At 49.4% G+C, this 255,728-nt stretch overlaps 1 protein-coding gene across 1 annotated transcript; it reads left to right on the top strand.

Annotated features, from left to right (window-relative positions):
- The first annotated feature begins 21,961 nt into the window (after window positions 1-21,961).
- On the top strand, window positions 21,962-208,757 carry DYSF (dysferlin). Its single transcript, XM_084855234.1, has 55 exons — window positions 21,962-22,055; window positions 38,102-38,157; window positions 39,925-40,016; window positions 52,072-52,177; window positions 62,297-62,411; window positions 63,150-63,337; window positions 63,986-64,114; window positions 65,194-65,256; window positions 66,475-66,525; window positions 66,870-66,900; window positions 67,842-67,957; window positions 69,083-69,209; window positions 70,241-70,344; window positions 72,482-72,550; window positions 72,658-72,701; window positions 73,478-73,560; window positions 77,928-78,043; window positions 80,676-80,789; window positions 83,053-83,230; window positions 84,522-84,646; window positions 86,045-86,151; window positions 91,094-91,286; window positions 94,970-95,125; window positions 105,931-106,062; window positions 107,184-107,350; window positions 108,895-109,009; window positions 109,156-109,261; window positions 110,483-110,625; window positions 113,953-114,126; window positions 124,565-124,658; window positions 124,989-125,066; window positions 130,072-130,253; window positions 133,422-133,562; window positions 136,906-136,935; window positions 137,685-137,708; window positions 144,459-144,560; window positions 145,126-145,287; window positions 145,461-145,626; window positions 146,147-146,220; window positions 157,639-157,701; window positions 162,577-162,675; window positions 164,019-164,147; window positions 165,679-165,834; window positions 167,689-167,780; window positions 168,494-168,664; window positions 169,817-169,959; window positions 175,179-175,318; window positions 176,465-176,553; window positions 177,888-177,983; window positions 179,381-179,522; window positions 184,661-184,760; window positions 186,219-186,388; window positions 189,590-189,699; window positions 190,504-190,651; window positions 205,443-208,757. Exons 1-55 carry the CDS (start codon window positions 21,962-21,964, stop codon window positions 205,479-205,481), a joined length of 6,234 nt encoding a protein of 2,077 aa, XP_084711360.1. The 3' UTR covers window positions 205,482-208,757.
- Window positions 208,758-255,728: the final 46,971 nt, after the last annotated feature.

Raw genomic sequence — 255,728 nt, 5'->3', positions numbered from 1 at the left:
GAAACAATGTCGGGCAAAAGAGGGAGTTCCTGGGACTGAAACGTCACAGAGCAGTTCCTTAACACCTCAGCCACAGCAGCAGGCAGGTATCAGATACGTCGTGGTGCGCTTGCCTTCACCCCTGCTCCCAGCATCAACACCCAGTCAGATGCAAGGAGCACAAGGAACGCAGGAAGAGCCACATTCGTGTTTTTTTTTAATCTCAAGCTCTTCCCCACTTATGAAGAAATCTGTAAATTTGGTAAGCTCTTATAAAAACAACAACAAGAAAAAACACCAAGTGAAATTCTCACCCATCCCTAGCTGGAGGTCCCTGGTTCAAATCCAGAGTATAGCTCACATTAGGAAAGTGGGGAAGGGACCCCATACCTGCTCGGGCACACCTAAGCCAATCAGAAAGAACACTACATGGGCTCCTGCTTGGGCCGGCCAGCTGCCTCCCCCGCTGACCCACGTGACTGCCCCCGCTGCCGCTCTTGCCCAAGAGCGTCCCAGCAAGCCTGAGTCGGTCTTCGCTCTCCCACCCCGATTGCTGCAGTCATCCTGCCAGCAGCAGCCACTGCACTGAGAGACCAGCCCCTCATGGTCCAGGAAACCTGAATGAGCAGACTGGCCGTGAATGCATCAAGCCCCCCGCCTGCCCCCCTCAGTCTCGTCCTGAGGACGGACATCTGAAGACAGATCCTACTAGGATGGAGAGAAGAGATCTCTGTCTACCCACTTCCTAGCAACAAAGGAGCAACGCATGTGGTGAAGGTAAAGCCTTTGCTGAACAGCTGTGGGATAGAGTGGATCCTGAAAGGGAAAGATGCCTGTGGTGTTGCCAACCATTCAGCCCAGCAGGGTTCCTGCGGCTTCCGGCAGTTCCTGGATAGCACAGTGTACCAGGTGCGGTGTCCCTTGTGGCTCCAGCTCCATGCAGGGAACACCTTTGTCTGTTGCATAACTGTTCGTCATGGAGCAGGCAAGGAAGGAGCCTGCCTAGAACAGGGAGGTTGTCAGTCTGACAGAGGAACAGCCAGAAGTGTGCTGGTCACTGCTGCTGCTCACGGGGCCAGCCTCCCTCCTGGTCCCCACTGAATGGGGACATGTCAGGGAGCAGCCTGTGGAGAGCATAGGGTGGTGCACAGAGTCGGGAGCAGCGGAGCAGAGTCCCTGGGTGGGTGTTTGTGTGGGAAGGGAGGGCATTATGCTCCCGAGTGTTTATGTCTCCACCTCACCACATCCACCGCACCCAAGGGGGCAGAGGGGGAGACTGCCGTGGCTGAGCATACTTCCCCTTCTGTCTTGGGGGTTGTTAGCAAAATGCTCTGTGCAGCTGCTACTTGTTTTGCTCCACGCAGCTGGGCCATGATCCTGCAAGGCAAAAGTGTCTGGCTGTTTGGCCTGCAGTGGAAATGGCTGGAGTGGAGCACCTGGGCTTTGCTGACGGAGAGCTTAGCCGCATGTGCACAGGACAGACTCCACCCCACTGTCGGGGGAGAAGAATGATCCAGCAATACAGCCCAGGCAAGATCCAGCATTCATCTACAGCAAAGGGGAGGGGGCAGACATGGGCGACAGTTGCCGCATTGCAGCTATGTATTATAGCAACTAGCTGAGGATGCTGGGAGTTGTAGTCGAGCACATCTGGAGGCCACCTGGTTAGGGAAGGCTGCGATCTAGCATGTGTTCCCCCTTCCCTGTGTGGCTGCTGTGTCCTGATGCACGCACGCACACACACCCCAGTTGCTGGGAGTGCAGTTGGGGGTGGGATGTTTATGTCTGATGTCCCAAAGTGAAGTACTTGTTAGGATTTTAGGCAGGAAAGTGTTAGTGATGTACTTGGGCTCCTCTGTGGGTTTTGAGGCCAGGCTGCTTTGCGCAAAGTGCTCCTTTCACCAGGTTTCCTGTCATCAACGTTTTTCCCCCTTGTGAACTCTACGTGTGCCTGACTCTGTGCCATGCAGGTAGAGCCACATGTCCTGTCATCTGTGTCACGGTCTTCCAATTACCCTTTATATTAGGGGTGGGCCACATGCGGCCTCCTGGCCTGTTTTACGGCCCCCACCATTGCGCCAGAATGACCCTGGGAGTGGCGATTCCTTTTTAAAACAAGGCATGTAGAAGAGCATGCCTTGTATTAAAGCAAACTTGGGCTCCCAGGAGTTCAATTTTGCTCTAAAGCAGGGTGTGGGCTCCCTGCACACCTTGTCTTCAAGACAAGTGGCTGCTTTATCGCGGCTGCGCCACTAAATAGCAGCAAGCATGGCGGCAGAGCAGTGGCAATTGCGGCAGCAGCAGGGAGGGGTGTGGCCCCCATTGAGTTTTTTGTGGGGGGGAATTGCCCCCTGGAGCATCAGAAATCTCCCACCCCTGCATTGCATGCTGGTGGTGTGCTGTGATTGGGTGCCGAGTTCCATCATACCCTGGTTTATGCTCTGTCATGGCCACAGGCCTGGGGCTATCGACACGCTGGGGGGGGGGGTTCTTTTAATTTTCCACTCCTCCCATTGAAGTCAGTAGCTGGGAAATGTTTTGTATCACATCTGGAGCTGGTGTAAAGTTGTGCTGTCCACAGGAGCATGACCACGGTCTGGAGGAGCAGGGGGCGTGGCGCAGGTGCAATCTGCTCTGGTGGTGCCCATGGCTCCACCCTGTTTCGGCTGCGCCCATCTAAACGTTTAGCCACCATATGGCTGCATTCTGCTGGCATATCTGCCATGCTGGAGGTGTATCTGGTGCTCCACTGGCATAGCAGGGCTTCTGTGAAGCCCCTATAGCCCCTCAGCCAGCATAACTCCTGTATACAATTGCCTAAAAACCCTAAATGAGCTCATTTCCTCTAAATTTAAATATTGAATGAGAGAGACCCATAGTTTATTGTACAGATGCAAACACGTTCATCCCAAAGATCTGATTTTCTTGCAAGACTGCCACATCTGTAATTCTCATGGACATTATTGCATATTTAGGATATGCCTCAACAGTTTTGGGAGTTTGATATACAGTCTTTTGGTTATTTCCTCTGTGTATAAGCTTGAGATGGCACTTTTCAATAGCCATAGGAAGTCTGAATTCATAATGCTAAGATCTTTGCCAGCATGTCGTGACTTGGGACATAGCAGCTTCTGAATCCAATGAATAATACATTTAAGTCCTTCTTGGTATTGCTCAAACATATTCATGACTTGGTCGACCCATTTTTAAATTCTTTTAATGATGTTGCACTCCTTCCCTAACCACACAATGTGGGTAACGGTCTCAAAGATAAAATTCCATGGAGGCATTGTCAGCTCCTTGCATCCCCTCCCAGCGCCACTCTCTTCAAAGCTGCACAGCCTTATGCCCACCAGGGCTGTGTGGCTGCACCCCCTTGCATCACTCCCATTTCTCCAGCTCTCCTCTGGATGAGCCTCTCCTCCCACCCCCTTCCAGCCTATGTTCCTTCCATGTTCATTGGATACCAAAACATTGGACCTGAACATACTGAAATACTCACCAAACTTTACACACAGATCTTTGTGTGTTCAGTATTTTGAACCCACATTGGATCTAAATCTTGCAGTTTAGTCTTGATGAGCCTATTGTAGCATTCTCTTTTCTGTATTATTCCAGTCTTGCAAGCCCAGAGAGACAACGTCGTTAGGAGGAGGCCTCCCCCATAAAACGTTCCATGAGACTTCTGTGGAAAGTTACAGCTGGCCATACATTTCTTTCAGAGACTGCTGCAAGGGCAGAGAAGACCAGGCTTCCACAGCAGTTGTGTTCCCCAACAATTTTCTTCAGATCTTGTCCCATACCTCCATCTTGAGGGAGTGCAAGTTCATATCTCTGTGCCTGATGTACCTCTGTGTCTGTGACCACACTTCTATGCCACTGGGGAGCGGACAGGGTGTAGCTGCAGTTCCGGGTACCTCAAGCCTCGGATCTTGCTGAAACACTTGGCAGTGCCAGACAGGGTTGAACTCCATGTGATCAGCAGAACCCTATGGATGCAGCTTATGCTGGACTGCACAATTCCGAGTGCCGATGCAGGATAGCTTGTTTGAATGCCCCCTGCCCCCCTGCAGAACGTCCAAGCGCGCACAAAGGCTGACAAAACGCTGGGCCAGACCAATCAAGGCTTCTAGTCCAGCGTCCTCCAGTGCGGCAGCTAGGGCTGCACCTTGGGGCCAAAGGCTAGGGCTCTGCAGCTCCCCCATGCCCCCCCCCCCCGAGAGCAGTAGCTAACAGGCCCAGTGTCAGTACCTGGGCTGGCATGGGCATGTCAGAACCCACTGGAGCTGACACTGTTTGGTGCAGCAGCATCCTCATTTTTAAGAATGTGTTATAGTCGAGGTGCAGGGCAGACAGCTGGTCATATGCATAGTTATAGATGCTCATTTTATTATTGGGACTTAAAAAACATATGAGCCTTTTCATACAGCAAAATGCTGCTTAATCTCAAGTAAATATGTTTTGCATCAGGGCAACATAAACAAGCTCCATTTTATTCCACATTTTATTAATCACAGCAATCAGTGCTGTAACTTGAGTGAGTTTATAAGGCAAAACTGCACATGCTCAGAGTATTCGTTTGTTTGCCAACCCTGATGAAAAGTTAACTTGTTTGTTTTTATTTTGCCCCAACAAATCAGGAATTTAGAAGTGGTTGTAAAGCATGAAAGGGGGTGGGGGGAGAGGGAATGAGAGAGAGAGAGGAGAGAAGTATTAGTTTTTGCTTTACAACTGAAATAATACAATATGGTCATCTAAAGCCCCCCCCCCCCCCCCAAGACAGGGTCTAATATTACCTAGCTGCATCACTAGAGATGTAAAATTTCCAGAAATTTTGAAGCCGGGGGGAATTTACACACACACACACACACTGGGTTTTTGTGTGTGTGAAAAAAATGGGAATTTGGGGGGAAATGGAAGAATAAGCAATACTTCTTTTTAAGCACTCTTTACAGATTTAATTCCACTCTGTTGCTTTAGGACAGCCTTCCCCAATCTGGTGCCCTCCAGATATTTTGGACTTCTGCTCCCATCAGCCTCGGGCAGGATGGCCAATGGTCAAGAATGCTGGTCATTGCAGTCCAAAACATCTGTAGGGCACCAGGTTGAGGAGGGCTGCTTTAGGAATGTAAAGCAGCCTTTATATTCCTAATGTTATATTATGTATGGCACGGTTTGCTCATAAAATTATCATTATATTTGAAAACTTTGAGAAGTGGACTCAGTTAGTAAATGTATAATTATTGTCTGAATAACCTATACTTTTAAAATTTAATATACGTGATTAATTTTAAGAGCAAACCAAATTATGCATAACATATTTTATATGACCAGAGGGAACTTCAGCAAGTAGTCCCTGAAACAACTGAATCATCCTAGAAGCCAGAAAAAGCAGGAAGAACTGGAAGCAGAGGAAGACAAGTCCAGAAACACAGGACTCCATGGAACAAAACACAAACTGTCAAGAATGTACATTTTCTTCCATATTATGATATGTTGACCCTATTTGCATGTTGGGAAACTGAGCATGACTTGGAGCATCCCAGAATGTCTATCAGTAAAAGATACATTGGATCAATAATTTTAAAAAGAAATGGAAGAAAGAACTATGCTTAGAATCTTACAAAGAGGATTCAAAAATTTCTCACATGGCTTCATTATTTCCAGACATTTTATGTGTCTAGTTTTTCCTACAGAAGTCTTATTTCATAGTTTTTAGAAATCATTTGAGGGGAGTAAAGGCTTGGTAACTATATATAAACACCTTGTTGTAAATTCTAAAAGAAAACATTTCACTCTCCAAAGCTGTTCAATTTTTCCAGTTTTTTGGGAAAAAACCAATGGTCCTTGGGGGAAAAAGGGCAGGGGTCCCCAGTTTTTCTGATTTTTTTTTCAAGGCCTTCACATCTCCATGCTCCACTGATGCTGTTTCTACCAGTGGCTAGCCAGATTCCTCTAAGAAGCAGGACATGATGGCAACAGTCCTGCAACAAAACAGCAGTGAGGTTCAATGTACTCTAAACTGGCAGTGGAAATCTCTGACCGTGCTACAGCAGCAAACAAGGCAAATACCATGCTAGGTATTATTAGGGACTAAAAATAAAATGGCATCTCTAATAATGCTCTTCTATCTATCTCTGGTGTGGCCCCATCTGGAACAGTGTGCAGTTGTTCTGGTCGACCCATTTCAGAAAGGTGCAGAAAAGAGGGGAAGATGCAGAGAAGGGCAAACAAAAAAACAGAGGACTGGAGCCGCTCCCCAGGACCCCCACAGGGAAAGGTGAAAGCATGTCTGGTGGTTTACTTGAAAAAATATGACTAAGCAGGGCCATGATCACAGTTTAAAATAGGAGGATGCCTGTGCACTGTGGAGAAAGGGGATAGGGAGACAATTTTGGCCCTCAGATGGCACAACGTGGAAGTCCCTCGCGGTTTCCTCTCCCCCTGGAGTGATCTGGTGCTGCCTTCCAGCATATTGCCAGGAAGGCTCTGATGAGCAATAGCGCACGCACCCCCCCCCCCGGATTAAAAGGGCTGTGCCCAGAGCGAAGCCGCACTTGTGCTGTGAGATCGGATGTGCCGCACCTGTTGGCTGTCTTCAGGCGGCATCGCTGTGCCCAAATGGCGCTGGGGGAACGCAGCTGCTCGTTCCTTCACGGCATGCAGCTTCTGCTGCCCAGCTGTCAGGGCAAAGCAGGGCCGGGGCGCCTGAGTGGGCAGCTGGGAAAGGTCAGGGAGGGCTAGGGCGGTGCGCAGACGGCCTCTCGGAACTCTCCGCCTGATTTGTGGGCAGAGACGCGTGGGAGGCCATTTCGCTGCATTTCTCCAGGGGGAGGAACAATTCTCCCCCATTTCTCCCAGGCCAGGCTCCCCACTGGCAGGGCTTGTAGCACGGCTTCGTCCCTTTTTCAGAAGGCGGCTTGGTTGGTTTTCCGCACTGCAGCAGCAGCCGTGTTGGCGGACTGGCCCCCATTTTGCATTCATCACGGTGCGGGGGCATGTGTGTTGTATCTCGCTGAAGGGAAGAGGTAGAGTTAATGCTGAGCCAAAGTCTGCCCTCCTGTTTCCTGAAAGTTTTCTTCCCCCACGAAAGAGGCGTCCATTGTTCTGCCTCATTCTTGGGGTGTTCCATAATTCTTTTCCGTGGTGTTTTCGAGCTCTGCTAATCCCTGCTCGCCTCCCAGGCTGCCTGCATCTCCTGATCTGAAAAGGCCCTGGGGGAGGAATTACCTCTGGTGCCTTCCACTAGGGTTCAGTTGTAGTGTAGGAAGCTGAGGAGGCTGCCGGCTGCCAAAGAGATGATTGTACAATGAAAAATGGGGCATTTGCACTCACTCCTGGGCCACCTCCTAAGCAAGGTCCGCCCAAGAAACCCAAACACAACCATGAGAATTTCTCCGAAATTTCCTCACTGTTGAATTTCCTTTCGAAAGCAATTTCTTTACTATCAAATTAAATGAGAACGGTAAAAAAAAAACAATGTGGGAGACATTTTTGGCACAGCACTGGGTAGGATTAGTTCTCAGACGGGGCTAGAACTCCAAAGAGCATTATGGGTGAAACATGTTCATATATTGGATTTTCCTTCTGCTCCATGCAATATTATTGTATTTAACCACGGATGAACATCTGCAACACCAACAGGTACCTCCCTACTGGAGGGAGCTGATAGCACAAACAACGAAGGAGAGAAGGGCAAAGGTAAGGAGGGATGAATGGGGACACATCCAGCCACTCGACAATCCAAGAATGCTAAGCCAGAGGGAATGTGCAAAGCCTCCCCCAACCTGGTGCCGTCCAGATGTGTTTGACTACAACTCCCATTATCCCCAGTCAGCATGGCCAGTTACTGGTGCATTTGGAACCCTGGGAGAACACATTGGCCCATAATGTAAACAGCTGTGGTGGGGGAACTCCCCCACTCCCCACAACAGGCAGGGTAACCCTGAGTTACCAGGTCTTCGTTCTTGCCCACTGGCAAAAATCCAGCAATGTGATGTGGCTGCAAAAAAGGCCAATGCTATTTTGGGCTGCATTAATAGAAGCATCACTTCCAAATCCCGGGAAGTACTAGTCCCCCTCTACTCAGCACTGGTTAGGCTTCATCTGGAGTACTGTGTCCAGTTCTGGGCACCACACTTTAAGAAGGATGCAGACAAGCTGGAGAGGGTTCAGAGGAGGGCAACAAAGATGATCAGGGGACTGGAAACAGAGCCCTATGAGGAGAGAATGAAAGAACTGGGCATGTTTAGCCTTGAGAAGAGAAGACTGAGGGGAGATAGGATAGCACTCATCAAGTACTTGAAAGGTTGTCACAGAGAAGAAGGCCAGGATCTCTTCTCGATCATCCCAGAGTGCAGGACACGGAATAATGGGCTCAAGTTACAGGAAGCCAGATTCCGGCTGAACATCAGGAAAAACTTCCTGACTGTAAGAGCAATACAACAATGGAACCAATTACCTGGGGAGGTGGTGGGCTCTCCCACACTGGAGGCCTTCAAGACGAGGCTGGACTGCCATTTGTCAGGGATGCTCTGACTTGGATTCCTGCATTGAGCAGGGGGTTGGACTCGATGGCCTCGATGACCCCTTCCAACCCTACTATTCTATGATTCTATCCAAGTTCCAAAGGACTCCTTGCAACCTCATACATGTGTGTCCATCACTTAGGACAGGGGTGTTGAACCTCTTTCAGCCTGAGGGCATGGAAGGAAAGTCTCCCCTCCCCCCCCCTCCCCCCCCCCCGCAGACACTTGCACCCCCATGAAAAGCCTCTCCAGAGGGTCAGGAGGTGGGGGGGTTGACTCCTGAGCAACATGGAATGAGGAACAGGGTGGGAAACAATTGTCACATTGCTGTTAACAAGGTGCTTGGACTGGTCCGTGCAACCACTTCCATATTGGATCCTTGCCCTTCTTGGCTTATAAAAACTGGCAGGGAAGGAACAGCTGGCTCAGCCAGGGAGGTGATAAATGGCTCCTTGCAAGACAGGGTGGTCCCAGGCCGCCTCAAAGAGGCGGTGGGGAGACCACTCCTAGAGAAACTTTCCCTATACCTGGAAAATCTTAGTAATTTGAGGGCAGTGGCAAATGTTCCTTTCCTGTGCAAGGTTCTTCAGCGGGTCGTTGCCAACCAGCTCCAGATGCTCTTGGATGAGACCGATTATCTAGATCCATTTCAGTCGGGCTCAGGCCAGGTTTTGGCGCAGAAACAGCCTTGGTTGCCCTGTATGATGCTATGTTGGGAGAGAGACAGGGGGAGTGTGACCTCATTGATTCTCCTAGATCTCTGGTCAGCTTTCGATGCCATCGACCATGGTATCCTTCTGGGGCGATTGTCTGAGCTGGGAGGGGGAGGTGCTGCATTGCAGTGGTTTCGCTCCTACTTGGAGGGTCGGCTCCAGAAGGTGGTGCTTGGGGATCACTGCTCGGCCCCGTGGACTCTCCAGGATGGGGTTCCACAGGGGTCAGTTTTGTCCCCAATGCTATTTAACATCTACATGAAATCGCTGAGTGGGGTCATCTGGAGTTCTGGAGTATGTTGCCATCAGTATGCTGATGACAGGCAGCTCTATTTCTCCTTTTCATCTTCTTCAGGTGAGGCTGTGGATGTGCTGAATCAGTGCCTGGCTGCAATCATGGAGTGGATGAGGGCTAATAAATTGAAGCTCAATCCAGACGGGACTGAGATGCTGTTGGTGGGTGGTTCTGCTGATCGGATGGAGGGTGCTCAACCTGTTCTGGATGGGGTTGCACTCCCCCTGAAAGAGCAGGTGCGTAGCTTGGGGGTCCTGGAACCATCTTAGTCACTTGAGGCTCAGGCGGCCTCAGTGGCATGGAGTGCCTCCTGCCAGCTTCGGTTGGTGGCCCAGCCACGCCCCTATCTGGTCAGGGGTAACCTGGCTTCAGTTGTCTATGCTCTGGTAACCTCCAAGTTAGATTAGTGCAATGCGCTCTACGTGGGGCTGCCTTTGAAGGCAGTTCAGAAGCTGCAGCTTGTGCAAAATGCGGCAGCCAGACTGATAACAGGGACCAGAAGGTCTGAACATATAAGACCGACTCTGGCCCATTTGCACTGGCTGCCTATATGCTTCCGAGCCCAATGCAAAGTGCTGGTTTTGACCTATAGAGCCCTACGGGGCTCAAGACCACAATACCTGATGGAGCGCCTCTCCTGGCATTAACTGACCTGCACACTACACTCTGCATCTAAGGCCCTCCTCTGGAAGCCTCCTCCGAGGGAGGCCTGGAGGGCGGCAACAAGGGAGAGGGCCTTCTTGGTGGTGGCTCCCCATTTATGGAACAATCTCCCTGATTTGGGGGAGGCGTACAGGTGGCTGCAGGGCAGGGGGAGGGAATGGGAAACCTTTCTTCTGTGAACTTCCTTAAGTTAATGTATCTCAGGATCAAAGCTGATTATATATGTATATATGTAAAAACCTCGGGTGCCCCCAGACACAGGGCTCCTAGCCCCCAGAGGCATTGTGCACAGTGCAGCTCTTCCATCTTTTTCTCCTTCACAGATCTTCTGTGGTGAGCAAAAAGACGGAAGCAGTGGTGGAGTATGAGGGAAGACGATGTGGTCTAGAGCAGCCATCAAAAACCTGCGCCCTCCAGATGTGTTGGACTACAACTCCCAGCATCCTCCAGCCAGAATTGCCCCATAAAATCCTGTGGATGAGGCAGGATGATAGCATGGTAAAAGCCTCGTCTGGAAGCACCCCTAGCTTAGTCTACTCTAAAGACACAGGGTGACCGGACGGCAAAGAACGTTCCCGTTCCTGCAGCATTGAATGGATGTGAACGTGATACCTCCAGGAGCACCGGATCCGTCCACCCGTGCTCCTTGTTCAGGGACATTTGTGAATGGATTCCCATTGTGCAGTTCATGCTGCCCTCTGAACATGACCTGGTTAAGTACAGCAGCCCCAAAGGTCAGGGGTGGAGTCTCAAATGCGTCCCAATGTCTCCAGAGGAGTTGCTCTGTCCCAGGCGGTCAGTTTCCCTTTAAGAGCTGTTCTTCTGTCACTGGAGCACAGCGCCAAGAGTTGCTCAGCTGGCTCGGGAGCAGGGGGTGGGGGAGAGAGAGAGGGAGAGACCAGCCTGAGCTGCAGAGAAATCAAGCATCTCCGTGGCCAGGGCAGAGGCGAGGAGGGGGGCGAGCCCTCCGGGCCCCCAGAATGTTGCGGGTTTTCATCCTCCATGCACAGAACGTCCAGACTCCAGATGCGGATATCAGTGATGCTTATTGCTCAGTGGTGTTTCAAGGTAAGAGGAGGCAGAATGAGTTGGCAGCTGGGGGACCAGGGCAAGCAAGACAAAAGCGGAAGGCTGGAAGAGCTCCAGAAGGGTCCGGGAAACGGGGTCCAGGCCGCGTTCGGCCTCTTCCGTCTGCAGGTCACAAAATGCTAGACAAGCAACGCACGCATGTCCCGGAGGTCCAGGCTGTGTCTCATAGAATCGTAGAATCGTAGGGTTGGAAGGGGCCATCGCTCTCCTCCTCCTCCTCAGTTAAACGCTTTGCCCAGAGGCCTCATCCTGATGGACCAGGGGTCCGGCAGCAAGAGCGAGGCGAAATGTCTTGTGTTTCGTGGATAATTTGGGACCTCGTAGGACGTTGCTTTAATATGTGGATCCAGCCCGGTTGGAGGGAGTCCTGCTGCAGGGCTTATTGGCTCTGTTACTGAGAAGGCCAGGACTTGCCCCCCGACAGAAGCCTTTCGGGCTGTGCTGGCTGGATACGGAAAGGCTCTCGCCTCCAGCCCACTCCTGCAGGTCTGCTCCACACCCTTGTCCTTGGCTGGGTGGCTGGGAAAGCAGCACCAGGCCCCTGGCTTTGGAAAGAGACCAGGAGCCGGCCAGCTGTGAGCACAGCCATCCCGCCCAAGCTTTCAGTTCTGAGTTAGGCATGTGCTTCACCTTCCCTTCGAGACCAGCGGGCCTTGAAAGTGCTCCATCTTCGCTGGGTCTTGCCCAGGCCGATTGCAGACAGCAACCCGCTTCCGCTCAAATGCATTGTCAAAAGCAACTGGGCTTTCAGGCATCAGGGTCGTCCTCACTGCGGTGTGAACCTGTCAGGACCGTACCACTTCAGACTGCCCGTAGGGGCTCATATGACTGAATGCTTCTCCATAAAACAACGACCACAACCACAGTCTGCGTATTTGATTTTGGATGGTGTGGCATTACATCATTTGACTCCTCATGAGCAGTCTGAAGTGGGAGAGTCCCGACACAGCTCGGCCACACCGGAGGGAACGTGGCCTTCCTGCCTCCTGCCTCTTGGCCACAGGTCTGTTGCTGCTGCTGGTGATGGAAAGGAACTAGCTCAAAAGGAAAGTGAGATGGGATCCGAGTCACTGCATGGGAATGGCGTCATCAAAAATATGTCTCTCTGACTGTAGTCTAAGCAAATAAGCTATCTGGCTAATTTATTAGGTATAATGTAAAACCAATCTATGATAGATCAATATTGCACGTTTATTTGTACCTCCCGTCTGCCCTTTTGTAATTTAATGTTGTAAGAGTGTAATGAACTAACAGAAGAGCCAGGAAGAACAGGCAACCGAGGGAGGGGCGGTGTCTTGGCACGGCTGGGCAGGGCGGGTGGGGGGATCTAAAGTCTAAATCTGCAGCCCTTTGCCTAGGCGGGGCTTCATAAAGCGGAGTTGGTCCTAGCTCCACAGGGAGCAAGCAGCAGGGGAAGCCACTGGAGAGGCGCCGGAGTGCTCGGGAACCCCGCTTGGGGGCCAGGGGGTCATTCAGGGGTGCATGTGGCTGTGTGAATTCAGTGAGCTGTTGGAAGGCCGTCTCTGGACCAGTGCCTGAACCGGCCCTGTGGCGTCTAGGCTGGAGTCAGCGCTGACCTCTGTCCCAGGGATTTTAAAGGGACAAACCCACCAGTCAGTTCTCCTTTTTTAACCCCTGATTGCCCAATCTAGAAGCAAGGGACCTGAGGGAAAAGCAGGCCCCTTGATACTTGGTTCTTAGTGGAGAGGTGCTGGGGATCCGTTCTGATGCATGGGGCCGGCTGTGTTTAACTGGGGGGCGGGGAGGGGGAGGAGTGCCTTCTGCACATGCTCGAGTCCACTCCTCCCTTTATCGTTAATGCACAGATCTGAAGGCTGAACCCAGTTCATGACTGGACTCTGTCTTGTCCACTTCCCGCTCCTCAACAGCAGTGACAATAGCAGCAATAATAACAACAAGAACAGCCAGCAACAGCACGATTATAACAGCAGCAGCAACATATTATATTCATTCATTCCATTTCTGTATCACCCAGTGGCCCAAGCTCTCTGGACAGTTCACAGCGGTATAAAACATAATATAAAACCTTTATATAGCCTCCCCCGCCCCTCCCTATTTATAGCCCTCTCCTTGGCGCCAGGCTGCATCTTGGCTGTGGGCTGCCGCACCTGCTGCTGCTGGGGGTGGTGCTGGGGACTGGGATGGCTTGTGCCAGCCTTCCCCAACCTGGTGCTCTCCAGATGTGTTGGGCTACAACTCCCAGCATTCCCACCCAGCGTAACCATGACTGCTGGAATGCTGGGGGTTGTAGTCCAACACATCTGGAGGGTGCCAGGCTGGTTTATGCCATTTGCAGAAAGGGTGCTCTGTGCCAGAAAAGTGCCACCCAACGTCCCGGCCATTGTGGCTGCCTTCCCCCTTGCCCTGGCTCAGGGAAAGCTCGTCCCGCCCAGCCACTGCGCAGATGAGGAGCTGAGGCCTGGGAAGGGACTGGTCTTCCGAGGAGCCCATGGAAGAGTCGGGAGTGTATACTCCGATCCTCCCTCTTTACTGGCGGGTGGGGGAGGGGGGCTTAAGGCAATGTGTTCCGGCTCGGCTTTGATGTGTGTGTTGTGGTTAATGTTAGCTTCAAAAGAAATGGCTCTCTAGCCCCCCCCCAAAAAAAAAACTCTGTCATCCTTCAAACTGTACACTTCTCCAAATTTAGCAATGGAATTCTCCAATAATAATAACATAGGTACCGTAGAGAGAAGTGCACACAAAAGTGCAAATATTCATTAAAATAATGTAAAAATTCATTATATTAGGAACATTGCTAGCAAAAAAGGTGCATGTTAGGCAAAATTGTGTACAAAAATGCATGTATCCAGAGAAATGCACAGAAAAATGCAAAGAAATTTTCATGCAAACTTAAAAAACAACAACTTAAAGTTTGGAATGAACCAAACTGAAGACTGGAAAAAAGAGAAGCTGAGAGAAACTGATCTTGCCAAATTCATTCATCCCCAGAACTGGCTGACCAGCTGAATGCATTTCTGGGGCCTTTTACTCCGTGGAGGGTGCAATCCCATGGCTGCTAGTCAGCGGTTGGATGGCCATAGGATAGGCTGGCTCCTGGAGAACCGCCCCCACCCCACACTGCCTTGCAGGCAGCGTGGAACAGCCCCACACTCGGAAGAGGAGCAGCGAAAACAGGGCGTTCCGGGGTAGGGAAGGCAGAAAGGCTGGTGCGATGCATCCGACGTGTCGTCCAGCTGTTGCTTCCAAGGTCCCACAGCTAGACAGCCAAAATTGGCTGTCTAGCCGCAAATGCAGGGTGGCTGAAGCGCGGAAGGGAATGATCCCCTCTGCGCTTCTCCTGCCCTACATTGGATAGGCGGTCACCTCCAAGCTCGGAGGCGGCTGCCTATCCCCATAGGATTGTGCCCTTAATCGACTAAAATTACTCCCATTGTCCCTTAAAATCTGGATCTCCAAAGGAGCGCAGGCAGAGAAACCATATGTAGGGCCAAATTACTCCCATGTACTTTATCTCCGCTGGGAGAATGTAGGCAGGTTTGTGCTGCGCAGGAGTGGGAGAGGATGGGTTAAATGTGAGGCCAGCTGCAGGGGAGATGGCTGTCTGCACAAGCTCATTTTACTGATGCAGGCTCTTCTCTGGCCACAACATGCACATTAAAGCAGAGAGAACTCTTGCTCAGCCTTTGCTGGGAGCCAGGGGAGGCCTTTGTCTTCGGGAAGCAGATGGTCCCAAAGTCGCAGGTGTTTCCATAAGAACATCCAAGAGCCCTGCTGGAACAGGCCAGGGGTCCATTTAGTCCAGCATTCTGTTCACACAGCAGCCAGCCAGCTGTTGACCAGGAATCCACAAGCAGGACACAACTGCAACAGCACCCTCCCGCCCATGTTCCCCAGCAACTGGGGAACATTGGCATCCTGCCTCTGATACTGGAGGTAGCACATAGCCATCAGTACTAGTAGCCATCGATAGCCTTCTCCCCCAGGAATGTCTCTAGCCCCCTCTTAAAGCCATCCCAATGGGTGGCCATCACTACTTCCTGTGGCAGCAAATTCCAGAGTTTGACTCTGCGCCGTGTGAAGACGTCCTGCCTTTTACCTGTCCTGAATCCCCCGCCACTCAGCTTCATGGGAGGACCCTGCTGGGTTCTGACAGAGAGAAGCCGGAGTGGAAGGATGGGCAAGGGCGGCAGCTGGATCCGTCCCTCATGTTCATGTCACAGTCAAGGCCAGGTCTCAGGAGTAGTTGCCTCACAAACAAGGAAAAGCATTTTGCCTCCCCATCCCCCCCACCCCACCCTTACAGCAGAAAAGGGAGAAAAAATGAAGGCCCACGAGAGCCCAGAGTGACAGGCCAGAGGGGAAGGCTCTGTGTGGGCTGAGCTGAAGACAAAGTGCTCAGAGTTCTGCAGCGCCTCAAGCACAAGTTTGCAGCCTGCATTGGTCGTGGATTTGTGCAAATTTGCATATTTTTGTGTACTTTATTTGGCTCCTGCCAAGCATGAGGAGTGGCCAGCTGCTGAAGCCCCCTGGCTCAGTTCCCACTCAGCTGCCCCTGGTCTTTGGGGATGTCCCCACGCCCTGGCCAGGTGCTTCCAAGCGCACCTCCCCTGTCGTCTGTGCTGGAAAGGTGTCCCCGAAGAAAGGGAGGCAAGAGGAAACGGAATTCAGTGCCCGGTTCTGAATTCTGCACTTGCACAGATGCCCGGAGTGCAGACACCTGCGCCCGCTTGGGCCTGGCTGTCTGCGGAAAGACCAGGGCCATCTTGGGGGTGAGACCGAGGGGCGCCGGGGGTGGGGGGCTGAAGCCAGGAGGAGTGTAGCTGGCTCAGCAGGGCCTTTAACCCTGGCCAAAGGGGGGTCTCCTGAGGAGGGGTCTGAAGGGAAGTGGAAGAACACAGGACAGATTTGGAGGGTGGGGGCACTCAGCCAAGGCGGGAAGTGCTGGGAAATGGTCTCAGGGAAAACGGGCATGGCAGCAGCGGAGGGTTGGGCACTCAGTGGATGAGCCCGGACATGGACGGAGCCTTGCAGGTGGGGTAAGGCGATCGTTGCCCGTGACAAGCGCGGTCATGTTTGCTCTGTGGCTTTGCGGAGTGTCAAAGAGAAGTTTGCTGTGCTCAGCCTGGCTTCATGAGGGTGGCATTCTAATTGGTGGTTGCTGCTGCTCTTTCATTTATTTATTTCTTGTTTCATTTATAGCCTACCTTTTTTCCTCTTGCAAGAAACTCAAGGCCTCGGCTCCCATGGTCCTCCTCCTCACAAGAAGCCTGTGAGGCAGGTTCGACTGAGAGCCAGTGAGTGGCCCAAAGCCACCCAGTGAGCTTCATGGCCGAGCGGGGACTAGAACCCGGATCTCCCCAGTCCCCAGTTGCCATCGTTAGCCTGTCCTGGTGAGGACCAGGCAGGCTGATCTGCTCCGTCTGCAGGGCCTGGGAGACAGGACAGGTGTGCTGAGTGTATGAGGAGTGAGAGCCTCCCTCACAGTCATTTTGCCCAACTGGCGAGGAGAGAGCAGTCAGGATTTGATGAAAGGTCATTAGTCTCGCTTGGGCTGCAATCTGAGGCCCACTTTCCTGCAAGTAAGCCTATTGAAATCAGTGGGACTTGCGCCTGAGTAGCCATGCCTAGGATTGTGCTGTTAATGACGAGAAGAATGCGTACATTTCAAAAATGTGCACAATTGATGCATACATTTGGGACAATATGCACAGATTTTTACGCAAGAAGGAAAAAACACCAAAGCTCACAATCAGATATGGATTTGAGTCAGAACGAGCTTGGAGATGGAATTCGGAGCACTGTGACGAGGTCGGGTTTAGCTGATTCCTACATCCCTAAACTTGAGTTAGCAAAGTCGGGGGTTGGGTTGCAGCATCTTCCCTCTGCCAATCCAGTGCATGGGTGAGAGGGCTTGCTGCCTCTTGTAGGAGTGCTGATGTCCCCCACCCCCGTACACACACTGATGCTCTGCGCGAATATTTGTAAATAAAAGCAAACATTACAAAGGCGTTATTTAAGTCTTTCATCCTTAAGGAATCTAAACTGCCCATGGAACACCTCATAACTTGGGGACACGTTGGGTACCATCACCAAATTTCTGGCATGCTGGAAAGTTTGATGTTCCCATGTCTCTGTGTCAGTGTATGTGCATGCATGGAGGGAGCTCAAAATCCCACACATTTTTCCAGTTTCCTAATCTCACTCAAACAGTGGGCTTAGCCACTGATGGAAACTCAAACAACAAGATAATTCCAGTTTGTCATACCAGCTTTGGACACTTGTGTGTGAATAGAGCATGACCGGACAGTTTGGGTGATTAGAGTAAAGGTATTCATACCTCCTGAGTGCGAGAAGGTATGGAGAAACACTCCATTTTTTAAAAAAATTCTGCTAGACTGAGACAGATCATCCAGTAGCAGTGAGAGTGAGCTAACTCAGTACATCTCAAGGGGGAGAGGGCAAGGCGTGCTCTCAGAAGCGTATGCATGTTGTTTAAAATAATGTTGATTAATAATTAATATAGCACAGCCAGAGGTTTCAAAAAATCATGAGAGGGTTGGACACAGTGAATATAGCAACCTTATTCACTCTCCCAGAAAACAGCCAAATCAAATGGCTACTAGCTGTGAAAGGGAGGACTAGAGCATCCCATGGCCAGAGGTAGTATTGAAATAAACTTTAGATTAAGACACAATTTTATTTCCTGTCTACTAGAATTTGACATGAGCTAGGAAATATGACCATCTTGACACAATGAAGAGCTGAGTTTGTATTCAAATATATTATTAACACATACAACCAATTAGAATGAAATAAAGTACTTTTTATTATAAAGATTCATTCACACACACCTTTCATGCTCAATATAGAAATAGAAATGAACTAATTAGACTTACAGCCATTCTGCTGGTAGAGGCTCTCTCCCACCAAAAAGAATTTTTTTTTTTTAGAATCAAGATAGAAGGCAGGAGCCATCAGGTAAAACTTTCATTTATACCCGTAAATCCTATGCCAACCCTTTATCTAATGCCGTACTTGGTATCCATTATGCTATAAGCTTACTGATCAGTTATATTATAAGGTGGTCTAGCTTGATTTAAGCCACTTACTCTAAATCTAAGTGCTTTCCTTCTGAAAACATCATTACTGATGTTTTGACCAATTCTAGAGAAACTCAGAAAGTCCCTAATTTCTCCCTAAGCATTCTGTCTCTGTATCTTGTGGCTGACAACATATCTAAAAAAGGTATATCAATTGCAACCTGTTCTCTTGAACGCCTCACTTTTCCAGAGTATAAATGACTTTGCTAGCCCATACTCCAGGAAATAAAGCTGGACTGCTCACTTGAGAGAATGATATTAAAGGCAAAACTGAAGTACTTTGGCCACATAATGAGAAGACAGGATACCCTGGAGAAGATGCTGATGCTAGGGAAAGTGGAAGGCAAAAGGAAGAGGGGCCGACAAAGGGCAAGGTGGATGGATGATATTCTGGAGGTGACGGACTCGACCTTGGGGGAGCTGGGGGTGGCGACGGCCAACAGGAAGCTCTGGCGTGGGCTGGTCCATGAAGTCACAAAGAGTCGGAAGCGACTGACCGAATAAACAACAAACAGCTCATACAAATACTTCCCAAAATTTTACTCTGGCACAAAGTACTCTTTTACCAGGCTAGTAATCTTTGGTTCTCTTCGCTATCCCATGCTAGACTTATTCTTATACTGTCTATGCTGCTCTTACATGTTAGCACAAACCTCATGGCAGGTTTGTATAGCCATTTGCCTTAGACAGCCATTTGCTGAGTCTCAGTGCCTTATAAGCTTGTAACAATATCCATCTGGTTACTAGGGGCTGGGTGGGTCGGTGGGTGGGCAACAGGGGATGGCTGTCTCCTTCATGTCCTGCTTGAGAGCTTTTGTGGCCACCACTGGAGGCACAATGCTGGGGCAGATGGATGTTTGTCGACAACTGGCAATTGGCATAACAATTTTTATGGGCACAGTTCAAAATGTTGGGGCTTTCCAATCAAGACCTTCATGGCTCATGACCTGAAGGATCCCCTCCTGCAGCATGAGCCTGGCTCTATGCTGAGATCATCTTTGGATGCCCTCCTCCTCCAGGGGCCATCTGAACTGTGGTGAATGGTGACAGGACCTGCTTGCTAGTGGCACCCTCCTTCTGGTCTGCTCTGGCCAGGGGGACCCACCTGGTGGAACTGTGTCAACTGTGGCTTCTATTTTGCTCTATCTTTGTTGGTGCATTTATTTATTTATTGTATCTGTTAGTATTATTATTGTGGTTTGTTTGTTTGTTTGTAGCATGATTTTGGTAAGATTTGATTTTGGTTCATCCTGGAGATGAAGGGCAGGGTGCAAATTATGTATGTGTGTCTATATACACAGAGATATATAATCATTGTGCCCATGAAGAAACAGAAGCATAAGACCTGCAATGTTCTATTAAAAGTGGTTGTTTGATATAATGATTTAAAACAGAAAAACAAAAGATATCTCCTCAACGCTGGTAAAGTAGGCTTGTAACAATAACAATATCCATGAAGTGGACAAGGTGCTTTCATCTGTAAGGCCAACCACCTGCTTACTTGATCCTTGCCCATCTTGGCTCATTATGAGCTGCAGAGAGAGACTGGGTGAGGGGATCAAGGCGGTGGTGAACGCCTCCCTTGAGGAGGGAGTGATGCCATCAGCCCTCAAGGAGGCAGTGATAAGACCGCTCTGAAAGAAGCCCTCCTTGGATCCTCAAGTTCTGAACAACTTTCGCCCAGTCTCAAATCTGCCATTTTTGGGCAAGGTGATTGAGCGGGTGGTGGCGGTTGCAGTTGAAGGCACACTTGGAAGAAACTGATTATCTAAACCCATTTCAGTTGGGCTTCAGGCTTGGGCACGGGACAGAAACGGCCTTGGTCGCCTTGGTCGATGATATGAGGAGGGCTCTGGATATGGGGGAATGCTCCTTCCTTGTTCTCCTCGACCTCTCAGCGGCTTTTGATACCGTTGACCACGGTATCCTCCTGGACCGCCTGGAGGGGTTGGGCATTGGAAACACTGTATTGCGGTGGTTCCAGTCCTTCCTCTCTGGCAGGTACCAGAGGGTAGCACTGGGAGAGGAGGTTTCGGACCCGTGGCCACTTACTTGTGGGGTGTCACAGGGTTCCATCCTCTCCCCGATGCTATTTAACATCTATGTGAAGCCACTGGGGGCTATCATCAGGAGGTTTGGGGTGCAGTGTCATCAATATGCGGATGACACTCAGCTCTACCTCTCATTCAAATCTTCACCAAGGTTGGCCATAGAATCCCTGTCCAAATGTCTGGAGACGGTGAGTGGCTGGATGGGGAGGAATAAGCTGAAGCTGAACCCTGACAAGACCAAGGTACTTTTGGTGGGAGACAAGAGGAGGCTGGGGGATGTTGACCTGGTGTTGAATGGGGTACAGTTACCCTTGAAAGACCAGGTCCGCAGCCTGGGGGTCATTTTGGACTCCCAGCTGTCCATGGAGGCTCAGGTGTCAGCTGTGAGCCGGACAGCGCTGTATCAACTCCATCTGATACGGCGGCTGCGCCCCTACCTTCCCGACCATCTGCTCCCATCGGTAGTACATGCCCTGGTCTCCTCTCGTTTAGACTACTGTAATGCGCTCTACGTGGGGTTACCCTTGAAGACGGTTCGGAAACTGCAGCTGGTACAGAACGCGGCGGCTCGCCTGATTAAAGGCAGCCGTCGGCGAGATCACATCACTCCAGTGCTGAAGGAGTTGCACTGGTTACCAGTTGTTTTCCGGGCCAAATTCAAGGTGTTGGTTTTGACCTTTAAAACCCTATATGGTTCCGGCCCAGCCTATCTTAAGGAGCGCCTCCAGCAACACCAGACAGGCCGCTTAACAAGATCAGCCTCGGATGGCCTTCTCTCTGTCCCATCAGCCAGGACAGCTAGACTGGTGGGGATGAGGGAGAGGGCCTTCTCTGTGGTGGCCCCCACTCTGTGGAACTCCCTCCCTAGGGAACTCCGTCATGCCCCCTCTTTAATGAGCTTCCGTCGTGCATTAAAAACGTGGTTGTTCAGGCAGGCATTTGGGGTGGGTTAGGGTATTTTTTTTAAAAAAAAATTATGGTAAAATTTTATTGTTTTAAATTGTTTATGGTGGGTTGTACATCGCCCAGAGTGGCTGGGTGACCAGTCAGATGGGCGATTAATAAATTTAATAAATAAATAAAAATAAAATAGGCTTCCCCAACCTGGAGCCCTCCAGATGTGTAGGACACAACTCTCCTAATAGCTAGCTGGAGGATTATGGGAGTTGTAGTCCAACACACTGGAGGGCATGAGGTCGGGGGAGGCTCCTGCACAGGGTAGTGGGTGGAGGGGAATATGGACCAAGCAGTAGGCTGGTGCCTAGCCGGGAATGATGCCTCGCTGAGGGAGGGGCCTTCGGACTGCCCTCCGCCCAAGCCTGGCCTCCCCCCACCGCGCACCGCCCAGACCCTCGGCTGGCTTTCCTGTGCCCCCCGCTCCGCCCGGCTAAGCATCCCAGGGCGGCGAGCGGCGAGCGCCCCCTGGCGGGATGCCGCCGCCGCCGCCGCCGCCGGTCCTGATGCTGCGTCCGGAGCGGGAGGCGGCGCCGGGCGGGCGGCTCTGCGGGCTGCGCAGCCGGCGCGCCACTCCCGCGGACGGACGGCCGGCCCGGCACGAGCCATGCTCCGCTGCGTGCTCCAGCGCGCCTGCAGCCTGCCCGGCGCGGAGAAGGGCGACAAGCGCAGCGACCCGGTGGCCAGCCTGGCCTTCCGAGGTGAGCCGGGCGCTTGGCGGGGTCCTGCCGGGCCCGCGGGGGGCGGGAGCCGGCGGGGGTCGCGCGGCGCCTTCTGCCCTGAGCTGGTTCGCGAGGATCAGTGACACTGCTGGTCGTTTCGACGGTCGTGTTCTTATTTTATCGGCATGCCCACCACTCTTTTGCGCGCGGGAAGTGGGCGGGATGGAAAAGCGGCTTAAATGGGGAAAGGAAGAGCCCATGCCGGCTGGGGATGATGGGAGTGGAAGTCCAGCACACCTGGAGGGTCCCAGGTTGGGGCAGGCTGATCTAGGGACTGTAGATTTCGCACTGCCCCATGACGCCATAGCGGAAAACTTACGGGGGGGGGGGCTCTTTCAGCCCAGCACAGGATCCTACTTTACTTATTTATTTATTTATGAATTATTACATTCTTATCCTACCTTTTCCCCTCTTGCAAGGAACCCAAGGCAGCTTACGTGGTCCTCCTCCCTATGTTATCCTCACAACAACCCTGTGTGGTAGGCTAGGCTGAGAGTCAGTGACTGGCCCAAAGTCCCCTGTGAGTTTCATGGCCAGGTGGGGACTAGAACTCGGATCTCCGGAGCCCCAGTCCAACACTCTAGCCACTACACCACCCTGGCTCTCCGAGTGATCTACAGAGGGCTGGATTGGAATACCCTGTCTCTGATCCATTCTCACTGCTCAGTCATGTGTGATTCCAGTTTTTCAGTAGCTATATTAGGGTGGGTGGTGCGTCTTATTTCTTGGCAAGGGACAGAAAAGGGGGAACTGGTCCTTGGCTGTGTCTGTAGCTCCCTCAAGTATTGAAGGAGCTGCCACCTCCATCACTCAAGTCACTTTCCCCTCCTCCTTTATGTCATAGAACCCTAGAGCTGGAGGGGTCTTGGAGGCCATCTAGTCCACCCTCTCCCTGTTTGATGCAGGAAATCCAGAGCTGGAGCATCCCCAATAGATGCCTGTCCAGCTTTTGCCTGAAGACTTCCAGCGAGGGAGACCCCCCCCCCCACAATGCACATAAAGTAATTGGCTCCATTGTCCAGCTATTCTTACCAGTAAAAAGTTTCTCTTAATGTCCAGCCCAAATCTGCCTCCTGTAACTTAAGCCTGTTAGATCTAGTGCTGCCTTTGGGGCATGAGAGGACAAGTCTTTGCCCTCTTCGGTGTGAGATCCCTTCAGGGATTTGAAGAATGTGCCCAGGCTATCGGTCTTCCTTCTTCAGACTAAACATACCCATTTCTTCAACCTTTCCTCACAGGATTTGCTTCCCATACCTCTGACCACCTTTCTTGCCCTACTTTGAACCCATTCCTACTTCGGGATCCATTTTAGCAGAGCCAACTCTGCATCACCCTAATTTCCTTCACGGCTGGAGGTTTGAACCCAGCTCTCCCCAAATTATTTCCCCTCTATCCTATCCTATCCTATCCTATCCTATCCTATCCTATAGAATATAACCTACTCTGCTACTGACACCAGACTTTGCCTATCCTTTCTCCGTGACTTTGTTTGTCAGCCTCCAGATCCCCAGGAAGCATGAGCTTTGGGGAACAAATGGATCATAGATTGTGCTCCTCTTTTGCGTTTAATTGCTACACTTGGTGTTGTGAAGGAATCCCCCCGCCCCACACAAGTTGACTAGCTGCTTTAAGCTTTGTGATGTCTTTGGCTTTCCCATGTGGTTGGATCCACTTGCTTGGATCAAGTGGAATGTTCTGACTGACCAGCCCCTTCAGCAGTGCACCCCGTCTGCTCCCACTTTTTGCTTCTTTGGGATCCGGTGGTGGTGATGGCCTGGGTCAGTCTCTGTCTGTGCATCATTTCTGGAGGATCCCACCTTGGAGACATTTTTCTAGTGTCACTCTTTGGCCTGTGAAAGCTGGAAACTCAGCATGAAGACAAAGGCTTCACCTGTCGGTTTCTGACTATCACAGTAACATGAATAAAAAATGATCGAAAACTGTAATCAGGTTTTTTAAAATTTCAGTTATATGAAACATCTCTTAAAATAACCTGGTTCAAAATGAAATCTGAATACTAAAGCCTACATATTCAGATGCTCCTAAAACTGAAGCTATTACTCCCTGCTGCTTTTCTGCACAAAAGAACAAACCAAGGGCAAAAATAGTTGATTTCTGAAGTCACGTATGTTGTATTTGTCAACCAAAGAATGTGGGTGCTTACTTCCTGTATCACTGTTCTGCCCAGTAAGCCCCAGTTCTAGCTTCTGGGAAGCTCTGGGCACACAGCCTTCAAATAAGCGTTCTTGCTTAGTGACTTTGTATGCTTACAGAAAGACCCAGACAGGACCCTTAATTTCACAGTTGTTCTCTTCTGTCTTTCTGTTCTGTAGAGCAAAATACAATCGGGCTGTGTGAGCAGAGGTTTTGGACTATGCTTCTGGGTTGTTTAAAGGCTCTGTTTACATTAGCTGCAAAGTGATCTGTTTTAATTGTTACTGCAGCCATTGGTATGCATGCTTCTTCAGGCAAATACATAAAGTAGAATCCTGGACACTTGGTTTAAATCAGAGATATAAATCTGCCACTTTTCTTCATGATTTAAATAATGATTTAACTGAGTTCATGCTGAGGCACATTGGAGATCAGCTAGAAAAAAAATCCCGGTCCTGGTTTGGGGAACGGGGACTCAGTAACCTTTTGCCACTTTCCAGGCATGTTATTCTGGGATTTGTCTGAAAACAGTCCCAGGGCTAGTGTTTGGTGGTTAAGAGTGGGAGCTGTGAGCCAAACGTCACCCTAGCACTGATCTCCCTTGGTAGCTTTTTAATCAGCTGCAGCTCCCAGAATCTGCAACAGGACTGTTGTAAGGACGGCTGAGCTGCTGTGAGTTAAGACACTATATAAAGTTACTAATTAAATACTTAAATACATTATTATTGTTTCCTTTGCTCATATGATCACCCTCCACTAGTAGCATTGTTCCAAACATCACCTTCTTGGACACGTTTTGCCCGCTTTGCATTAGTGCTTGGGGATGTCTCGATGCTGAATGGGTGTGTGTGTGTGTGTGCAGAATTGCCTCAATGGGCAGATTTCGCAAGGTTTCTGCTTGGGTCAAGTGATATTTCTGGGGCATCCGTGACGCAGGGCATGGTCTGAAAGGTAGGCTTCAGGTTCCTTTGCAATGTATCAATTATTTATTTATTATTAACGTTTCATATACTGCCTAAAAAGCCATCAAGGCAATGTACAACAATTAAAAATAATACAAACTTGCAACAATCAAAACAGTAAGAAAAACCAATTAAGGGTGCAATCCTATGCAGGTTCTGACATGAAAAAAGCCCTACAACTCCCAGCATTCCCCAGCCAGTGTATCTGGCTGGGGAATGCTGGGAGTTGTAGGACTTTTTTTTTCTGTCTAAACCCGCATAGGATTGTGCCCTAAATTGTTTAAACCCCCCCCCCCACATTTTAAATGGCAAAATGGAAAAGAATGCCCTGGTAACCCTTTCTAAAGGGCAAGAGAGTGGGGGCCAATCGTAGTTCTGGGGGGAGTGCATTCCATAGTTTGGGGGCAACACAGGAGAAAGCCCATTTGCATGTGCCTGAGGAGCAGGCCTCTGCAGGTAACATTGTCCTCAGAATGTCCTCTCCTGCAAAGTCTGGGCAGGGTCGTAGCACGACGGGTGGTCCCTTAGATAGTCTGGTCCTAGGCCTTTCAGGCTTTAAAAGTTAAGACCAACACCAACATCTGCCCTGAAGCAGATGGCAAACAGTGCAAGTCTTTCAGGACAGATATAATATGGTCCCGATATGGTGCGCCGGTGAGCAGCCGAGCTGCTGTATTTTGCACCACTTGAACCTCACCCACCAGGTAAAACTCCCCGTTATACGCATAAGTCCTACGCCAACCCTTTATCTAATACCGTCCTTGGTATCCATTATGCTTTACGCTTAGTGATTGGCTGTTATAAGGCGGTCTAGCTTCATTTAAGTCCCCTCTCTAAATCGAAGTGCGTCCCTGCTGGAAACGTAGTTACTGATGTTTTAACTAATTCCAGAGAAATCCCCTAGCTGTCCCATTCTACACCCATCTTGCACTCTATGCTGCCCTGATAGGTAAGCAAAAACCCGATGGCAGGTTCACGCAGCCATTTGCCTTGGAATGAGTTCAGTTACAATGCTGTGTAAGCTCCCAGCGCAAGGACGGTCCACCTGTTCAGCACCCAGTTTCCCAGATGGCTCAATGGGAAGCTCACAAACCAGGGCGCAAGGCAGAATTCTTGTTCTCCCCACTGGCAGCTTGTACTCAGTGGTGCCTCTCAGCCTGCAGCCTGCTGTTATGGCTACTTGGTGAGGCGCTTCACCGTTCGGCTTTGGGATTTAGGTCAAACTACACTTTAAAGATGCAGCTAGCAGATTTTTTTTACTCCAAAGTAAGCGCAGGGGATGCAATCCTGGTTGGGACCCTTGCACACGGGCCAGGGGAGCTTCAGCCCTTTGCCCCCACCGAAGTCCCTGCAATTTAAATGGCCAAACAGCAATCCACTGTAACAAATGGATCACTTTTGGGCAATGTGAATTACAGCTGCGGGCCCCTTGGTGTGGATCGGGAACACGGTGTTTGTGCGTAGGCAAATGGATTAAAGCCCCCTACCCCACTGCTAAGGTCCCAGTCTGGATCAGGTCCCTTGGACTTACTTTTGAGTAAAAAAGGGAAGAAAAGACAGAGCTGCTAGATACGTCTTTACAGTAATGTGTAGTTTGACTCTGATTTTTGGGGGTAATTTTGAATGATTTTGTTTGTGTTGTAAATCACTTTGGAAGCCACTATGGCTGAAAGGAGGTCTCTGTTTATAGCAAATATAAATGTGGAGTGTAATCCTATGCATGTTTACTCAGAAGTAAGTCCCACTATGTTGAATGGAGCTGACTTCCAGGTAAGTGCGTATAGGATTGCAACACTAAGAATGAAACTCAGCAGGCATTTGCCATGGAGTTAGCAAAGGAGCCTGGAATGTATTTTGAAAGTCACATAACAGCGTGTTATATGCATACGTGAATTTTATGTTTAAATATAGGTATGACTATTGTGGAGTTTTAATTGAAGGATACCAGGATTTACAATGCTATGATTTTATTTATTTTTTATTTGGCATGATTTTGTTGCATTATAGCATTTGTTGTTCAGTTGTTCAGTCGTGTCCGACTCTTCGTGACCCCATGGGCCATAGCACGCCAGGCCTTCCTGTCCTCCTCTCTCTCCCGGAGCGTGCTCAAGTCCATATTCATTGCATCGGTTATGCTATCTAGCCATCCCATCCTCTGCCGTCCGCTTCTCCTTTTGCCCTCAGTCTTTCCCTGCATCAGGGTCTTTTCCAGTGACTTTTCTGATTTTATTTATTTATTTAGGCTGACATGTAATTAAGGGGAGCACAACACTTGTGCAAACACACATGCACGCCCCCCCCCCAGCAATCTGAACGAGGATATTGGGGGGGGGGAGTGGAGAGTACAGGCGGTGGGGGAATTCGCCAGTGGTGGTTGGATTGGGGCGCCCTTGGGTGGCTATGGTACTGGCCTTGAGGGGTACAGACAGAAAAGGAAATTACTCTCCATTTTGTGATCTAGATCTGCCCATCTGTCAATGACATATTATGTGCATAGTTTTATTGCCGAGAATTATCTGGGAGGTTAAACGCACGTGTCAGTCTTGGCAAGGTTAGGAGCTGAGAAGCCGTGAGGCCACTTGAGGTTCAGTTCAGGTGGGGTGGATGAGGGCAGTGTTGTGAGGCCTGGGGAAGTGCTTTGCCCCAGGTGAAATCCCAGAGGAGAATTCCTGTTAGTCTGGAGACCCTCCCTCACGTCACAGGTGGGAGTAGAGATCCTCAGCTAACTTGGAACGGCTCTCTTTTCACACCAGGGGTCACTCCTGCTGCCACACTGTGACACGTTGCAGAAGGGCCTAGGCCACCCTCCACCAACCTGGTGCGCTCCACATGTGTTGGACTGCAACTCCCATCACCCCAGCTGGCTCAACACATCTGGAGTGTCAAGGTTGGATCTGAGCCCATAGAGTCCCAAAGCAGCTCTGATTCTGAGGAAGAGATACAAACCGTGGGAGAGGAACCCGCTTGCTTTTCAGAGGCGCAGCTGGAGGGAGACCCCCCCCTGCTCACATTCCTGGGAGCAACAGTGACCCTGGCATGGAGAGGGAGGGACAACTTGAGCTTCTGGACATGAGGCGCAGGTACAGAGACAAGCGAGAGGTTGCGGGTGCCGAGAGGAGGTGCTCAGCCCAACTGGCGCGACAACAGCTGCTCCCCAAGGCCCCACGGGATAGGGGGCAGGACTCTCCCCTCCTACTCCTTAAGTTCAGAGACTTGCCACGCTTTTCTCCAAACAGAGACCAACTGACGTCCTACTCTTAGATTCCCCTGATAGGCTGCTCCTTTGTATTTCCACTTAGTCTCAGGCAATTAGCATCTGTAAGCATCATTAGGTTGAATGGAAATAAAGCCTTGGAAAAGAGCCCTTTTGTCTGCGTGTTGATTCTGGCTACTGGAGGATTTCAGAAGGCAGCAGGGGCATTCCTGACATGGAGCACACGAGGTTGGGGGAGGCTATTGTACTCTGTCCATTGTATATTGCAGCCTGCCCTCCAATGTTTTTGCCCTCAATATCCATCAGCCCAGGCTAGCATGGCCAACTGCAGGAATGCTGGGAGTCATCATCCAAAATATCTGGAGGGGACCAGGTTGGGGAAGGATCCTCTGCTGTATTAATTGATCCTACAGTAGCCTGAGTCCTGCACAGATTTAAAAGCTGAGCACTTGGGTGTTTGTTCTTTTGACTCAAGCTATGCTAGAAAAACATACGGGTTCAGAATATACCTCAGCAGCTGCAGCATGTGAAATGGCCGCCTGTCCACTGAATGGCACCTTTAGGGTTCATGCACATCCTGCATTCACCCACCTGTGTGCATGGATCAACCACCCACCCACTCAGTCTCTCTGGGAAAGGAGCTGAATCCTGAAGAATGACTTTTAGCAAATCACACTGACAAACTATCACAAAAAGGCAAAAATAGGGATACTGGCTGGAGGAGAGGTGTGAAGGCCCCCCCCCCCAAACCTCAAAGGAATTCAGAATACGGGGGGGGGCTGTTCCCCCATATGTTTTTTTCTGAAAAATTGGAAAAATTGAACAATTTTGGATTATGAAATATTTTCTCTTAGAATGATGAATACAATGTTTAAGACAAGGTGTTCATATTTTGCCTTTACTCCCCAGAATGATTTTTAAAAGAGATATAATAGGAAGACTTATATGTAAGACTAGAGATGTACAATTTCTGGAAATCATCATTACATTTCTATACTGCCCCATAGCTGAAGGTCTCTGGGTGGTTTACAGAAGTTAAGCTGCCTCAAAGGTGTTTTTTAAAAATGAAACATAGATAGTATAACTCACCTGTTATTCTGTCACATGTGGAGGCAGTGGTGGAATAACCTACAGTGTTTCTCTCACAGGTGGATTTTAGAACTACTTTCATAGACTTATACAGGATCTAACCAGAAAAAGTCCAGAAACACAGGACTCTAGAGAAGAAAACCCAAACTGTCAAGAACGCACATTGTCTTTGCATATCAGTCCAATCTGCCTCACAGGGTTGTTGTTGTGAGGATAAAATGGAGAGGAGGCGAATGTAAGCCACCTTGGGTGCCTTGCAAGAAGGAAAAAGGCGGGATATAAATGCAATAAATAAATAAATAAATAAATATTATGATATGGTGACTCTTGACATATGCTGGGAAACTGAGCATGACTTGAGGCATCCCTAAATGACTGTTAGTACAAGATACATTACATCAATAATATTTTCAAATAATTAGAGTTCTGACTGGTTCTGACTGAAAGTTGGAGAGGATTCACTGCCCTGCTGACATCTGAGCCACCAGCCTCCACTGCATTTTGAAGATAAACCCCATGTGGAGTCTCCTCTTCCCCCTTCTAATCCTAAAGTGCTCTTTAGCAGGCTGTGTCTGTCACATTCCAGCAAATTCATTTCTAAAATATTGCTCCGTGAGCCTCCTGGGAGAGGGCTGCTGAGTGACCATATATAGTAGCTTTTGGCTCGGCCTGGGCTCTCTGCAAGCCAGAGGCAGGCAAGCCAGACAGTCTTGCCAGGCAATGGCCCTTCCTGCAGGCTTTGGCATTGGAGTCCGCCCTATTGTTCTGGTTCTGGTTCCATTTCCTTTCCCCATTTTGTGGTGAACTGAGTAGCACCCGGAGAGTCTTTTCTGCTGCTAAGATGGTTTGCTCGACCTTTCAAGCACTCCATGTCCTTTGCATTAGTTTCTGTTCTTGTTTATCTTCGGTCTAGAGAGCCAGGAGAAATAAAACACTGGGGAGCCTCCAAAGGTGGAACAGGAAAGTACCCAGCAGATGAGGCAGAATGGTTTTCGCCGCCCCTGACAGTGACGTTGCTGTGGAATCGCCGGTGGCTTCTGGGCCAGCATGGGGAGTGGTAAGAACTGCCTCCCCACCTTGGCGCCATCCAGATGTGTTGGACTGCAACTCCCATAATTCCCAGCCAGCCTGCCCAATGGCCAGGCTGGCTGGGAATTATGGGAGTTGCAGTCCAACAAATCTGGAAGGTGCCAATGTTGGAGAAGTCTGGATTAGAGCACCTGACAGGGACCCCGGAGACCTGGGCTCCAATGCGCGCAGCTCGCTGGGGCTGAGCTTGGGGCGGTCACTGTGTCTCGGCCTAACCTACCTCATAGGGTTGTTGTACAGACGCTAACGCTGTGTTTGCCGCAATGAGATGCTTTGGACATGCTAGGATATACATGCGATTCAAAATGCTTGCAAAGGAGTGCACCCTGGATTACATTTCCTTCAGTGTGCACAAGTTTGTGGCAAGCCGCCTGCTCTTCCACACAGTGGCATTTGATCGTGCACTCTGTGCTCCCGGGTGGAGTCAGGCACGGGGGCCTTTCCAGCTCAGCAGGCACATCTGTGCTCAGTGGTGGTCCTGACCGCCCGGAGGGCTCCCTGGTTTAAAACGGGTGGGCAGGTTGTGGCCCTCCCAAAGTCTGGGCCTGCAACTCCCATCAGCTGCAGCCAGCATAGCCAATGGCGAGGGATGATGGGAGATTCGCAGAACAACATTTAAAAAAAGAATTTCCTGGCATCTGAAAAACACAGCCACGAGCAGGGAAGGGGCCGTAGCTCAGTGGCAGAGCCCCTGCATTGCATGCAGAACATCCCAGGTTCAACCCCTGGTTCCTCCGGGCAGGGCTAGGAAAGAATCCTGCCTGAAGCCCTGGAGAGCCGCTGCTGCCGGTCAGAGTCGACAATACTGGGCTGGATGGACCGGCGGCTGACTCAGTACAAGGCAGCTTCCTCTGCTCCTATGATTTGTAGGCCAAAACATCTGGAGGGCCACAAGTTGCCCACTCTGGTTTAAAGCTATGTTTGGCAGGTCACAAATGCCATAAATACCATCATGTGGACCTAATGTTGCCATTAGCAGGGGAAAGTGTAACAGTCTCCTCCCCATCAGGGGTGTTGTTATTGACAGGCCCACCTGGGCACGGGCCCTGGATCTTTTTTTTGAGCTGTGCCCCAGATCTTGTGAGCGACCTAATTGCCTTTTTTGTTTGTTTTTTACATTTTCCCATTGACTTGCATTGGAAAACAGAAACAGCCATAACGTTTTTAGTTTGCATGATAAATACACGAAATTTGGAGACCTGGTAGCCCCCATAGAGCTGATTGAACTTGCCCAATTTCAGACAGTTAGGTCCAGTGGCTTTTGTGCTTCCACATAAGTGCATGGAACCTGACAGCCCCTATGGAGCTGACTGAGCCTGCCAGAGTTCAGACAGTTCAGTCCAGTGGCTTCTGTGCTAGCCACAGGTAAAATTTGCTTTTTTCAAGAAAATCTGTCAAAGCAAAGAGCTATAATTTTTTAATGCTTCCACATAAGTGCATGGAATTTGGGGACTTGGTAGCCCCTATGAAGCTGACTGAACCTGCCAAATTTCAGACAGTTAGGTTCAGTGGCTTTTGCACTAGCCATGCATAAAGTTTCCTTTTCTCAAAGACTAAAACAAAAAGTAAAAACTGTCAAGCCACACAGGAGATTAGAGATCCTAATCAGAAGGTGTTTAAGGTGACCATTAGGGGGTCACTATCCCTAATCTCTGGTGTAGGGTTTTTTTTGAGATGCAAAAAACCTCTCTTCCCCTACCTTTCTGCTCTTACATGCCCACTCTTGGGAGCTTGCTTGCAATGAAATTTTGAAGAGGGAGAAGGAAGGGAAGAAAGAGCTCCATGTGAAATACTGGTATTTCACACATCATCTGATTTTACTGCCCCAAACTGGAACCTTTGGCTTCTGCAGAAGTTTAGTAGCTTCAGTACAGCAAAGGAGCCAATTAGCCTCCACGAACCTCTTTCTCCCCCTCCACTTTAATTTCTCCTAAATAGCTGTAGGACTCAAATTATTCCAAAGGGAGGGCTAGGATTGTGTGGCTTCATGATTGAGAAACTGCTGGGGCTTTTAAATGGGTTCTACAGCTTTTAAAAAGCTAGAAAAAGCCCTCAGCCACCTTGCCTCATAAAGTTAATTGAAGTATGTGCAATCCTTACAAACCTTCCACAGCCTCCTAAATTCCTCTGAAGTACTACCTCTCTGAAAGGAGCCACTTGGCTTAGGGAATTCTCTCAATCCCCCACCCCTGCATACATTTCCAATCACCATTCTTCTTCTCTTCTTCCTTCCCCTATCGTGCTCTTTCTTTCTTAGAAATTCTTTCTTTCTTTCTCTTCTTTATTCTACCCAGAGAATATCTTGGGGAATTCTTAAAGAGAATTCTCTTCAGTGGGCAAGAAAAGTTCTGAACTGTATTTGACTTTATGCAAACTGACAAGAGGGTTGGTTTTTCTCCTTCTCCTCACTCAAGTCTTTGGGAAGAGGGGGTTCACATGGTTGCAGAGAAACAAATCTGGGGCTGTTTTATTTGTCAGTGGCCATTATCCAGCAATAGGAAGGGCTGTGGCTCAGTGGTAAAGCGCATCCTTGGCATGCAGGAGGTCCCAGGTTCAATCCCCAGCATCTCCAGGTAGGGCTAGGAAAGAATCCTGCATGAAACCCTGGAGAGCTGCTGCTGCCAGTCAGTGTCAACAGTTCTGGGCTAGACGGACCCAGGGTCTGACTCAGTATAAGGCAGCTTCCGATGTTCCTATGAACAGAAAGCTTTGTTTAAAAAAAATAGGAGTTTTTGGTTTGCTTTTTAAATGGAGGGGAGATAAATATTGCTAATTTATGCAATCCTATGTATGCCTACTGAGAAGTCCCATTATGTTTAATGAGACTTACCCTCAGGAAAGTGTGCATAGGATTCCAGCACAAGTTACTTTTGCAGGGAGGTTTGCGCCTTGATGTTCTGCATGTTTTCTCAGAAATAAGTCCTGAGTCGTGAGCGTGGTACTGCAAGCTTAATACAGTGCCTACCCAATTCCATCTAATGGATTGACTAGCCTTGCAGCTCAGTCCTATGCATGTTTTGTCATTTGTGGGTTTGGTGTTGTTGTTGTTTTGCATGAACTCTAGCTTCAGTGGTGAGGGAAAGGCACTTAGTACATGCTCAGAGTTTCTCCACAACTTAGCTGTAGTTTTGAAAACAGACTCATTGGCTGAATCCTGGTGAAGTCTTGGCACAAATGAAGTTATGGAGAGGAAGATACAATGAGAGCTTGTGCATAACAAAGAGGAGGTAGAGAGGAGTTGCACAAAACAAGACATCTCTTTTGATGAAGAGTTGCTGGAGGATGGTAGGATGAGGAAGGATGGTTGCATGGAGGGGAACAGAACAGGTAGGGGGAGAATGTACGTGCTCAGTGGTGAAAGAAAAACATTCTGCACACGCTCAGAGGCACTCTGTATTTAAGAACGTAAGAAGAACCGTGCTGCATCAGACCAAGGTCCATCTAGTCCAGCATTCTGCTCACACAGTGGCCAACCAGATGCCCATAGGAAACCCATAAGCAGGACATGAGTGCAATAGCACCTTCCCACCCATGTTCCCCTGCTGCTAACATTGGTGAAATGTAAATAAATTCTAGTAATTCTAAATTTTCATGGATGTATGTCCTTCAGAAACTTTGCAGATTTCTTGCCTGGGGGACACCTCTAACGACCTGTGCATTTTCATACAAATTTACCCAAAAACTATTGGGGAAGGCGTGAATGGAAGGGAAAGCAAATCACTCCCTCCCCCAAATTGGAGAACTCCCCTTCCACATGAACTGCTGCATGTATCCTTCTGAAACTTTGCTGGTTTTTTACTTAGGGACACCTCTAGGCTGTTTGTAATTTTCAGAACAATGGTGCACAAGGAACATAGGGAGATAAGTATGTCCTCTTTTGGAGACCTCAAAATGTCAAGGCCACCCTTGCACAAAAACCCTTGTGGCTAGCAATCTGAAATTTGGCAGACATGTTCTCCTCTGATGGGGCAATGAATCCTGAAATTTTTATCAAATTCTTCCAATGAATAAAAATGTTATTGGCAGTTCCCTTTAAAAGAAAATCAAAATGTAAACCCCGCACCTATTTTTCTGACACTGGGCAGTTGTAATCACCTTCTAGGGGGCTACTATGCCTGTAATTATCATCCAGTTCTGACCAAGAGAAAAAGGTTACAGGTTTTTTTTTTCTAATTTCCCATGGTAGTCCACAGGAAGCATAAAGACTCATTTTTCCAAACCTTGATTCAGGTTTGGTGCTGAGCTGAAGTGGACTCACTACAAATTGGTCCAAGCAGAAGCGGGATGTTTTCCAAAATGCTGAATCAGGGTCTGAGTTGGAGTGGGGTGGGGGGTCAGTGCACACTTCTTATGTATGTATGTAATCTATACACACTTGCAAACACATTGCATGCACATACCCCCCCATATATATATATTAGAGGTGCACTTAGACACACACACACACATATATATATATATATATATATATACACACACACACACACACACTTGTGTTATGGGCTTGTGCCCCGGATCTTTTAAGAACCTAGCAATGTCCCTGCTTCCCACGTACCTGCCTGGACCCCTAGGCCACCATCGGAGGCCCTCCTCTGGATGCCCCTGCTAAATGGAGGTGGGTGGGGGAATACAAGAGAGAGGGCCTTCTCTGTGGTGGCACCCCACCTATGGAACATTCTCCCCAAGGAGGCTTGCCTGGTGCCCACACTGTGATCTTTTAGATGCCAGGTGAAGCATTCCTTTTCTCCTAGGCAGTTTAGATTCTACCTTTTATAGTTTAGATTTGTCAATTTTTTAATTCCCATAGAGTGTGTGAATGGCTGCTTTTACAGATTTTATACTGTTATTGTTGCTTATTTATTGTGTGTTGTGTTTTCATAGAATCATAGAATTTTTACTCTTAGTATCATTAATCCGCTAGAGAATTTTCATTTTTGGGTGGGCTAAAAGTATAATACGTTCATACATACATACAAGTTTAATGTGGGGGGACTGAAGCTGCAGTCCTGTGCACACCTTCGTGGAAGGAAGCTCTACTGAACATAGTGGGACTTACTTCTGAGTAAAAAAGTGTGAGATTACACTATGAATCACTTATATCTCCCTTTTTCAGTCATTTGATGAATTTGGTTTTAGCTTGCCTTTTACAAGTCAGGAGGGCTTCATGGTTGTCGTCTAGAGAGGCCTGGTGTTTGGGGGGAAATGGGCAGGCTATGATTTTAAAAGCAAAACAAAAATAAACAAAACAGGATCTAGCTCTGCACCTCCAGTCTGGATTTCTGCAGAGTCTCACACCAGCCTTTGTGTAAGGGGGGAGGGGTCCTCATTCCCTGGAAGAGTACCAGGGATTCCACCGCTATCAAGATCTTAGGCTAGTCTTCCTCAGCCCCTCACCCTCCATATTTTGGACTACATTTGACATGCTGGCTAGGGCTGGTGGGAGCTGTAGCCCCATATGACGGGAAGGCAGCAGGCTGAGGAAGTCTGTCTTAGAATTTCAGAGGCCTGTCTACATGGGAGGTTTTCTCCGATGCTGCTATGGCTTAAAGTCATTAGGTATAAATGACATTGTGGCCACTCTGCAGCCACTCTGGAGTTTACCTGTGGGGATGCTACATTTTTGTAGAGTACTTTTATTCCATTGTTTTTCTTTAATTCAGCTCCCCTGCGGTTCAGCAGCCGTTTGCCCATCCCTCCACTTTAAATTTGGTATGATCATGGTGTTCCTAGGGTTGTGTCTTTTGCCTGGCCCTGTCATCAGTAATCTAGGTAACTAGAGTAACTCGTCTGCCTTTCCAACCCATCAAAGCCCTAGAGCACTCTTTCGAGCGTTCAGAATCTCCCAGCACCTCCTTTTTGCCAGTGGGAGTAATTAGCGTTGGTGATTATGTATTTATCTGATGTTTGTGTTACTTCACTTCCTCAATGTTGTGTTTAATTGCTTCCCCGATGTTGTGTAAAGCTGCTTCAGATTCACAAGAGTTTTATCGCAGTAGCGATCTGGCGAGGTCTTGGGATCAAGGGAGCCTGTCATTGCGAGCAGGGAGAAAGTGCCCAGAAAAGGAGAAAAGGGTGGGGGGGTTGGAAGCAATAACTCTGCAACAGTTTACTGGAATGGGGTGAAATTGGGATGGGGTGGGTGGGATGCTCTCGGGGGGGCTTTCAGATGCTGTATCGGAGAATTGGGGATTTTGACTTCTTCAGGCAAAAGTGCGCACATTGGGGAAAAGAGGGTGTGAATTATAACTCCCTGACAGTTTGCTGGAATGGGGCAAAATTGGGGTGAGTGGGCTGCTTTCAGGGGGAGCCTTCAGATGCTGTACTGGATAATTGGGTTATTTCTAGAGAATTGCAAATTAGTTTCTCTTTTGAATAATAATGTAGTAGCAGGGGGTAGCCTGGACAAGGGTGGGAAACAAGCCTCTCTCATTAGTTGAACAGCCCCTGCCCAGCTGATGACATTCGGTTCAACCCCCGCCACCAAACCCCGACGTATGTTCCTTTCAAGTGCTGTGTGACCCCTGAAAACCAGATTTTAATGGTACAGTGCATTTGGCTTTTCTTGCTCTGTGTGTCCCTGATGGACCAAAGCTGATTCCATGAAAATCCAGATAACACTCCAATGCGCTTCTCATTCCATTGTCGTGAAGATCCCCCGCCGGAAATGTCATTTTCTGCCATGATTGGTTGGTTCAGGCCTGCCCTGGGAGGATATGGCTAGATCTGAGAGACTGAGGTTTGGGGGCATTTCCAAGCAATCTGGGGTGCTTTCAAGCAAGGCTGTTATAGCACCATTGCGCTGCCTCATTCATGGGATTTTCTGGGTGGCCTAGATTTTGTCATTGTCTGCTCATAGTTCCCACCGCTTCTTTCATCTTATTCTCTTCTCTGACCACAAATAATACATTCAGAAAGAAAAGGGGATCGCTGCCCGAGGCTTCTCGACTGGTAGCACTCGGTCTGGAAGTGCCCCTGGTCTCTCACCAAGTTCCTGCCCTTCCCTGCAGCCCAAGACCTAGTTGCCACTTCTCTTGTGCTTGTCGCTGGCATTTCCTTCCCTTGCGCTGCTCCCTGACCACAGTGCTGTTGCCTGGTCCCAGGCCACAGCCTCCTCGCCATCTCACCAGCTTCCCCGCTCCAGCCCCATTCCCTCCTGTGACAGCTGGGTGGGAGGTGGCTGACTCCCTTTGGGCAGGAATGGGTTGCCTTTGCTACTGACATGAAGCTGCTTTATATGCTAGTCAGACCTGTGGTCCACTTAGCCCCATATTGTGTCCTCCAACTGGCAGCCGCCCCCCAAGGATTCAGAGGGAGCTCTTTCCGCTGGAGAGCCTTTTAACTTGAGAAACGGAACCTGGGGCCTTCTACGTGGATTCTACAAGCTAAAATCCCCTCCCCGCTGTAGATGGCTGAAAATAATCTCTGGGATCAGCCAAACTGGTTCATAAGCAGTCCTCCAGACAGATGGGCAGTGTTGCTGTTGGGGAGGTTTCTCACCCTACTGTGGTCTTTTCTAGGAGTGAAAAAGAGAACCAAGGTGATCAAGAACAACACCAGCCCTGTGTGGAACGAGGTGAGCCAGCCGTCCCGCTCTTTGTGTCTCCGAGGGGCACATCTCTGGGTTTAATATCAGCCTAGCGCTTCAGCCTCAGTAGCTGTCCCCATGAATAAGGCCTGGAAATGGTGGGGGATCGTGTGCCCCTGATCCACGCTGATAAGTCAGTGCAGCCAGTCCCCACACAGCTTGGGGTACAGGGTCCTGGACACCCAGCTCAGAAGGGATGACTTCCAAGCAGACTGGGGATCGTCACTGTGTTTATGTTTTTGGTGCTTTTAATATTTTAACTGTTTTATGTATTTAATTGCTGTGAGCCGCCTTGGGAGGGTTTCTGCCCTGAAAGGCGGCCAAGAAGTGTTTTAAATAAATAAAATAAATAAAACGGGACAGCCAGCCCTGGCTGGAAATAAGCCTCTGGCCTGAAGAGGGGTGGAGATATTAGGGCAGATGGGCAAAGTTTTGCGGGAAGCTGGGACTGGTGGACGGCGAACGACTCAGGAAGACATGGCTTCTGGAGATACAAGATGGCAGAGCTGCTAGATGTAAACCTCAAAAGACTGCACAGGATGGAGCATTTTACCAGACGTGGCTGTTTTCATCCATTTCCTTTCCTGGACAGCACTTACAGAAAAGGCTTCTCAGGGTGACAGAAATGGGAGGCCAGGGCTCCTCTGGAATTCTCCAAGTTTTGTCACTTTTAAAAAATGGACAGAGGTGGCTTCTACTTGAGTGCTTTCCTCTGGAATTGTCATCCTTTGCTCACTTGCTTTTTATGGAGCAACTAGGCGACACTATTATCAAATAATTTAAGTCCAGTATTTTCTGTGTTGTCATCTTACGTGTTTTCAGACCTTGCTTATGGTGATTGATTTGCAATAAAATATAATGGCAGCACCAGCCTGTCCAGTGTGAAGAAGTCAAGCACTGTTAAGGCTTTTCAGGGCTCCTGTGTCTTTAATTAAAATTTTATTTTTATACAGGTCCTGCCCCTTTATTCCTGTTTATGGCTGAAGGATTACTGATTAATAGCTTCTTAATTGTTCCTTGCTTAATTGCCCCAGGATCAGCTTCTGTTCCTACAAGGTGGGGTGGGTCTTTAATTAGCAGCTTCCTCCTATTAGGATTTTTTCCTTCTGATTTTTTAATATGAAATAGAAAAATTAACCAAAAAACAAAAAGCAAGAGGAAATCCGTAATTAAATCCTCCCAGGCACAGGAACAGAAGCAGTCATTGGTACAATTAAGCTATTCATCACTAATTGCCCAACACTGCTCAACAGGAAGCAATAAAACAGGCTGAACCTATAAGCAGGAAACTTTTAGTTAATGTTGCTGGGAATCTTTGGTACTAGTGAGTAGACATTGTAGGAGGATCTTGGCCATGGGAAAAAACACTGCTGGACAGTATAGCACTACATTAAGTGCTTTTGTGGAGCCTCTGCCCCAATTCTCTTTCCAGCTAGCTGCAGAAAAGGAATGCCTCGGCAGTACCGAAAAGCTCCAGGCTCTCTTTACGTTTAACAGGTGCATGACAGGCAGCAGAGATTCAACAGCTGAGGCTCTGCCCAGGCTAGGAAAAACTTTCCCCGGCTGACTTTCTGTCCTCTGTCTCTTCTGTCAATGCTCTGCCCCAGAATGTATTTTCAGTCCTAGGGATCAGCTCTGGAAACAATAAGAGCAATGAGCCTCTGAGCACGTCCTGAGTGTGTCCTGCAACATCGAGTAACCAGCGCCATCTCCCAAGATCCATCAACCACCACCCTCCTTTCCCTCTTCTCTTAGGGCTTTGAATGGGACCTGAAAGGGATTCCATTAGACCAGAATGCTGAGCTTCACGTCGTTGTCAAAGACCATGAAACCATGGGCAGAAACAGGTAGGGAATCCGCACAGCTTCTAGGGGTGAGCAGCTGGCGTTTGAACCTGGTCTGGCATCTGCTGCCATGTTGCAGGTGAATTTGCTCCTGTTTCACAAGAGGCTGAAGTTGCTTCCCAGCTCTTCGTTCCCTGGTGGATTCAGAGGAAGTTGGCTTGCCCCACACAGATGGCTGGGGAGCCCAGTCATCACAAGCAGTCACTTGCGGTAGCAGAAGGATGTCATGAGAATCCTCCTGGATCAGAACACATGATCACATGTGTGATCACAGAACACATGATCACAGAACACATGGGCCCAGCGGCTCTTGGCCAGGCAGTTGCCTCTCGGAAGCCCCAAAGTAGGGCGTGACGGCAACAGACATCTCCTTTTGCCCCCCACCCCTGCCCGGCAAGTGGTGGCACTTAGGGGCACACTGCTGCGGAACCTGGATGGCCTATTACAATCACAGCTAGTAGCCACCGGTAGCTTTCTTGTCTTCCATGCATTGGCCGAATCCCCCTTTAAAGCCGTCCAAGTGGGTGGCCACTGTTACATCTTGTGGTGGCGAATTCCATAGATTATCTGTGCGCTGTGTGGAGACGGCCTTCCTTCAATCTGCCCTGACTTTCCCACCAGTCAGCTTCATGGGAGGACCCCGCTGGGCTCTTGTGTCATGGGAGAGGGAGAAAAATGTGTGTGAAGTGCTAGGCAGCGTACTACGTAATGTCCATGTGTTCTGTCTGTGGGCATGGGAGGCTAGAGGCCCCCCAGGCAGACTTCATTCTGTCAGTGTGGGGATTAAAACCTCAAGAGTGGCAAAATGAGCAAGCCAGAGAAATTAAACATTAAGGAGGCAGCCATAAAAAGAAGAAAATGGAGACAGCAATTCAACTGCAGCAAGTACTAGAAATTATGGACTATCCTTGGTAAATAGGCTGGTTGGAATGTGTGTAGCTGGTGCTAATTCTGGCCGAAACAGGAACGGAATTTGGACTGGAGGTGAGATGAGGGAAATTTCACTGCTACGAAAAGCATAACAAAACAAAAAAGCAACTCAAACACACTAAAAACCTGGTATATTATACAGTGTTTCCTCAGTCAAACCAATATTTACCACGTGTATAGCTCTTTCATTGAGATAAATAGGGCACTTTCCAACAGATTGTAACAATTCAGGCAGGCATTTGATTAATAATAGCTTTTTGCTGCTTTTAAAAAAACATATTTTGCTGTTTTGCTGCTGCTTTTTCTTGTATTATTTTTCTTACCATAGGTTTTAGTATTTACAATAATTCTCTTATTGTGTTCTGCTTTGAGTGCATTTTTACATAGAAAAGTGGGGTTAAAATAAAATTGAATACCTAAAAAATGACTTAAACGGGCTTAACTAAGGGTGTGATCCAGCCAGCCCCAAACATAAAAGACAGGACGTACAAGTGTATATCACGGCCGTGAGTACATAGGTAGCCGTCTTACACTACACAAAACCATTGGCCCATCCATATCAGTGTACACTGATTAGTAGTTCAGGGTTTCCTCGCCCTGCCTGGAGATGCCGCTGGGACCGAGCCTGGAAGCCTCTGCATGCAAAGCAGGAGCTTGGCCACCGAGCCGTGGCCCCTCCAAGTAGCCCCTTCTCATGTCACGAGAAGGGTGGTGGTGAATCATGACATGATTCATGTCATGTGATGAATCAGGACCACCTCTACGCAGCCTGGTAGGGATTTATTTGGGTAAATGGATAAGGATCCTTAAGGCATTTGTGGGAAGCCAGGGTAGTAAAAATGTGCAGACCATATTCATGTATAGAAATAAGGCAGCTGTTTCTGTTTTGTGCAGCACCTGGTACAGTGCTGGCATGAAATCAAATGGAACAGTTGTGGTCGTACTTCTGGAGAAAAGAGAACTGCAGCAAATAAGCTGGACGGCAGGGAAGGCACGCTAGAGAGGAGACTGCAGGCTTTGATAGGTCCTGCAGCATAAATCCTGACCTTTCCAGTGGCACTTGGCGCACGCAAACAACACGCCACCTCCTCTCTCTGCCTGTGTGTTTGGGTCACCCGGGCGTGGGTTGGGGAGAGGTCCAGACATTCTTAATGAGTGCAGCAGGGAAATGCCTGTTGTTTCTGGTGCTCTGCAAGTTCATAGCACTGGCAGGGGAGGAGGTGGCTGAAAAGGAGCTTTATGTTGCCGAGTGACAGGGAGACAATTCCAGGAAAAGGAGAAGAAGTCCTGCAGGAGCTAGAATGCCCCAGGCTGCCCAGGACAGGCTGCTCTAAGCGGCTGCTGCAGTCCGAGATCAGCACTCTGGGATTCCTTGCAGGAAACTGGTGAGGAATCATGGGTTTCAGGCTGCCTCGTCGGCATCAACAGCATATTTTATTGGAGTCTCAATGGGTGCCTGGATATGCACGAAGGCAGCTGATTAATTTAAAACAGCTGAAATTGGTGCCAGCCTCCAACAACGACTTGGGTTGTTTGAGCCCTTGGCTAGCCCTGACCAGAAAGAGCCCCAAAGCAATGTCGTCCAGCCATCTGCCCCACAGCAAGATCTCCCAGTGTCACAGATTAACCCTCATCCTCCAAACCACATGTAGAGAGCAGGAGCAGCAGAGATCTAGGTGACTCAAGCAAGTGAGCCAAGTGACATATGCTGCTCAGGACATTTTCTAGAGTTGCACCCTAGCATTCTCTGCAATTACACAAGAGATGCCCTCCAGTTATATATTTCAGTATTTGTCATCATTGGGATTGCTAGGCTGTTCCATATTGCCATGCTTTAATGTTGAACACCAACCGTAAGTCATTCTTATTCTATTTTATTCATGCATTCTGTGTTAAGAATGTAAGATCTAAATTTTGCAAGATCTAAATTTTGCAGCAGCTGAGGTTTAGCAAAGTGTATTTTAACTTACTTGTGGAGGAGCCAAGGTATTGTCATGAGTTAGCAGTTCAGATTCTGCAAGGCCATTTTCTAATCTTGTTTTGGCATTTGCTTGATACAGTGAAACTCGAAGTCCATGTGGTGTAGTGCTTAAAATATGGGATATTGCTCAGGGAGGTCTGGTTCAAATCCCTGCTTGTTCACGATGCTTACTGCTCACTTCAAAATCAGCCAGCTTCACCTACCCTCTGGGCTAGATGGAAGAAGGATTGTGTCCTGTACAGGGGTGCCTAATGCTGTGTTGGTGCTGGACTCCAGGGCTTGTCGAAGGGGCCTCAGGTGCTGAGGCTGCGACCTAGACAAGTGCATTGCCTGGGTTTGTGGGTGCGAGGCCACGTTCCCTCGGCCCACACAGTTTCCGAACCCATGCACCCTGTCATGCTCATGTGAGGGAGGGGGCTTTGCAGGGAGAATTGGTGGGCAGGAGCCCCCCCTTGCACCTGATTCTTCCCTGCAGTCCCCTTACCCAGATGTGTTATCCCCCAGCCAGGCTTAATTTCTGGTCTTGGAACTGACTGGGGGGGGGGGGAATGGCCTGGAGAAGGGGCTTGCAGGGGAGAATGGGTGGGTGAGTGGGGAAGGGTGTCAACCACCCAGCCCCAACCAGCAGTTCTCCCCGCAAATGCAGCCATGCTCACATGTGCATTACGAGTGTTTCTACATGAGGCTTTTATTGCATGCTCGAGCTCACTCATGGTAGTTTGCAGGTCCTTATACGAGGTCGTCATCCTCCAGGACCTCTTCCAAGCTTTGCAACCATTATCATGGATTTTTCCTAACCAGGAAAGTATGGCATTTTTTCTGAATGGCATTATAAAGCCCCATGTAGTTGTGCAAATCCACTATGCCACAGCGCCACCTGGTGGTTGTGTAATGGAATGGCAGAGAAAGAAACCCCCAGGAAAAAAACACGTGTAAAGGAGTGGATCTTAATCCCACAAAAGTCTCATGGAGAAATGCCCTATGAGGCAGCATGAGGTTGGGAACCCTTTGGGGCTTTTGCCTCCAACCCCACATGTGAGCAGGGCTCAGAGCCCTCTTCAGGCACAGAAGGGAACTGTGGCCTGCAATGTTTGTTTGTTTGTTCATTGCTTACATTTATATCCAGCCTTCCCTCCAAGGAGCCCAAGGCAGCGTACATGGTCCTCCCCCACTCCATTTGATCCTCACAGCCACCCTGTGAGGTAGGTTGGGCTGAGAGCCTGTGACTGGCCCAAAGTCACCCAGTGAGCTTCCTGGCCAAGTGGGACTAGAACCTGGATCTCCCGAGTCCCAGTCTAACCACTACACGACACTGGCACTATACCAATGTTGGCTGTTACCATTGGCAAGCGGCATGAGCCCCTGGACTGGCTGGGCTTGGTCTAACTCTAAGGAGCCTGGCCTTCCAGGTCTAGACTTGGATATCCCCCCACCGCCCCCCAGACAGATAGATAGACAGACACACACACACACACACAGCCTGGCCCTGAGAGCAGCTCCAGAGCCATTCTTTGTATCGTTCCTCCGTGCATGGCATACTTACAGCTCATGCGCAGCCAGTGTTCCCAGAGCTGATATTCTGCCATTGTGCTCAATGACAAGGGTCAGGCAGAGTTTACTAACTTGTGTGACTTTCCTGTTCCTCTCATGCTGAGCAGCGGAATTGGAGGGTGTTGGCTACAGCATGTGCACCCCGGGCAGCTTCCTGCTCTGCACAAGGAAAGCGGGGAAGACGGAGTGGCTGCAAGAGGCCTTTGCCAGGCCTCCTGTGGGACCGTGGGTGCACAGGATTATCTCACGGCCAAAAGCCACCATCTGTGCACAGAGCCACGGGAATCCACGTTCTCCGCACAGGCCGTGCAAACGCTGTGCTATGAAAAGCCAGGGAATGTGGCCTGCATATGTGGCGCAAGTTCCAGATCATCATGGATCAGTTGCACTGAATGCTATAAGCTTCTCTGCCACCACGCAGCTCCCTGCTGTGCTGCTATTGACTGCACCACCTTTCTAAGGGGAGGGAAAGCCCATAGCCCACCTATGGTCTGGGATAGGTGATGGAATCGCAGCTCCTCATTGAGTTCCCATGTGCCAGGAGCCACACGTCTGGCTAGGGGCCATTGTAAGTGCAGCCAGGGCAGTTCAGCGTGCATGGCCACTGCTCCCTCTTCAGTGCCTGTCCTGAGCAAAAGACCCCTGCTGTTGCGCGATGTCTCGCCAGCATCCAAGTTGTGGGTGGGCTCAGTGCTGAGCTTGGAAGCAAGGGAAGCCAGCCGACATCTGTTCTCGACCTGAGGTGTCCAAGGCAGTTGCACACGTGGGAACTGCAGTGCATTTATGGAGGCCCAAGCCAGGAAAGGCTCGACAAGTCCCTTCAGGGCCTGTGAAAGGCTCAGCGAGTGCAGTCACAAGTGCAGTGCTTTCCCCAGCGTTGGAATGAATGTGGCAGAAGTTTGGGATTTTCTCATAATGGCAGTGTTCAATCCAAATTCTGCCCCCCCCCCCCACGACTCCCTTGGGAAACGAAAACCTCGAGCAGGGGAGTTGAAACTCTCTCAGCCCAAGGGCTGAAATTCATTTCAGAGACACTCCTGGGGCCCACGTTTAAGGAGTGGGAGGTCCCAAAGGCAAAAGGAAGTGGAGCCAGCATACCGGCCTATTTTGGCTTCAAGCACTTACTGCCAGTAACTCTACTGCCTCCGGAGAGGCATTTCAGGCTTTTAGAATGGGGGAAAACCCGCAACGCCACCCAATGGTTGGCAGTTGGGGGGAAGGCAGTGGGGCCAGGGGAACCCTAGAGGGCTGGATTGGGACCCCAGATGGCCTGGATTTGGCCCATGGGCCAGAGGTTCAACACCTCTGACCTAGAGGGAGAATTCAGCTGTCCTTCTAATGAAGGGATCTTTCTGAACTGTGAGGCATTCCCTTGCAGCAGCGGAGAGAATCTGTGTTTGCCCCAGGAAATGAAATGGTCTTATTTAAAGGGGTGGGGTGGGGTGGGGTGGGGGACTGAGACCCTTCACCCTTGCCAAGCATGGGCTTTGGCTGTATGGCACCATGGCAAAACAATGTAAAACATTTCACAACCATGTCCTTTTCATTAGCCTGAACCCAGGTTTTTGTACATCTACATCCTTCTTGTTTTCTTTTTTATAATTTTGACAGCTCTGTTAATGAGATCATCAACTGCCGTGTGTGTGCATTTTCAGCCGCTTCTCTTCATCTCGTAGTTCTGGCTTCTGCTGGTTGTACCAGTGGGCTTGTTCATGTCATCAGGCAGACGGTAACATCTTTCAGAACATAACATCCTATTCAGCGATGGGAAAGAAAACTGAACTGCAGTTGTGTTTGGAAGTAGCCATTGGTTAAATTTGACTTTGTTCTCTGCAGGAAATGGAGTCCTATGACTGAGTATGTGTATGTACGTATATTTCGGTTAGAAAATGTCAACACTGCATCTGATAGATTGGCATGGAAGGGGGTTGCAAGAGATTTGCGTGTGTGCACGTGCATGCGCGCGTCCCTGTGCGTGTTTGGAATTCCCTGGAGAGAATGATAGTTTGGGGATTAGCAAATGGAATAGTCAACTTATCATTACCATGCTTTAGTACAGTCTTCAGGATGAGTTTTGCTATAATTTTTAGAATATTTCTTTAAACTTTTAAGCACTGTATTTCTGAAGGCTCTAGACTTCATTTGCATTTATTTTTATTTATTTAAAAAAAAATTATCCCACCTTTTGACACTCAAGGTGGTCTCCAGAAACAACTGTGAGGAGAGAGGGGGGGTCATCAGGACATGGCCCTGAACCCCATGAAGTTGTTCAGCGGTAAAGGGTGCATCTCTCAGGCATGTTGGAATGCAGGGACGCTCACCGCATTTAAATGTTGCCTCAGACACCCGAAGGCAGTGTGAGGTGCGGTCCCAGGCCTACTTTGTGTCAGTTTACACAGTGTGGTGTGTGACTGGGTATGATCCAGCTCCTTCCCTCAACACACACACACACACACACACACTGGTGTTTATATAATGGCTGGAAAGGACTTGAGTTGTGAATCGGCCTAAGAGCCAGGTCCTGGTTTTGCCCACTTGGAAAAGGGGTAGCAGTGGCTGTTTGTTCTACTCCCATCCAAAGGTGGCATTTACAAAGGCAAATGCTTTCTTTGTCTTTTTTTTGCTGATGGTTTTATTGTATCTTATTATATGTTTGTGCTTTAGAATTATGACTGTAATGGTATTTGTGTGTGGTATTGTGTCTATGCAGGTGGTTGCCATGCTGAGCTCTTTGCGAGGAAGGCTGGGGTATATATACAATTAATAACAGGGCTGCCCCTACAATTAGGCACAGCGAGGCCGTTGCCTCAGGTGGCGAATTCGGGGCGGGGGGTCAGCCTCCCCAACTGCAGAAGGACAGAGGCATGCATGCCGGAGGCCGAAGCCTCGCTCCCACAGAAAACGCCTCTGTTCTCCTTCCGAAGGAGCGTTTCGTCGGTGCCTCAATGAAAGGGAGCACTTGTTCGGCTGTCGACGGAATCTGAGCAGTCTGTGAAAGTCCGGTGTGTCAGCGCTGAGGCTGTTTGTGACAGCAGCGCAGCGGGTGCAGGCGGGATGGGATGGGTGGAAGAGAGGAGGGGGCTGTTTAAGAATAGCCATCTCTAAATAGGATATCCAGGAATAGTAAGGATGATTCAGCAGAATTCTGAGACTGTCTTCTGCTCCAGCTGCCGGGAGCTGAGTGGTAGGAAAAAATGGTAGGAGGCTGCAGGCTTCAGAACTGTTGAAGTACTTGCAAAATAGGTGTTTTACCTGCACACGAGCAGCTGTATCTAATGTTAGTCCTACTTAGAGTAGACCCCTTGAAATGACTGGGACAAGCTAGACTAATATTGCATACAAGCCGAGGTGTTTTGCCTGTGTTTTTGGCCTTTTGCTTCTGGTCCAATATCAGGTATTTTGTCAGATAAGCCAAGAATATTGAGCCTGAAGAGTGAATTTTGTTCTATTATTAATCCCCATATTAACCTCCACTCTTTCATAATATCCTGCTGCCCCCCACTTTCCACTTGGCTCACAGGCCCCCGAAGTTAGAAGACCATCTCTCCTTCCATAGGAGCACTCCCCTGCAAGGATCTTCCTCTGCGCCCCCCCCCCCCCAATCTGAACGGAGGGTGAATTATTGTTGTCCTTTCCTTATAGGGGCACAGGAAAGGACACCACCCGACACCACAAGATAAGTCTGGAACAGCCCTCTGACGCCTTGGCTCCATCCCATGTGTTCCTTGCCAGCTTTCTCTGTCCTGTTTTTATAGGCTATTTATGCACACTGACGCCCACAATGAATTTGAGTGTCCCATGCATTGCTTCACAAACTGGATTCGAAGTGGAATAAAGAAATCGGTGGGAGTGTTCACGCGTTTGTCCATGTGCAGATGAGCATGGACTTGAAATGCACTCTGTTTAGTGAATGTGTGGCCAGGGGCAGAGCCATTGGGCATGATCCTGATCCCTTCCCCATGTGCTGATCTGAACATGGACAAATGCATGAATGCTCCTAGTGAAATATTCTCAGATGAGAACATTTAGCACAGGTGGGAAATATCAGGTGATTTTTGAGAATACTTATTTCTGCCTATGGTTCTGCTGGGCACACTGGGGAAGGGACAGGTCTGGTAAGATGAGATCATCTCAGTCCCGGATGTGATGGAATGGTCATCCATTACTTAGGGCCATTTCACACATCCTGCTTATCCTACAGGGAAAACCTTATAGGAAAAAGCATGAAACCATGAATGCAGATTGTTATGCACAGCATTTGGAGTTGTATGTATATTTGTACTGTGTATCCATGTAGGGAAATAGCAGCTGGCTCCAGTTTCCCAAGCACATGCATTTATTAATTTATTTTGAAAGATTTATATCCCAGCCTACTACTGTAAAACTCCATGCAGGGTGGCTTATATCATTAAAAACACACACAAAACAAACTGAAACAATATTCCTTAAAGCCCTAAACAACAATAAAAGCAAAGACAACTACATCAGATAAAAGAAACTAAAAAGCAATGGAGCAGGGTGTGTGTGTGTGTGTGTGTTAGCCATTAACATCTTAATCAGGTAAATTGAAAGCCTGGCTAAATAAATAGAAAAAAAATCTAGACAGAATGGATTGCAAACGTGTCTCCCGAGGAACGGATTTCTTCCATTTAGGTGTGGCCATCTCCTGCATCTCAGCCAATCTTTTCTCAGCCATAGATGGGATGTAGAGAAGAGCCTTCCCCCGAGATCTCAGGGAGGAGGCAGTTCTTTAGGTAAACTGGTCCCCAGGTTTTAAAGGTAATCACATATGTTCATTGAAACAGATGTGAGTGTGTGTACGCGCGTGCGCATGCACACACACACAGCTGGGGTTTATGATGCACAAATAGATTAGGTGGCTGCTTCCAAATCCCTTTCTTCATTTTATCTTTTCTCATTTTGGCTCAACATACTCAGTGCAGTGTAGAATACACATACGTGACACTGTCCTGTGGAGAAAGCACTTCCATGTTGGAAAAAGCATGCATCCTGAAGGTAGAGCATCACACACAAAAGGTGCAGGTAGGGCATGTCCAGGTGACTGATTTGTGGAACTGGATGCACTGTCCAGCTCCTTGTTCCTTGCAGAGCAGACAATCAGGCTCTCCAGCCTGGCTGGCTAGGGCCACAGTGGACCACACACCTGCCCAGATGGCTTCTGTACACTCTGCCCTAGTGAACATGGCTGTGGCCAGGGGCAAATGCCTGCCTTTTGCCTGCAAAGGCCACCTCCCAGCCATTATGTTGAGCTGAAGTCATGGAATCTTCATAATCATTCTAACTGCTCAGGGGGAAAGTGCCAGCATCAGAATGCTGACAGGCTCCATCATCTATGAAGGAAGTGAAAGGCCAGCAAAGTAGAGCGAAACGTCACAAAGGACCTACAGGCAGGACAAGTTGCATGTTACAGAGATGAGCAAGGAGACCCTAGATCTCACTTACTGATTTTAGCCTGGCAAATTTTTTGACGGAAGGGATTCTACTCTTTTCTCAGAAATGCAGCATGCATTCGCCCTGGTTATCCTTTGCTAACCTTCCTTAGGAGGTGGTTTAAGGCAGGTTGCGTCATCATTTATATTGTGTCAGGAACTAAAGGAGCAGGAAGGGAACTTCTGGGGAAAAAATGACTGTCTCTCCTGTACAGACAATGCTGGGAAGTGGAGAGGGGAAGTTATCCAAGAAGCTCTGAAGAAGACCGTGCAAGCACTCTCTCAAAGGCGGGATCTTATTGCAACTGTGTGTGTGTGTGCATGCGTGTGCACACGCATGCATATGTGAAGTCAAGAAGGTGTTCTGGACAGCTCTTTTTCCCCTTCCTTTTAAACTTTGGATTAAGCGCCATCCGCCACTTGTCTGTCTCCAATTGGAACTACTCAGCTTCCTTGGCAAGGTTGGCTCCTCTTCAGGGAGCTTCGAGGCAGGATTATTTATTTATGCATTCATTTGATAAATTGGGATCAGGAACTGAGTTTCCTTTCCAGTATCGACATTTTGCATCATATCTTAAAGTGGGGTAAACAGACTTTCAGGCTGAAAGCATGGATAGATCCAGAGGATGAATTTCTTCTCAGTAGATTATGACTGCAGTTTTAAACACACTTACTAGAGGGACTTCGTTCAGAATAAGCACAATGTTATGGGGTTGGGGTTGGTCTTACTGACCTTTCAGGGGACCCTTGCAGCCCACTGCTTCTGAATGCAAAGAGATTCAGGATTTGATCTGTTCTGACCTTGTACTGCTTAACTAAGATTTCTGTAAGTATTGCTATCAGTGTGGGTGTCTTAAGGCAATATTTCTTAAGATCTGACAAAAGACAGTTGATAGCTGGTAACATTCTGGTGATGAGTTTCAATGGGAGTGGCACAGGTCAGCCTGCTGCCCTCCAGATGTTTTGGAGTACAACTCCCAGCATTCCTGACCATTGGCCATGCTGGCAGGGGCTGATGGAAGTTGAAGTCCAAAAAATCTAGAGGACACTGGTTTGGAGATGGGGTGATGGGCAGAGGTGGCTCATCTTTCTTCCCACACTAGATGGGGGTGGGGGGGGAAATGAGGTCTGTGGGTGCATCAGGAAGTCAGTCTGCACTGGAACCGGGTCTGGGAAAGAGGCAGAGAGCTGACTTTGCTCTCTGCAGGAGATCCTGTGACGCTCTGCATTCCCCAAGGCACCTGATGGGGGGCAGGAATCTGTCGGAGTGCTAGTGCTGCAAACCCCTGTCTTGGCCAGCCTTTGTATGTGTGTAAATAAACCTTATATGACAGAAATGCTCCAGAGACCTCCTTCTAAGGAAACTGAGTTGTGGGTAAGCACAGTCTCCCTGCTTGGAAGTGGGGTGCAACCATGCAACAGTACTTAGGATTGTGCTGTCAATTAGATGAGGACAGAGGATTGGACATGACAGAGGTTTATAAAATTACGCACAGTATAAAGCAAGTAGGCAGAGAGATGTTTCGCTCTTTCTCAAAAAACAAGACTCCAGTGGGGTCATCCAATGAAACTGATGGTCAGGGGATTCAGAATAGATCAATTTCCCCCCCACAAAAAATGCATTGTTAATCCCTGGAATTCACTATCACATGATGTGGTGATGGCCACCGCTTTAGTGGGCATGAGACAAATTCGTGGAGGTTAATGCTCTCAGTGGCCACTGGCTCCCCTGGGAACGCCGCGGTGTTGGATCTCTTCATTGCACATTTGATCAAGCACCATGGCAAACATCCCCCCCCCCTGTTGGGAAGGAGTTATTACTGTGAGGTCTCGTAACCCAGCCCTCTCTCCTAAATTACAGGATATTGCAAAAGAACATTTAACACAATTGCCTTACCTGCTAATGTTAAGGACGAACAGTATCACTAAAACCTGAGATTAAACTGTGTGTGCGCATAAGCATCCCACAGAATAAAATAAAAAATTAAATCAAAATTTGAAAATGCTCAACATTTAAACTGTTAGTTTTAAATTTCAAAAGTTGACCTGCATCTTAAATGTGTCCAAAATCTTGCTTGGTTCTGCTGTGAGCTCACTGAGAATGTCATGTCTACCTGGTAACTGCTTTCTCCTCTTCTTCTTCAAGGTTTCTGGGCGAAGCCCGTGTGCCCCTGCGAGACGTCTTGGCATCCCCCAACCTAGCTGCCAGCTTTAACGCCCCTTTGCTGGATGCTAAGAGGCAGAGCACTGGGGTAAGTCCATCCCGTGGCAGGGGTTGGGCCCTGGGGTGTCTTGCTGATCCGCGGTTGCACAGAAGAAAAGTCCTTCTAGCTGACGGAACTGCTGCTTCGCCCTCTGCCCATGCAACGCCCAAGCCAGGAGGACTCTGTGCAGTAGGCCAGGGTCCTCAGTGTGGTGCCTCTGGGCACCAGTGTCCCCCACGGACACCTCTGTTGGGCCCACCAAGCTCTCTGCCCCTCATCATTTTTTTTATTTTATTAGTTTTTTAAAAAAATTAAAGTTTTTTTTTCTAACAGGGAGTCCAGCCTCAAAGGCTGTCCTTATTCCCAGGCATGCCTCTGGGCCCCGCGTCCAGAGAAAATAGAAATAGGGGGCAGTTTGGTGTGTGGTTTGCCTGTGGTGTGTGTTTTGTCTAGGTTTGTGGGGAGGGTTGTTGTAGGGGGTGTTTTGCTTGGTCTTTTTTTGGCGGCGGCAGTGGAAGGATTCTCTGACATCACTAGTTTGCGCTCTGTGAAAATGGTATTTTGTTGTGCTATGTGGGGGCAGATATGTGATTTGGCATTTGGGGCTCACACCCCACCTCTGCTTTGTACTCAGCTTTTTTCCCCCTCTGAGCCTCCTCAGCTTGCCTTCTGAGAAATGGGTGCTGGAACAGAAAACAGTGGGTTCAAATGAGTGGCTTTGTGTTTTGGAAGCTGGACCTCACTCCTGCCTTCTACTTAGGTTCTTGGTCAAGTTACATTTCTTTTAGGCCCACTAGTTTGCCTTCTTGGAAATGGGTGTTTTCTGACTGGCCATGGCCACCATGGCAGCTGTTTTGTGAATAGGCAAACCACCTCATGGCAGCCGTTTTGTGAGAGCACACATGACACTCTCTGAAAATTCCGAAAGTGCCAGCTGGCCCTCAAAGGTTGGGGACCCATGGAGCAGGCAGGTGTGGCTATCTAAATTGGCCACATTGCTTCAGCCAGAGAGACACACATGTCTTCAGAACAGGGCTTCTTGGCACAAGCAGAGAGGCACAAGAGTTTAGCTGCACCTCTGTTGAACTCCCTTGCAGCAGGAATTAGGCCTTGGGCCTTGTGGATTTGTAGTGCAGGTGTGTTGAACTTCTTTAAACTCGAGGGCCCAATCTAGGTTTGGAGAACCTTTCAGGGGCCAGATTGTAGTGGTGGGCGGTGTCAGGGTTGGATCTGAGCCCACAGAGTCCCAAAACAGCTCTGATTCTGAGGAAGACATACAAACTGTGGGAGAGGAACCCTCTCATTTTTCAAAGGCGCAGCTGGAGGGAGAGCTCCCCCCCGCTCACATTCCTGGGTGCGACAGTGACCCTGGTATGGAGAGGGAGGGACAACCTGAGCTTCTAGATGCAAGGCGCAGGCACAGAGACAAGCGAGAGGTGGCAGGCGCGAGAGGAGGCGCTCAGCTCGATTGGCGTGACGACAACAGCTGCGCCCCGAGGCCCCACGGGAAAGGGGGAGAAGCTCCCCTCCTACTCCTTAAGTTCAGAGACTTGCCATGCTTTTCTCCAAACAGAGACCAACTGACTTCCTAACACTTAGAATCCCCTGGTAGGCTGCTCCTTTGAGTTTTCCACTTAGTCCCAGGCAATTAGCATCTGTAAGCGTCATTAGGTTGAATGGAAATAAAGCCTTGGAAAAGAGCCCTTTTAACTGCGTGCTGATTCTGGCTACTGGAGGATTTCAGAAGGCAGCAGGGGCGCTCCTGACAGGCAGGGCCGAAGGCAGAATGGGGCAGGGCCAAAACACCAGCATGTTTTAGCTTCACGCTCTGAGTGCCAGTAACTGAGCTTTCGGAGAAGCCAGGCAAGTGCCAGGCAAGTGGTACTCTGTGGAAAGTTGTACTTGGAAAGGGGTGGGGCCCTGTAAGGGGGCGGGGCCATCTGGGGAATACCAGAGGGCTGGATTGGGACCCGAGATTCTGCAGGCCTGTTGCAGAGGATGCTCTCAGCCATCAGCTCTGGCAAAGACGTATGTAGCCCTGGCTGCTGCTGGCAGTGCATGTGTCACACAGTCACCCCTAAGAGCATAAGAAGAGCCCTGCTGGGTCAGACCACGGGTCCATCTCGTTCAGCATCCTGTTCACACAGTGGCCAACCAGCTGTTGACCAGGAACCCACAAGCAGGGCATGAGCACAACAGCACCCTCCCACCCATGTTCCCCAGCAACTGGTGTACATAGGCTCACTGCCTCTGGTACTGGAGGTAGCACAGAGCCATCAGGACTAGTAGCCATTGAGAGACTTCTCCTCCAGGAATATGTCTAACCCCCTTTTGAAGTCATCCAAACTGGTGGCCATCACTACTTCCTGTGGTAGTGAATTCCATAGTTTAACTCTGCGCTGTGTGAAGAAGTCTGTCTTGAATCTCCCACCAATCAGCTTCATAGGATGACCCCTTTGGGTTCTAGTATTATGAGAGAGGGAGAAAAATGTCTCCCTCTCCACATTCTCCACACCAGGCATAATTTTGTACACCTTTATCATGTCTCCCTTTTTCCAAGCTAAACAGTCCAAAGCTGTTGTAACCTTCTCTCATAGGGGAGATGCTTGATCATTTTAGTTGCTCTTTTCTGCACATTTTCCAGCTCTACAATATCTTTTTTTAGGTGTGTTGACCAGAACTGGACACAGTATTCCAAGTGTGGCTGCACCATAGATTTATATGGGGACAGTATGATATTGTCAGTTTTATTCTCAATTTCTTTCTAATTGTGCCAAACATGGAGATTGCCTTCTTTACAGTGCTGCACACTGGGTTGACATCTTCATGGAGGTGTCCACCACAACCCCAAGATCTCTTTCCTGGTTGGTCACCGCTAGCTCAGATCCCATCAGGCTATACTTGATGATCCAGGCTCTGGATAGGGGTGAATGCTCCTTCCTTGTTCTCCTCGACCTCTCAGCGGCTTTTGATACCTTTGACCACGGTATCCTCCTGGACCGCCTGGAGTGGTTGGGCATTGGAGACACTGTATTGCAGTGGTTCCGGTCCTTCCTCTCCAGCAGGTACCAGAGGGTAGCACTGGGAGAGGAGGTTTCGGACCCGTGGCCACTTACTTGTGGGGTGCCACAGGGTTCCATCCTCTCCCCGATGCTATTTAACATCTATGTGAAGCCACTGGGGGCTATCATCAGGAGGTTTGGGGTGCAGTGTCATCAATATGCGGATGACACGCAGCTCTACCTCTCGTTCAAATCTTCACCAAGGTTGGCCGTAGAATCCCTGTCCAAATGTCTGGAGACGGTGAGTGGCTGGATGGGGAGGAATAAGCTGAAGCTGAACCCTGACAAGACCGAGGTACTTTTGGTGGGAGACAAGAGGAGGCTGGGGGATGTTGACCTGGTGTTGAATGGGGTACGGCTACCCTTGAAAGACCAGGTCCGCAGCCTGGGGGTCATTTTGGACTCCCAGCTGTCCATGGAGGCTCAGGTGTCAGCTGTGAGCCGGACAGCGCTGTATCAACTCCATCTGATACGGCGGCTGCGCCCCTTCCTTCCCGACCATCTGCTCCCATCGGTAGTACATGCCCTGGTCTCCTCTCGTTTGGACTACTGTAATGCGCTCTACGTGGGGTTACCCTTGAAGACGGTTCGGAAACTGCAGCTGGTACAGAATGCGGCGGCTCGCCTGATTAAAGGCAGCCGCCGGCGAGATCACATCACTCCAGTGCTGAAGGAGTTGCACTGGTTACCAGTTGTTTTCCGGGCCAAATTCAAGGTGTTGGTTTTGACCTTTAAAACCCTATATGGTTCCGGCCCAGCCTATCTTAAGGAGCGCCTCCAGCAACACCAGACAGGCCGCTTAACAAGATCAGCCTCGGATGGCCTTCTCTCTGTCCCATCAGCCAGGACAGCTAGACTGGTGGGGACGAGGGAGAGGGCCTTCTCTGTGGTGGCCCCCACTCTGTGGAACTCCCTCCCTAGGGAACTCCGTCATGCCCCCTCTTTAATGAGCTTCCGTCGTGCATTAAAAACGTGGTTGTTCAGGCAGGCATTTGGGGTGGGCTAGGGTATTTAAAAAAAAAAAATTATGGTAAAATTTTATTGTTTTAAATTGTTTTATGGTGGGTTGTACATCGCCCAGAGTGGCTGGGTGACCAGTCAGATGGGCGATTAATAAATTTAATAAATAAATAAATAAATAAATAAATAAATAAAATACTTGAAGTTGGGATTTTTTGCCTCAGTGTGCGTCACTTTACACTTGCTTATGTTGAACCATATTTGCCAGTTGGATGCCCATTCTCCCAGGTTGGAGAGATCCTTTTGGAGCTCCTCACAATCCCTTTTTGTTTTAGCCACCCAGTTCTTTGTGTCAGTGAAGGGGGCACAGGGCAATCGTAATTGGATCTTGATTTTGAGCAGCTGGGTCTGGGGTTCTTTTGAAAAAATATATGTAGCCCCAATCCTGGAAAGGATAATAAGAATGGCAGTACCTCTAGCCATGTACAGAATGTTTTCCTTTTCCACAGAAGTAGCCAACATCCATGCTTCCATATGTGGGATTAGGAAGGTGAAGCACACACCAGCGTGACTGAGAAGGTGATTCTGAAGGTGTGGAGGGTGGGAATGGAGAGGCTGGAGGCTCAGGCCCTGTCCCACTCTCCACGGGTTTCTTGGCACCCCATGCTCTGGCCCCACGCAGAAGAGTGAACGGGCGCATTGAAGGCCAACGTGGAACCTGGCAACATTATTGTCAGGTTTCCCAGTTTGGTTGTGTGAAAAGAGCTGTGGAGCCAGGGCAAGGGCGATTCGCAGCTTTCATCCCCACAGCTGGATGTCCTCGTCTGAGTGCTTGGGGCTGTTCCCAGTCCCAGCACGACCCTGCAGCCCCCACAGGGTCCTCCGGAAGTGGCGACATAAGCCTTCTGAGGGCGGTGCGGGGACAGAAAGCAGGCTAGGACTCTTTTGCATTGACAGGTGGGAAGCCTTCAAGTCCTTGGGCCCAGCACAGGCAGCTCCAAGCTTCCACTTCCGGTTTGGGTCAAGAGGAGAGGAGCATATTTTCTTTGCCTTCTCCATCAGTGACCCCAGTTCTTCTTTTTCTTTTTAAAAATAGTTTCCTCTGTGGGGTGTCCTTTGGATATCTTTTAGCCAAGCTTATGATATTGGGACAGCAAGCGGGGCAGGGGCGGGGGGAGTCATTATGGGTTACTCAGCGGGGAGGATGTTTGTGTGAGAGGAACTTTACTGCTTCCTTCTCCGGCTCCCTGGGGGAACTTTTGTTTGATGGACAGTTCCTCTTTGGCTGGCTTCATTCCGTTGCCCTCTCTGCTGTTGGGGGAGCTCAATTTGACTAACAGGATCTGAGAAGAGCTCTGGAAACAGGGCCGTGTGTTAGATCTCAGAATTTCAGCCTCTTCCTTTCCCGGGTCTTCAGGGAAGGAGTGACATCTCAGGGTCATTGGCCAAGTTGGCTGAAGATGATGAGAGTTGTAGTCCAAGTCACCAGGCAGGGGAAGGGTGCTGTCAAAGATGTTGCATCCTGCTGTAGTCATCAGATTTCTTTTATTTTTCATTTCATTTATTTCATTTCCAGTGGAGGCGGGTGGCTGCGATGTCAGTGGGGCAGTGAATCTGCTCTGGGTTTCAGTCAGAACCAGTCAGAACTCTAAAGAAGCTACCCAGGATGCTGAACCCAACCACCAAAATAGGTTCAGTGCCTTGAACAGCTCCTTTAGAGTTCTGACTGGTTCTGACTGAAACCCGAAGCAGATTCACCACCCCACTGACATCGGAGCCACCCGCCTCCACTGTTATTTCTGTACTGCCTCATAGCTAAAGTGCTCTGTTTGGTTCATAAAAATTCCAAAACAAAAACATAATACAAAAAACTTCAACATACAAAATCTAATTAAAGAAACAGTTTAAAACTGGCTGTAGTAAGATATCGCAACTGATAACACAACTTGACATTAAAATCCTATCCTATGCTTTCAAATGCCTGGGAGTCGAGGACACTCTTAACCTGGTGCTGAAAGGCTGTCATAAGAAGAGCCGTGCTGGATCAGACCCAGGGTCCATCTCATCCAGCATTCTGCTCACACAGTGGCCAACCAGCTGCCCATGAGAAACCCACAAGCAGGACCTGAGTGCAACAGCACCCTCCCGCCCATGTCCCCCAGCAACTGGTGTACATGGGCAGACTGTCTCTGATACTGGAGGTGATGTATAGCCATCAGGACTAGTAGCCGTTGATAGCCTGATCCTCCATGAATTTGTCCAATCTCCTTCCAGAGCCATCCAAAGTGGTGGCCATCACTACATCTTGTGGTAGCAAGTTCCATAGCTTAACTCTGCGCTGTGTGAAGAAGGACTTCCTTTTACCTGTCCTGAATCTCCCACCAATCAGCTCCATGGGATGACTCCTGGGTTCTAGTATTACGAGAAAGGGAGAGAAAAAAATCTCCCTGCCCACATTCTCCACACCATGCATAATTTTGTAGACCTCTATCATGTCTCCTCTCACTTACCAAGACAGGATACCCTGGAGAAGATGCTGATGCTAGGAAAAGTGGAAGGCAAAAGGAAGACAGGCCAACGAAGGGCAAGATGGATGGATGAGATTCTGGAGGTGACGGACTCGACCTTGGGGGAGCTGGGGGTGGCGACGGCCGACAGGAAGCTCTGGCGTGGGCTGGTCCATGAAGTCACGAAGAGTCGGAAGCGACTGAAGGAATAAACAACAAACAGTCCCAGAAGTAACCTCTCCTCATAGGGGAGTTGCTCCAGCCCCTTCATCATTGTAGCTCAGATCTCCTGGTTCCTTCCTTCAGTCTTGTCACTGCATTTGCACAAGCTGCAGCTTTTGAACCATCTTCAGAGGCAGCCCCACGTACATCGCATTGCAGTAATCCAATTTGGAGGTTACCAGAGCATAGATAATGTGTTAATCTGGGGTCCTGATCTCGTCAGGATCCTCATCAAAACAGATTCGGTACAAGTCAAAGTGAGACAAAGTCACAAAGAGATCCGTTTAACAGTTTATTGATCACACATGTGAGAGTTAATGGATGCAGAAATAAAGCAGGGCAAAGAACCTCACACATCCCTTGTGCTGGCCGGAGCTGCCGACTCCCCCGCAGCCACGCGTGTGTCTGGGTCCCAGTCAAGATATACTGGTCGCCTCTCCACAGCCTGACAATCAGTTCTTCTCCAAGCTGGTATGTGCACAGATTCCCCTTGGAGCGAGACCAACGTGGCATGCTTTAAACGATGCTTATATACCTTTCCTTCCATGCCCTAGTGCATAAAGCTTCACGGTCAAGGCAGTAGGCCCCAGCGTTCCAGTCTGGGCTCAGAAGCTTCCCAGCTCTTCGTGGAGACATAACACTATACTGTTATCTGAGGGACCAGAGGGACCTGGTAAGACTCAAACAGCTTCAAGTTTGTGGACATACGGAACTGGCCTTGTCTGGCACCAGCACTCCTGTGTGAGATAGCCTACTTAATTACCTAGAAGCCGCCTTCTGTAATATGTTAACACAGGCCTCTATGCACTTAACAAACTGTGTAGAACGTGACTGTGGAAACTCACTATGCTCCTCACCGTGTAACCCACTACAGACGACTGAAGCCAGGTTATCCCTGTCCAGCTAAGGGCATAGCTGGGCCACCAACTGAAGTTGGTAGAAGGCACTCTGTGCCACCTCAGTGACAAAGATGGCTCCAGGAGGACCCCCAAGCTATGAACCTGCTCCTTCAGGGGGAGTGCAACGCCACCCAGAACAGGTTAAGCACCCTCCATCCGTTCAGAAGAACCACCCACCAACAGCATCTCAGTCTTGTCTGGATTGAGCTTCAGTTTATTAGCCCTCATCCAGTCCATTGTTGCAGCCAGACACTGATGAAGATGAAAAGAAGCAGAGCTGTGTGTCATCAGCATACTGATGGCAACGCACTCAAAACTCCAGATGACCCCACTCAAGGGTTTCAGGGAGGTGTTGAATAGCGTGGGGGACAGAACCGACCCCTGCGGAACCTCATACTGGAGAGTCCACAGGGCTGAGCAATGTCCCCCAAGCACCTCCTTCTGGAGCCGGCCATCTCTCCCCCCCCCCCCCAGGGTCTTTTCAGGAAGGGAACATTTGGCCTCTGCTGAACGGAAGCTTCCTGCCTGGCCTTGACCTGAGTGGATGTGGGCTGACACCTCGTGGTGGATTGTTGAATCACATCAGCACCTTTTTAGAGGGTAAAAAGATGAACTCCGTCAAGGTACCTTCAGCAAGATCTGTGTGGAGGTGCCGTCATTTTGTGTCTTGAGGGGCTTCCAGACAGCAGACAGTGACAGAACCAAGCCTCCCTCTCTCTGGATATTGCTTCTTGTATATATTGCCCAGCAGCTTTTGTGCAACCTGAAGCAACAAATGTGCACATTTTTGGCTATGCAAATAGAAGCCAAGAGGAACCCTGAGCAGCCTCTGCATGGGGTGGTGGTGGTGGTGGGGTGGTGGTGCAGTTGCAGCCTCTGCGCAATTGATGTCAGTTTGGCCCTAATTAATTCCACCCAGTTCCTCCTGCAGCCCATCTTGAGGCGGTTACAGATGGTGGACGTTGGGGCTTTAACATCATACCCCCCTCCCTATTTTGTTTCAGACTGAGCCTGAAGAAGAGCTCTGGAGAACTGGAGAGCTTGCTCACAGCTTTGTGTGATTTTTTTTAGCTGGTCCTAATAAAAGTGTTACTGTACTGTGACCTTTGGATTTCCCCCCCTTCAAATGGAGCAACACAGCTACTTACAATTATTGTGTTGCAAAGGTGGTCTTATAGGCCCCTTCCAACCCTACCATTCTATGAAAGTTTGATTATTAAATTTATATAGTGCCCAACTGGCAGATGCACTTGGGGAGGTTTACAATCTCCCCCCCCGCCCCAACAGCAAGAAAATAACCAAAAACAATAAACGCAACGATGGATGTTAAAACTATTAAACAGCCAGCAGTAAAGCTAATAATCAGAGCAACAGATTAGGAGTTCAATGCCTGGTGGAAGAGGATGGTCTTAACCTGGCATATTTTAATGCCAGGTTAACAGGTGTACAGTGAAGACGCCGGGTGCATCTTCCTGGGAAGGGCACTCTACAGATGGGGACCACCACAGAGAAGGCTCTTTCCCGGATAGCCACCCATTGCACCAGTGTGAGTGGTGGCGCCCAGGGAAGAGCATCCAAAGACAATCTGAGCGATCAGGCAGGAACACAAGGGAGAAGCTGCTCCTTCAGTTGGCCTGGTCTTGAGCCATGTGGGGATTTAAAGGTCAGCACCAATGCTTTGCTTGCAGAAATAGGTGCTTCCTGGCATAAGGGTTTGGCCCCAGTGGCTTTGCTGCTGTAGTCCTCATTTGGATATACAGCAGTTTGCCATGGAGGAGACACCATGGAGGAGACGTCTCCTTTGATTCATGGGAGACACTTGAAACACGTCCACCAGGAAGCAACCCTTACTCTGATAGTGCAAGGGGCCACGGGGATCCAGCGCATTTAGCCCAGGAGAGTAGATATTTGTGCAAGAGAAGCCTCAATTTTCCAATTTGTGGGGAATGGGTGAGTGAAGGGGGGAATATGCATTGTGGAAATCTGCAAAACAGTTCTGATACATCTGCTTTTCAACTGAACAGTTGCCCATTAAAAATGTGGCCATTCCAACATGGACACATTTGTGTGCATCTCTTCTGTGTGCATTTTTTTGTTTTGTTTTTCTCTTCCGGAGCAGGATCTTTCCTGGGACGTAGTGGTGGCAGTCAGTGCAGTGTGAATCAAATCCATTCCTTTCAATGGGGTTTCATGGAACCCTAGAGATGAATTCGGGGGCCTTGTAGGTCATTAGTCCAACCTACTGCCTGATGTAAGAATGCAGAGCTGGAGCATCCCTGAGAGATGGCTGCCCAGCCTCTGCCTGGAGACCTCCCGTGAGGTCTACCACTGCCCCAGGAAACTGGTTCCATGATCAAACTTCTGCTACCACCAAGGTGTTTCTCCTAAGACTTTAGGATTTCTGGCTGGATTGAGCCCCTGATTTCAAGATGATCAAAGCTGAGTTGGCGTCTCCAGGTGTGCTTGGTCCAAACCCGCCACGTCCTTGTTCCAGCTGGTTTCTTCTTTCTTTCTCAGGCATGTCTGATCCTGCAAGTCTCCTATATTCCACCTCCCGGGGCTGCTCCTTTGTTCCCCCCTCCTGCCCCTCCTGAGCCAAACCCAACTCCCATGGAGCTGGACACGATGACAGGTAAGTAGGGTATTTCCCTCACATTCTGCACTGGCTTCTAGATTAGCCCACAGAGCCAGGCCATGGTCTTGGTGGCTCCGTTCCCTGGCTTCTGCCCCTAAGCATTGGCCTTATCCTGGATCAGGCTGGAAGTCTGTCTGGTCCAGATTTCTGTCTCCAGCAATGGCCAGCCAAATATTGCCATTACTTTTGATGCTTGCATTTGCGTAGCCTATCGCGTGAAACAGCACGGACGCAAATGGCATCCACTATACCATTTGCGGCCATAGAGGTCTTAGTTTAAGCTAAATGCAGCCATTTACGGCTGCATTTACCTTAAACTAAGACCTTTACAGCTGCAAATGGCGTAGTGGACGCCATTTGCTTTAGCGGTCAATCCGCCCAGTCAGTGATACGGCAATGGTGGCCGCATCACTGGTGCTCCAGAGCTGGCCGGCAGGGAGGATCTGGCTGGCGAGGATTCCTCCTGCAGGCAGAGGTAAGTCTTCCGGTCCTCCATGGACTCTGGGGGGCTGGATTCTTTTGAATCCGGCCTCACTGGGGTCTGTGGAGGATTTCTCTCCCATCCCTAGGTGGTATATGTGGGAAGACAGGATCCTTCAGGTAACCTGGCTTTTATCTGTTTGTGTTTTTTTAATGATAGTTTGTGAACTGCCTTGAACATGTCTCTTCAAAGGCCAATATACAAATCTTTCAAACACACAACCAAACAAACATACATTCTTCTCTTTACTCCAGATACAGCTGGAGAGGAAGAGGCTGAGGACCAGGTTGGGACCGGAGATGAAGCTGAGCCTTCCACAGGACCTTCTGCCCCAGATCAACCCTCCCTTCCCAGGAAACCTCCATCACATGTAATTCATGGGATCAAGAGGAGGAAGAGCTCTTCTAAAAAGCTGCTGTCCAACAAACCCCAGGACTTCCAGGTGATCCGCTATCATCATGTCCACCTTTTGGGTAGTATTTGCCTCTCCCTGGGACAAGTCCTGCCCTTTGCGCCTGAACTCATTAGTGACACACTTTCTGGTCTGGCTTCCTGCCCCTTGGCAAAAGGACTTTGCAATGGCCATGCTGGCTGGGCATAATGGGAGTTGTAGTGCAACCCATCTGGAGGGCACCAAATTGGGGGAGGTTGCATTAGGCACTGCTTAGGCATGTTCAGGTTCTCCATCGCCATAACTTCCTTTTAAAAACATGAAAGCTGAGAATCTCCAAACGGTGGAATTAAAAATGTGCCACAAGGTCTATGAAAGAAAATAGCCAGAGGACAGCTGGTGGTCACAGTGCGCTTATGATGTCCGTGTAGTGCAACAACTGAACTTTTGTGGGCGGGAGACTCTCGCTGAGTGGATTGCTTGGTGGCTTGTGCGTGCTGTCTCTGCATTTCTCCCTAACATCTGAAATGGGTCTTTCACATCGCCGGTAGCAGCAGCTTACTTGTTGCAGGGGAAGATGGACAAGTTCTACTTCGGACATTACGGGAAGCGCCGAACCAGCAAGCATTCCACGCTGCCCTCTCTGGGGGATTCTGATGGCAGATGGTTTCCTCCTTCTCTCCCCTTTTGGAATTCTAGATCAGGGTGCAAGTCATCGAAGGGAGGCAGCTTCCTGGGGTCAACATCAAACCGGTGGTGAAGGTCACAGCTGCCGGGCAGACAAAGAGAACCAGGATCCGGAAAGGGAACGGCCCACTTTTTGATGAGGTGAGGAGGAGATGAGAAGAGGAGGAAGATTGCTGTAGGTGTAATTTGACTTTCAGGTTGGAGAAATCTTAAATCCTCCCCTAAATTACCAAAAATTACCTATTGAAATAAAATCAACTCTTCAACTCACTTCTGTCATCAAGTCCCTAACAGTTGGGAACGAACTCATCCCCCAAACATCCCTTCCTTCTTTATGCACCATTACAGCCTTCCCCTTCCTGGTGCCCTCCTGATGTGTCCGACTATAAATCCCAGCATCCCCTAGCCAGCATGGGGGATGCTGGGTGTTGTAGTCCAACACATCAGGTGGGCACCAGGTTGAAGGAGCCTGCTCTGTTGTAATCTTTTAGGGCAACAAACCAAAATTGCTGCCAGGTGGAGGATGGTTTGAAAGGTTCCCCGTTGGAGATTTTTTTCCTTGCTTTTGCAAATCTATTTTTGGAGGGTTGCAGACCTGTGCAGAGACATTCTCCTGATCCACATTCCAAGTGGCCTTTCTTTAGCAGCTATTTAGAGCAGTTTTTGCTTAGCAGCTATTCCATGTGCAGTCTGAGAGTGACCAAGAGAGTCAGTGTTGTCTGTTCAGCAAGGGTATTTTCAGACAAGGCTTTCAGCACTGCCTCATTCACATAGTTTTATGGGGGGTGAGCGGGAGGGCGTCCAGATGAAGTTGTCTTCAATGTGTAGTCCTACCATGTTCTCCCACCAGTTCTTCCATATTTTGTCTTACCACAAAATAATCCGTTAAGGAAGAAAAGATGGATTGCTGCACAAGGCCTTTTGATAGCTAGCGACAGGAGCCCTGTGTCTGGAAGTACCCAAATTAAAGCAGCAGGGACAGGTAGGGTGGCTGTCCTTGGTCGCTGCTCCACAGAATGGTATTCCACCCCTTCTTGAGCCTGATCTTGAGCATCTTTCAGAAGCATTAAATGACCTTTTAATTTGGGTGTTTTGGGGGTGATCAGGGCCAAGTGGGAGAATCTCTTGCATGATCGTTAGGTGCTTCTTTCACTATAATGCAATGCTGTGTGATTGCACGTGTATTTGTGTCTTGGGTGACCCCCCCCTCTTTCCCACAGACCTTTTTCTTCAATGTCTTTGAATCCCCGATGGAGCTTTTTGATCAGCCCATATTCATCACAGTAAGTTCTGGGTTAAGCACAGTCATCACGCAGTTCATGTGGGGGGATTTGAGATACGAGTGCCCCATATGCCACTTGGACAAAAGCTATCTGGATGGGCCTACCTTGGTAAGATATTGCCTAGCTCTGTGTTGTTGGCACATTGCAAGGCAACCGTTAGCCATTTTTTCTTTATTGCAACAGGCTGTTTAATTTCATAATTCATAATATTGTCAGATTTTGAAATTTTATTTATTAGCTTATACACCTTGCTTTTCTTCATGAAGTGAACTCAAAGTGACTCACATAATAAAACAAAATACAATACAGAAATACAAATCCAATATACAATTACAAAAATCAAAGACCAATAACAGAGCAAAAGGTTTTAATAACAAAATCTATTTTCAAATTTCAGCATTTGAGTTTCAAAATTTGAAACTCAATAGTTTTGATTGGCTCGATAAATGAACACAATTAACACAACATTTACTAAATTCTAACGCAAGGCAGTCTGTCAGATACCATTAACTGTTGACTGCAGCTACAGAATCTTCAGGTTTCAAACGGTGCTGCTGAACATAAAACATTCAATAAACTTTTGCTTGCCCAGGGAATAGTCAAAGAATATTCGCCACCAAAATCTACAGAGGATAATTTTAAGGAGGAAGTTTGCAGGGCAATGTTATTTCAATTCTGACCAATGTGGGTGCTGTGGAGGAGCACTGCATGCTGGGTTCTGTAGTCTTGTATCATTCTTCACTCACTGGTCAATTTGGCCACTGCCATACTGTATTGCCTGGAGTTCAGATTTCCTGGTTCAGGCTTTGCATCAAGGAGAGGGAGTCCTGGGATTAAGAATGAGAATTGCATGTTAGGATTTTTTTTAGTCATTTTGTGTCCTGGGAAGTACTGGATTCCCCATGCTAAGCTCAGCATCAGAGCCCAAGGAGAGAAACCACCAGGATGAGTGAAAGCAGAGCCCTGCATCTACCACTTCACTTGGGACTTGATTGTAGTCAATGTACATACAAACTCCCTCCAGGGAAAAGGTGTGAGAGAGGCGTATCTAAGGTGTAGTGCCTATTAGGGCATGATGCTCATTTTAGGGCTGGAAGAAGCTTGCAGATTCCTGTCTCCTGCAAGACCCAAACCAATGGAAGACTGCTGTTGTGAAGTGAACTCTTGGGAGATGTTGTTACACTGGAGTCTCGTTTTTCATTTCTTCTGCCTCTCCAGGTGGTTGACTCTCGTTCTCTCCGGACGGACTCTGTCATTGGAGAATTCCGGGTAACGGTGTCCTTTGTTTCATTTCTGATTGGCTGATGAGTCCCATCTTTCATTTCGCCACACAGTGTATAACTGAGGGCCCACAGATTTTGGTCTGGTTTTCTAGCCAGCCATTCTTTGCAGCTGTCACTGCCCCCAGGGCTATTTCTCCCCTGGATGCTGGGCTTTGGCAGGAGATACCAGACGTGCCTCGCTACCATCGCCACCGCCTGCAAAAGATGATCAAGAAGGGGATCTTTGTGCTAAGCATGTGGGAGGAGGATGCTGGTGAGGAGCAGAGGGGACTTGTGGAACCCTGACTAAGGATGCCTAAACCACTTGTTCTTTGTGCTTGTGTTTTACAGATGGATGTTGGGACAGTTTATGCTGAACCCAGTGAGTGGCACGTTTGTTGGTGCAGCCTGGGTTTTACTTCTTTCTCAGAACTGAGTGATTTGTTTAGCCTGGAGTAATCTGAGGATGAGATGTGTGTTTTGCTGCTTCTGCAGAAAACTGAAATGTCTAAACATTTTTATTCTTAGAACTTGCCCATTTTTTTCTTTTAAAAAGCGGGGACATAAACTTTCAGAGCGGGGAGGAGAGAAGAAGAACATTTGGAAAGACCGTCACGCTGCAGAGTTGCATTTGTGAAGGCCGGCCCAAGCGCTTGTGCCTTTTCGCTAGTTGTGCAGAAGAGCAACTGAGCAGGTGAAACTTGCTGTGCGGTGGGCTGCGGAAAGTAGCACCGGCTTGGATTTTGCACAGCCCTTCACCTTCTGAGGAACGCTGGATGGGGATGCAGGAAGGAGCCTTCTCTGCCATCGCACCCAGCACATGGGAGACCCCCTGCCCCAGGAGCTTGGGCGCCTCCTGCTTTGCCAGTGTTCCACCGCCACCTGCCAGCCGTGATTTGCCAGTGGGCTTTCGTACTATCTGCTGTATAGTTTTGTTTTATTCAGTCTTGGCTTGGGTGCAGTATAACAGTTTTCATGTTTCTTGCTGTTCTTGTATTTTTAGCAATTGTTTTAATCTTGATCTTGCATATCTTTTTAAAAATTATATATTGCTTTGTTAGCTGCTTTGGGCACCTCCATTTTGGCAGGAAAAAATAGGATATAAATGCCTAGAGCAGTGAATTCCTTCTTCTACACAGCTTTTAAAGGAACAGGCGCCTGTTGTCCTCTTTTGTGCCAATGGATGCGTGATATGTAATATGGATGTGTGACAGCAAGTTTAATTGTGTGATCCGAGTACTTCTACTTGATATGATAAATGTTGCTCTGACTAGGCAGCTGAGTTATTGAGTGTAAGTTCTTCCCCGTTGCCTTCTTCCGTAGAGCACTCCTTCCTCCGGAAGTGGCTGCTGCTTTCTGATCCGGAGGATTTTTCAGCTGGGGCTCGAGGCTACTTGAAGGTCAGCTTGTATGTCCTTGGCCCTGGTGATGAAGTACCTGTGAGTATGCTTCCATGGTTGATGATTTATAAAAGAGCCCCCAGTTGAACAGAGGGAAACAACCCCCGCCTGAGATTGTTCTTGGGGTGAAGCCATGTGCAAGATCTTAAAAGAGCCACGTGTAAGATCTTAAGGCCTCTTTCTTGAGCTCCCATCCTGAGCTCTGGAAAAAAAATCAGTTCTGTAAGTTTTCAGCATGGTGGGAAGACCAACACGGGCCTTGGAGAGTATCTATTGACCGGCATCTGTGATGCCACCAGCACACCTTACACAATTTCTGAAGCAATTCTGCAACTCCCTCCCCCTCAGTGTTTGTGAATATTTTTGATGAAGCAAGAAAGATGGAATGTATATAACTATAAATATGTTGTTTCAAAATATAAAGAAAAGGTTACTTGCCCACTTGTGGGATAGGCTGGACTGATGGCTGAAATAGCATCCCACTTCAGAAAGCAGAACATGTCACCAGGGAAGGATGTGCTGGGACCACTGCTAAAATGTTACATCTGAAACATTCAGCCTGGAATTTGTGTATGAGCAAATTCATGCTGTGCATGAGTCTCCGATTCATGGATGGCCTGGTAGTTGTGTGGCAAGTGGAGGTTATTTTAATCCTCTTTCATATCACTCAGGGCAAATTCAATAATGATAATGATAATAATACAACCACCTTCAATAAAATTCTCAAGACAGCACACAAAATTTCAGAACATGGTAAAACTCTAAAAGCTGCAAAATGTATAAGAACAGCATGAAAACACAGAACATCCTAGCCAAGATAAAACAGATCAAATGAAATTAAAAGACCGAAGAAAATAAAAAAAAGTTCCTTGGTCTGATGCCAAAAAGGCAATAAGAGAGGAGGTGCTTGGTGAGCCTCCTCAGGGAGAGCATTTCACAGTTGAAGCGCCACCACTGAGGAGGCGCTTTCTGTGGTAACTTCCAACTGTAGCTCAGTTGGTGGGAGAACCTGGACAAAGGCCTGCATCGATGGTCTTGGTGTATGGAAAGACGCAGGTGGAGATGGGATCCTTCAGGCCCCCTGGTCCCAAGGCATAAATGTCTTGAAAAATTGACAGCCCTTTCTTTTCTCTCTTTTCGTCTTTCTCCCCCCAATTTTCACAGATGGAGAAGAAGGATGCTGCTGAAGATAAGGAAGACATCGAGGGCAACATTCTCAGGCCAACCGGGGTATCTCTAAGAGGGGCCCACTTCTCTCTCAAGATCTACCGAGCGGAAGACCTGCCTCAGAGTGAGCCTGGGGTCTGTGGTGTTCCACTGGGGAGGGTGGAGGTGGATTGAGGGAAAGAGCAGGAAGGGAAAAAGTGCAGTGCGGGCACAGCCATGTGGGAGGCGCTTCTTGTTTTCAGGGGAAGGACTTTACACAGTTGCCTCTGTTGTAACACACACAGATGAATTCATAGGAGCAAGCATCCAACCCAAGGATTGCATGGAGGTAATGACGCGTGGAGATATTTCCTTGGAAAAAATGTCTGTGTAAACCCCTGATGGGCAACTGTTCCTGGAGACTCTTTAAATGAAACACTTTTAGGCTGCAGTTCTATGCACCCTTACTGGGAGTGAGTCTGACTGAATTCAGCAGGACTCAGTTCTGAGGAGACATGCATAGGATTGCACAGTTCACCCAGCAGGCATTGAAGCTGCAGTCATCGGCACCACTATCTCACAGTAAGTCCCATATGTTAAGAAGGGGAAGATTTCGTAACTGTTGGATTGAGTACCAGTGCTCATGAATGAGAAAAGAAAGAAGAACTGAGAGTCACTTGATAATCAAATGTGTTTCTTTGCTTTTCATCACAGATCAGAAGGAGTTGTACAAAAGCACCCCCACTCCATTTCTGAGGTTCTAGGGCATGTCGCAGTCTGACTCGCAGGCAGATTGAAAAACCCATAAACACTCATAAGAATTTGAGTGATTCTGGGGGCAGAACCTTGGGAGCAAAGAGACTGTGTGATTCCCGAGTTTCTGCGGGGAAGACAGGTGTAGAAGGCAGTGCCCGCACTTTCTGTGTTCTAGCATGGGTGAATCAGGCCCCTTTTGCGCCTTTGTAGTTCCATCTCTTGAAATGGAATGCCTCTGTTATCACACAGCACAGAAGAGGGGAGGGCTGGCCCTGCAGGAACTCCAAGGTAGAGCCAGGATCGAAAGATGGCAGAGCACATTTGGCGGAGGAAGCTTCACTGTTGCTCCTGGGAGTCCCCAGGGCTAACTGGGGGAAGTTCTGGCCTCGACCTTCACAGGGGGTTTCTGTTCCATTCCAGTGGACGATGCCATCATGGACAGCGTCAAGCAGATCTTTGGGTTTGAGAGCAGCAAGAAGAACCTGGTGGATCCTTTTGTGGAAGTGACCTTTGCTGGAAAAATGGTAAGCTGGCCCTGCTTCCTAAGTGGGGCGGGAAAGAGTCCTCATTGACAGGAGTTGGGCTATTATTGATGGGAAATGGGTCAATAATACATGCCATCGGTCAGCTGTTTGGCATTTGTGATGTGGCAAAAGGCAATGCTCCAGGGGCTTCCCTCTGGCCAAAGAGACATAGCTGAGCACATGCTTTGCACGCTGGGCTCTTGGGTGGAAGCCCCGGGACCGCCATGTCTGAGTTGGGAAACCTCTTGCCAGAGATCTTGCAGAGCTGCAGCGAGTCAGAGTAGATAACAGACCAGATGGGCCTGTGGTCTGATTCAGCGCAAGGCCGCTTCATATTCCCATAGTAGCTGCACTGATTGCCAGCATGCCATGACTGACTGTCCCCACTGAGAATGTGGGTGAGCCGGCTGTAACATCACGAAGCATCCGGCTGCCAGCGGGAGTGTTTGGATTGTAAGCCGCCATGAGTACACGTCGGTGTAGAAAGGCGGGCTTTAAATCATTGAGACGCATAATATCTCGTAGGCTGACTGAGAGAAACAGCGAGTGTTTAGCCTATGAAACGAGTTGCGGATTGAATCCAGGAGCTCTTTGGGTATCTGATGGCCCACGCCGTTAGATCAAATGTATTCTACACACACAAGCACAAAATGTGTAACATTGTTGTTTCCAAGCACTTGTTTTTATGTGTCTGATAGGGACTTATGCCACAGGAAACTCCCTGTTTTTCATGTCTCCCTGTAGAGCAGGGACGGGCAAAGGCCACATGCAGCCTCCTTGGCCTTAAGTGTGGTGGCCCCCTCCCCCACCAAATTTGCTGTTGTGGCAGCATCAGCAGCAGTAAAACAGCCTGTGGTTTACTGCTGAATTACAGTGGCAAACCATGACGACGGCCTAAAAAGGCCAAATGCAGCTTCAAAGCCCTGTTTTAAAGCTAAATTTGGCCTTCTTAGGTCAGCATTAGTGGTTTGCTGGTGATATTTGGTGGCCAACCATGAAGTATTTCCATGCTGTTGCTGCCAAAATTGGCAGTGCATAGAGGAGGTGCTGCCCCTGGGGGGGAGGTGTATTCAGGATGATTGAAATCAGCCCCTGGGGCCCTCAAAGTTGCCCACCCCTGCTGTAGTGTGTTCTTAGGTGGGAAATAACTTTCCCACGATGCTGTATGAAGGGAGCCTGAGGCCAAGATGTCTCACTGCTGTGCTAGTTGGGGTCCCTTGGCTGGGCATGACAAAAGGACTGTTCAGGTCAGCCTTCCCCCACCTGGTGCCCTCCAGGTGCCCTGGCTGTGGAATGCTGGGAGCTGTAGGTCTGGAGGACACGAGGTTGTGAAATGTTGATTTTAGAACATATGTCAGGGAGGAGGAAGAGGAGGAGTGGGGTTGTGCCTGTGCACAGATGCTGCACCTGCCCTCACCCTGTCTGCACATTCAGTCTGTCTGCTGAATGTGTGTCTGGGGCAAGACCAGGCTTTGCCTGTGGTGCCCTTGACATATCTGGCCTGTGGGGATGACCACATGTGGCAGGGCCTTGTCGGTGGTGACACCTCGACTGTGGTGCTCCCTTCCAGTAGAGATTGGCTGTCCCCCACATTGTTGTCCTTCAGGTGCCAGTTAAAGATGCATTTACTTGTACAAGCTTTCGGGTCTAGGCAAGTGTTGTATCTGCTTTCTGGGGCTGTACTGTTGGTTTTATTGGATTTTAGTGTGTTTTCCTAATCTTAGTGTTATGATTTTCACTTTGTTCATGTGTTGTGTTGTTTGTATATGGGCTGTTAGCTGCCCTGGGCTCATTGCGAGGAAACGCAGGACATAAAAACAAACAAGTAAATAAATAAATGGCGTTAAGTCCAGGGACTGCGAGTGGGTGCGGTCTCCCTCCCCCTCCCCCCATTCATGTGCTCAGGTGACTGTCTGAAGGGGCATCTGCCCAGCACCACTGCCCAGGGCCCCAGACATGCAAAGTACCACTGAACTATGACCCCTCTCCTAGCTTCGCTTCGCCCCCCACGCTTGATCTCCATCTCCGTCTCTTGCCTTGAGGTGAAGAGCAAGAACAGCTGAGGGGTGTTTTCGGATCCCACTGATTAATTCTCTCCCCTACCCCCACAACTCCATACTTTGTCTCCCTTGGTCAGCTCTGCAGCAAGATTGTGGAGAAAAATGCCAACCCCCAGTGGAACCAGAGCATTACTCTGCCGGCCATGGTGAGCAAAGGGGCCTTTTTGCCCACGGGGAGGGGGTCCTCTGTCTGTCTAAAGGCCTGCACTGCTCCTGCTGACCTCCCCCCACCCTCTTGTACCGTTCTCCTTAGTTTCCATCCATGTGTGAGAAGATGAAGATCCGGGTCATTGACTGGTGAGTGAGGAGTGAAGCCGGAATAAAACATTGCTGCACATCTCTGTGTTAGGAGGTGGAAAGAAAGCCAGCTTTCCTTTCCTAAGATGCACATCTAAAGAAGATCCTTTCCTACACCTGGAGGGGCTGCCTTGTTTTTTGGCCCTGGTCTTCTGCCTTCTGGCAGCAGAAATTAAGCAGATCTTGCTTTTCTTGTCCTGGAGATAAAGTGGTAAGGAAAGATTTGCCTGTCAAATTTCTGTCTGCCTGTCTGCTCTTCTGGGGCCAGAGCGACCTGCGTGGCCTCATCAAGCCCAGAACTCCTGTGTGAGCAGATGCACCTTCATAGTTGTATGGAAGGAGAATTGGGGGCGGGGGAGCACAGCTTTTCTTTTCCCTACAGCGTCATGACAGGACAAGCTGCCCTTGGTCAGTTTTCTTCTTCCATGCATCTTATAAAGCAGCCTTCCCGCACCTGGTACCCCCAGATGTGTTGGGCTACATGTCCCAGTGTCGCCCAGCCATCCTGGGAGTTGCAGTCCAACACATCTGGAGGGCACCAAGTTGGGGGTGGCTGCTCTAAAGCTGTGGGAGCTTTACCTCCTTTTGCATCTGTCCACCTAGGAACATCCCCATTTTTGCAACTTCAGGAGAGCTCCCAAGGCATGAGGTTTGCAAAGTTCTGAGACATCTTCCTGCAGAAGGTGCCATGACTGCATTTTAGTGGGAAGAAATGGTGACTGTCAAGAAAGCACAAGTTTAATAGACTGAAGTAAAAAGAACCATTCTTGTTTCAGGGACCGCGTCACTCACAATGACATCATCGGCACGAGCCACCTGTCCATGTCAAAGATCTCTGCCCCGGGAGGGGAACTGGAAGGTATTCTCATCCTGGCCCATATTGTTGCCACACCAGCTTCGAAGAGGGCAAGGCAAGGCTGGGGAGCCAGCCAGCGCAGGTCTCCCACTGGGGACGCCTGACCTGGGAGCTTCCTGAGGACTCAGGGTGGGGAGGGTCATGCTTCACCGGGCCAAGCCCAGGCAGGAATACTTCAGTGCACAACCTGTTCGTCCGTTGGCTGCACGTCCAACCACGCTTCTGCTCACTGCATCCTTTGGCCGCCCGGCTGCATGATGCTGGTGGTGCTGAGTTTTCCTGTGCCCCATCCTTCTCATGGGGACAGTTTCCCATGCTCAGGCAAATAGCACTTAGGGTGAATTTGGGAAGATCTTGTCCATGCCTCAGGTAATTTCTGATGGCTTCCACAGCTGGGCCTCCTCCTTCTTTTCTGTTCGATTTGGCTGAAAGGGAACAAGTGCATATCCTCTTTCTGGGCATTTCCAGTCAGTGTCTGTGGACCAATTTTGGATATGTGTATCTGAGAATTTGCCCTGTTCTGCATTCCCACACTCTCTCATCTGTACACTTGACATGCCCCATGGCAGCTGTACTTGTGCCCCTCTTCCCTCCCCCCGGCCATCTGTGGTGGTAAATATCATTGACATCTGGAAATCCAATGGCAACAAATGGCAAGTAAGAAGGTAAACATTTTAGCCATCATTTCAGAAAAGCAAAAGCAACACTGAAACATTTCTGGAGCAACTGCAACGGGGCTTCTTGGACCTGTGTACCTTGCCTTGCGCCCAGCCACTCCGCCTTTCCGGCGTCTCGGGGTTTGTCCAGTCTTGTGTTTCCTGCTCTGTGTGTGAACTTAACAATTTTCCTGATGTGAATTTCGATGGTTTTCTAGCAACCCATTCGGGGGCGGGGAACCTGCCATACGGGGGAGGGGTGCTTTCACCCACTATTGTCTCCTGTGCTCTAAAGAGACTGAAAATCTGTCTTTCACTGGAAGAACCATGTCATGAGAGCTTTGAGTGACTAGCAGTCATGTGATGAATTCACGTGTGAAATGCATATCTTAATATGGCCTTCTGAGTCCAGCTGTGGAGATTTGAGTTTTTAGAGTCTCTAGAAGCCAGATTTTCCTTTTTTTAACACCTCACCCCCAATCTCCCATGTCCTTCTTTGTTGTCCTGGTCCTACATTCTCCTTTTTCTAGCCTGAAGCTGGGGTGGAAATTCTGCCCAGGTCCTGGAGATCCTGACATCCCACTTTCTCTCCCATTTCTTTGTGCCTCAGATGAGTTTCCTGCTCCTGCGAAGCTCTTCAAAGACACAGACTGTATGTTCTTTAGCATGTAGCTTTCCCTCTCTCACACACATGCACCATGGTTAGCTCTTCCAGTCCTCATTTTGCTGTGCATTAGAAATCTGGACTGGCGTGTGGCTGAAACTTGGCTCGTCTAAATGAAATGATTGTGGAGACAAGTTTTCACTCACCAACCTTGTTTGTGCCTCATGCATGCATGTTCTGTGCCGTAGAGATCAGTGGGTGACTTGCGCATGCGATTCAGTGATGGGCCTTCTGCTGGGGTCAGGGTCTTGCAAGGTGTTTTGAATCTTTGTTTGCGTGCAACCTGGCATGTTTAATTCTGCAGAGAGGGGAAGTTGCATTTTATAATCTCTGTGGGTTTCTGGTTTTTTTGTTTTGTGTTTTCGCTGTCCTAGCTGCAGTGTAATGGCTGCTTTATGTGATTGTAATCATTATAGCATATCAAGGAGATGGCCTGAACCTACCATGCTGACTTGAAGTGCATCTGGATGTTTGCTGGAAGTGTCTTCAAGCCACAGTAGCAATTGCCAAATGTTCACACTGCAGAGATTGTCTCTGATAAACCATCGGGAGATGCCTTCCTTTGGTGGATAGAAAACAAAATGGAATGGATGAGGTTAAGAAACTAGTCAGTTTCAAGGTCATTGAGACCAATAGAACCAATCTGGTATTCACATCATGCAGGGTCTTGAAACTGATGGTCAGTTTGAAGCCCACTTCTGAAACAGGGCTCTCTTTGCAGTGGGATAAACCGTAAATCCCCACACAAATAGTGAGTGTTGCTTTAAAACATGGGGGCTGAACCTCTTTCAGCCCAAGGGTTGAAAGTGAGTCCAAAAACTCAGTTTTGGAGAAGCCCTTGGGGACAGTGTTCCAGTGGTGGGCAAAGAGGCCAAAGGCCTGGCCCTTTTGCCTTTGGTCCTGCCCACCTCCGGAGTGTAGCCCTCAAAAGCTTCCCAGAAATGGAATTCGCCCCTCAGGGTCCCGCACCCCTACTCTAGCTAGTTCTGCAGGGTGGCCTTTCTCAAGGGAGCTATAGATCAGAGCTGCGTCCACAACCGTTTTGGACCCATGGGCACATCTGGGAATTTGATAAACAACTGTGGGCACTACCACAAAATGGCTGCCGTGGAGGATGGCGCTGGTCAGATAATGGCCTGTGTGGGAGCCTGGCTAATCAAAAGTCAAGGAATTCTCTCAAGAAACTGAGTACAAGCCAGGGAAGAGTCTGAACTCCAAAGCCAATCCCCACAGATGCACAACAAAATACCCATTTAAGTTTGCAGTCCTATGTATGCTTACATGAAACTCAGTGGAAATTACTTCTGAGTAGGCCCAGATAGGGTTCCTCTGCTCATCCTATCCACGTACACGCACACCTTTCCCCAGCTCCAAAGGAAAGGAAAGTGCCCCCAGCCCTATAAGAAAATAAAACATTTCCTCTACCTCGACCCCAGGCTCAGCCACTTCATGCCCCACCATAGTGAAATAAAAGGGAGGCAGGGGGAAACAGCAAGAGAGAAAGCAAGGCTGGAGACTAGGAGGGAAAACAGTGAGGTAAAGTGGTGTGCAGGGAGAGAAATAGTGAGGCTAGAAGCAGAGAGAGATTGAGAGAGGGGAAAGGTCGGTGTGGGTGGAAGACAGTTGGGTCGGGCCAGGAAGCAGCTCTTTCCTTCTCCTCCCGCCCCCATAACAGCTTATCTGGCAGGTTCCGGAACTGGAAGGAGAACCTGGTGCCTTAACGTTTTTCAAGTTCTTTATTAAAAATAATGTTTTGAAGGGGGCAGGGAGAGCTTCATGGCCACTACTGGAGGTCCCAAGAGGCACTAGGGTTCTGTGGACCCCAAATTGGGGACCCCTGGATTAGTGGTTTGTTTTTTTTTTTACCCATTTCCAAAATTGGTTGTAGTCTAGGTTTCTGGTTGAGGTTTTAGTGCAGCTGTTCAAACCTTGCATTATAGTTATAAGAACTATAAGTTTCTGTAGGACCAACCCCTGAGATATAGCTTCTGGCACACAATGCCCTTTGCTGTGCCTTTGTTTCACCTTCAGCTGGTAAATTAAATGAATGGGTATTATTTACCTTCTCCTCACACAGCTGCTTAACTTGTCAGTTTGTTTAATTGTTTTCCTCGACACTTTGTAATGGGGCCAAATGGGGCTCCTGTTCTGCTTCTGATGGTTGCTGGCAAGCATATGATAGTATTGCAAGATAGCATTGCATATCAGACAGTACTTTTTAGTTGATATTTAATAGTATTTTTCTCTTGCTTTTGATTGGTAACATGCAATAGTATTGGTACCTGATAGCATTTGATGGATAACATGCAATGGTAATATGTATTTGACAGCTGGCAGCACACAGGATATTATATCTGAAACCTGCAATATCAAAACTATTGAGAGATGCCAACAAGTTGAAAGCATTTTAATTCTGAATTAAAACTTTCATATTCAAAATGTGAATTCGAACTTTGCTTTGGAAATTTTCATTAAAAAATTAATGGGAAATGTTCGTAATATGTGCAAATACTTGTTTCAGATCCACCACATCACAGTAGATCTCCAGATGTTTGGGACTTCAGCTCCCGGCATTCCTGACCATTGGCCATGCTGGCAGGGGCTTCTGGGGGTTGAAGTCCAAAACATCTGGAGATCTACTTTGTGCCTACCCCTGGCTTAGGTTACTAGTTCAAGACTTGAGTTGTGACACATCTGTGGATAGGCCTTTGGGCTCAGGGTGAAACACCTGGGCACTTCCTTCAGTGGGCATTTGAGGTCTTCCTACATCAGTTGTCCCATGCCAACCCACCTTAGAAATGAAATATGTGTTTGCTAGTTTCCTCATCCAAATTTGGTGCTGATAGTGAGGTGAATGCTGCAATGATGTGCATTTTCCCCACAGTTTCATTTTAGTTTCAGAAAAAAAAGTCTCCCGTGAGTAAAATGTCCAGAAGCATCTTGCTGGGGTCACAGAAAGGACCTGCATGGATGGGGCTGCCTGTGGTGACAAGAGCTGCCTCCATCCATAAGCCCACTCTAACAGTTGCCCCACTCTTGTCTTCCCCCAGTGGATGATGGGCTGGGTTTCTTGCCCACCTTTGGCCCATGTTATATAAACCTCTATGGCAGCCCGAGGGAGTTCACCGGATTTCCAGACCCCTACGAGGAGCTCAACACGGGCAAGGTGAAGGAACCATTTTTCATGGCTGGTTTTGAACTGTTGGTGATGAAATGGGGGAGGGAGTTGCTTTTATCTTGCCTGGGATTTGCTCAGATGACAATAAACCTGGTGCTGGTGGTTTGGGGCCTTGTGGTGAAAAGTTGTTGGATACCTCATGGTGTAACAACCCGTGTGGGCTGGCATCTTTTGTTTCCAGGGGGCTGGGACAGAAGAAAGCCTGGGAAGGGACTACCTCACGTACAGCATCCCCAGGCGTTTTCTGGCCCAGCCCCCAGAAGAGGAAGGATCCCTGCCCCCCATGGAAAGCTGCGTTGCCTGCTCAGAGACAGCGCTTATTTTAAAGAGGGGAGTGGGGGGAAAGAAGCTGGGCCACCTCATATTACACTAAGGTAAGCCAACCGCCCCCGACAACAAATAACATTTATTTATTTATTTATTTATTGTATTTCTATTCCACTCAGCCAAAAACACTCTCAAAATGGCTTATAAATAATCAATAAAAGAAGACAGTCCCTGCCCACAGTGAGCTTATGACTTGAAACGTCATGGCGCACAAGGAAAAAGGGATTGGTGAGGAAGAGGGAAAAAGTGAAGTCTTTCAACCTGGCTGGCGGAGTGGTGTCGCTTCCCCCTCTCATCTCCCTCCATACAGCTTGCTGGAATGGCTGCTGGTGGGGACAGTAGAGGGAGGAGGATCCTTCCTGGGGGTTGTCTTCAGGGCTAGAAATGTCAGCCCCATTCCAACACCCCCTACCCTGAATTGCCAGATTTGCCGAACAGTTTGGCAGAGCTCTGTTCCAGTGTCTCAGGCCGAGAGAGTCCGTTCCCATCCCTGGCTCCTTCTGACTGGAGCGGCTGTCAAGGATTGAACCTGGGCTTTCTACATGCCCAGCATGGACTCTGTTAGGGATGTATGAGAATTTTGTCCTTGCTTGCAAAACACGTGAGCATGCCGAGTTCAGAGCTCTGAATGTGAGCGTGAGGGTGAGCAATGAGCCGAAAATAATTGTACATCGTTGAACGCATGCTTGCATTATCTTGTCCCCAATTCCCAGTTTGATTTGTGCAAATATCCTCTGTGGATTGAATCAGCTCTGTTTTAGACTATGGAGGAAAGTTGCGCAAATTAGGAAATTTGTGCAAATTTTGGGAAACTTATGCACGTCTCCTGTTCAATCGCTGCTTAGAATCATAGAATAGTGCTTGATGTGCTCAAGTTTCCCATTTGCGCAGAGTGAGCAGAGACCGCGAACGGGAATCAAGCACAATGCGAATAGTGCGACAGAGAATCCTGGTGTTCTCAAATATCGCTCGTTCACCCTTCCCTGGCCTCTGTCACTGAGCTATGGCCCCTCCCCAGGCTGCCTCTGACTACTGAAGCCAGGGACGACTGAGATGGCTATAATCTTCACCCCCAACCTATGGGCTTCCTCAGGCACTGGGTTGGCCATTCATGGCCTCAGAATACTGGACTCAATGGAACCACCATAGCTCGAGCCAGCAAGGCAGTTCCTGGGTTCTTAGGGCCTCGGAATGGACTCCAGGATTTTCTCTTCACTTCATAGAGGAACGGTAGGAAAAGAACAGTGCTTTGCCCTGTTGTGCAGGCAGGTTGCATAAGCTCTTCTTCCTGCCTTTGCAAATCCACACTTTCAGTTTCAGTTTGGCTTCCGTTCCCTCCTTCCATTCTTCCAGCCCTCCTTGACAAAATATTCTACATTCTTTGGAAGCTTGGAATTTTGGAAGCAGAATAAATTACATGCAATAAGCACATGCAGGCCCATTTTAAAATTTGCATGCATTGTTTTACATGCCTCATTGTCAGGGTGGACACTGAGCCCATATAACCTCAGAGCAGTTCTGATTCTGAGGAGGAACAGCTGTCCATGGGAGAGGAGTGCGCTCTTCCCTCCCAGGCCCTGCAGCTGGCAGAGATTCCTCCTACCAGCATTCCAGCCATAGATAGCAGTCCTGGGAGTGAAAGAGCGCGGGAGGAGGACTGGCTGGATGCTCGACGCAGACGCAGAGAGCGACGAGCTATGGAGGGCGCGGAAAGGAGGCGTAGCACCCGTTTGGCGCGCAAGCAACGGTTGCGTCCAGAGGACCCAAAGGAAAAGGGGAGGGACTCTCCCTAGCCCATAAGTTCAGGGTCTGCAAGTGATTCTCGTTCAAACGGGGACCAACTGTTTCCAACCCGGGGCATAGATTACTCTGCTGTTCATAGCTTAGTCGCTGGTGATAGAGTTATTAAGTTGTAAAAGGAATAAAGCCTTGAAAAGAATCCTTTGTCTGTGTCTGGAGTTGGCTACCGGAGTAGACTGAAAGAGGCCGGCTAGGGCCTCCTGACACTCACATGGATTGACTGACTTATTCCTGTCATGTTAAACCTGATCGATCTCTCTCTTCTCTGGGCCAGTGGTAGCGGCCCAAATAAAATGGGTGTGTTGGTCCTGAGCTGTAAAAGGGTGTGACATGGTGAGAGAGCATGATCATTCATGGGAGATTTCGCTTCCTCCAAAGTGGGCATGCTGGAAGGATGTGTGGAAGACCAGAACTCTGAGGTTCCAGAGGCTGCTCAGCCTGAAAGACACAGAAAGCCCCCTAACAGCACCATGTGCTCCTTTTCCCCCCAAAGGGAGAGGGTGTTGCTTACCGTGGCAGATTGCTGGTAGAACTGGAGACCAAACTGGTGGACCACGTTGAACAGAAGTTGGGGGATATCCCTGCTGATGACATCCTGCGGGTGGAGGTAAACCTATTGCACACTAAATCAGACAAAGACAGCTGTGCTGGTCCATGAGAGAAAAATCCAGAATCCACTGTTGGGATTTATTAGGATCAACCAAATGGAGATGTGCCATTGGAAAGAATTAACCAGGGTCAGAACTGCAGGTATCATATTACATGGAGCAACGCATTTTAGAATGGAGAAGCAATGGCTGATCTCCCTTTCTGAAAACACAAAGGACAGCTGTAGCTCTGATCTGCCCTTGCCTTGGGCAAAACACACCTTTCCTTTGGCACACATTGTCATGAGCCTTCAACCCTGATTTTCAAAAGGGGTGTATGGCAGTATCCTTTCCGTGATGTGAAGGTGGTGTCTGGTGTCGTAGAGCTGTAATTGCCTGCAGTCCAGGTTTCCTGACTCACTGCTCTCTCAAGGCGGTTTAATGGTTCAAGTTGTACCTGCAGAAGCCAAAATAACCCCCTGAAAGCTTCACCCCACTGTGTACACTTTGACATGGCCGTTGCCTATCGGATAGCACCTGTGACGGTGGGTAACACACTCCTCCCTTGTCCCTTTTACTCGAGGAATGCACAAGCATCTATGCGCATCCCCACCTAGGCACATATGTAGCCCTTTAAAAAGGGAATGGAAGTACTCCTGCCCCCTCCCCACAGAGCAAGGCCACACCATTTTAAGGACATTTTCTTTTTTCATTGTAGTCTGTTTTTCTTTGGACATTGTGTACTCCTGCGCTTCAGCAATGATTTTTTAAAAATCTTTTCTGACTGGCTACATCTCCATTCACTGGAAAAGCCACATACTCCTTCCAGCGCCCCGAGTGATGGAAGAGTCACTGGTAGCTCCACTTTGAGGGTGGTTTGCCAAGTCTTTGGGCAGACTCATAAGACATGGGGAAGGCACAAATATTGCTGCTTCTCTACAAAAAATGCATTTCTTTTCTGTATCATGACTTCCAGAGGGGTAGCCATGTTAGACTCTTGCAGCAAAAACAAGAAAGAGTCTTGCGACCCCTTAAAAACTAACAGATATTATGGCATATGCTGGTGTGGACCAGAGGGAACTTATGTCACAATACATGTAATAGTCTTTAAGGTATCACGAGACTGTTATTTTCTGTCAGAGCAAACCAGTTTTATGTAGGTTCAGTCAGATTGGCCGGTACATGAGAGGGGGCTTTTCAGTAGTGGCCCCGTATCTCTGGAACTCCCTCTCTCTAGAAGTACATTTGGCTCCCTCCCTCTTTCCTTCTAGGCAGGCCCTAAAGAGTTTTAAAAACTTCAGTCCTCCTTTGGTTAAAAAGATGGACTGGTTTTAATTTAATACTGCTCTTGTTTAAAATTGTTTTTATTTAAATGTGATACGGTTGATTCTGTGTCGGCACCTTACCCTGATGCTGCTCTTTTACTTGTTTTTTTTTAATATATATATATTTTAGATACTGATGTTGTTATATTATTTTTGTGTAAACTTTGTTTAGTGTGAGCCACCATGGCAAAACGCTTTGTCTTGAAAGTCAGCATAAAAGTTTCTCCAACACAAGTATTTCTTATCCCCAGGGTTAAACATTGGCCTAGCGTTTCCACTTCTCTAATTCTCCCTCTCCATTTGCTTTTGTTTTAGCATTAAATGTTACATCCCTGGCAATGCCCCCATTCCGACACCACCGGTCCTCACACCCTGCCCGCAGAGGCTAGTATCTCATTGCGCCCACACGCTCATGGCAGCATCCGCTGGCGGAACGGGCTTTCGTGCTCCTAAAAATAACCCCAAACAAGTGGAAATGTTTGTTTCTGGAATGGGGCAGGTTAGTGGAGCTTGCAGAACGGAGCTCCACTGACCTGTCCTGATTCAAGAATGAGTGTCTCCACTCATTTCTGGGGTTGTTTTTAGAAGCGCAAAAGCGCTGTTGTGCAGGCGGATGCTCCTGCAAGCACAACAGACCCAGCGCAGTCGGAGTGGCCCTGCTGGGTAGTCCAGAGCTCAAACATAAATGAAGTGCAATGTTTTATGCTTGGGTCCATCGTGATGTGTGCTGAAAGACTGTCGCATCCACACAGACCTGGGTCAGGATTCGTACCGAAGCCTCTGAAGCTGAACTTTGAGGACAGGCTCTGGGTTGGCGTGTGCCGCTCCACTCTAACCGGGGGTTGGGGAAGGGGGACACTTTGTTCAGCTGCCTCACCCCCAGACTTCTAGGTCTTTCCCTTAGTCTGGGGAGGCGACCCACACCACTTCCTCTGCCCCCTCCTCCTCTTCTCGGCAGAAGTACCTGCGCCGACGGAAGTACTGCCTCTGTGCTGCCTTCTATTCAGCCACCATGCTGCAGGATGTGGATGATGCCATCCAGTTTGAGGTCAGCATCGGCAACTATGGCAACAAGTTTGACAACACCTGCCTGCCCCTGGCCTCCACCACACAGTACAGCAGAGCTGTCTTTGATGGTAAGCGGGGCGCTCAGGTCAGCAAGGCTGGACGGGCAACACAAGAGGGGCTGGTTGTGTGGCTCCACCCCCCTGCCCTAAGATGGGACTTCTGGCTCATGAGGCATCCCTGGCAGATGCCTGCTCAGTCCATCTGGAAGAACTTGACTTGTAAAAACAAGGCAGTCAGTGAGGGGCCCTTATTGGCCCGATATGTTTTCAGAGAATCACAGAGCTGCCTAGGACTCTATGCGTCCTCCCATCTAGCTTTAATCCTCCCTTGAACATAAGGATGGACGACTCTGCCAGTTTTGGTTTCTCTCAGTTTCTCATTTTCCAATTTTAAATTTGGTTTGTCTCAAACTCTGAGAATTTCTCTGATCTGAAATTTGATTCATCCCAAACTTTGAGGTTTTATTTTTTAAGTTTGCATGAAAATTAATAAGCTTTTTTGCACACTTTTCTCCTAATGCGTACATTTTTCTATGTGTTTTTGCCTAATATGCACATTTTTGCAAGCAATTTTCCCAACACAATCCGTTTTAAATGTTATTTCCCCCTTACAATACAAGCATTTTTGTGTGCATTTTTTGATTGGAAAACTCCATTGCAAAATTTGGAGGAGGCTGCATTTTGGAGGGTAACTGAGTTTCAATTCATGAAATTAGGTATGTTTGCATCAAAATGCAAAGTGAATGAATTTCCCTCCCCATCCCATCCCAACTTGAAAGAGGATATTCCTTCCCCAGCTCTGTCAGTCACCTATCCAGCCTTTGCTTAAAAATAGCGATGCGTGAAACTCTTCCTTTATTCCCATGTCCTGCGTATTTCTAAAAATGCCATTGTATGTTTGGGATGTTTATCCACAAAAGCATATCTGCAGTTTTCACAAGGCTAGGGTTTTCAGAATGTTTCATTTGCTTCCAAGTGGCATGGGGGTGCATTGTTTTCCATTCCAAGAGCCAACTGGCAAGCTATTTCAAATGCTGCTGGATGTGCACTAGACAGGACTATTTCACTTCCTTTCCCCATTCTGTGCTGTTTGCTTTATTGCACAACATCTGGTGTAATAGAACTCCCATTGAGTATGTGCAGTAGATCGAGGATGGGGGTGGGGGGAAGATGAGTGAACCCCCTAAGGAACAGGGATTTGCCTTTTCTGATACTGCTGCTTTTGACTGTATGTTAAGGCGCCAAGCAACGGCATGCCCTTCTATAGGGCAACAGAGCACCCCTCTTGGCTGATGTCCAGGCAGTGCTGGGCAGGTTGCTTCATTGGCTGGAGAAGTTTCTGTTTTTTTCTGCCTGGCAGGCTGTCAGTACTACTACCTGCCTTGGGGCAACGTGAAGCCGGTGGTTGTGCTTTCCTCCTATTGGGAAGACATCAGCCACAGGACCGATGTGCAGAATCTTCTCTCCTGTGCAGTGGACCGGCTGGTGAGTGAGGCTTCTGGGGAGGGCGCCATTCAGGGCCTCCTTGCACAGCCACTGAGGCCCAAGATAGTTTAAAGGAAAGGCTCCCAGCTGTTTCAGCTCTTCACAGTCAGTATTGGAAGAGGACCCTGGCTGTGATGGTGGTGCATGTGGCTGCACTAGAAAGCTATATGGGGGGAGATTTTCCTAGGGCCTCTTGGAGCCAGCTTATATAGCAGGGATGCAGAACCTCTTTCAACATGAGGGCCACATCCCATTCCGGAGAAGCTCTCGGGGGCTGCATTCCAGTGGTAGGCAGGGATATAAGTGTTGTAAATAAATAAATAAATAAAATAAATAAACGTCAACCTTTCAGAATGGGGAAAAAATGCACGGAAACTGGGAAACCACCAAAGTATTGGTGGTTGGGGAAAGGCTGTTGGGCCAGGGGGAGGGGGCATAGCCATCTGGGGAACCCCAGAGGGCCAGATTGGGACCCCCAACCTGAGGTTCTGCACCCGTTATATGGGGCTGCTCAGTCCTCCTAAGGCTCAGATTGTGAAGCGCCAGGGGTGGAGCCTGGGAGCTAGGGGCGGCACCCAGCAGATCTGGGGGTGGAGCCTACTGGAGCCTGGTGGGTGAGACTTCATGGGTTGAGGCTTCAAGCTGGAGCTCGATGCCCACGGCTGGGAAGTTGGGGACAGAGCAAACAGCAGAAGTCCCGAGCTCAGCAGAGAAACAGCCTTCCTCCCTTGACCCTGGGATTCTGCCCCTTCATCCCTTGAGAAGGAGGCAGCAACTGAAGCTGTAGGCCAGATCCTAAGAGCAGATGGCCACATCCAGCAGATGCAAGCAGTGAAGGCTTTGGTTGGCTTCACCCGGCACAGGGGCTCCCCTGTTTGAATCTTTCCCTGTATTGCAAATGCAAAGCTGAGGCTACGGGAAGGTAAAGGGCTCCCCTGAGCTTTCTCCTTGAGATACTATTTTTCCCATGTGGGGGGCAATTTTCCTTCCTCTTATGGGAGCATTCAAATATGCACCTTCCCCCATCGTGGAAAAGCATTCTGCTCCAAACTTGCAACCAGCACACAGAGGCAGACAGGCACGCACGCGCGTGCACACGGGCTGGGATTCTCCAGTTGTCACCACATCCCTGCTTGACATGGCACAGCTCTACCACAGAAGGGGCTTGTGACAGTGCTGGGTGTCGGCTGGGGTGGGGCTGGGAAGAGCCCCTGATGCTACATCCTGTCGGCTGCATAAACGCCACGCAGGGCGCTCAGTGGCTGCCATGCTGAGCGCGGCGTGGGACTGGCCTTGGGACGACGCCTTGCCTCTGCACAAGCTGGTGGCAGGGCAAAGCGGTGGGGCGGCGGCACAGCTTCAGCAGTGTGGGGATGTTGTGCTCTCTGCCCGGTGCAGGAAGCGAATCTGGATCTCTTCCACCTCGCCCTGAAGGCCAAGTGCTCCGCCAGCGACCTGGACACCCTCGTGGCTCAGTTGATGGATGAGATCATCGCGGACTGCAGGTAGGCTTGCGCGAGGCGGCTGCTGGGCCAGCCGGCGTTCTGCGGGTTTATTACAAGCGCATTTGTTTGGCTTGGATGGGGGCCCCGGTGCTGAAGAATGCCGTCCTTTGGCGAGCGCTTGCCGTGGAGGTTGCTGAGCCAAGGCACGGAGTTGAAAAGGTGATATTTCAGGCAGGTCATAAATTTCCACTCCACAGGCCCCGGCCTACCTGAATGGGCCTCATTGTATTTTGGGGTGAGCCGTTCTGACAGACCCTCTCTCAGATGGGATCTCCTGGCTCAGTGGGCGGAGCAGCCCCCAGCTCACAATCTCAGGTCTTATTGTTAGCCATAATTCATCCGTCGCCTCTTGTTCAAAGGGCCTGGAAAATTCTGGTCTTGATCCTTCCTCATAACAACACTGTGAGGACTGTCACGATTATTCCCTCTTTATAAACAGAGAAACTTGAAGTTGAGAGGCAGCGTGTCTTGCCATGGCCTTCCCAAAGACCCGTTGGCCCTTGAGTGCCCATATGCACTAGAGGGGATGAGGGGAGTATCACATTTTCCAACATTTCGTGGCCAAAACAAACGTTACTTCAAATGCACATCGAGCACAGCTGCATCCTTTTTCATTTTTACTCCACAGTAGGTCCAGGGTCCCTGATCTGCATCAGGGCCCTCGTGTGAGGAGTAGAGGGGCTTTGAAGATCTAGGTTGGGGCTTGTGCACCTACTCCAGATTAAAGATGAAAAGAAGACATCACTGCTAGACTCACATGTAAAGTGATGGCTGAGTTGGCCCTCAAAGACGCCCTGCACAGTGCTGGGAACATGCAGGGCCCCATCGCAGAAGGCTTACCTTCAGGGAAGAGGCCGAGACGGTGCGCAACCCATGGGCAACAATGCGCAGGATGCTGATTGTGAGGAGGGGATCGCACGTCCCAATCCCATGAGCATTTACTTGGCAGCAAGTCCCAGTCATTTCACCGGGGCTTACTTCCAAGTTCATGTGCTGCAGCCTTCTCCTTTTTAAAAATTTCCCTTCCTCCTTCCCATTGCAGTTCAGCCCACCTGGTCGCTCACCTGGCTTCTGTCTTTCTACCTGCTTGTGCATAGCTACCCCTCCTTTGGCATCCTCCAGAGGGTCACCAGGGTGCCTGTAAGGCAGGCAGGGGTTGAGGCTGCTGCCGTGAGGCTGCTCCCCCTCCTCCCACATTCTGTTCACTGTAGTCAAACCCTGCCAGGGGCTTGCCTATGTGGGGAGCAGACACTTGCTCAGGGCTAATCAGCCTGGCTCAGTCTGTCTGTCCTGTTGCAGGCTTCTCCTTCCTGCCGCTCCATCAGCAGACTTGCCCTGAAAGGCTGGAGAACTGGCCTCTCTTGTACCTGTCTCTGGTCCTTCTGGTGCTGAGTGCAAAGGACAGACAAGGGGAATGAAAGGATGAGCAATAAAGGCTGCATGTGTTTGGGAGCTTGCTAAGGGGTGGGAATTGTGGGTTGATGGGAGTTGTAATCCAACACATCTGGAGGGCACCAGATGGTTTTCTGGTTGGGAAAAGCCAGGCTAAGGCAGACCGAAAGCCCCCCATTCTTTCGGAACCACGCTGCCTGCCATGCTGGAAATGCCCCATCAACGAACATGGCTGGCTGGGCGAATGGCCTTCTTCTTCTCCTTCTCCTCGTCCTCCTCCTCTCCAGCCTGTTTATTTCTTTTTGATCCCCCAGAAGGAGCTGTTCCAGTTTCTCTTGCGTTTCCTCTCCCTCCCTCCCTCTCCCCTACGGATGTGCTTGTTTAGAAAATGTCAAAGATATTCCCGAGGCCATAAATATGGCATGGCTTCTGTGTGTGCCATACGTGACCTGGGGCATATCCCAGGACTTTGGTTTCCCAGAGGGAAGGCTCCCTCCAACAAAAATCCATTTAAATAGTGGGGAAATGTCACTGCAGAAGCTGCCAAACTGGTGGTTCATGCAGGCTGGGACTGGCCCAGGCCCGCTGTCTCTCCTCCTCCTCCTCCTCTCCACCATCTCCTGTGGTAAATTGCTTCCATGCTGAATGAATCCATGAGCAGCACGAGCTGCAGCTGTTAGAAATGGGAGAAGAAGAGTTGTTATGACTGAGATTACGATAAGCGTGGCAGTGACCTGATTAAGGGTACAATCCTATGCGCGTGTCCTTGGGAGTCCTAATGAACGCTGTTGGTCTTGTTTCAGAGCAGACATGCATAGGATTGGGCTGCTAAGAAATCTTAGTTGATTAATTAAAGGTGTTTTAACTGATTAACTAATCAATTAAGTATGTGAATGACTAAAATAATAATTTTGAAGAAAAGGGTGTACTTTTTGGGGGGATGATGCAATTTGAATGCTACAGTATGCACCATCTTAGAAGAGGCCCTCCCTTCCCCTCTTCTGTACCCTCCAGATGTGTTGGATTACAACTTCCATTACACACACACACACACACACACACACACACAGAGTCATGGATGTCCATGGTGCTTTACAGAGTAATATGAACAGAGCTCCCTGCCCCAAGGAGCATGCAATTTCAGTGCAGACAAAAGGGCAGACAATTCTGCCCTTTTGTCTGCCCTTTTAATTTCTTTAAAATATTTCTAGACAATGGAGGAAGGGGAGAGGGAAGAGTAAGAAGGGGATGTGTGTGAGCAAATGCAGTTGTGTCTATGGACTTCGGCAGTAGGCTAACAACCCACCTGACTGGCCCAGCGATACCTTTTGCCTAATCTTCACTTCCCAGAAGGAGCTCTGGCCACTTGCCTTCCTCCTTAGCAAATCGTTGCACAGCTTCCCAGCTAGGATCCACCATGGCTTGATCCTGGAAGGGTTCAGTAGCGGAACATGTGAAGAAATAATAAAGGATGGAGTATCTCTGGACATGTGCAAAGTCCATTCAGAATAGAGGGAAGAAGGGAAGGCAAGAAATACAGGAATGTGAAAGGGGAGGAAACCTCGGAGGTGCTCAGAAGACAGTTTATTGACCACTGTGCTGCAAGTTAAAATTCTTCCTCAAGGGTGACTCCGATTCAGTTCACTCAAGGAAAGATAAATACTCTCTTGTCTTCCACAGCATCTCAAAATACCCTCTGAGTAAGTGGTTAAGTTGTGCTCATATGGAACATAGTGCTTGTTTTTCCTTGAATGAACTGAATCAGAGACGCTCCTGAGGAAGAGCCATGAATGGTTTTCTGTGCAACTGGAGGGCAGTGACCATACCTCGCCCTCCCATGGAGCTGAAATAGGGGAACTCGATCATAAACCTGAGGGCCTGTGTTTTAGTTCATGAAAAGTGACCCTCAGATTCCATCAGAAGATGAAATTTGCACATTCCAAGATTCAGAGTTTTGGATTTGAAGTTTGCAAAGCGTTTCAGCAAAATCCCACTAATCCGTGTGAGTCCAGAAATGTAAAAAGTAGAACAGTGTGGTTTGAAAACGTTTACCCTCACTTGACTAATTGCTGAGGAACTTACTTGAAGCCATTGACTGGCACTCAGCATTGTCCACAGCGGGGTAGTGATAGACTTTGCAGTGCAGACACTCATCACAACACTCCCCGTAGCCATGCCACTAAAGGTGAGTCCAAAAATTCAGGCAGCTGTGTTGATCCACATCAACAAATTTGTTCTTTCAGCAGGTCTTTTGTAAAGCTAATGGGTCTTAATTGCCCATTCAGGACCAAGCCACCCCAAAATACTTTGCCTTACAACAGGGAACATCATCATCATCTACATTTCTGTGCCACCCAATAGCCAAAGCTCTCTGGGTGGTTTACAAAAGGTTAGAATCTTAAAAATACAATATAAAATGTAATATAAAAACCATTTACATACAACAACAATTTGAAACAATCAACAATAACAATCCCAGGACCAGTTAAAACCTTATCATACGCTTTCAAATGCTTGGGAGTAGATGACTGTCCTAACCTGGCCCCAAAGGATGATAATGTGGGGCATCAGGTGGACCTCACTGGGGAGTGTGTTCGAAAACCAGGGGGCCACCACCAAGAAGGCCCTCTCCCTTGCTGCCAGTGCATGGGTAGACTCATACCAGGTGAGGTGCTCCATCACGTATTGCGGTCCCAAGTTGTGTAAGGCTTTATAGGTCAAAATCAGCACCTTGAATTGGGCTTGGAAACATATAGGCAGCCAGTGCAAGCAGGCCAGAATTAGTGCTATGTGTTGAGGACTTCTGGTCCCTGTTACCGATCTGGCCACTGCATTTTGCACAAGCTGCAGCTTCTGAACCATCTTCAAGGACAGCCCCACATACAGCATATTTCAGCAATCTAACTTGGAGTTTCCCAGAGCATAGACTACTGAGGCCAGGTTATCCTTGTCCAGATAGGGATGTAGCTGGGCTACCAAGCAAAGCTGGTAGAAGGCACTCCGTGCCACACAGGCCACTTGAGCCTCCAGATGACTCCAGGAGGACCCCCAAGCTATGAGCCTGCTCCTTCAGGGGGAGCGCAGCCCCTCCCAGAACAGGCTGAACATCCCCCAACAATACCTTGCTGCTAGGAAAATTCCCCCCAGCTACTATGTGGGCTGCAGTAAGCTCAGAGGGAACAGGGAATTCTGGGGCGGGGAGGCAGGCGGCGTCAGCACCCCGGTAACAAGAGTGCCAGGGCCGTGTCCCTGTGAGCCATGGCTCCCCTGTGCCATGGATTGTCCATCCACGCACCGGGGGAAGCACTGGAACTGCCTCTGTTACATTGACTGGTGAAGGGGAGTGGAGGCTCGTGTCTGAGGGTCGCCTTGGCCCAGGCCAGCGCAAAATCCAGACAGAGGTGCGGAGGGGGGGGTTAAAGAGGTGGGTAGAGGAGGAGGAGAAGGGGGCAGGAAGGAGCAAAGCAGCATCAGCGGGCCCTCCCGTCAGACTTGACGAGCCCCGGGGTGGGTGGATTCTCTGACTTCTTTGTGCCTTCCCCCTCCACAGCCAGCCGCTGGTTGATGTCACCCAGAAACCAGCCAGCACCCATTTGGACCAGTATCTGTATCGCTTCCGCACCACCAATCTCAACCAGATTGTCCAGGCAGCCCTGAGGTTGAAGCATGAGGACTCCGACCTGCAGACAGTCCTGGACCAAGCGGAAGACTGGCTCTCTAGGCTGAAATCCATGGTGGAGGAGGTAGGCAGGCTTCCTTGCTTGCGAAGTGGAGAGCCCTTGCCTGCCGTTTCCACCCCTTCCAAATCTTCAGTGTTGAACAGTCTTTGGCTGTCTGTGTGTGTGTGTGTGCGCGTGCACGTGCAGGGTGTGTGTGTGAGGGAATGTCCGAAAACACTGGCCTGGAAACCACCCTGGGAGATGCCCTTGGATAACATGGGAGATGCTCTGTGTATAATTTTTAAAGCAAAGCAGTGAAAAGCACAGCCTGAGGCATGAATCCAAGGACTGGGCTTTTGCGGGCTGCATCTTGCTTACACTCCATACCGCTGGCCTTTGGGCAAACCAGCAAAACCACAGCCCAGGCTTTTTCCATTCCCAGCCACGTTGAACAGATGGAATCAGCTGTGCTTGTGTTATGCAACCGACAGGAGCTTGCTTAGCAAAGGAAGTAAGTTAGACCTCGAGTAGACATGACCTGGGAGATCTGTAATCAAGGTCTGCTGGGTTGGATTTGGGGGGTGGGGGGACATCAGAGAAGCTTATTTGATCAGGTACTGATTTGATCAGGGAAGTGTCGGGGGAAGGGTGTTGGACCCACACCATTTCCCTGATGTAAGTTGCCTCCCTGCCCCCGCCCCTGTCCAGTTCTGCTGGGTGGGAAAAGGCAGGTTACAAAAGACAGGGATGTACTTGTGCAGTCGGCTTCCCCAATCCGATTCCCTCCAGATGTATTGGACTACAACTCCCATAATCCCCAGCCACCACAACCATTTGCCTACTATTGACATTGCAGTCCAGCACATCTGGAGGGCACCAGGTTGGGGAAGGCACAGAAAGAGAGGCACACAGGTGCAGTCCGCTGCCTCAGCAGCCCCGATGATCGCAAATCTCTCGCTTTGCCTGTCATATAAGCAGGCTGCGTGGCCCAGGGGGTCAGTCAGAGAGCAGGCCAGAAAGACTGCCAGTGTCTGAAGGTTCCTGCACACGTAGCAAGAATTCATCTCGTATTGCATTCTCTTTCCTAAGCATAACCTGTCCCACAAAACGGCTTTCCCAGATATGAGAGCTTTCTTTCTTGGTGATGTTTCTGTCCCACCACAAATTGTATCCCCACACCAACCTTGTGAGGTAGGGTAGGCTGGGTGCTTCACGGCTGGGTGGGGATTTGAGCCCGGATCTCCCTCCCTGCACCTACCACTACCCCTTCCATTGCCCTGGCTCTTAGATGGTGAGAGAAGCTGCCAGAGCCAGCACAAGGTGCTCTGATGCCTTTACCGCGGGCAGGGCAGAGATCCCTGTCCCCTAAGTATCCGGGCACAATCCCACCTGGAAGGTCTCCTGCCCAAACCCCATTGAAATGAAGGGGGACTGAGTGAACTCACATCAATGATGGGCTCAGGAGGGAGGGCTGTGCCCCCCGCCCCACCCTGCGCTCTGCGGCTTCCTGCCTTGCGAAGCCTGGGCAGGGCAGGGGATGCCGCAAGGCAGAGGAGCGGGTCCCCTGCGCCACCGCAGGCGGAGGAGAGCCCCCTTTCTTCGCTGGCCTTCTGATGTGCCCTGCTGGACCCAGCTTCCAGCCGGAGATGCCGCTGGATGCTGCCCACGGGGGAGTCAGCCTGTCGTCTGCGAAGGGCCGATTCCGGCGCTTGGAGCGGCGGCGGGGTCTGGCTCGCGGCTGCCCAAGAACAGGGGGTCGCTGGCAGGGAAGGGTGTGGTCCGTGGGGCCGCTGCTGGAGGCACTGGGCGGCTCTCCCTGCCTCTGCGATCGCGGGGCAACCCGACAGGGCACCAGGGCTGCCAAAGGCAGGGGCCGCGTGGGCTGTGAGGGGCTGAGCGTGGCCTTCCCCAGCCGGGGCCCCCAGTTGCACTGGACTGCAGCCCCCATGGCCCCCACGGTCAGGAGCGCCAGGAGCGGCAGCCCAAAATATCTGGAGGGCCCCAGGCTGGGAGAAGCTGCCCTAGGAGTCTGGCCTGGCCTCCCCAGAGAGGCAGGCTTGGAAGGGGCGTGTGTGTGTGTGGGGGGCGCCCAGAGCAGGGCGTCGCGAGGGCTCCCTCAGCCCCCCCAGTAGCCAGTATGAGCTGTGTTGGTCTCAGACCCCCGCCCCATAGAGGGCAGATGCAGCATGTTGCTGGCAGTCAGTCTGGGGAGGGGAGACCGCTCTTGCTCTGGGCTTTGGCGGAGATCACTCCACGAGGGCGCTGCTTTGATGGCTGGAGGAGGTTTGAATGAAGGGACATCGATGGTGGCTGCTGCTATCTGTGGCGATTAGCCGTGGCCTGCTCAGGTGGAGGCTGGAGAGAGACAGTTGGCAGTTTGTGCGTGGCTGAGCGAAGGGCATGAAGTGCGCGCGCGCGCATCTTTTGGCTGTCTGCGCGGAGGAGCCGAGGGCAAGGACCCAAGGGGGATGCTTCTGAGGGAGCAGCTTCCGCTTTAACGCCTCGTGCAGCATCTTTGTAAATAAACAGATACTGCAAAAGGCACCAAAAGTCCATAACGCTCTGTCCCCATGGGGGAAACGACCCGGAAGGAAAATGCTGCCCACCCCCCATATGTCCTTCCACTTGGGGAAGCAGGGGGAGCATGAAACCTGGCTTTGTCTTCTTTGTTTTTTGACACTGCTAGGATTGAAAGTGTGAGAAGCAAGCTTTCAGGGCACACAGATCTCGTCTTGAGCAGAGATGTTCAAAGCAAACAAAGGGGGAAACCATCATGAATGCCTCAGCAGATGTTTTGCAAGCCATGTCTCCTGTCATTTGGGACCCTGAGGCTGGGCAAACCGAAGCCATTTTGGTGCCACTAGCAGCTGCGAGGAGGACTTAGTTTGCTTTGGGTGGCTGGGCTGGTCCTCCTGCAGGGGTGCAGAAACCCCCCCAGGAACATTCTACACCTGAGCTGAGCCTTGCCCAACCCGGTCCTCTCCAGATGACCAAATCTCCGAGCATCCCCCAGCCAGGCTGCACTAGCCCCTGGGTACCAAACACCTGAAGAGGCGGGGGAATGTGTGGGCAGCTCCACCCGACAATGATGCGTATGCATACCCTCCACGTGTGGAAGTGGCCCCACCCCTTTCCAACTGATGGCGGGCATGGCCAACACATGCACATTCCCATCAGCCACACTTTTGGTACCCAGAGCTGGCCCATTCCCCCCTGCACCATTTTCCTGAAGAAGATTTTCCTGATGAAGATTTTCCAATCCCCCCTCCCCCATGCTGCTTTGGGCATAAACAGCAACTTCCCTTCTGGGTCAATTGGCTGCGCTGGTGGCAGAGAGGTTTTCATCAGGAAGATGGCATGGGGGCAGGAGGGCTCATAGGATCACAGAATCATAGAATAGTAGTTAAATCTCTTCCCTTGTGCCATGGTCCTGATCCAGATACAGATTGGGGCCCTTGCAATTGCTTTCTCTTCCTCCTCCTCCTCCTTCTCCTCTCTTCCTTCTCTTCCTCCTCCTCCTCCTCCAACAAGCAAATGCAATCACATTTAACGTATTGTCATGTTTAGCCCTCACTCTTATGTCTTGAGTTGGGGTGCTCTTACAACCTTGATGTACACCTAAAACCCACCGCATGAGGCATGGCCCCTTCATTAGACAGCCATCCCTTCCTGTGCTTGCCTTCCACCTTCCTTCTTGATCTGCTTCTTCCTCCTTGTTCAATTTTGCTGCCTGATGTCTGTCCTCACTTGGCCCACCTGTTTTCCAGCCGCAGAACAGCCTGCCGGACATTGTGATCTGGATGCTGCAAGGAGACCGGCGTATTGCTTACAGCCGGGTGCCCGCTCGTGAGGTCCTTTTCTCCCGGAACGGAGCCAACTGCTGTGGAAAGAACTGTGGGAAACTCCAGACAATATTCTTGAAGGTAGGTTTTTTCAGCACCAGTTTTTTCCATTGTGTGTTGTTGGTTTTTTTGTGAAAACACAGGGATGGGATTTTGATACCTAAAAGAAAAACTGGAGGGATCGCTGGAAGAATTCTGCAAGGGTTTTCACCTTGTGCCCCATTTCCCCCCCGCTTCTGTCATTACTGGCAGGGCTTTCAGGATGTAATTATATGTCAAGTTTGAAAAATAGCTCAGTTCACTCACCCATTTTTGTGGGGCTGGAGTGGGGGTTAGGAATGATGTCAAACAATCATCCCAAACTGTTCTACTTGCAGAAAAGAAGTGGAGAGAGCAAAGCAATACAGGCTTGGAGAGAGATGGAATGACTATATCTGAAATAAGGTCTCTTGAGCCATATGATTGGCTAATTAATTAATTTTCATAGAATCATAGAACAGTAGGGTTCGAAGGGGCCTACAAGACCATCGAGTCCAACCCCCTGCACAGTGCAGGGATCCAAGTCAGAGCATCCCTGACAGATGGCTGTCCAGTCTCATCTTGAAGGCCTCCAGTGTGGGAGAGCCCACTACCTCCCTAGGGAATGGTTTCCATTGTCCTGTTGCTCTAACAGTCTGGACATTTTTCCTGATGTTCAGCCGGAATCTGGCTTCCTGTAACTTGAGCCCATTCTTCCGTGTCCTGCATTCTGGGATGAAGGAGAAGAGACCCTGGCCTTCCTCTCTATGACAACCTTTCAAGTACTTGAAGAGCGCTATCCTATCTCCCCTCAGTCTTCTCTTCTCAAGGCTAAGCATGCCCAGTTCTTTCAGTCTCTCCTCATAGGGCTTTGTTTCCAGTCCCCTGATCATCTTTGTTGCCCTCCTCTGAAGCCTTTCCAGCTTGTCTGCATCCTTCTTAAAGTGTGGTGCCCAGAACTGGACACAGTACTCCAGATGAGGCCTAACCAGTGCTGAGTAGAGGGGAACTAGTACTTCCTGGGATTTGGAAGCTATGCTTCTATTAATGCAGTCCAAAAGAGCATTTGCCTTTTTTGCAGCCACATCACATGGTTGGCTCATATTCAGCTTGTGATCGACAACAATTCCAAGATCCTTCTCGCTTGTAGTGCTGTTGAGCCACGTCTCCCCCATCTTGTAACTGTGCATTTGGTTTGTTTTTCCTAGGTGCAGAACTTGGCATTTATCCCTATTAAATTTCATTCCGTTGTTTTCTCCAGTCTATCAAGATCACTTTGAATGTTGTTTCTGTCTTTCAAAGTTTTAGCTATCCCGCCCAATGTTGTGTCATCTGCAAATTTGATCAGCATTCCCTGCACCTCCTCCTCTAAGTCATTAATACAAATGTTGAAGAGCACTGGGCCCAGGACTGAGCCCTGTGGTACTCCACTCGTTACCTCTCCCCAGTTTGAGAAGCTCCCATTGATAAGTGCTCTTGAATCTGATCCTGTAGCCAACTGTGGATCCACCAGATTGTTGTTTCATCTAGCCCACTTTGAGCTAGTTTGCTCATCAGGAGATCATGGGGCACTTTGTCAAAGGCTTTGCTGAATCTGAGGTATATTATGTCCACAGCATTCCCACAGTCCACAAGGGAGGTGACCTGATAAAAAAATGAGATCAGATTCATCTAGCAGGATTTGTTCTTGATAAATCCATGTTGGCTTTGAGTAATCACTGCATTGTTTTCAAGGTGCTTACAGATGGATTGCTTTATCATCTGCTCCAGACTTTTCCCAGGGATTGATGTCAGACTGACTGGTCTGTAGTTCCCAGGTTCCTCCTTTTTACCCTTTTTGAAGATAGGGACAACATTAGCCCTCCTCCAGTCATCTGGCACTTCCCCTGTCCTCCATGATTTCTCAAAGATAATAGCCAGTGGTTCTGAGAGTTCTTCTGCAAGTTCCTTTATTACTTCAGGATGCAGTTCATCTGGCCCTGGAGATTTGAACTCATTCAAAGTAATGAGGTGTTCCTTGACCATATGCCTATTGATCTCAAGCTGCAATCCTGCCCCTTCAGCCTGTACTTCGCCTTTGCCAGGGGGGTCATAGACCCTCTTTTGGGAGAAGACTGAGCCAAAGTAGGAATTGAGCACTTCTGCCTTTTCTTTGTTATCTGTTATCATTTTGCCATCCTTATTTAATAGTTGAATGAGCATTTCTTTCTTTTGTCTTTTACTATGCACGTAGCTGAAGAAAGCTTTTTTGTTGCTTTTAGCATCCCTCACTAACCTCAGCTCGTTCTCAGCTTTAGCCTTCCTGACGCCATCCCTGCAATTCTGTTCCACCTGCCTGCACTCTTCCTTTGTTGCTCGTCCTTCCTTCCACCTATGTGTCCTTTTTTGTTTTCAGGTCATCCCTAAGCTTTTTGTGAAGCCACATTGGCTTCTTCTGTTGTCTTCCACCTTTTCTTCTTGTTGGAATTGTTTGTGATTGTGCCTTGAGAATTTCCTTTTTTAAAAGCTCCCACCCATCTTGGACTCCTTTTCTCGCTAGCATCGCTTGCCATGGGACCCTGCTGATCATTGTTCTGAGTTTATGAAAATCAGCTTTCCTAAAATCCAAGGTATGGGTTTGACTACACTCGGCTTTTGCTTCCTTTAGAACCAGGAACTCAAGTATAACATGGTTGCTTTCCCCCAGAGTTCCTGTAACTGCTACTTCACCCACTAAGTCATCTCTGTTAGTTAGGATCAAGTCAAGGATAGCCAATCCTCTAGTTCCTTCCTCTGCTTTCTGTAGGAGGAAGTTATCTGCCACACAAGTCAGGAATTTCCTGGAGGGGCCATGTTTTGCAGAATTTGTCTCCCAACAAATATCGGGGAAATTGAAGTCCCCCATTACTACTACATCATGCTTCCTTGAAACATTGGCAATGTGCTTTTCAAAACTTTCGTCCTCGTCTTCTCCTTGATTGGGTGGCCGGTAGTAGACTCTGACCACCAGGTTCCTTTTATTCTTTGCTGCATTTATTTTAACCCAGATGCTCTCGATGGGGCTACCAAGCCCCTCATCCTGTATTTCTGTGCAGAGATATGTATTTTTCACATACAGTGCAACCCCACCTCCCTTTCTGTTCCTCCTGTTCTTTGTGAACAAGTTATATCCTTCATTTGCTGTATTCCAGTCATGAGAGTCATCCCACCAAGTCTCAGTTATACCTATCAAGTCATAATTTTCCTCCTGTATTAAGAGTTCAAGTTCATTCTGTTTGTTCCCCATACTCTGGGCATTAGTGTATAGACATTGAAGGCTATGTGCTTCATAGTCTGGTTTTCTTCCTACATGTTTGTGAAGACTATTATTGGGTGTTATTAGAGCTGTTCTCTCCGTTGCGGTGCATGAGCCTTCGTCCATTGTTACCCCCAACTTTACATCTCCCTTCCCTGTAGGATTCAGTTTAAAGCCCTCCTGATAAAGTTCTTCATGCTGTGGCGAAACACATTCTTCCCAGCTTTTGTGAGGTGCAACCCGTCTCTTGCCAGTAGTCTGTCTTCCAGGAAGTATAGCCCGTGGGCCCAGAATCCAAATGTCTCTCGTAAGCACCACCTTCATAGCCAGTCATTCACCCAGAGTATTTTTCTTTCCCTTTTTCTCCCTCTTCTGACTACTGGAAGGATGGATGAGAAAACTATCTGGGCCCCAAAATTCTTGAGTTTCCTTTCCAAAGCTTCAGAGTCTGATGTGATTTCTTCATAGCTCCGCTTAGCGGTATCATTTGTTCCCACATGGATGAGAAGAAGGGATACCTGTCAGTGGGCTTTATGAGTGCAGGCAACCCTTCAGTCATGTCTCTTATTCGTCCTCCCGGGAGACAGCATACCTGGCGAGTCCACAGGTCTTTGCGACATACTTGGGTTTCGATCCCATGCAGCAAGGAGTCTCCCACTACTACTACTCTTCTCTTCTTGTTGTAGGCCTTGGTTTCATCACCTCCGTTTGACTGACCTTCAGCCTCTTCCTCGCTGTTATGCGGGGTCCCCTGTAATTCTTCCTCTGCAGGCTGTCCTCCAGTCTCATCCTCAAGTACCTGGAAACAGTTCCACAGTTCCATTGCTTCTACTGGTGCCGAGTGTCTTCTAGTTCTTCTGCTCCTAACTGTCATCCTTTTCCAAGGAGTATCCTCTACTTAATTTTTCCTCACCTCAGCAGTTTCCTCTTCTGCCTCAGCTTCCTGTTGCTCTTCTAGCTTCTGTTTTTCGCTTTGCTGCTGTAGTTTCACTGTTCTGTCCAAGAACTGTTCGTGTTCTCTTATTCCCTGGAGGGTTGACAGTCGCCGCTCCAGTCCACTTACTTTTTCTTCCAGCAGCGCGATCAACTTGCAGTTGTTGCAGGTGTAGGCCATGTTGTTCTCAGGCAAGAAAACAAACATGGCACACAACTTGCAGGTCACCACCACTGGAGAGTCTTGTCCTTCCATAGTCCCTTTTCCCTTTTTGTGTCTAGCTTCCTGGTTGTTCTAGAGTAGCCTATGCCTGGTCCTCTACTCACTCTTTGCCTTTGTCTCCTTTGTCTCTTCTGCCACTGCAGCTCCCCTGGCCAGCTCTTCTTTGCTCTCCCTGTTTGCTCGCTCTGATTGCTTGCTCTCTGGGAGCTTGCTTGCTTCTGTAGTCCCTAGACCAGCTGGAGCAGCTTCCTCTGCCCTGCTCTGCTCTGTTCTGCTCAGCTGGGAGGCAGGAAACAGACTGAAGCTTCCTGCCCACTCAGCTTCTGGGAGTACTCAGCCCCCGCCATTAACTGAAGCTTTCAGGGGCACCTGGTGAGCTCACAGCCACTCAGCAGGAAAGGGACAGCCCTCTGGGCTTCCTCTAGCTTCCTCCAGCCCACTTACCTCTTTGCCTTTGTCTCCTTTGTCTCTTCTGCCACTGCAGCTCCCCTGGCCAACTCCTGTTTGCTCCCCGTGTTTGCTCGTTCTGATTGCTTGCTCTCTGGGAGCTTGCTTGCTTCTGTAGTCCCTAGACCAGCTGGAGCAGCTTCTTCTGCTCTGCTGATCTGGGAGGTGGGAAACAGACTGGGAGGCGGGAAAAGGACAGATTATTATTAAAAGCATTTCTAAACTGCACAGTGGTGTACCGTGAGTATAACCATAAATGGTCATACCACTACAAAAGACAATAAAAAGAGAACATAGTAATCATAAAACAATTTAAAAGGCAGCAAATACAGCAATGCAGACTTCTTAAAACACATGGGAAAACCAAAATAACTTAAAGGCATAACTTGAGAGTTTCAGGAAAGATCTGGCTGGTTTTGACAAAGAAAAGCACAAAATGCATCCTCTTGCACTAAAAACACAGCCACAGAACATGTCCCCAGGTTTTACGCAAGATTTTTCTGACTCTGCCTTCCTAATTCCTCATCTACTTGTCTCCCTGACCTTTGTCCTGCCCCCACAGATCCTCTAACCCATAGGCCCAATTGAAGTTTTTTCTGCCAGGCAAATTGATCTTTCACCTCCCTCACAGCAGGTGTGCTGATTGTCAACGTTCCATGGCGTCCACTCAACATATTAATGTTGTGAACATTTTGTAACACCATAGCTGCTCATCCAGTGGCTAACTGGGACCTTGGAGGCTGATGAAAGCCAGTGTACCAGGGTCAGTGAAGAGTAAACCTGCCCTGGACTCCTGTATAGGCCACAGAGAGATCTTTGGCTGTAAAAGTGTTCTGGTGATCCTTTACCTGACCTGGATTTTTACCTAAGCAAAATTCTGTTGGAATGGGGAGGGCTCATTGCTCCTTAGTAGCGTGCCCACTTCAGATGTGCAGTGTTCCAGCATCAGTCCATGACAGCTGTCGTTTAAAAGATCTCAGGATTGCTGGACTGGAGAAGAACTCCTCATGATACCTTGGAGAGCTGACGCCAATCAGAACAGGAAGAAGAGGGCAAGATGGACCATTGGATGGATCAGGCAACTTCATAAGTTAATTAATAGAAAAGCAAAGGAAGCAAAAAATAAAATGAAATGTTTTGACGAAACTTGAGCTAAGAATGGAAAGCCCATCTCTTTAAGAAACCAAATTGTACATCATGGAGCTCCTGCTCCTGCTTGTCACTATTTAGTGCCAGCAATCTGCTAGGGGAGGTACAGGATATGGCCATGACATGGTCTCAGCACAGAGAGAAGTCAGGATCCATGAAATGGGCAGTGAGGGTGGGGCATGGGAGTCCAGGGAGCAATGGAGGGGCTGCTAAGTAGGTTGTGGTAAGGCTGGTTTCAGAACAGCTTTGTTGGAGAAGTGCTTTTCCTTTGGTGGGACTTGAAGGAAGAGCATAAAAACATAAGAACACACTCGGGGCTTCTTCACACGGAGGTTTTATCCTGCTATTGAGACTTCTCATTCACAGAAGTTTACAAGTCCTTTTCATGATGTCGTCAACCACCAGGGCACACCCAGAGATATTTCCTGGTTATTCCATGTTAAATAGATCCAGAAATAATGAAGTATTGAAATATGTCAGATTGTTTCACTATTAAAACAGCCACTAGATGGCGTGGATTCACCGAGTTCTGTGGAACTTTGAAAAATAAAAACGTCCCCTCTCAGCAATCACGTGGTCGCTGCCTGGGTGCCCACGATAAATGTGGAAAGGCTCCACAATGGGAGGACTGTGGGTTTTTCTTTAATGTAAAGGCAGCCTTCGTGTCAAGAAGTGCTTCCAGGAGCATTGCTAGGCTTGGGCCCATGAGGCCCTGGCCTCAGATCTGTTTCCCAGGGCCCCAGGTCCATTCCACAGAGCCCTGGGTCTCCACTACTGTCAGTGGAAGGTTTTTTTTCTCAGCTTTAATTGCCAGCCAGGGGCTCATTTTCAAGTGCGATTGTAGCTGGGGAAGGAAAAACCTTCCCTTAAAATCTTCCCCTGCATGGCAATTATGCTTACAAAAAATGTTTTATTGGTTTGGGGTGATCTGGGTCAGGGTGCAAATTAACTAAAGAATTTATTTTATTTGAGATTATTTGGATGAGAAATTAATTGTCTGGTTTTGCCTCCTGTGAAATGTAAATAAATCCCAGTAATTATTTCTAAATTTGCATTGTTGTTGTTCAGTCGTTCAGTCGTGTCCGACTCTTCGTGACCCCATGGACCATAGCACGCCAGGCCTTCCTGTCCTGCGCTCTCTCCCGGAGCGTGCTCAAGTTCATATTCATTGCATCAGTGATGCTATCTAGCCATCTCATCCTCTGCCGTCCCCTTCTCCTTTTGCCTTCAGTCTTTCCCAGCATCAGGGTCTTTTCCAGGGAGTTTTCTCTTCGCATTAGGTGGCCAAAATATTGGAGCTTCAGCTTCAGTATCTGTCCTTCCAATGAGCAGTCAGGGTTGATTTCCTTTAGTATGGACTGATTGGACCTCCTTGCAGTCCAGGGGACTCGTAAGAGTCTTCTCCAGCACCACAGTTCGAAAGCATCAATTCTTCGGCGCTCAGCCTTCCTTATAGTCCAGCTCTCACAGCCATACATTACTACTGGGAAAACCATAGCTTTGATTAGACGGACCTTTGTCGGCAAGGTGATGTCTCTGCTTCTTACTATGCTGTCTAGGTGTGCCATAGCTTTCCTCCCAAGGAGCAAGCGTCTTTTAATTTCATGGCTACAGTCACCGTCTGCGGTGAACTTGGAGCCCAAGAAAGTAAAATCTGTCACTGCTTCTATTTCTTCCCCTTCTATATGCCAGGAAGTGATGGGGCCAGATGCCATGATCTTAGTTTTTTTAATGTTGAGTTTCAAACCAGCTTTTGCACTCTCCTCTTTCACCCTCAACAAGAGGCTCTTGAGATCCTCTTCGCTTTCTGCCATTAGGGTGGTATCGTCTGCATATCGGAGGTTGTTGATAATTCTCCCAGCAATCTTAATTCCGACCTCTGATTCATCCAACCCGGCATTTCTCATGATGTACTCTGCATATAAGTTAAATAAGCAGGGTGACAATATGCAGCCTTGTCGTACTCCTTTCCCAATTTTGAACCAATCGGTTGTTCCATGTCTGGTTCTGACTGTTGCTTCTTGACCCTTGTACAGGTTTCTCAGGAGACAGGTAAGGTGGTCTGGTACTCCCATCACTTTAAGAATTTGCCACAGTTTGTTGTGATCCACACAATCAAAGGCTTTAGCGTAGTCAATGAAGCAGAAATAGATGTTTTTCTGGAATTCTCTTGCTTTCTCCATGATCAAGCGAATGTTGGCGATTTGATCTCTAGTTCCTCTGCCTCTTCGAAACCCAGCTTGTACTTCCGGTAGTTCTCGGTTCGCATACTGCTGAAGCCTAGCTTGTAGGATTTTGAGCATCACCTTGCTGGCATGTGAAATGAGCGCAATTGTGCGGTAGTTTGAACACTCTTTGGCGTTGCCCTTCTTTGGAATTGGAATGTAAACTGACCTTTTCCAGTCTTGTGGCCACTGTTGAGTGTTCCAGATTTGTTGGCATATTGAATGCAGCACTTTAACAGCATCATCTTTTAGGATTTTAAATAGCTCAGCTGGAATACTGTCATCTCCGCTAGCTTTGTTGTTACTAATGCTTCCTAAGGCCCACTTGACTTCACTCTCTAGGATGTCCGGCTCAAGTTTAGTGACCGCACTATCATGGCTATCAGGGACATTCAGATCTTTCCTGTATAGTTCTTCTGTGTATTCTTGCCACCTCTTCTTAATCTCATCTGCTTCTGTGAGGTCCCTGCCTTCTTTGTCCTTGATCATGCCCGTCTTTGCAAAAAACGTTCCCTTGAGATCTCCAATTTTCTTGAAGAGATCTCTAGTCTTTCCCATTCTGTTGTTTTCCTCAATTTCTTTGCATTGTTCATTTAAGAAGGCCTTCTTGTCTCTCCTTGCTATTTTCTGGAACTCTGCATTCAGTTGGGTATATCTTCCCCTTTCTCCCTTGCTTTTCGCTTCCCTTCTTTCGTGAGCTACTTGTAAAGCCTCCTCAGACAGCCACTTTGCTTTCTTGCATTTCTTTTTCTTTGGGATGGATTTCGTTGCTGCCTCCTGAACAGTGTTACGGACCTCCGTCCATAGTTCCTCAGGCACTCTGTCTATCAGGTCTAATCCCTGAAATCTATTCCTCACCTCCACTGTATATTCATAAGGGATATGATTTAGGTCATACCTGAACGGTTTAGTGGTTTTCCCGACGTTCTTCAATTTAAGCCGAAATTTTGCAAGAAGCAGCTCATGATCTGAGCCACAGTCAGCTCCAGGTCTTGTTTTTACTGACTGTATGGAGCTTCTCCATCTTTGGCTGCAAAGGACATAATCAATCTGATTTCGATATTGACCATCTGGTGATGTCCATGTGTAGAGTCGCCTCTTGTGCTGTTGGAAAAGAGTGTTTGCTATGATCAGCATGTTCTCTTGGCAAAACTCTATTAGCTTTTGTCCTGCTTCATTTTGTACACCAAGACCATGCCTGCCTGTTATCCTGGTGATTTCTGGACTTCCTACTTTAGCATTCCAATCCCCTATGATGAAGAGGACATCTTTTTTTGGTGTTACTTCTAGAAGGTGTTGTAGGTCTTCATAGAACCGATCAACCTCAGCTTCTTTGGCCTCAGTGGTTGGGGCATAGACTTGAATTACTGTGATGTTGAATGGTTTGCCTTGGATTCGTACTGAGATCATTCTATCGTTTTTGAGATTGTACCCCAGTACTGCTTTTCCCACCCTTTTGTTGACTATGAGTGCTACTCCATTTCTTCTAAGGGATTCTTGCCCACAATAGTAGATATGATGGTCACCTGAATTAAATTCGCCCATTCCTGTCCATTTTAGTTCGCTGATTCCCAAGATGTCAATGTTCAATCTTGCCATCTCATGTTTGACCACCTCCAGCTTACCTTGATTCATTGATCTGACATTCCAGGTTCCTAAACAATATTGTTCTTTACAGCATCGGATTTTCTTTTCACCACCAGACACATCCACAGCTGAGTGTCCTTTCGGCTTTGGCCCAGCCACTTCACTCTTTCTGGCGCTACTTGGAAATACCCTCTGCTCTTCCCCAGTAGCATATTGGACACCTTCCGACCTGAGGGGCTCATCTTCCGGCATCATATCTTTTAGCCTTGTGATACGTTCCATGGGGTTTTCTTGGCAAGAATACTGGAGTGGGTTGCCATTTCCTTCTCCAGTGGACCACATTTTGTCAGAACTCTCTGCCATGACCTGTCCGTCTTGGGTGGCCCTGCACGGCATAGCTTATGGCTTCACTGAGTTACGCAAGCCCCTTCGCCACAACAAGGCAGTGATCCATGAAGGGGATCATTGCATATATAGAAATTTGCATATATAGATATAAATTAACATATGTAGTTTTTACGCAGATTTGTCTTCTGTGGGCCTGGGCCCCGAAGTGCCTAGTAATAGCCCTGCTTTGCAGGCAAAGGCGGCTTAGCGCTGCCTCCTAGAATACCTGTCTGATGACGCCTCTTCAGGTCCTTCCTCAAAAAACCCACCTTTTCCATGACGCCTTTGGCACAACCCTTTAGACTTCCGTCCTACAGTTTTTGCCTGTGACCATGAAATAAAGGCACATTCTTCTTCCCCCGCCTACCCTCAGGCCTCCATTTCCCTTCCCTTCCCTTCCCTTCCCTTCCCCTGTTGTCTCTCTGGTGCCTAATTTAGCTTTTCCGTTCCTTGCTGCAGTGACCTGGTCCTCTGGACCCCATCTTTCAACCTAATCTACCTCATAGGGCTATTGTGATAACATGAGATAAGTATGGCAAGGGGCTTTGAGCCAGGTGCTGCCCACCTCTCCATGGTTAATGTGCTTGAAAGGCTGCTGCACTTGGGTTTAACAGTCATCAGGTTTCCTCCAATTTCATTGTAGTGTCCTCAGGAAGAGGTAATGGGGTCCAGGATCCCATCCCAGATCCGGGTTCGACTGTGGCTCGGGCTAGGTGTGGATGAGAAGGAGTTCAACAAGTCAGCCGAGGGAAGGCTCTCTGTCTTTGCTGAAACGGTGAGCGCAACCCTCTTTTGGTTTAGTTGGGTTGGGACTTCAGTTCCAGTGTATTCAAGATTCCCGATCTGGGGCAGGGTGGGGCAAAGGGGGACAGTTTAAAGTTTGAATGACCTCAAATCAGTCTGAATGATAGTGCAAGGAAATTCAACACAGGAGAGCAAGCAAATAAATACAAACATAAGAGCAAATCTTACAACTGAAACTCAGTTTAATTTGTATTTAATAAAAATATTCTGTTTTCACATTTACATTTTTTTTTCAAGGAGGTCTTTAAATAATTACTTTTAGCCTTTTAACTTTTAATTGAAAAACATGGTTCTAGAAGTTAAGGTTATAAGGGGGTGCTGGTTTACTTTGTGGCCCACTGCCAGGAGAAGAGCGACGAGCCACCTTGACTTCCACCCGCAAACTAGCGGATGCGGCCTCCACTCGGCCACTCCAGAGCTCTCTGAACAATGAAACTCGCACAGCAAGTGCAGTTTGTAGCTCTGTGACGTGGGCAAATCCCTTTCCACTGGTGCCCTCACCACCCCATGAGAATGAGTTTCTGGCAACTGTGGCAGTCCCCAAAAGGGGAGGAGGGGAAGCATTCATATCCTTCCTGTTCTAGTGTCAGGGAGGAAAGGCCACCTCACTGCCCACTCCTGTTAGTATACAACACCTGAGTGCAACTCAGCAGTGCACACGTAAGCGTTACATTACCTTGTACCTTTTATTGTTTATTTATTTATTTATTTATTTATTGCATTTATACCCCGCCTTTTTTCCTCTTGCAAGGAACCCAAGGCGGCTTACATTATCCTCCTCCTCTCCATTTTATCCTCACAACAACAACCCTGTGAGGTAGGTTGGGCTGAGAGTGTGTGACTGGCCCAAAGTCACCCAGTGAGCTTCCATGGCCACGTGGGGACTAGAACCCGGATCTCCCAGCTCCTAGCCCAACACTCTTGCCACTACACCACACTGGCTCTCATAAAACAATTTAAACAATTGTTTAAACAATTTCAGAGCTTTAGGGGACCCTGTGGGTCAGGTGCCCTCCGCTTTGGGGGTTGCATCGCCGTCTCACTCCTTTCCTGCCTGAAACCTCCCCCCCCTCTTTCTCTCCTGCGGCTCAGTACGAAAATCAGACCAAGCTGGCCTTGGTTGGGAACTGGGGCACAACTGGCCTGACCTACCCCAAGTACTCGGATGTCACCGGCAAGATTAAACTGCCCAAGGACAGTTTCAGGCCCTCCACCGGCTGGGCCTGGGCTGGAGAATGGTTTGTCAGCCCTGAGAAGACGTGAGTAAATGACCCTGCCATCTTGTGAGACTCTTGTTACCCTTCCCTCAGCATGTTGCTGCCTTTCAGAACTAGAGCAGGCCCGGCGGTTCCATTGTTCAGGCCAAGGTTAAGTCAGCTGCATGCCTTGGCCTGCTGCCCTGGGGCTGTCCCCTCTCCCAGGCACTTGCGGCTCCAGCAGATGGTTCGCTCTCTGTTCCCAGCCACCATGCCTGTGTGGGATTTATAGGCGCCGCCTCATCAGGAGTCCTGGGAAACGTATGATGCCCCTGGGATGCAGGAAAAGTGATGACAGAACGGAAGAGGCGGAGGCCAGGAGCACCTGACAGGACTTCCAGAACACCAGAATTTAGGGCCCACGGGAAAGTGGGGGAAATGACAGTAGGGTGAAAAAGAGAAAGAAACAAGGCAGCCTTCCTCAACCCGGCGCCCTCCAAATGCGGTGGACTATAACTCCCATCACCACAGCTAGTATGACCATGCTGGGCAGGGATGATGGGAGCTGTAGTTCAACATATCTGGAGGGCACCAAGTTGGGGAAGGTTGAAACAAGGTATCTCTTGGTGTGGATTGGTGAACAGGCAATGGGCTGAAGCAGATTAAAACTTTTTGAATAACCAACAAGACATAGGAATCCGCCTTACACTATGTCAGACCCTTGGGGGGCTTCTGGATGAGGCTTGTATGGTGCAGTCACCCTGCCTCATTCATGGAATTTTACAGGGTCCTTTTGATTGGTCGTGCTAGCAGCTACCTGTCTGGAAGCACCCTTGGTCCATCTAGCTCACTGTTGTCCCACCGACTGCGAGGGGTCTCCAAGGCTTCACACAGGGGCCTTTCGTAGCTCTTCCTGAAGATGTCCAAATTGAACCAGGAACTGTCTGCATACAAGGGCCTCTGCCCCTGAACTTCTGGCGTTTCCCCTTAAGAATAAAACCTGATAGTGGAAGAAGTTGGGCAGTAGTTGGGATGAAGGGCATGGAGAAATGTTTGTCCAAACACATGTAACAGACTATGTGATAAGAGTTAGTGCCTGTTTTGCGATGTACGATCTGTCAGGAAAAGCACTGGGAAAAGCAGCGTCAGGCTTGGGCGTGGAATTACGTGTGGACGTTTCTGAGCTAACCGTTTAGACAGAGATGCAAAATCCTTTTGAGAACTTTCTCATATCTTATGGGTTTATTTATTTATTTATTTACTACTGCATGAACAGTTGCAACCTGTCCTGGCTATACACTCATGTTCAGCAATGTCACAGATACAAGGAACAGCAATTCTCATGCTGGTGACCACCAGGTTTCTGCATGAAACTGTGGCTTGTGGATTATGTATTCATGCAAGCCAAGCCCAGGAATGTTGCCCATATTTGTCTTGATAAAAAGGGTTCTGTGTGAATCATCCTCTCTGCCACAAGGGGTGGGATGTCAAGGCCCTGGTTCTAGACTGGAAACAGCTGTATTAAAAGATGGCTTTTTCTCGAAAGGGAGCAATAGAATTCTCTCCAAATCCTTTCCCCTTTCCCCTACACAACCCACTGCACACAGGCTACTGTATGATGTGGATGCTGGTCACATGAGCTTCGTGGAGGAAGTTTTTGAGAATCAAGTACGACTTCCTGGTGGTCAGTGGATCCACATGCCTGAGGCCTACACAGATGTGGTGAGGAATTGCCTCTTTGATTGTTTTCACCGCAATGGTGGGATTTGGTATTAGTGAATTGTGAACTCCATCTCTTACATCATTCCTTGGAGGGGACATGGTGGAGAAGGAGGGAAGACCTCACTGGATTCTCTCCTTCCTTTCAGAATGGGGAGAAGATTCTGCCCAAGGATGAGATTGAGTGTCCCCTAGGATGGAAATGGGAAGATGTGGAGTGGGACACAGATCTCAACAGAGCTGTTGACGAGAGAGGTATTTGGGGGTGGAGGGGCTTTCTTCACATTTCCCTTCAGTCCCTTTTTACTCTGCCCTCTTCACCCTATGGAAAGCAGCAGTTGATCCTCTCCAGCCCTACAACATTCAGGTTCCACCGTGGCCTGAAGTGTTCAGTCCACTTGTGTGGGATTTTGGTGGGATGGTAGGGCAGGGTTCATGGACTAATCTTCCATCTTTTGGGCTTTGGCTGGTGTGGATGTAAGCATCATTCCTGAGGCATAACTGGTTTTACCCAACTGCCAGTCCAAAACCTTTGTCAGCGGATCTCTTGTTCTCATAACTTAAGTCAGGGCTGTTATCTTAAGGGGACAAATCTGAGAAAACAGGCCCCATTTATCTGGGTAAGGGACACCATGTGCCTCACCTCTTGGGTCAGTCAGGGGTCACTGTGTTCCCTAAAAACCTGTGAATTCTACTCACCAAAGATTAAAAAGACTCTGCAGTTTCTTTGTTCTTTAAATGCATCGTCAAGTATCTGGAAGCAAACGAGGCGTTAGTCAAGAGCAGCTTGCCCCAACCTGGGCTCTTCCAGATATTTTGGATTACAATTCCCAGGATTCCTGACCCCTGGCCATGCTGGCTGGGGCTGATGGAAGTTGAAGTCCAAAACAGCTGGAGGGCACCAGGCTGGGGAAGGCTTCTCAAGAGCCTCTGACCCTCTTGGGAGATGTTGTTTTTTTTTCAGCATGTGTGTCAGCCACTGCTTCACTTCTTGAACGAGTAAGATCAGGTATTGAAGTCAGCTCAGAAGCTGGCTACTTTGCAGTTCAAGTTTACATTCTTCTAATTGTGTTGTGATATTCCTAACATTATGTGCGATGTTCCAGTAATGGGTGCAGTTGGCTCTAGTAATTATATATATATTTATATATATATATATATATATATATATATAGAGAGAGAGAGAGAGAGAGAGAGAGGGATGGATGGATATGGATTAAAGCTTTGGTGTTAGCACATTAATGCTTAACATTTATTGTGCTATAAATTACCAGCATGGCTTTATGTTCTTTAAGTGTTCTTTGAAATCCAAACATTTTGAAACTGTAAACTTCGGGGGTCAGTTTTCAGAATGCTACTTCAGCCAACCAAGACGAAAGAGCATCAGATGCTCCCTGCTTCCACTGAGCAGCTAAATGCAAAAATGGGGTCACACCTTTTATTATACCCCAGCGCTTTTCTGCCTTTCTCCCTGAGGCTGGGAATATGGCATCACCATCCCACCTGACCACAAGCCCAAGTGTTGGGTGCCAGCGGAGAAGATGTACCACACGAATCGCCGCAGGCGTTGGGTGAGGCTCCGCAGGAGAGATCTTGCACAGATGGAGGCCCTGAAAAAGGTATGTGGCGTGTGCACAAGTGCGAGAGAAGTGCATGTTGATGTACAACATTCTGCCTTGCCTCAAGTTTCGCGCAGACCCTCAAAGAAGGCCCCGAATGGGAACCCCCGAGTTTCACCTTTCCTGCATCTGCATGGCCAGTGAGGTGCCTCTTCAATCCCATCCCTACAGCTTAATCTCCTAACTGGGCCTCTCCCCAGCCCCTGCCTTGTCTGCCTGACAAAGACTGTGTATAGGCAACAAGCATTCGAAGGTAATACAATGATTATCTGAACAAACACTTGCTTTATCTCCTCCACTACTGTCTGGACTCAAACAGATTTTGCAAATTTTTGTAGCATTGAACATCCTAGGAATCCAGCTGTGTGTATTCTGCCAAAGAGCTTTTTTTAGAGTCTGCACACAGGCAATCCAAATGTTGTGTTCAAGGTCACTCTGGCTGCTTTTCTCCATTAGGGTTTGCGGGGGGCATTTTAAGGAGACTGTTGGCAATTGGCCTCTTGTACCCCTCCTGCCTGCTTGTCTTCTGTCCAGCCTAAAGCCTCCTGCAGCTGCTTTGAATGAAAAAAGGCCCCGCGGGGGGGGGGGGGGATGATGAGGCACTGCAGGTAGCATGTAGTTTGTCCCAAAGGCGAGTGGGGCGAACAGGAGGCAAAGACGGCCTTGTTGGCGGAGCCTGATGGCCACGTTCTGTCGGCAGTGCTCTGGGTCTGCTCTAGGTGTCTCCCTTGGTCAACAAATGCCTCCAGCACTCGAGAAACTCCTGGAAGTTTAGTTCTGCTGCCCTAAACTTTTAAGAGAGACCTGTGGAGATGGTGCTGATGGGGAGCAAGGAGGTGCAGTGAGGGTCACCCTGGTGGAGACTCACCACTGGGATGCAAATTCCCTTCTGGTTTATGTGTTTTCTGACAGCTGCGGTGGCAGCTCCACTGTGGACCCCTTCATGGCCACAAGAGAAATGTGGGCAGCTGGTTGGCCACTGTGTGAACAGAATGCTGGACTAGACAGACCCTGGGTCTGATCCAGCAGGGTGCTTCTTAGGTTCTTATGGTTGCTGCTGTTTGACCCTGAGAGAGGCCTGTCCCAAGAAAAGCTGTATTCGGGCACCAACCGTGTAAGCAAATTAAGTACGTGTAACTGAAATATACGTACACATCTTTGTCCCTGTTCACTTCCATCTCTTTCGTCTGTTGTCTCCCCTTGTTGAATTTTAGACTGTAAGCCCCTTGGGGCAGGGACCTGTTCTCTTGCCCTCTGTAAAGCAGGAAGTGGACAGACTTCAGGCATGTGGGATCTCTTTTGTTTGGGTCATTTTTACTCGGACAAGGGGTCCACCAAATAGAGCCAGGGGCACAATAGTGGCTTGGAGCTGGGCGGGGTGATGGTGGTGGTGGTTGCACTGGCACTTTGAATTAAGGAACAGGGTGCTTCTGAGCACAGGGGTCAGCCCAGGAATTTGTGTTCCATATCAGAACTGAGCTTGCCATCTTTTCACATGAAAGTACACTCCCGGATCCCCCAGATTTCTTTGTTTCAGCAGCTTAATTTAGAATGGAAAAATAGGATTTCAGTGGCTGTTCTTGTTAAACCATTGGGAGTCGGAAACCCTGGGGGATCTACTGCAAACTGTGCAAAGATCTACCAGTAGATGTAGATCTACCTTTGGCCCACTCCTGCTGCAGAACGTTGTGCAGGCTGATGGTGCTTTGCTGTTATTGTTGTTTCTTCTTCAGCATTCAAAGGGAGGAGCTGTGTGTCCTAGTGCAGAAATCTGAAACACCATCTTTTGAGGATTGGAAATCATGTTTAATGTTCCCATGAGCCCATGTTCCCATGAGCCCTCCAACTTTTGAGATTCCACCCACAGAGTTCCAAAGGGCTAGGCACCTGCCTTTGTTTAAAAGAAACAGATAATCAGGATGTTGCTCAGGGCAACTAAAAATAATGCAGTATTAAAGCACTGTTAGACCTTGACTGGAGAGTCCTGGGTTTAAATCCCCAGTCAGCTATGGAGCTCTTGTCATTCATCTCTCAGCCTAACCTGCCTCACAGGTTTGTTGTGAGGATAAATGGGAATGAGTGAGGAAACCATTGAGGATGTCACTCTGAGGAAGGGTGGGATGAAAATGAAATTTGAAAATGTAAAAATACTGCAGCAAAAACAAAGTTCTTGGTGTTCAAACTAATCAGCTTTGTGCTGGTGGGCAAAGTTCACCATTTTGGAATTGCCAGTGGTAGAAATTGAACTGGGTATGACCCCTCCCCCCGGCATTCCTTTTGACAGACTTGAGAGAAGCATCATGCCCACGGTTTGTGTTACATTCAGTCAATATTCCTCAGTGCAATGACTTCAGCTCTTCCTGAAGTAATCAGGCCTCGGCCTGTCCAGAGACTGCCAAAGAAAATACTAGGTGTTGTGGGCAACTCTGTAGGAGGTGTGTTGAGTCACTGCTGGGCTAACAACCCAAGAAGAGCTTGGCTACCTCTGTACCTCAAATGAACTGCGAGAGCAAGGTCTTCCGTGTGGGTGGGCCATCCATGTTTCCTCAGGCCTGGCTGTGAGAAAGTGGAGATGCCAAAAGAGATCTGGAGGAGGGAGGTTTGTCCTCACTAGAAGCCACCCTGGGTGAGCAAATTTTGCTCAAAGAGCAAGTGGTAAAGGATCCACTGAGACATTAACCCATTTGAGCCCCTGTTTATTTCCATGTGGCTCATGTGGGAGACATTCCCACAGGATTGTGCCTCAGGTTGGGTCATATTAGCAGTTGCTGTGTATATAAAAGAATGCCAGAAAGAGGAGAAGGAACTTTTAACATATACACTGAAAATAGGACCCAAAGCAAAAACATATTTGGTACAAAAATCCTCAAGCAAATTATTCTGATTCAGAGTCCTGCCAAAATGTGGATTTCATAATGAGAATCTTTAGAATATAGCTACAAATTTTAAGAGGTGTGAAATATTGGATATGGCAAGTTCATTGCACGAAAAATAACACACACACACACACACATGTATACACCTAAGTGTTCCTTTAAAACTATTCACATATCAGCATAAAGGAGCAGTACAAAGAGTTTAAGTGTCAGGAGATCACCTTAAGCTTAAACATAAAGTAATGCGCTTCCTAACCATAAGGACAATTGGGGCACCCACTTAGGGGGCAGGTTATAGAATCTCCTGCACTGGTGGGTTTCTTGGATGTATTATTGGTTCCTTATTGCCTTTGGTGTTGTTTTTTCTGATCCCTCTTCCAAAATAGCGTTTTCTTGTCTTTACAGGACACTGCAACTTACAAATGTTCCCTTTCCCTCTTCTTCCCTGCAGTTCAAACAGGAGGAGTTTGAAGGGGAGGGCTGGGAATATGCCTCCCTCTTTGGCTGGAAGTTCCACATGAAATACCGCAAGACCGATTCCTTCCGCCGCCGGCGCTGGAGACGTCGGATGGAGCCCCTTGAGCAGACGGGTGCAGCAGCTGTGTTTGCATTGGAAGGTGCCCTGGTAGGTCCTCCACATTGTTTCTCCCACCACTATCAGTTGCTGCCCCCACGTATTTTCAGATGGAGGGGCTGTGACAAGGGCAGGCAAAGGACAAACAGGAAGGGGTTCAGGGCCAGCTAAAGTGGCACCACCGCCACCCCTGTGTCCTTCCTTGCCTCTCCCCTGCAGTGTGCAATTCCAGCCACGTCTGAAGCAGAACTCCCTGGGGGAAACATGGTTGTCTATATCCTTGCAAGAACTCAGAAAGAGCAAAATTCTCCTTGGCAGAAGTTTAATGGGGCCATAGACAGATTATGCTGGGGCCATAGACAGCCATACCCAAATCCAGGCCTGGGATTGACCGTTTTCCAGCCTGCCTGTTGTTGATTTTGATTGGGCGCTTGAGGTGGGCCGGAACACTTCAGCTGGTTCTGGAGCATCACAGGAACGAGATCCGGTGAAGAGCCAGGCAAGAGCAGCTGGTCTGGCAAGTAGCTAGTATTATATGCCAGGCCTGGCCAATCCAAAGGCTTCCCCTCCTATGCTGCTGGGTGTGGAGGGCTTAACTGGTGGTGAAGTTTGAGCTGCCATTTTAACTTCCCACAATGCTCTGGAGTGATGCAACCTCGGGAGCACTGTGGGAAGTTAAAATGGTGGCTCAGACCCAGCCATCTGGTGCTGGTGCCCCGGGGCGTGCATCAATGCAGCGGGGGCCCTGCCAAGGGGATTGGCACCAGCAGTGTCGCGCAGGCAGGCCTTGTAGGGAGGCAGCACCAGGACTTCGTGCTGACGTTATGTGCCACCCCTCCTCCCCTCCCCACTTCAGAGTTCCCTGCTCCCTCTGAGCTTAGCTGCAATCCCCACACTAGCTGGGGAGAAATGAATTTTCCCAGCAGTGATGTATTGTTCCCTATTGCAATGCAAAGTATTTTGGGGCTTGGGCAGCAATGGGCAATTAGGACCCATTTGATTGACAAAAGCCCTGCTCCTGGTGGAGATGGAAAGGGCTGGAACTGGGTTGCTGAGATCGGCTGCCTGCTACTTGGACTCTCCTTGGGGGTGTGGCTGTGGGGACCGTCGCGAGGAGGGCCTGCACGCCAGGATCGACCACTGCGCCACTGTCCAGCGCTGCACACCCCTTTTGCCTTCTGCGCCTGAAAAGAGCTCCAAGGCCTGAGCATGCCACAGCCCGTGGCAGCACCCTAAGCCAAGCCTCAGCCAGCACGGTTCCTGGTTCAAGACCCAGGATCCCTGACATTCTGCAGTCATCCCCAGTTCAGATGACCTCATTCCAGGGGAAGTCAGGGCCACCTGCCCCACATGTTTTTCTAGCAGTTATAAATGCTGCTGGAATCGAGGCTGCCATTAGAAAGCCTGGCTCAAAGGCTCGCTCTCAGCCCCCCCCCCCATGCGCCACCCCTGCCCTACCCCATTCCCACATTTATTTTCTTAACTAATATGCTGGCTTTCTTAAGACATTGGATTTCATAATCTCCTGGCTTTTCAAGGAGCTGATGGGAACCAAAGAGTTCCAGCACAAAGGCTCTATTATACTTTCCCTCCCTCCGCCTCTGGATTTTCCTTCTTTATGCTACATTTTGTCCTTCCCTTCTTTTTTGACATTTGGATCAAGTTTTAAACGAGTTAATATATAAAAGTTAGTCATGTGGTTGTGTGTGTGTGTTTAAAAATAAAATAAAATACTTTTTGTATATTCTTATGCACGTTGAGAACTGGCCAAGTTTCCCTGCCGTATAATCTTGACTACAAGCTCTGAGAATAGCTCTGTGGCGTGTGCCTCAGAACTAGGTTTTGAAGCCGTTTATGGCCTGGGGATGGCCACCTTGGGTGGCAAATTTAGCTAAGGGCTGTAATTGTTTACTTTACAGGGAAATGCCACCATGAGGCGATTCTTTTGTCATTGATTCATTCTTCTGACTGTGTTCCTCCTGTTACCAAATACCGGAGGTTTGGCTAGGGGATTGCAAAGAGCTCTCAAAGGATCTCTCCAAACTGGGAGAATGGGTATCCAAATGGCAAATGCGGTCCAAAGTAAGCAAGCGTAAAGGGATGCACGTTGAGGCAAAAAATTGTAACTTCGCATATAGGCTGATGGGATCTGAGCTAGCGGCGACCAACCAAGAAAGAGATCTTGGGGTTGTTGTGGACAGCTCGATGAAGATGTCAACCCAGTGTGGGCTTCCTGTAAAAAATGGCAAACTCCATGTTAGGCATAATTAGAAAAGGGATTGAGAATAAAACTGCCAACATCATACTGCCCCTATACAAATCTATGGTGTGGCCACACTTGGAATACTGTGTACAGGTCTGGTCATCGCACCTAAGAAGGATATTGTAGAGCTGGAAAAGATGCAGAAAAGGGCAGCCAAAATTATCAAGGGACTGGAGCATCTCCCCTATGAGGGAAGGTTACAACAGCTGGGATTGTTTAGCTTGGAAAAAAAAGGCACATAGGGGGAGATATGATAGCAGTGTACAACATGATGCATGGTGTAGGAAAAGTGGATAGGGAGACTTTATTCTGCCCCTCTCATAACACTAGAACCCAGTGGGGTCATCCCATGAAGCTGAATGGTGGGAGATTCAGGACAGGTAAAAGGAAGGACTGGTCCACACAATGAATGCACCTAATTCACAGCACATGATTAAACTGTGGAATTCACTGCCACAAGATGTAGTGGTGGCCACCAATGTGGATGGCTGTAAAGGGGATTAGACAAATTCATGGAGGAGGAGAAGGCTACCAATGGCTACTCATCACGGTGGCTGCATTCTGCCTCCAGGAAGCCTCTGAGTCCCAGTTGCTGGGGAGCATGAGTGGGAATGGTCTCATGTGATGTCCTGCTTGGAGGCTCCCTGGGGGCATCTGGCTGGCCACTGTGTGCACAGAGTGCTAGCCTAGAGTGGCCTTGGCCTGATCCAGCAGGGCTCTGCTTAAGCTAATATGTTCTTGCTGAAGATGGCTTTTTAGCAAATAAGGTGGCACATGCATGTTAATAAATAGATAACTGGCAGGCACCCCTGCGACTTGAATGCTGGTGTGGGCTTGACACTGCAACGACCTCAGGTCATGCGGAGCTCCGAGTGCTCAGGCCACAGCATGGGCCGCTTGACTGGCTTGTGCTAGGGCCTTTGTTGCAGTACCTAATGCAGGGGAAGTGCGGGGGGGGGGGGCTCACTCCTGTCCCAGCAGGAGGTGAACTATGGAAAGGTTAGGAAATGACAGCAGCGTTTAGTGCCGTCTCGTTCGGCTGGCTTTCAACTGCCAGCTTGAGCCGGGACGTTTTACAGAGGACTTTTAAGAGCTCCAGTCCAGCTCTGGTTTCATGTTCATTAGGTAGTAAACAGGATGGGGCGGCAGCCAGGCCTGCTACTGTGATGGCAGCTGGGGAATGAAAAGAGACTTCAGCCTTACTCTGGCGGTGTGGGGCCTTGGGAAGGCTGCTCCCCCTTTCCCCACTCCCAGTTTTGGGATTCTGGAGTAGACGTCTCCGCTTATAATCCTGCACATGGGGGGCCTTTTTGCAATTCTTTAGGTGTGATGGTGATGGAAGCACTCTGTTTGTGCACAGAGGTGCTCTTATTTTCAAAAGAGGTCTGAGCTGATATGTGTTAAGGGGAATATAAGCACAGGTTCACTATCAAGGCATCACACTCTGGAAAATCACCACTGTCCCAAGGATTGCTGGCATAACAAAAGCAGGCTGGGAGATGAACCTGAGAGGGAGTAAGGAAGAAGCCAGGGCGTTGCATCCTTGCAGCAGCCTGAGAGGGACTTGGGGGATGTCCAGCTCCTGCAGTCCAGATGTCCAGAGGTAGCAAGAAAATACGCAAGTGGCGTATTCAGGTTGCTGGAGCACCTTCCATATAAGGGAAGTGTTCAAAGCTTTTTAGTTTAGAGGAAAAAAAAGGATGACTAAGCGGGGAACATGATGGAGCTTTAGGAAATGGTGCATGGTGTGGAGAAAGGGGAGGCGGGGAGAGAGAGAGAGAGACAGAGACAGACAGAGACAGACAGAGAGAGACAGAGAGGTTTTTCCTAGATACTGGGACTTGGGGGTCATGGAATGAAACTGACGGGCATGAGATCTAGGAGAGGCCAAAGACAGTCCTTCACACAACCCACAGTGAATGTATGGAACTGGTGGCCCCCAGGTGTGTTGCAAGTCACTGTGCTGGCTTTAAAAAGGAAGTGGACACATTTTTGGAGGAGGGGAGGCCCACCACACTGATTGGTCGGGATGGCCGTGTGTTGCTGGCTGCGGGGGAGTGACACTGACAGAGGCTTGAAGCGGGGTGGCTGTTTTCTGAGCAGGGTTGCTGAAGCCCTTTCAGCCTGAGGGCCAAATTCAGCTTTGGAGAAGCTCTTGGGGGCCGCATTCCAGGGGTGGGCAAAGGGGCGGAAGGCAAAGGGGGCGGGGTCAACGTGCGGAAGAATTACTTTTCATGCCAGGAACTCGGGCCTCCGGAGAGGCATTTCAACCTTTCAGAATGGGGGAAAAAAGGCACAAAAGCTGGGAAACCACTAAGCAATTGGTGTGTGTGTGGGGGTGGCCCTCTGGGGAATTGGGCCCCCTTGAAGGCCAGATTTGGGCCCCAGGCCTGAGGCCTCACTCCTTTTGCAAAAAGCCAAAGGTGGCGGTGTGAGCGGTGTCCTTTTGCGTTGCGTCTGCACACTCATTTCTTTTGGCTCATTGTTTTTAGCCAAACCAGGTTTTGGAAATATTTCAGAAACCCCAAACCCATGAACAGAGATGATACTGGTGTGAGTGTGCACCACGCACAACAATGCCTGTCTCACACCACCTCCAGTGCTCTGCTTTGGGCAAAGACTCTTTCCTCCCACCTGCTACCTGATCCTTGAAACAGCAAGCCCTGGTGACTGAACTCAGGACCTTCTGCAAGCAAAAGATGCATTTGGCCACTGAGCTATGATTCCTCCCTAAAGAACTATTTGTCTTTTGCCAAAGCCTCTGGTTACACAGAGGCATGTTAGGACAAAAATCAATGGACAAAACTTCCTTTGCAAATATAAAAATGTAGTTAGCCGTGCCGAACTGTTCTTCATTGGCTGAGTGTGTCTCCTTCGTTGTCTGAGCATCATGCTGCTGGATTGCACATTATCCCGTGTGTAGTACACATACCTTAGCAGGTGACTTCTGCCCCCAGCCAGGCTCCCTGACCAGACCTAATGGCGCAAAACGGACTTTTTGAAGAGTTGGGCCCTGTGCTGAATTCCCAAGCACAGTAGGTCATCCTGGGTCATTGCCAGACTCTTCGTAACTTGGGATTAGTGGGTTCCATCCCTGTGGTTCCACAGCTTTTTGCTGAATACTTTTGTAAATGGCTTGGCCAGATTTTCTGGTTTTGGGAGACTCCTGCCTTTTCCAGTGCTCCTGGGCTTCCTCTTGAAAGTCCATCTTGACCTCGGGGACTGAGCCAAGGACTTCGCTTTTGGCTCTGTGTCTCATTCCCCATCCTGAAAAAGCTGCCAGTGTTCCGGCTCTTTAAAATAACTCTGTGCTCCTGCTCTGTGTTAGGCTCCCAGAGGAGGTGGTGGTACTGGGCAAGTTCCTAACCAGGGCGCTTGCCTTCCATTTTATCTGGAGGTGTGTCCCTGCATGCAAATATTTTGGTCTGGCACGTCTCTCATTTCTAGCACACATTTAGCAAAATAACAACCCAGACTTAGTTAAATCAACTCTATTGGGTTGTGTATCTTTTGCTTGTGGCAAGCAATGGGGAAAAGAGGGTGTGAATTTCAAGGCCAGGAAACTCAAAGCCCCACTTTGGCACATATGAGACTCTCAGGGTAGTATCCAATGTCAGTTCTACTTAGAGTAGACCCACTTAAATGAATGGGACTTAAGTTACTCATGACTAACTTAGGTCCCATTCATTTCAATGGGTGTACTCTAAGTAGGACTGACATTGGATACTACCCTCAGTGATAGCATCCAATGACTTGTCCAAGTCAAATTCTGTGCCAGATATCAGATTTTGCGTACAATTCTGTAAGCACCCAGTCACAGAAGACAAGCAGATGATCCCTTTGGGAATTCAAAGGGAGGAGGCAGGAAAAATGAACCATTCAGATGTGAGCCCAAGTTTGGCAGGCAGGTTGGTTTGAAAGGAACCATCAAGGCATCAGCTGTCAAGGGAAGGCAATTGCTGAGAGCTTGTGGCCAAGAAGGGGCCGTGTTTAAAGAAGCCATGTATAGTCTTAAGTTTCACCAACTGCAGCCTGCTTTGACATCTTCCCCTGGTGTTGCCTACCTTCTTACTCGTTCCACCACTGCTGAAATTTCCTGACTAATGTTATTGCTGATTAAGCCTGTCTGAGAGCTGAGCTTGCTAGATCAAAGCAACACACGCTGCCACATAGGTCAGATGAGCTTTTGCTACAAAGAGTTTTGCTTTCATTGAGCAAGCCCTCCTCCTGAACCTTAATGTACACACTATACTGAACCCAGTGTGCTCAATCAAAGCAGAGCCTTTTGTACCCACTACTGATTAATCACAATTAAGATAAAAATTACTACACCTCAGCTGCTTGTTAGCTGAGGTCTAAGTCTTTCAAACAGATCTCCCAGATGATGTATAGGTTTAAATTTGCAAACTGAGCTGAAGCTTTTAATCTGCTGCTCAACTCCACAGTGTGAAAGTTTAAGAATAAGACCTGAGTGAATGAAAACACTGTAATATTCAGGCTGTTTTTTCTTGTTTCACCCTGGAAAACCAACCAGAGCCTGAGAAATGCATCCAGGAACACTGAAAAGCAGGGAGTTTTCTCCTCCTACCTTGGCCTGGGAGTACACCTGAAGGATGATTCAGACATGCATTCAGACATGCATCTATCTGTTGAAAAGCATTGTGCTTGAGGTGATACAAATGTTCCACCTGTAATGGCTAATTCTGTCAGGGCTGGAGCGAGCAAGCATGTTTGGAACCCTCCCTTGAGTGATGTCAGGTGGAGATGATCCTATTGTCAGGTTTCCTGATCCCCCCAGCAGACACGCTCAGGCAATCTGACACTGGACACCCAAAGTGAGATTTCTTTATTGCAGGGAATCCCATGGCAAAAGCTTAATGGTCACACTCTTCAGAAATCATACAGCTGATGGTCAGTAGCTATAGGCTCTAGGTAATTCCAGAACAGTCCAAAGCTAAACACTACTACCGTGACTGAGATCTTCAACATGGTTTTTCTATTGCCATCTCTACGGTTCTGAACACAAGGGAAGGGACTCTGGATTCCTGGATACATAACCCTGGCAATCCTTTCACGGGGCTCCAACCCCAGACATGGAAAGGGAATGATTCCTGGAATGAACCCATCAGGCAATCAGGGGATAACTTCTTGAAAGGCCTAACAACCCACACCCATAGAGAGTCCAACTTTGAATCTTTTATTGATAACTCCAGGCTACATGGTCAATGCCCATCAAGATCAAGGGAAGGGCTTACCCACACACGCAAGGAGTTCCAGGCCACCACTTTTGCATGGGCAACTCCACGCTGCATGAGTTCTGGCAGAGGGAAGTCCAAAAGTCGTAGATCAAACCCAGCCTGCTGTACACTGAGCTGACTGCAAACACAGACACACAATCCACAGTGACGAGAGTTCAAGTCTATTAAAAGCCTCACAGTACTTTTCATGGCATGTCCTTAACAATCCAGAGTTCCAGTCTATGTGCAGAGTGCTTCCAGAAGCCCAGACGATGATGGACCCAAACACAGAAGGCTTCGGGCAATGAAGACGAGATGTTCCGAGCAAAGGCTCTTCGCCTTTGCATCGGCTTAAAAGGGGAGGCATGACTGTAGGACACCCCCTCCGGACCCCTTGACAGACAGGGGCCTTTCGCCCTTCAGCCAGGTCGCTGTCTGAACAGGGCGGCACTGCTCAGCGCTCCGGCAGTGACGCTTCAACCTGGGCGACCCTTCGGCAAACCCCACCCTGCCTCTGCTGGTCCTCACGGACCGCTTCCAGCCTCCCTGCCTGCCAAGGCCAGGCCAGCAGGCGGACAGGGAGTTGGGCGGCTCCGCCGGCTCTGCTCTGAGAACGCTGACAGAGACAAGCTCACACCGACTGACATCCCAGAGGCTGAATAGGCCCAGGCCCTTCCAGGCGACTGCTAATCAAATCCTGGCTATAACCCACAAGGCCCACTGCAGTACTGAAGCTGGGCCCTGACACCTATGTTCTACCACCAACTTCTGGCTAAAGGAAAGAACTGCATGGTAAACACCCAGGTAAGCCAAGAAGCATCTGGAGCAGCAATAGGCCAGCATGGGTCATTTGGTAAGGCCTGACCCCCTATGGAAGCTTCCAGTCAAATTTATTGTCTGGTCTACCATGAGCAAGAGGGGAACGCTACGCCTGTCCTTTGACACAGACTAGTCCTCGCTTTTGGTGCATCAAGAATTTCCTTGCTCCCAGGCCGTATCGCTTCCCCTCTGAGAGCTTCACACGCGTGAGTCTTCATCACTCGTCTTGTGACTGATGAGGAATGAGTGCACATGCATGTATTTATCCTTGGATCCAGAGGGTGATCATTCCTTGACTCAGGTTCTAGGTGTTGACACAACTGCAAAGTAGAACAATAGAGAGCAGAAGTAGAAAGCACAAAGGAGATTGAAGACCAAATAGGAGAGGGTGCAGGTCTGTTTGGCTGCCTCTCTGCACCATTCATGCTTTCGTGAAGCAGAGCCAACTGGGAAGGTGGCTAAGCATGGGGCCAGCGCCAGATGATGCAGAATATGCTGTGGAAAGCACAGTGGAGCTGTTCACGTGGCTCCTGTGAAGTTCACGAGGGACAATGGAACTTGGGTCTTCAAGAAAATGCAGCCAGAGGAAATATTTGGGGGCAAAAAACCAGGATGCAAGGGGAGGGAGGGGTGGGGGTTAAAGGAAATTTTGACGACAGCTTTTAAATAATTTCCACAATACCTAATTATCCGAAATTGATGGAACCGCCAAGCCCAGCATTTCCTCTACAGCAATAGGATGGTAATGGCTATTCCTGATGTGGAGTTTCTGGAGAAATAGCCGGACCACCTGAGTTCGTGACACGTTCTCTGGGCCCAGGCAGGCCTGGGGTGTCTGGAAATTCCATCCTGGATGTGCTTCCCAGGCCGTCGCCAAACATCTGAGGGTTGCAAATATTGGAAGGTTGGGTTTGTGTTAATCCAGGAAGTGTGATCATCTCATTGAGCCCCTGTTTCCTGCAGCCAAATGTTTCACCCCAATTGCCACAATTAGGAGGTGATAAAAGGCTTTTGCATGAAGCCCTTGCATCTGGGGACAGGAGGGAGGCTAAAAGCGCTACTGCGAGTTCCCTTTCAAGTCAGGTTTTGTGGCATTGGGCACCCCATTAACAGAGGTTATACTCCATTAATTTTATTGGCCAAGGGTTTTAGGGGAAAAGGTTTAACAGCGAGTGCTCTGAGCTCCCTTTATAACAGGGCTCACTAAAGGCCTATTGGTTTTGATGAGCGGAGTTGTGGGGTGGTGGTGGTGGAGAGTACTAGGCCTTCCCACCCACCAAAACCAGTGTTCCCAGTATGTATTATTATTATTATTACTACATTTATGTCCTGCTTTTTTCCTCTTGCAAGAAACTCAAGCGGCTTACGTTGTCCTCCTCTTCTTTGTATCCTCACAACAACCCAGTGACTGGCCCAAAGTCACCCAGTGAGTTACATAGCTAAGTGGAGACTAGAACCTGGATCTCTCAAGTCCCAGGCCAAAACTCAGCTTGGTCGAAGATTGTGCTCTGCCCCACTGATCTCCACTGTGGGGCAACCACATGTTATTTGCAAATCATAGAATCCTAGAGCTGGAGAGGGTGTTGGAGGCCATCTAGTCCACCCTCTTCCTTCTCGATTCAGATAATCCAGAGCTGGAGCATCTGTCAATAGATGCTTGTCCAGTATCTACTTGAAGATCTCCAGCGAGAGAGGCCCCACCACCTCCTCAGTCGACATTTGAAAGTGACATGTACTTTGCCCCTGAGAATCCATCCTGTTCCTGTTTGTGGGTAGAGGGTGATGGAATGGTAGACATTTTGGCAGTGGAGGCTGGTGGCTCTGATGTCAGTGGGGTGGTGAATCTGCTCTGGGTTTCAGTCAGAACCAGTCAGAACACTAAAGGAGCTGTCCGTGGTGCTGGGTAGCTCCTTTAGAGTTCTGACTGGTTCTGACTGAAACCCGGGGCGGATTCACTGCTCCACTGACATTGGAGCCACAAGCCTCCACTGCATTATGGTATACACATGCAGTGAATGAAGACACAAAAGTGCTAGATCCGGGCAGAATAGCAGAGGGTTTCTACTGCTGCAGAAAAACTAGCAGAGGTTTGGAAGGAGGGCGCTCCACTTCCCTCCCCAAAATCCATCAAAATCATTGCAGGCCAAAATGTAACTGATTTCTCCTTTAGGGTGGAGTGACAGACGACAAGGGTGACGATGGCAAATCGGTGTCAACACTCAACTTTGGTGTGAATCGACCAACCATTTCTTGCATATTTGACTGTAAGTGACCTCGTGCTGTTGAGAAAAAAAAAGGGATCTAATTTTGCTTCTTAGCACAAGAACAGGGCCGAAACTGGAAAGGTGTCATGTTTGCACCTGACATGAGTGATGAAATGGCTCCAGTGGTCATGGCGGCTGAGGATGATGGGAATTGTAGTCCCATACATAGGTTAGGAAAGCTGTGACTGGTCTTGTCATTCTAAGAAACCGTGCCTTGCAGGTTGCCCTTAGTGCAAGCTTGGTTTTGAGACCCAGGCATTAACTCAGGTGCTCCGTGTTTGTTTGTTATTCTGTTGTTTTGCTTCTCATCTCTCCCTTTTTGCATTGAAGATGGAAACAGATACCACCTGCGTTGCTACATCTATCAAGCGAGAGATCTGATCGCCATGGACAAAGACAGTTTTTCAGGTAAGCTGGAGTGGGCAGCCTCTTCAGCTGAGTGGCTTCCTTGGAGCTTGACATGCAGGTGAGGGTACTGTGAAGCACAGATAGCTCAGCATCACATCTGGGATAAGAGGAGGTCTTGCCACTGCTTCCCAAAAGCACGCCAGCCCTGAGGAGACTTAGCTAAGGAAGGCAGATGAGCAGACCAGTTCCCATCTGCACATGAACAGAAGTGGCAAGCGGAGTTGTGTGTGCTTTTGCTCTGCGCATGCAAGATGATGGCAGGGGCAGGAGCAGGAGCTCCCAGCACAAAACGGCCTTTGGGGAAATGCAGAGGGAGAGGCTGGTGATTTCCATCTGGGTAGCTTGGGTTTTCTGACCTTGAGAAACCTCAAGGACAGACTGGCTTGGAAAATGTGTCTTCCGCTCCCCCACAGTACCACCACCAGAGGTCTAGAACCTGCACAGAACATTTCTAATGCATGGCACATTGGAGGAATGCTGTGTTGGACTTGCTCAAAGCACCTAGACAGAGGGACGGACATGCTGAATGAGCTACTCTTGCACTAGGGGTCTGACTGGAGCTCAGTCAGCTTCTCTGGGCCTGTGTGTGTGTGTGTGTGTGTGTTGCACTTGGAAAGCAATAGGAGGCCTCAGGATTGGCCAGGCCTGATAGTAATTCTGGGGGCTTACCCCCTCCCGCCTTTGCCAGGCCTAACAATGCAGGGCAGTGCGTTCTGCCTTCAGGGCCCAGCTTGCGGCTCGGCCCCCTGACCAAGGGGACTCTGAGCTCCTGGAGAGTGAACCCTCTCTGCACGGATGTGGACAAGGCCACCCATGGGCCCTGCTGGCTGTGATGACAGTACTGGAGCACACAGAGTGCTTGCAAGAACCAATGAGGAGATAATCTGACAGAGAAATAACTCTGCATGGCCTTCTGACCTTGCTCTGACCATTTTAACTTGCTCTGTGCCTCCATGATGGCCTTTTAGCAAATAAGCCAGTCTAAATGATAGGTGCTGCTGCTGCTCCTGCTACTATTGTCTGTCTGTCTGTCTGTCTCATCTGTCATTATCTATTGCCACTTTCTCTGGGCAATTAGCCATGCTGAGTGCCATTTTTGGGGAGGAAAGGGAGGGTGTAAATCAAATAAATAAATGAAAACTTGCATGGTTGGCTGGGTGGTTAAAGGTGGTGGCTGCGGGACATTTGGTGGGTGTGGGAAGCACATGCTTTCTCTAAAGGTGCTGGGACTGATACTATGCATTTATGGGAGGACAAAGAGTTGATGTCCCAGTATTCTTAGAACAGGAAAATAAAGTTTTCTTCTCCCTCAACTGTTCTTTAAAAAAAAAAAAATTTTTAGATTTCTAAGCAGGAGGGGAAATTGTAAGTGCCTGTATTTTATAGGTTCCTGCATGGAATGCTGTACACAGGAACAATCACTTGTCTGTACAAAGTAGTACATGGCTGGCAATACTCCTGGAGGTGGAGTTTGCTGCATATGGGGAGATGCTGCAGTCGCTCAGTGTAGAAAATATTTTGTAGATTCTCAGCTGAACTGGACAGGAGCAGTTTGCAAACACTGGCATTTGCATGCATGAGGCAGAGTGCAGTGCTGGGTTCTGAAGTCAGCTAAACACCTACAGGATGAAAGGAGGATCAGCTGCAGCTTCACGGACTGTGCCTGCTGCATGTTTGCCAATGTGCGCCTCACATTTATCCTTCCGGCAGCCATCTGCAGCTACAGCAAGCACGATCACCATATAAAGGGCAGAAGCAGATGTAAGAACACATCTCCCTGGTTTACAAAGTGAGGCCTGCAGAGCATGGCAGGGCAAACTTCCCCTCTCAAGTGGCCTGATAGGAAATCTAGCCCCCCTTGCCCTACCCCTCCGGTACTTCCAGAAGCAATTCGGGGGATGTAAGGGGGAAGTGAGAGGAGGAAGAGGAGGAGGAGGAGGAAGAAGAGGAGGACTAGCTTCCTCCTTCTTGTGCTTGCGTGCCTTTGGCATTTCTATTCTAATGCAAGGTAAGATAGAGAGATAGAGAGATAGATAGGAAAGAAAGAAAGAAAGAAAGAAAGAAAGAAAGAAAGTCCTGCTTCTGTGTAGGCTCAGCCAAATCCAGAGTGATACTCAAAATCGAACTTCCAAGAAACTCTTGGAGCCCCCTTGTAGTTGACAGTTGAGCAGTAAACTCAGAGGCTTGGGAGGCGGTGTGTAGACTGCAGCAACTCGTCTGTCTCCACATGATTCCCGGTACTGGAAGCTGCCTTGTGTCCCAGTACTGGGGAAAAGGCGGGGCATGAATATGATGATGATGATGGTTCTGGAATTGCCAGGTCGATGGGAGCGCGCTTGTGCCTCCAGGAGATAGTGATTGGACTGGCCACGCCTCAGCTGTAGCCTTACAGGGGCTGTCCTTCGCAGGCAGGTCCCAAAGGCCTCTGTTGCCCAGAGGTGGAATGAATAGACCACCTCCTGAAGAGGAGGCCTTTCTTTCTTTCTTTCTTTCTTTCTTTCTTTCTTTCTTTCTTTCTTTCTTTCTTTCTGGCCCCTGTCAGAGGTAGTGGCCCAGTTGCAGTTACATCAATCCTTTTTTTAGGGTGTTCGGCAGATCGGAAGATGCTGCACAGGAAAGAGAGTTGTTCAAACTCTCCAGTGTGCTGAGTTCCAACTCTGGCTTCTGCATCAAGGCCCACTCTGGTGACGAGGTTGTTGGCTAATGACTCCTTTGCCTCCCCTGATGGTTGTGTTGTGAGCCTAAGAACAGCTGGGAGCTGTCCCTCCAGCAGCCAGTCACAGTAGTTGGGGCATGGCCTTTCCCAGCACTGGGGGTTTCTGAAGATTGTACCCCCAAAACCAGGTCCACTCTGGACACTGAACTCTTCCTTCTGGGAAGTGGCTAGGAAGAGGATGCCCCCCTCACAGCTCTGCTTTGGGAATTCCTAACGAACTCTCACACACACCCTGGGACTAAACTTTCTAGGCCAGTTATCATAAATGAGGGGGGAAATATTGCCAAAATCTCTCACTGGCAACTTGACATTTGGCCTAACTGTTACTTTCCATTGGAAAATGGAACTCCATAGGACTAGTCATGGGTATGGTTTGTTTTCTCAAGCCGATTAAGTCTAAAATGTGCCCTTCCTCAGATGCACTCACAGCACGTTCCTTCTGTTCTGGGGGTGGCTCTCTGACTCATTTGACTGGGAAACCATTGACCAGAAAGCTATTTTGCCCTTAATTTTGAAACCGGACCAAGCGAACGATTACCCACCTTCTCTGTGTCCAGGGGGATCCATTCTCTCTTTCACAATGAGCCTGTTCTTCTTTCTTCTCAGTGTGTGTGTGTGTGTGTGTGTGTGTTGCCTTGAATTCAGACCATCTCCAAGATGAGTGATCTCATCCCTCCTGATTGGCTGGGTTGAGTGGGAGTTGCTTTCTTTGGGTGGACACCAGCCAATGACAACACATGGAACAGCCGTACACAATGTGGAATTGTGATTTGCCATCAATTGAACAAAGCATAAAGAAGGCTTGAAGGAGGCTTTTTGTGGTTATAAAAATAAAACCTTGTGTGGATACAAAGCTTGGACAAAGAGTCTTTTTAAAGGGCTTTAAGATTCTGTTTATTGCAGTGCATTCAATGTTCCTCTTACTGGAAAAAACAACAATCACCTACAGCTAAGAAAGACATGTTCTTCCTAGCAGGAGTTCTGCCTGTTGTCGCTGATCGTATCGCAAGCAGTCTGGTTCATTAAAGATTGACATTGGTTGGGGATGCCAATAAAGGCGCTTGGGGGATAGTGGAAACACAAACCTCCATGCTCTGTGGCACAGGAAGGGCAGTAAGCTGGCCTGTTCCTCTCAGGCTTCATGTGGAAGATGAGTGTTTTGGATGCTCACTGGGGCTGGACTCAAAGGGGCATAGAATCATAGAACAGTAGAATAGTAGGGTTGGAAGGGGCCTACAAGACTATCGAGTCCAACCCCCCCATCAAGTCCAACCCCCTGCTGCAAAGGCTGCACCACAAACTCATTGAGGCCAGCTCCATTTTCGAGGAGCGTCACTTTTATTGCTCTAACCAGGGTTGGCAAGGCCCCTTTGGGAGCACTGGGTTCCGTTCCAGATGTCACCGTTTGATGGATTCATTGGAGAGAGTCATAGAATCAGGGTGTTGGAAAGGTCCCTCTTTAGTCCTTTCCAGATCATTCCAGATGTGACTTTTTTTGGCCTTATCTCAGTGAGTCCAGAAAAATAGCTCATGACCCACACACCATTTCTGAAGAAAGGTCTCCTGTTGATGTCCATAGAGAAGCCACTCCGTAGTAATGGCAAGAGGACTGAGGAGATACCTGGCAATGGTGAGAACCGGCTGGCAAGGCCATGGTGATGAGCACATGATGCAAGTCAGGAGTTGAGGGTGGCAAGCAAGGCATCAGGACCCCCTGGGCAGAAGACAGTGGAGCTGGAGGCGAGGTGAAGTGGTCGGGAACCTTCCTCTGGGCTGAAATGCTGCTGCAGGGAGGTGTGTGGTCTGAGCGCACCTCCCTGGAGAATGACAACTCCAAGTTAAAGGGGAACCACCTAGTTTCTGAGCTGTGTCCTTTGGCCACACTTGCACTCACCTCTTGGCTGGGCCTGTGGGTGAAGGCAGGACACTAGGAACAGAGCGGGTTTCTGTGAAGGCCTCCCTTGGCAGTGGCGACAAGAAGGAGCACAGTCCCGGGGGGCCTCCCTCTTTCATCATATGGAAGAAAAGGTCCATGGAAGAAAAGGTTCCTTAGTGGCTGCTTCCTGAGCCTAGGGCTGGCTGCAAATCATGGGAGTTGCAATCCAACACATCTGGAGGCCACCAGCTTGGGGAAGGTTGGTCTAGGGAGAGGGTCTCCACCAGTGTCATCAGTGTTGCAGGGCTCCTCCTCTAATTTCCAACTCTGGATCCTGGGTCATGACAGAAGGTGAGCAGTCATTTGGCCCTGCCGTTTGCCCTAATACGTCCCCTCCCACCCTTTCGTTGCAGATCCCTACGCCATTGTTTCCTTCCTACACCAGAGCCAAAAGACGGTGGTAGCCAAGAATACGTTGAACCCAACCTGGGACCAGACATTGATCTTCTATGAAATTGAGATCTTTGGGGGCCCGCAGAATACAGCCAACTCTCCGCCCAACATCGTGGTTGAAATCTACGACCATGACACCTACGTAAGTGCAGGAAGCATGCAAACATTGTGGATAAAATGGACAGGTGTTCTCAATAAGGGCTTCTTCATGATGATGATAGATGATAATAATTTATATACACGCACGCACACACGCACACCATTCTTTTCAGTGGAGCTTGTACAGGAGAATGATCTGCTGAATTGTGATGACGAGGGTGGTGGTGATATAATATTAATTATTCCATGGTACCTGGCTTGCCCTTTAGTCTTCAGCCCCAACTGCAGAAATGTTCTGTGTGTAAGTGCTTATGTTCGCATCCATCCCTTTCTCCATTCCCATGCCTCTGTCCTCTTCCTGCTGCCACACTTTTGACAGTAAGCTACTTGGGGCAGGGACCTCTCCTCACCCCCCCTACCCTGCACTGTAAAGTGCCCATACTTTGACCTCAGTAAGCCTTATGGCAACCATTTGAAACCAATGCGTATTCTAGGGATTCCTAGCTGGAGGCTGAGTTTTCCTTAAGATCATCCCTTGAGTTAAGGGTGGACCCTTCCAAAATGTCTGAGAAATATTTTGTGGCTCCATGCTGAAAATCTGCACCACTCTGCCCGCTGTAGACGGCTCTGACTGGCAGTGGCTCTTCAGGGTGGTAGGCAGGGGTGTTTACCATCCTTTTTCACTGGAGATGCCACTGGGGAGCGAGCCCAGGACCTCCCCCCTTTTCCCTTCATCTAGAGAGCTCAGCTCCATTGTGGACATGTCATTCACTGTTCTGTGTCTTGAACCACATCTACATGACTGACTTGAGCTGGTTTAAAATCTGTACCCTGCCCAGAGAGCTTAGGTTATTGGACATTTACAAAATTCAATAAATAAAATAAAATAAATGGTCTTTCCTCCCTGTTGGGAATCCTGAGAAGTGTAGTTCTCTCTTAGAAAATCCTGGGGCTTTTCTCTCCTTCACAGAGTTCTCCCACTTCCTCACAGACATCTGTGGGAAAAGCCGTGACACCCAGACTGGTACAAAAGTAGTATGGATTTGTAGAGTAGATGTGCCTTTAGGGTCAGTTCACACAAGCTGTCTTCATTCCCCCCCCCCCCTTCTGCTTGGACTGTATCAGGCTTTTCAGAAAGGATCATCTGAATTGTTCGTTGTTTTTTCAAAGTGCAACTTTGTGGGCACCATTCTGCTCCCCATTGAGGTGGTGCATAAAATGGTGGGCTGTGCCTTTGATGTGTGGTTCAGACAACTCGTTCATAATGACAGTCCTGGAAACGTAACAGTTATGCCCGGACTTCATAGAAGGGTTGCTTGAATGGGCCTTTCGAGCCCTGCTGTTTGCTTGTGTTGCATGCCGGTCTTTGGCCCCTTTCCTAGGCAAATTAGGCTACCAGGAAGCCAGCCTTGGTAACGTCTAGGTTGGAGGACTGCAACATGCGCTACGTGGAGCTGCTTTTGGAGAGCAGCAAGAGACCCATGTTGCTTCAGGGTGCAGACTCTTGATAGGGACCAAGCAAAGGGCCCACATAACACTTGCCCTTTCAGACCTGCACCAAGGACCTGTCTGCTCCTGGGCTCAATTCCAAGCGCCAGCCTTGAACTTGAAAGCTGCCAGCAGAGGCTGGTGGCTCCGATGTCAGGGGGGCAGTGAATCCGCTCCGGGCTTCAGTCAGGTGCAAAGCACCTTGGAGAGAGCTCCTTTAGAGTTCTTACTGGTTCTAACTGAAACCCGGAGCTGATTCACTGTCCCACTGACATCGGAGCCACCGGCCTCTGCTGAAAGCTGCTCCTGAATAGGTACCTTTAACCTGGTGAAAGGGTACGTGAAAAAATGCCTCCTCACATATATATTCCCCCACGTGCCTTGAGATTGTTCGGGGACTGTTGAGGAAGCACATTTACATTGGACAAGAACTCTGGCCTTCACTGTTCTCCAGTGAGGATCCTGTCTCTGTTGACTGTCATCCAGCCCATCGCTGTGCCCAGGCTATGGGCACCACTTCTGAATCAGATGTCACAGAGAAATGGAGCTGGGTGTTGTACTGATGACAGCTTGCCCAAATCCTCTAATGGCTGCTCGCAGTGGCTTCACCTAGAAATGGAATAGCATTTCCCCGCAGCACCCCACAGCATAATTGCTAGGTGCCAAGGCACAGTCATCAAATAAGTAGGAGCAGAGCCATGTCTACAATTCACAGAGATGATCTAGAAGAATACTGTAGTATCAAAAGCTACTGAGAGATCAAGCAGGATCGGCAGCCACACTCCCTCTGTCTCTCTCCTGCAAGAGGTTATCTGTCAGAGTGACCAAAGCCAATTCTGTCCAAAAACCTGGCCTGAACCTGGGCTGAAATGGATTGAGAAAATCAGTGTCCTCAAAGAACACCTGCAGCTGCAGAGCCATCTCCCTCTCGAGCAACTTGCCCTCCGAGGGGCACTAGTGGCTGGGCTTTTTCTGGAGTGGATGTCCCACCGCCTCCTTCAAGGCAATGGCACCACTCCACCATGGAAAGATGCACTCACCGTGCCTTCGATCCACCTGGCCAGCCCCTCCCAGCTGACTTGAACAAGCCTGGATGGGCAATGGTCTAGAGAGCATGTTGGGCCTCAAACACTGAAATGGATCCCATATGGCTGGACCAGATGATGGAGTGGACCTCTCACCGATGCTGTACTACAAGCAACGTGCCCTCAATGCGGATGGCATTTGACAAATACAAAGCCCCAAAGAGCTTACAGTCTAAATTCAACTCCAGGGGAGGCGATGGAGAGAAGGAGGAGATGAAGATGAAGGGGTAAAGTGTGCATTCAGTTAAGTTGCATATACTTTGGTTCTGCTTCAGGAAAGCAGTGAGAGCTAAGGGGTGATTCCAGAGGCTTTGCAGGAAATGTGGGTTTTCTAGAGGAAGAAAATTTCTTGGCAGGAGTTCCAGGCATGCAGGGCAGTTCTCTCCTCACTTTGGGAAGATGGTAAAGGCTGTTCTATTGAACAAACTTGTTGGAGAGAACTGAAGGCTATATTTTGTCATCTCTCATGCTATTTTTTTAGCGTTTGGCGAGCTGAAATGTTTAACGTACTTTATTTTGTCTTATGTCATTTTATGGCCATATTGTTAGCTACTGGGATGCAGACTGCATCAATAAATCTTGAATGAAACTCTGCACAGATGACTGGCCTTCTCCATCCACTCTCTTCCTCTGACCAGGGCGCCGATGAATTCCTGGGCCGCTGCATCTGCAAGCCCAGTATGGAGCGCATGCCCAGACTGTCCTGGCATCCCATCGTGAGGGGCAACCGGAGTGCAGGGGAGCTGCTGGCTGCGTTTGAACTCATCCAGAGAGAGAAGGTGAATGGGAGAAGGGGCGGGTCTGGAGTAGTGAGGGACAAATCTGTCACTTTCACTTCCTCTCAGTTTCTCATTTTTCTAATCTTAAATTTGGTTCATCCTGAACTTTAAGAATCTTTTTTTTAAGTTCGCATGAAAATTCATAAGACTTTTTCTGCACATTTCTCCTCATACATACCCTTTGTATGTATTTTTGCCTAACATACATGTTTTTGCAAGCAATTTTCCTAATACAATTTGAACATTATTTCCCCTAATATGTGCATTTTTTAATTGGTGAACTCCATTGCAAGATCCAGAGAAGTGCAAATTTCAAAGGATGAATGAGTTTCAGTGGTTCAAAAGTGTGAATTATATATTTATTTATTACATTTTCATTTCACCTGATAGCTGAGGCTCTATTTTAGGCAAGTTTGCATTAAAATGTGAACTGAATGAATTTCTTCCCCGTCTCTGGGGTTGGGGAAGTCTTGAGGACTCAGGAGGGACTTTAGCAGAAGTGCTGTCCCAGGCATAGGAAGCAAAAGAGCAGAAGCTATGGAGGAAGGAATGAGGATGCGGGACAGTGGGGGCCAAGGGAAGACAAGCTGGGACTTCTCAGGAGTGTCCATTCCTCATCTGGACATGGTGATCCTGTCTCTAAGAATGCAGCATTCACTGGGAGGGGAGAAGGTCAGCAGATCCAACCTTTTCTATTGCCTCTGCCCAGCTCAGACCTATCGCAATCTCCTTTGGAGTCAGAGAATGCATTGCCTGAATCTAAGCCAGTCACGCCTAATTGAATGTTCTTGTTGATGTAGCAACATCTGGCATCTTGGAGGTGATTTTTATGTATTTGTTTATTATTTCGATTTTTTTACCCTGCTTTTTGGCTCCACGGCCCTCAAAGCAGTTTAGAATAAGAAAGTAAAATACAAAAACATTAGCATAAAATAACCCGGACGATTGCATAAAACATATTCAACACCTCCATTACAGTAAAACAGTTTAGAAATGTATATGATCAAAGCTGGTGGGGGAGGTGGCAACACACTAAAATCATGGGGATATTGTGTGTGTGTGTGTTTTAAGTTAGCCTCCTTGAGAAAGAGTGAAAATGCTTACGGCATTTAGATTTTTTTTTCTCAAGAATTAATAACTAGTTTATGCACCTCCTATGAATGTCTTTGTACAAAATCTACTTCTGACCCTCTCCCCTTCCCAGACTTGTTGGAAGGTCTGAATCACACTACATGTAGACGGGTCCTTTCTTTTGGGATGCCCATGTGTCTCTCTTCTGATTCCTTGTCTCTCCTTCTCCCAGATTGCAATTCAGATACTTCCTGACACACGGCCTCTTCCATGGTTAGGGGAGGGGGAATTAAGAACAAGGCAAGGAGCTGTTACCTGCCGAAATGCGAACCTTTGGGGACCATTTATTTTCCATCCTTCCCTGGGCTGTACTCGAGGCTTCAGGGACGGTGGGTTCGTGCTACATCGGCTCCTGCCATTCCCAGGTCTCTTTCCATTATGATAATGTCTTCATCATTACGGGGCTGAGCCAATAAACCAAGTGCGGAGCGTTTCTGCGTATATCCGAATGTCAGGCTGGCAAGCAGTGTGTTGTGTGGTGCTGTGGGAGACACGTTCAGAGCCCTCCCAGTGGAAAGGCGAGGCTGCCCTGTCTGGGGTAGCCCCTGCCAGCTGGCACACTTGGTCTGTTGATGTTGGCAAGGGTCACAAATGGTGCCTGGCTGAAAAGGCAAGGCTGGGTTTTGCAGCCAAAGGGAAATGGTTGGCAGCTGGGTTCATGTTGATGTCTCGAGGGTGCAGGGAGGGAGGGAGGGAGGGATGAGGTCTCTGCAAACGACTGCATTACCTGGCAGACAATAGTAGCATACTATACTCTTCCCAGGACAGTGAGCATTCAGTGCATCTTCAGAGTTTCTGAGCCATTGCCAAGTATGGCAACGCCTGCAGTGTGTGGCATTGTAAACATCCTGGCTCAGAGTATTATAACAAGTCTCTAGCCCAGGAGGGAGAACCTCAGGCCCAGAGGTCAAGTCCGGCCCTCCTGGAGTCCCAGTCTGGCCCTCTGGGATTCCCCAGGGGGCCACACCCCTCCCTCTCTCCCCTGGCCACCCATCGTTTGGTTGTTCCCTGGCTTTTGCGCAGTTGTTTTCCCATTCTAAAAGGTTGACGTGCCTCTCCTAAGCCTTGGTTACTGGCAGTGAGAGCTTTGAGCATAAATACACTGGTAGTTTTGGTATGGCTGGCCTCACCCCTTTTGACTTCAGAATGAGGCCCCTGGGAGTGTCTACAGAATTGATTTTGGCCCTGAGATGGAAAGAGGGTACCTACCCCTCTTTTAGCTTTTTTGCAAAGAAAGGGAAAAATCTAGTGAAACCACAGACAAGAGCAAGCGTAGTCCAGGGAGACCTAGAATCAAGTCCTGTCACTGTCATGGATTTGGGGAAGTCAGCAATATGCAGATTTTAAATCGTGCTGCATCATTTACTGGCAGGAAGAGACTGTGGGGAGAAAGGGGCTGGACAGGCCCTCAGATGATCTTGGTGCAGCTTGTTATCTCTCCCCCCCATCAGCTGCTATTCTCTTGGCCCCACAATTCCTTAAATGCCAGAAATGTCCCTGCTTTAGCCTTTGCCCCAAACTTGTGACCCTGACCCTTGTAAACAGGTCACATTGGATGAATCAGCAAAAACTAGGGTTCCCCCCAACCCTTTAACATGCATAATTTGCTCTGATTGCAGAATATGGGTGTAGAATTCCACATTTATTTATTTTTTCATTCAGGTGGTTGGTTTTGATTGTTCCTCCTTGGATCAGGCAAGTTTTGAGCATCTGCGCAAAGCTGTCTCTGGCACGTTTAGAAGTATCCAGGGGTTTGCAGAGTCAGGCCTAAGAAGAGCGGGTTGAACACTGAGCCTTCTTTACAGGGACACTGTAAGTCCCATTTGTAGATGGAGAGCTGCGAGAGTATGGCATGGCCACCTGATGAGTTCCTGGCTGGACAGAGATTTGAACCCAGCTCTCTTCTCTCCCCCTGCCCCCCCCCCCGAACATTGCTGGCCCTTGTCCTGCTACTGAGGAGTGTTTGGGCAGATTCCCAAGTGCAAATGGGAACACGGTGGCCACTTGAAGTACCAACCATGTGGAAGTGAAATGGCATCCAAAGCAGTGGTCCTGCAAACCTCTGAAAAGTGGAATTGTCTTGGTGTGGTGAGAATGGTTGTGTTTTCATGGGGCAATCACACTTCTCTTGGCATGTGAGAATTGGGCCTTCAGAGTTTGCTCATTTCAAAGCAAAGTACTCAACTGAATATTTGTGTTTTTCTTTTCCCAGCCTGCCATCCACCACATCCCTGGCTTTGAGGTAAGAAGACACATTTCTTGCTTGTGATTCCCAAGAACTGCTGTGGGGCTGTGGAACATCTCTGTGAGCTGCATTTTCTGCCTCTTGTCTTCTCAGAGCAGTGCTGATGGTGGAGCGAGCCAGTGCATGTCCTGGCCTTCCCTGTCCAGTGGCTCAAAGAAAGTGGGAGGGGAGAGAAGGCACAATTCACAATCCAGGAGGGGAGGGCAGCACAACCTTTTTGGACTACGTTGGGTGGGTCTCCAATTGAGGGATACTTGGCAGCGTCTTAGGACATAAACAGCTCTTCTGAACCAACTCCTACAGTCAAAATCTCATTCCGTACCGCTAGTCACTTCCGCTGCTAATTTCCGCCATCCCTTGATGAATGTCAGTTATCCAGTTTTATATAGTGGGTTCTGCCCATTGATGCTCACAGTGTATCTTACTTACTTAGTTATTTACTGAAACATTTATATACCACCCTTTGTCATAAGCATAAAATTAGTACAGCAAAACCGTAGAATTTTAGAACTGCTTGGCTGTCGTTTTTCAAACCTGTTAATTCATTACAAGCAGTGTGCGAATGGCATCAAGCCAAATGTAGAAAAAGCATGCGAACTATGTTGCTAAACTGCTGGGATTTTAACATTGTTTTTTTTAAAAAACAGCAGCCTTTCTAATCTTTCTCTCTCTCTCTCCCTTTATCTTTCTCCCCACTGCCCTGCATTCCTCACTCAACTCCTTCTATGAATGGGAAAACTCCCCAGACGGAGCTGTCTATTTTGGATGAGGTGAGGCTCTACTGGGAAAAGGGTTTCTCTTTCAGAGGCGCTTAGTCCAGGGGAACTTGTCATGCACAGCCCTTCTTAAAACGAATGGGTGGAGTGCACACCTGAGAAGCATGTGTACAGACCTCCTGTTTACTTAATGAAGGTCTCAATGTAGCAACCCCTAATCGAAGCAGAATGTTGCTGGTTGGTGTGGCTGAATCTTCCATGATGGTCAGTTCAAGAATGTGCAGCATGTTCATGCTCCTGCTTGTCCACAGGTGAGAAATGAGCCAGTGTAGCCAAAGGCTCCTGTGCAAGGTGGCCCTGAAGCAAGCCACAACAGGAAACTGTCTTGTGCTGGGTCGTAGACCTTTGGGCCGCGTAGCTCAGCTTCGTGGCTGGCCACGGCTCTCCAGGGTTTCAGACCAGGATTCTTTCCCAGACCAACCTGGAGGTGCGAGGATCGAACCAGGGACCTCTTGTATGCAGCACATGCGCCGTATCACTGAGCAACGGCCTTTCCCCTCTCGACAGCTGCTCTCCGTCCACAACGTGGAAATAGTCATGCTCACAGGGTGCTTTTCAGGAGCACTGCAAAGCAGCGCATGCAGAGTCTTTGCACATGGAAGCTGTGCTCCAGATGCCAGAGCATTCGTATCATCAAGTGGAGAGACAGGAGGGCTTTTCACAGGCCCAGTTGCATGGGTATCCCCAGCAACCACTGGAGTTGGCAGCGAGGGCACGGCCAGCCTGAGAGTTCCACCCCCGGCACTCTCTCGCTGCAAAAGCAGGTCTCAAACTGCTTGCCTTCTTGGGAAGAGTTTCTGCATGGACATGTCTGTCATTGGGCCCCCTTGTGTTGCAGAGGACAGTGGGGCAGGTTCCTGGGGCACTCTCTGTTTCTGGAGGGCCCTCCACCCACACAAACAGAGGATGCAGCCAAGAACTCAGCTCGCCCTCCCTCTGGGGCTGCTCCTTTCCGGGGGAGAGGAGCAGTGGTGGGCAAGCTGCCTGTCAGGGGGTTGTTTTTGGTCCACTTTTACTGATTTTTGTGTTGAGGAACTCTAATAAGCTTCTGGGGAGCTCCAGCCTCTCCCAGAACACAGCTGGACCACTCTGCAACACTGCAAAGGAGTCTGGGAGCTGCCTTTTAGATCATAGGCAGAGCACCTTGAAATACCTTGAACCAGCCAGCCTAGCTTCTGCAAGGCAAAGGAAGCAATGCTACTGATTTGCTCCACAGGGAGCCATCAGACCCAGATGATGGCCTTTCTTCTTTTAAGAGCTTCAGCGAAGGCAGAAATCTGGTCCACCCCCCTCCCAAACTGAAAGTGTGCATTGGTGACAGAGGGCTGGTCCTTCTCACGCTGCGTGTGCTGATATGTGACGTGTCTATAATGATCTCTCTTGCTTTCTCTCCCCCTCCTCTTTGTTTCGCCTCTGCCTGGACTGGCGCACCACAGCTGTGCGTGCCTGCCATGTATTGTGAAGGGATTCTCCAACGGGTATCTTTTCAGTTTGGTCACCCGCTCGTTCCCTCTCCGCTTGGCAACCATGTGGGGAATGAGCAAACATGCCAAAGAGCTTCTGAGCCCTCTTCCTGGAGGCGAGAAGGCTACCTCAGTTGCTCTCGGCCTCGATGGCTGAGAATTGATCCTCCATGTACAGAGGCACCATACCTCTGACAATCAGATACTGGGGACCAACAGCAGGGAAGACCATCACTTCCCTTTTGAGCCCCCAGAGGAATGTGGCTGGCTGCTGTTGGAAGCAGAGTGCTGGACTAGGTGACCCCTTTGGTCTGATCCAGCAGGGCAGCAATTCTTACAGATCTTCCCCATGAAATTGTCGGGGACTTCTGCCACATGTTGTTGGAGCCCCGCCCCCACAGCTGAGGCTCTTCTTGGCAGTTGCTCATGCCCCACCAGTGATTCCTCCCACCTCGCCTCAACCCCTGCCTCCTAATTTCCTGCTTGCCCTCAGGGGCTGTGTGCCTGTTGGCCAACCCTCTGCACTTCGCAGGCGGGGAAGGCTTTCCTCGCTGGAGCCTCACTGCAGATGAGTTGCAAGAGCCCCTCTCCTTGGGCCAGAACCACATGGGGGAGAGGAGTTGGGGGAGCAACGTTTAGCAAGTGAACGCTGCCAAGTTGCCACCACCTGGCCAGCAGAGGGGAGCCTGGACTGAGCGCCTTACAAAAGGGCTCTTCTTTGTTGTTTTAAACAGTTTGCCTTTTCGGCCCTAACGTTCTGCCCTGAGATTTTGGGTTCCATATATGGAAGCTCACCATTAAATTATGTCATGCGCCCCGCCCCGCCCCCACTTTTATTTCCTGTAAACTGCCCAACAAGAGAACCAGGCCCTGCACCTGGCACCCTCGGGCAACTGCTGATGGCTGACCGGGTCCCCCTGCAAACAATCCCGCCCCCCTGGCTGGGTCTCGGGGCCCCACTTACATTTCCCACAGTGTCCCAGAGGGAGTGTTGTTTCTTAAGGTGGTGGAAAATGTAAAGTGGTGGTTCCCGGACCCAGCTTCCTGGCTCTGGTCGGAGAGCTGCTGGCTGTTGCTGACACTATGAGGCGAGCCTGCCAAGGGGTGCCACAGACATAGGAGGGCCCCAGCAGGGGCGCTTTGCGGGAAAGCCCGGCACTGTCCTCGCCAGGTGTCAAGGGCTCCTTGGAGGCCTCTCTCAGACTAATCCAGTAGCCAAGTCCAGACACAGACAAAGGGATTCCTTTCAAAGCTTTATTCTTCTTTTACAACTTAACAACTCTACAGGTAGCAACTAGATCTGAGCAGGAGAGTACCTATGCCCTAAGTTGGAACAGTTGGTCCCCGTTTGAAAGGGAATGACTGGCAGACCCCTGAACTTAAGGACTAGGGAGAGTCCCTCCCCTTTTCCCTTGGATCCTCGGGGCGCAGCCGTTGTTTGCGTGCCAACCGGGCACTGCGCCTCCTTTCCGCGCCCTCCATCTGGCGCCACTCTCTGCGTCTGCGTCGCGCATCCACCAAGTCTGCTATCTCTGCTCAGTCACTCCCTGGACTGCTTTCTAATCTAGGAATGCTGGTGGGAGGAATCTCCGTCAGCTGTGGGCCCTGGGAAAGAGGAGCGCGCTCCTCTCCCAGGAGCGACTGCTCTTCCTCAGAATCAGAACTACTCTGGGATTCTATGGGCTCAGTGTCCACCCTGACATCAGGGTGCCTGAGCCACTGTGGCCAGTCGGCGGAGGAGGGGGCTGCCGCCGCCTCTCACCTGCACTGCAGCAGCACCACCACTGCGGCCGGCCGGGGGGAGGTATTGCAGCCCCCAGCTCAGCAGGAAGCTGGTGACCTGGGCCTGTTGGTTCCACCCGCTCCTGTAAAGATCCCGTCTCTGCTCTGGGTCCTTCATCTGAGGAACTCATTCCTCCCCCTGTGTAGATCATAGAATCACAGAATAGTAGGGTTGGAGGGGGCCTACAAGGCCATCGATTCCAACCCCCTGCTCAATGCAGGAATCCAACTCAGAGCATCCCTGACAGATGGCTGTCCAGCCTCGTCTTGAACACCTCCAGTGTGGGAGAGCCCACCACCTCCCTGGGTCATGGGTTCCATTGTCGTATTGCTCTGACATCCCTAGTTTTTCCTGATCTTCAGCTGGAACCTGGCTTCCTGTCACTTGAGCCCATTATGGAGCAGACGGAGCTGCTCCTGGAGTGTCCTTCCCTGCTGTATCCCCTGTTCGCTTCCAGCCCTGCCATTCCCCCTGCTTCACTTCCTGTTCCAAAAGTGTTCCTGATCCCCCTCCCCGCCATTGCTCTCTCTATTAACGTTTATTATTGATAATGAAGATCAACTAGTTCAGCGTCTTCCAGCCAATTAACAGTCAAGTGATACTGGGCAGTCCGCCAGCACCGACGTAGGTTGGGCCTTGCATACCGAAGGGACAGATCATGCCCCGTTGCAGCCTCTCCAATCCAGAAAGGGGCATCCCCACAAAACAACCATCTCTGAGCCAAAGGGGGCAACGAGGACAGTCCCCCGCTCGTTGCTGTGAGGGCGTGTGGTGCGATGTCGTGCCTGCTCCTGCACTGGTGCCTTGGCAAACAACTGGATGTGTGGGAAGCAGTAAAAGGGGACACGTTCTACGGGGTGGCCATGTTAGTTTGTTGCAGCAAAAATGACAGAGTCCTGTGGAACCACAGACACAACTTTTTCATGAGCCACAGCCCACTTTGTCACGCAAACGAAGTGCACAGCTATGTGGGTGTACACACGCGCGCGTGCACACACCAAGTACAGAAAGACGAAGCAAAAATGCGGCAAGGGGAGAACGTGCTGTGTTAAGGGGATTTATGGACCTTTCCCCCATGTAGGCCCCTGGAGCAAATCCCAGAATCCCTCCCCCCCCCGAGAGTGAGATAAGTGTGGGTGCTGTCTGTGTTTGTGGGGGACTGTGCCAAAGCAGCACACCCAAGATCCAGAAACATAACCGTATGCATTTGAGAACTCGCCCTGTCCCACTCTACACCTACTTTTTCTGAAGCATATGAAGCGAAACCAAGTCAGAGAGTGGAGTATGATGAGTTTTGTACTACAGTGGGCGGTGATATTTCTGGGTTTGGGTCATACTTCTCCGCAGCACATGTTGTGTTTGCCCACTCATGGCCATCGGCTGCCATAAGCGGGGGCCTGGAAACACACAGTGTTCCACTTTTTCGTGGTAAGCGCTACTATGCATCATGGCGGATTGGCAGAGGGGGCGGGGACTTGACATGGTGCCGCATCTTCTCAGTTGTGTGCAGTTCTGCCTCATAATGCTCGTAATTCTCTTCTGTGGCTTTTGCCAGTTCCCTCCTTGAAGTGGCTGGGTGCTTCCAGACAGACGGCTCCTAACACTACCAGTCAGAAGACATTGTGCAGCTATTCCATCTTTTCCTCCTTAATATACTTTTTGTGGAAAGAAGAAAGACAGAGGAAGTACTGGGAAAATATGGGAGGGCTACACATGGGAGACGACACTGTCTGCCCCCCCTAAAAGTCTGTGAACGAGCAGGGGTGACCCAAGGCATTTTCCTGCCTGACTCAAGGCCCCTAGTACCCAGAGCTAGCCACGTTATTTTGGTACGCTCAGCAGGAAATCACACGAACACCTCTCCCAGCCTGGGCAATAAAACTACAATAATAACAAAGTTACCATTTGCTGCCCTTTCATGACATCCAGAGTCTGCTGCCTGAGGCAGCTGCCTCACTCTGCCTAATGGTAGGGCCGGCCTATGAATGCATCAGGGCAATGGCATGCTAGAAGCCTCACCTGGAAGCACCCCAGGACTGTGAAAGAATGCCTTGCAACCGCTGAGCAGAGCAGCAGCCTGGCTTTCTAAAAATAGGTGCCCTTCAAGGCCTTCTTTGCGATAGTGTCACAGTCAGTCTCTCATCCAATACATCCCCTAAATCCTCCCAAATGATGCTGAGGGTTGGCGGTGCCTCCCCTTCTAGAGATACATCTGTGGTTCTAATTACCCCGGAGTGGAACTGGCAACCGCACCATTCACAACAAGCTGTTTTGATTTGGCAGCTCCTGGCAACCGCTGAGGAAAATTACAACTCCCCGTCGAATGCCTCTGGCGTGCCACCACCAGGCAACCCTCTCTGTAGTCTTATTAAATATACATATAGAGGGAGCTATAAATAAATACGACCTGATCTGATGTTTGAAATATATATGCCTCCTTAATTTAATGCAATAATACTTTAGCCTGGAAAGAGTGGCTGCCTCCTAAATTACTTCCAACTGCCCTTGGTTAAGGGGTCCCTTCTTTTCCCCCCCGAAGGGCTTTCCTTTCCTTTGGAGAAAACTCTAAACTCAAAAGATCACAGTCAGGGTGAACCTTGGGAACTTTTCTGACTGGGAAAAGGAGGGCAAAGACAGAGCTGTGTGTGTCTGTATGTGCGCACACCCGTCCGTGTGTGCGTGCTGGTTTGGAAGTGGCTTTATGACACTGAATTCAAACATTCGCTTTCCTCTCCCAAGGTGAGCTCTGGAAAAACCTGTTTTTTCCAGTGATGAATGTGAGAAGCCACGTCTGGGCAGAAGGCTGTTTTGCTAGTGCCTGTGATGTCACCCCCAGGCCCTATGGCAGTTGTGCAAGGTTTTTTTGTTTTGTTTAGTCCATCCACATTGCTCTTTCAAATTAAGCTGGGGGGGGGGGCAGTTTGCCACATCTGCCAACTTTTGCTCCCAATTTTCTCATGTCCAAAGGTCCAGACTGCAAATCCCCACCTCCAGGCCTGTTCCCCTCCCCTGGAACCCATTTCTGTCTTGCCCCTTTCTCCCCACAGAGTCCAGAAAATACCGCCCCCCTTTTTTGTTTAATAGAAGGAAAACAAAATTTTATTTTATTTTTTTTTTTAGAAAATGAAATTAAAGAGAAAAATGAGACATGGAAACAGAGCCAGTTCAATATTTTGGGCTAGCACCATGGCTTTGTAACATGCAAGGAGTCAGGGCTTTGGGAAGATTCTTAACTATGGGGCCCAACAATGCAGGCATCTACTGTGAAATGAGACATTTGCCACCTCATCTCAGGGCCTGGTTCATACAAACAGCCACTTCTGTTTAACAAACCCTTTGTATCTTTTTACTCCTATTTGGTTTCCGTTGTGAGAGGAGTTGAAGTAAGGAGGGAGAAGCAGTACAGGCTCTTCTTTTAATAGCAGCATGCCTTGTGCTTGTCTCCTCACCTGAAGGAAGTTTAATGGCACTTTTGGCTTCTTTGCCCCTCTGTTTCAGTCTGAAGATTCAGACCTGCCATACCCTCCACCACAGAGAGAGCCCAACATCTACATGGTCCCTCAAGGAATCAAACCTGTTCTTCAACGTACAGCTATTGAGGTGGGTACAGAAGAAGACCCTCTAAAGACCTTCTTGACTGGAGGATCTCCAGAAATGTTCTAGTAAAGAGAAGAGTTATTTCTATAAGGGCTCTGTTGACATGGGAAGACACAATTTATAAACCAACAATAAGGTGTAGGCCTTTGAGGTTCTGATGAAAGACTGCATAGCCAACATTATAGGAAAATACAAAAGAGAGAGAGAGCTACCCTCTTTCCCCTCATCTTTTTAACTTGGGTTTTAAAATTGTTGTTATGTTAGGGTTCTTAGTGTTGTTCTTAATGTTACTATGTGTTTATTTGACTATGGTTTTTATGCGCTGAACTTTCTCCAAACCGCCTTGGTTGGTCCCAGAAAGGTGGTACAGAAATGCAATCAATCAATCAATCAACCAATCAAGCAGCCACCAAGCCCCACAACAATCCACATGTCACACAAATGTTGAGAAGGAGCTTGGGCTGAGTTAACCACATCAAGACTTTGAAGTGTTTCTCCTTTACTTGATGCTCCTTTGCTTAATAACTGATGCTGTTTTGGGTATCCTGTTTGTTCTTTCCAACTGCAGATATTGGCCTGGGGGCTCCGTAACTTGAAGAGCTACCAGCTGGCCAGTGTCACTTCACCCAGTCTCCTGGTGGAGTGTGGTGGGCAGATGGTCCAATCATGTGTTATCAAGAACCTCAAGAAGAACCCAAACTTTGACATCTCCGTTCTCTTCATGGAAGTGGTGAGGGACCCCCACCAACCTTGCCTGCTCTTGCCTCTCTATGCAGGCCCCCCTCTCTTGCCACATTTGGCTGGAGAATCACATTTACCTTTCATCTTTATTCAAATGGAATGGAATTCCACTCTCCTACTTGCTCCACACTGCAATGCTAACCCTGCTTGGTCCTGTTTCAGCGCCTGCCCAGAGAAGATCTGTACAGCCCTCCCATCATTGTCAAAATAATCGACAACAGACCATTTGGCCGCAAGCCTGTGGTGGGGCAGTGCACCATCCGGTCACTGGAAGGGTTCTTCTGTGATCCCTACAGGGAGGAGACTGTGTTTCCTGAAACACAAGCAGGTAAGAAAGGGGCATTCTTTGGGTATACAAGTGGGCAGCTTTGCTTCGGCACATGCTGGGATCTGTGTGTTTGTTTGCTCAGCCTGTGGGATACTAGTAGATTAAGTCCTCTTTCTTCTCTGGTTTCAGTTGTCATGAAACAGCCTGACACGCACCCTTCTGGAACTCAGGGGCATGTTGGTTTTGTGATGGGTTTGTCCAAGTTGCCTTTCTCGGTGGGTTTGCCTGTCTTGAACCTGTCTTGTGAATGGCTCAATATGTGTCCAAATCATGACACCACAAGTCCTAGTTCAGCTGAAGGAGACCTTTCTGGTTAGATTCAGTAGCAGCTCTGTGGGGTCACGTTCAGCCGTTCACAAGGCTGGCTTGACGAACACAAATCTACTGAGAATTCAGCTGGAACAAAACTATCTCAAGCGCTGTGAATCAGGACGAGATGTGGTGCTGGATGAGGCTTGCACACAGTTCCACTCCTGCCCCTCCCTCAGCCTTGCCGTGTTTCTCTGCTCTTTTTTCGCAGATGATGCGAGCCTCGCTCCTGGAGATGACGTTCTCATTGATATTGATGACAAAGAACCTCTCATTCCAGTCCAGGTAGTCCTACTTTGAAACAGGGAAAAAGTGATGCTAACCCATCTGTTTTCTGGTTAAGAATATAGTTGCTAAGGATTTTTAACACATGGATCCAGAGCTCCCAAATTATATTTTTTTCAGCACGTGGAAAACCAATGAGCAAGGAAACAGCATCTTTGAAATGTTTGAGTAGTAAAAGGTTTGCTGGGGGCTCCTGCCCCCCTCGCTCCTCCTCTGAAGAGACCTCAGATTAAGGGTCTGGTCATGGTTGGATCCTGACATATTTCTTCATGTTGTGGGTTTGTGGAACGTCCACTGGGGAGCCGATGGATCCTGGGGTCATTAAGGAAAGGTGGCAGACGCACACAGCTGTGCAGTATTGTCCGTCAAAAGAGAGGAAGCTTCAGGAAAAGATATGTTACTCTGCCCTGTGGGCCTACATGTAATGCAATGCTGCAAATGGCACATCTTGTGAAGCTGAGCAGAGCATTGGATATCTATCCTTTCCCTTGTGGGCGTGGGTAGACTGACAGCAGGGATGCTGCCTCCTCCTGGGAGCAGACCGGGTCTAAACCAGCCAACCCCAACCTGATGCCTTCCAGATGTTTTGGACCAACTCCCATCAGCCCCAGTTAGCATGGCCAATGGTCAGGAATGCTGGGGATGTAGTCCAAAACATTTGGAGGGCACCAGGTTGGGGAAGACTGGCTCAAACTGACCTTGCCCAGACCAGCCGTGTCTCATGGAGAGAAGGCAGGGTCCTGGGAGCTCCCATTAAAGCAGAGGTGAGCAACTTGCCGAACTCCCACTGGAGAGTGGGGGAGTTGTGGCCCTCACTGGGTTGCTGCTGCACCACTGGATTCCCAGCAACTCTGCTGGGAAATAAGACGTGGTTGTTTCCCAGCTGTTTGGCCGGGTCTGGGAAGGAGGGCAGCTTGACCATCTGTTGGACTGGAGATGTGGATGCTGAAAGGGGGATGCAAGAGTCCTCTTGCTTTTATTTCTTTAAACTATTCTTGTGTGAAAGCTTTTTCAGGTACAATTTTATCATATTTCTTGGAATGGTGTTCTCCACGGAGGGATCTACTTACAGCTCTGCTCTAGCACAATCTGGGCAAGTAGGAGTCTCTGCCTCTCGGATGAGACCATAAGTGTAGATGACAGGGTAGAGCTGGAGGGGCCATAGCTCAGTGGTATTCAGAAGGTCCCCAGTTCAATCTGCAGCATCTCCAGGCAGGGCTAGGAAAGAATCCTGCTGGAAATCCTGGAAAGTCACAGCTGCCACTGTGTAGAGGCAATACTGTGCTACATGGGCCAAGGGTCTGGCTCAGTATAAGGCAGCTTCCTATGTTCCTCTTTAAATCAACACTTTATTCAGAACCATGAGGACTACAGTCTTTATTTTTAGGTAGGGAGGGGGAACAAGCGATGTTCGAGATTGCTAGGATTCTTCGAATGTTGTCTTGCTGCTCATCTCGTGCCTGATTCTTGTTCGCATTTGCAATCCCTGCTCACTCTGTGCAGATGGGAATTTGTGTAAATTGAGCAGCAGTCGAATGTGAAATTTGCACACATTTCCCCAAGTTTCCCAATTTGCGCAACTTTCCTGCATAGACCAAAGCATGGCTGATTAAGTCTAGAGGGGGAAATTTGCACAAAGTAGGAAATTTGTGCAAGAGCAAACTGGGAAAGTTGCACAAATTGAACACGCACACACGTCTGGCAATTTGCGAAGATTTCCAGTGGACATGTGCTCGCATTCGCGGTTTCAAACATAGCATGTTCGCATGTTTGGCAAGCAAAAACGAAATTCTCATACATCCTTGTTTTGGGGGAAAGGGCCTATTCAGGGGTAGAGCCCCTGCTCTGCATGCAGAAGGTCCCAGGTTCGATCCCTGGCATCTCCAGGCAGGGCTAGGAAAGAATCCTGCCTGAAACCCTGGAGAGCTGCTGCTACTGCAGTGTCAACAGTACTGGCCTAGATGGACCAAGGGTGGTCTGACAGTAGAAGGCAGCTTCCTCTGTTGCCATGTTCCTATGACCCAGGAAGACAGACTGCCCTGCTCCCACTCAGGAAAATAGGAATTGACTGGAGAGGAACAAAATCCCCCTTTCTTGATCATTTGCAAATTCCAGCAAAGGCACCTCCAGCTCACCTTGCTGGCAATGGAGCTAAGGGGAGGGCTAGTTAGGAACCAAGAAGCAGAGTGGCTTGGTAGCATCTGGATATTACAGGTATCTAGCAAGTCAGATTTGGGGAATATTGCCTTTATTCATCTTGAGGATGACCTGCAAAACAACACTTGCCAGAATTTGTGAGGGATAGGCACTGCATTGCAGAATGTCTTGCTTTGATCCAGCAAGCTCGTCTCTTGGGCAATTGATCTTGACCTTAATGTGACTCAGGAAATGGTTGTAGAATGGAAACTGATAAGATCAAAGGTAGAGCTGGGAAGACAGTTTTCAAAGAAGGAGGGACAAGGATGAGCCTTAAGATTGGGCACCCCCTCCCCCCGCCCCAGTGTCATACAAAATGCGAGACAACAATTAATTAATTAATTAATTAATTAACATATGCTCAACCTTTATGCAAATCACCTTGATACCCCTCAAGGTGATTTACACCTATTAAAGGTAAAGGTAAAGGTGTCCCCAACCAGTCGTGTCCGACTCTAGGGTGCGGTGCTCATCCCCGTTTCAAAGCCGAAGAGCCAGCGCTGTCCGAAGACGCTTCCGTGGTCATGTGGCTGGCATGACTGAACACCGAGGTGCACGGAACGCTGTTACCTTTCCTGCCGAAGTGGCACCTATTTATCTACTTGCAATTTCTTGCTTTCCAACTGCTAGGTTGGCAGAAGCTGGGACTGAAGACGGGAGCTCACTCGGTCACGCAGCACTCGGAAACAATAAAATGGTTAAAACCGCATAACCGCCATAGCATCCCAGCATTAATTTGTGTCCACTGGGATCGGTTGTGTGACCACTCCTCCCTCCAAGGCCTCTTGCCATTGTCAGTGTCCTTATGGAAAACAGGGAGTGTGTGTCACGTTCCTTCTTCCTTCGCAAGCAACACACTCCAGGAAACAAAGCTCCAGGCTAACTCTACTTTATTGGTTAACAACGAGCTTCATTACAAATGCAAATTCTAGGAAACTCTCAGATTGCAGTGAACCAGCTAATCCACACTTCTACAAATATCCATCGAGGATACAAAGTGGAAGTTAGGAAAGTTGCCAGCAGTCTGGGCAAGAACTTCACAGCCAGACTAGCTTCACAGGGATGCCCCTCCCTGAGGGCGGCTCCCTCCTACGTTGGCTATCACCAGTGGCCAACCTGGCAGATGGATTCCAACTGGCAGTTGGGATGAAAGCTCTCCAACGCAAGCTCTGCTTAAGTCGCTTTCAACACGCGATGGCATGCCATGACATACAGAGCCTGCCAGCCGTTGTTGCACGGGCTGTTCTTGGGCCGCTGTTGCACTGCAATTGCCCATGACTTCATCCTTGTCCATTGCTGAGGAAACAAAGAGTTCCCCATTTATTTATTTATTTATTTATTTAATTTCTTAATTGCCCATCTGGCTGGTCACCCGGCCACTCTGGGCGATGTACAATAGTACAACAGTTTAAAACAATAAAATTCCACATTTAAAACATTGTATTTCTAAAAATACCCTAACCCACCCCGAATGCCTGCCTGAACAACCACGTTTTTAATGCGTGGCAGAAGCTCATTAAAGAGGGGGCATGGCGGAGTTCCCTAGGGAGGGAGTTCCACAGAGTGGGGGCCACCACAGAGAAGGCCCTCTCCATCGTCCTCACCAGCCTACCTGTCCTGGCTGATGGGACACAGAGAAAGCCATCCGAAGCTGATCTTGTTGAGTGGCCTGTCTGGTGTTGCTGGAGGCACTCCTTGAGATAGGCTGGGCTAGAACTGTATAGGGTTTTAAAGGTCAAAACCAACACCTTGAATTTGGCCCGGAAAACAACTGGTAGCCAGTGCAAGTCCTTCAGCACTGGAGTGAGGTGATCATGCCGGCAGCGGCCTTTAATCAGGCAGCTGCCCTTCCTCTCCTTAACTGATGGGCAGCCTTTTCATCTGCCAGCCAGGAGGGGAGTGCAGCTCTGAGCTTGCTGAGAAGGGAGTGAATACCCAACCTGGTGGCTTTCGGATGTTTTGGACAGCAACTCCTGTCATGTTGGTCATGCTGGCTGGGAATGATGGGAGTTGCAGTCCAAAATATCTGGAGGGCACTGGGTTGGGGAAGGCTGGAATGCCCTACAGTGTGTCTCTGGGGTTCTGCCCATTTCTCAAGCAGAGCAGGCAGCCAGGGAGTGGTGTCTGGCAAGCTTCTTGGGGCTCCTTCTGTGGCTTTGTTTGAAGTGGGCTCTTTCTTCCATCTCATAACTTCTGTTCAGAGGTCCGTAACCTATGAAGCTAAAGCGGAGTCTGATCAGAGCCTTCTGTGCGGAGTTTCCACCCGGCTCTGTTTCCAGCAGGCCACGTTCTAGAAGAGCTTTTGCCTGTGTTACCTTTCCGTTTCTCTCCTTTCAGATGCTGCCAGTCCCTGGTTCTATGTTAGGAACATAAGAACTGCCTTTATACCAAGTCACACCATCGGTATACCTAGCTCCGTACCGTCTACACCAGCCTTTCCCTACCCAGTGCCCTTCAGATGTTTTAGCCTATAACTCCCATCGTCGCTGGTCATTGACCGTGCTGGCTGGGACTTGTAGTCCAAAACATCTGGAGGAGGGAAGGCTGGTCTACACTGACCAGCAGCAATGGGTTTCAGACTAGGATATGGCGGTGTGCCTCTCAAACACCCATGCCAGGGCACCTGGTGTGATCTGATTCATCCTACTTCTGGGGATCCAGCTATTGGATCAGTCCTGCTTTTGCTAATGGAGCGATGGACCTGACGAGCACCTGTTTTGGGATGCTTCATTAGGCCTCCAACCAGCCAACACGTTGGAAAAGCTGCCTTTGGTGATGACCACACCATCTCTGAAAAATCCCCAGGAATGCAGGTAGCACAGCTGGAATAGTACAGGTTATTTATGATGAGGAAAACAAGGATAATGATCATTTATCCATCTGCGCATTTAATTCAACTTCTTTTAGATGTTATAACCCACCATTAAGCTTAGTAAATGCTGTATGTACTCCTTCAGCTCGATTAGTGCAGCAGCCTCGGAGGACAGGCTGATCCCCAATTGGACAGGCGGGGAACTGAGGCTGAGAAGCCGTGACTTGCCCCAGGCGACTCAAGACAGTGATCCCGCTGCAGAGGTTGCCTTTGAATGCAGGGCAAATGCCGCACACTTTGCAGCAGGCGACACTGGCCCCTCCCTCAGGGATGCTCATTGGATATTTCCTTGCTAGCCACGACCCTCTAAAATTCCAATTGAAATTGGTGCCAGTTTGCAGAAATGGGTAGGCATTCTGGGGCGCAGAGAACATGACTCAAAGGGCCTGGCTTTTCTTTGGAGAATGGCCCAGTAGTGGTTGGGATGAACCCTGAATCAGGCCTTGTGCTGTTATCAGCACCTAGATCTGGACTGAACCTCTCGAATGCATGCAAAAGGGAAAGGCGTCTTTAGTCCCGGGGGGACTAAAGGTACTGAATGAGAGCAGGGAGACCACAAACCCTTTTGGCCATCCAAGCGTACGTTTCCCCATAATTAGGGCAAGTGCGGGAATTCTCCCTTTGTGTGCGCCTGTGGGGAAGAAAAAATTCCCCCTTTTAAATGTCCCTTTTTAGACACTGTGTGCTGAACACCTCCTGGACATGGAGATGGGGCACAGCTGCAAAGTGGATGTCCAAAAGGAGGCCCCCTGTCATCAAAGGGCGTGCCCAAGCCAGCAACCCAGCCTCCAAGCTTCTGGCACGTCAGGGACCCGGGTTCTGGGTGTCGTCTCCCTCCTTTCCGCTTATAGGCTGGAGCCTATCAAAAGGGCCAGGACAATGCCTGCCACATGACCCTGGCAAGGGTCTGCTGCAAAAGACAATGAGGGAGCTCAGTCCAGAGTTTTCACCATCTCCTCCTCCTCCTAGTTAATTGTTCCTTAGTGGCAGCTGTGGGCTAGTGTCAGAATGGAGCGCAAGACATGGCGTTGCCTTGGCCTGGGAGGCTGACTCAGCCTACCTCAGAGAAGCATCACGATAGGTGAGCGACTGACGAATGCGTGGTGGGGATGGGGCAACAAAGGAGAGTCAGGTGGTGGAGCAGAGGCCTGGGTTTGTTTGTTTGTCTGTTTGTTTGTTTATGAAATTTATATGCTGCCCAAGTGACAAATGCCCTTGGGACGGGATATAAGAGCCAGTAATAAAGTTAATAATCAGAGCAACAGATTAAAGATTAAATGCCTGCTGAAGAGGCAGGTCTTAGCCTGGCCTCTAAATGTATACAGTGAAGACACCAAGTGGGTCTCCCTGGGGAGGGCATATCCCTGACAGGGGCCACTGCAGAGAAGGCCCTATGCCTGGCAGCCACCTGTTGTACCTCCAAAGGTGATTTTAACAGTCAGGCAGGAGCAACCCTCTCCTGGGTTGTTCAGGGGAGTTTTAATGAACGAGTAGATCTTAGGGAGCGAGGTGAATCTTAGGAGGTTTCATGATTTATAAGACAAGGTCCCCTCCACCCCGCTGCCTCTGCTACAGCATGCGTTTTGGCTCGCTTGTGTGAGTGATATGCCTGGCAGGCATCTTTTTGCAGTGCACCGCCTCACTTCCGCAGTGCTCCATGGTCCATTTCCCCAAGGTGAGAGGTCATTTTTCCTCAAAGGAGGGGGGAATGTAAGGGCCAGGCTGGGGACCAGTGATGTCCCGAGCCAAGTCCGAACTGGGAATGAATGCTTCCCAGTCCCAACCAGGGTCCCTGGAGCTGGACCTGAAGGCAAGGGCCTAGCATGTGGCAGGCACAGGGCCAGCTCTGCCATTAGGCAGAGTGAGGCACTTAGGCAACTGTTTGGGGTGGCAGGAATGGGCAGCAGATGGTTGGTTATTTAATTTTTCTTTTTTGTCCTGCTGTCCCATGACTGCTCAAGAACCCTTGGTGAGGGACTTTGTCAAATTCTGTTGGAAAGCCCAGGTAGCTGGTGCCTTATTGGATCATCTCATCCACACACTTTTTGGCATTCTCACAGAAAAGGTTAGTGAGACAGAACTTAATTTTGAAGAAGCCAGGGTGAGCTTTCTTAAGCAAGACTTGTTCTTCTAAATCAGGGGTGGGGAACCTCTGTCAGCCCAAAGTTGAATTCAATTTTGGGGAAACTCCCGGGGGCTGCCTTCCAGAGGCCAAAGGCAAAAGGGGTGGGGCCCATGCACAGAAATACCAAAAGTACCGGCCTATTGTAGCTTAAAGCTCTTCCTGCTAGTAAGTAAGCCCTAAGGGAGGCATTGCAGCCATTTAAAGTGTGGGGGGGAACGTTTTGCAAAAGCCAGGAAACCACCAAACAACCAGAGGTCAAAGGAAAGGGGTGTGGCCATCTGGCGAACTGCAGAGGGCTGGATTGGGACCGGAAGAGGGCCTGATCTGGCCTGTGGGCCTAAGGTTCCCCACCCCTGTTCTAAATGTATGATAATTTTATCTTCAGTAATGTTTTCCACCAGTTTACCCAGAACAGACGTTAAGCTAACCGGCCTGTAATTTCTTAGATTCCCCCTGGATTCCATTTTAAAAATTGTTTTTTCATTGGCTGTTTTCCTGCCCTCTGGTTCAGAGGCTGATATTAGGGAAATGTTACGTATCTTTGTTAGAAGTTCTGCAGTGTCACATTTGAGTTCTTTAAGAATGCAGGGGTGTATATGATCCAGATCTGGTGATTTGTGAGTTTTGAATTTGTCAGTAGGACCTAGAACTTCATATCTTGTCATCGCTATTTGCTTCTCCTTGCATAGGTGCTTAACTCACCTGTTTGCTTAGCTGTTTTACCTTGATGCTTTTTCACTGGGGCTGAGACGCCTCGCCAGTTGGGGCTCGCCTTGTGCTTTTAGATGTGGGTTCCCTTGCAAGCTTGCCTTCCTTCAATAATCCTGCCTAGCTTCTCCTAACTTCTGCTTCACTTTGCACAGGTGCTTAACTCACCTGATTCCCTTGGCACTTTGTCAATGGGGCTGAGATGCTTTGTCAGATGGGGCTATCCTTCTGCTTTTATTTTCAGTCCTTCTTGTTTGGCATTCCTGTGGCGAAGTGTTCTAGCACAGTTGCTAGAACTGTGGGTGTAGTGTGCCACCACAGACAACTGTGCTCTTCTTTGGATCTAGGATCAGTGGCTTTTTGCAAATATTGCCTGAGAGGAGTTACAGTGCTGGCTCCAGTGCTTGGCACAAAATCAAGATTTTGCATGAGATGTGTAGCTCTTACGTAGATTTAGCTCTCCTGTATCTACTTGTCATCAGGGTAGTATTCATTTGGCTGTTCCAGCACATGCCTACAAAGGCCCTGGCATGCCTTGCTGCTGCCACTCTGAGTTAAATGTCAGGCTGCCCGTCCTTGAGCCTGCTCCTAATTAAGTTAATTTGGAGCAAAGCAGTGCGGCTCCATCTGTGTGCTACAGAAGGCCCTGGCATCGTGCTGCTGTTTAAATTGCAAAAGATTAATCCTGCTTAGATGTGGTGCAGTGTCAGGGGCAAACAGTGACTCCATTTGCCGCACCCTGTCACCACTGGCGCCACAAGATCCGTGCGCACCCCCTCTCCACACCAAGCAATTGCTGCCAGGAGACGGAGAGAGAAGATGGGAATGTTCTTAACGGCCAGGGAGCTCGGAGTGTAGGTTTGAGCGGCATCAACATGTTTCTTTGAAACAAAAATTGGAAACGTATGTATGAGATTTGGGGGTTAAGATTTAACCAGGAGCACAAAAATCGAGGTGTGCAGCAGCCACGGGTGACTGAAGAATAAATTGGCCCAGTGACTGGCACTTAGGTTGCTTGCCGCAGGGATCAGGAGGCAAGTTTCCCCTACTGTTTGTCTCCCAGAAAATCTCATGGGCTCCCGAGTTTAAAAAAAGCAGTGCGTCCCTCGCGTTGCATATTTTTGCACGATAGCCTTGTCGTCATTTGGGGTTTTTAATGCTCTGACTTGGCACAGCCAAATGGCAAGAACTCAGCACACCACCTTCTGGGGGTGAACTCCACATTTCTTAATAGAATTATTGTTATTTTTTTCACTGTTGTTTTACTCCAGTGCCATCAATCTACATAGGTCTTTGTAGGCTGATGGGAGCACAAAGTCAGTTTCCCTGCCCTCCGCCCCAGGCAGTGTTTCAACGGGAGAGGGACACAGCAGGGAGAGGCAAAGGACATAGATCTCCCTGGCTTCTATGATCATCATCAGAAGCCCTCCTGGTTCTGCCACATCCCAATATTGTTCCCGTGCCAATGATATAATACTCTCTCCCATAATACTAGAATGCGTAGTCTTGTTCCTGTGAACTGAGTGGTGGGCGATTCAGGATGGATAAAAGGAAGGACTTCTTCACACAGTGCATAACTAAATGGTGGCATTCGCTACCACAAGATGCTGTGAGGGCCACCAACAGATTAGACAGATTCATGGAGGAGAAGGCTATCAATGGGTACTAGTCAGGATGGCAATGTGCTACCTCCAGTACCAGAGGCAGTGAGCCTATGTACACCAGTTGCTGGGGAACATGGGTGAGAGGGTGCTCTTGCACTCACGTCCTGTGTGTGCATGTCCTTTCAACAGCTGGTTGGCCACTGGGGGAACAGAATGCTGCACAGGATGGACCCTTGGTCTGATGCAGCACAGCTCTATTTTTGTTCTTATCACATGTTCCTTGGCACAATCCACTGCAATCTTGTGCAAAAGCAGCAGCTCCCCCTCATTTAAATGGGCTTGCTCAGGAGAACTTCTGGTTCTACCCATCTCACACACACAATTCACAAACTTAGAGGTCACAAATATACACATTTGACAGACTGGAGAATTGAGGCTAAAAGCTGGAGACATGTCTCCAAAAGCCACCCAGTGGCTGATCTGCGATTTGAACCCAGGTCTTCTTTTGCCCAAATAACTCTGGAAGCATGTTGTGCCCTTTGGCTGTATTGGTGCAGAGGACCTCTGTTATCCAGTTCCCTGTTCCCTGAGACATCTGCTTATCCACACTTTTCATGGCTTTGCAGACCCACATAAAGGTATCTCTTGGGTCAACCTAGATGTGACTGTGAGAGCCATGGTCCTTTGCTCTTTTGCCTGCCCCACTCACATGCAAAGCAGTGGTTGGGCAAAGGCCTAATTCAGCCTCCCCTGGCCTGGGGCCTTCCAGACATGTTGTATTCCAACTGCCATAATTCCCAGCCAGCATGGGTGGATTGTCGTAGAGGTTGGGAGTGCTAGGGACAGCTGGTCTACTCCAAACATCAATAGGGGTGCACCAGGGAGGGGAACTGAACGCACCCCTCTGCTATAGTCCTTCACCCAAACACTCCTCTCCTCTCCTCCCCTCAGCTTGGCCCTGCCCCAGCACAAACCCAGGGGAGGGGAAGGGCAGCTGGGCTGAGAGAATAGTGCTTGGGATTTAGTACCCTGCACTTTCGACTCACAGATAGTGATGTATGAGAAATCTGTTTCAGTTCATTTTTTATCAGGATTTGCCCAGTTCGCACTTTCTGGGCTGAACAAGGACTTGGAAGCAATCTGTGGTTGAAATCCATATGTTTCTGAGTTTGCAATGTGATTCGTGGACCAAAAAAATGTGTTCGACAGCATGCATACATTTGAAAAATGTGCATGAAAATATGCGTACATTTGATAAATGCGCACAAATATGCTTTAATCAATGGGAGAAGAATGTGTACATTTCAAAGATGTGCACAACTGATGTGTACATCTGGAAAAATATGCAGGGATTTTCATGCAACCCCCCCCCCCCGCCCCAAAGCTCGGAACCTGATACAGACTCGAGTGAGAACGAGCTTTGGGATGGAATTTGGAGCAATTCATTGAGCTTGACTTTTGCTGATTTGCACATCCCTACTCACAGGAGCCCCCAAGCTGGTTTATAACACATAAAAGGACAAAGTAAACCAATAAAATATTGTGCAATAAAACAATGAGCTGCAGCCACAAAAAACAAACATCAGATGCATTAAAAACACACACACAAGCAGCAGACCAGAGAGAGAGAGAGAGACGTCACAGCTCTCCTCGCTGGCTCACCCCTTCTAATGTTAAAATTGTGCCCATTTTATACATGAATGAAATGCCTGCTGCGGCCACATCCTGCTTGGTGCCCTGTAGCTGGTACTCTCAGTTCTATGAGCTTCTGCTTGTCCATAGGTTTGAGGTGTTTCCTTTGAGCTGTTTGGATAAATGAGGTTATAGCTCTGTTTGTGTTTTTTGCTTTTGCCATTATATGTTGGCCTTGTGTTTGTCTAACTCCATCACTAATCAAACGTTTTAATTTGTAGCCTGCAGACGGCATGACCAGCTCAGCTTTAATTAACATACAAAGTTCTCGGGCCGATCTCCATGTATGTATTGCTTCATTTCTCACCTAATTATGTGGATTTATTTGCTTAATTTATATTTTTGAAAGTGAGTTTTGAAGCCCTGCAGTTGGAAGCCGGTACTGTTAGCCTAATGTTCTCTCAAGCCGCATGGAAACTAGGAGACACCCCAATATTATATTTATGTCTGTGGAAGTTCTCCTGGTATTAAAGGATAATTAGAAGACTGGAATTGGAGGATTGGGTTATTCAGTTCAGGTGTGACCCAGGATCCCTTGCGCTATTGCAAAGGATGCTGAGTGAAATGCTTGGCTCGTGAAATTGGAACAGCTCCATGCCTTGGTGGTGTTCCAAAATCTGTGTCCCCTGCTACCCCTGGGCCAAGGACAGTGTAATGTTGCAAGCCAGAGGAACATGGAAATGGTTTCTCCCCCAATCCCAGCACGCACCCTGTATCTGCAAAGCCTTTACTGCTAGGAGACACCAGCTGCTGGATAAAAAAGCCTGGCCGTCCAAGGAGAGGGAGGGTAGCGCTGGTCTCTGGACTAGCGTGCAGAGAATAGGGCAGGTTCTGAAAACACGGAGGATAGACATCCCTGATCTATGCTGAGAAGACCAAGGTGTGTGGAAATGAGGTCATGACAGTCCCAGTGAGTGTTCTTGACAGTCTATGGGGGGCTTCGGCAACATTCAGAAGTTGAAAACAGAACTTTGCAAGCCTTGCTGAATGGCCTCCTGCCTGTGTTTCAGTGAAGGAGAATGTGTTTTGATTTTAGCCACATTAAAATGTTGCAAACCCCAACAGCAAACTTGCAAGTCATTAATTTAAAATGAAGGCAGCAAAATGATCGGCAGCAAGCAATTACCCCATTCATGTGCACCGCGTGGGACTCTAACATGAATGTCGTTAAACGTAATAAACCTCACTTTTGAAAGAGCTGTTGACATCTTATGGGGAAAAGCTTTGGAACCAATGTCTTGTTTGGAACCAAGAATGTATTGCAAAGAATATTTGTGCAAAGAAAATAGGGTTGCTGGCTGCAATTGGGGGTGGGGGAATGGGAGTCATGGCTGCAGCTGGGAGAACTTAGGTTAAATATTTGAGAAAATGTTAATGGCTCAGAATTGGATCCCAGTGTGAGCATCTTGCACCATGGAATGTAAGAACAGCCTTGTGTGCCAGTCCATGATATGAGGCTTCCCTGCTAGATTTTTTAATTTATTTATAGCACTTTTATAGCACTTTTATCTTGCTACTCAGGCAAGAAAGCTCTCAGAGCGGCTTATATGCAGTCAATAAAAAAAGGACAGTCCTTGCCCACAGGCTTACAATCTAAAAAAGGCATGACGCAAAAGGAAAAAGGGATGGCCCTGCTTCCCATCTCATTGCCCTCCACTTCAGCCTGCAAAAATGACTGGTGGTGGTGACAGCTGAGCAACCTCATCTCACGCAGTCTGTTCTGCAAAGTCACAAATCAGAAGCTGCTTGGGTGCACGTTCTGTCCACCCCCATTCACCAGGGCCATGGGGTGGGCAGGACTGCTGGATGAGGCTAGGGGAGTGTCAGTGGATGTCCTAATGACTGGGTGTGCCACGATATGCCAGCAGCACCGATGCCTGACCAAGGTCTGGCAGGGGAGAAGGGATTGGAGGAGGGGTTTAGCAGATATACTGAGCCCAGTGGGGGAGTGGGGGGGTCCCTTTTCACATGTGCAGCTTTGTTCACAAGACAGGGGATAGATAGATCGCGCTACTGGAATTCTCTTGGTTTAAAATGTATGGCACTTAGAAAATGTCCACCTCTTGTACAGCTTAAAAAAATTCACAAAGAAATTGCTATGCTCCACTTAATGCAATAGAAATAAATGGGGGAACATGTCCATTTAATTTAATAGCAAGCATTGCTGTATGAATAAGTTGAGGTCCTCCCTCCTATCAACTGAAGATCCATTTCTTTCCAAGGCGTTCATGTCTCCCATCTAGCCAGGGCTTCTGCTGTATCTTAATAAAAATAAGCCATTAAGCGACAAGTTAGCACATGAAACATGAGCCAGAAAACATGCAAGCTAAAATCTGTAAACTATTTGGAGTAATTGGTTATTTGCTGCGCTTGCTAGTCTCAAATCGTAGCGCATATTTTATGGCCTATCCGGTTTCCCTTCTCTGGAAGAGCCACCGGGATCAGATATCTCCAGCTGAAGCCTGACAGTTGATACCCAGCCCTGAGACTGGGCAGGGACGGGGATGCCAGCCTGTCATTCCTGTGGTTGCCTCCCGTGAACGCAGCCACATCGGGGCCTCCCCAGGCCCCGGTTGGGATCAGGTTGCCAAGCCCAGGCTGTGGGAGGGCTCCTGACCCGTGGAAAGAAACAGTCTGCCCAGCTTTGCCTCTGCAGTCGCTTTGGCAATCTGACCACCTGGAACCTCGCAACAGCATTCTCTTTCCTGTGCCATTTTTAATAGGGGCCTTTAACGGGAAGTTCCCCTGCTCTCACTCCATTGAGTCGAATGGGAGAAGATGGCTAGGGGGACCCTTTTCTCCCTCTCTCATAATACTAGAACCCAAAGGGGTCCTCCCATGAGGCTGGTTGATGGGAGATGCGGGACAGGTAAAAGGAAGGCTTTCTTGACACAGCGCAGAGTTAAACTATGGGATTCGCTGCCACGAGGCGTAGTGGTGGCCACTAGTTTGGAAGACTCTGAAGGGGGTTGGACACATTCCTGGAGGAGGAGACTATCGATGGCTACTAGTCTGGATGGCTCTGTGCTACCTCCAGTCTCAGAGGCAGGATGCCTGTGTACACCAGTTGCTGGGGAGCATGGGCGGGAGGGTGCTTTTGCACACATGTCCTGCTTGTGGGCTTCCCGTGGGCAGCTGGCCGGCCACTGTGTGAACAGAATCCTGGACTGGATGGACTCTTGTTCTCCTGGCCCAGTTCTTAACATGCACATCTGCTCACGTTACAGTCTTGTACATCTGCTTGGACTGGAGGGCAGTAATTCCAAATTTGGGCCCTACCTGGAATCACTTGTGTGCTGCTAGAGAGGAGTGCCTGCTCGCTGCAAGAAATCAGTCCGCATTTGTTCAAGGCTGCTGTAAGCCAGGAGCCCCATCCATGGAAGAGACCCCTGCTGCATTTCTGCCCCCTTCCAGCCAGGCCCCACTGTGGGCAGGGCAGGGCATGGGGCTGCTGATCTTCCTCACGGAGTGTGATGAGACCATCCCACCACTCTCAGTGAAGCAACTCTGCAGAATGACGCGACACACCTCAGAGGAGGCTTTCAGTTGCACCTCTGTGTGAGTCGCCATTGCTCTGGCTCACTCTTTCCAAGAAATGCATAAAATGGGCAGAGGGTGTCCACAGTTTTTAGCCCCCCAAAACAAATGTTTGGGGTATAAGAATGAAGCAGAAAGGCTGCTGCAAGCTTTCTGGGTGTGCTCCATGCATTGCATGTTGCCACGATCCATGAGGGTGTTTAAACTGGATCCCCTCTTTCTCCCATTTTGTGAGGAGCCTGTTCTCTGTGTGGCTTTTCCATTTCAGTGCAGACCGATTAGCATCCTGTCCAGTTAACATTCCAGCTGCTTTTTCTGGCATTTTACTTTTTTTCTTAAAAAGAAACATTTTTTCTTGCTAACATCAATCCAGAAATCAGCAGAAACCTCTAACCCATTTCTTTGTCTTGGGGCTGCAGAAGATACCAGAGGTAAGTCGTCAGGTTACAGAAAGTGCTTTCTTTGTAACTCTGCACCTGTGGAATGTCATAATAAAGCCATTTTGGTTAGAAAGGGGCTTTTTAAAAAATGGCAACACAAAAGGAGTGCTGAAAAGGGGAAATTTATGTAATATTTCTATGAAGGAGAGTGTGTGTGTGTGGGGGGGGGGTAGCCCAGAGCCGCTTTGAGACAAGGACTAGAAGGATCTCAGCATGGCTGGCTGGCCGGCTGTCCAATGCCATAAACCCTGATTACGGCTTCTCCGTGAGGTTAGTGTGATGGAATTTTGTGGAATTTTAAAATGAGGTATTTATTTGCGTAGGAATGTTTTATGAGATACAAATTGCTCTTACACCTTGGCTTCAGTCAGTTTTGAAATTGTTAACAATGTTTTAAAAGTATTTATAAAAAAACCCAGATTGGGTCTCAGATGCAAAGCGCCTTCTGCCGAGTCAGTCCAGTGCTCTGTCTGGCTCACGGGTGTCTGCTGGGACGGGCAGGAGTCTTCCCACCACCTGCAATCTGATGGTTTAGCTGGAGATGCCATGGGACCTTCTGCATGCAAAGCATGTGGTCTCCCAGTGAGCGCCGCTCCTGAAATTCCAGCCACCTTTTCAAGGCGATCTCTCTGTCCTGGCCTTTCTCATCAGAGCGTCTTGTTGCCCTGGTGTCTTGTGCCAGGGTGCAGAACCTCCCCTCCAGGGGCTGGATCTGGCCTTCCTGGGCTCCCAGGCCAGCCCGCTGAGGTTCCCCACATGGCCGTGCCCCTGTCCCCCACCCACTGGTTGTGTGGGGGCTTCCTGCCTTTTGTGTAGTTTTCCCTCCCTCCTAAAAGGCTGCAACGCCTCTCCGAGGGCTGAGCTGCTGGCAGCAGGAGCTCAAAGCTACAAGATGCTGGTATTTCTGGTATGTTGGCCCCGCCCCTCTCCCTTTGGCCCCACCTCTTTGCCACCGCTGGAACACGGGCCCCGAGAGCTTCTCCAAATGGAATTCAGCCCTCAGGCTGCAAGCAGTTCTGCACCCCTGAGGTTCACTTTTCCTCCTTGGGCGCCATCTCTGAGAATGTTCTCTTGCGCAAGCCAGACTGTGCTGAACACGAACTGCACGAGCCAGGTGGATCACTCCAAGATTCATGATCGTGAGCCATGTGCCATCCCCTCCCTCCACTTCTCCTCTTCCAGGAAGAAGAATTCATTGACTGGTGGAGCAAGTTTTACGCTTCCACGGGCGAGCGAGAGAAATGCGGCTCCTACCTGGAGAAGGGCTTTGACATGCTGAAGGTAATGTGGTGGAGGGGGCCTTTCCTTGGGAGCTGAGTGGTTATAGCTGTGGCTGAGGTGATGTAATTGTGGCATCTAGGACTCCAGGTAGGGACATCATGAGCAAAGGCTGGGACTTGACCTAGGGAGGAGCCTGGGACAGGGTTCACCCTAAGCTCTCTTCAGGCACAGAAGGGAACAAAAGTCCACACATCAGCTGCTGTGATTGGCAGGCAGTGTGAGGCCTCTGGATTGGCCAGGTCTGGCGTGAATACTAGGAACCTGGCCGCCTGGTCTTGCCTGGTCAACAGAGGAGGGCCTGCTGCACTCTAGGGCCCAGCCTGCGCCTTCAGCCCTGGGCCCAACACCAGCAACTGACCTCAGGGGCTTTCTTTCGCTCCCCTGGTTTAGGTTTGGATGCCACTGCCCATGGCCGCAGCCTGGTCCTGACCACAACATGGTGCTGCCTGAAGTGTTTGCAACCCATAATGTGTACAATGCTCCCAGGATTGTTCCCAGTGCTACTGAGAATATTGTGGGCAGTGCCTTCAAGTGACTGCGTGGGTTGGATGTGTGGACAGCCTGACTGTGGATGCCCTGGGCTGTGGCCTGTCTGGGGGAATGTGTGGTTTGCTGCAAGTCCTCCTTAGAGTCGCCTCCCCCATGGAAGTATGGAATCCTCCCTCCCACAATAGGGTCACACAGATGCACAGGCTCCAGCTGGACTCACGGATGGCCACAGAAACGCGCACCAGCTCTAGCCACCCTCATCAGTGCCTGCCAAGAGTCATAGAGCTGCCCCCTCAATGTCATCCTTGCACTGTGCAATGGGGTGTGTGTGTACTACAGCCTGTGGCCCTGGAAGAAGTTGGGGAGATCCACAGAGAGCTTGCCAGGGGCAGCGGCAGGGGCTGAGCTCTGTCTGTCTCCCAGCAAACGCATGAGGAGTTCTGTAGTGTACTGGTTTTTCTGAACCTGTACGGCCTGGAGGCCAGCTGGCACACGCAGCCAGTCTGGGTGGGAGGTGTGATAGAGGAGGGGATGGGAGCCACTCTCATGGCTCTAAGGCGCCAGTGCCCTGGGCAGGGCTCACTGCTGGCTGCCAGGCTTTCCAGTGAGACCTAGAGGAGAGGGTTACTGTGTGTGCACATGCTGAGGAGGGTGAGACAGGGATGAACAGTTGCACTCCTCTGAGGCCTGAGATTTCCCAGCCAGGGCAGGAGGAGGGGAAGGAGATGGAGAGTCTTCCAGGGGGACGGTGAGGACAGCATGCCAAGACCAGTCCATTCCTTCAAGCCAGGGGTGTCTGTGTGTGTGCTTGAGAACAGAGAAGGAAAAACAAGTCTTTCTGCTCTTTTCCCTAGGTCTACGAGACAGAGCTGGAGAACATTGAAGACTTTGGGGGTCTCTCCGATTTCTGCCACACCTTTAAGCTTTACCGGGGCAAGAGTCAGGATGCTAATGAAGACCCGACCGTCGTAGGGGAGTTCAAGGTTTGCCAGCCTCTCCCTGCTGTTTGGATGTTGGAATGCCTGGAGAAGGATGGGAGTGCCATCCACGAAGGGTTTCCTTTGCAATATAACCCAGTTTCACTAACAGATTAAAAAGGAGTAGATCACCAGGGTCTTGTGGGCTCCTGGAGACAGTGGAGGCTCCACCAGAAGGACCTGAGCAAATGCGATATAGGCTGTGGGTACGTGGAGAGATAGGACAGAATGACTCTGATTTCAGTGGCTGGAGGGGGGAGGTGGCGGTGTCATGGTCCAGTAATCCCCACAGTCTAGGTGTGCAGCGCACCCTTCCCAGTGCCTTGCTGGACCTGTGCGCCTGCCAGCAATGGGTGTGGAGCCACAACAGTCTACGCCTTCTATATAGCTGGTGTCTTCCAGTCATCTCAGTGGAGAAGATGCCTGACTTGTTCTGGGACATTTTTAGGGATGTATGAGAAATTAGTTTCAGTTCCTTTTTGATCAGCATTTACCCACTTCGCACCTCTTGGACCGAACACAGACTCAAACGCCATCTGCAGCTGAAGTTCGTACATTTCCGAGCTTGCAAAGCGGACCTCCCAAAATTTCGTTACAGCATGTGTACATTTGAAAAATGCACGGGAAAAATGCATACTTTCGATAAACATGCTTTGATCAATGGGAGAAGAATGCATACATTTCAAAGATATGCACATTTGATGTGTATGTTTGGGAAAATACACATGAAAATATGCATAAATGTTCATACAAAAATAAAAAAATGAAGCCTGCAATCGCATACTGACACAACATGGAACGAGCTTCAAGGTGGAATTTGGAGAACTTCAGTGAGTGTGGGTTTTGTTTGTATGCACATCCCTAGACATTTTCCACCCACATCTGGGCCTCTTCCACAGTAGGGCCCTTTAGTGCCGCTGAGAGGCATTGCAGTTCAGAGCAATGGGGGAAGGGGAGGGGGGAGCTCCCAGATGGTACCATATCTGCATGCACTGCCTTGAACCAAGATGGCACCACCCTGCTCAAGGAAGCATGTGCCATCATCACGGTGACACCATGAATACCACCCCTGCCACTGCCAGCTTTTAAGAGTTCAGCACTTCAGGACCTGTGAAACCTGTCAGTGAAAAAGCCTCTGTGGTGCTGTTGTCTGTGTGCTTTGTAGGGTGGCTCAATATGTCATTGCCAGAAGAGGGTGAAAACGGTTTCTTCTTCTTTTTTGTTTCCTTCAGCATGAAAGCTGAGACCCCCACGATGCTGAATGTTACACCCACTACCCGTTTCTGCACTTGGGTAGTAGAGCTGAGGGACACCCATTGTTCTAGGGTGGTGCTGGTTACCAGTGACATGGCCATGCCAGCACCAACCTGCCAGCTTATGGCAGCCGCGTCATGCCCCACATACTGTATGTGGCTGCAGTGCATGAGCCAAGTCTGTGTTTCAGCCATTGGTTTTGTGTGTGGCTGTGGAAGGAGTGGCAGGGGTCAGCAGGCGTTGGCTGATGGAAGCCTTCTGTGGCTCCCCACTCTCCCTGCAGGGCTCCTTCAAGATTTACCCTCTGCCTGATGACCCGGCTGTGCCGGTCCCTCCTCGCCAGTTCCACCAGCTTCCGGCCAGAGGCCCCCAGGAATGCCTTGTCCGCATTTACATCATCCGTGCCTTTGATCTGCAGCCCAAGGACTCGAACGGAAAGGTAAGACTTTGAGGGTTGCAGGGGATGGGAATTACGTTTAAAGCTATCTGGTCAGGACTGATTTTTGACTGAATTGTGTTTGAAAAACTGCTGCAGAGGGAATCCATCCCCCCTTTCCCTCCTTGGAAACTCATTCTGTTACTGAATTTTTGTTAGCAGTAAAAGAAAAAGTTGGCTAAGTTGACTAGATGGCTAAGTTAGAATCTCAATCTCCCCAGCCCAGTGGTGTGGGCAGCCTGTGGCTAAATGTACTCAGATGCTTCGAGCTTTTTCACTCCTCTCCTTCAACTCCAGATCAGCAGAGCTCAGAGGAAATGCATGGAAAGAGCTTTGAGGGGAGGCAGTGCCTGAAATGTTAAAGACAGAGCTTGGGTGTATTTCTGCAGATCCTGTTCCTGACTTTATTTCAAAGGACAGGAATTCCTGCCCCCCTTCTATAGGGGAGATGCTAAGTCTTGCGCCTCCATGGCAGGTAGCTCAGTTGTCCCCAAAGAGTACGCCTCTATGGGGCTTACATTGGGGATGTCACGGACATGCAGTACTTCTGCCTGAGCCCAGTGGGGCAGCCAGGGCTGAAGTCCAGGGCCCCTCAGCCCAGTCCCCCAGTGGCCACCCAGAGTGGCAGGTGATGGGGACAGTGGCAACAGGCCCATCTGCCCCTGGGCTGCCATCGGTATGCCCAGGGCCCACCAGCCTGGAAGCAGCTCACCACGGCATCTGTTGATTTGTGTTGACTTTTAAAAAGAACTGTTTAGGGGGTGGGCATCTGGGCATGTTCATGGCTACAGGTACTCATTTTATTGTCATTACGTTCAATATATGTTATCCTTTTCTACAAAAACTAATAATAAATAGCACTTATTCTCAGGGAAATGTGTTTAGCATCAGGGCAGCAGAAACAAACACCATTTTATTCCCGTAGTAATGATGGTGCTGTGATTTAAGTGCACTGAAAGGTGAAACTGCACATGCTCAGAGTCTTTCTTTCTTTCTTTCTTTCTTTCTTTCTTTCTTTCTTTCTTTCTTTCTTTCTTCAGGGTTGTCAAACGTTTTGTTTTATTTTGGCTTCAACATATGAGGAATGCAGAATCAGTCATAAAGCCTGGAATGGCCAGGGGGTGGTTGTGGTGGTGAGACGGAGAAGAGACATGGTTGTGTGCTGCACAACTGATGACCCTGTCATGGCATGACATTAAGTCCAGAATCTAAAATTACTGAGCTGCACCCCTGACTGAGCCCTACAGTTTGTGGGCTGTGGCACTTCAACCAACCCACTTCTCATCCCATCTACACAATTTAAAGGAGTGACTGTGGAACCAGTGGAAGTTGCACAGTCTGTATTGTGGGATTCCCTCTGTCCTGTGGGGGCAGGGGGGTGGGATTCCAGGGGAAGATGTCCTGGAAGAGAACATCAGAAGAGCCCTGCTGGATCAGTCTGAGGGCTCCGATTCTGTTCACACAGTGGCCAACCAGCTGTTGACCGGGAACCCACAAGCAGGGCATGAGCACAACAGCACCCTCCCACCCATGTTCCCCAGCAACTGGTGTGCATAGGCATCCGGCCTCTGGTAGTGGAGGTAGCCTATAGCCATCCGGACTAGTCGCCAATGAAGAGGCTGCTTCAGGGTGGATAGGAAGACTCTGGTTCTGGTTCCATAGAGAGGACTGCAGCTGATGCAGAGTGTAAAAACTCCAGGTTTAGCTGGCCCAGCTTGTCCCTCTACTTGAGATCCCTTGGCTGTCCAGTTCAGCCTGTGCTGTTGCTCTCACTGTCACTTTCCCTTTCCTGCACCTGTAATAAAGGTTAATTAGTGCAGAGAGCCCACCTTGTCTGTCCATCTTTCTCCTTTGCAGTGTGACCCGTATGTGAAGATTTCTGTGGGGAAGAAATCCATAAATGATCAGGATCATTATATCCCATGCACACTGGAGCCAGTCTTTGGAAAGTAAGAGTTCACTTGAGTTCCAGACACAGCTGTGGAGACTAGTGTGTCTCTGTGTGTGGGGGTGGTGGTGGTGGTGGTGAGATGTTCCTGATAGGAAACTATTAGATCAGGTGGGTGAAAAACAGTGTCTGTGGTCGCTATGGGGCTTCTTCCAGCTCCCCAGAGCTGCTATAGCCTATAATGTATCCAGAATGTATCCGGAATGGAATTCACACCCTTCTTAGCTGTGGGATGCCAGAGGTCCTGTTGCACATGGAAAAGGACTGTACTATCTTCTGGAAGACTAACAAAGTGTCCCATGGATCTCCAAGACATTTGGCTGCAGCATTGCAGCTGCTGTCATTTTGGCCGTACAAAATTCCCACATGGGAATCCAATACTGGGAATTCCTGGGTCCTCACAAAAGGAGTAACGTTAACCATAAAATAGCCACTTCCCAGGTCCTGTAAACGAGGGGTGGGCAGAAAGTAGATCTCCAGACATCTGGACTTCAGCGCCAAGCATTCCTGACCATTGGCCATGCTGGCAGGGGCTTCTGGGAGTTGAAGTCCCAAACATCTACTTTCTGCCCACCCCAGCTGTAAACGATTCCTCTGTGCCATTTTGATGGCATGGGAGAAGCTGAGTTTTGATGGCTAAGCAAGCGCAGCAACCTCTACTCTGCCATGGTTCAGGGTGCTTCAGAGTAACTAAGTGTTTCTGCCTCTCTGTAGGATGTTTGAGCTGACCTGCACGTTGCCCTTGGAGAAGGATCTGAAGATCACTCTCTATGACTACGACCTTTTGTCCAAAGATGAGAAGATTGGGGAGACTACCATTGACCTGGAGAATCGGTTCCTCTCCAGATTTGGGGCCCGCTGTGGTTTGCCCCAGACATACTGCAAGTGGGTGCTTTAGCGGGACTTGAACTTGTGTCTTCTGTTCTCCCAGGCCCTAATTGCTGTGAACTAAAGGGCATTAAGATCATAAGAATATGAGAAGAGCCCTGCTGGATCAGGCCAAGGGTCCACCTAGTCCAGCATTCTGTTCACACAATGGCCAACCCGTTTCCTGTGGGAAGCCCACAAGCAGGACATGAGTGCAACAGCACCCTCCTGCCCATGTTCCACAGCAACTGGTGTGCATAGGTATATTGCCTCTGGTACTGGAGGTAGCACATAGCCATCAGAACTAGTAGCCTTCTCCTCCAGGAATTGGTCCAATCCCCCTTTAAAACCATTCAAACTGGTGGACATCACTACATCAGTGGTGCTCAGTAGTTGGATCACCAGTGGTCTGATTGAGCTCCATAAGTCTCCCAGTTACTCAAACCTTTTATAGCATTTATAGAAGCCACCTGACCTGCGCCAGGCTATTGGTGCCAGGAGGCGGGCCTCTCTGCAGTTCCCTCCTTCAACCAGAGGTGGGCGCTGTGCACAATTTGAATCCCTGCCTGACACCCCGCAGGCCATCAGTTCAAGGCCCACAGTGGGTTCAGTTCTGGATAGCCCCTGGCCCGAGGCTATAAGTGGGCCCCTCACACTTGCTCACTTGTATAGCTCCTAGGAGCGGAAGCCTCAGCTGAACCAGGAGCCACAGTTGGAGTCCAGGGGTCCGACCATGTCTGAATCTAGCCAGATTCAATACATATCAAAATGGTTGACAGAGCATTTTAATGTGCACTGTTTCCAGTTTATTTGATCACACTCTTCTTCCTCAGTCGAAAGTGATGACATACAAAAGAATATGACGACATATAAAATAACACAATACGTGAATTGCTGACACGTAAAATAAGCTGATGTGCCAATCCACCACAACGTACAACATCAGCAATTACAGAGCAGTACAAATAGGGGGGCACAATCCAGTGGGAAGTTCTCCTGCTCAAGACCCACTGAAACAAAGGGCAGCTGTGCAAGAATATTGCAATGTTGTTGTTTTTAACTGAAGCAGTGCATGTTAAAAGTGATCCGCCTTCAGCCGAAAGGCTAGGGTAGGCAAACACTTCCCTATGGTCTTGCTTCTGTTTCATTTTGTCTATTTTACGCCTTCAGGTCTGGCCCAAACCAGTGGAGAGATCAGCTGCGACCCTCTCAGCTGCTGCACTACTTCTCTGTGCAACGCAACTGCAAACCTCCAGCGTACAAGCCTGACCGAATCATCTTTGGTGATCAAAGCTATAGCCTCTCGGACTTTGGTAAACAAACAAAACCCAAACCCCTGCCAGCCTTATCCATTGTTATCTCTTCAGCTTTTACATGATCTGAAGTCCAGCTTGAAGTGTTCCCACCACCACGTGGGGCAGCTCTGCACCAAGGTCTGCGTGGGGGTCCTAGTTCTATCCCCAGCAGGTCCCGACACTCCTCTCCTGCAGGAGGAAGCTGCAACTGACCCCCTGCTGTCCCCACCACAGGAGGGATTGCTTCTCAGTTGGGAGGTGACCAGGATTCTGTTCCACATGCCGAAGAGCATGTTTTAGACAGTTTTCCCATCTCCTTGGGATAGTTTTGGCCATGCCGATTTCTGCGATCCATGCCTTGGGGTTATGTGGGTGGCCGAGCCTTGTATTTGTAGATTCTGGCCAGCAGAGAGAGACATCATCACATGGACTGAGCTATCAGGATAACAACAATGCCCATGCCCCAGGAGGAGCAAGTGATGGAGCGTCTCTTTGCAGCCGGAGTCCACATTTACACTCTTTCCCAGTGAAACGCAGGCTTTGCGTTCATTGTGGATTTTTACTGCTCTTTTACATGTGTTCCCTGTCTCATCCAGCAGGGTCACATAGACTCAAGGGGTGCTGGGGTCACTGAGCCAGCTCATGTAATCAAGAAGCCAAAGACTGCAGGCCACAAAGGGATTGTTAGCCTTTAATTTGTATGGACGACGACGACGACGATGATAATGTTTATATTGCAGACTGGAGGGGAGAAGTTGAAAGGGAGAGAGCAGGAGAGGGAGGGAGGGGGAGGCTTGCATATAGGCATGGCAAAGGTCAGACTCGGACCAAGGGCTGCCTCTGTCGGTCAGTCTCAGCCACTGCACTGAGCCAGGTAGAGTTGGGCAGCTTCCAAAGATAGCAGGTTTTTGCTTCCTGGCCCACCACAGCATGGCAAATGGAGCCAGTGTGAATGGGTATTACAGTATTTCCAGATACTGATTGTGTGATTCTCCCACTTGACTCCAGAGTTACTGCGTTTTTGGCTCATATTTACCGTGAAACTGGCAAACCTCAAAGAACCACAGGTTCCGTACACATAAGCATGTACATCACTTAATCTCCCAACACTTGAGCCCTTTTCACTCCGCCAGACAATACAAGATGATTGCATGGTGTGTGTGTGTGTGTGTGTGTGTAGCTTCATGCCTGGCCTCTGACTGCCTCCTGGCTCAGTTTCAACCTTCAGAGGTAGGCGGGGAGGTCCGCCTGGGCCCAGCCTGCCCCCCTCTGTGCATTCTTTGTGTGGGTTTGCTGTGTGAAAAGGGATTTGAGGACTGTCAGCTGAATGTGTGAATTGACTCTGTGGATGGGCATGGGGTTGGTGTGAAGGTCCTGACCTGTGATGGCTCACACGTGCAAACCCCCACAGTCTGGCAGCCCTCGCGTGAGGCCATGCATGGCAGGGCTGGCCCATAGAATTCAGAACCGAATGAACTGGGACCAAGAGCAAGTGCTTTGCATGCAGGAGGTCCCAGGGTCAATCTCCTGTGGGATCTCCAGGTGGGGCTGGGAAAATTCCTGCCTGAAACCCTGGGGAGTCACGCTGCCAGTCAGCGCCGACTAAGAAATTTGTTTCAGTTCATTTTTGATCAGGCTTTATACCTAGTTTGCACCTTCTGTACCAAGCATGGGCTCAAGCACAATCTGTGGTCAAAGTCCATAATTTCCGAGCTTGCAATGTGAGTCCCCCAAATGCATTCGACAGCATGCTTACGTTTGAAACATGCACATAAAAAAGTGCGTGCTTTTGAAAGAAGCACACAAATACGCTTCAGTCAATGGGAGAAGAAGGCATATATTTCAAAGATGTGCACCATGGCTACGTACATTTGGAAAAACAGGCAGGAAAATGTGTATGGACTTTCACGCAAAAAGGAAAGAAATGAAGCTCGCGATCTGATACGGACTTGAGTCAGAACGAACTTCGAGGCGGAACTTGGGGAGGGTTGGTGCGCTTGGGGTTTGCTGATTCGCATGGTGTGTCTCTGATGGTCTGTCTCAGCATAAGGCAGCTTCCTATGTTCTCCACCAAGGCTGGTGTCAAGGGTAGGCATGGCTGGGCGCCTGCTGAGGCCCACGCCCCAGGAGCTGCTTCTCCTGTTCTCCCTTGCAACCTGCTTGTTCCCTCGCCTTTTGCTCTGGCTCAGACAATGATGGTGGTGAGGAGGAGGAGCAGGAGTGGCAGGACAGTTCTCCCTGCCCCCCGGTCTCTAGTTAAAGGAATCCGGCGGCAGGTGGCGGGAATGCCCTGGGCTTTGCACCTTGGCCAGCTGCTGCCAGCCAGGGCTGGCAATACTGGCACAGATGGACCCAAGGTCCGGCTTGGTCTGCTGCCGCTTCTTGCATTCGGGATGTGCCCAGCTAAGTGTGGCTTCAGTTTGGTTCATTTACTTACTGAATTCTATCCCGCTTTCCAGACAATTCTTGTTTGCCAGAGCGGCTCACATCCATGAAAAGAGGGAGAGAGAGGCCTTGTCATCAGGCTTACAAACTAAAATGGCAAGACGCACAGGGGAGGGGAGGGGAGGGGAGCGGAGGGGAATGGAATGGAAGAGAAGGCAACCAGCCTTGAAGGCCAGCACAAGGGGGCGAGCTGGAAGCGGGCATAGAAATGCACGTAGGTAGGGCCAGGCTGATCTTTGCTTGCTGCTGTCCTTGCTGGACTGAGCCTGGTGTTCCTGAGGCCGATGGACGGGGCCAGAGCATCCTTTCCCCTTCCTCCTGCAGCCTCGGGGCTACGGGCACTTGGAGCGAGGGCTCTTCCTGGGCGCAAGGGGGAAGCGAGCTCCCTGCAACCACTTTCTGCTCTCCAGTCCTGGGCAACTCCCAGTTCTTACGTTGTGCCCCCCTGGTGTGAGTCTGAACGCAGCTGTTCCCCTTCCTAGAAGAAACCTCTTCAAGCTCAGAACACCGCTTGGGCTTTGACCTTGGGAGTGGGGTGGGAGGGGGTCTGGGAAGCAGCTGTGCTGGAGCTGAACCTGGTGGGGCCTAAAGAGAATCTACGCCAGCCAAGAGCACAGAGGCCTTTTACAAGCCTCATGGCTGCATCTTGGTTTCATCAGCCCCACACTGGTGCTGTGCAGGCGGCGGGGGGTGGGTGGGCGGGTGGGGGGCGGGGGGTTGGGAAGAGAGGGAGGGGTGTTTTTCCAGGGGGTGGTTTCTGCGATGTCCGTCTGCCAGCTTTCCCCAACCTGGGGCCCTCCAGATGTGTTGCACTGCAATGCCCAGCATGCCCCAGCCAGCTGCCATACATGCTTGCTGGCCCCAAGCCCCAAGCTGAGTTCGGAAGACTTGGGACCACTCCAAAGTTCTGTCAGGAGCAGGGGGCCAAGCCGGGCTGGGCTGACTCACCTCTGTGCAGCACAACAGCTGCCATAGACAAAGAGCCCATTGCGAAGGGCGGAAGGCTGAGTTCAGGGCAGCCTGATCTCGCCCACTTATGGGGGGCACCTTCTAAGCAGTGGCAGCGGCTGCCTCATGGCAAGTCACATCGTGAGTTCATCTAGCCGGTGTCGGCTACTGTGACTGGCAGGATCTCTCCAGGTCTCAGGCTGGAAGCTCTGATGCCGGAAGAGCTGGGCATTGGACCTGGGGCAGGTGCTATGCCATTGGGCTGAGGGGTCCTCCCAGGGACTCCGCTGGGGGCTGGGCTTCTCTCAGAGGAGGCGTCTCTCATGCAACCTCCTGGCCTCATCCATGGAATTTTACAGGGGTTGGGGGCAGACATCATCACCTTCCCTTTGTAACCCTCCCGTGTCTTTCCACTGCTTCTTCCACCTTCCTTCTTAACACAAAAAAGTCCGTTCAGGAGGAAAAGAGGGAATTGCTGCACAATGTCTTTTGATTGGTAGCGCTCCATCTGGAAGCACCCAGGGTGTGACGTGGTGCAGTCTGGCACCCCAGTCAGAGTTCCTTTCTGGGAATTTGGTGGATGGGTTTCTTTCCCACACTGAGGGTCTAACTGATCAGCCCACTTGGGGATCAGAAAAGAAATTTCCCCCTCAGCAGGCCGGCTGGCATCCTGGAAGTCTTTGCCGCTGTTGCTTTGCTTCTTGCGCATTCGCTCAATCTGCAAGGCTGGGTCCTTAGCTTTTCATACTTGAAAGCCTGGAAGAAACCACTCTCCTCCACCCACCTGGTGCCTCCCTCTTCCACTGCTTCCTCCTTCTGTCCCCCCCTCCCCTCCCTCCCCACCTTTGCAACTAGATTTAAAGTCTGAGAATTTGCATGGGTGATTTCTTTTGTTCGGCTCCAAAGACAGTGCAGTCCTGGTTTCTGCTTTTGCTTTCCCCCTGCTTCCTCATCCTGCCCCCTCCCCCCCAGAGGCAGCTGGTGCCTATTGAGGCTGGCGGGGTGGAGGGCAGAGCAGCTAACTATAGGTGCAACCAAGGGGTCACAGTAGGTGGAGCCAGCTAGATCTAGTCCCCCCCACATCCTTCCCCATTGCAAAGACCCTAACAACTTAAGCAATTCATTACAATTGCATAGCATCGAACTGAACTGAAGAATAGTGTCCTACCTTGGTCCAAGCAGGTGGATGCTTTCAGATTTGATTCTGTGTTGGAAGAAAAGCTGTGTGGCCTCCATCACCCTATACAGCCACCCTGAGACTCCAGTTAAGCATGCTGCTCCTTGAGCCAAGGAGTTTGGCCCCAGAGCTTTCAGAAGCGTAGCCTGCCCATTTTTGGAACAGCCTTTGCCTGCTGCCCATTGCAATAATTTGGAGCATGCGCAGTGCACACACACAGAATGGATGCCACAGACGTCACTGTGCATGCGAAAGGCAGAAAGTCACTGCGCATGCTCAAACACTAGCCACCAGGGAGAATGCTCTGGAGAGAGGCAGGTCACTGGACAATGCTCAGAAAGTGTGGAGCCACACGCTAAAGCTAAATGTGGCTGTAGGAGTGACGGGCGTGTGGTGAGATGATGTAAGGGGGATGTGTCAGCAGGGGGAGGTCTCTGCCGTGCCAGCCCAAACAGATGGTCTATTTCTGCGCCCCCCCTCCCACTGGAATATTTGACATCCTAGTCTGGGTGTGTGCAGTAAGCAAGAAGCAGGCGACAGTGTGTGTGTGGGGGCTCTTTGGGGGCTCAGACGCATCCCCTACACTTCTTTGTGCTGCCCTTGTTGATGGGCATGAGCCAGACTGGTTGGCCTGGTTGTGCTGCCACTCTCCTTTCCCTTGGTTTAGAGGATGGCAAAGCCCCCAACCCGCACCTGGGGCCTGTGGAAGAGAGGCTGGCTTTGCATGCGTTGCAGAAGCAAGGCCTGGTTCCTGAGCACGTTGAGACGAGGCGGCTGTACAGTCCCCTGCAGCCAGACATCGAGCAGGTAAGGCAAGGAATGGATGCGTTGGCGGGGCCTGCGGAAGCGTCTCCTGCTCCCGAAGGAGGAGCATCATCGGGAGACCTTTCAGCATCAGGGCTGTGTTGATGCTAAATAATAATAATAAGAGCACCTTAGAAGAGTTGGTTTGTGTAATGTGCTTGTCTTGTGTGGGTCATTCTGCTTTTGCCAGAGGCACTGAAGGCCTCTGATGATGGGATATGATGTATACCCCCCCCCCCCGGCTTCTGAAATTCAACCAGGGATTGATCATATAGTGTCGAGCTTGTCTTTGCAATCATAAGGGCTAGCAACTTGCTTTTGAAAGTGGGGCTCAGGTCCCCACTCAGCCATGTAGCTTACTATGCAATCTTTGGCCGGTTGTTAACTCTCAACCAAACCTACCTCACAGGATTGTTTTGTGGCTGAAATGAGAGAACCCTTTGTGTGTCATCCAGAGGTCCTCGGATGCAAGTAAACGAGATCAGTAAAACTGAACTGAAAATGGGTTGGAGAAAACTCTCAGTATTAATACATCGCAGGGGAAAAGTAGAAGAGAGCGAGTGCGAGCGAGTGAGTGAGCGAGCACAGCCTAGTGGCTAGAGCATCAGACATAGACTAGGAAGGCACTGGTTCTAATCCCTGCTCAGCTGCAAAGCTTCCTGGGTTATCTTGGTCCAGTCGCGAACTCTCAACCTAACCAACCTCACAGGGTTGCTGTGAGAATAAAACAGGAGGAATTCCGTATGCCCCTTTGAGCTCCTTAGAGGAAGGACAGAACATAAATGTAACATTTACTAGACTTCTTTCTGCATCCTTGAGAGATGAAATCCAGAGTTTCTTTGGTGTTCTTTCTTGCATTGACACCACACAGCATTATCATTTATCAAACCCAAAGCACCACTTAATCCCCCACAGCAGAGAGCAGCTGGGAAATCCAAGCTCATGCTGTTCTTCCCTCTCCTTCCCCAGGCCCAACTCTTTCCAGAAATAGCCCATGTGCCTCTGGCTGGCTCCCAAAAGGAATGCCCCCTTGCCCCTGCTCTCGCAAATCCTCCCAGGGATATTTCCTGAAGCAGATTGTAAGGAGGCAGCAGTGCTGTGTTAGTTCCCAGAACTCTTTCCGTCTCATGGCTTTTTCCTTCATTACAGGGAAAGCTTCAGATGTGGGTGGACCTGTTTCCAAAATCACTTGGACCACCTGGGCCACCATTCAATGTGACCCCACGAAGAGCAAAGAGGTGATGGATGACATCTTCCCCCCGTCCCTGCTCCCTCCCTCCCTCGCCTGCATATACCAGGGGGCCAAACCTCAAGCCCAGGGTCCCAAACCAGGCCTCCTGGGGTCCCAATCCAGCCCTCCAGGGTTCTCCAGAGGATTGTGCCCCCTCCCCCTCCCCCTGGCCCCACCCCTTTCCCCCTGACCACCAATTGCTTGGTGGTGTCCTGACTTTTGCGCCATCCCCCCACCCCCCTTCCCAAAGGCTGAAATGCCTCTCCTGCAGCTTAGTTCCTGGCAGGAAGAGCTTTAAGCTAAATAAGCAGTTAAAAAAATTCCTCTCCCCTTCTACCCTGCCCACCACTGGAATGGGCCCCCGAGAGCCTCTCTGACATGGGATTCGGCCCCTGGGCTGAAAGGGGCTCTGCACCCCAGATGTCCCTGGCTCCCCATGAGAACAGATGAACAGCCTGCTGGGCCAGAGCAAACTCCATCCTGCGGAGCATCGCCTTCCTTCCCAACTCTAGTGAGCTGGGGGCTCCTGGGAAGCCCACAAGTGGGGCATGAAGGGGACAGCCCCCCCCCCCGCTGGGCTTTCCCCGGCATCTGGCAGTTAGGGGTATATCACCTCTGACCACAGAGGTTTTATTTAGCCGTGATGGCTGATGGTGTCCCTGCACATCCCCTCCAGCTCATCTTGAGCTGTTATCACAGGATGTCTCTTGTCCAGTATGTCAACCACCAGCTGCGTCACATGGAAGTCTTGACGTAACATCTCAAGTGAGAGTGGTGCCTGGGACCGTCCTGCGCATTATGGTGCCAAGCCATGGCCAAATGGCTAGCGTTATGGGTATTGCAGGCCTTGGCCACAACAGTAAAAAGAGGGCATCAGTGTGGCTGCCCCGGTGGCAGGGTGAACGGGGGCCAACGCCTGGTCTCGATCAGGGTGGGGCCCAGCAACAGGAAGGAGAGCAGGTGGCTGAGCTGCCTTGGGAAGCCAGCAGTTCCAGGCGGAAAAACATCCCTGCGGGAATGGGGGGCCAGCCCTGCACGGATGCCACTGGAACTGCTTCCCGGTGGGCGCTGTGAGCTGGAGCTGGCCAGGTTTGGCCTTCCCTGCTGCTTCCAGCACTGTGGTGGTCTGGAGGACAGGTGCACCTCCTCTTGCTTCTGCTGTAGGGAGGAGAGAGGCGGGGGAGCAGCTGACACCAGTGCTACCGAGATCTGCAGGGATGCAAAGGGGGAGTCCCTGGGGCGCTGGGCAGAGGCAAGCCACCTTTCACTGTGCAGATCTCTCCTGGCTCCCTGCTGCCCTTTGTCCATGCATTGATCCCCATCTTGGCCACTGGGTTTCAGGTTCTACTTGCGCTGCATTGTCTGGAATGCAAAAGATGTCATCCTGGACGACCTCAGCATCACCGGCGAGAAGATGAGCGACATCTACGTGAAAGGGTAGGCAATTCTGCTGCTGCCTGGGAGAAGACCTAGAGCAGCCTTCCCCAACCTGGTGCCCTCCAGATGTGTTGGGCCACAACTCCCATAATCCCCAGACAGCACAGCCATTGGCTAGCCAGGGTGGAGGCTGGTGACTCCAACTTCAGTGGGGTGATGAATCCGCTCTGTGCTTCAGGCAGAACCAGTCAGGACCCCAAAGGAGCTGTCTGACATAGGGCAAACATAAGCCTTTTAAAGAAAGTCTTATGAATCTGCACAGCTCCATTTAATTGGTACCTCTTTGGTCTCTCCCTCCTTCCCATTTATTAACTGCTCAGTGCCTCCCCAGCAAGGCACGAAGCATTTGGGGAGGGGCCGTAGCTCAGTGGTGGAGCCCCTGCTTTGCATGCAGAAGGCCCCAGGTTCGGTCCCCGGCACCTCCAGGTACATCAGGAAAAACCCCTGCCTGAAACCCTGGATTGCCGCTGCTGCCAGTCAGTGTTGATAAGACTGGGCTAGGTGGATCCAGGGTCTGACTCAGGATAAGGCAGTTTCCCAAGTTCCTATGTTCCAAAGCTGTGGGTGCATGAAAAGGAACAAACCACCATCTGGGTGCACATTCAGTGTTTTTTAAAACTTCCCCCTAATCCTGGACTGCCGAACCTTTGACGCCTGAAACAAACCCAGTTTACGAGACATACCCACTGGCCCATTGGCCACTACAGGCACTGGCAAACATAAAAGAGAGAGAGAGAGAGAGAGAGACGGCCACCTATTACTGGAGTCAACTGGAATCCCCTAAAGGGTTTCCTAACATTTTGCTTCCCCCCGCACCCTGAAAAATTATGCAATTCTCCATTTTGCTGCCTGCAGATGGGGTGGTGAATTTGAGGAGTCCATTTTGTCTCGCCTCTAAGCTGACCAGGGGCTTAATAAACCTGCCTTTTTTGCTACCACTTGGGATGGCAAAAACAGGGGAGTTGCCATGACCCTGGAAGGCCCCCCCCCTATATGGCTGGTAAGCTGTGTTTGGCCTGGTGGGTCCCAAGTGGGGCCTTCAGGTGAAGTCCAACCCCAGGCTGAAAGAACAGCCCCCTAATCCCAATACAAAGGAGCATGAAGAACAAAAGCAGAGGAAGGCAGAGTGGTGAGAACTGCCACCAAGGGCTGCTGGTGCAGGCCTTGACCCTGCAAGTGGCTTAAGAGCCAGGAGGAACGTGTCCTTTTCTTTTCCACCTTTGCATCTTCCTTTAAAAAAATGCTTTTTTGGCAGTTTTGAGCCAGTTGCAGCCACTTCTTCCAATCTGCCGGTCAGTTGGACGCTGATCTGCACGATCTGTTCTGCAGATGTTCGTCCTCAGCGCCACTTACGCGATTGTGGTTGAGTGGTCCAGTGCTGATTGTTTGTTTTGTAGGTGGCTAGCAGGCTATGAGGAGAACAAGCAGAAGACCGACGTGCATTACAGGTCAATGGGAGGTGAAGGGAACTTCAACTGGAGGTTTGTCTTTCCCTTTGACTACCTTCCTGCTGAGCAGGTCTGCTATGTAGCGAAGAAGGTGAGTGCCAGCAATAATACCTGTGTGCTCCCGGCTGTTTCCCATCTCTAATGGAGATGCTTAAAGGGTACTCCCAGATGAGGCTTTTATTATGCAGTCGCCCTGCTTCATTCATGGAATTTTACAGGACGTCCAGACGATGATGTCTTCCATTTGTAACCCTCTAGTGTTTTCCTACCACTTCTTCCATGTTTTTTCTTAACAGAAAAAAAGATCTGTTGAGGAAAACAGAAGAGCTGCACAAATGCCTTTTGAGTGGTAGAGCTGGGTGCCCTTGATCTGGAAGCTCCCAAAAGGAATCTTGTCTAATGCTGATGTGCTTTGAGGGGTGGAAGGGGTGGGGCGGGGGAGAAGAGGAGAATTCCCATGCAAATCTTGCTATCTCAAATTGTATGCTACCAATTATGTTTTCAAAATTATGCAAGCATTTGAATCCATTTGTATTCCTCTACTTCACTTTTTGGTACAATACTTCCATTGACATACCTTGCTTGATATATAAAAAAGAAAAGAAAAGAAACCTCCACCAAGACAGGAATTCTGAGTTTGGCAAGTTAGTCTTAGATCATCATTGCTACCTCAAATATCCTAAAACTGAGGCCATGATCCAAAGAGCTGCACAGCTAGTTCCCTGCACCTAAGGGAGATTGGGACGAATGCTAAAGGTAACTCCCCCCTCCCCCGAAACACCCATACACAGGGCCAAAACAGGCATTACTTTAAGGGCACAATCCTATGCATGTTTAGACAGAGAAAAGGCCTACAACTCCCAGCATTCCCCAGCCAGCATGGGGGGAATGCTGAGAGTTCTAGGCCTTTTCTCTGTCTAAACATGCATAGGATTGTGCCCTAAGTGTGTGTTTAGTAGCTACATCTTTTTTTTTTTCATTTTTATTCTAGACTAGGCACAGGGCCCCCAATCCGGACTCTAACATTGGGGTTGGCGGGGGTTAAGATCTGGATTGGGCCCCTGCACCTAGCGTAGAAATGAAATGAAGACATAGCTGCCAGGAACACATTTGAAGTAATGTCTCTTTTGGCCCACAGACATCTGCAGCCTGGAGCGACTCCCTCCATTCCACCATCTCCTGTCTCTGCCATCTTGTTTCCACCTCATTCTGCAGTTTGAGTCAGGAACAGTTAACCTAAAATACTAACAGTACAGTAAGGAATGAACTGCTGTTTAGATGTTGGAAATAAGCCGCGATAAAAGGCTTAGGAATATTGGCCTGTTTGATTTGCTTCCCTGCATGTTCTGGGCAGCTTGAGCAAGATCCGTTTCCTTTGATGGAGAAAGCATTGAAGGTTTCTAGCATCTTCGGATATCCTTCTAGGAGGAGGAGAGGGAAGATCTCTCTCTCTTCACTCCTCTTGTTAGACATTTTTGCAGCTGTGCTTTGTGAGTGCACTGGATGTCATCTTCACTTTAATATACTGGCGCAAAATTTACTTCCATACTAACCTCCCTGTGATTTACAATGTTCAAGAAATACACAGTTAGACAATTAGCATACTTTTGCATAATATATAATTAGCATACCAATGATTTATTGTCCATCGACTTTGCTATTGAATTTGGTACGCAATTCAGAATTTCATTGGTCTGGTGGCCAATGGAGGCCAAGGGAATCTTAAGTCATTTCACACTAAGCAGGACTAGTGTGCAATCCCCCCCCCCCAACCAGTGAAAGTTGCCCTAAAGAGACTGTGAGCAAGCACACCCAGCTGTGCTGATATTGATCCCCCCCCCAACAGCCACGTGTTTGCCGTAGCTGGATCTGAAAATAAACAGCTTGTAAAAGGTCTTTGCAAAGGTAGAAATAATGAATGAAAAGCCGGGCTCTGGATGCCGGAGACACATTCCTCTCTGGCAACTTTTGATCTTGACATGTGCTGTTTGAAGTCCAGATTCATTACTCCTTGCTGTAAAAAATGGCGGGGGGGTGAGAAAGCAAAAGAAAAATTGCAGTCTTGAAGTTCAAACCCAAACGCTCAGATTGAAAACTGCACCGCCACAAAGCCACCTGCCTGAATGGGGCCATCGTGAACCAGGTGGGGCATAAGATGATGCCTCGAGGCAAGCAGGGCAGGGCAGCTGTTGAGGAAAAGCACCCAGTCTTCCAGTCAATGAGGCAATTCTCCCACCTTGACACTGGGAAGCTGGTTATGAGGACTGCACCCTGCAGTTTGGGCTGCCAGGGCTGCCAGCACCCAGCCCACTTCCAAATTCCTGCTAGGATGGTGCCCTTGGGCTAAATTGGATCTTCCTAGTCCTTTGCTGTCAGGAGAGTCCCAAATGGGAGGAAATGGTGGACTTGTATGAGGTGGGCCTTGGGTTCTAATCCTGCCTCAGCCATTGAAAGGAGGCAAATTGTAATCCCCCAGCCTAAGCAAGTCTCTGGGGTTGTTCTAGGATAAAGAGGAAGACACTGTTTACATCATCCTGAGCTACTTTCAGGAGAGGCAGGAGGCAAGCATGATGCATAATTTAAGTATGGCCCCTGGGGATGTACAGAAAAACGTCCTGAGGAATTTCACCAGGGTCCTGGTCGTTGCATTGGGCTCCCCCTTAAATGCCCTGGATGCTTTGCTTTGAGCAAAATTCCAAGACAACTTGGAAGGTGCTGGATGTGGCACTTATCTTGGACAATGATTGCCTGGGACACCCCCCGCCCCCATGATGAGGTACTTCATTGAACCAAATTCTGCTTTGGGTAGGATTTGGCTGCAACCCCACTATTGCATTATTTGCATGCTACTGATGGGGAACTTGAGGATGAGAGTGAAGTGACATGCTTAGTGGGGGCTGAGATTCTCTCTTGGGAACACAGGACACTGCCTTATACCATGTCAGACCCTTAGTCCATCTGGCCTAGTATTGTTGACACTGACTGGCAGGGATTCAGGCAGGAGTTTTTCCTGCCCTATCTGGAGATTAGGGCTGGTGCCAAGGGTAGGCATGGTTGGGCACCTGCCGAGGGCCCACATCCCAGCAGGGGCTGACTAATCACATCACCCAGGAGTTGCTCTTCCCATTCTCCTTCTTCACCATTGCTGCCTGCTTGTTCACCTGCCTTTTACTCTAAGAACATAAGGAGAGCCCTGCTGGATCCGGCCCAGGGTCCATCTCGTCCAGCATCCTGTTCACACGGTGGGCAACCAGCTGTTGACCAGGAACCCACAAGCGGGACAGGAGTGCCACAGCACCCTCCCGCCCATGTTCCCCAGCAACTGGGGCACATAGGCAGATGGCCTCTGACGCTGTAGGTAGCACAGAGCCATCAGGAGTGGCAGCCATGGAAAGCCTCCTCCTCCAGGAATTCTCCATGACGAGCAAACATGCTCCCTCTCTTCCATCACATAGTCTTTGTGTGACAAAATCACACGGGGAACTGCTCTGTGTGATCTCATCCCCTTTCTGCGAGGGGAAGGAATAGCACATATGGGACCTTCCGCAGGCGGGCATTTGTGCGGAGTGCCCGGTGGACGGGGGGCCTTACCTGCTTTGGTGGAAGGGCAGAGGGTGGGTGAGGGGCGGCTGGGCCCAGGGATCGTATGAACTGAGGCTTAATCCACAGCCGAGGTAGATTCCTGATCCAGACTTGCCTGGCCCGTCCCAAGCAGCCTGCCCTGCTGGATCTCTAGCCATGTCTCCAGATCACCGTTCCTCATTATTTTGTTCTGAAGTGTAAAGCAGAGCTTGTAAATCCCTCCCTGAAAACTGGGTCAGGAGGTCTGCTTCATGCACACCTTGACTTAGAGGCATGTAATTGTTTGCTGAAGCTCACACCTTTAGGTTAATCTTTGGCAATGCCGTTTCCCCCAGATGTTTCTCCAGAGGCCTCCTCTTGCCATTGTCTCAGCGTCTGAGGTGATGGGGCTCCCTCTGTTCCTCTGGGGAGCTCATTATGAAGACGAATGTTTTGCACTCCTCCTTGGAATCTTTCCCCAGATGTTTGCCGTGCGCTGGGTTTTTTCTCCATTTGCTGTCCTCCAACCAGTGGAATGGCCAGGGGCTCTCCCAGCCATCCTGTTCTCGCAGGCCACTGTTTGCATGGCCATGCCACATAGCATTGGGAGCCCATTGGGCTGTTGGTAACAAACCAGCTATTTCAAGACCCCCATAGAAACAGCTGTCCCCACAGAGGTGGCAGAACCCAGCTAGAAAAGCAATCTGGGTCCCTGGAGAAACCAAGACAAGTGCCTCTTTCACATACACCCACGCAGGGAAGCCCCCGTGTCAATAACTGGAAGCCAGGCTTGTTTTATTGTTTTAATGTTTTTATCACTTTTAATATTTCAACTGTTTTTATGTATTTTATTTCTGTAAGCCGCCTTGGGAGGGCTTCTGCCCTGAAAGGCGGCCAAGAAATGTTTTCAATAAAAAAATAAAAAAATAGGCCGTGCCAATCCTGACTGGGGCGAGGTGGAGTCAGTAAACCCTGAGAGCCTCCCCCCACCCCTACTCCCACCCCTACCCCTGGCAGCATGGACAGGTTGCAGGACCCAACATACGTTTGATGATGTCCTCAGTCTGGGGAACGGAGAGACTGAAGGAGGTCTTCCCATCTCCCTTCCCATCTCTCTTCCCATCTCCTCAGAATGATGCCCAAAGCCATAGGACCAGACAGGAACTTCACCACAGGTTCAGTGCTTACTGCTTGTGCAGCAAGTATCCTCTGTCCTAAAATAAATATATAAATGTAAGATTCTGTGCCAAAAGAGATGAATTCTGCATCCTGAATAAATTACGCAAATTAACCCTGCTTTTATTAGTCATAGGGAGGGGCCAGTAATTATGTTGGGGACTGACGTCCACCCCTTGTCCACTGGAATCCCTGCTCATTTCCTCCTGCCAGCTCCTGACTGCTGATCAAATGTTGCCCACACACTTTTTATCCTTACGGGCTAGAATGTTGTTGCTCTGCTTAAATGCTGGGGTTCTTACAGCGTCAAACTCCCTGGCCTGGGATACGCACAGCCCTATGTACCAAACATCCCAATGCGCTTAAATGATTGTGGGAATTTAGCTCTCAACCTGGCTGAGAGAAAGAAGATGACAGATGGAATGGAGGACCTCAGTATATTTTCTATTCTAATTGCGCATTTGCTGTGTTTCCATCTATGTGCAAATGAAGGAGCATTTCTGGAGCTTGGACAAGACAGAGAACAAAGTTCCACCCCAACTGGTCCTTCAGGTCTGGGACAATGACAAGTTCTCGTTTGATGACTACCTGGGTGAGTGGCAAGGCCTGGTAGAGATGACCAGGTTTCTCCTGCTCCGTTCTGTGATGGCTCTGTGCATTCTCTTCGCCCCATGTTCTTCTCTGCCTGCCTTCTTGTTTAACTTGAAGCATTTCTACCATTAGTTTTGGGATTTGGTACGTGCACACTTGCCATGGTTTGCCTCTTTATATTTTACAGGGCACCAATGCACACCAGCACAGAGGTGCATTGATTAAATTACAGCTCAGAAAGGATACTTGGTATGATCACACAGCCCTATCAGGATTTGTTTCTGTTTCATGAATTAAGCAACATGCACATAAGTACCTGTAAGAAAAGGAGGAGGCAAGCTGCCCGTGGGCAGCAGTTGTAACAAAGCCCCAAAATCAAATTCAGAAGAATGTCCTAATCCTTAGTGATTAGGCGAGTGACTGTGCAGAAATGGCTCGCCACGTGTCATCAGCCACTATGTAGAGCTGTTTTAAAATGGCAGCTGTGTGGAAGCCATGATATGCACACCAGCTGATAAAGCAGATTCAAACAGTGTCCTCTTGATGGGTTGTTCACTTTCATTTTGTCTAGTGCATGCACAACAAGGCTAAACAGTTGCCTCTTCCCCCTGTGAAGGGTAATGATTGCACTTTATTCACAAGTGAGGCATTACTGTGGCATCCCATTGTCCCCCATTAGACAACAGCCTTGTAAATAGCCCCCATGTGGCTGCCTATGTTGCATGCAAATTCCTTCCAGGGGACCAGACAGAAAACCTTTATGAAAGTTTTTGCTTTTCTTTTAGGTTATAAATGACTTAACATTTGATAGCCAGGTTATTAAAAATCACAGTGTGCTAGCAACTTTAATAGACCAGTTTGGAAGGACATTTGAAAAGAACATATCAAAGGTGGTGGTGGTGAATTATTTATTTATTTATTTATTTATTAAATTTATTAATCGCCCATCTGGCTGGTCACCCAGCCACTCTGGGCGATGTCCAACAAAACAGTTAAAACAATAAAATTATACATTGAAAACGTCATAAAAATACCCTAACCCACTCCGAATGCCTGCCTGAACAACCTCGTTTTTAATGCACGACGGAAGCTCATTAAAGAGGGGGCATGGCGGAGTTTCCTAGGGAGGGAGTTCCACAGAGTGGGGGCCACCACAGAGCAGGCCCTCGTCCTCACCAGCCTAGCTGTCCTGGCTGATGGGACAGAGAGAAGGCCATCCGAGGCTGATCTTGTTAAGCGGCCTGACTGGTGTTGCTGGAGGTGCTCCTTACAAACCATACATTAAAACGAAACCTGTGGATGTGGGCTTCCACATCAAGGTAGCCATCCACAAATATATGAACACACCTGCTGTTCATGGAGACCCCCCTTGAGTTCATCCCATAAACCTAGGTTGCCTGCAGCTATTCAATCTGTTCAGTTCACTGCTTTGTGCTCCTTGTTTCTCTCTGCCTTGCAGGCTCCATCCAGCTGGATCTCAACTGCATGCCAAAGCCAGCCAAGACAGCTGAGAAATGCACTCTGGACTTGCTTGAGGGCACGGAGAGAATGGGCTCACTCTTTGAGCAGAAGACAGTGAAAGGCTGGTGGCCTTGCATAGCAGAGGAGGAGGAGACAAAGATTATTGCAGTAAGTCTCTCTGTTCCCTGCTTATGCCACAATGAAATTCTTCTCCATGTAGTGTAGGTAGGGATGGCCGGATCTGGCCCATGGTGCAATTTTATTACCCCCATCAGCCTTGCCAGAGTTTAATAAAATGTAGTGCAAAAACACTGGCCACAATTTTAGCGGTAATGGAAACTGCTGTCAAAAGATAAGAGCCGTTCCAGATTTTAATATTACACCACACTTTCTGTGCTAGGCAAGGGCCCAGCCCTGCCAAAGCTCCACTGCTCTGTAACTGGGATGTCCTTACTGTTAAGTAGCACAAATTCCACTGGGAGACATGAATGTCCTTGAGGGGGTTGGGTCACATGGCAAAATAGATTTCTGGTAGCAGTGCCATCAAAGTTCATAATTCCCTGGTTTGAAAACAAATTTTATTTTCTCGTTATGCTTGTTTTACACACAAGGCGGGCCTGTTGCCTTTCCCCAAAGTTCTTCTCTGGCTCAGAACAGTAAACACGCCTGGGAGTTCGTAGTGTTTTCTAGCCGAGACTGTTTTACTGGGAAGCATCTGGGCCTTCGTTTCTCAGGTGTTCTGGCAGCAACAGGTGTTTCAGTGGGCATGTTCAAGAGCCAGGCCTGAGCCTTGTGCTGCTATTTCCCCCTCTCCCAGTTAATGCAGTGGGGTACTTGCAGGGTGGCTGGTGAGAGGAGACGGCCTTCAGCCCCTTTCACACTCCGATAGCATCGCTGGAGGCACAATGGCTCTGAGCGCGCCTGAATGCACTCATTCAAACCTAGTCCAACGGGAGCCACGAGGGGGTTGCCCATTGCTAGTTTTGAGCCTCTAAACTGGGGTGGGTAACTTGTGTCCCTCTAGACGTTTTGGCCTACGACTCCCATCAGCCCTAGCCAGCATAGCCAGTGGTGAGGGAGGATGGGAGTTGTACGCCGAAACACCTGGAGGGCCACAAGTTGCCCACCCCTGCTCTAAACTAGGCCCTGGAGAGTAGCGTGCCTCTGGAAAATACAGAAGTTGGCTGTCCTGGCTGAACCATGGGAGAGGCTGGTTATTCTCCTTGCCCTTCTTATTCTCCAAGCCCCATCCCAAAGTCTTGTGTGGGGAGGGGAGGAACCCCTGCTTGGCAGGCTGGAATAACATGTTGTCCAGTTCCCTGAGTTTTTGCCATCCCTTCCCAATGTGACCTTCAGCTCTAGTGGAAGATCCCAAGGTGAGCTCCAAGGCAAAATTGGGGGCATGGGGGGATCGAAATCCTCCCTCCCACTTTACCTTCAGGCTGTTAGGAGTCACAATGATCTGCGTCATTTTTGTCACAGTGCCAGAAGGCAGGATAGGTGCCCATTTGCCAAGTCAATCAGGTGCAGAGCACAGGGGCGCAAGACAGCGGAGTGTTGTGACGTTGCCTAGGCCAGCCTTCCCTTCCCCCACTTGGACTACAACCCCTACCATCCCCAGAGAGCAGGGCATGATGGTAGTCACACTCCTCTGGAGGGCTCCAGGTTGCGGGAAGCTGAGCTAGGCAATTGAGCGACTCTGCCTTGTCAAAGTGGCGCAGATCATCATGGCTGAAACAGCTGCAAAAGAAATGAGAGGGAGGCAAATGGACGGCTCTGTGGGTGAACTCCCCCCGCCCCGGCATCAACAACCTGGGTGCTGCTTTTCAGCCGGCGAACGAGGAGGCGAAGTTGACACATTGATTTTGTCCCCGCGCTAGTCAGCCTTGCAGCGCTTCGAAAAGGTGTTCGGTTTTGGACTTGGCCTGTGAAAGGATGAGGGTCCATTAACTGGGGGTGGGGGAGTCATGAAGAATGCCCCTCAGGTGGTGCCCTCGCTGCCTGGAAGGTGGACCCATGGCAGGAGGCGGTGGCCTCTGAGGCACGTTACGGCACCCAAGGCGCTGAGCTGCAGGGCCCTTCTCCTCCTCGGGGTGGTGCTGTGCAATGGGGGACAGGCTGCCATCACTCACTCCACATGTCCGGAGCCCTTCGGGGGTTCAGGCTTCTCACTGTGGCAGGCAGCGAAGTGTGACCTGTTCACGGTCCGCTGAATTAGCTTCTCAACTCCCACTGCGCTGCGTTTCCTTTCCGGGCGCACGGGATGAATCAGACTTCCACAAACTCGCTCATTGATACGCTCATCTGCCTTTCCACATCTGCACCGATTTTTAGATAATGCTGTTAACTAGTGTTAGACCCTCTTAAGAATGGGTGAAGGGAAACCGTGAAGAAGGTCGGTTAAAAATCTTACTGGAAACCACTTCTCTCCTCATGATAGCTGACAGGTGGAACATCTTCAATGAGCTGGTGGCGATTTTTCTCAGGAGGGTTTGGCACATCTCCAAATAAGAAAAAGTTTGATGGACCAGTTAAATTATTGCTCGGGGGAGGGAATGGGGAGATCTCTCATTAAAAAGGGGGGGTCTAAGCCTGGGGGTTCCAACATGGTGCCCGTGGGTACAAATGTGCTCGTGAACACCTCTCTTTGTGCCTGCCTGTCTCCCTGTTCTTCCTGGATTTTATTTTGTTTCTTAAAATTCTTTAATTCACTTTTATTGTTTTAACTGGAAGGCTGGTATGCTACAAAGCAAAGTGCTGCCCTCCAGTGCCATCTTTATTTGGGTTCAAAAGCTCAGACCGTCCCTCTGCCTTTCATTTAGGTTCTTGGGCAGGTTTTAGTCTCACCAGCTTGCCTTCTGGGAAGTCAGTGTTTTGTGAAGGCTCATGTGCACCGTGGCACCCATTTTATGAATGGGCAAGGCCCCCCAATGGCAGCCATTTTATGAGAGTGCCCCCAACATCCCCTCAAAGCTCATTGTGCACATTGACCCCAAAAGGACCCCTAGTCTAGGCCTTCACTTCTCTGTTCCTGAACTTATAAAGCAGAGAATCTCCCTAATTATCCAAAGGAAGCTGCCTTCTACTGGGCTCCCCGACACTGGAGGCGTTCAAGACGAGGCTGGACAGCCATCTGTCAGGGATGCTCTGACTTGGATTCCTGCACTGAGTGGGGGTTGGACTCGATGGCCTTGTAGGCCCCTTCCAACCCTACTATTCTATGATTCTGTGAAACCATCTGTCCATCCACCCCAGTGTCCTCTACTTGGCCTAGCAGTAGTTCCCATTGCCTCCTCCATATTTCCTCAGATCAGTGTTTTGGTCTTTCCATCTCAATGCTCAAAATCCACCCCCTCCCCTCTTATGCAGGGGAAGTTGGAGATGACGCTGGAGATCATCAATGAGCAGGAGCATGAAGAAAGGCCAGCTGGGTTGGGCCGGGACGAACCAAACATGAACCCCAAACTGGAAGACCCAAAGTAAGAGGAGTGAAAAGGAGCTGTTGGGCGCTGCGTTGCCTGAAGGGGCTGTCCGCACTCTCTTGCTCTGTGCTTAAGGGAAGCAGCTTCTGGGGGAAGAGGGCACCATGTGACGGAATGTCTTGCACCAGCATTCCACGCTCCCAGGTGTACCTATGTCTCGGGGGCAGGGAGGATGCACAGGTTCTGTGGGGCTCAAGGGTCTCTTGTAGCCTGGCTGTGCAAGACCTCCAAACAGCCTTCCCCAGCCTGCTGCCCACCAGGTGTGTGGGACTGCAACTCCAGCTGCACGGCTGGCCGGGGCATGCTGAGCGTTGCAGCCAGACACACCAGCTGGGCTGCCCTAGAAGACCTGTGTGCAGAAGCATGTTAGGGTGGAGGCAGAGGTGGAGGGTATCACCAGGATCCCAGCTTTGCTGCCCGTGCCGGTCTTTGAGGGGCTTTCCTGCTCAGCCACCGCCCCCCGCTTCAGCTGCTCTGGTCATATTTCTATGACTGTGAGAGCATTTCGGGGGCATCATTAACTTGGGAGAAAAGAGCTTTTTCAAGCAAGAAGGGGGGAACCTTCCCATCCATTCCTGCTCAAATCCCAGAGACGCCTCCTGAGGGTTGCCAGAAATTCCTCTCCATCAGAAGGCCTGGCGGCAGCAGCAGGAACAACTCTCCTGTGTGGTATCAAGGCCTGCCTGGCCTGGCCTACCCAAAGGCACTGCTCCCCATGGCGGAATCTGGCCCCTCGTGGCGACAGGCCCGTTGCCCCTCGGCGTTGGCCCCTGGCCTCACTCTGGCTCTCTTTGGCTGCAGGCGCCCCGAGACCTCCTTCCTGTGGTTCACCTCCCCTTACAAGACTCTGAAGTATATCCTGTGGAGGAAATTCAAGTGGGTCTTCCTCATCTTCCTCCTCGTCTTCATCCTGTTGCTTTTCCTGGGGATCTTCATTTATGCCTTCCCGGTAAGATCCATGAATAACTGGTGTGACCGATGATGGAAAACATACACAGGCACTGGAAAGCAGCCTGGCTTTCTCATGGAAAGATGATCTGTGTCCCACTTCATCAGCCTCTCTACAGAGAAGGCCGGGGGGTGGGGACGTTTTCCAGCCTGGGGGCCGCATTCCCTCATGGGCAAATGTCCAGCAGTGGGTGGGGCCAGAGCCAAAAGTAGGCGGGTCCCAAGCCACCCACCCTCAGGCTCTTCTCTCTCACGCACCCATTCATGCACCACTCAATTCTCTCTCTCCCCCTTCTTTCTCTCTCTGCCTTCGTCCCCTTCCCGCCCTCCCCTTGGCAACACTTAGGCTTTAAGAGAAGCTCCCATTAGCACTCACAGAAGCTTTCTAAAGGCCAGATTGCTGGGGGCGGGGCTGATTTGGAGAGGGGGTCACATGCATGGGCAGGGGAGGGATAGCCATTCCCCTCTCCTGCAGGCACCCCCTCCCCATATGACAATTAGGCTTTTTACAGGCCTCCGGCGGCACCAATGGTGGCTTTTAAAAAGCCTAATTACTTGGGGGGGGAGGCCATGGACTGGATGGGTTTATTCGGCCCCCAGGCCAGAGGTTCCACACATCTGCTTTAGAGTATTCACTTAGTCTGTCCTTGCACCAGACAACATTAAACATTTCTATTTGTGTTTTAAAAATTTATTATGCTCTTTCATGGTGGGACTCCTGGTGGGACACAGGCGGTCCCAAGGGTGGTCCCCTGTCCAGACCTGTGTAGTTTCAACAAGAGAGCTGGACATGGTGCCTTCTGACCAGGCCCTGGGCTAACCTGATAAACGTGGCCTCTCTTGTTCAATGGGGTTTGAGAGCTGACATAGCGCTACTTTCCACCCTTGAACCCAGACTTCATTCAGGGCCTCCATTTATTTGAACAACATCACGTGTGACTCACCATTGAGCTGGTGGTGCTGGTGGGGAAACCGTGTGAGCTTCTGTGCTGCTTAGTGCAAAGGAGTCGGGGAGGAAGCCTGGGGCGGGCAGGTGACTTAGATTCCTGCACTGAGCAGGGGGCTGGACTTGGTGGGCTTATGGGACTCTTCCAACCCTACTATTCTACGATTCTGTGATTCTAGGGTGGCCTTGTCTTGGGCTGCCTTCCCTGGGCATGGGGACTAGACAGCCTGCCATCATCATGGCGTGGAGGTTGTGCTAGGGTCGTTTTCATTTTGTTAAAAAGGGTTTGTTGTTGTTGCCTGGAAACACCCTCAGTGCTTAAGGCTGAGGCCTTAGCGCTGGCTAGGAATGATGGGAGTTGTAGTCCAACACGTCTGGAGGGCACCAGGTTGGGCAACGCATCTGGAGGGCTCCTAACCAGCCTTAGTGCTTGAAGGAGAAGGTTGCAGGGAAACCCTGGCTTGCCTGAAATACCTCCTCCATTTTTTTACTCCATTTGCAGGTGGTGAAAATGGAGGGGGTCATTTCAGAGATAAGGGGGGGGGGTAATTGGGATGAAATTTGAGGTGGGGGCCCAAAATTCGATGGCTGTGCTGTGCTCCTCCTGGGTTCCACTAGCTGGTGGTTGCCGTTACTGCACTCCTGTCCTACCTGTGGGCTTCCCACAGGAAGCTGGTTGGCCACTGTGTGAACTAGGTGGACCCTGGGTCTGATCCAACATGGCCCTTCTTAGGTTCTTAATATTTTTTTTACCCAGAAGCAGCCTTAAATGACACTACATGGTGATGTATCATTGCTCTGATACATCATCATCACACATCATACAGCATCACACTCATGGGGGCTTCTGGGTAAAATAAAATAAAATAAAATGCCCTCCCTTAATGGTGCCAGCAGCCACCTTTTTATCTTTACCCAGAAGCCCTCCCAAAAGTGATGTTGCATCATCACATAGAATCATTCCTGAGCACTTCTGGGTAAACATAATAATAATGACCAGCAGCAGAAAGGGAGTGTGTTGCACGGCTGGTGAATTCCGCCTGCTACCCTGAAAATTGACAGCGGGGTTGGTTCCCCCTTTGCCACCCCCACCCCCATTTCAAGACAAAACTTCTCAGTAGAGGCCTTTTGTGTCATCCCCAAGAGAAACCAAACTCAAGAGTAGTTTTCCCCGTGGATGGAAACTTGTTCCTTCACAGTTCTGAAGGTGCCCTGGGAAACTGTTCAGCTTGAATCACTTAAGGAGAGTTTACAGGGATCCTCACAGGCCGACTGCTTATTACTGTGCCTTGAAAGGAGCATTCCCCACCCCCATTCTGATGCCCAGGGGTGGGGGAAGCAGCTGCTGCCTCATTAATCTGGGTGGCAATGTTTCCATCCCCCTCACCCCACGCTGCACACATGCACACTGGAGCTCCATTTGCAGGCGTCAGATCACTACTAGCCAAATACCAGCTGTCCAGCTTGGTACTGGGTGAGGCTCCGTGGCACCTCTAGTTTAAAGTGCTGAAAGGACTCATGCGGTGTGTTGGGATATTCTCCCATGCAAACCCTGGACTGATAAGAATAACAACCCCCTTCCGCTTGTCCCACACTTCACAAATTCTGCGGCTGGGATATTAAAAACATACCTGGATAATCAAGAAGAAGGTGCAGCAAATGATGTGACAATTGTTTGGGGGATTGGGGATAAAGGTTTCTTGCCGACTGTGACGTCTGTTAAGGCACCATGAGCTGCCCATACATTTCTTTCCCTGTCACTCTAAACCCATTAATTGGCCAGGAATTCACCTGAATGCACTAGCAGCTGGAAATGGCCCAGCCTTTCTTATCTGATGAGCTTCCCAGGCCAGCCCAGCCGGGCAAAGCAGCCTGCTTCCGAAAATGGCGGTGGGGTAACGGCCTAAGCCCACCCTCTGCAAAATGGCTTGGATGGTTGTTGCTGAATGAACGGCGCCAGCTGAGGGGTTGGTGAAGATGCTTGCCAAGAGAGGCAGAAAGGAGCCACGTCAGCACCTGGAACGAGAAGGACTTGCACCATTGGGAGGGGGACGAACAGAGGGGCTGTCCTGGGGGTCTGCATGGCACCGGTGTCTGTAGGCTGGCAAGGCAGAAAGGGGCCATCTCATTATTAGACTAGGAATCAAGTGAAGGCTACCAAACTCTACCACTGTTGTTCCCCTTATCCAAAAGATGGCCAGCTGTTGACCCTAAAGCGAGTTCAGCTGACCCTAAGCCACCCTGTCCAATTCTAACCAAGGATATGGCAAAATGTTTGCCAGGAGTTTCACTCATAAGAAAAAAGGAAAACGGATTGTAAGTGAACAGAGACAATCAACAGCGTCTCCCTTTGGGATGGAGTGTGGTGCGCCTAAGCTTAATTTGGGGGTGTGCACAACCCCATTCCGTATCCATTTTTGAGTGCACTGGCTGTTACTGCCATTGGGGCTCCAGGCTGGTGCTGAAACAAAGGGTTGGGTTGGACACGATGTGGTGCCATCTTGTAAAGGACAAGGACTTCCTCCCGTGCATTCTTCTGCATGGGAGGAAGTGGCTCTGGGTAAGACTGATGGACTGTAAATAGTGATTATGCACAAAACTACGTGGCTGCTGCAGATCTGCCACCTACTTTCCATCTCCTGGGCAGTAGTCCTTGCTAAAGATCATATTCTATGTGATCCATCACATACAGTAAGAATTTTTGGTCCTGGTTTGTGGACTAAAAGAAAGAATAACACATTTTCCAGTCCCGGTGGGGCAGGGGGGATTGCTTCCTGGAATTCATGTCATTTTTTTTTTTTTTTACTAGGGGTCAATGTCTAAGTGTAGCAAGTTTCACAGTGCAGAATTTTAGGCTTAAGTGCTCTGCTAGGTGGGACCCAGAGGTGAACCGGTCAGTCTTGTGGGTTGACTCTGTAATGACCATGGTTCTTTTTTCTCATCCTTCTTCTGGAACCCCAGTGGCTTTGCATTTGGAGCATGCCCTGCTGTGGATCCTCCAGGAACACCAGCGCACGCAGGGGTGTTGCTGGGCACTGAAAAGACTCAGGGCCCAGGGCCATAGGACACAAATCTGTCTAAAATTTACACATGCTAATTCATACCTATATATGCAAATTTAGAAATGATTACTAGGATTTTAAAAAAAATTCACAGAAGTCACAGCCAGCCAATTAATTTCCCATCCAAATAACTCCAGATAAAATATTTAGTTAATTTGCTCCACACCCCCAGAACAATAAAATCAGTAGTTCCCCTTCAGTTACAATTAATTTGCGATGGCTGTGAGCAGGTGTGAGAAATGGACAAGAAAGAGTGGCTGGCAAGTTTTATCATGCACCATTTTGCCCCCCCTCCCCATGCAAGTAAGCATAGAAAAAAAGCTTCCATTAGCACCAATGGACAGGTTTTTCTTCCTAAGCATATTTGCCATGCAGGGTGTGTGTGCGTGTGTGTGTGTGTGTGTGTGTTGCATGATGTGGTGAGGGGTGGGCCAACTCTTTTGTCCCTAGCTGCTATCCCTTTGGGACCTTGCCTTTGCATAGCAATTGAGCTGAGAAAAAGAGCCCTTCCCTTGGCGCCACTGGACACCCAGGGCGTGGGGAGCAGACCTGGCGAATAGCTTCAGGGCTGAGGCCCCATGGTTCCAGGCCTAGCCGCGCCCTTGCTGGCGAGAGAGGCTAACGCCTTACAGGGGCTCACTTGTCATTCAGAGGAGGCAGCGGGGAGTGGCGGCCCCTCAGAGGGAGCGTGCGAGGGCTGGCTTGTGCCAGTTTGGGGGAGCAGCAGGGGTGGCCTGGGCTTGGGGCGCCACAAGCGGGGACGACACGATCCACGAAAGTAAGGACACGGCCAATGTTCAGGACCAGAATCCGGGACCTGTGTGGTCATGTTCCGGCTGGGAATATGGAGGCTGCAAGCACCAGGTAGGCTGATCAGGGCGAGGGAATTTCAGATCCAGGCAGCCTGGTGTCAAGGGGGCAAATGAAATACCACAGTCGGCTTCCAGATCAGCAGCACCAGGGACAGCTCCCTTGGAGACCAGGAGAGCAGCCCTAAAACAGATGACCCCAAGCAGGCCTAACGCCTGCCAGGGCCCTGCACCATGGGGAAGCCACCAGGAATGCGCCCTTCTGGCTTGGAGCTGTGCGCCCTGTTGAATGGCTGCCTCTCACCTTGTGGTTTTAGTTTCGGGACGGGGGGAGCAGCCTTAAATGATGGCTGCCGGGCTGCTGAAGCAGGGACTTTGGACACGTATGAGCTGCCTGTCCCAGTTTGGAGGCCAGCAGCGCCTTCTCCCCATTCTCTGAAAGGTCAGCAGTGTGTCTGCACACACATGCACATGTCCTGCCTTTGACCCCTTGCAAAGGTGGAGTGAGAATGTCAGGGACTTAGGGGTGGGGGAAAATCTCTTGCTTTCAGTGGGGGTGGAATTAGCTAATACTTGGTGTGCGGTGCTGAGGATGTTTTCCTTTCATACTTTTAAAAAACCATTGCTGCATCATGATTACACAGCATCATTTCCGGGACATTGGGAATAATGGTCCATCGTCACCTAGAGTAGCTAAGGAGGGATAGATCGGTCTCTCACCAGCCCGTGTCACTTCCATGTGTGACCATTCAGAAGTCCATTCCGCCCCAGTTTTGCATTAATCTGTGGCTTTAAAAGAAATTGTGCTGAAATATGTCCTTCAATTTGTGTTTCTGAATGTACTTTTCCCCAATTTTTAAAATGTACTTTATCTCAAGTTATACATTTTGTCATGGCTTTTGATACATTTTTAGGCCGAAATTTGTATTGCAAAATTCAGAGAAGTGCAGAATCTGAAGTTTAGCTATGTTCTGACCATTAGTCTGGGAGGCGTGGATCAGACAAATTAATATCAGACTTCACAAAGATTGAATTCTGCAACACCCTAAGTGTAGATCACTCCAGATGTTCCGTTTTCAGCGTTGCTGCCATTGACGTTCCCATTCTTTCAGCAAAGCTGCATCTCATATTTTTAAAAGTTATAAAGAAAAAAAGCCACCCTCTCTACCTCATAATACCTAAGGAGACCCCCCCCCCCTTTCTGGGCAACCATCTCACCTTCAGAATGTCTACCACATGCTTGGAAGGTGTTTCACCCCTCACCTTTGCAACCTCTGCATGCTTGGCCCAGCCCTAGTTTTTCTATGGAGGAGCATTTGGTCTTATGAGCCCCCGCCCCCGCATGAATTGCAGCCAGGGTTCAGGGCTGCTTTCTGCTCAGGGGCCAAACTCAGTTTTGGGGGAGCTGGGCCAAAGGTTGGGCCAAACTACCTAATGTACCAGCCTATTTCAGCTTCAGGCTCCTAACGCCAGTAACGGAGCCTTAGGAGAGGCACTGCAGCCTTCTAGAATAGAGAAAAAACTGTGCAAAAGCTGGGAAAGGACCAAGCGAGCCGTGGTTGGGGGGAAGGGGGTGGAGCCAGGGGAAGGGTCTTCTAGAGAACCCTGGAGGGCTGGATATGGCCCCCAGTTCTGCACCCCTGACCTGCAGTGCAGCGGTGCAGCCCAGACATCGATTGTCCACCTCAGTGAGAGAGTGAGAGCTCAGTTCCATCTGGGTTTAGGGGGGTTCTAGGTCCCAGTTCTAGTGGCGGCCTCCTTTTGTGGACTAGAATGAGAAGAGCAGCTGGACACGTGAGTCCAGCTAGTGCTGATTATATATGCCGTCCTACATCATCACAGAGATTAATCTCTTAGAAGCCGTTGCTTGTGGAGGGCAAGAGTGGCGGGTGAGACAAGGCAATCTTCAGCTAGTCTTCTGCCTTTGCAGTCCTGTGACTCTTAGCAAAGGCCCTGCAACCCCTGGAGAGTGGTGCTTCCACTGTTGTCTGCCTCCCTCCCGCTGAAATTGTAAGGCTGTGCAGCCCGATCCCCAGCATGTTTGCTTGGGAGCGAGTCCCACGGCGTTCAAGGGGGCTTCCTAGCAAATGTGCACATGTTCTCAGCCTGAGCTTGCTTTTCGTGGCATTCTGGATTGGTGGAATCAGCCTTGAGCCTTTGACTGGAGCAGAACAGAAATGCAATGCAATATATGGAGAACTGGAGCAGTCTGACTCATATTTCTGAAAAGCAACCGAGGCATGTCATGGAATTTCTCTGCTTTCATTTATTTGGAATAGATCTTCCAGCTCCCCGCTCCATCCTCCTCTCCTCCCACCCCGCCAATTTTTGAGGTTGCTGACTTGAACGTCTCACCCTGGAATTGGGTTCCTTTTGCTGTTCTGTTGCCTATTACTCTTTGGCAATAATGCTAATTGGGAGTGAGGGAAAGCGGGGTGGGGAGAAGATGGGTGGTGCTATGAGCATCAGGGATGCCCCCAGACACAGAGATCTCTGGCAAGAGCTCCCGGGATGATTTGTTGTTTCATCTAAGAATGAAGGCAGATGGAGAGTTATAGAACAATTTTTTTAGCATCATTCAATCACGCAGCTTGCTGTCATGGGGGGAGAGTTAAAATGCACACCATCAGCCACATCATTGCCACAAGGCAAACCTGCCCACTGTGGGGCCCGCCAAGCCAAATGCAGACCACCAGCCGTGCACAGGCCCCTGGGGACTCCCCACCCCCCCTCCCAGTTCTGTCACTTGTTTGGAACTGCACGAGAGTCCTGGAGGAAGGGGCATAGCTCGGTGGTGGGCCACTGGCAAAAGGCTCCTGGTTCCGTCCCTGGCATTTACAAGTAGGCCTGGAGGAGACTCTTGCCTTAGGCCTGGAAAGCTGCTGAGTAGAGCGTAGACTCTGCTCGATAGACTGTGCTGAACAAGATGGGCTCCCAGTCAGGCTTGGCGTAAGGCAGCTTCTGATGTCCCCAAATGGGGGGGGTGTGACACCCAGCAGGTCACCATCCGGGTTGGCACTGTGGCTCACAAGGGCCTGCCAGAAGCTGGAGCTGAGTGGAAAGAGGTGTCAAGGTGGGAAGCTGGAGCTTAGGGCCTGGAGCACATCTCTCGCGCAGAGGCTCAGCATGGCAGCAGGCGCATGAGTTCCAGCTCATGTTCAGCCCTGAGTAGTTGCCAAGCCAGGGCTTAGCTCTGGAACCTCTCTTCCAGGACCATGCCATGCCATGATAAAATAGGTTGTGCCTCCGACCATGAGCAGAGTGCCTTTGGCTCAGCACTAATGCAGCACAATAGGCCTTTTGCACATCTGGGAGTAGTGGGTGGACTTCTGAGTCAAACCGCAGCCCCAGAGACCAACAGCAGTAGAGGAGGTTGCCTGGGGCATCAGAACTGAATGCGGCGGAAGCCGGCTACTCTGGAAGATGTTCAAGGCAGGGACGCAGTTCCCCACACCCCAGAGTCAGGGAAAATAAGGTCTGGCGGCAGTCAGTGAAAGGGGAAGGGGGGCAAAGCCAAAGCAAAAAGGAGAGATTGCTGAGTGCTATGGATGGTTCAGCCATGCAGGGTGGGGTGGAGGCTCAGCCATTACACTGACAGTCAGAATGTGTGAGTGTTGCTGTTTGATTTCATGTACAGAGTGATTTGGGGCGTTTATCTAGGCAGACATCGTAGGACGTAGACATCCGCATCATTAACAGCACCCCATGCTTCTGGGCTGACAGTAGCTTGCAATATAGCCCAGAATGCTTTGCAGCAGAGAAATCAGCGAGGGAGCAGAAACTGGCAATGAACAATGCTCTTGCCAGCAGCCTGGTTGGCAGGCAACTAGCCACACTCTGACCATTTTACATGTTGCGCTCAGCATTCAAAAGATGCCGTTAATCCAGCATCTTCTCGCTGTGGCCTAAACAGAGCCAGGCCCCTGCCTACTTCTCCGGCACAACGCTGCTGTCTGACTGCTTTCTAACTCAGTAGACTACAGGCAACGCCACCCCGATGCACAGGGAAGCAGAGGGAGTGTGGTGTGCCTTAGAGGAGCACTGTCCTGTAACCTGGACTGGACTTGTGATGCACACTTGCAGTGGATCAGAGGATTTGCCCCATGGGGGTGTCTGCATGGGCAATTTGCTGTGAGCTGGCTGCATTTGGAGGTCGTTCAGGGCACATGATGTTGTGGCCATCCCGCAGCCACCCTGGAGCTTTTCAGAAAAAAAAAAAACGGTTTTCCTGAGACTACTTTAAGTCCGATTGTTTTCCTTAAGTCAGGTTCTCTGCGCTTTTGTTGTTATGTGCCCCAACCCCCACATTTACTTTGGGTATGCTAGTCCTGCCCAGGGGTGTATCTTTCACTGTGGCCCTGGTCAAGGGGTGTTTCTTATCCCTGTGTTTCCTGTCCCTGTGTTTCCCAGCACAAACCTATGTGTGTCTACTCAGAAGTAACTCCCATTGTGGTCAATGAGGCTTATTCCCTAAATGCGCACTCCCGAAGTCACTGAGATTCCCATCAATCGAAATACCGCTATATCGAAGCTGCATTTCTTTGATGTTTGGTCTATTGCTGTATGGAAGTAATTAATGCACAGCTTGGATCCTTTGCATAACAGGAGCTTTAGGGGGAAGGAGAAAGGAGGTTAGAAAGGGCTGGTTGGAGCCACAGTAAATCAAGCATTCATAGGGGTAAAGGCAGACTGGAGTGACTCCTGTAAAGTGTGGCTTTGCTTCTCCGTGAAGCGCTGTTTTGAAGCTGTGTTTCTTTGATGTTTGCTTTATTGCTGTAAGGAAGTTTAATGCGCAGCTTCGATCCTTCACATTATGGGAGCTTCAGAGGGAAGGAGAAAGGAGGGTAGAGCCTGGACAGGGATGGGGGAAAGCCTCTCTCATTGGTTGAGCAGCCCCTGCCAGTCTGATGACATTCAGTTCCAATCACCCCACCCCACCCCACCCAGAAGTTTGTTCCTGCCAAGTGAATTATAAAGGTGCAGTGCACTTGTTCATGGGTCCCTGCATGGACCAAAGCCGATTCCAGGTAATCCTCCATTTGCTTCTCCTTCCGTTGTTGTGAAGCCCCCCTCCTCCCACCCATGTCACTGGATCTGTAAAAAAAAAATCCCAGACCCAAAGTGGTCTTGATGGTGTGTAGAAATGGAGTGGGCAGAAGCTAGTTCTGGGATGATGGGTAGATCTTTGGGTGATTTGCAGGAGATTGGCAAGGATGTCTAGTTCCAAGATAGATAGCAGCAACAAAATGACCCCCCCCCGCCCCACACACACATCTGAAATTATACTGGTGAGGTTAATAAAGCTTGGGATATCCAGGAGGGGGTTTGGGGGTGGGGTGAGCTCCATTCAGTTCTGGTATTCAAAGCCAATTCCTGGGCTCAGAATTCTTTAATTCTAAGGGTCTGTCTTTTGCACCAGGCTGTGCTTGATGAATCTCAAGGTTCTTGTAAAAAACAAAACAACAGGTTAGATCCTGCAATCTTCCCAGGGGTGATGTAGAAAAGACCCCCCATCTACAGAGTGAGCAGGTCCAAACAATCCACAATAGAGCAAACGTTGCTTCCGTTTGGTAGTCGCTAACGCGTGCTGGGACCTGGGAGACGTCTCCTGCCACGACTTCTGTGACCACTCGCTTTCTGTGTTGGGTGAGCAAGCCTTTTCGGCTTTCATCGTTCCACTAAGTATAGTTTCCAGCCAGATAGAAAAACAGCCCCCTTCCTCCTCCCTGCACTCCAGACAAACCCTAAAAATAACAGCCACGATATTCTGAAGGAAGCCTCCAGAAAGACAAATGGTGGGAAATTAATTAGGAGGTTATACTGTTCCACCGAGGGGACCTGCTAATGGTGCGTGATGATGTGCTTCAGTTTGGACCGCTTGGTTTATGGGGCGATGTGCATTCCTCCCCCCTCCCCAAATTGGAAGAGAGCCTTGCAAGCCAGTGCAAACTGCAATTTATGATGCTGCCGGGGAGGGGTGTGGGGGGGTCACATTTCCCTCCACTTCTTTCCAGCTGGCTCCTGCTCCCCTTGTTCTCTATCCAACATTGCTTTTGGAAAAAAAGAGGACCAAGTGGTAGATATCGGCCTGCCCCAATTAAATCTAGCGGAAGGGAACTCCCTGCCTGCGTGGTGTGTGTCAGAAGAATCAAAGCCGGTTTTCAGTACAGCTCTTTCCAAAACAGCATAAACATGCATGTAAATTTGGCTTGACACTGAGCTTAATAAGGAGAGCTTTCTTTACTTTTATGTGACTGGGTCCTGCTGGAAAGATGGTCTGCTACAGAGGGGTGAATAGACCTGAGAAGGGTGCGGGGAGAGGGCTGGATCTGAGCCCCCTGATCAGAATATTGCATCAGGGGCTTTGGTGCTTCTTTTATGCCTCCCCACCCCCAGTCCCCATCTCCTGCCTTGGCTGGAGATTCACTGTGCTAGGTTTGCTCTCACAAGGCAAAGAGCATTTTCCTACTTGAGGCTTTACCGGAGCTTCTGCCAGCGCTGTTCACGCTGATGCTTGATCATTCATAGTCTGAAGAGAAAGTGCGGGAGAGGCATTTGTAATGCAGATAAGCCTTCTGGTAGGTGTACGTTTTCTGTTCACAGTGCATGCCTAACTGAAGTGGCCAGAACCATTTTGAGCTGCCTGTGTGAAAATACCCGCCACAACTGATGTGTTCTGGGCTAACACTTACTTCCCCCTCCCGACCCCAACTGTCCATACAGCAAGAAGAGACTGCATGCAAATATGACGTCATGCATCTTCCCGCTACTGATGAGAGCTTGCATGTATCTCAGCCATCTCTCCCAACCCCTGGACTTTAACACGAGGAGCAGGAAGGTGTTTGCGCACATGTGTGCATTTGAGACTCTCACATCATGTGGTGCGCTACTGGTGGCCAGGGCTGGCATCAAGAGTAGGCATGGCTGGGCAGCTGCTGGGGGCCCGGGCCAGCAGAGGCTCACTGACAGCCCCCTGGAGCTGCTCCTCCTCTTTCCCATTGCAGCGCACTCCTCCCTCTGGCTCAGACAATGGTGCCGATGAGGAGGAGCAGCAGCAGATGCCGCCGCCTACTGAGCGCCGGCTCCCCGCCTGCCACACAAGCAAGTGCTGGGGGGGGAGCAGTGGCAGCTGGTGACCCTGGCGATGCGAGGGGGCCCCTGAGAGGAGGGGGCCCATTGAGGGCAGCTTGCCCAAGGGCCCTCGGAAACCTGGAGCTGGCACTGCTCGTGACTGCGGCTGCTGTAGGGTCGACTGTGGAAGGCCGTGTGATTCTGCATTCTGGCCAGTGTCACTTTGCCGTTGTCATGATGGGAAGGGGAAGCATATCCATCCCCACGGACACCCCCCGATGAGCACAGGAGGCCAGCTGGGTACTGTAGACCCCCCCAACTCCGCTCCCCAGTTCTCTGAGGAGAGGAGCTCCCCCCAACAGAGGTCCCCGCACACCCCAGGCAGCACTTCTAAGGACTGCGTTGCACCTCCCTCTCCCCTCAGCAGAGCATGTGGATTGTGGCCATTATTGGCAGCACAGAGACAGCCACTTCGCCTGCTAGGAAACGTTTAAGTTATTGACAGTTGGGAGATCTTTTTACTGGCACCCAGAATATGTTTGTGGACAGCTTTTGTGCGTGGATGTGTAACATATGGAAGAGATGAAGAGAAACCATTACCGAGAATGAATATATCAGAAGTCTTCTTTGCTGTGTCAGTAACATTAATTTTTCATGCTGCTAGACCTTTCTGCATTAGTTCAGGGTCCGTTGTCACGTTCTCCGCATTGCCATGACTGCAGTGGGGGAGGGAGCCACCACTCCTAAGGAGAGAGGTGAGCATTTCAGGCCCCTCCTCTCGACTGGGCCCCCTAAACCCAGCCACGGGAAGCTGCTTCACTGTTGGGGGAGAGGGGGCAGGTCCCCTGGAAACTCGCTGCCCAGCTTGCAAGGCCTTTAGCTGGCCATTCTCCCTTTACATCCGGTGGCAGTCAGCCAGCCACACTCACCCAGGTGGCTGAGGCTCTGGCTTTCCGGGGCCTCACACCCTCTTTTTCTGTGGGCTCTGGTGGGGAGCCCTTGGCCAGGTAGCAGCCCACTGCCAGAAGTCTTACACAAGGCAAGGAGCTACTGACACAATTTTAAAAGCACACATAAGAACATCAGAAGAGCCCTGATGCTGGATCCGACCAAGGGTCCCTCCGGTCCAGCCTTCTGTTCCCACAGCGGCCAACCAGCTGCCCATGGGAAGCCCACAAGCGGGACCGGACTGTGACAGCACCCTCCCGCCCATGTTCCCCAGCAACAGGTGTACATAGGCAGACTGTCTCTGGTACTGGACGTAGCACATCAGGACGAGTAGCCATTGAGAGCCTCTATCTATCTATCTATCTATCTATCTATCTATCCATCCATCCATCCATCCATCCATCCATCGCCCATCTGGCCAGTCACCCAGCCATTCTGGGCGATGTACAACAATAAAAACAGTTTATACAATAAAATTCAACATTAAAAACATCACATTTCTAAAATGACCCTAGCCCACCTCAAATGCCTCCACAAATTTAAAGCCGTCCAAGTCAGTGGCCATCTCCACATCTAGGGAAGGGTGAGAATTTTGTTTACGTTCCTTTTAGATAAGAATTTACCAAAATTTGCACATTTCTTCATATTCAGAAGGGAGTTAAGATTTTAAGAATTGAACGTGGGAGAAACCCAAATGGACAGATTTGTCCATCCAGGCAACTTAGAGTGCGTCACTCTTGAAGGTCCTGGTTTGAACCCGTGTGTGTTCAGCCATGTTGGTGTTGCTGAATTCGGGTCACCACCTCTTCTTTCTGACCGGCTATAGGGCAGGCAGGTACAACATGGCCCTCACTGCACTGGGGATAGCTGTGCCTATTGAATTTGGCTGGTGCAGCTGGGTGAGAACTTCATTTCAGTCCATTTTTCATTCCACCCAAAGTTCTTCACACTTGGGATGGACATAGCAGAGATTTAAAAGATGTGAATGCGGGAGAAACAGGGATGGACAGATCTGTCCATCTGTCCCTAACTGCCTCCTGTGGAAGTGAATTCCATAGTTTAGCTCTGCTCTCTGTGAAGATGCACTTCTCTTTACCTGTCCTGGATTGCTGTTTTTATTTTGTAATTGTTGTGTTTTTAATTGTGTTTTAATGTATTTGTTTTATTTACTTTTAATTGAGTTTTACTTCATGATTGTTAGCCACCTTGAGTGCCATCTTTTTTAGTAGAAAGGCAGGTACTAATCAAATAAATAAATAAAAATAAATACCGTTCAGCTTCATGGGATGACCCCATTGGGTTTGAGTACCATGGGAGAGGGAGAACAGCTTCTTCCTGTCCATTTTCTCCTTACCACGCATCATTTCATATATCTGTATCATGTCCCCAGTGAGTTGTATTCAGAGGCATACTGTCTCTGACACTGGAGGAATCCTACCCATTGCTCATCCACTCCCTTAAAAATAACAAGTTAATATAAAAACTCCATGTTCTGTGAACCTGTCCTTCACTTTCAAAGGGTGGGTGGAGATAGGCTACTTTACTCCCTCCTCTGGTTGTTTTTCAGCTTAACATTGCCCTCCACCAAACTGCTTTTTCACCTGCACGGGAAAAGCTACAGGAAACCTGTATCTTTCCCTGCATTCCCAAGCTTGGAAAAGGAGAGTTTTAAGCTGGAAAAGGAGAGGAGAGGCAAGAGATAAATAGCCTCTCCCTGCCTGCCCCTGCTCCGTTCTGCCTTGCTGGCTGCCCACAGTTCTCTGGGTTGCAAAAGTGAAAAATAAAAGCCTGTGTTGGAAAGAATCGCAGAGCCCCACTTCTCCTGTGGCTTGTGCCCATGGTGCCTGCATCCCTCTGCTGACTGGTGGCTCTCAGTGAAGCGCCATGGCCGAGGAGCCAGGCAGCTCGTGGCCTGACATTGTCTTTGACCACTTGGCCGTTCTTTCCTCCCTGCAGAACTACGCCGCTATGAAGCTGGTGAAGCCCTTCAGTTGAGTCTCTGCTGCAGAGGACTGAGCATCACCTGGGAAGAGACGAGAGCACCGGCTGAGACTGTGCCTTGGCCCCTTTCCCAAAAACAATCCGTCCGCCGTCACACTGTTATGCGAAGGGGAAGGAACAGCTGTGCCTCCTTGCAGAAAATGCACTCTTCCCAAAAACGAAGCCATGATTTTAAAACTACCCCCCCGCCCCACAAATGCTGCTCAGGTGACACTGCTGAATTGATACACCAAAGCTGGACTTTTCTCTCCATTGCCTTCTTTTCTGCATAGACCTCAGGGAAGTGGAAGGCGTTCCTTTTGACACTTGGACTGTATTGCTGAGTTTCCATAGCAAGTAGCTGGTTGATTCTTGCCAAGGGAAGTGGGCCTAGCAGGAGAACCGGATCCCAATTTCCTCTGTGGTTATCACACCCTCTTTTGGCCTCAGCAAGATGTGGGTTTGCTGCTTCCCTCTTGAAAAGGTGGGGAGCATTGCATGGTGGGAAAGGGAAGAGGCTTTGGAATTGGGTCTCAGAATCCTCCCTGCCCTCTAATTCAAGTGCTCCAAGTGTTCCTAACTAATGGGTAGATCTTCTTTTCTGGTCGCTGCCCCTGGCAAATTGCCATCTTGATTTGCCCCCAGGCTTTGCCTTTGGGGGAAGTCTTCTTAAAATGTTGCCAGGCTTCTTCAGGGCTTGGCTCCCTCTCCAGCATCTCTAGAACTTAACTCTCTGGGTGAGGGGGCAACACCTCTTCTCTTTTGTCCACCAGTCTATCCATGCAGGCACATGAACCCTCTGGCAGCTGAGGATTATTTTGGCCTTTTGACCAAAGGTGGTAAGACAGTTGCCTTCTCTTTTCTCAAAAAAGGAAAAACGCCCTCTTGGCCCATACATCTGTGGTGGACAGGCTGCGACAGAATGAATGAAGTCAGCAGGCAGGGACGTGGGTAGCGGGGAGCACACAGATGGGGATCCAGTATCTGAGCACTGGGCTGTTTCAAGCATGCTCCTATTTTCACCTGTGAATTGTTGGAGGACACCACAAACTCTGTGGGTAAAATCCAGTGTACGTCCTATGTAGAGTAGGTCCATTGAAATGAATACTTACAGTGGATTTTGCCCTATGATCCTAATTAATGCCACAATTGTGGCAAGCTAATTCATTTGATTAATTCTGGCCACAGAGTTCAGAGGGCTGCACAATTTGTTTTGGTTTGCCCTGGTGCAGGTGAAGGGAGTGTGTGTGTGTGTGGGGGGGGGACATGTGTGGAAATTTGTGTAGGCAAATGAAGGCCAGAAATTCCCACTGCTGCTTCCATTGTTGCTTCTCCCCCCCCAGCCCAAGTTTCTACTGAGGGTGCTTCCGGACAGCAGGCTCCTAGAGCTAATAACCAAATGACATTGTGCAGCTATTCCATCTTTTCCTTCTTAACATATTTTTTGTGGAAGGAGAAAAGATGGAAGAAGCAGTGGGAAAACAGGGGAGGGTCACAAATGGAAGATGACAGTGTCTGGACGCCTGTAAAATTCTGTGAATGGGTCAGGCCTCATTTGAAAACACCCTGGGAATCCCCCCCGCTCCCTGCCCCTGCATGTTGTCCGGACTTTTATAGCTACTTTCAGGCCTCGTGACATGCTTCCAGTCCGTCTCGTCACGATTTCCAAACTAAAACCTGGACTCCACAATTGCTCTTTGTTGACCAGTGGAATGCAGGTCACTTCTCCCTCATCAGCAAATCTGTAACGTGGAGTTTTTCTACACGAGGCTCCATGGTATCTGGTAGAATTGAGATCTGACCACTACACAAAGAGTGTTTCCTTTCCTGCTTTTCTGCTACAGAACCTCTAGGTGGCACTGTGGTATAGCAATAGTGCAAATACACAAGAGGAAATCGCACTTTTGTTTGCTTTCACAGTTAAATGCTTCATTTTCTCTGCTCTAAAAAAAACTCACCAAAAGTGCTGGTTAGATACAGAAGTGAAACTGAAGGGTCATGACATCATCTAAAGAACTTGTAAACAACTGTGAGTGGGAAATGACGAGTGCACAATAAATGCCTCATGTAGAAAAACTTGAGTAATGATGGGTGCAGCAACATATAGTTGATTTATCATGCAAATTAATTGAATGAAAAGCTTGATTAATGAAGCAGCTGATTTCAAAGCAAATTGTAATGATATTTTAATACATCCTCCATCTCTCACGGACAAGGCAGGACCGAATGTCCTTTCTAGGATGGTGCCTGTTAGGACAACGGCCTGCACCCTCTGAAAGCGAAGAAAGCATGCTTTTTCTCCAAACCAGCTGTTTTGCTTCTTAATATATACGTAGGTTTATGCACACGCAGACACAGACAGACACACACACTCTTATCAGCACATTCATATCTTAACAATCTTAGCAGTCTTACAATTAATTGATTTAGGGTGCAATCCTATGCATATTTAGACAGAAGAAAGTCCTGCAACTCCCAGCATTCCTCAGCCAGCACGATACTTGGACATGGCTGGCTGAGGAATGCTGGGAGTTATAGGACATTTTTCCCCCTAAACATGCATTTGCTCCCTTAAGGAGCAGTATCCAACTGAACACTATTGCTGACAAATTATGTGGTGTTAGTGTAACCCCTGTAGTGCAACCCCAATAGTGTTAGCTGGTGTGATGGGATTCCCCAGAAAACTTCTTGCACCAGCGAACACGGCTGATGTTGCACTGGAGGTCCCTTATGCTAGCACAATGTAATTTACATTGGTGATGGTGTCTGACTGGATACTGCCCAAGGTAACTTTTAACAGGTTGGCAACCCCAGTTGTTGCCGGTCATTAAGTGTTTGGGGTGTGCGTGAGCTGCTGTTCGCCAAGCCCAGGGGCCTGCAGCAGAACTCTTGGGCAGCCCAACAGCTCCTTTGCCCAGAATTGGTCTATGCTCAACATGCCCCAGGGACCCACATCTTGCCTTGGTCAAAGTGTTGTGTGAACCCACTTTCGTTCTGCTTCCTGGCCTTGGTGCTTAGGTCCTGACAGGCAGAATAGGCTTCCTCCATCCTGAGAGAGCAAAGCCCAAATTAGTTTTGTATTTTTGCAATATCAAAGTGCACTTCCATGGCCCTGATCTTTGTTGCAACTGAGACAAACCAGAAGCCAAATATAAAACTGTTTTAGAGCTGCCCTGGAGCTCGGGCTCTTTGAAAGGGAGGTGGCTGGGAGTTTTCTGTATCACCTGTATATGCCTTCGAAGCAATATAGCAATTGCACTGTGGTTACCAATGAAATGCTATTAAACCTCCTGAATGCTGGTGGTGTTTTATTTTCCAGAGCACGGACCCTGAAGGGGCGGGGGTTGCCTTTACACTCCCCCATTCTCCCCCCCCCCACATGTGGAGAGCAAAAGCATCTGATTCCACTTACAAGGGAAGCCAATGGAGGTGTTTGCTACACTTTGCGGAGTTATCTCTATTGTGCCGGGTGAAGATATGAAAATGTAACGGGTCAAGCCGTTGTTCCATCGAGCTTGGTGTTGTCTCCTTGCAGTGTCAGTAGTTCCCCAGGGTGTCAGGCGGAGAGGGGCTATTTCCAGCATTCTAACAAGAGATGTGGGGGATTGGACCTGGGGCATCCTGCACGCACACAACGTCAGCAGAGCCCTGACTCTGGATCAGAACAAGGCGTCCCAGGCCAGCATCCTCCTAGGAGCAGCCAACCAGATGACCCTGGGCATGCACGAGCAGGGCCCCCACCGTCCTTAGCATCTGGTACTCCGAGGTGGTGCTTGAATTATGGGGGGCCAGAAGGAGCCCAGCCCCAGCCCCTTTGGGGACAGCCCCCTTAGTGACTGTTTCTAGAAAAATTTCAGGAGGTGTAGCCGTGTTAGTCTGTTGCAGCAACAGCAACCAAGAGTTGTGCAGCACTTTGCCTTCACCAGGGCAGGAGCTTTTGCGAGGTCTGAAACCACAGGCCGTAATAAGTTTGCGAGTCTGTTGTTTTTAGAAGAGTGAAGGAGGACCACCATTGATCTCAAACCGGAAGGATGCTCTTGTGAATTCATTAAGGGGTTCCCTACTCGCCCCGCCCCAGTGATTTGAGAACTAGAGGCATGTGGAAGTTGCTTTCACCTATCCTTCTTCGTAGTTATTAAGAGACCCCAGTGGCTGCAGTTTGGGGCAGTAAATGCCACAGGTGGACAGTGCATGGTGAGGCAAAGGCCATTCTTCTGTCTCTCCCTAAACCTTCCTGTCAATGTCACTGGTCGCCCCCTGAGTTGGAGGTTTAGGAGTGATGGAGATAAAATGCCCCCTCTCCACAGTCTCCATGCTGGGCATCATTCTGTAAAAGGGAGTTTGCGCCCTCCTCTATGGAAGTGGATGGGAGGCAGGTCCTTGTCTGGCCAGATCAGTCTCCAGGAACTGCCAGAATCATCTGGGACCAATGAAGGAAGCATGCCCCCCCCCACACACCTGTGGCTGTCTCATGCCAGGGACCCTCTGTTGATCTCACATGCCAGCTTTTGTACTGCTTCATATAATCACCACATTCCCATCCCAGCCTTGCTTGGTTCGTAATGCTTTTTGCAGGATCCCATCGAAAATGTGAAGCCACCAGATGGCTGGATGTTTCCCACTCAGGTTGTTTCTGTCCCACACACTCCAAATGGGTTGCAATCAAAATGAGAATGCTACATAATGAAAGGTCATGGGGTTTTCTTGTTTAAAAAATGGAATGGAGGAGAGTGGGACAATTCTTCAAGGTGGGAGCTAAGATGATACAGCTGGAGGGGCAGGAAAGAAGGTGGAGAATGAGGAGAGAGAGGCGACATCGACCCTAAAAAGCAGATGCTGGCAGAGGTAGCACCGCAACTCTCATCATTCCCAGCCAGCATGGCGATGCTGGCTGGGGATGATGGGAGTTGTAGATGAAAGCACATCTGGAGGGCACCAGGTTGGGCATGGCTGCCCTAGACCCGGAATAGCTTTCTTCAAATCTCCCACTGAAGGACAAGAAAGGGAGCGGTGCCTTCGTGGCTCTGCCAGCCCATGTCCACCACAGTCTTGTCATTGGTTGTGGAAGCCCCATCTCCAGGGGAGGGAGAGGAGGAGATGAGGGGACCACGTTGCCTTTCCTGGAGACTTAAAGGGCAATGGTTGGCGCAAGAGGTGGCCATTGTAGTTCTTGTCTAGACCCCCAGCTCTTTGCAGGCACGACACTGCCAATGCCACGCGATTAAAGACATACAATTAAAGACTGCAACTAATTCCTGCAATGTAGCAACCAAGGAACATTTAGACAAAGTCACATAGCAAGCAAGAACAAGTGTTACATGGCTGCACCTCGCTTTTGAGTGGGGAGAAGTTTCAGGGGTTCCAGTGCGCAGTTTCCTCTGATTCTATGGCTTCGAAGGGAGGCAATGGGGTCTTAGCGGCATTTCTGTGACACACAGGCTGAGCATAGGACGGGGGTTTGCAGCACTAGCACTCCAACAGATTCCTGCTCCCCATCAGGTGCCTCTGGGGACCAAGAGTGCCACTGGATCTCCTGCAGAGAGCGAAGTCAGCTCTCTGCCTCCTTCCCAGACCCGGTACCAGCACGTCCCCCGACCTCCCTCTCCTCCTCCCCATGTCTAGTGGGAGGAAGAAAGAGGCATCATCTTTGCCCATCACCTTTGCTGGGGGGGGGCACCACACAGGCCTCAGGCTGCAGGTGCCCCCTGCTGCTTCCTGCTATGGCCCACTGCCCTTGAATTGGGCTAAAAAAATTGTTTTTCAAAATGCTGTCTGAAGCAACTACAGAGATCCAAAAGGCAAACAAGCTAATTCTGACCCTTTGGGCACTCCATGGCCACCTCAGATGCCATTTATTATTTATTTACTTACATTCCTTGGTGCCAGGGGGGTGTGCGCAGCCCATAAGGATGATCCTGGGAGGCCCCTGGACTTCCCACAGTTGCCCACCGCTGCGGTAGGCCTGCTGGCTCCCACTGAAATACGCCACTGGAACATGACCGCTTTCGACTGTCTTTTGCCAGGCCTACGGAGCATGGCGACAGGGCACCCACACAGATAGTGGTACTTACAGAAAGAGTCAAGAAGAGATCCTGAGTCTCTTTGCAATCAGAGGCACTGGGCAATATGGGACCTTGGAAAGGTAATTTAGACTAACCCCAACCCCATCACCGCAATTAAGAGGCTGGTGGAACCTTGGCGCCTCAGCCATTTTGTTGTGCCACCAGCTTTTCTGGATTACAGCCCACTGCATCAGCTGCTCAGAGTCTTCTGAACTGGCACAGAAGCAGCCATGGGGGCTGCTGCTATCTCTCTTAGGGTGCAATTCCTAGACAGGAAAATGTCCTCCAAATCCCAGCATTCCCCAGCTAGCATGTTTGGCTGGGGAATGCTGGGAGCTGTAGATCTCGTTTCTGTCTAAACACGCATCGGATTGTGCCATTAACGTAATTACTTCCTGTAACTGAACTCCTGAAGGACTGTTACTTTCTGAGGTGGAAAATATATCCTCCAGTGGGTGTAGGAATCAGCCTTATACTGAACCGGACTGTCAGTCCATGAGGCGTAGCACAGTCACTTGCAGGGGTGCTGAACCTTTTTGTGCCTGAGGGCCGAATTCCATTCCGGAGAAGCTCCTGGGGGCCGCATTCCAGTGGTGGGTGGGGCCAAAGGCAAAGAGGGTGGGGCCAATGTACGAGCTTATTCAATGTAGCCAGTCACTCAGCCTTAGGAGGGGGCCTTTAAGCCATTTAGAGGGGTGGGGACATGCCAAAGCTGGGAGGGCACCCCGAGGGGGCCTGGCGGGCAGCTTTTGCTCTGAGCTGTGGCCATTCCCAGACCTTCAGTCAGGGCTGTGCCCAAGTTCAATAGAACCAAGCGTGCTGATCAATGATCGCTCAGCAGCCCCGTCCTGGGCGTCTTTTGTTGCTGTTGAAGTATGATGATTCTGAGGCCGAAAGAGCTGAGAGACTAGGGCCCCATCTACATGGGGGATTCCTCCAGTTCTACTGCTCCTCACAGATCATCGTGGCAGAGGACGTTACCCCCACTCTGCATCGACCGCAGGTTTTTCTGCCCCCAAAGCCACTTTTTTGCAAAGTCGTTTGTGCCGGATTTTCCCATTATGGTGGCTTCAGTGTGGGTTGGAAGTCTGTGTGACCTCAACTGGCTTTGGCATGGGCTGTGGGGAGCAGCGCTGATAGGCAGAAGGGAACGCTGCCTCATGAAAGGGTGGACACGAGGAGAGGTGTCGGCGAAACGTGTCCTCGGAAGTGACTCGTCGTCTTCCATTGCACTTCACTGAGCATGGGCGGTGGGGCGGGGGTAGCAGCCACCACTCATTCGCTGCCCCGCACCTGTGCAGTTGGTGATGTTCAGTTCTACTCGTGGGACTCCGCCCACCCAACTCCGAACGCGTGCCGTTTCAGGTGCTGTTTGCCCCATGAAAGCAGGTTTTTTCTTAAAATGCATACACCGCTTCACTGGTTACATGCACTGCAAGAGGAGCAAACCCGAATTCATGAAAATCCGGATTTAAACAGAATCGTCTCTGAAAGTGTCTCCATGTACATGAGGCCTTGAAGTTTCCCCCACTGGTTTCTGAATGTGGCCAGTTTCTGATGGCAGATTTCTGGCTGTTTATCCTCTTACCTAGAGACTGGCTTGTTTTTCCTATGTATCCGCCAGTGTGATATATGTTCTCCCCTGCCAAGACTGCCCTTTTGCTGTTTACATTGGAGAAATAAGTCAGTCTGGAATCAACTGCAGTGCTAAAAAAATACCAGATTTGGAGAGAATAATTTGTAGATTGGCTAGCAAAATTTGGATTAGGAGAATTTGCTTAAAATTTCCCCCTATTTCATTTCTGTCTGGTATATGTGACCGTGTGTGTGTGCGTGTGTGCGTGTGCACGTGCGTGAGAAAGTGAGCGAGTGCAAGCACATCACGCCAGGCCTGGAGTGTTCTTGTGTGTGCATAAAAGTTAATTGCAGAATGTTCCACTGCTTAAAAAGGCTTGTGATGCTTGTTTTTGTATTATTTCCTTGGTCTTTAACTCTATGTCATGTATAATTGAAGGGTGGAATTATGGAGTGTGCGGGCTGCCCTTAGGGGAGGCCTTAACAACATACCTTTGTGCTTCGCACTGGTGTCGGCTTGGCCTGGCGAGCCGGAGGGCCGCGGGGATTAGGCGCTGGCGGGCTGCCACACCACAGGCGGACTGAACTCTTGTAACCCCCAGTAGCAGACTCCTTGGACTTGGTGCGTCTGAGTTAAAAATAAAAATAAACCCCAGATAGATTTTGGATGATTAAAAAAAAAATGGCTGGCAACAAGGAGCTCCGAAACGACGTCCGGGCACATTTTGACCATGGCGGTTTGGGGAGCATGAACTGGGCATGAGAGCGGCTGCCGCCTGCCACCCGGAGTCCATGCTCCCCCACGCGGCCCCTGGCAGCTTTGTTGGTCTGACGTCACTTCACGGAGCCCGCGGTGGGTTTCCATCCATCATTAGCTGATGACAGAACGGAAACGTCCTCTGCAAAACTTCTGTGGAGAGTTTGAGCACCGCGAGGGCTTTGTGTCAGAATTAGCTTCAAAGGGGGATCCAGAAAGGAGCTTCTAATCTCTGGCAGCAAGAGGGGACATCCTTGCCTTGAGGCCCAGGCCTCCCACCCCTGAGCAGCATCTCTGCTGCTTGGGGGTTGGAGGAAGGGTCACCGCTCAGCAGCAGCGAGCGTGCTGCCCTGTCCAGTCTCTGGCACCGCCAAACGATCCTGGGTGACCCCAGGGCTGCGAAAGACCCCTGCCCGTGAGCCCGCACAGCCACCCCCACTTCGAACAGGGGGCCATGGGCTTGACGGAGCCAAGGCTGGATGCTGGATCAGGTGCCTTCCTGTGTCCACATGGCCAGGCACCTCGAGGCCAGGGCCGGCCTGTTCTTCTAATGACCTGGGCACCAGATGTGAGCTGGATAGCTGGGCTCAAAACACAGAGGACACCAGGACCACCGTTCCTTTGCTTGGGCAGTCCTGATCTTTTACCCTGCCAGTGCTTCTTCCCTAGCGGGGCCAGGCATCCTGATTTACAGTCCTCTATTTGAAGAGCTGTGTCAGAAGACGGTCCTCTCTTGGACGGACTGCCCAGTCCAAGCCTGGATCAAAGGTAAAGACCCGTGCGCAGGGAGAGCAGGGCCTTGACGGTGCCCATCGAGAGCTCCCTCCTTCAGAGCAGCCTGAGTGGCAGGCACCCGGGCCATCTGGTTGCAGCCTTCATCTACATGATAGCGGGATGTCTTGCATTTCTGTTTAAATTCCAATAATTTTTGAATTTGCACTAGTACATACAGTATACATTAGCCTATGCAAATTGCAGTCCTCTTTCTCGGTGATTCATAAGTGGCCACTCTTGAACCAGGCTCAGACCCTGAGATGACTCTTGTACCACTCAGGATTGCACAGAAGGCAGAAATCCACCACTGGCCGCTCCTCCTATCCCCGCAGCAGAAGCAGCATGATGGGAAAAGGCTGGACCTGGAGCAAGCCGACCTTCTTGGGGACCCTTAAAGGCCGAGGAGCCAGCACCGGGCCCAGGCCTCGCCGTCTTATGCCTTCGTTCTCCACTGTCTTTGTTGTCCACATTTTGTACAGTACAGAGTCCCTGCCACCTTCACATTGCCCACACACATGTGCACACTTGATTCGATGGTGGACAGGGCTGTATCAGGCTAATTTCCCCATGGTGGTGCTCAACAGAGACCACAGCAGCCACTTTATGCCAGGTCAGATGATTTGTCTACCAGCCCCACAGAGACTCTGCTTGACTGGCTGAGGTCCTTCCCACCATTTGCCTAATGTTTTTCAATGGGGGATGCCAGGGATCGAACCAAGGACCTCTGCATTCAAAACCTGGGCTCTTCTCACTGAGCTGTGGCCCTTCCACAGCCCTGTGCATCAGTAAAACACTGCACAGAAAGAATCTTGATGCAGTCATATGTGCGGTCATGTTAAGAACAGGGTGTGGGGGGAGGTTGCTCTGTGTTGCCTGTGGGTGCATTGGCAGTATAGCGGGGGGGGGGGATGGTTGCAACGGAATTGAAGGAGTAGAACAGTGCAGCAAATTGTGGACCCTCATGTTCTAGAATAATTTTTTTTAATTATTCTCTGGATTTCAGCAGGAGTGGAGTGCAATGCAGGGCAGATGAGCAATACAGGAACAGAATAGGGGAAATCTAGAAATACTCAAATGTGTGTCATTAATTACCATTGTCAGCTTTCTTTCTTTCTTTCTTTCTTTCTTTCTTTCTTTCTTTCTTTCTTTCTTTCTTTCTTTCTTTCTTTCTGAAATACTGCCATTCAGTGGGCCAGGACAGAACCTGGTCAGGTTGATCTTGGTGGGCAATGTGTGGACCCTGGAACTGATGGGCTTTTCAGATTTCTATAATGGTTACCTGACATAACACAGTGCTATGGGTTGGACTAGTTTTGCTCTGCCTGACTGACAACCCAAAGATTAACACCCGCAGATTAGTGGTAAGGCAGATTGTTCCTGCTCAGAGATGGCAGCAGTCCATAAGTTAATGGAAAGGACCACTTGGACAGTCCCATTCCAAATAAGTTACTTTGGCTCTTTGTTTTTATCCCTCCTCACATGCTCCATAAATGTGAGATTACGACATTTCCATGACATAAAAGAAGACCTCTGACCAAAGGCCTAGCAACATGCTTGGAGATGGGGTGTGGGGTGTGTGGGGATGGATCAAGTTATTTCACACATGCTCTGTGAAGAGGCCTTTCCTTGCTTAAATTAGAAAGACAGAGAAAGCGCAAGTACATTGGGGCTTTGCTAATTTGTAGGCTGTAATTTGCCATTTCTCAAGAGAAGGTATTTATTTTATGAGGTCTGGAACCAAACTGACAACAAACCACAAATGAGGGGTGTACACGCACACAGAGAGAGAGAGAGAGAGAGAGAGAGAGAGCGAGAGTGAGCGTGGGGGGGGGGAAGCAGGAACATGGGAAATAAGTTATTCAGTTTATAGGAGGAGAAATGTAGATTTCATTGCCAAACAAAGGCAGCTAACTTTGGGGCTTGGCAGCTGAGAGGACGCAGAAAGATTTTTCACATGATTACATTCTTCATTAACACACTCAGAATTTCTCATTTCATCTCAAGGGAAGCTTTTTGCCCTTCTGTAGTTGATTTTTTCTGTTTTTCCTTTTAATCCCCAAAGCCACATATTTTCACATTAAATCATACCATTTTCATGAGGAGTCCTTCATTTGTCTAAACTGCTACTGTTTGTTCACTAGGCTGATCTCTCCAGTCTGTTTGGGTTGTGGAATGATCAAAACCACTCTTAGAAATGAGACATGACCCTAGCTTGTTTGTAGGGCTGAGCAAAAATGGCCTTCCAAAATTCTCCACTCTTATTTATGGCGGCAGACTGGTGGATGAAGGGAGTGATAGATAAGAAAGGAAGACCGGGAGTTATAGGGGCCAAGGTCATGGCTTCTTTCAACATTATTAAAATAAGATTAAGCAATATTAAAACTGGATCCACAGTTGAGCCCACAATTCTCCCCCTTATTCAGGGTTGGGTGTTGGGGTTGCCAAATGTTCTCTGGGGGTGGGGGCTGACACTCTCCAGCAGTTCAGGGGAGGCCAAACCATGAATGTCTCGAACAGAGAATTCATTTCTGAGGATGTTTTGGCCCGGCTCTACATGATTTTCCAGGAGCAACGAGAGTGGCAACTTGGAAGGCTCCTGGGAGTTTGTGGTTCTCTGACTGGGGATGTGCGTTGTTCAGAGACGCTTTCTCTGGACATTGAGAACAGCAGGTTGCCAGAGTCCCCCCATTCCTATCATGCTAAGGAGTATATCTTAGCAAAAAGGAAAACAAAGAACAGGAGCAACGCCACAGGAATGCACTTCCAGAACACCCTGTGGATCTCAGCTGTGGCCCAAACTGATCAGGAGGGGCTGGTGATGAAGAGATGCTCCCAGTTTGGGGATGCAAGAGAAACTGGTGGTTATCATTTTCGAGGGGGAGAGTGTCTGTCAGGGTTCACAGTTGTGGGCAGGATCACAGGCAGCTGCCTTCTGCCCTGCTCCATCTAGCTCCATATTGCCTACCCCAGGGGGGGGAACACCCTTTTGGCCCAAGGGCCAAATTCAACTTCAGAAAACCTCTCGGTGGGAGGAGGCACAGCCCAGTGGTGGGCGGGGCCAAAGGTAAAAGGGGCGGGGAGAAAACACCCCCCCCCCCAGCCTATTGTAGCTTCAAGCACTTCCTGCCAGGAGATCAGTCTCAGGAGAGGAATTTCAACCTTTCAGAATGGGGAGAAATCATGCAAGAGCCAGGAAAACCCCCCAAAGTGTGGGGCCATCTGGGGAACCCCAAAGGGCCAGACTGGGATGCCAGGAGGGCTGGATTGGGCCCCCAGGCCTGAGGCCCCCTGCCCCTGCCCTTCCCTGGCTGGCAGCAGCACTCCGGGCTCTCATGCAGGGTTTTCCCCTGGTCCTACCTGAAGAGCTCCAAGATTAAATCTGGGCCCAGTTCTCATGCAGAATACGTGCTCTGCCATTGCTCTACAGCCCTTCCCCTAATTGTCCAGCATGAACAAGTCGCAAAACAGTTACAGTGGTGTCACCAAAAAAGAAAGAAAGGAAACTAGTTCTTTTGTTTTCGTACTGGGATGATGCTTTCCAATGACGCCGAAGGCCGTGAAAGATGCACAACAGCAGGGCACTGTGTTCAACAGAAAGGCAGGCAGCCTATGGTACATTAGCTAGGATAAAACATAACCTGTGAAAGAACAATGTGGAAAGTCTGCCTTTAAAAAATGATATATTCGCTTCTATGGCTATGTCTGCAGAACATGAAACGTGTATTTTGGCAAGGAAAAATGTTCACTGGATACATGTTGGCTGGTGGGGCGGGGGTTCGCATGACTGGATATCAAGTGCCACAAGACTGAAATGAGGATGGGCTCCCTGCACCGGTGGACAGGTAGCAACGGGAGAATGAGCAATGTTCAAGGGCTCCAGGATTCTCTGAACGTCGTCTTGCCACTCGTCTCACACCTGAGTCCCATTTGCATTTGCCAACAGGAAACTTGTGTAAAATTGAGCAGCGATCAAACAGGATATTTGTACAAATCTCCCCAAATTTGCACAATTTTCTTCCATACAGGGCCAATTCAGTGTACTGAGGAAATTTGCGCAAATCGAGCTGGGAATTGTGAACAAGATGAACATGCACACGTGTTAGACAATATGCAAATATTTTTGGTGGAGATGTGCTCACGCTCGCGTTCAGAGCTTTGAATGGGGCATGCTCCCATGTTCGGCAAGCAAAAATGAAATTCTCATACATCCCTATGGACTGGTACAAAATGAAAAAGGAAAGAGCTTTGTCTCAAGGCACCGCAGATGTGCTGGTGGGCTGGATAAAAGCCCCAAAGATTTCTGCTGGAAGTGTCCAGCAAACATTTTTGCATGAGTAACCATATCAATACAAACACCCTGGACTGAGGGCTCTCTCTCTCTCTCTCTCTCTCTCTCTCTCTCTCTCTCTCGTTTCTTGCTGTGTCTCCCCGCCCATTATGCTATTTATAGAACAAAATCCTAATCAAAGAATTTAAAAACCTGTTAATGGTTTCCATCCAACACCCTCACTCAGAAGAACAGCAACAACGCTGGCCGTCATGCTGGTGGCCCAGGGCGTTTCTTTGGCCCACGCATGGCAGCGCCTTCCAAGACGGGCTGAGCCTCCTTGACACGTCAGGGAAAGTTCCACGCCACATTGTCAGGAGCCCCATAAGGAGCCATGGATGAAAAGGAGGGGGAGAAGCCCCCTCCCGTCCTTCCCCCCAAACGGGAAAGGAGTGAGTCAGACTTTCCTCCCATAAAAGAGCCCCGGCCTCACATGACACGCAACTGCAAGCTAATTGCCCCTTGCAGACTGCCAGGTCAAGCTCCCCTTGTTAACCTTGTCAAGCTGACAAGGGCTGAAGAGCTACTGTGCATAAGGCTTGCGGGGAAAGAGGCAAGGGGCGAATATCCTGACCTAGGAAGTGGAGGAACTGGGGGGTGGGGGTGGATTTCAGGGCTGTGTCTCATGCTGCAGCTCCAGAGATGTTGGAGCTCCGAAGCAGCAAAGGCGCACGCTACCTTCTTTTTACCTTTCACTCCCGTGGTGCTCCACCTGCACCAGGCCACGGGGAAGGCAGCTCACACACTAATTTATTTCTCCCCCTTCGTTTTTAGATTCACAACCTGCCTTCTCCAAAGAAGCTGAGGAAAGGGACTCCCGAGGAACAGCCGCATAAAAAACAGGAAGCCAGGAACAGCCTTCTAAAGTGACATTGGTAGTATAACCTAGTTTAAAATGCTAAATGTAAAAGATAAAAAACACCAGGTGCAATCCAACAGGATGTTCTCCTGTACAAATCCCACTGAGATGAGCTACAGGAGACAACATCCCACCAGATCATGCCAAGAATGTTGGAAAATAATATTATGAAGACTATACGCACATTTCTGTCAGTTCAGTACCAGTTTACCTGCCATGTTTCCCCCGTCCCCCGCAACACACACAATTCCTGGGAATTGTAGTTTCGTGGGGGCTTTGTTTCAGATCCCCAGCACCATCCTCATACCAGATCCAGGCCCTGGGGTTTGACATGAAGAGGGAATGGTCACCACATGCACTCCACCAAAACTCAGGGGGCTCGTTGGCTTTCTCTCTTGCTGCCTGTGACTTCAGGGCCAAGTAGCCTGGTGGTCTCCTTACCAAGGTGCCTTGCTCCACCCACTCTCCTTGTACCTTCAGGAGTAGCATTAGTGGTCAACATGACTGGGAACCTGCCAAGGCCCATGGACTGGCAGGGGGCCTGCCATCAAGTGGAGATGCTGGAGCAGTCAGCCAGCTGTGAAGGGAGAGGCACTCCACTCCTTTCACTGTTGGCCGCTGCCCTTCCCGCTGTGTTCCTGTGTCCTCAGTCAACACGGGGCCCTGGAGATCATCTATTTCATGCCCAGTCTGTGCTTTCTTTTCCTGCCTGTGGCTGCGCAAGGGAGCTGCACACGAGGTGTTGCTCCTGGACCCGTTCCCTTTCCTCGCTTTTGTAAGCCTCCTGCATGCCCAGCTCCCCAACTCTCCCATGTCTTTTCCCATTAGCTTTGGCTATTGGGTGGCATAGAAATATAGTACATACATACATATTCCCCATGCAGCCCAGTGCTTCATTTGAACTGCCTGTACAGAACAGACCTTCGCCTTTCTCCTACAAATGGATAAGCTTTTCATTTCTGTTCATAAATCATGTGAACATCACGAACACGTGCTGCAGCACTTTTTTGGGAGAATTGTTAGCAAATTCCTGAATTTGCAATTGACCTTGAAAAATGCATTTTTTTTTTTAAAAAAAGTGCACTTTGAAATGCATATTTTAAAAAACCTGCATTTTCGTGCTTTAATCAATAGGTGGAAAATGCGCATTTTCAAAAAAAACTTGCAGAAATTCCCTTTTCCCTTTTGAATGAGCTCAAAAACAGGTGGGAACTGGAAAGAGAAGTAAGGTGCAAAGAATTCTGAAGTGATTTCGGACTATTTAGGTGAGTTTGAAAATAGTTGGTTCTCCCATCCTTACTTTCTCCTACACCAGAGGTTTGCTCCCTTTCTTGTCAAATCCTGACACCCAACGTGGAGGGAATTCTGTTGCATCTGTTGGTCACTGCCAGTCCCACTACAGCAGGGGTGGGCGTCATGCCACCTCTAGGACGCATGCAGCCCCCTGGCTTTTTTTTTTTGCAGCCCCCACCTTGCCATTGAATGTACTGCTGAAATTTGACGGGGTGGTGATGGCAAAAAAGCCTCAATCTCACAGTTAAATAAGGCGCACGCAGCCTGCCGCTTGTTTTAAAGCAAAATCACACCCCCCTCGGCAGTTCAGGGAGTGCAGCTGTGCTCGAAAACAAGGCATGTGCTCCCTGAACACTTTGTTGAACAGGAAAATGGGGGCTCTTCTGGCACCCCCCTTCTGGCAAGTTTCAAAGGTGAATTTGGCAGCACAGCAGCCAAATGCCAGGGAGGGTGCAGCAGCAGCCCTGTCTGGAGCCCAAGGGGGCGAAAGTGGCCCCCGGACAGCGGAAGTTGCCCACCCCTGCTCTAGAGGCTGTCCTTGCAAGAGATGAAGCTCCTCCTCGGGGGCCCTGATCCTGCACAGAGATGGCAGGAGCCAGGTAGAATGTGCAGTGATGCTGGGGGCCCTCCGTGTCAGTGCTGGTTCTGGGATTTGTTGGGCGCTTGGGCAGGGCAGCCTCCCTGGGACCCCCTAACCTGGAAGCAGTGGGGCTTGTCCACTGGGAATGCTCCCAGGCTGCCTCTGATCTCCTTGGATACTCCATGCAAAGTGGACATAGTGGCACCACTGGGTCAGTGGGGCCTCTGCTGGTCTTTGAGCCCTGGCAGATGGCTGCCCAGCCTTGCCACCCTCGGGCTCCACCCTGCTTCTTGCTTGCACTGCTTGCAGAAATGGATCCAGTACCTGAGCTGGAGGAAAGCATGACAGCCAGCCCCACAAGCACCTCTCTGAACATCCCAAGGAAGTGTGGGAAATAAGTCTTGGAAATGACTTATTGCAGGACCAATGTTGGCAGGAAACTGGGTTTTCACTTAGTAGGGTGGGAGTTGTCCCACAAGAGGAAAACATCCCTGCATGTTCCAGGGGCAATTCTGAGAGTTCCACCAGTCCACAGTTGTGCCATCCCAGGCATGTGGGCAGCTGCTTTGCACGTGCACCCTCAGGTTGCCTCCCTCCCCGCTCTTGCCCCAGCGTCACCACACAAGTCTCAATATTCCTCTGGTGAGCCAAGTGTCTGGGCATTCAGTGTGCATGATACACCAAGCAGACAGGCTAAGCCCTTTAGACAGCAGCTGCCATGAGCTGGTTTCTGTGTTTTAGGCTTCCAATATGGTGCAACAGCCTAAAGAAAACCAGGTGCCCGTCGTGGGGTTTTTAAAGCATGATTTATATGAGATTTGTGGGTTACAGCTGAGTGCGATATTGTTTCCAGGTTCCTAGGCATGGCTCGTAACTTTTTATTGGCTGTACCTTCAAGGTATTGTTCAGTCTTCCTGCCTCGTTCTGCTTTTAGGAGCAAAGCTATTACAAGCAAACTAATCTTGGTCTGGGCCACTTCTCCTCCCCTTCCCCCTTTGGCCTAAGTGCCCAAGGCAGTGGGTGTGGTGGGGGGCGGGAAGAGGAGATTTGGGGAAAACTTGATACCACTGGGAAGACACACTGGTGTGGTTGCCTGTCCCAAATAGCCCGTATTTCTTGCTTTCATGTCAAGAGCGTTGCCTTCCCAGCCTGGTGTCCTCCAGATGTGATGGACTGCAACTCCCATAATTCCCAGCGAGCATGGCAGACAATGTCATCTTTGTAGCGCCACCAGCATGATGCAGTGGTTAGCAAAGGATTAGCTGTGGAATACATGTAGTATGTCTTGAAATCAGCCATATACAGGTTAGCAACCAGAGTCCATAGCTACAGTCCTGGTTTGCCAGAACAGCTGCCCATGAAATGAGAAATAGTTCTCATAACAACTATTTCAGCCTAAGAAGAAAGAACAAAATGAGTTGGTGGAAAACCCTCATACAGAGACCTTACATCAAGTGCACCCAAAATGTTCTACTCATGTGTGCCATTAATATTTCCAAGCTTACTGACAATATAGACGCTCATACACATGATGTGATGTTTAGAATGAGTGGTCTCAAAAAGAATCCACATATTGTGATCATGGTTCCAGGAGATGATTCTTAGCCTAGACCACCCTTCCCCAACTTGGCCATTGGCCATGCTGGCTGGGAATGATGGGAGTTGCATTCCAACACATCTGGAGGGCACCAGGTTGGGGGAGGCTGCCTGAGGCTAAGGGAGGGAAACATCTTCCATTATGTATTGGTGTAAATTATCAAATACCAGAAGGCATGGTTGATCATTCTGTAAAAATCCATATTCTTGACTGGAAATATGACCCAGAACAAATCCCTCCTCTAAATGTACAGACCATGAAGCTGAGCACTGGGCCAGCCTTCAGCTCCTTTCATGGACCAGACAGGCCATCCAAGTTATGTAGAATCCCCCCCTCCCCGAGGCATGTAGGCTTTATACATATCTATGGTTTAAAAAAAACCCGTTCTGGGCATTGGGAAAGGAGAGGAGTGTTGATGATGCCACAAGCACTAGCCAATAGTCATCTGACCCAGCCATCAGCACATTGGGCTGCCACAACCATCCTGTGTTTTGAAGGCTGCAAAGGTGCTATTAGATTGTCTTTGCTGTTCTTAAAAAGTTGCAACTGCCTTCACCCTCAATTACATTTAGTGAGGAGGAGGAGGAGGATGTGAATGTATCTTTTGCGGCAGAAGCTGTGATGGGGTGAGCTGAAGTGGAGGCAGGCCCTCCCTCCTCCTCCTCCTCTGCTGTTTATTCATTCCTGACAAATGTTCATTAGCAACATTATTAGCTGCTGTTGGCCAAGGTGCTCATTTGCCAATGTTGCGGCAGAGGCCCAAGACAAAAGCAAAAGGCGGCCCGGTGCGTAATTGGAAGCAGCGTTGCCTCCGGGTACAACTGGCAGGGGCTGGCGAGTCTCAGGCAAGGAGGCTTTGGCAGGCCTGCTTGCAATTTCCCTGCTTCTCCCACCAAGGAATGCAGTGGCAGGGTAATTGGCAGCGGGCATAAAAGGCCAACAGGTGGGCAGGCAGTGATACAGGAACGGGGGTGGGTGGGATCCCCCCCCCCTGCCTGCACACGCCTGGAAGGTCACAGCTTGTGAAAAATCATGAGCAGCTTCAATATAATTCCAGCTTTTCCCATGCCCTGCGCCTGACCTTAGAAGAGGGGCAGCCCCTTGCTCCCCCGGGAGGGAAATTTGGGCTTAGCAACTGGGGCAAAGAACCTGTGTCGCCCCTCCTTGCTCTGGCTTTGGTTTTCTTGTTAATATTGGGAAAAATCTATGGGGGAGATCTCCTCTCAAAGGCCCATTGAATTCAAATGCCATCTGCCTGCCTGCCTGCCTGCCTGCCTTCCTTGCAGCATGGGCATATTTGACAACATCAGTTTCAGTGTGGATTATAAACTGAAGAGCCTCGCTCTGCTAGCGTAACACCCTGGCTGTCAAAAGTAGGGATATGCATACAAGCAAAACTCCAGTTTGTCAAAGTTCTCCAAATCCCACCTTGAAGCTCATTCCGACTCGAGTCTGTATCAGACTGTGATCTATGGCTTTTCCCTGTTTACACATGAAAATTAATATGCATCTTCACATGCATTTCCCCAAATGTATGCAATTGATTGCGCATTTCTTTGAAATGTACACATTCTTCTTCCATTGATTAAAGCATGTTTGTGTGCATTTTTCAAAAGTATGTGTTTTTCATGCACATTTTTCAAATGTACGCATACTGTTGAGCACGTGTTTTGGTCCACGAATCACATTGCAAGCTTGAGAATGTATGGACCTTGAACACAGATTGCACTCTAGAAAGTGTGAACTGGATAGATGCTGATAAAAAATACCCTGAAACAAATTTCTCCTATACCCCTGCTCAAAAGGCAGCCTAATTCTTGCACCAGGCTGGGCCTTTGCTGAGCCTCCCCAGGGAGGGGGTTCCACCACAGCTGGGGTTGAAGTGGGAGCTGAGAGTGGCCTTGCGTGCCCAGGGGGGACTGCAGACGACTCTGTGAAGAGGGCTGGGGGGGGCACATTCCAGGGACAGGCAGGGCCAAAGCCAAAAGGGATGGGCCAAAATACCAGCACACTTTAGCTTCAAGCTCTTCGTGCCAGGAAGGAAGCCTTGGGAAGGGCACTTCGACAGAATGGGGAAAACGCTGCACAAAGGCCAGGAAGCCACCACCCAGTGATTAGTGGTCAGGGGGGGGGGGGAGGGAGTGTGGCCAGGGGAAGGGGCTGTGGCCATCCAGGGAACCCCAGAGGGCAGGACTGGGGCCCCGAGTGGCCCAGATTTGGCCCGCAGCCCTGAAGTGCAATGGTAAGAGCCAGCAGCCGAATGGAGATCCACCCTGTCTCCTTTGAGCAGGGCCAGGGTTAGGTGTATTTCTGCTTGCGGCAGAACCCCGAATGGTGCACCGTCACTCGCCCAAGTCATGGTGCACAGTACCCAAAGCCAGCCAAGTGAAGCAGAAAGCCCCCCAGTCATGTCTCCCTTCCCTGGCGCTCAAAAAGTAACAGCAGCTAACAACTTGTTCCCCCTTCAGGACACACCAGATCTGCTGCCAGATGTGGCAGGACCGGCCCTACCTCCGAGGGACCCCTCCCCATCCTTGCCCCCCCCATTGAAAGAAGGCTTCTTTATTTGAGCAGAGCAGTGGGGGCTAGGGGTAAAGGCAGGACTGATGATGGGCTTGCTGCTTGAATGGGCTCTTTCTAAGAATTAATGTAGATTAACATTAAATCAACGTATCGATTCCCTGCACACCCTGAACCTCGTGTGCATCATGTTCTCTGTGTATAATATAGCAGCCTGCCCCAGCCTGGTGTCCTCCAGATGTGTGGGACTACAATTCCCAGCATTCCCAGTGCTGGGAGGTGTAGTCCATCACATCTGGAGAGCATCAGGTTGGGGCAGGCTGCTGTAGTACAGCAAATAATTTCATTTCCCCAGGCTCTGAATCCTCTTTGCATTCTTAGTAAGGGGCTACTTAGGTGGCACAGGCTATTGTAGTAGCTGATTTTTCCCCCCTTTTTAAATAAATCTTTATTTTCTGCAATTGATTTTGCCCTTATTAGGTTGTTAGCTTTCTTTGACCGTTTTCCTTATTCCCTTGATCAGGAGCCAGTTTTGCTTCTCACGTTTGCCCATATTTCCATCCATTCCCCGCCCCCCACCATCCTCTCCCTCTCTGCACCGTTTGCTCACTCTTTTTTATATTGTTTCTCTGCCCTTGCATGACCCTCATTAATATAGGCAGAAAAGCCATTTGTCTAAGGACGAGAATTTTTCTTGCTTTTTCTCCCCTCCAGCCCTTCCCCTTCCATTCTTGGGCTCATAATATTTTACGAGTCGTGATTCCAAGTGACTAATTTGCAGGATGCCTTTGTTATTTCCATGTTGTACTTTATGGCAGGTCAGGGTAAACAAGCAACATTTGTTCCCATTGCTGCCTCAGTCACTACGAAGAGGCATTTCCCCCCCAAGCTACGCTTCCGTTCACATCTGATGTCCCGTGGTGTTTCAGCGGGGCTCCTGAGGCTGGTAGGCTACAGAGAAGGAGGCCAGCTTTTTCAGAGTTGTCGGTGGTATGAGACCGCCATTGTGGGCTCAGGTGTGCACACTCATTTGTGCTGCCCCACCATCACCTCTGGTCAAGTAGGCTTTGCAGGTTTTTGTAGTGCTTCAAAAACCTGCAAAACCAATTTGACCAGGGATGACAGAAAAAAATTATAATAGAACACACCACAGACCATGAGAACTGCATGGTTGCATCACTTCCTTCCTTCCAAATCTCTTAAAAACCATCATCTGTCTCCAGTGTTAGACCATCAAGCAAAGTTTTTCATTGACATGCTTTAAGAGCAGCCTTCCCCAACCCAGTGCCCTCCAGATGTGTTGGATTACAACTCCCAGCATCCACAGCCAGCCTCTGTAGAAGACCTTAAGGCATGGGCAGGATGGTATGGGAAGAGGTGCTCCTTGAGGTATTTTGGTCCAAGGCATTTCGGTCTCTAAAGGTGAGAACCAGCACCTTGAACTAGGCCTAGAACCAAATTGACAACCAGTGCAGTTCTTTTAAAAAATGTCATGCTGTACCCATTCTTGTAGATGAATTCTGAAGGTTCTGAGTCATCTTCAAGGGCAGCCCTACAAATAATGCATTACAGTAATCCAGCTGGAAGGTTACCAGAGCATGGGCCACTGTGGCCAAATAGGCAAACAGCCTGAGTTGGTAGAAGGCAGATTTCTATATTTTATAGAGGTATGCTTATCAGGGAGCCCCTGGCTGCTGTTCCCTGCTGAATGTGTCCTTGTAGAAACCAACCTGGATTTACTTCTGCATAATGATGGGAGAAATGGGTCTAAGAGCTTTTCTACACGAGGCTGTTAATCAGCTGTTAATTCGGTGTATCTACTTTCACTTTCATTACAGAACTGAGATCTGAGCACTACACGAGGAGCCTTTCCTTTCCTGCTTTTCTACTACATAACCTCTAGGTTATGTAGAACCACTGTGGTACAGTGGAACAGTGCAAATATGCAAGTGGAAATGGTGCTTTCTTTAATTTTTTATGGTTAAACACCGCATCTTCCCTGCTCTAAAAAAACTCACTGAAAACTCAGAAGAGAAGCTTGAGGGTCACGGCATCGTCTAAGGATCCCATAAACAACCATGTGTAGGGATAGGGAATGATGAGCATATGATAAATGCCTCATGTAGAAAAGCTCTGAACTGCAATGTAATGAGTGCTGTTCTATTATATTTCTTTCTACTAGGGATGTAGGCATTTTGCTAAATCCATTCCTCCTGCGTTCGCAGATTGTCAGGTGTCTTTAATTCTGTCATCTGCTTATTGACGGAATCATTTTTTTTTAGGGATGTATTTTTTTTAATCGATTCTTCTATGGTGAGTTTTAACATAACAAAACCATTTAAAAAAATAACATATTCTGAAATCCTCAGTTTCAAATATTACAATATTCTGGGCAGGGGGGGGGGGAGAAAGAGAGACAGAATAGATTACACATACACTTCAGTAAAAGCAGACCAGATATCCAAATATAAGTCCATTTCCAAGTAATGCCTACATACCACTCTTTCGAATGTTGCTAATGTTGATAAGTCTTCAGTCTATTGCATTATAGGTGGTGAACTTTTATTCTTCCAGTATCACAGTATCAGTCTTTTAGCAACAAAAAGGGCGTGAAGAATCCATTTACGCTGACCATGTGTTACATTCCAAATAGCAGGTAATAATTTAAAAGAACATTTACATCAGTAAATATTAAAGAGCATTCCAATAAAAAAATTATCCATATAATAACTTCCTCCCAAAAGGAGGCAACTATTGGGCATTTCCAAAACATATGAATAAAAAACTGAATATGCGCCAACAATGTGATGTGGCTGCAAAAAAGGCAAATGCTATTTTGGGCTGCATTCATAGAAGCATAGCTTCCAAATCCCGGGAAGTACTAGTTCCCCTCTACTCAGCACTGGTTAGGCCTCATCTGGAGTACTGTGTCCAGTTCTGGGCACCACACTTTAAGAAGGATGCAGACAAACTGGAGAGGGTTCAGAGGAGGGCAACAAAGATGGTCAGGGGACTGGAAACAAAGCCCTGTGAAAAGAGACTGAAAGGAACTGGGCATGTTTAGCCTTGAGAAGAGAAGACTGAGGGGAGATATGATAGCATCCTTCAAGTACCTGAAAGGTTGTCACAGGGAGGAAGGCCAGGATCTCTTCTGGATCATGCCAGAGTGCAGGACACGGAATCATGGGCTCAAGTGACAGGAAGCCAGATTCCGGCTGAAGATCAGGAAAAACTTCCTGACTGTTAGAGCAATACGACCATGGAACCCATTCCCTAGGGAGGTGGTGGGCTCTCCCACACTGGAGGCGTTCAAGATGAGGCCGGACAGCCACCTGTCAGGGATGCTCTGACTTGGATTCCTGCACTGAGCAGGGGGTTGGACTCGATGGTCTTGTAGGCCCCTTCCAACCCTACTGTTCTATGACTCTATGTCTCTAAGAGAAGCATCAACTACATTATACCTCCAACCATTAGCCGAGTTTGACAACCCTTTATTAAAGAGACATTGTGGTGTCCAATAGATCCGGAAAACAAAAGGTTTTGCTGAATAAGGTATAACCAAAGATCCATAAAGATATCCGATACAGATGCCAAAACAGCGGTCCATTGATTAGACAAAATAGGACATTCCAATTCCCTGTTCCATTCCTGCTGTAGACCTCATGTATCATATTTATTCACTGATAACAAGTATTTGTAAACATGAATCGTGGGTCAATGTATCTGGTCAGCTTCAATAAGTGTTTCCAATAGCACAGGAGACTCCAAAGCAGTAACAGCAGCAGGGCCAAATCTAGATACCAACAAATGTTTCAATTTGCAAGTACTGCCATTCTGTTGTAGCAGGCAAATCAAATTTATCTCTCAAAGTTGGAAATGGCAAAAACTCACCATCAGCACCCAATAATTGATCCAGGGTAAAGATCATTTTATCTGTCCAGGTCTGCCACAAAAACATTTTCTTTCCAGTTCTTAAATCTGGATTTCTTCATAAAGTCAATTTGGCATGGGAAAATGGGTCAAACTGTAATTCGTGTGACATTATACGCCACACACCCGTAACTGCCAAGATTGTGGGAGGAGCTCTATCTGCCCTAATATGCCAAGAACCTAATGCCATCCATTTAAATAGAGGCTCCAGACAAGAAGATTCCAACACTGACCAAGGTGGAAAATCAAATCTGAGTGGAAAAGTCCAAAATTTAGTACAGGTCAGCAAATAAGCCCGAGGATATGTAGCAAGATCCAGAAAACCGAACCTACCTTCATTAACTGGAAGTTGAATCCTTTTCAAAGATATTCTGAAAGAAACCCCAAAATAATTTACGAAACAAAGCAATACGTTTTTGGAAATATTTGCCAGGTAGGGGGATCCCACATGTAACTAGGGATGGGCGGATTCCCTACCTTCCGGTCCATGGGGGAATCCACCCAGGGGGGAGGCAATCTGCCCCCCCAGAATCCTCCAAAATGGCTTCGCATCAGGAGGATTCCGCGGAGCCACACACCAGCTCCGCATAGCTGGTGATATGGTAATGGCAGCTGCCATTACCGTATCGCCAGCGATAGGGAGCTGGCGGGCCATTCCGCCGGAAATCCTGGGGAGCGGGAGGTAAGTGAGCTGTTCCGCTGCAGATTCCGGAGGCTGGATTCCAAAGAATCCGGCCTCATTTGGGTCCGTGGCAGAATTCTCTGCCATCCCGACATATAACATAAATAATTCGAGGTATAGTATTCATCTTAAGTGTTTAGCCTTGCCCCATAAACTCAGCTTTAAAGATGCCCATCTATCGATATCTTGTGAAATATCATTCATCAACTTATTTAAATGTAACCTAATCATTTGAGATATAGTATCTCTAGGGACAATTATTCTCAAATAAGTAATAGACTCTGGGCACCATCAAAATTGCCATTTGGCTAATACACTAGAGTGTCTTTCATTCCGTCATCTGCTCATTGACGGAATCAGGTTTTTTAGGGATGAATGAGAATTTCATTCCACTCGTGCAAGTACATATTAACGTAAAAGGAAATTTGCGCAAATCCTCCGCAAAGTGAAAAACCAGTCCGCAAGTCTGCAGAATCTGCATGACTTAGAAAAAGCCAGTCTGCTGCAGAATATGTAGGTTGGATTCATAGAAATCCGAACTCATTTGAAACTGTTACGGGTTTCTCGCATGTCCCTGACTTCCATGGATTTGGCCCTAATTCAACCAGAGGCGATTTGCAAGGTCAGTCACAGAGTCCCAGCAGGAGTGGAACTGGAGTGGGATGGAGTGCTGGGAGGCCCATCCAGTGATGGAGACCATTGCAGGCCAGCCAGGGGCTCAACTGAGAAGTTGGGCTAGTGGATCTGGAAAGGACGTGCAGGCTGGCAAGTGGATCTGGATACTGGCAACATGGGGCAGGAGGAGGGAAGGGGAACAGGGCAGGAGCTGTTCAGCTGAGGTTGGGCTGTTGCCCTGATGCTGCTGTGGTCTAGTATTGGCCTGAAACCAATTCCAGATGTTCCCTCATGGCATTTCGCACTTTCTAGCCCCTGCTCATGGCTCCCTGTCATCTCCTTCCCCCTCCTTCATCTCTTGCTGCCATGTAGCTCTTTGCCAAAACAATTCCAGACTGGGCAAAGAGTCAAGGATACGATTTAGAATAAATCGTGCCAACTGAGTAACTGTAGGCCAGAGAAGAAACTGCATAAATCCTGCGCCGAGTGGCATAAATAATATGTTTTGAGTGCAGAAGAATTGGGCTTTTCTTGGCCACAAGAGTTTCCTTGTAATTGTCACACAGAATGTCAAAAGACCTGCTGACGGCCGGCCGGGGCGCTGAGCCTGTGGCATCCCAGTCATTGCCTGCTGCAGAGGCACTCAGATGCGGGGATGAGTCAGGATGGCCCTGGCAGCTCTGCACTCAAGACATCCTCCTGAGGTCCCAAGATGTGCATGCGACGCTGAGAACTTGGCATTGTCTGATAAGCTCATGTTCCCATTTCCATGGGATTTTCCATCCTTCTGCCTTTTTTAAACCAAAGCTATGGGATATTTATACTACAGTAACTAACCCAAGGCTGTTATATTACTGCTTGCACTGGGCATTTTTCTTGTGATGCTGCGATGGCAGCCCAAAGCTGGGTTCACGTTTCCAAATGACAAAACGTGGAGCCTGGCTGCACAGCCACACATCGCATGGCAAGCAGCTCCAGTAAGCCCTGCTCTGGCAGCTGAGATGGATTCTGCAGGCTCCCTCCAGAGACAGGCCGAGCAGGCTGGCGGCGACTGTCGTGCTGCTGGCCGCCTTTCTGCGTCGGATGCTCATCGTCCCTCTCCTTTCGTGGTCAGTTGCCTCTTGGAGCTGGGGTCGATTGTCCCCTTTAAGGCCTTCCAAAGCCTCACCACCATTATCGCCCTGTCCCAATATGTCTTTGCCCGCGTCCATCTGTCCACCAGCGTCACCACCTCCAGCTGCTCAAAGGTTCCCTTCTCCCTCAAACCACTGTGCCTTTTCTCTCTTGCCACCTCCCCAAACACTTGCACGATGCCACCTCCCGTACTACTCCAGGCCATGTCTCTTTGCTGCAGGCCACCTCTCTTCTTCAAGTCTCTCTCCGAAGTCCCCCTGTTCCATGAAGACTTTAGCCTGGGGGCACTGAACCTCCACCAGCCCAAGGGCCAAATCCAATTTACGAGAAGCTCTTGGGGTGCTTGTCCCAGTGGTGGGTGGAACCAAAGGCAAGTGGGGGGGGGCAAAGGCAAAAGGGGCAGGGCCAAAATACCTGCCTATTTTAGCTTTAAGTGCTTCCTGCCAGTAACTAGGCCTTAGGAGAGGCATTTCATCCTTTTAGAATGGGGGGCAGGGTGGGGAGCCATGCAAAAGCCAGGAAACCACCAAAAGATTGGTGGCAAGAGAGAAAAGCAAGAACTATCTGGTGTCATGGGGAAAGGGGATGTGCTCACCTGGGGAAACCAGGAGGGCTGAATTTGGCCCCCACGCCTGAGGTTCAACACCCTTGCTCTATTGTGACAAAGCCTATGTACATGCCACTGAAATAAATGCATCTCCATTCCCTTTTCCCCCTGCCTCCATCTCCCTCCCCATCCTCGATCAAGTGTTAGACAGTAAACGTCCTGCAGCAGGTACCTCTCCCCTTGCCCACTGTGAAATGCCATGCATATTGAGGGTGCTATATCAACGCCATCTCACTTGCTGGATTGTCACCTTGCTGTGGTGAGTGGGCTTGTGTGTTCCAATGAACCCTGTGAACAAAGCCGTCGGGAGTCATGTACTCCCAGCAGGGTCACCCATGGCGGTAAGGTCAAGGGGGAGGAGCAAAGAATGATCTAAGAAAGTCCTCAATGGCAGAACAGGTGGAAGATAACAAGGTGTATGTTACAACGGCTGAGAAGGCGGATGAAGGCTGCAGCAGATAAAGGACCACCAACTGTATCCATGCCCTTGGATTAGAGCCTTTTTCTGTGAAGACTGTGTGTTGATCATTGTGCACTGATCTCCACACATAAAACAAATTCACACACAGGCGTCTTAATAATAAAGCTAGTGGACCCGATGGGATCCCTGTTGAAGTCTTTAAAGAAGGAGGCTCTGAAGCTACATAACAGCTTCACAAGCTCATCAAAAAAATCTGGATGAGGGAGGAGATCCCAGCAGACTTCAGGGATGCCATAATTATCACTCTCTTTAAAAAGGGTGATAGAACAGATTGTGGAAACTACTGAGGCATCTCCCTTCTAGCTACGGCAGGCAAAATCCAGGCAACGATCCTCGCAAACCGCCTTCTACTTATCTCAGAAGACATCCTCCTTGAATCCCAAAATGGCTTCCACCCTTCCAGGGGGACAGTGGATATGATCTTCACTGCACGACAGCTCCAAGAAAAATGCAGGGAGCAAAACCAACCCCTATACATGGTGTTTATTGATCTGACTAAGGCCTTTGACACTGTAAATTGTGCTGCTCTCTGGACCATCCTTCTGAAAACCGGGTGCTGAATTTGTGAACATCTTGCAGCTCTTCCATGACGGCAACAATTTTGGATAACAATGGCTCTCAAAGTGATCCATTCAAAGTGGGATCAGGCGTCGAACAGGGCTGCATCATTGCTCCAACCATATTTGCTATCTTCATCACTATAATTCTACACCTCGTTGAAGGGAAAGTTCCCACTGGTGTAGAAATCATATATTGAACAGATGGAAAACTTTTTAATCTCAGTAGGCTGAAAGCAAAAAGTAAGGTAATTACAGCCTCTGTCATAGAATTTCAATATGCTGATGATAACGTAATCTGCGCACACTCAGAGGAAGATCTCCAAACTATCCTAAACATCTTCACAGAAGCATATGAAAAGCTCGGCCTCTCGCTTAACATCAAAAAACCCAAAGTGCTTTACCAGCAAGCACAAACCAACCCCTCTGTAACACCATCAATCCAGCTTAACGGTGTGATGCTGGAAAATGTCGATCACTTTTCTTATCTTGGCAGCCATCTCTCCACAAAAGCCGACATGGACACTGAAATTCAGCATCGCCTGAGCTCTGCGAGTTTAGCATTCTCCTGAATGAAGCGTAGGGTGTTTGAGGATTGGGACATTCACAGGGAGACCAAAATGCTTGTTTACAAAGCCATTGTACTACTGATCTTACTGTACGCCTGTGAAACATGGACCACCTATAAATGCCACTCCCAACTTCTTGAAAGATTTCACCAATGCTGCCTCTGAAACATTCTGCAAATAACTTGGGAAGATAGACGGACTCATATCGGCATACTGGAAGAAGCAAAGACCACCAGGGTTGAAACAATGATTCTCCAACATCAACTTCTCTGGATCGGCCATGTTGTTCGAATGCCTGATTATTGTCTTCCAAAGCAACTACTCTATTCCCAACTTATGAATGGAAAATGGAATATTGGAGGACAGCAAAAGAGATTTAAAGATGTTCTTAAAGCTAACCTAAAAAAAATTTAACATAAGCATTGAGAACTGGGAAGCTCTAACCCGTGAGCATTCCAACTGGAGGTCAGCCGATATTAAAGGCGCTATGGACTCTGAAGAAGCACGAGTACAGAGCGGAAGGGAGAAACGAGCTCAGCGGAAGGCACGTCAAGCAAACCCTCACTGTGACCACCTTCCACCTGGAAACCTCTGTCCTCACTGTGGGAGGCTGTGTGGATCCAGAATCCACACAAGAGCTAAGACTCTATCTCTGGCAGACAATCTTACTTGGTCACGAGTGATCGCCATGATGATGATGATCAACGCCATCGACCTGGTGCCCTCCAGATGTTTTCAAGTGGATTCCTGACCAATGGCCATGCTGGCTGGGAGTGATGGGATCTGAAGTCCAAAACATCTGGAGGGCACCAGGTAGGGGAAAGCTGCGCTATGTGAATCCATAAATGAATTTTCATTTATTATATTTCTATACTGCCCAATAGCTGAAGCTCTCTGGGCAGTTTACAGAGATTAAAAGACTTACAAATACAATGTTATACATAATATAAAAACCATTTATATACAAACATATAAACAGACAGCATGCGCGCTCACACACACACATACATATCAAGCAATTTTAAACAATCAACAATTTAAGAAATCCAGGATCTGATTAAAACCTTTGTTTGCAGATTGGAAGTCAAGGGATGGATTTCAGAGGGCAGGGTGGGTTGGGAGCATGATCCAATGGGAAGGTCTCCTGCTCAGGACCCAACAGTACATCTTGTGGTAGGGAAATACACAGTTTAATTACGTGCTGGGTAAAGAAGGCATTCAAGATGAAGCTGGACAGCAACCAAAGATGGAAGAAGCAGTAGGAAAACACGGGAGGGTCCCAAATAGAGGACTGGACCCCACAGTGAGTGGACCCTCCCATGAACTTCCATGTTTAAAGCACAGCGACTGCATGTGAAAAGCCTCATCTGGAAGGACCCAGTAAGCACCAGGTCTAAAGAGGGGGCATGGATGTGAGGACCACCTGCTTGGATCGCTTTCAGTCTACATTTCTATTATTTTAATTCTTGCAAGTGGAAAAGCCAATTCAGTTTACTGAAGCCTGATCTAGAGATTTTTTCACCGCTGGACAGCCATCTGTCAGGGATGCTCTGTCCTGGATTACTGTACTGAGCAGGGGGTTGGACTCGATGGGCTTGTAGGCCCCTCCCAACCCTGCTATTGTACGATTCTATATGCTGCCAAATGCCTGAGAATACAGGAAAAGATAACAATGCTGGTGCCAGCCTTGCCTCACTGGGGAGGTCATTCCACAATTGGGGGGGACACCACTGAAAAGTAGGGATAGTGGAGAAATCTGCAATGGACTCCAATGAGAATCTGGCCCCCCGGAGTCCATGGCGGAACAGACTACTCCCCCCCCCCCGAATTCCTCCCCGGACAGACCCTACCTGCTGCCAGCTGGTCCGGGTCTGTCCACTGCTGCCGTCCATCTGCTGCCCCAGACTGCGGCCACAATTGCAAATGGCATCTGGCGTAGGGGACGCCATTTGTGTCCCTGCTCTTGTCAGTGATAGGCTATGTAAATATTTACCTAGCCTATCACGGCAGGGACGCAAATGGTGTAGCAGACGCCGTTTGCGGCCCTGCTCTTTTCCTGATAGGCTACGTAAATATTTGCGTAGCTTATCACTGACAAGAGCAGGGATGCAAATGGCATCCCCTATGCCGGACGCCATTTGCGGCTGCAGCCCAGCAGCGGACGGAAGTCCAGCTGTGGACGGGCCTGGCCAGCGGCTCTGCGGACTCGCTGCGGAGCGGAGCCGGCCGGGTGGGATTCTGGGGGGAGGGACGAATCGCCTCCCCCCCACTGCGGACGCCCACAACCAGAATAGTAAGTGGGTTTCGTACACCCCTATTGAGAAGGCCCTCTCTCTTCTTGCCACCTTCTGGGCCTCCCTTGGAGGAGGCACCTAGAGGAGGGCCTTAGATGATGAGCGTAGTGTATGGGTCAATTCATGCTGGGAGAGGCGCTCTGTTGGGTACTGCAGTCCTGAGCTGTGTAATGCTTTATAGGTCAAAATCAGCACCTGGAATTGGGCTTGGAAACATACAGGCAGCATACAGGAAACATACTACGAGTAATAGTACCAGACTGAGAAAAGTGGCCAGCAGCTCTAGTATCCTCACAAGCTTTCTCCAGCTCTCTCTGGGGTACCTCCAGAACCCCCAGCTCTCAGAGCATGGCTGAAATATGGCTGCTTTTTACAAGATGGGTGTGACTTGTAGCCAGGCTCTGAAACCAGCCAAATGGACACCCTTCCTTCCCTCCCCTCCACCAAAGAGCATCTCAGGGAAGTGAGAGAGTGGACCTGAGGGCTCACTTCATGAAGAACCCAACAGTCACTTTTGTAATGTCCTAAGTGCCAATGCCATGCAAGGTTTGGTCTGAAAATATTATGCCATAGCCCAGGGGGAGGCAACACAGGCAACCAAGATGCACCCCCTGACACCTTTCTTGGCACCCACCAAATGCCCCACCCCTCCCACTTAAAAAAATTAACACAATTTCTTACTGGCAGCTGGAATTGCTGTGAAATAGGTTTCTGTTGGCAGTGAAAATTGTGGGCTCAAAGGAGTTGCTTAGTGTGTTGGGGCTCAGACTCCGCCTCTCCCTTGTACTTAGTCTTTCGGGCAGGTTACTTGTCCTTTGCCATGCCTCCCATGGCAGCCATTTTGTGATGGTGCCCAGGACAGTTTCTCAAATTGCCAAATGTGCCCCCGCTCAAAAGGTTTGCCTCCCCCTAGCCCACCTCAGGCTTTCCTGGCCCCAGACTGAAGTTCCATGCTGTCTGGATAATGCTGGGTTTATCTAGCTACTGCTTGCAGGGCATCGAATGAGTGGGTCTCCACACCGGTAAAGCCACCATGCAGAAGCACCCTTTGTCTGCACAATCTGGATTTTAAAAAAAAGAATCTGCACATTGAGCAACCAGGACTTTTTCTGCAAAAGGCAAGCCGCCATCAGGAGCTGAATGGTTTCAGGTGCTCACCGCTTCCTTAATCCAAGATTTTCCTTTCCACATAAACAGCTGCTCTAACCTTTCCTTCATCCAGAACGAGAAAAGAACCTTTCCAAAGGGTTCTGCAGTTTGTGCGCAACGCCGGCAAGCAGACGCCTTGCATTAGGCTGGAGGCACATCCAAAATGCGATGGGATGAAAGTGGGATTTCAACCAGCCTTGATGGGAGAGGACTGGATTGGATGTGCTCCTTGGATTCCATGGAGAAAACGTGGAATTTTGCACCTAGCTGCTCGATGTTATAGCTGTCCTGGGCAGCAGACACCTTTATTATCCCTGCTTTTCGGCAGGGAGTAAAACTGGGATGCACACACACTGGATTCATTAGTTCAAAAATGCAGACAATCTGGAAATGATGCTGTGTTTCAGGGTGTGCCACCCATCTGATCCTAAAGGATGGGTACTGAAGAATAGACTACAGGAGTTTCCTCTAGCAATTTGACACACCTGCCGGCTCTCTGACTTTGAACAGGAGATGCTTGACTTTTAGGCTGACCTCCTCCCCTCCCTCTTTGAAATCTGATGGTCCAACATTCCCAGTACCCTGATCCTTGAGGTTTCTTAAATAACATTGTTTGCAATTACAGTAAACATTTTCCCCAAGAGCAGTGCTTGTTTCATCAAAGCAAAGAGTCTTTTCCCAAGACAGTGGAGCTCATTTGCAAGCAAATTAAAATAAGACTTGCACACTTGAAGGAATTACACACTAGAGCTCCTTCCAAGACCTAAGTTGTTTTATTTCATACAATCATAGAATAGTAGGGTTGGAACGGGCCTACAAGACCATCGAGTCCAACCCCCTGCTCAATGCAGGAATCCAAGTCAGAGCATCCCTGACAGATGGCTGTCCGGCCTTGTCTTGAACGCCTCCAGTGTGGGAGAGCCCACACTGGTCATTGTTTCCATCGTCGTCTTGCTCTAACAGTCAGGAAGTTTCTCCTGATGTTCAGCCGGAATCTGGCTTCCTGTCACTTGAGCCCATTCTTCCTTGTCCTGCACTCTGGGATGACGGAGAAGAGATCCTGGCCTTCCTCTCTGTGACAACCTTTCAAGTACTTGAACAGCGCTATCATATCTCCCCTCAGTCTTCTCTCCTCAAGGCTAAACATGCCCAGTTCTTTCAGTAACTCCTCATAGGGCTTTGTTTCCAGTCCCTTGATCATCTTTGTTGCCCTCCTCTGAACCTTCTCCAGTTTGTCTGCATCCTTCTTAAAATGTGGTGCCCAGAACTGGACACAGTACTCCAGATGAGGCCTAACCAGTGCTGAGTGGAGGGGAACTAGGACTTCCGGGGATTTGGAAGCTATGCTTCTATTAATGCAGCCCAAAATAGCATTTGCCTTTTTTGCAGACACATCACATGGGTGGCTCATATTCAGCTTGTGATCGACAACAATTCCAAGATCCTTCTCGCTTGTAGTGTTGTTGAGCCAGGTATCCCCCATCTTGTAACTGTGCATTTGGTTTGTTTTTCCTAGGTGCAGAACTTGGCATTTATCCCTATTAAATGTCATTCTGTTGTTTTCTGCCCAGCGCTCCAGTCTATCCAGATCACTTTGAAATGAATGTTGTTTCTGTCTTCCAAGGTATTAGCTATCCCACCCAATACTGTGTCATCTGCAAATTTGATCAGCATTCCCTGCACCTCCTCCTCCAAGTCATGAATACAAATGTTGAAGAGCACTGGGCCCAGGACTGAGCCCTGCGGTACCCCGCTCGTTACCTCTCCCCAGTTTGAGAAGGTCCCATTGATAAGCACTCTTTGAGTCCGATTCTGTAGCCAACTGCGGATCCACCGGATTGTTGTTTCATCTACCCCCCTTCGAGCTAGTTTGCTCATCAGGATATCATGATAAATTTATGCATTTATTTATTTAATATCCCACTTTTCCACCAAAAAAAAAATACAATTGACAGTGAAAGCATATTAACACAATGGGACATGATCCCAGGTAAGTGCACATAAGACTACAACATAAATTTGCTGCCACAGGATGTGGTGATGGCTATTAGTTCAGACGGCTGTAAAATGGGATTAGACCAAGGAAGAGGAGTTTTGGGGGCCACATGTAGTGTGGGGCCAGAGCCAGAAGTAGGCGGGTCTGTGCCCTTTCTATCGCTCTTTCTGCCACCCCCTTTTCTGTCTGTCTGTCTGTCTGTCTGTCTCTCTCTCTCTGACACCCCATTCTCTCTCTCTCTCTCCCTCCCCCCACATACATAAGAACATCAGAAGAGCCCTGCTGGATCAGACCACGGGTCCCTCTAGTCCAGCATTCTGTTCACACAGTGGCCAGCCAGCTGTCGACCAGGGACCTGCAAGCAGGACATGAGTGCAACAGCACCCTCCCACCCATGTTCCCCAGCAACTGGTGCACATAGGCATCCTGCCTCTGATCGGTAGCACATAGCCATCAGGGCTAGTAGCCATTGGTAGCCTTCTCCTCCAGGAATTTGTTTAACCCCCTTTCAAAGCCAACCAAGTTGGTGGCCATCACCACATCTTGTGGGAGCAAATTCCATAGTTTAACTCTGCACTGTGTGAAGAAGCCCTTCTTTGGTCTGTCCTGAATCTCCCACCAATCATGGGATGGCCCCACTGGGTTCTAGCAGTGGACTGCTGGGGGGAGGATGGATGGCTCTTGCCAGAGGTTGAGCTGATCACTTGCAATGGACTTTGGAACTGAGGCCAAGGACCGCATGCTGCCCACCCCCAGATTAGACAAATATATGGAGGCTAGGTCTAACAGGCATTAGCCATGCTAGCTTAATGGAACCTCCAGGTTGAGAGGCAGTATATCTCAGTCTACGAGATGCTGAGCCAATTCTGCCATTGCCTTCATGCCCTGCATGTGAACTTCCAAGGGGCCCCTAACAGGCTGATGTTGCAAGCTTGGTGCTGAACTAAATGAATCTTTGCTCCAATTCAGCAAGGCAATTCTTACACCCTTAGGTTCCAAAGAATGACAGAATTGCTTGGAATAGCTTCTGACTGAAGGAGTGAGGCAAATTTATTTGCAATATTAGATCAAGTAATGCCATCTATCCAGAAGGCAAGGGTTAAGTTCTCTCATCATCCACAAAATTAAAACCCAGGTTCCTTGCCACCTATCATTCCATTCATAATCATTTCTGGTTTCTTTTTGTAAAAAATAAAATTGGCCAAAGGAAGCTCTGGAAAGCATGTTTCCCCTTTTTTCCCTTGCTGTAGCAAGCCTGATTCAGGAAGACTGGGAGGCTGACCACAGGCACATGTGAGCCAACCAAGGCACTAAAAATTCCAGTAAATGTTTTTTCTAGTATGAAATCAAGAGCAAATAAGCAAACTGACCTTCCCTGGAGACCTCCTAACCTCCCCGTTACCTGAAGAGATTCCACTGAACTCCATCTGCTCCTCTGCCTCATTAGGAGGAAGAGTTTGCTTTTCCAAAGGCTTCGGGCTGCTGGAGAGATGGAGGGGGCACCGCAGAGGCTTTTGCCTCTGTGCCCTGCTGTGAGGGGTTTTGCTTTTGAAGCAGAGACCTGCTGCAGAAGGCAGACCCTCTTGGACACAAAGGCATCTGAGCCTTGTCACTGTTCGCAGATTGGAAGTCAAGGGATGGATTTCAGAGGGCAGGTTGGGTTGGGGGCACAATCCAGCGGGAAGGTCTCCTGCTCAGGACCCAACAGTACATCTCATGGTAGAGAAATACACAGTTTAATTATATGCTGGGTAAAGAAGTCTTTCCTTCTCTGTCCTGAGTCTCCCACCATTCAGCTTCATGGGATGACACCACTGGGTTCTAGTATTACGAGAGAGGGAAGAAAATGTCTCCCTATCCGCTTTCTCCACACCAAGCACCATTTTATACACCTCTGTCACATCTCCGCACACTTGCTGTTTTCTAAGCTAAACATTGTAATTTTCCTCGTAGGAGAGTTGCTCCAGCCCATTGATAATTTTGGTTGCCCTTTTCTGCACCTGTTCCAACTCAACAATATCCTTTTTTTGGCACAGTGACCAGAACCATGTACAGTATTTTGAGTGTGGTCGCACCATAGATTTGTGTAAGGGCAGGATGAGATGTGCTGTTCCTCCACCTTTCTCTCTCTACCTGCACATTTTTTGGGCGAGGAACTACAGTACAGCGCACAGGACATTCTGTGACCTGTGCTTCCTGTCCTGTTCCTCTGAGCAACTCATTGTCCTTCTGTAATTCAGTTGTAGTGCTGAATTTGTATAAAAAAGAGACGGTGGGGTTCCAGTTTTGCTGGAAATCATGCCTTTTGCTTTGAAAGCCTTGCCTCGCATTCCGTTTGTGCAAAGGCTTGTGGTGGTTACTCAGGGGTTTGAGGAAGGCACTCAAGTTGCGCTCTGCCAGGGATTTGCTTTGGAACTTCATGACTCAGCCCATGTGGTTCCAAAGATGTCCTGCTCATATGGTACATCTGAAGTTTTCATTTTATAATACCATTGTTGGGTTTGTCCATAAGCTTCTCAGCCATAGCTGGAAGAATGCAAACTTCCCCTTTTGACTGAGTGCAATATGGTTCCAACGAGGGGCTTTCATTAGGAATTGGGCGCATTCCATATATAATCATTGCAGTCCACATTCGCATGGATCTTCAGCTTGCGCTGGTTGACGCTGATCTCCACACTAGAATTGGTGGGAGTCAGATGCTCTGTGCTGACTTGTGCTGTGCCAAAATCTGTCCTCCAGTTTCCCAAAAGTTTTCTTCCCCCGTGAAAGAGGTTTCCCTTTTTCTGTCTCATTCTCAGACCACCTTAGAATGTATTTGCAATTTGTTTTGGTGTTTGTTTTCTTGTTTATAGCAGGGGTAAGCAGCTACGGGTGTTCCAGGGGCCAATTCCTTCCTCCAGACCTCTGTCGGACCTGCCTCCAGAAAAAAAAAAAGTGAAAAGGGGCGGGGGGGGGGACCTAATGGTTTGCCCCTGAAATTGTATCGTGAATCACCACGGAGGTTTAAAATGGACAAATGTAGCTTGAAAATAAGCTAAATGTGTCAGTTCTAAGCATTTGTAGCAGAAACTTTCTCCTCTTTCTTTACAGTAAAAATAAAGGTGCAGCAGGGAGGAACAGGGAGCATTTTATAGTATTTTAATCCTGCCTTTCAGCCAAAAAAATTCCAAGAGCTGCCTACAAAAAAAGGAAAGAAGACAGTCCCTACCCACAGGCTTACAATCTAAAAGCTTACCTTATTGTTGCAAGCTGGCCAAGGATGTTGTTGTGTCTCGTTCCACCCCCCCTTCTATTACACATTTCTCCATTGTTCTGCAGCCTCCCTGGCTGCCCACACTTCCCCATTTGAAAAAGCTCCATATGGGGACTTGCCTCATGACATTTTCCCCTGGGCTTTGATTGCAGCGTGGCAACCTGAAGAGGCTGCAGGCCACCAGGGAGAGATGATTGTACAAAGACAAGACACAACCCTCAGCCACCTCATAACTAAGATAAGAACCCCGCAACACCCATGAGCATTTCACTGAAATGTTCTCCTTCAGGGGGACTCCCCCCCCCCCAAGGTCTCACTCCCACAGGTGCAAGGGTTTGGTCATGAGAATATTTACCGAAACTGACCTACCCCTGTCAAAGCCACTTGTGAGTGGTGTTGCTGGCGGTTTACTGTAGTCCTGCTGCTTTTATGACACTTTCAGCCTTTCTGTGGGTGCCTGTAAACTCATTAGAAGAGCTTCCAGAGCTCTGAGCTGCTTCCAATTAAGTGGCAAATCCAGAGGTTTTACGCAGTGCTCTAACCTCTCTTGCCCTGGTATCTCCCATGCTAAATGCCTCTGCTACCTTACAGTGAGTGTAAAGGCAGCCCCCCACCCCACCTTCCCCCAGTTTCTCCTTCCATATATTACAGAAGGTCAGAGGAACATCAAAGACAGCTTGTGACACTCACCAGCACCCCCCCCCCCCAGCCATCTCCTGCATTCCCTGCAGCCAAGGAGGGGAGGGGAGGCTGAGGAGCAGAAAGCAATGGGTCACCTGTGTCTGAACATATAGTCTCATTGGACTTCAGAGGCACTTTTCCCCAAGAACTACAGCAACATGGGTGGACTGGAGATCAGGAGAAGCAAGAACATTCAGCCTTCGTCGATGTTTCAGATTTCTCTGCGCTGAAAGAGTTTGGGGAAAGGAAGGCCTTCTATTCAGCAACGGATCAGGTTTCAGTCAGAAAGAGGGCACATCAGCCACCCTAGCTGCTTGCCTTCTGACCCTGAAAAACTGATGTCCCTCCTTTTCCTTTCTCCTCCACTCCCCCTGCATGTCTTAAGAACATATGTATGTGAAAGAGCCCTGCTGGATCAGACCAAGGGTCCATCTAGTCCAGCATTCTGTTCACACAGGGTGTGTTTCCACTAGTGATTTACTCCAACTTGGCTGCATGTGGAGGTCGCATGGTTTACATGCTGTCGTGGCCATCCAGCAGGCATCCTGGAACTTATTGCAGAAAACCCGGTTCTTCTGAGACTGGTTATAGTCCAACTTTTCCTCTTTACTTCGGCTTGGTAATGGTCCTGTTGGGGTGTGTTCCATCACCTGCACTTGCATCGGTATCATAGTCCTGCCCATGGGGTGTGTCGCTCACCTGCCTGAGACCTCACTGACCCAACTCTTTCCCTCCCTGTTTTCCGGAGGTTTCAACACCATTTTGGAGCAGGACGCCAAGGGACCAACTTAAAAAAAAACATTGAAAAGAAGTGCTAGATCACTAGTACATATAAGCGCACTATTGCAGGTAAGCAAGTACTCCCACTACAGCCTGAAAATCAGGTTTATCTCAGGTCGCTTCCCCAGAACTACACCTGGGGAGGATCCACAGCTAATATTCCTTTGTGTCCTTCAGTCCCGTTTCTCAAGCTTCATAGTTCAGATTTTGTATTACATGCTAAGGCACTATCTCATCATAACACCATTGCACAGATCTTCCAGCAATACGCATACCCTCTATGTCAGTATCTTGCTATCACGCTATCATGAAATAACACTAACACGCATTTGCACTATTGTGCAATAGCACATTTATTCAGGGGTGCCTGCTAATGCAGTAGCCTGGTATTAGAGGGAAAGGGGGGGGGGAAAGGGCAGAATGGGGCATTGGTCTGAGAGGTCTACTTGAGGCTTGTTCCCAAGATTGACAGTAAGGGGAGTAGGGCCTGGAGGGGGCTCTCTTATTGGTTGAGCAGCCCCTGCCAGTCTGATGATGTTCACTTCCAATCCCCCCACCTCACCCAGAAGTATGTTTCTGTCAGTGACTTATAATGGTGTGGTGCAGTCCTTTGTGGAGCCCTATGTAGAGCCCTGCTGATTCCATGAAAACTCTTGCATTCCTTTGTGTGACGGTTCCCCTGTTGCCTACTGAAAGCTCCAATAGCCAAAATCAGCACTCAGACAAAAGGGCTGCTTTCTAAGGCTTTAATTCCATTTATCCTAATGAGGCATACAGATGCTAATTGCTTGAGACTCAGAGAAACTACAAAGGAACAGCCATCTAGGGGTTTCTAAGCGTTAGGATGTCAGTTGATCTCCGTTTGGGAAAAACGCGGCAATTCTCTGAACTTAAGTGGTGGGAGGGGAAGATCTCCCCCTCTCCCGTGATGCTTCTGGGCACAGCTGTTGACATCGAGCCAATCGGGCTGAGCACCGAAGCTCGGCCTCTGCGATCTCTCGCTTGTGCCTGCATCTGCGCCTCGTGTCTAAAGGTTCAGGTTGTCCCTCCCTTTCCACGCCTGGTTCACTGTCGCTTCCAGGGATGCCAGAAGGGGGGGCTCCCCCTCCAGCTGTGCCTCTGAAGTCTGAGAGAGTTCCTCCTTCATGAGTTCTCTCTCCTCCTCAGAATCAGAGCTGCTTTGGGACTCTGTGGGCTCAGATCCAACCCTGACACTTTGTTTGCTTTACACATCTGTTGTCGTGGAAACACAGCCACAGTGGCTGACCAGCTGCCCACAGAAAACCCACAGCAGGACATGAATGCAACAGCACCCCTCCGCCCATGTTTCCCAGCACGTGAGGAACATAGGCACACTGCCTCTGATACTGGAGGCAGCATCTAGCCATCTGGACTAATAGCCATTGATAGCTGAGTTTGTCTAACCCACTTTTAAAACCATCCAAATTGGTGGCCATCACTATGTCTTGTGGAAGTGAATTCCATAGTTTAACTATGTGAAGAAGTCCTTCCTTTTATCTGTTCTGAATCTCCCACCAATCAGCCTCAAGGGATGACCCTGGATTCTAGTATTATGAGAGAGAGATAAAAATGTCTCCCTATCCACATTCTCCACACCATGCATAATTTTATAGACCTTTGTCATGTCTCCCCTCACCCTCCTTTTCTCCAAGCTGAACAATCCCAGCTGTTGCACCCTTGTCTCAAAGGGGAGATTCTCCAGTCCCTGGATCATTTCGGTTGACCTTTTCTGCACTTTTTCCAGCTCTATAACATATTTGTTTAGGTGTGGTGACCAGAACTGCACACAGTATGCTGAGGTCACACCATAAATTGTATAAAGGCAGTATGATGTTGGCAGTTTTATTCTCAATTCCCTTCCTAATTATGCCTAAAATGGAGTTTGCCTTTTTTTACAGTGGCTGCACACTGGCTAAACATCTTCATTGAGCTGTCCACCACAACCCCAAGATCTCTTTTTTGGTCAGTCACTGCTCAGATATTTATTTATTTACGGTGTTTTTACCCCACTCTTCAGCTGAAAAAGGCTCCCAGAGTGGCTTACAAAGATGAATATTAAGATCCCATCCGGCTATACTTGAAGTTGGGATTTTTTGCCCCAACGTGCATCGCTTTATACTTGCTTACATTGAACTGCATTTGCCATTTAGATGCCCATTCTCCGAGTCTGGAGAGATCCTTTGGGAGCTCCTCACAATCCCTTTTTGTTTTAGCCATCCTAAATAGTTTGGTGTCATCAGCAAACTTAGCCACTTCACTGCTCATCCTAATCCCAGATCATTTATGAACAAGCTGAAAAGCACTGGTCCCAATACAGATCCCTGTGGGAGTCCACTGTTTACATCTCTCCACTGGGAGAATTTCCCATTTATTCCTACTTTCTGCTTCCTGTTCTTTAACCAGTTACTGGTCCATAAGAGGACCTCTCCTCATATTCCATGACTGTTGAGTTTGCTCAGGAGTCGTTGGTGAGGGACTTGGTCAAAAGCCCTTTGGAAGTCCAAGTAGGCAATTTCTACCAGATCCCCCCACCCCCCGTCTTGCCATTTTAGTTTGTAAGCCTGATGGCAGGGTCTCTATTGGATTTTTTACTGATGTGAGCCATTTTGGGAGACAAGGATTGTCTGACAAGTGAGATAAAAATGCAGTAAGTAATTAAGTAAATACATACATACATAATCAGTGGAGGGTTGATTGTGTGTTGTTGTAAAAGCACTGCTGAGGTATTACAGTAATGTTGTTCAATGGGGTGCAGGGAGAAAGAGACAGACAGACAGACAGACAGACAGACAGGTATTTTATTTAATTCTTTCCAGCCAGCCCTTAAACAAAGTTCCCATGGCCCCTTATATCAGCAGCAACATGTTTTAAAACTACAACCTAGAATAAAAATCAACAATGTAGATACATTAAAGCTGTGGAGATCAACGTCAATCTAAAAGCTAAAAGGAATTAAAAGGCCTGGGAAAATAAAGAAAAGCTTCTTGCCTCTCACTGAAAAGGTAGCAAGGCAGGCACCAAGCAAGCCTCTCTGGGAAGAGTGGCCCATATCAGGGTGCATCACCAAGGAGACCCTATTCCCAGTGATTGCATCTCATCCCATCGGGGCACTCAGAGAAGGGCTGCAGGTGTAGATCTTAAAGCCTGGGCAGGCACATGTATCGAGACAGGCTATCCTTTGGGTTGGTAGGTAGATCAGCAGAGCTCGCGTTCTTCCGGCATAGATAGAGACATTTCTGACTGTCACCAGCCCTTGTGCTTCTCCCCTCGAAGGATTGCTACTGTAGGTGGAAGAGGAACTGCTCCCCATGCCACTTCTGACGTATGTGTAGCTTGGCTTCCTCTTTGCAGGAGCGCTGGGGAGAGATACAGATTGGTCTGTTTCAGAGTTTTCTAGTCACCAAGAGCCCTTTTGAGACATTCCTTGAATGCGTGGAAAAGAGCAGTTGCATGCGCTATGCCCACTCCTGAACTCCACATGTTCATCTGAAGGCTGGAAGAGAGTCTATGCCAGCCTTCCCAAACTTGGTGCCCATCAGCTTCGGTGGAGTACATTTCCCATCATCCCCAACCAGCATGTCCAGGGATGATAGGCATTGTGGCCTGGCACTTCTAGGGGGTGCCAGGTTGGGGAAGGATGGCCTGTGCACATACAGCTGTCCGCACACCGCGCTGCAGTCTCTCGAAAAGGCAGGGCTCCTGACTGCGTAGCGAGGGCCTCACGCACATACGGGCCCAGGGCTCTTGCCATGCCGCTGGGATGTTTGGTTTTTGGAGGAAGCGCTGTATGTCCTCTTTGCAGCTGTAGGCTCTATTCTGCTCCCCAAATGAGCACATGGAGCTTGGCACAAGATCCCGCTCACAGGGGAGCCAGCACCTGGCATCAGGCAGCACTCAGAAAAGCACGTGTGTGTGTGTGTGTGTGTGTGTGTGGCTACCGTGATAATTTCCCACAATGCCTCAGATGTAGCCTTGTACCATGGGAAAGTAAAATGGCAGCTAGAGCCAGCCTTTGGAGCACTGCTGTTGCTCACTGTTGCCTGCCACCATCTCCAGCCCACCAGGGCCCACCGAGAGAGGGAGGGGTGCCCCAGCAGGCACTTTGCCCAGAAGGGCCCCCTTAGAGCTGGAGCTGGCCCTGCCAACTCCCCCTCCTCCCAGTGTTCACAGAAGATGTGACATGTGGGGAAACACCTGGGAAGTCTTGGGATAGGTGAATGCCAGATTTCAGCCTTCTCTCTATTCTGGGCACACCCTAGCAATTTCAATGTATAATTCTCAGACCATTCTTGCCCTTTGGGGAGACAGAATTCTGTTAGCTGCCATAACTCTAGGTAAATGGAACCCATTGCCTAGGGAGGTGGCGGGCTCTCCAACACTGGAGGTGTTCCAGACGAGGCTGGACAGCCACCTGTCAGGGATGCTCTGACTTAGATTCTTGCACTGAGCAGGGGGCTGCTCGATGGTCTTGTAGGCCCCTCCCAACCCTACCATTCTATGATTCTATGACTCTATGAACTCTTTCTGAAGTTGTGAAAAGGGGTCTGAAAGAGTCTTGATTGCAGTAGAGGGAGCTCTTCCATTGCAGATAAGGAATAAGACAGGAACTGCAGCCGAAGTCATGAAAACATCCCTCCGTGCTCTGAAGCATCTCCTCTGGAATACCCCTGCCACAATCTACAAAGGAATCGCATCTCAAATGCTGTGTACAGCTCAGGGCAAGCCCCAGCCCCGAGCTCAGAAACGATCATCAAGAACTGGAGGAAGTATTGTGAAGGAGCGCGACCATGATCAGAGACAAGGTGCACCTTTGGGATGTCTCTTGAAAAACAAAACTATTGCTCTGGCTAGGAAAAAAGATAACTGGAGGCTGGAGCAGAATATCTTTCCCTAGTTCCCTAGTCTCAGGTTTGCTCTGCCCTGTTGCATTCCAAAATCTTCTAGTCAAAGAGAATTTTGAAAACTCATGTTGGAATCAGAGACGGCGCCCCTGGCCACAGCTTCCATCGTGTCCTTTAACCGCTCTGCGCAACTCTGCATCCCAGCAGTGGCGGAGAAGGGGAATGGCAGCACTGGCGCTTCTCTGCCCGGCCCGCGTGCTCTGTCTGTGCTGGCCAACCTCACTGGTTATAATGAGCCCAGAAACCCGCCCCCGCTGCACTCCCCTCAGAACTAATTAGGAAATGAAGCTTCTAGGGTGACATTGGAGTGGAGGGGGGCTCAACGCCAAGCCACATGGCTCATCCATGGTGGGCGCCTTCAGTCTCCACTCTCCACGTTTGCCCCTAAAGAAGAGTCATCCCAGCCAGCCAGCATGAATTCCATTGTTTAACTCTGTGCTGTGTGAAGAAATACTGTACTTCCTTTTATCAGACCTGAAGCTCCCAGCATTCAGCTTCATGGGAGGACCCCGTTGGGTTCTGATATTATGAGAGAGGGAGGAAAACGTCTCCCTCTCCACTTTCTCCACACCAGGCATCATTTCGTACACCTCTATCATGTGGTATCATTGTACACCACTCCCTTTTTTTCTAAGCTGAACAATCCCAGATGTTGTGACCTTTCCTCATAGGGGAGTTGCTCCAGCCCCTGGAACATTTTGGTTGCCCCTTTCTGCCCCTTTCCCAACTCGACAATATCAATATCCCTTTGGAAGGTGCAGATGCCAGAAGTGCACACGGCGTTCCAGGCGTGGTCGCACCATAGATTTGTATCAGGGCGGTGAGATCTTGGCAGTGTTATCTTTAATTCCTGTCCTAACGATCCCCACCACGGAGTAATGAGGATTTACCCTAAAGCCCTTCTGATATCCTGGCTCCAACCTCAACCATTCTGTGTGCTGAAGACCACAGGGGTTCTTTTACTGTTTCCATGCATCTATTGCCTATTTCTTTCCCTCCAATGCAACAGGTAACTTCATCGGAGACGGATGAGTTTCCAAGTCAAACAGATGTTCAGAACAAGAGGATGGGGTTACGTAGGAACGATAATCCACCCCCTCCCCCTCCCTTTGTTCAGCCCACCTACAAACTCTTGCGGGCAGCACTGGTACAATTCTGCTTTAAATGCCTCTCCAGCTGATAGTGTAGTTTGGCTGCCTTTTTAAAAGCTTGTCTCTGGGAGGGAGCCCACGAGTGTTCCTGCTGCTTTACGGCTTCTTCGGGGCCAGTTTTTCTGCCTGTGCCTTGGCCGGCCCCAGCCGTTCCGCATTGATGAATTGTTTTATTTCATCCTCTGGAGCTTCTAGACAATTTAAAATGATGGGCTGGAAGAGAGTGAGAAAACATAATAATAATGTTGATGGCACAGAGGCTGCTGCTTGTGGGGTATTAGAGGCTGGACGTGGAGTCGGACAGACTTCCGTGAGCAGCAAAGTGCTGGAATACTCCGGCTTGGTGCTGCGTTGCAATCCAGACAGCGTGCAGCGAGCCTGGCCCCCCTGCTGCAGGAGCGTCGCGTCCAGGCCGGGGGGGGGGGGTGCTCAGCTTGAGCCAGGCAGAAGGAGCCTTGGGGGAAGGGTGCAAATGAAAATGTGCAAACATGCAAAGTCTGGCAAATTGTCTGTTGGCTACGGAAGACTCAGGCTTGGGTCACTCAGGCGGACTGGAACACAGTCTTATAACCACGGCTTCACCGCTCTGTTGCCCGACTTTGGGGGAGGGGTGAGCCTGGATAGCCCCTTCTAGGCCAGGGTGATGAACTCCTTTCAGCCAAGGGCCGAGTTCCCTTCTGGAGCAGCTCTGGGGGGCCACTTTCTAGTGGTGGGTGGGGGAAAGGCGAAGGGGGGGGGCAAGATGCCAGCATTGCTTTGCTTCAAGCTCTTCCTGCCAGGACCTTGGCCTTCCGAGAGGCCTGTCAGCCTTTCAGTCTGGGGAAAAAGCTGCACAGTAGCTGGGAAACCACCAGCAACAATTGGTAGTTTGAGGAAAGGGGATGGGGCCAGGGGGTGGGGGCAGGGCCCTTTGGGGGACCCCCGAGGGCCAGCTTGGAGCCCCAGGCAGGCTGAATTTGGCCTCCGGGCCAGAGGCTCTTCACTCCTGGTCTAGGCCCTATGGACTTACCTGGAAAGCTGCCGCTTTATAGGGGGAACTGACCAACGCAAAGGGGAGAAGTCGGTCGATGCCCTTAGCCCAGGCAGCTCATTGGAACCTGCTTGATCAAAGACGGTCCACCTCTCAATACCAGGTGCTGGGTGGTAATCCGGGGGAGGGGATGTTGCCCCTCTGCCCCACTTGGGGGCTTTCTGGAGGCATCTGGCAGTCCACCTTGGGGGACAGGGGGCTGTACGAGAAGACTCACTTTGGTCCGAGCCCAGAGCCGTACTCTTCTTATGCTCTTAGTTCTTAGCCCTGAGCTAGTAATCCAGCCACCAAAATACTGCACAGTATTTATATAGTGTCCAAAGTGCTTCCCATACATCCCCTCGGGAGTCTTTACACTAGCCTTCCTCAGCCTGGTGCCCTCCAGACTTCAACTCCCATCAGCCCCAAGCAGCGTATTTATTTATTTATTCATTTCATTTCTATACCGCCCAGAAGCTCTCTGGGTGGTTCACAAAAATTAAAACCAAACAACACACAATAAAATAATTTAAAATATATAGAACATTAAAACCACAATATAACAATACAACCACAATAAAACCTAGCAGCAGTACAGGAGTTTAAAATACAGATTTAAAACAGTAAACCTAAAGTCTAGAAAGCTAAAATGCCTGGGAAAATAAAAAGGTCTTCGCCTGGCACCGAAAGGAATACAATGTAGGCGCCCGGCGAACCTCACTAGGGAGCTCATTCCAGAGCCGGGGTGCCACAGCAGAAAAAGCCCTCCTCCTAGTACCACCCGCCTCACTTCCCTTGGCAGCATGGCTACTGGTCAGGAACTGTGGGAGTTGTAATCTAAAATATCTGGAGGGCACTAGGTTGGGGAAGGCTGCTTTACAACAACTCTGTAATGTAGGTGATTGTCCCCATATTGTCAGTGGAGGAGGGAGGCCGAGAAAAAGTGGCTTCCCGAAGGCCTCCACGTAATTTCCTGGCCAAAGGAAGAGTTGAACCAGGGTCATCGCAGTCTTCAGCCCACGTGCAGTGCGCCAGTCCGAGTTGACTTTGGCTCAGACTGAAGAAAGCTGGGCTATGGGTTTCTTTTTGCTCCTTGCTGCTCCTCCCCTCCCGCTTTCCCCCACCCTCTTAAAAGCCACATTTGTCAGGGAAATTAGGTGAGTTGATTAAAACAGACAGACATGCGCGCGCACACAGACACAGACACACACACACATTATTTCCATGCCTTTACCTGCTTTTCAGTGAAAGCAGCTTAACAGCCTGTTTCTGTTAAGACTCTGAGGAATGGAACAGCAGCACCAAAGTGACTGGGTGCAACAATCCAGCAGGACCTTCTGTTTGCAAAGCACCGTTGAAATGAATGGGAGATGCACTCATGCACATCTTCCATTGACTTCAGTGGGGCTGTTTGCGCAGGAGAGCATCCAGTTGGATTGTTCCCAGTAGCTTTCTTTTTGCATCTAGGCCAGGTGTGGACAGACTTCAGGCTTGCAAGATCAGCCCTGCTTTGTTGCTGCTAGAACCCTGAGATTCAGTGGCAAGAACCAGATACAAATGGAAAACTCTGTCTGAGTTTGTGCAGCTGGGGAAGACCTTTTATGGGCTTCATGAAACAACTGGGAGCCAAAAGCCCATGCTGATCTACTGAAAATCACCGAGCAGTCTAGCAGTCTCAATTTTCCTTCTGCCTGCCTGGACATACGCCTTGGACCTGGGAAGAAAGCAGTGACATCCCAGTGGGCTGCCCCAAGGCCAGGTGAACTGGAAGAGAGAGATCTGATACCCATGTCATGGTTTTACAACAGGGATGGGGAAGGTGCAGCCCTTCAGATGATGTGGGACTACAACTCCCATCACCCAACACCATGGCTATGCTGCCTAGGGTTGATGGGAGTTGTAGTCCAATGATATCTGGAAGGCCACACATTCCCCACCTGTTTTACAAGACAATGTCTGCAAAAGGGACTCCTGTCTGCTGGTCCATGGATGCATGCCTCTGTAAGGTGGGTCTGATCAGGTGTGCTGAATCTTGTATTTATTTATTTATTTATTTATTTATAAAATATTTATTTATGACCATAATAATGGGGATGCAGAGATTCCCCTCCTAATTCTGGACCTCCAGCCTTGAACTCGACTGAAAACACCAGGCTGAGATTATGCCCTACCAAATGTGTTGGACCAACGACATGTTGAGATAGCACCATGCTTGTCATGGAAGCCATGAACTCCTGTGCTGGTCCCCCTAAGGCATCTCCAGTGTGAATGTTGAAATCAAATCCCCCAGGACCACAGCCCTAGGGCTGTCCAACAGTACACCGGAAACCACCTTAGCCAGCTGAAGCAGAGAGACTGATGGGCAGTCAAGTGCTCAGCAACTGAACAGGATTCCCACTCTGTCTCTCTGGCCCAACCCCAAGCACAAACACTCAAAGCTGGCCCCTGAGTGGATTGCTCTCCTGGTGAGGGAGATGGACTCAAGGGATCTTGCAGGAGTCCGAGGGGAGTGCAGCCTGGTGAACTCCCCCCTGCTTGGCCTCCCGGACCCCGCTTGTTGAGCCACCATGCACTTATCAAGCCCGTTTGCTGACTGCGCAAGCACCAAGCGAGGGCAGACTGTGGTGAGTCCCTCCATCCCTAATGGACTCTTTATTGATTACAGCAATCCCCCTCCGTCTCTGCCTGTCCAACCTATGATGGCCCTGCACTTTATACCCAAGTGGACAAAGCTGGAGTAGATCCAGTCCACCGAGGTCATCCACCCAGGTCTTGGTGATGCACGCCAGGTCAGCCCCTTCATCCACAGTTAAATAAAGGCACCCAATCCCTCCCCTGCCCTCGCAAAGAACCCAGTGTAACTTATACTATGTTCACCATCAGAGCTTCAGCAGCTCCTGCCTCGCCCTCTCCAGCGACATCTGCGCTCGTTTCCCTTCACCACGTGAGAATCTTGCTGCCAATTTTTGCCACAAAACAGCAGAGCACATGCATGATTCCTTCATTGCAATTGTTCAGGGCCTGTTTCAGCAGCCTTCAGCCAGTAATTGAGTAATAAAAGGCACCAATCCCTTTCCGTATTAAGTCAAGCTGTTTGGACTTATTAAAGACATTCTTGAATGTTCAATGAATAGCCTGGAAAATGTTGGAGATTTTAAGTTTAATAGCTCACTGTGGAGAACAACTCATTTGTACGCCTCAGACAGTCCATTTCCAATCCTGCTTTCCGGGGCACCATGTCTGTGGCCAGCTTGACCATCACATGGCCTGAGGATGCATGGGCACCCCGCTGTTCCTAGGAGCTTTTGATGGGCCTTTGATGCAAACTCCTGCAAAAGGCACGTGGGGAGCACCTGCCCCCCCGCCCTCCAAGGTGCTCTGCCAGGGCCCCGGAGGGAGCCCACCACTGCCTCCGCTGCCACCGTCCCCTACCCAAAGGTGCATGCCTGGGCTTGGGGGCAGGCAGAAGGAGAGGTGGTGGGGCTTTGCGGGATGCAGCCAAGCATGGCCATGCTCACCCTGCTAAAAGCAGGCTACAACAGAGGGATGGAAGAGATGCCGATCAATGGATATGAGTCATGACAGCTATATATTCCTCCCAGGAACAGAGGTAGGACCACGCCTCTGTACACCAGTTGCTGCTGAACACTAGCAGGGGGGTGCCACTGCGGTCGCGTTCCACTTGAGGGCTTCCCAGAGGTAACTGGGAAGCCACAGTGAAAAAGAGGATGCTGGACGGTAGAGAATATTCAAGCGCTCTGAGAACAGCCAGAGAATATTTGCTGCAAAAGCTCGCAGAAGGAATGTTTTTGGAGAGCTCTAGCTGTCATTTGCCCCAGATTGGAAGCTGCGTCGCCATGCTTGCTGCAAACTCTCCCTGCAGAATCCCCGTGTTTTATAATATCTGTGTTACTTTCCTTTTCCAGGGACTCAGGGAAAGATTACGCTATGATCCGATCACTTCTCCCTGAGACAACAGTGTGTGCGCGCGTGAGCGCCTTTTATTTGATGGGAGATGCCCTGTGGTAATCACATGTATACTGAAATCCTGGATTCCTCTATTGTGTTCTATGGGAAAACAATAGGTCCACCTGGGGGGAAATCCAAA

Source organism: Heloderma suspectum, chromosome 5, assembly GCF_057233095.1.
Source record: "Heloderma suspectum isolate Gila_16-S chromosome 5, 16-S_ref, whole genome shotgun sequence".
Taxonomy (NCBI): domain Eukaryota; kingdom Metazoa; phylum Chordata; class Lepidosauria; order Squamata; family Helodermatidae; genus Heloderma; species Heloderma suspectum.
Note: the sequence above shows the minus strand (reverse complement) of the source record. Positions and strands in the feature narration are given on the sequence as shown.

Coding starts and splice junctions, on each gene's coding strand:
- DYSF (XM_084855234.1), top strand. CDS start 21,962: ATGCTCCGCTGCGTGCTCCAGCGCGCCTGCAGCCTGCCCGGCGCGGAG. Junction 169,960..175,178: donor CTATAGCCTCTCGGACTTTG/GTAAACAAACAA, acceptor CCCTTGGTTTAG/AGGATGGCAAAGCCCCCAAC. Junction 189,700..190,503: donor CCCAAACTGGAAGACCCAAA/GTAAGAGGAGTG, acceptor CTTTGGCTGCAG/GCGCCCCGAGACCTCCTTCC.